General features: G+C 45.8%; 1 protein-coding gene across 1 annotated transcript; it reads right to left on the reverse strand.

The window, feature by feature from the left end:
• Positions 1 to 2777: 2777 nt before the first annotated feature.
• Positions 2778 to 154178, reverse strand: Kif13b (kinesin family member 13B). Its single transcript, XM_038309907.1, has 40 exons — positions 154051 to 154178; positions 138807 to 138900; positions 104242 to 104254; positions 100891 to 100951; positions 99223 to 99315; positions 97430 to 97610; positions 90652 to 90739; positions 87602 to 87736; positions 85755 to 85867; positions 84586 to 84697; positions 77083 to 77295; positions 75631 to 75741; positions 74401 to 74535; positions 69576 to 69706; positions 66511 to 66597; positions 65018 to 65208; positions 63813 to 64023; positions 61988 to 62150; positions 60606 to 60752; positions 59228 to 59377; positions 58782 to 58910; positions 53070 to 53240; positions 52097 to 52254; positions 50055 to 50187; positions 46740 to 46886; positions 46152 to 46181; positions 44491 to 44590; positions 43681 to 43807; positions 42939 to 42994; positions 40656 to 40777; positions 38603 to 38779; positions 35991 to 36083; positions 32875 to 33027; positions 32550 to 32627; positions 31106 to 31159; positions 24262 to 24373; positions 23530 to 23663; positions 12803 to 12865; positions 9575 to 10334; positions 2778 to 6461 (listed from the first exon to the last, which is right to left on the reverse strand). Exons 1-40 carry the CDS (start codon positions 154103 to 154105, stop codon positions 6196 to 6198), a joined length of 5547 nt encoding a protein of 1848 aa, XP_038165835.1. The 5' UTR covers positions 154106 to 154178; the 3' UTR covers positions 2778 to 6195.
• Positions 154179 to 288358: the final 134180 nt, after the last annotated feature.

The following is a 288358-nucleotide window of genomic DNA, read 5'->3' on the forward strand; positions in this document are numbered from 1 at the left end:
GCCAGGCATGGCATTCTGACTTGTCTCTGGAAAGCAAACTCCCCTTCTAGAAACCAACTTCCCAGACAAGACCACTGGATACTCAGACCCGGGGAGCAAGGGGAACTTCTGTCTGTTGCCCAGGTGGCTCTGCCTGGTGTAGCACCCAGCCCCCTGGCTGTCACTGGGCCATGCACCCCTTCCAGGTAGCTGCTGCCTTTTTAGACAGGGTTAGCCTCCCTCTCGGAGCTGTCACCCGACCTCCTGCCCTTGACCTGGAGCATCTCAGAACCCACTTTGCCGGTGCTAAACAGGAGAGGGGTTAGAGTGGCTGCCAGTAATGGCCAGAACCAACCCATCGGAGGCCAAGACAAGCTTGGGTGCCTGCCCACGTCCTCCCAGTCCCTCCTGGGCCCGGGTGGAGCCTGCTCTAGGAAGTGATACTGCACCTTCCCAGTAGGACTCGGATTATAACAATGTGTGATGATGACTGTAGCAAGAAGCCCTTGTTTCTGGATGTAAATGGTCAAAGAAACAAGGGCTCTACTGTATTGATTAAATAGTTCTGACGAGTCCTGTTTCATTGTATCTCCTATTCTGGATTAGTGCCTTTTGGACAGTAGACTGTTCTGTAATTAAAATGTAGTATACTGCTTTTTTGTACAGTTTTGTTTTAATAAAACTTTTTTTTAATTTGTGTTTATTTTAGTATTGTACCTATTAGAGAATAAAATGTATAACTGAACAAAGGCTGCCCGGGATTTCTTTGGATCCGAATATTTAAGGGGCGGGGGCTGAAGTGGGTACAGGTGTCTGTTCTGTGCACCCTCCCTTATGCATTTTTAGGGGTTTTTGTTTTCTAGTTTGGGGATCAAACCTGAAGTCTCTCACATTCCAGGCAAGTGCCCTGCCCCCAGCTCTGCCTTTTAGACTTTGCAAAGGGACGGGGAGCTGGGAGATCCTAGTGCCAGAGCCCAAGCAGAAGAACCTCTGCTGTCACCTGACCCTGGGCCCCATGGTCACCCTAAGGGATCTTTTAGAGTCCCCAAGCCCCCAACCACAGTGGCCCAGTGCCCATGTTTGGAGAGGGCCTCCCAGTAAGGCTCCACCCCCAGGATCACAGGCTTAAGGTGTCATTGCTTTTCAATCTCTCTTTCTTTCCTGTTGTAGCCAGCCCTGTTCTGGGCCTCTTAAAGGAGCCAGCTATATCTGGAGGCGCAGGAACAAAGCAGTAGCTTTGTTCTGCATGCTTGGTTTTCAGTGGTGAGCAGAGCAAGGACCATGTCCCAGCCCTCCCTGTCCCACAGGCAGATCCATTGACCCTCCCTCCTTAGAAGACTGAGAACAACCAGTCTCCCTTTATGGGATGGCATATGGCTCAGCCTACCTCATGGATCTGCATAGTTTGACCCTAAACTCCTATTTCAACTTAAGCCCGAGTCTCCTCAGCCTGGTCACATGCACTACATGGCTAAGCATCTCCGTGGCGTACCCCCTCCTATCTGCATCCAAGAGTGGCTTCCTCAGCCCCTCCAGGCCCTGGTGCTGGCCACACTCCAGGCTCAGGATTGATGGACACGTTCCTTGAGTAACTCGGTAAGCAAAGAGTGGATCAAGTGTGACAGCCATTAGAGCCCATGCCAGGGCTTGGTACAGCCTAGACTCCTGCTCCTGCCAGGTAACAGCAGCCTGGGAAAGATGTATCCACCCCACCCTCACCCATCCAAGGCTGGATCAGTTCCATTCAGAATCCTGCCTCATCTTTCACAGGCCTGCCCCTGGCTGCCACACTCCTGTCCCTCTTGGCAGAGTTTATGTCTGAGAATAACTCTGCCGCACTTGGGAATACAAACAAGCCCTGTGCAGACAGAGCTGCCTGTGGCTGTCCTGACCCTGCATTCCCAGGCTACTCTATTTGAGACTTGGGCAGAATGATGCACTGCCAGGGAGAAAAACATTAGCAAGCCCTGTCTGCTGGAAACAGCTCTGCTGTGGCAGGGAGCTAAAGAGTGTGGCTCCAGGGGAAGCAGAGGCGGCCTGGTCCCTTCCCTAGCACAAACCAGGAAGTGCAGGCTTCCTGGTAAGCAGGCCTAAAGTCAGGTTCCACAGCCCAAAGGGACTTGATCCACCCCTGCTGGCCAGCCACAGCCCTCATTTATGCCTCTTCCTAAAACACCTGTTCCAGGGTAGGTCCATGTCTGCAGCAGTAGAAAAGCCTTTGCTCTCTAGTTAAGTCCGGAGTGGGGCCTATGCCACAGGCTGAAGCAGATGGGGAAAGCCCTGCCTGACAGCTGAGGACCCATCCAGACTGCCACCTGTGCTTAGCTAGCCCTGAAGCCCGGTTACTTATGAGTCTAGCACCTTAGTTCCTGTTGCTGCCTGGCTTCTAGAAGGGGCTGATGTGAGTGATGTTGGAGACAGGTCAAGATGCCAGTGGGAGCCGGGCGGTGGTGGCGCATGCCTTTAATCCCAGCACTCGGGAGGCAGAGGCAGGCGGATCTCTGAGTTCGAGGCCAGCCTGGTCTACAAGAGCTAGTTCCAGGACAGGCTCTAGAAACTACAGGGAAACCCTGTCTCGAAAAACCAAAAACCAAAAAAAAAAAAAAAGATGCCAGTGGGGCCTTCCCAGGGTCTTTGGTCCAAATCTATGGAGCACATAAATCTGTGCCCTGGGGCCTGCTGCTCTCTGAACTCCTCTTGTCCATCTTGAAAAGCCCTAGGACCAGCACCAAGGGACAGAACAGTGAGCAAAGCCCAAGGTGAGGGTAGAGAAGAACAGTTAGGACTGACCTCAGACATAGGCAAGAAACCATCTGGCTTTATTTAGAAGCTGTTGGTCACTTGATAGAAAGGCATTTATGGTACAAAATTACAGTAGTTTGGTTCATCGTACAACATAAATCATCATCTTTACTATTCATTACAGCGTCTTTGGATTTTTAACTCCTATTTAATATGCACCAAATCACTGTAATCCTGGAATCAACATCACTTCATGTGAGCTTGTATTTATATGATCCACACACCCGTGCTGTTCCTGACTCTCCCCACACCGTGGGTATCCACAGCCCACCAGGAAGGCACCACAGATTATAAGAGAAAGATGCTTTGGGTAGTGTCTGGGGCTGGAAGCACAGGCTAGACACTGGCCCCAAGGAAGGCACTAGAGGTGGCCCTATAGTCTCGACCTGAGGGGGCCTGGGCCTTGAGGCACAAGAAGCTTCAAATCACCCTCCATGCACAACACACCGCATACACAGGCAGCTTGGGCAGGCAGGTCGATGCTGTGTGAGCCACTCACCTGCTTCCCACACGGGGCCTCTAAGATATGAGAAGTGTCGGGGAAGACCACAGATGTGGAGATACCATCTATACCTCTGCAGCTCCTCAGGGGCCATGTCCCTAAACATAACCCAGAAACAATGGCCCTCTGCCCCTTAGTCCTGGGCCCCAACTACACACCCACTACCTGCCTAAACTACCTGCTATTTTAGCGACCATGACCCCTGTACATCACCACTTTCCAGCTGCAAGTTAGTGTTAGCCTGCTCCAGAAAAGCATTGAGTAACAGATCGAGGATGCAGCTGGCCCGTGTGGCCTCATCTAGTATAGCAGCCCAGTCAGCAGGGGACATGCGGGTCACGGTGCAGCAAGCCCTGCAGGCCTGCAAAGACCTAGGCTCCATCTCTTCAGACCCACCCTGAAGCTCCAGCTTTCCTGCGGTCACCTCCCCACCCTCATAGCAGACACACACACAGGATCCTCTCAGCTACAGGGATGGCTCATAAGAAACACCCATGAAGATAAACTTGCCAGCATGAGGCCCCAAACTTCATTCCCATTAAAGGAGTGAAGCACCAAGGTACATGAGGGCAAGGAGCCTTCTGTGAAGGCAGACTGACTGCCTTTAAAAACACAGCCCCAAAGTTGAGCCCCAGCGCCAACCACTTGAGGGCGGAGCTGTCCTGGCCGTGTTTGGGCCAGCTGCCTAGGAAGCTGGAGCACTTCACCTGAAGGCTGTTCTGCAGGGCCCGTGGGAATGGTGCTTTGGGAATGGTGCTTTTCAGCAGCCTGGGAGTAGGGAGGGCTGGGGAACCTCAGGTCCAAGGAGCTGGGAGGAAAGTGGGCTGGAAGGAGAGAAGGTCCCAGAACCACCAGACAACAATAGCTGGTCAAGCTGGATCACTCAGGACTTGCACTGCTCTGGAGAGCCCCAGCTAACAAGATGAAGTCAGCAGTCCTTTTACATCCTGTTTTAGACCTCCGCAAGTGACAGATGGCATAATGTCCCTTCCCCCAGCATAACAATACTGGCCTTATGCCTACAGGAACTGCTCTCCCTAGCACACACTGCATGGCCGCCCCAGAGGCAGGTACTCTGGGACTCTGGCCCCTTCAGAGAATGACTGCACTGCTCTCTGGGGGACACCGTGGACGCTGACTGGACAAAGCCTCTAGCTGAAACACAATCGAGAACTGTGCTGGCCCCAAGAACAAGCCAGGCAGAACTGGCAGTGCTAACTCAGCAACACACATCTAGAGGGGATCCCCAAAATGCCAGCTGAAGGAGTTAAGAGGCCTGATGCCTGCCTCATCCGTGCTGTTCCAGAAGGAGACGGAGGCAGGTCTCTCCAGCCAGGCCCCATGGTGACAAGAGCAGAGTAACGCTCAACACCCCACCCCTGCTGGGGCTTCCATGCAGGCACAAGGCAGAGTCTGCGGCTCTGCCAGGGAGACCGCCATCCTTCTGTTGCCCTGAATCAGCCTCTGCTCGGGCTGGGCACACAGATCTAGTGAGGTTTATACTGGGCTAATCAGACAACACAGACTGTCCATACTGAGTGCCAGCAACACTAGCATGGAGGCCACAGGGCCGGGGGAGGCTGAGGTGATCTGAAGGGCCACTAAACCCATTCCCCAACAAATGCCTTCTGGGGGTGGTTCTTAAGGGTCAGAGAGTTTGAGGCCAGCCTGTTCTACAAAGTTCCAGGATAGCCAGGACTGTTATGCAAAGAAACCCTGTCTCGAAAAATCAAAGACTCTGAGGGTCAAAACTTACAACAAGCTGCCAAGAATAACTTCCATTCTGAGCTGAAGAACAGAGCAGAACCTGGGACAACAGGACTGGGTGGCTTCGACCTGCCTGCTCAGCCCCCACACATTCCAGGGAGGAGGTGGTCATGTTCTACCATGACTGCAGCATATATCCAAGGAAGGGAAACGGAGGGCAGTTCTCCCCTCACCGCCTGCCTACCCAGCTGGTGGCCCACAAGTGTAGTCAGGTTTTAGGAACTGCCATGGACTCAAACACTATCCAGCTGTTTCCTGAAACAAGGTACTAAGGGCTTGAGCTGTGTCAAGCCCCTGGGCCTGCCTTCACCCCAGTGACAATAAGGCCATGGTGTATCTGCAGTCTAGCAACATAAGGGTGGCTTCATCTGCTGGCCCCCTCCAGCAGCCGCCCTCCAAAAGGCTGCAGCTCCAAGCAGCCAGAGGCAGTGAGTGCAAGGCAGGCCCTAGGCAGATAAGCTGGGACAGGCAGCGGCTGTGGGTCACTAATTATTTCAGCTTTTGAAAAGAATAAATTAAATAAATATAGTTCAAGCATCCTGTTAGGGAATGAATAGCCAAAAGGAAAGACTTTCTGGTGTAAAGACTGGACACCAGCCAAGATGCCTCCCAGCAACCCCGTGTGCCACGCAGAAGGATGGACATGGGTTAGGGAGACTGAGGAAGTATCTGGTGCACAGAGAGTGGTACGGGCTGCTCCCCGGGCACAATAGGGAACTCCTGTCTGTGGAGGGCAAGACACTAGTTAGGGTCATTATTTAAATTAAGACATTAGTAAAGTCAGCAGAATAAGGAAAAGGGGAGCCCAACAAACCTGGCTAGGGACCCCCCCCCCATTTCAAGCAGGCAGGGAGGAGCTGGCCTGACTCCAGCCCTGCCAGCCAACTACCATCCCTCAAGTCTCTGGGCTCCCAGAACCTTCCACCCAGCTGGAGGAGCGCAGCTGAGGAGCCTCTGCCTTCATCAAGTAGAGGAAGAAATGCAGCTTCCAGATTCCCAGGGAGGACGGAGAACCAGGTTGCCCACCATCCCTGCATCGTGCAAAAAGCATTCATGGCCCTGCTCCCATAGAAGGGGTGTCCTCCATGGAAGTACCAGAAGGTCTCCCCCTTCCCATTAGTGTTCACCAGGAGTGGGAGTGTAATTCAGCTGGCCCAGGACTTCCGGTTCTCGGGGTTCTTGTGGCTCCTGTCGCCCTTGGCCAATGCAGCTGTCAGTGAGGCCAGGTTGGTGGCAGAGCCCGAGATGGTAGCACTCCTGCGGGCCTCTGGGGCTCCCTGAGGCTGGAGCCCTGCACTGCGCCTGCGCCCAGGGCCTGCAGCCCTGCGGACTCGGCCCGGTCTCACCAGAAGCCCATAGCCAGGGTTGCACTTAAAATACTGCTTCCCGCCAATGGAGCCATCATTCTTTCCTGCGGGAAAAGGAGGAAGCGTCAGGGAGGCGCCATGTTATACACAGTCACCTTCCTCACTGTGCCCAACATGCTGCCACCTCCATGCCACCACCCAACCCAGAAAACAGGTGGTTCAGTCATTGCCATGGTTCAGCACGGCCCCGGGGAACCAGGGAGCCTAGAGCAGAGCAGCAGCCTCTCAAGACAGCACAGTGTCACTAGGGACCCACAGCCCCTTAGCCCTGTGCTCTCAAGCACGAGATAATAAGCCTTGGACAAAGACCTGCTGAGGACTGGGGAGGCCACCAAGGCAGAGCGGGCTCTGCTCCTCCAGGGGCACAGTCCCTCTCCTGAGAATGCAAACATAAGCTTAGGAGGGCAGGTGACCCGGGCTCATCCAAGAAGCTGGCAAAATCACGGCAGAGTGTGTCAGCAGATGCCACACAGTAGGCTGGCAGATGCCATACTGGGGTGTCAAGAACTGTAGGAGCGACAATTTCCTCTGACATGAGTAGGGAATGTTAGAGGGAGATGGAGTAGATAGGGAAGAACCCACCTGGGAGCCATGGTAACCAGGATATCTTTCTTTTAGTGCCCGCCTTGCCTGCTCATCTCTGGGAAGTAGGCCAGGGCATGCAGTGGTTGCTCTGCCTCTCTACCTTTCAAACATTCTCACACATAATCCTTTTGATCACTGCCACAATCTCTTAACCTCTCACCCCAGCTCCGCCTCATCTGGTCTCAGCTAAGGGCCCAGCCGGCTGCATGCAGACCATAGCTCGGTCCAGGTGTGACTCCCCCAGCTAGGCCCCCAGAGCACCTAGCATGGCTCACGTGAGACAGTGGTCCTTCCCTGGTTTCCTGATGTGCAGCTCTGGCCTTGCCCTTCATGACTTGTTCTGATGTCACACACTATCTGTTACCTTGACACTCCTCCCAAATGATCCCCCTTTGACCATCTGTCCCCGGCTGCAGCTTCTACACATCTTCCCCAACCCTGACCACTGTTCCCCACACCTCCCACCTTACCCACAATCCTCTCCAGCCCATACAACTGCCACTCCTCACAGTAAACTTCCTGTTCCCATTACTCCCCTTGTATGTTCTACAAGGGGTGATCTTTTCAAGCCCTGACCAAAGTGCACTAACTCCCACAAAACCCTTAGGTGCACGCGCCAGGCACCCCTCAGGCCTCACAGCTGTCTTCCTGCTGGTCCTCACACACAGCAAGCTGGGCCACACTCAGGAGCTCTGCCATGCTGCCCTGCCCGACCCTGATGGCAGCAGCCTTCCCAGCTCTGCTTCCTGCGTCCTTTGTTTCTCTGAATAGCTCATGGCATTCCTGACAGCCGCCCTCCTCCTTCCTCAGCACACTTTTTCCCTCACAGCGCTTGTTCCCATCAGAATCTGACTCCTGTAGCATTTTCCCCTCTGCAGTTAAAAGTCAAGTGGGGGATGTCGCTCACCATCGTGATCGTGAATGTGAACCTAGCACAGCAATGTGAACAAAAGCATGTGCTTAGGTAGTTCCTGTTGGTGAATTATTTACTAATTCTCTTTAATTCTGGAATTCAGCTGCAGACACAAGACACAAGATTCTTCCTGAATCCCCCTTTGCACTGTGCAAAGAGCAGATCTGAAATTTTTCCCAGCCGTGCTGCAGCTATCATCCTGAACCACTTCCAATCAAGCTATTCTGTGTCAGATTATTTTTAAAGACAGTGACTTCAAAGGAAGCATTTGGCTCAGGGACGAGGGTATCATTTTGGCCTGTGTCTGCAGTCAGGAATGAATGGGCCTATGAGGTCACAGGCTGGTGGAGAGACAGTACGGCCTAGTGCTGGGCTCTGAGAGTGCCCTCCTAAAGGTTGGAGTCCACCCTGGCCACAAACTGCTAGCTCTGAGTGTCCACAGACAGTGGCAGGGAGCCAGCTCTCTCGGGTGGCAGCCTGGGCAGTTACTGCTGCGGGAACAGGGAGACTGCACTCCTCACGACAGCGCCCCGCAGTTGCTGCTGCGGGAACAGGGGGACTGCACCCTCACAACAGCAGATAGCGCCCCGCAGTACACACTCTGCGCTCTCCTCTCTCCCTGCCCAGACCAGGGAACTCTTCTGGCTCCAAAAGGGAGAAGATGCTCACGCCTGGCCCTCCAGCACTGCGAGGGCCACCACTGTGGAAACCGTCTGGTCTCTTCACACGCTCAACACTGAGCAGGAGAGATGGGCCCGTGTCCATGTGACTGTCCTCAGCCTGCTCTGAGAGGAGCCTAAGGGCACAGACATCCATGTAGCAGAGCTCAGCCATAAGCAGGAAGGAGCTGCAATGGCCCCACCACAGAAGGGGACCCTGGTCACACATTAGGAAAGAAGCCAAGCCCAGATCATGGCCTCCCATAAACTTGCACACAAAAAAAACAGATTAGCTGTAACCCAGGGCTGGGCAGGGCACAGCTGTCAGTGGACATGAGATTTCCCTGTGAGGTGACAAGTATGTGACAATGCAGAGCCCAGTGATGGCGGCCAGCTCAGCAGGTATGCTCAAAAGCACTGAACTGCAGGTTTCACTGGCACAGGTGGGAAATGGGTACCCAATAAAGCCTGGCCTGCATCTGCAACATGGATGGAAGAGCCTGAGAGGCCAGGGTGCAGGGCCCCAGAGTCTACTCCTGAGGGAAAACAGCACTGGGAAGTGTCTGGATAGCAGTCTGGCAAGTGATTCTTTAGGGCCTCCCCTGCTTTCTGACCACTTCTGAGCTCTGCAGTTGGACCTGAGAGTCAAGAGTCTGCAACCAGCTCCGGGCAAAGTGCCTGGAGTCTCAAGAGCACTGAATGCAGCCTTGGGTGGTACTGCTGCCACTTTATATAGAATGCTGGGCATGGTGGCAACCAGCCATAGCCCCAGGCAATGGTGAGACTACAGCCAGAGGACTGTCGGGCCCAAGTCTTTCTGAACCAGTCAGATTTAAAAGCATTACACCAAGTTCATAGTGTTTTCCTTGGGTCTCTGATGTTTCGGGGACCTTAGACATGCTAGCATTGGTTTATGAAGGGTTGGGGCTTGAAGAGTGTGACTGATGTCACTGGGCACATCCCAGGGGCATGTTCAGCAGGAGCACCCACAGCCACTCACCTGAAGGCAGGTCCAGCTCCACACCGATCCATGTCCCCTCCTGGAAGTCAGTGGGTCCAATGTACCTCACGATGCCGGTCTTGCTGGTGCCCACAACAACATATTCTCCCTCCTTGAGCCACTCAGGGACTTCGCTGGCCTCCTCAGAGTCAGATGTCACTTCTAGCCTCCCCAGGGCTTGTCCCCCAGCATGGCTGAGCTCTTCTGAAGCCAGTGGGTCCTCCTCAGCTCCAGAGGAGGCACCCCCCAGCATGCCTGTGAAGGACTTAAGCTCTGAGGTCCGCACTTTCCGGATTCTGAATGGGGATGTGGGCACAGTAGACGTAGGTTCAGAAAGAAGGGGTGGTCTGGGAACCTCCAGCTCTATGCTTTGAGAAGGTGTGGCAGGCAGTAATTGGGGCTCTTCCGGGGCAGGTGGATGGCTCTTTGTACAGGAGAGGAAAGCCAGCTCAGGCTCTGGGGTGACCTGACTCAGGGCAGGGGGAGACCCTGATGTCTGGTTGCCAGGGCCTGTGGTGTCCAGGCCAAGGGTGAACGTTTCTGACAGGGTGGCAGTGGAGACGCTGTGGGAAAAGTAGCCACTGGAAGCTTCACTCAAGGGGCTGGGGGGGCCATCTTGCCCTTCCAGGGGCTGAGTAACCACCATGGTAGATGGCGAGGAAGACACTTTGACAGGTCTGTCACAGATCTTTACTACGGGGGCCGCCATCGCCACCATGGACTCCAAAGCCCCACCAGGCACTGGGCTGCCTCCTTGAGCCTGCAGAACGGCAAAAGGAGAGTTGAAAAAGGCCTTTCTACCCAATCAAAGCACATAGGCTAGCTCTACCAGCTCTACGTTGAAGCCTGGGTAGGAGCTGTTCCAGGCTGAGGGACAGCACACACCTGAAGGAAACATAGCCAGAGCTTGCCTTGGCCCTGTAGTCAAACGCCAGGTGAGGCCTGGGCTATACACCTGTGTTCAGGAGTGCCCGAGCAACGTGGTGCAGGCCCTGCTGTATTTGCAGCTCATCTTCCACAGAGATGATCATCTCTGCACTCGGGGGCAGGGTGGGATGACACACAGCAAGGCCCCTTGTTCCAGGAAGCATGAAGCAGCACACACTAAACCTCACTATGCCTGTCCCAGCTTTCCTGGCCTCGGGTAACTGTTCCGATGGAAGCAGACGCCTTCACCCACCACTGTTCTCACAGTGAGACAGAAACACACACTAAAGAGGGCAGAGGAGCACTTTTCTCTGGTGAAATCCAAAGGATGACCTCACCGGAGGATCTGAAAGTGCTTTAGCAAGCAATGCAGGCCCCAGGAGCCACTGACCCCAGACAGTGCTGGGTGGGGTGCTCAGGCTGGGAGTCAAGGACAGGGAGGGGACCCAGGACTCCTGTGGCCATGACTCTTTCTCTAGGGGTTGGCTTTCCTGGCTGTCGGTGTCAGGGCTGGGGGCCTCTAATCCTGAGACATGGGTCAGGGTTCCTCACAAGCAAGGACAGAGCCAGTGGCAATGGCCTTTCACATCTCTGTCCGAGTTACCAGATGGAAGAGACAGACAAAGCTAGCATGTTGCAGTAATGGCAGGGCACCCACTAGGCCCAGCGTTTGGGAAGTGAGTGTAGGACGCTCTTTCAGGTAACTGAGGCTGCCTGAGGGAGCAGAGCACCTACTCCCAATTCTGCACCCACATGCCAGGGACAACGGTGGGAAGGGAACAAGGTGGGAGGCTGCGCAGGGAAAGGGAAGCTGCATCTCAATATTTATGTACAGCTGTGGTCACTTTCCACTTGAAATACAGGATTTATTTGAACTGGGAAGCAGCTAAGATCTATACGTCTCTTCCAGTTTCTTGGCTTAACGCAGCAGTCTGATAAATCATGCATTTTCCCGTGAATTGTCATTTATATTCCTGCTTCCAGAAGCCTTCACTGCCCACAAGGCACCCTTTCTGGAGAAGGAATTAACGGCACCTCTTGAGATTAACAGCCCATTTTTGTGATGGGGGCTCTCACTGAAAACTTACTCAATCTAGCAGATCAATAACTGCCATCGCCATAAATATGCTGAGAGATTAAGCAATCCTTCAATCATTTTTCTTCCGCAACTTAGACATGCTTTATTTATTCTTTCCTACTCTAGTTAGCTCTTGCTGGATGTGGGGAGTGGAATACACAGAGCTACGGAAGAAGCTGGACATGCCCTGTGGCTGTGAGAGAGGGCCCTTTCCACGCTCACCCCCAGTTCCACCAGGCTGCTCTGGCCATAGAGGAGCATGAAGGAGAGGCAAAGACAGCCTCAGTGGCAGGTGTCCCACTTGGTTCACTGGTGGGAAGCAGGCTGCAGGAACTATAAACATTTACAGTAAGGCCAAGGGAAGTTGAAGTGCTTGCCCACGTTCCCCACCAAAGGGACAAAACAGTGAAGGCAGACAATACACTTGCTGCCTACCATGCCGGCACCTCACGAGCAGTTCCCATGGCTGAAGGTGATCTGTCACTTGCAACCTAACTGCTGCCTCTGGAGTGTCCAGAGGTCGTGAGGCCACGAGGATGAAGGTGGCCTTGCCAGTGAGAGTCCTGCTCCTGTTCAACACTGTCCCCACAACAAACAACTGTGCTCCCAGGGGAAAGGACTCCTTGGGAGGGCTAGGACACCAGGAAGGCACTGGAGCGACAGGGCACTTTCAAAATGGGGTGCTACCTGAAGGGGGACTTTTCCTTCAAACCACTGGGCCCTGTTAGATGTTGACTGAATGAGTAAACTTCCCCTGTGAAGACACGGCATCTCCCGAGACTGGAGGCGTGGGGGAGGTGGACAAGGGAGGCCTACTGTTCACGGACGGTGAGTGCTACCATAAGAGATGGTTTCCTCCCAGCTTAGCATCAGTCTTCACGCAGATATCATGAACCAGAATGAAATGTAAAACTGAGAATTAAGCAAATGCTCACAAGGAGGAGATGGTTCTGTTTATAGAAATCCCCTCTGCCTAGCAGTGAGCTATTAAAGCACAGACTACATTAGCAGTCAAGCACCAAAGACTTTTAGCAATCATATGATTAGCAGGTTGAAAATAGCCAAGTGTAACAAGGAGCCTGTGCAGAGAGAAGACAGTGACCTACATTGTAGTTAATTATCAAAGTGGGAAGCAAAGGGGGAAAGGCAGGTGTGGACGAAAGGATCCTAGCTAGTGTCAGGGCCACCTCTGCAAGTGGGACAGCCCCAACCTGGTGACTCACCTCCTCTGTCCTCGTTGCCCGGGCATCTGAGAAGGTAGGCTGCACCAAGATTCGGGGCACAGGCTGAGGAGACAAGTGCATGAGTGAGAGACCCACAAAGGGTACAGGGGCACAGAGCAGAACGCTGCCAGGAGTCACTAGGAGACCATCACAACACTCAGGAACTCCAGCACACTCCTACCAATTAGGCTTGTGGATTCCAGGGTTCCACACCACAAGAGAAAGGAACCCAGTAAAGGCTCGCCCCAGCCAGAGACAAGACACACATACAAGTGTCATGCTGCCCTGTGGTCACGGACACATGCTGACCAAGGATAGACTGTTTAGTGCAAGTCTCTACATGGAGTAACTGGTGCAGGAGGCAGGAGCTGGGAGACAACCTGAGCACACTCAGAGCACGTAACATGTCAGAGGACTGAGAAGGAAGGAAGCTTCTCTCACTGGAGCACCAAGCAGACAAGGACATATGGGCAGCCTTGGGCATCCCAAACTAACCAAGCTAGGGAAAGAAAGAAGTCACCTGACTCCTAGCAGAGCAAGCAGAAGACAGCCAAGAGCCAGAGAGCCTCGCTGACCGTGCAGTGCAGACTGATAGGAAAGACAGCTGCAGTCAAGCAGACATAGCAGTAAGAAAATTCGGGGAGAAGAGCCCAAAAGAGGGGGTAAAACATCACACCAGAGGACTTCTTGACTTACAAACACGTGATTCAAGGAGCATTAGAGGAAAGCTGAGAATCTGGGTAAAAGCGTAAAGTCAGGAGGAGGAAGCAGGAGCCAGGTTCATCTTGCAGTGAGTTCAGCAGTATGGGACACAGAGGTAGACAGCAGCATGAAGGTCTCTGAAGAAACCAGGAGCCCACCATTTCTGCCTCCAGCGCTTGCCAAATCTGGCTTCAGTGTCCCCTTCCCCAGCTCTGCTCACTCAGCACTGGAGAACGACAACCAGGCAGGGGGCACAACATGGGCTGCCCTCTACCTGTTCGGTGGCCACAGCTCTACTATGACGCATGTCACCATTCTGACCTAGAAGGGTTGAAGTATTTACCAGAGGACCCCAGGGAGGAAAAGCCAGGAGTATGGCAACTGCTTGCTGCTCAGACAGCAGAAACGTGAACTAACCAAGTCTCCATTCAGTTCCTTCTGGTTCCCAGGATCACGGGCCCTGAGAATTCTGTGTAGTTCTGACTGTTAGACAGGGCCTTCAGGCAAGCATGACTTTCCGCCTTCCCTCATTTGCAAATGACTCACACGCTCGCTCACACACACACACACACACACACACACACACGTATTTTGGCAAACGTGACACCATAGCCACATGGGTCACAGGGCTACTTTTACCCACTGAAAGTGATGGGATGGCCCCAAGAAGATGCCGAGGAGAATGCAGACAGGAGCAGGATGGAAGGACGTGGGTAGGCAGAGGAATGAGCTAGGAACATGTGTGGCTGAGAGAGTGGACAAGAGAGGGTGTCTTGTAGCAGCAGGGCCACTGTCATGCAGTTCAAAGAGCCTGAACTCCAAGACTCCGTGCCTCCTCCTCCATGCCTTGACCATAAGAAAAGCTCTTGGTCTTAGCACCACCTCCGCAGCCCCCAGCCCCCAACCACACTCGGGGCAGCTGGCACTCTGAGAGTGGATCCTTTCTGTGTGCACCTGCACTCCACCTCTGAGGCCAGGGGACCTGATGATGCCTCTATTCTTACCCCGCCGATCAAATTCCACCCAAACAGGAAGGTTTTCAGGGTGTGTTTCTTAATAAAGACAGTACAAGGTTTATTTCTCATGTTCAGACTGCAAGATTCAGTTGGGTCTGACTGAAAATAGATGAGATTTGGGGAACTGTCCCTCTGAGGTAAAAACTGCCACCACTGGAGCATGAAAACGTAGAAGCCTAGCAGGATGGGATGGTGACCACTAGAACAGACATTTGCTGATGTCATAGTGAACGTGGAAGGACGCTCAGACTCCTCATGACTCAGCAACTGTAAGCTCCAGTGGCTCCCTAACAAAACAGCTGCAGGAATTAGCAGACAGCCGTGGTTCTGAGTGAAGCCATTCCCGCAGACTCTCAAGGTCTCGATGTCCACAGCATTTTCTCATTAGGGAGTGGCGATCTGGCGGTGATGGGGGGGGGGGGTGTAAGCAAGTGACTAAAATGAGCGTGTGGAAGGGATGCCAGGATGGAAGGATCTAAGGCTGAGGGGATGCAGAGGAGAAGGGACCGTGGGACCGTGCAGGGCCAGCCTGAGCAGCACGGTGGGCAGCAAGGCAGCAGGGACGGGACTGTGTGTAAGGCACCACCTACTCATCTTCCCAGGAGAAGTTACTCCTTCTGGGTCTTGAGAAGCCCCGGCAGAGGAAGAGGGACAGCGCTGTAGGCGAGTCCGTGAGTGCACAAAAGGCGGCTGCTTCTCCAAATGGGGCCAGTGAGAAGGGTGCTCGGAGAGACGGGTTAGAAAGGGAAGACGTTCGGTGTGAGGGGATCAATTAAGATGTCGTTTCAGTGGCTCCACGGAGAGCTAAGGGCCTGAACTGAGGCAAGAAGGCAAAGACACAGAAATGAGCACTTAGGCTCAGGAGGGAGATGTCTGGAGGCTGGAAAAGTCAGACCCAGCACCCAGGCTGAGAGGAACTGTGTGCGTCCAGACATGAGGGCACGGTGGGCAGGGCTGAGCCTCCCATGTGGGACGATGGCCTGTGATGAATGCAGTGGTCACTGTAAGGGTACCGGATCCATCTACAAACTACACTGGACCTTATGTGAGCCACTGCTCCTCCCCACACAATAGCTTCACCCTTCAAGCTCAACTGTTTGCATCGTAATGCTCTTTTCCATATTCCCTGCACAGACATTGCCTCTATTTCAGGAGCTCAAAACATTTCAGATCATAAGTTCATTAATCCTTATGACACATCTGGTAACTATTAATAAAAACGACTGCAAAGTATTTCATAACCATAAATATTAAGAAGTGCCACGAGAAGGCTGAATACAATGATCTGTTTCCCACTCCAGAACCAGGGCTCAGGCATAGCCTACTGCCGAAAGCACCATAGCTAGATTGAGTTGGTGACCCAAAGGAACCTGTGCGTGGTCTGCTGCACACTGCTGAGACCCAACAGAGCCCTGTTCAGCCACCACAGCCTGGCAGTGTTTCCAGGAAGTGGTACCAGTCATTTCTAAGATCACAGCTCGCCCTCAAAGTGTCAATCCTGGCTTGATGAACACCCACTCCCTTCCCCATGCCACACACACACACACACACACACACACACACACACATGTTGGGCAGTGCCTGCCAGGACCCTGCACTGCCTGTGCCTCTGTCTATGGCGCTCAGAAGGAACATCTTGCCCTCTACTCTTAGAAGGGCATCAATGAGTTTGCTGTCTTTTTGTTTTCTCAACGAATAAACATGTACATCAGTTACTTAATAAACAGCATAGAGAATGAAACAGAGATCGTGGGAAAAGATCCTCATAAATTTTAGCATAAGGCCAGGTAAAGAGAACAAGAGGTTGGCCAAAGGAAAAATTTATTACTTTAAACTTATTGAATATTGAATTTTCAGATGCATTTTTCTTATCTATAAACCTTTTCTAAGGTTAACCTACGACCCTCAATGTAATCAAAATGGTGCCTAACTATAACACTCAGCCTGTATTCTAATAAATATTAATCAATGATTTAAGTACAAGTAGGGATTAGTTTTATAAGAGTTGTAAATTGTATTTTTTGCTGCAAATAATCAGAAGCCAACATCTCACCTTCCTGATGGCATGAGGAAAGCTTAAGCAAACAAAGCCAGACGTCGGGCGTTAGAAACATCTAGCTTTTAAAGATTCTGCTGAAAGCAGTGCCTGGACAGACACACACGCTACTGAAGACCAAGCTGCAGCGAAACTTCATCAATGGAGAGCTGTGTCTAAGGGCCATGTTCATGAGGGGAGAGAGCTCTGCCTGCAGGATGGGGGAACAGAGAGGGCAGAAGCATGCACAGGGAAGGCTCCGAACCATGGTGGTGGTGATACCTTCAGTGCCTGGTGCCTGCCACATCCATGTTCCCACAGCTACCTTCTACTTTACGCTCTGCGTATCAGGCTAATGTGGATAGTGTGTGTCAGGCATGATGGTGCCAGTTTTTCACCCATCTGGTGGCTCTATTGCAAACGGAGAAGTGGGTGTTCTGACAGCCACGACAGTGCCCTTGAATCACCCTGTCACCAGCACATGTGTTCTCTAGGTGACCATGTGGGGAGGAGGGCAGACCGACCACGACAGGTTCTGTCAAAGGCACTATTACCCTGCCCGCCACATGGCTCTGTCAATCACAGGAGGTGACTGGAGATTTCTGATGAACACACAATTCCTGTGAGGGCTTTATGCAAACTTCAACAGTCTTCCCATTTTCTTCTGGACTCTGCCTTGCAGACCCAGCGAGAGGGAGCAATCCAACACATGGACTTGACTTTCTAACTCCCTATTCTGAAGCAGCCCACAATCCCCACTGCCCATGATCATCTTTAAAACAGGAAAGAGCAGGACAAGGAAATACAGGTCAAGGGGGCTCTTTTCTTCCCAGAGTTTGTCTGATTCTTTAAATACTTTCTGATTCAGCGATTCAATGAACGCTATTACTTGGTTATTGTTAATCAAACTCAGCTGAAATCTATTCAGCCCATGCTATACCCTAAAGCTTAGGCTCCAGGCCTGATGGAGGGGCCCAGCCAACCTGGGTCTCAAGTTTCCTCAACAGGGTGGCACTATCTGACAGTTGCCCCCTGCGCCTGAGGCTATAGGAAGCAAAACCTCCTGCAGCCACTCTACCCAAAGCTGCAGGCACAGGGAAGTAAGCAGGAAGGAAGTCACTCACATTAACCCTTTCATTCCCTAGACTAATCAATGCTGCCACTTGGTATCTCAAGCTCTGAAGCACACCAACAGCTTCATGAGAACACAGATTTCCAGAACATGAAGAGAGCTATCATGGCAAATTAATTCAATCTGACTAATTAGAGAGCAGGAAGTCCTTTCAATTACTGTATGTGCTGTCTGAGAAACACACTTGAACACGGGTGCGGGTTTCATTAATTGTAGTTCATTATTTTCCAGATTCGTTACTAAATGTGCCTCAGAAGGTCAAAGACAGCAATTTTGTCAGCTGCCACCTCTTTCCGTGCAGTATCTTTGCATTTCTGGAACTCAGACAGAAACTGATTACAACCAGAACTGCACGCCATGAAAATGAGAAGCCCAACTCTTTATGGGTACACTCACACAAAGAAGACTGCACACAACACAACCTACAGTTGTTTGTAAAAAAGAACTATGAACTTCCATCGCAAAAGAAAAGGTTGTGAGCCAACATCCTGAGCCACAAAACCAGGAACCAAAAGCATCTGGCCTGTTCTCTGGAGTCAGAAGCAGTGACTGATGTGGGATTTCCCTCTTGATCCTTTGGGGTTCCTGCTTCAAGTGCCCTGACATCTTCCTACCAGTGCCATGTCCTGCACTGGGGGTGGTGGGGGAGGGAGGTAATAGACACTCCTGCCTGCAAATGCCAAGGACGCTGATGAAGATTTTTGGCAGGATTCAATGCTGCCAAACCTCATGACAAACCTACATTCCTCTCCCACCTGCCCTGCCTGCTGATGGACCGGTGGAAATGTGAGAGATTCAGGGCCTCTTCTGCCCTCAGACATTATCTGGGTTAGTTAGTGTATCTTCTCGGAATCACTGTTGCAAAACCCAGGAATGGCAGGACCCTATTCTGTTCATGTCAATCCACCTCCCTGTGGCAGCACTTCAGCGAAATCACCCCGTGGTTCCTCCCCTTTGGAGGGTGCAGCAGTCCCCTGTGGGGTGAAGTAACCAGCCCCCCTCAATCCTTCTTCATAGAGCATTTTAATTTACTCTGAAATAATGCCATCTTGTGCTGCTGTTCCTAACAATCTCAAAGGCTCCAATGCTCTTTGTCCGCTGATGGCTCTGGAGAACCACAGTTATGGGACTGTCTCTAAGAAAGTGCTAAGCCTCCAGACTAAACTGTGGTCATCATAAAGGAAGCCATTCAGTCCCTCTCTTAGGAGAGGAAATGGAAGGTGAATCTGATGACAATGGCCTGCGTCCCTGAACGTGGTGTGCAGGTTTCTTCATACTGCAAACCTTAAGTAGTGTTTTTCTCTATCTGCGTCTCTAAGGCCCAGCAACAGGAGCAGCAGAACCACCCTTCCTACCCTGCAGAGCTGGTGCCAATCCACTGAGGCACGTCACTGACGGGCTTTTTCTGGGTTTCATCTTAGGTGATGTTCTAAACATCTCAGCAAAGGAATATTTGTACAGACATTGGAAGAAAATAAACCTCAGGGTACTTGTAGCTAAGCTGGTGCCTACAGAGACGACAGTGAAGTCGGGCAGGAAGCAGGGTCGCTGAGCACTGCTCACAGAGCTCATTTGATGGGCTGGTGACACAACACAGGTGAGAAGTCCCTTTAGCTCCATTATTCCACGAAGGGGGCAGTGTGGGTGGCAGCTACTCATGTGGAGACGCACTGTGCTGACCTGGTGCATGGTGACCAAAGAATGGCTTCCTTTGGGGTCAGGGCTCTCTCTGCCTTAGGCCTTATAAAGTCAACCTTTTGTTTGTGCCTCAAATGCTGACATCCTATAACTAAGAAGTGTGCTGAGGATAGCTGAAAATGTAAGGTTTAAAAAAGGAACTACTCAAAAAGAATCCTGGGGATTTTAAAATAAACTTTTAGAAGTGAAGCTTGGAGTTTCCCATTTAAGTGTTTTATATATTGATTAGTTAACATAATAATAAGGAGAGGAGCTACACTGACAAGAATGGAAACAGAACAAAAATATCCATGTGGTGGTTAGCCCTATAGGTTAGTCCTAGTTAGTGGCTGTGCTGGCTAGTTTATATCAACTTGACACAAGATAGAGTCATCAGAGAGAAGAGCCTCAGTTGAGGAATTCTTCCCTCAACCTGTCTGTAGGCAAGCCTGTGGGACAATGGTTCTCAACCTTCCCAATGCTACGACACTTCAATAAAGTTCCTTAAGTGGGGACCCCCAACAATGAAACTGTTTCTGTTGCTATTTCATGATTTCAATTTTGCTACTGTTGTGAGTTGTAATGTAAATATTTGTGTTTTCTGATGGTCTTTGCTGACCCCTATGAAAAGGTTGTTTGACACCCCCACAAAGGAGTCACAACTCACAGGTTGAGAACCACTGATGTAGGGCATTTTTCTTAGTGATTGATATGAGAGGGCCCAGCCCATTGTGGGTGATGTCATCCCTGGGCAGTGGGCTTGGGTACTATAAGAAAGAAGGCTGAGCAAGCCATGTGGAGTAAGCCAGTAAACCACACTCCTCCATGGCCTCTGTCTCTGCTCCTGCCTCCTGAGTTCCTGTCCTGGCTTCCTTCAGTGATCAACTACAAGGCAGAAGTGTAGCCCCCCCCCCCCAAAGCACCTTTCCTCCTCAATTTGCTTTTGGTCATGGTGTTTCATCTCAGCAATGGTAACCCTAACTAAAAAGAGTGGTACTCTGGTACAAGTGCATCATTTAAACAAGGTAAGTCAGTTCCACACTGCCAAGCTCAGGATATTACTATCCTACCCACTCCCCTGCAGGCCCTGTAAGACAACACAGGAAGTAAGGCTAACTAATCCAGAACTGCTAAGACTGGGGCAGGCCTGCAAGATCAGGGACGACTCTTGCCCTGACTTCTACCAGCAGAACAAAGGCCAAGGCTACAAACAAGATGATCCATTTTTTTGGAGAAGCCACAAGGAAGAACTTTTTTTATTTATTTATTATGTATACAATAGTCTGTCTGTGTGTATGTCTGCAGGCCAGAAGAGGACACCAGACCTCATTACAGATGGTTGTGAGCCACCATGTGGTTGCTGGGAATTGAACTCAGTACCTTTGGAAGAGCAGGCAATGCTCTTAACATCTGAGCCATCTCTCCAGCCCGGAAGAATTTTTTTTAAGTCAAAATTTCAACCACGAGGTATATAAGATTATCAAGAGAATGAAGTAATGGAAGGAGAAGGGGGACCATGCAGGAGCCTGGCTGGCACTCTGGCCATTCCTCCCCCAGCACTGAGACCCCACGTCCGCAGAGGCATATCCAGGAAGTAGCAGCACAAAGCACATTTCAAGTTACCTGAGTTGAGAGAAAACTGCTATTGACACTGCCACTTACAATTATAATTTCCATCCTACAGAGCTTTAGCAGACAGGCAGGGAGAGTGAGAGGCTGAGGCGGTGGCTCAGAGTTGGAGGGAGGAGGAAGGGGCATACATTTTGAGTAACTGAATCCCAGTGAAAGACCCAGGCCTTTGGGAGTCTGTTTCGGTGGCATGTCCATCCACCCAGGAGAGAAAGTTCATAAATGTTTTGACACCTCAGGTCCACACTCAGTCGTGCCTGTCTCACCTCCACCCCATACACAGTGCTGTCTACACACGACAGAGGCCCACACAGGGTCACATCTCCATGTTCAAACAAGCAGACACTAAGACAACTTAATGTGTGACTTGCCAGGCCAACTCAGAACAGTGAGCCCTGTCCACTAGAGCTATGCTCCAGAGGGAGACAGTCAACAAACGGAAACCCAGCAAGTCCCAGGAAAAAGACGTGTTTCTGGTGCTGTTTTTATTTGGGTCAGAGAAGGCTACTGTGAACTTGGCTGTGCTTCCTTAACAGCACGGCTCTTAACCAACGCAGGGGAGACCAAAGGGCCTGCCAGCACTGGAAGGAAAGGCAGGTACGGAAACTCTGAATGACGTGTGCTCCGGACATTCCTAAGATAAACGGTAGTGGGACGCCTTAGAATGGTAGAAGGGGTGGGAGCACAATCAGACTAAAAGATGGGCACTGAGTCCTGGGGAGTGAGTGCTGTAAGCCACGGTAAGAATGCAGATTTGGCTTTGTTTTCAGAAGGTTTCAAGCCATAGTCTTATGCTTCATATGAAGAGTTAAAGCATGAAATGAAGTGAGAGGAAGAGAACTGCTTACAGAGGAATAAATACAGAGGGTCAAGGAGATACCCAGACACCAGCCTAGGAGAGGCCACCAAGGAGGACATGCTGTTAGTGACAGCAAGGCTGACAGCTCTATGCAGATAAGGACGGAGACTGTGTGCGACCTTGAGGATAAGGAGACACCTTCCCCAGAGAGGTGTCTTCACAAATCACAGCTAATGCTTTAGCTGCACCACCAGGCATTGTCACTAAGTCCAACGTTAATTTATATTTTCATACATTCACAAAGTATTTGTACAAGGTCAGCCTCAGCAGCCTCAGCCTGGCTCATGTGTGCTCAAAACCTAAGTACACTTAAGTGAGCAGAAACTGCTCAGAAAACCTTCCAAATCTCCAGGACATCTTGTCACCCGGATGCGACAGACTGCCTTTCTGCTCCCATTAGGGGCTTTGTCTCTAACAGCTGCCGTTTCCGTCCTAGCCAGAGCTCATGGCTTAGTGCAAGGACAATGTGAGCAGAAGTGAGCTCTCACGTGCAACCAGTGCTTTGACTTGCTCTGGTAAGAGCTGAAAGTAGCTTAACAAAAGCCCCTCGCCTTCAACAGGACTCCCATTTCCTTCTATCTGGACAACAGCTGAGAAACTGTGGCCATCGAATCTGATGTGAAGTCACGCGTGTGGGTGAGAGGAAATGGTCACCAGGGTAGCCTGGGGAAGTGCACTTCTTTTGGAAGTTACTTTAGGAATCAATGATGACAAGTTTAAAACAGCACGGTGTGCATCGTGGCAAAGCACTGAGGAAGTCGGCTTGCCTGCTGAGCCTCCATTCACTCATGTGTCTCTATAGCTGCCATGTAACCCTGGGCCTGCTTAGCTAAGTTCAGTTTCAACATTTTCAAAATTGCTGTGTTTCATTTTGCCATCCGCTCCATGTGCTGATGTGCACGCTTGTGTCACACAGGGCAGGAAGCTCTCTCCACATGCCTAACAGCTTATTGATACCAGCAGCGCCCCTCCTGAAGAAGCCTCCCTCCGACAGCTCCTGACCTACATTCCTGCCACTCGGACATGCGAAATATGGGGAAGCTGATATCAAAAGGCCCATTTCAACAACGCACCTGCACGGTTTGTGTTTCCGATGAGTTAATGCCTGCATGACCACAGGCTGCATCTCCAAGTGGATTCCTTTCACCGCTGCATAGATGCAGCTTCCTAGAACATTTTCTATGCTACTTACTCCATTGCTAGGCAAAGGTTTTTTTTTTTAAAGGAAGGGAGACAAGGGACCACTTTGAGTCAAAGAACTGATTGTCCACTGAGGAGGAGGGAGTTGGGGGGGAAGAGTCATGATTCAAAAAAGTTTGAAAAGAAAAATGAAATCAAGAATTAAAAATAGAATTACATTTTCTACTTGGCAACACAAACAACACTAAGTGCACCTCTATACATCTGACTGTGGGTGCACTAAGCGGTATCACCATAAATCACATTAGTAGCAGACTTGGCGTTCTGTTTTGGAGCAGAAAGGATAGAGTGTCAATACGTTCAAACAGCTCTGCTATCTGAAAGGGAGGAGGAGAGAGTAGAGGACATTATCGCAGGCTTTCCCAGGGCTGGAGCTGGCTCTAATACCCACAGGGTTGTTCCTCTACCTCCAGCTTTGGAACAGCAACACAACAATGCCAGCACACATCAGAGAAACATTCACTATGGCTTCCTCACCTGGTGTGCAAGGGGAGATGACTGCCTGGCTCTTCTGTCGTCACGGACAGGGAAGAGCGACTTCAGCAGCTTTGGCATCTGTGGCACCAGGGACTTCACTGGGTTCAAGTAGGAGGCTGCTATCTCACCCAGTCCTGTCAAATAAACAGAAAGAGACAGGACAAAATAAAAACAATGACACGTAACTTTTGCTCTGTGCATTTTCCAAGTGTCATTTGTAAGTAAATCTAGCACTATGAACTACTGAAGGCATCTTTCAGGGCTGGGATTACAGTGTGCGCCCCACATCCGGCTGTAAATCTTTAAAAAAAAAAAAACAGAATAATACTGTGATATTTATGAAAATAAACAATAATCTGTACAATCAGACGTCACTGGGCAAGGCTGTCAAATATCTAAGGAGTAAGTATTACCAATCCCACAGAAACCCATGCAGAAGAGATGAGGAGAAAGGCTTCCCAAGTCATTTTGAGAGGTTAACATAAGCATGACACCAAACCTAACACATAAGAGTAAGTAAAAGCTGAGTCATCATGGCACACATAGGTAAAAATCCACAAGTGTTAGCAGACAAACCAAGATGGGCACAAGGTGACTTGTCAAGAGGAATGCAGGATAAAGTCACCCTTCCAAACCAAGGAAACACTCCAACCACCAGGACATCCTGACACAATCTTTTTCTGAAAGATGCTCACATTTCATGGCAGTGATTAGCAGATGAAGACAACTCACCGGGATCAGGAGACTGGTTGTTCTGGGGAGAAACAGGGTGAGCTGGAGGACTTGAGGTTATTCTGCTGGAAACTAGTATTTGGGATACATCCTGTTGACTTTCCCACCGGCCCTGTTACACACAAGGACAAAGATAAGTCATTTTGTTTCAAATTAATAAGTTTATGAAAAAATTATATAATATCCCAGGATAAACCAATTAGCATTACTAAAGCTTTATTCTGTCTAGGATAGAAATCTGGTTGTCAGCCTTCTTCATGCTTGTCACTTGCTTATGGGCTGATTCCCCTTGGGGTGAGTCTTCACTGTGGCCTGGAGCTGATTCCCCTCGTGGTGAGTCTTCACTGCATTGTGGGGCTGATTCCCCTCGAGTCTCTACTGCAGACTAGGGCTGATTCCCCTCGTGGTGAGTCTTCACTGCAGACTTCTCTTCACATTATAACCTGTGGCTTCTAACAAGCCCATCCCAACATTCACTGTGTCCTGCCACCTCAACACAGCCACGTGGGTGGGCTGTAACTGCTCCTTTAGAAATAAATGCTCCTTAATTCTGCATCAGCTCCTACGGCTGGGAGCTGACATCTTCACTCCTATGTCTCTACTGGAGTTCAAGAATGGGTGGGGGCCTCCTCTACCCAGGGTTCTAGGAAGTTACCTCTGGGCAGCATGGTGCTGAGCCCCAAAGTGTGAGCAGATCTTAAGTTCCCTTTGGTCCTGTGGTAACAACTCCTGTCTTTCTCACTGAGGTCAAATAACAGTTTTAATATTACTTTAAATGAGTGTTCTGCCAACAGATGACCCAGGGTTAACTAGGATACCCTGAGACTGCTAAGAAACAGCAGAAACGGTGAGTCGTCGGAGGCTCAAGAGGGACTGAAGGGGGCAGCCCCACAGGTTCCTACATGGATTAGGAATCTGTCTGCTTTTAGCAGCAACCAAAGGACTGATCATAAAATCAATAAGCCCTAAGTGATCTGGATCATGTTCACCACTGAGAACTTGCTCAGCACTTGATGGTATTAAAAGGGGGGGGGGAGTCTCTCTCTGGGCACTCATTAGGAAACAGAAAACAAAACAGACTCCGAGCAAGCACATGATCAGGGCAGTAAGAAATACAGCCCCAGCTGGGTATCTGCACACCTACAGATCACAAGCTTACTTACAGATCTTAATCTTCGGCTATTTTTTTTTTTTTTTGCATTCTAACTTAATTACCTTCTTGGGAGGCTGCCCATTTTAGGTGCTCTTGGGAGTCATGGTCAGGTGTCTGAACACTAAGGTCAGTAGCTTCAGAAGATCTCAGCAGAAGAGACACTGTGAGCTCTGTTCATGGTGTCAAGTTCACACAAGGTTGTTCCGAAGACAACTTACTTCATTTCAGAGGAAATTTATTCTAATATCTTAGCTCTCTCGTCTGGCAGCAGTCGCAGCCACACTGTGTCCCTTAAGAAACTGAGCAGCTAATCTGCAGTCAGCATCCGGGCTGTGTGACACAGTTGACCAGTAACAACTGGAGGAGAGTCGCTTCTCCGAGGTACTTTCAGGGCTCCCAGCGGCACATGGTGCAGTGTCACCATTGAGGATGAGCAGCAGCAATGGTTTGTCCTGCCTCACACTCCTATACTCCGAGTGTAAATAAATGACAGGCTCAGACAACACGCAGACAGTGTAAGCATAGCAGGCCTGTGATAATGGCAGATAGAGACCGTGGACCCCAACACAGGTCCCTGTAACCAGGACAGACAAGGAACCTCAGTCACCCGCCGCCAGCATTACTGCCCAGAGTCAGGATCCCAGCGTCCTGGCAGATCGGGCTCTACTTCCTAGGGACAGAAAAGAGGAGGCTGGGTCCCCACTTCTCTGCCAACACTCAGAACTACATAGACATCCCTGACTAAGTGGTCCTCCTCCCCCTGCACAGCTCAGAGATGAACGGAATACTCAGAGTGGGGCTGCCTGCCCAGGGTCGTGGGTCCCTCTATCGCCCAGGGACAGGGCAAGTCCTGACTTTCCGATAAACTTGACCTGCCTGGCTATGCTAGTTTCTCTGTACTGAAATGTCGGAGGAGAGAACAAAAATAAACCAAACAAAATCAGTCACCACTCAAATGTACTTCAGAGGGAATGAACTTGGGACTAGGAGGGGAAAGGGCTTTGAAAATTTTGCTCTAGAATTTTCTGGGCTCTCTCAAACAGCTCAGACCTAAAGGTGAAAAGGTACTGGCACCGCCTTACTTCTGCCATAGTCATGCACACCTGGCACCATGTGGAGCCTCCCCAGACTGGCTCCTCTACTCCCTTGCTGAACTTCAGAATCAGCTATGGAAGATACTAGAAAAATAACCCTGGCTTATTTGGATCCCCACACAGACCACACAGAGACTCTTTGTTCTAAGAAGCAGAACTCAAAAAAAAAAAAAAAAAAAAAAAAAAAAAAAAAAAAAAAAAAAAAAGCAAAATCCTCAAGATTTTGGGATGGGTCCGAGGCTCAGAAGCACAGCCAAGCCAACAGAGTCTCCCGGTCCACCTGTGGTCTTCCAGCACGCCACTGCTCCTCCACCAAGTATAAGTCTTTGACTTCAATGAGGAAAGTGACAAAGAGTAAATAAAGAGATGCCATGTCATTTCCGGTACCCAGGCTAATGTGGCCGAAGGCTGGTGACTCATGCTTGGTGTCTCTAGAGCCAAAGCTGAGCTGATGGCAGTTCCAGGAAGCTTTGTTAACTCCACATGCTCAAGGTAGCAGCTGACTCAAACTTCATCAGAACTCCTGAGGGCTGGGAGTACAGCTCAGTGCAGAGCAATTCCCTGGCATACATCAGGTCCCACATTCAATCTCCAGGACTCACAAAGCACCACAAAACAAAACCCACCTCAGAGGACAACAACACCCTGCCCTACTACTTAGTAGAAAGGCACCTCCTCTACAACGGCTTTAGGAATGACAACGGATTTGTTGGCAGCTGTCCTTGCACCACAGAAGGTCTCAGTGCAAGGGCCAGCAAGAGCTGAAATTAATTCTGCATTGAGATACCCAGTGGTAGATGATCATAAAGAATCCATTTTCAATACGCCTATTAAAAATCTCTTTTAGAACAGAGTCAACGCATCCAGTAACTGTAAGCAGAAACACCACTTCAGTTTGGTCACATTTCATATTTTTAATTGGAAGACATCCCAAGAACGATTTGCTTTAGGCTCTAAAGTGATAATCAAGCTCTTTAATTAATTACTTTATCAATTCAATTTTGATGAAGCAATTCTGAGCTTCAGTAAATAAATAATAAAAGTAAAAGGTGGATACACACACACACTTGCACACATGCACATCCACATGTACACACACGCACGCATGTGCACTACTCCATTAACTGAATTCTTTAGGGTCAGTCATGTCAGCCCCTTCTTGACACTCTTAATGCTACTCCTGCTCCCAAGGATGATTCTCTACTCTGACGATAAGAAACCACAGCATGGGAAGGGAGACTGGAGCTGGTTAGTGGACGCTCTCTGACAACCTGTAGTGCTCTGGTTGGCCTGTGATGGCTGGGATTCCACACTTCACATTCTAACTTATGGTGCTGATCTACAGCATGACTACAGTGTTGATCTGTAGCGTGGAGCTGAGAGCAGTAAACAGATTAAGAGAAAACCAGCTGACCTCATACAAGCCTGCAAGATAGACATAACTAACACGATTTCAAAATACATTTTCTAGCATTTTTAGCATCACCGAGTCTGGGTTGAAATCTGTAAGACTCAACTCCTCAACTCCCTGGACATCAAATATTTCCTTGAGGAGAAATCAAGATGGTCTGCTTCTGTAAAGTTCTAGGGCCAAAAGAATGCCTGGATTATTTCTGCCCACGTGTCTGTGTGTGTACATGTGCCTGTGTGTAGTACTTAACCACACCACAGGTATGTGTTTGTTTCCTCTGCCACTGTGAGGATGTTGGAGTGCTCGCCCTAGTACTCATGCCAAGTCACCATGGGTAAGCACTGCTGTTGGTAAGGGTTTGACAGGCCCTTTGACCTTCTGTCTACCAATCTGAATACTGTCCAGCTCAAGGCATGCTCCAATAAAGGTTCATAACCCATTTTCTATAGACGTAATGACACAGGTAATGATGTCCTTAATGGGCCAAAAGGTGAACCTTGTCCCTTACTTCTCATTAGTGAGAAGGCATGACTTAAAACATATTTGAGAGCTAATAATCTTTACAGTGTTCTGCTTTAGATCATAATACTGTGGGGCCTGCCACAGGAAAATGGGGAGCTATCCTATGACCCACCATTCATGTTGGCTGGAATATTCTTGTCTACTGCCATCTGCCTGTCCTATCTACAGGCATCTGTGACAGAGCAGCTCTCCTCCTGACCCAGGGGCAAAGCAAAGCCTAAGGTGGTACTCAAGGGTGGTCACAGCCAGGCTCACAGGAGCATGCAAAGGTGTCTCCACCATGGAACTGACAGTCATGGAAACCAGGTTTCCTGATGTCCAGCACAAAGATAAAGGTCAAGATCTGAAGATTGTAAACTTCCAAGCCCCAGGAAGAGGCCACACCTCTTAGAGGTTTATAGGAAAGACTGGGGAGACCAATCAAGAAGACAGAACCATCACATGAGCCAAATCTGAGCAGAAGGAAGCAAGACTGCCATTTTCTCCAAGTTATTCAGGAACCCCAAGAAATCGAGAACAAAAAAAGGCAGCTCCTAGGACAGCAATAAGAAGCACTGTGCCCTCAAGCAGAGCAATACAACACAGGTAGACTGCCAGAAGCTCAGTCTCTCATTGCTCCCAGTGCTCAGCAGAAACGGCCTGGGAAGGTGCGGTCATCCAGTATCGTCCCAAGCAATCCTAAATGCTGTCTCAAAGGAGTCTGGAAGGGTCCGACATGATCAATCGATCTGTCTGTCTGTCTATCTGTCTATCTCCCTCTCTCTGCACACACATACACACACCCCACACACAACTTCACCTGTTCCTCCCACAGCCTGCTTCTCAGTAATCTACTCGGAATGGCACCTAGTCCTCCCCTTCCCCAGACATTTCTTCCTACCCGCAGGGCCCTAGAATCCATCTTTTTGGTATCACTATCTCCTCCTCTTCTTCCCCATGGGCAGCTCTGTCCCCCTACACACCACAGTCAACAATGGGATGGCTGGGGCTCAGACAGACCCCTCAGACCGTCCAGTCCAAGTCTGACACTGCCGCCCCCTGCACCACTGCTCCTCAGCATGCGGTCACTGGGGATTTCCAAACAAGGCCCCTCCTCCCTGACTTCACTCCACTCCTCTGTGATCATGCAGCAACTTCTGCCCAAAATGTGAACTCTGGCTCTGCACCTGACTGTGTGCACCACAGGGTCATCCTTGGGTCACCCTTGGGGCTCCACACACGGTCACCACCTCACTGCAACCCTTGCAGGATGTCTGGAGAGCAGGTGTCCCTTCTTTATCTCCTCCGCCTGATAAATCCCTTCATCCTCTCTCCTGGTAGACAAAGCATGGCCCTGCTCTCTGATGCAGATGTTACTGCTGGCTGTCACTGTCTCCATTCTAAGATAAGGAAAGCATGAGGACACAGAAAAGTAGATATCTCAGCCACTTCTTATGAGGAACTTGGGTTTTGTTTTTGTTGTTGCTGGTTTTTTATTATTATTATTGTATTTGCATTAGTGTTTTGCAATGAGATTCAGGTCTCCTGGAACTGGAGTTACAGACAGTTGTGAGCTGCCATGTGGGTGTTGGGAATTGAGCCCAGGTCCTCTGGAAGGGCAGTCAATGCTCTTAACCACTGAGCCACCTCTCCGGGCCTTACAAGGAACTTGTAACTGAGGCTTTGGGTTAGATGCACCTCCCACAAAACACACAAAGTCACTTTTTTCCCTACTATATTTCTCTTAATAGTTCCTATATTCACACTTGAAAATCCTCACACAATCAAGTCCCCAAAAGCTCTGCTTCCTTCCCCTGATGCAGGAACTAAATCACAGTTCAGCCCAAGCCCAGCTGAGCAGCTCCTCCTGTGTCTGTGAGTTCAAGTGTGAGCGTGGTAATGGTGTCAAGCATAGGAACAGCATCTGGATCTTTACAGCGAGCCTTAGTCATTAACTTCATCTTCATTGTTTTTATACTTTCATAAAGAAAATGTCCAATATGAGACAAGTACAGAATAACAAGAACAGAAACAGTCTCATGGACACCATTTGGCCTCAAGGACTACTGTCAATCAGCCAGTCTTTATGTGCCCACACCCCTGCCCGCCCACGGTCACCTGAAGTAACTCCTTCACCTCACACTGCCACCATGACAATGCACGCTCCCGACCTACTCTAGGGTCATCCTGTTAACACAGCACCAACACTTAGCCAGGCACCTCAGAGTGACAAGAACAAACTGTGGGGGGATCCCCCAGATCAGGCAGCTGCCAGGGGCACTGACATTTTTAGGCAAACAATAGGGAGTTTCTGTTTGCGTAAAACTCTGTTACTGGGGTTTGCACATTTTCTTTTCTTCTAACAAACAACAATAATTATAAATATATGTTTCTTATTCTTTGTAAGATCATTTATCATAGTTTCACTATCATAAATCCAATCTGAAGTTTTGTCTTCAGAAATAAAATGAATATTACAAGTAGAAAGAAAAAAATTAGCAAAATAAGCTTTTTAATTCTCATAATAAGAGGGTGTTAGTGGATCTCAATGGCAGGATCAGAGAAACAAATGTGGAACTCTTCCCAATACATATAACATAGCTCAGATGTGGAGTAAGAGTTGGGACATATGCAAATACAGAGGTTTGAGAAGATGAAAGAGGCAAGGAGCTAAGTGTACCTCACCTTGTTGCTGCCCAGACTGTGGGAGGGGCTAAGCTCCTGCCGGCTTCCTGACAACTGAGGAGAGATAAAGAGGATTAGTGTAAAAGCAGAGAGCTTCTGGAAAGTCCTACTTTGAAAACCAAATCAAGGAGGGTGATCTCACAAGCCTCTGCCTGTAATCCAAGTGTTTGGGAGGCAGAGGCAGGAGGATTACAGTGAGTCAGAGGTCAGCTTGGTTCCAACTCAGTCTGAGAGACATAGTAAGACATAATCTCAACCAACCAATCAACCTACCAACCAACCAAAGCAAGATGGTGAAAACCACTGAGTGGTTACCAGTACCTTCCCATGGTGGTTTACCTAGGCTCTAGTATCTGCTACACACCACTGAGGTGACACTTCCCTGGGCCTGAAGAGAAGACATTTCACTCCTTCTGTTTAATGCCACTGGATCCTGCCACGGATAGTTTATTTCTTTTATCTATTTCTTAGATAAAAGAAATAAAGAAATAAACTATCCAGAGTATAGTATCCCAAATACCAAATCTCTGCAGATGCCAGTATATGTCAGTAACTTACTGCAGTGACTTGGAACTACAGTGGCATTTCTACATGTCTGAGAGTGGGCCTGTGGTGGTCAGACATGTCTCCTGCACCTCCACACCTGCAGGCTCTCCAGCGGGAAACTTGTCCTTCCTGTCACGCACAAACACTTACAGCTGAGGACAAAAGTGGCCTACTCTTCATGGAAAAGAGGAGCAGATAAAGAGCATGTTTATTTGTCATATTCAATATACATATAAATTAAACCCTTTTTAAGATTTACTTATTATTGTATATATACAAGTGCTCTATCTGCATGTCTGCCTGCAGACCAGAAGAGGACATCAGCACTACAGATGGTTGTGAGCCACATGTGGATGCTGGGAATTGAACTCAGGACCTTTGGAAGAATAGTCAATGCTCTTAAGCTCTGAGACATCTCTCCAGTCCCATACCCTTTTTTTAAAATCAACAAATCTCAGCCACAGTTATGAAACTTATATAACCCATTTTATGCATTCATACTCCCCTACATGGCCTTCAAGCAATTGATCTACTAACATATTGCAAGCACTCTAATTTAAAAATAATGAATTAAAGCCCAGAAAATGACTTCCAGGCCCTGGGTAGGCAGCTAGCTTATATTTAGCTTCACACACATTTGTGGCCTCCCAACGTGTGCTGGACAGGTGGCAGAGGACAAATGAGCAATGTGTGCCAATGACACTCAAGCAAGCGTCCTGGCTCCAGCAGCAGGCACAGTGGCAGAGGGGGCACAGATGTGACAAGGGAAGGGACAAGGCACTTAAAACCAGCACAGGAAAGTTAGAGGCAGCTGAGATCCCTTGCAAGGAGGCAGACAGGCATCAAAACAAGAGGCCAGAAAGGCAGCAGCTCCCCAAGAGCAGCAGGAGGGACTCACCCTGTGCATGCTGGGCGAGCTAATACTCCTCCGGTTCAGCTTCCCTTTCCCTGTCAGCTGCTCCTTCACGGCCACTTCCTAGGGAATGGAGAACACGACAAGAAGAGGTACACGTGAGAGATGCACGCCAACACACATGCTCAAGATTTTCCCCACATTCCTTAAATACCAGCCATGACTTGACAAGACAGAACGACCCCACTGCAATCACTGGATTATGGGAGAGTAAACTCTTCAAACTTCAGGTGTAACAACCCCATATTCCAGAGGGTCAAATATATAAGGCAGATGGTGCTCCACCGGAGCAGCGCTGTCCGTCACTAACCTGACGAAGGCGATCTAAAGTCAGGAGGTTTTCCACAGCCAGCACACTCCTCAAGTACTTCTCAATATAGGCCTCGGAGTCGGCAGAAGCTGGATTTTCCACATTAGCTGCCATCCTTGCCAGTGCCTCTCGCTCCTCTACTCCCTGGGCATCCTGAAGAACACAACAATGCATGATGAAAATAGGCGGAAAAAGGAAGTACTACAGATATTCCACACACACATGCACGCTCTCTCTCTCTCTCTCTCTCTCTCTCTCTCTCTCTCTCTCTCTCTCTCTCTCTCTCTCTCTCTCTCTCTGTGTGTGTGTGTGTGTGTGTGTGTCTCTCTCTCCCCCCCGAAGAACAGAAAGAGGCATGTTAAACCTAAATGAAGACATCATCACAGATGTTTCACATACACGTGCTACACACGTACATGCTCCCACACACAGATACATGCAGTCACACGTATACATGTCTATATCCACAGAGCTCTAAACTGACAAAATTCATGGAATCCAAAGTCCCATTTCAACATCTGCTTTTAGAGCTCAAAATGCACTTTCCTCCCAGAAATCATGAACCATCACCAAGTACCGGACTAACCAGGAAGGCTGGTTAAATAGTAGCTCTCACAAGCATTCCAAACACAGTTGTTCCCACTTCCCAAACAAACATTCACTACCAGTTACCTACTGGAAAGGATTCTTCAGGTTATTGGAAATACAATCACCAAGACAACAGTTCTGCAAGAAGGTAGCATCCCTGAGATTCATGGGAGCTGGGTCAGCCCACTAGACAAAATGGAGTCTAATAACCCTGGTACCCAAGTGGGGTGCTGATGCAGTATAGATAAGGGAGTGGAGGAGGCAGGGTAGGGCCCTCGTTGCTGCGGAGCAGCCTGACACAGACACTCAGGTTGCTGAGCTTCTAACACTGCCTCAGGCCTCCCTGGGGAGCAGCAGTGGCCAAAGGCTCTGGAGAACAGATGTGAAATCCACACTGTTCTACTGACTGAGCTGGCCGTGCTCATAAATGGGAAACTTGTGCATCAGGAGGGGATGAGGAAACGATGTTGGCTGCCTCTGGAAGCCTAGCCAATTACCAACCATTCCATCACACAAGGTGCTTAGTTTAAGCTGATTCCCCTACAATCCTTTCCTTTTAATTCCCAGAAAGAACAATGAATGAAGCGTAGAGTAATCTTTGCTAGGTCCAAGATTTATAATCAGTCTACTGCTGCAAACAGCTTCCTTGCTGATTGACTGGTTGATGACTGCTAGGGAATGAATGGAGCCCCCACCCCACACACACACACACACACACACACACACACACACACACACACACGGGCTGCACAAGGGCACTATCACAGTTACACCTTAGTCCTTGGCTGTTGGGGGGCTCTTCTTTACAACAGGGTCTCACTAAGTAGCCTAGACTAGCCTCACATTCATGACCCTCCTACCTCAGCTTCCCAAGTTCTAGGATTATAGACATGCACATACCTGGCAACAGTCTAGTTTTCATATGTCAAAGATGCTTCACTCCAAGTTAAATACTTAAATAGTTAATGTTTAATATGTAAGGCTAACTTTGAAAACTCAAGAAAGAATTACTATTGGATGCTTTAAGAGACAAGAATTTTTACAGCATTAATGTAATAGGGCAAGACAGTACAGAGGCTCTTCCTTCTTATATTCTTGCTGAGGTCATTTCAGGTTTAACTAGAATTTGGTCTTCTTGATGGAGAATCTCATGAAAAATTACCCAACTCTATCCTAGGGACCTGAGGTCAGGATAGGTAACTTAGCCTGTGTGTGCAGAACACCTATAGCTAACTACATACCTTAGTCTCTAATAAACTTTTTGCTTCTGTGAAGCCCCCAGTAGCTGTGGAGAGATCACGGTGTGACTTTTGCCTTCAAAAACCCTGTGCTCTGGACACTCAGGGTCACACCTAGGTCGCCAAATACCTGGATGTGGTCCTACCCAGCTGGGAGAAAGACTTGAAGTTGGCTATACACTGTGTCTGAGTGGTCACCTCTGGTGGGCTCCCTGTAGCAGTTAAGAATTTAAAAGTCCAGGTGCCGGCAGTTGTTTGCCTATAAAAGCAGGTGTTGATCACCTACTATTCGAACAGCAGAATCAATCTGCAAACTCTAAGGTCTAGTGAAGATCAGGAGGCAGTGCTAACAGTGTGTGGGGAGACCCCAGGACTCCGGTACCTGTGTCCCCCTCTGCTGTGAAGACGTCATTCTCTGATTCAGAGTAAAGCAAGCAAGCTCACTCTGCTGGCCTTCTTCAGGCTGCACATCAGATACAAGTCTCTACACTGGACGGTTTCTGACCCTGTGATTAACATATTACTACTGTCTATTGTGTTTTAAAATAAGAAGTTTTCAAAATGGAGTTCTTGACTAGAGAGATGGCTCAGTGGGTAGCTGTACCTGCAGCACAAGTCTGGTTACCTGACACTGACCCTGGAGCCCAAGCAGAAAGCTGGAAGTAGCACGCATCTGTGAGGCAAGGGCTCCTATGAGGAGATGGGAGGCAGACACAGGAGACCTGGCTGGAAGCTCAATGGCTAATGATGGAAGAAGACCCCACCTCCAAACAAGGTAGAAGGAGAGAACAAGTCCCAAAGGCTGTCCTTGTGACATACCCATGGCACTTCTCCCTCTCCTCGACACACACTCTCTCACTGTCTCTTACACATTTACTCAATTAAAAAAAAAAATACACAAAATGCTAAAATCTCAACTTTTAAGGTCACAAACACATTATACTAAAAGTTTGAGGTAGAAGACTCATCAAAAAATCTATAGCATTTCCCTAAATAGATGGTTCATCGCTTTACATTTATTTGTTGTTTGTGGTAAGGGAGGACTGCAAGTGCCATTACACTTGTATAAAGGTCAGAGGGCAACCTGCAGAGCTGCTTCTTTCCTTCAACCATGTGGCTTCCTGGGATGGAATAAACTCGGGTCAGCAAGCTTGGCAGCAAGAGCCTTTACTGGCTGAGACATCTCGCCAGCCTGTATCATTGGCTGTAATAGTTCTTGGGTGGGTGACTTTTCAAGGAGCTAGCTCTTTATGTGTTTATTTTCAGTTCGAACTTCAGAGACTCCTTTACCTCTGGAATATTGGAGACAATCTCAAAGGTCACTCCACAGCCAGGAATAGAGCTCCGATGAGACATCTTTTTGAGGAGACTTTGAGCAAAGCCCTAGAGGAAAAATAACATAGAGACCATTACTCCTCCCCTGATAGCTGGCTCTGTTTACTGTAACAAAGAGCCAGTAGAAGAGCAGGCTTCTGACACGGTGCATGAGAGTCCTCACTTAAGCACAGAATCAGTGGACTGGCACCTACAGTGTGCATCGGTCCTGCACCCAACAAGGGAGAAGTCAGACCTGGGGTCTGGAAGCTGCCACATGCATCTGGATAAACTGAGAAGACACGAGATGTAACAAAATGACCTTCTAAGTAAGATGGAAGCAAGGACTGGTGACGCTTACACTTTCCTCCTCCAGCACAACAGACGTCTTGTACCATGAATATTGACAAGTTCAGGCATTAAATTCTTGACCAGAGCAGGATCGTTATGAAGGATGATTTAAGAGTGCCTGGTCATTGTTTATGCTGACTGCGCTCTTTGCACAGTTAGGAATTGAACTGTTGAATTAATGCATAGATGACTCATTTGGAGATGCTGCGAAGATTGAACATTCTGCAGAGGTTGAAGAGAGCAGCCATGAGGGCGGAATACACTTGAATAGAGATAAGGAGAGGGAATAGTGAGTAGGCACGAGGCGAAAGGTGAGGCAGGGAAAGAAGAAGAACAGTGCTAAAAACCTGTAACTGTACAATCCTGTCTAATAATGATTGAGTTCCCACTTGGTGACGGTTAACTAATTTTTAAAGGAGCCTCTCAGTCAGGCGGTGGTGGTGCACACCTTTAATCCCAGCATTTAGGAGGCAGAAGCAGGTGGACCTCTGTGAGGCCAGCCTGGTCTACACAATGAGTTTCAGGGCTGTTACAGACAAAACCTACCTCAAAAGGGCAAAAAAATAAATAAAAAATAAAAAAGCCTCTCAGAACACCTGAGGTTGACCTCTGACCTTCCCCCAACAGAGCCTCTTAGAGTGAAAAGGTCATTCACTTCCTTCATCACTTTAAGACCCCAACAATGCCTTGCAGCACTTAGACAGACAGACATGTGGTCCAGGCATGACTGTGGTTCCTCAGGGATGTTAGAGCGTAGGTTCACCTGACTATGCTTACTATCTGCATGAACCAATGACGCCATGCTGCCAAGCGATTGTCACTGTTCTATCTGAAGAAGCAATGGAAAGGAACTAAAGGACGGGGAAGTGGCACTGCTTAAAATACTTCCACCAAATCACTCTAACAGGGAAGAAATGAACGTCTCTCCTGCCCCACAATACATGTCACTCCCCTGGGCCTCTCTGTGGGCTGCTGCAGGTCAGGTGGCCAGGACAGCAGAAGGAGAAATTGGAAACTCACTCTTCAAGAAGCTCCCAGAGCAGCAGGCCTCTCTCCACCCCTTTAGACTCCCAGAGACACGGGAGTGAGCTGGAGACACGCAAATACTCTACAGCTAACCCCTGACCTGGATTTTATTGATGTTGGACTGGAGCGCTGGGGAGCTGCGATTTTAACAGCATTATGCCAGTCTTCATTGCAGAGATTGATATCAGTGCGACATTTAGAACTAAAGATTAATTTTTAGGGGTGGAGATTATATCTCAGAGTCTGTCAACCATGACTGTGTTCTTTCAAATGAGAAGATTTATTTCCATCTGAGCCTGTGGGTTCAGAATGGCCCACAAAAAGGAGGTGACAGAGTGAACGAGGAGCCCCAGAACCCACCTTCCAAATCCTCACATTTACAAATCCAGTAACACAGGGTTTAAATCTTACCTGGAGTGTTTCTAGAAAACTCTCTCTATGTCAGGGTTCCTCCCTGCCTTTCTATCTCTTCTGTAGGGAAAGCCACCTGAATGCCTGCCTACCCAGCACTCTATAAAGTGCCAGCTCAAAGCCTCCCTCCCCTCCACAGCTATTCCCCATTACTCTGTGGGCAGGATGCCATCCACTCCACCCCACGGCACCCCACTTAGGAACTTAGGAAGGCAAATGGACTTTGGCTCTTTAAAGACCTATACTAAGCCAGGTGGTGGTGGCAGCTGTGGTAATCCCGGCACTCTGGAGGCAGAGTCAGGAGGATCTCTGGAGTTTGAGGTCAGCCTGGTTTACAAAGGGAGTTCCAGGGCTACACAGAGAACCCTTGCATTGCAAACAAAACAAAAAACAGATTAAAAATAATAAAAACAAAAACAAAAGTCCCAGACTGCTTCCTATTCAATGTTTTAGAACCAAAGCCAAACTGGGAATCAAAGACTTCTGGGAAGAGAGGAGTCAGCGCTCCCAGATGAGCACACAATGGATCCTCTAAGGAACCTCCTCGAGCTGCTTGATCCAGAAGAACCCTTAACAACAGAGCCACTGGACTTCCCCAAGGCAGGGCTCCTTTATGAATCTACCCTAGTCCTGTGAGAAGGCCATGTGTGTTCAGAGACTGACTGCACGGTGAATGACGGCTACAGGAACCTGGAAAGGGTACGCTCAGAGCTCCACAGACCATGTCTACAGAGTTCCTAGTGTTAGCGACACAGTCAGCCTGTGGTTATTCATCTCACCCACTACGGCCAAAGCCTCACCTGGCGCCCATGAACGTGGACACAAATCCTCTTGCGTAGGACCAGCTGCATGTCAGCAGGATGGCTGAGCTGGACTGTCACTCGCAGGATGAGGAACACTCGCTCATCAGCAGGAGTACCTTTACTGAGCTGAGGACAGCTGTGCACTGCAGAGTCCCAGGAGGCCTCTGCCTTTGCCTGCAGAGGAAGCAGAGACAGACTTCACTTGCCTGGACACGGCCACATACCCTCTTGAAAATGCCACGTAGCTTGAGTAAAGGTTCTCTTTCGAGAACTGCCCCGAAGAGTTGTCAGGGTGTGAGCAAGCAGCTGCTGCCATGGAGGCTGCAAAGTATTGGGCGTGGAGGCTAAGCAGGGGTGGCGCACACCTTTAATCCCAGCACTCAGGGGGCAGAGGCAGGTGGATCTCTGTGAGTTTAAGGCCCACCTGGTCTACAAGAGCTAGTTCCAGGACAGGCACCAAAGCTACACAGAGAAACCCTATCTCAAAAAACAAAGCAACAACAACAAAAAAGTATTGGGCATGATACCTGTGTTGGTACCCAGACTCATATATTTGAATGCCTGGTTCCCAGTTGGTGGATTGCTTAGGAAGGATTAGGAGATGTGGTCTTGCTGGAGGTGTCACTAGAGGTGGGCCTTGAGGTTTCCAAAACCTACACTAGGCCCAGTCTTTGCTCTATTGGTTCTTCTCTCCCCCGCCACTCCACACCCATTGTGGATCAAGATGTAAGCTCTTAGCTACACTTCCAGTGCCAAGTCTGTCTGTCTGCCTGCCTACTACCACACGTTTCACCTTGATGATCAGGGAACTAACCCTCCGAAACTGTAAGCAAACCCTCAAGTGTTTTCTTTTATTAGCTGCCTTGGCCATGATGTCTCTTCACAGCAATAGAACATTAACTAAAATATTATTAGACTGTTTGCTGCTAAATTACTTGTTTTTTAAATGTTTAAATATCAACAAAGATTGAAATGTTTTAGTACTGTGGACTTTGTATACTGTTCCTTGATCTTCACTCACTGAGACCATTTGTCTATTAAGTCTGCAAACCAATCACTTTCAAGTAAATTGCAGGTAAGTAACACACCCAGGAAATCACCAGGATGTTATCGTATTAGATTTGCCAATATCCCCAGTCCAAGATTACAAACTGCAGTAGCTGTCAAGGCCCCATAGTCTACTTTACCATGTAGTGCTCCCAAGCCTGTCACGTCACATCTGACACAAGCAGGTTTAGGGCTAAGGAAGGACGTAGTGTGATTGAGGGGAACAGGGCTAATGTCCAACAGCAGGAATATGAGTTCCTCGGATGCTCTACTGCTGGTACCATTTGTCAAGCATATTCAAAATCAGGGAATAACCCCCAGGATTATGCCCATCACATAGATTTAACTATGAGATTCATTCAACAATGAATCTGCCTCACTGCCTTCATTTATTCCTTTGCTCTTTTTATTCTGAGACATGGCCTCACTAAGTAGCTCACGCTGACTTTGAACTCAGGTTCCTCATGTTTCAGTCTCCCTAATGCCAGCACTACAGATATGTACAACCAGGCCTGGCTTCCTTTATCTCCTCTTTAAGGAAGTCTTAGGTTAGGCATGATGTTCCATACCTTTAACCCCAGCACTTGGGGGGCAGATGAAGTAGATCTCTGAGTTTGAAGCCAGTCTGTCCTACCTAGCCAGTTCCAGGCCAGTCAGTGCTACATAGTGAGGCCCAGTAATGAAAGTTCTTACAAAAGAATTGCAGAGCAAATACCAAAGCCATGTCCTTCCAGTTTGTAGTTCCCTGTACTTCAGTGGAATCAACACCCTCCCCCCTCCTTCTCAGGGTGGAACAGAGCACAGCCACAGCCAGTAGATGTGGTCCACACTGACATGAGGGAGGGAGAAGGTAGACGGAGTGGGGTGTGAGGGTCAAGCTTGGCTTTCTCTAGGTACTAATAGAGTTTCCACATACACTGTGGAGGCCACTAACTTGCTGGCATCAAAAGGCTCCTGCAGGACTGGGAGCTCCATATCTGCTTCTCCAGGTATGCTGACTTACCTCACCATCGTATTGCTTCACAATCTGCAGCTCAAAGAACTCCTCCTCCTCTTCCCCAGTCAGGGTAGCATCCCATCCGGCTTCTGGGTCATCGAGATTATCCTGAGAGCTGAAATCATCCGCTGAAAGCAGGGCTTTCACTCAACATCAGATTGTTTTCAAGGACACCCTCCTCCCGCCCCCGCTAGCTGAACCAACGTGCTTATTATTAAAATTCTTCTGCTTCAAACTTCACTTGCTTTCAGCACTGCAATCTCAAATAACATTGGTAATAACCATTTAATAGTTCACAGATCCAAGAGCCAGAAAGTGCTTCAAAAAATTACCCAAGCTGTTCCCCATGTGTCATATTTTACATGGAAGGCAAAGGAAGCCAAGATGCCCAAGAGGTTTCTAGAGGTCAGTTCATAAATGGTAATGATGGGATCACAGTCCAATTTCCTCGCCCGTTAGTGCACTTAAGAAACAAGAAAGTAAGAGCAATTCCTAACAGGTAAGGCTAACAAAAATGCACACTGGCTAATGGACCTGGCAACTGCACAGAGCCCTGTGGTCACTCGGTCCCAAGCCTGGCTTCCCAGTGCCCCATCCACCTTAAGCCTGTGCCTACATAGCAAATGTAAGTGTTCTTGTGTGGACCACTAATGCAGAGTACTGAACAAAGTTCTGACTGACTCTTCAGCCTCCCAGGCTAATGCAGTATATCTACACAACGGACTTTTACTCAGACATAAAGAAGAATGACATTATGGCATTTGCAAGAAAATGGGTGGAACCAGAGATCATCATGTTAAGTGAAAGAAGCCAAACATCACACATCATGTATTTTCCCAAACAGAATATAAAATAAAAGGGAAAATACAAGGGAGACAGAGAGTTGTTGAAAGGGAGGAAGGAGAGGGGGAAGAGACTTTAACAAGGGAGAAAAAACACAAATACTACATATTCTCTCATATGTAAATCTAGATCTATCTATCTATGTACCCATCCATCACCTATCATCTGCCTGCCTGCCTACCCATATGACATGAAAGCAGGAGTATGACTTGGCAGAAGGAAGGGACCTGTGGAAGGTGTATAGGAAATACAAGGAGAATAACATGAGAAGGGCCATATGAGCAAAGCACAATGTATGTACATATGAAAATGTCATGATAAAATTCATTATTTTATATGCTAACAAAAATTTTATCTGGAGAAGAAAACAAACACACAGCTAAGAAATTTTTTTAAACCTCAATCCTTCCCAATCTCTTAAAGCTTCTTCAGCTGCCTACGAAGCCCAACACAAGAACAGGCCAGAGCCCACTCCTCCTCCAGGCTCAAGAGCTCAAGGTAAACTGTCTCTCATGACAGTTCTCACCCCACAGGATGGACGGACAGGTGTTGTGAATGCCCCATGTCTCTCTAACCGGTGCATGTGTGAGCTCAGGCACAAAATGCTGGCCTCTCAGGCATCCTAACACACCTAACACGTCCACACAGTGAGGGACCACTGAGGACGCCCAGGCTTTTTTCTATTTAGGGAAGTTCGTGTTAATGCACACTTCTGCAGGTGTTTCATGGAGCTTAACTGCTGACTTCTTATTTTTAGCTCCCTAACCTACCTTTGCATTTCTATTTTCCTTCCTATAGACAGAGACCAGTGGGATGGGGGGCCTGGGAGAGGGGAACAGTTATGTAAAAAGGAAAATAAGCAAGCAGGGTTAAGTTCACAGGAACTCACAGAAAAGCTGAAAAAAATCATTAAATAATGCTAAGAAAACACAGTATCCCAAGTTGCTGGTTCCTTCTAGATAGAAGTTTTCTTCTGAGCAATGAAGTCAGAACATATTTTCAGTATAGAAAAACATCCTAAACTGATGGGGAAACAGCATTCTCACAGAAGCAAGGCTGCAACATGGAGATGTGCCCACCACTGTCATCACTGCTATGCTGGGCTGCAGCTCAGTGGTAGCACACTTGTCTAGCTCGTGAGAGGCCCTAGACTCAATCCCCAGCTCTGGGGACAGAAAGACATGGACAGAAATGAGAAGGGAGGGAAGGAGGGTGGGAGGGAAGGAGAAACGGAGGGACGGAGGGAGGGACGGAGGGACGGAGGAACGAAGGGAGGGAAGGAGGGACGGAGGGAGGGAAGGAGGGACATAGGATCATATTAGGGAACACAGAGCACTGATCCTAACATCAGAGTGATCGCAACCCCACAACATGAGCGGCTAGATCTATAGTGTGACTCTGTCACACTACATCAAGGTAAGCCTCCAGAAGCCACATCTAACTTACCATTTAGGTCAAGGAATATAACAGGAATGTGGTTCTCCATTCCAGGCACTGGGGTCCTAAAACAGGAAGGACAGATTATATACAGTATCTGAGACACAAAAGACTCATGTCACTCAGGTGACTTATCTCACTCTAAGTTGGCGTCACAAGGTTCATGATGAACTGCAGGAGCTGCCTCCTTCGCTGGGCTGTGGAGCTCACTCTTATAGACCCACTCACTATTCACCATCAGCCTGTCTACAGCTTTCTTTCTTGCCAAACGACACACTTAAGGGCTCCTTGTGGCTTAACTTGATATTTTTAATTTCTGTCAAGTGTCAGAGAACATTTGCTGACAGCATGGCTTAAGTACCAAAACCAAAAACTGGTTGAGATGCAGTTTTCTTATGACCTAACATTCTTTTAAGGGAATGAATGATCCAAGTAATTAACATATTAACTATTTTTTAATGCTAAGTGCAGTGGTACTAAATATTGATTTAAGTTCTCAGAAATCCTAATTACCTTGGCCAATAACAATATTATTTAATAAAACAGTTTCAGGCCATAGTCATATCCAACTCATGAAGATAATTTAACAAATAGCTACAAATAGCTCTGTTCTCACACACCACGATGAACCATCCATTAAATGCAGCACTGCCAAAAAAATAAAGAGAGGGAGGAAGGGAGGGAGGGAGGGAGGGAGGGAGGGAGGGAGGGAGGGAGGGAGGGCAGAAAAGAGGTACCTGGGGGACCTTACCATTCTGCTGGTGCCCCTGGAATACCACTGCCAGCAGAGGGCACCATCACTGCATTTCTCTCCTCTGTGAGCGTCAGCCGCATCTCCAGAAGCTGTGCCTCTCGCTCAGCATCATCCTCGGTTTTGTCTGGAAGAAAGGAATCAGGGTTGGAGCCAGCAATCCTGCTTGCTGTTCCCACATATTTTGTAGATTTATTGAGAGAGGGGGAGGGAGAGAGAGGGGGGCAGGGAGGGGGGGAAGGGAGGAAAAGAGAGAGACTGTGTGTGTGTAAAAGGGAGGATACCCCAGAGGCCAAAAGAGGGTGTCATATCCCCTAGAACATGCATTACAAACAGTTGTGCACTGCCATCATGTGAAAACTGAGACTGAACTCAGGTCCTGTGCAAGAGCAAGAAGTGTTCTTAACCACTAAGCCATTTCTCCAGCCTGTTTCCATATTGTCTTTGAGTAAACATGATTTCCCAATATCAATGGGAACTTGCAGAAGCTTCTTACAGCTCACAGATCGCTGGTGCAGGTCTGACAGGTTGGTTCAGCTTCCAAGCTGCTAGTACCTCCAACAAGAAACATCAGCACCTTTCACCCAGTTACTTTCTAAGGGGTATGGATGTTTTGCTACATGTATGTCTGGGCCCCATCCCCAAAAGGAATTACAAGAAGACATCATTACAACCAAATAAATGTTCTTCTGAAAGGCTAGACCCCAAGTCAAGGACAAGCATCCACCCTCACCACCACATTCACTGGGCCCTCAGCTGGTTACAAGACACTGCCACAGGGAGGGAAATGTCCAACTTTGTTCTTCCTACCATGTTTACTGACGAGCTTCTGCAGTTGCTGATCCAAGTATTCTTGACGCTTGGTTAATGCATTGAGCCATTTTCTACGCAGCCTCTCTAGATCCCTATCCTGGAAGAAAACAGGGGAAGCCAAACTCAATGCACTATCCAGGCAACACATCCAGCCAGACATTCCCCTGACTAACTTCATTCTCTTAACTCCAAGACTCAAGCAACATGCAACAATTGCCTTTTGTTTTTTTTCTTCCTCTTCTTTTCTTTTTTAAAGACAAGGTCTAATGAAACCCAGACTGGCCTGGAGCTCACTGTGTGTAGCTGAAGATGACCTTGGACTTCGCAAGTCTCTGTTCCCACCTCAGAGTGCTGGGATCACAGGCCTCTGTCACCATGCCCAGCCTAAGCACTCTACCACCTGCACTGTGTGCCAGCCCAACATGCAGCACAAAACTTAGATCAGAACTCCTGGAACAGAAAGCATTAGCACACTCTATAGAGTAGGCAGACCCTGAAGAACTGGTTCTCTTTGTATTTGCTGAGAATGACATCTACGAGGCTGCCCTGCAGGACAAGATTCACAAACTGTAGCTAACAACTTCTACTCCTCAGAACAATCAGGAAGAATCCTTCAGATCTCTATCCACTGCTCCCGTCAGGTCACACTAGACTCCTAAGGACCATAGCACATAAGTGCTTCTCCTCCTTGGGTTCGGTGGGCGAGTGGGCAGGAGTTATTATTGACAGACTGAACTCCACCAGTCAACACCTGCCAGCATGCCAACCTGACCTCATTTCCTTTAGTAACATGGTTAGGGGGCTGGGTGGTTCAGAGGAATGCTGCAGATGTCGAGTGTCTGGGTTTCACCAGGGCACTTAACCAAATAGCTTATGACATTCCTGTGGACAAGATAGAGAAATGTGCTGTGCATCTACTCTAAGTGGCATCACAGAGGACTCAAATGCCACATCCAGAGAGCAGTGATGAATGGGAGAATGTCTGTTAAAAGAAGACCCCGTGGCGGTACCATACTCTGAGTACAACCCGGGCTGAATGATGAGGTGTTTTTGTTTTCTTTTATCAGTGACTTATAGGAAGGCAGACATTTCTATCAAATTAGGATGATGCAAAGCCAGGAGAGTGACTACAGTGGATGACATAATCAGGCTCCAAAGAGCCCGGGCAGTCTTAAACGATGACTAACAAGATGCAACTTCACAGACACAAACAAAATCTGGCACATTAGGAAAAGAAAAGACAGGAGAAACAAGCCCTCCCCCCCTCCCCCCAAAAAAAACCCTAAGAGATAAGTCAAGGAAGTGGGCATTCAGGGTGACCTAGCTTCACACACATAAGACACAGAAATGGGCACATATCCCCGTACCCCCCAACTGTGGGTGACTCAGCTCAAGGGGAGCCTGGCAAGGTATCTGGGAGGTGGATGTGTAAAGAGCCCAGTGCAGAGGGCCTGGCTAGGAAAAGCTTCTCTCACAGCGGCTTCCTAGCCTGAGCTTGCCAACCCCCCTCCATGATACCCAGCATTCCATACTTTGTTTGACTTTTGGGAAAAAGCAGAATTGTTTAATTATCAAGTAGCGGTGCAGAGAGATGCTGGCCTGTGTAATTAAGCACTTGAATCAAGCTGATTTGATGAGAACAACAGGTGCTCAATTACCTGGTAGCTGTCCATGTCCTCCTCTTCCTCCTAAAAGAAAACAGCCTATTATGTAGAACCAAAACAATTATTTACCCACAAATCAGGCCTCCATACACAGCACAATCTTCTCCCACAGTTCCGGTCTTCTTGTTTAACTGACACACCACCCTGTGGCCGCCCATCCAGCCCCACTCCAGCTCTCCATTGTCAGGAAGATGATAAGACCTTAGCTTCTGGGGAAAGTGAAGAGGCTCCCCTGACCTTTTCCAAGTCAGTACAATGCTCTCCCCGCTGGGCTTACAACCCCCAACACCAGGGGAAATCAAACACCTGCTGGCAAAGCATCTTTACCAGCCAGTGGGGGGTTCTATAGAGGGGTGGGCCATGGGAGGAAGTTAATCACTGTGAGGCTTGGTGGTTTGCCAGGCTGAGAGGTTTTTAACTCTCAGCTCACTACACACCACAACAACACATGGTCACAGCCTCTTGCCAAGGCAGTATCTGAAGAGACACAAATGGCAGAGAAAGGGGCAGGGGTAGCAAGGTCTCAAAGACTCTGGTTGGCCGTTGCCTTTCAAAGAGCACAGAGCAGGCACAGAAACTTACATGACAGGTCTCATGGATCTTAGGGGACCTGAGTGGTCTAACTTTCACACACCCAATGCCAACTGACAATATGCACTCTTCCATCAGTGGTAAAGTCCCTGACTCCTGCACGGACTTCACTTCAACTTGAACTCGCCGAGACTGCCCCTGCAGCACAGAGAGATTTGATAACACAAGATCAGCTTCTTGATTTTCAAAAGTCTGGCTTAGAGAGACCCCTACAGCCTGATATAAAGAAATGCAGTTGGTTTTGGAGACATTCATCTATCTCATAACGGTTTCATCTGCCTCATAACTGTTAAATACTAAAGCACAAATTCAAAACTAGTCAGGAAAATCTATTTTCCTTCAAGCAGATAGAAGGCAAAGTGAACATACATTTTTATAATTCCTGAGTAATAAGAAACTAGAAGAAAACTTTTGTATTTTGTTTAATGAAAGATAAGGGGCTTACTATGTAGCTCTGGCCTAATCTTGAATTCAAGGCAATCTTCTTGGCTTACCTGCCAAGTGCTGGCAAGTGACAGAACACACAGGTAAATGAAAACTTACAAGCAAAAGAAATGTAAACAGTGTCTAATAAAAAAAAATGTCTAACCAAGCCACTGTAACCTCAGCATTCAGGAGCCAGGCAGGGAGATCTCTGTGAGTTCATGGCTAGTATGGGCTACATAGAGTTCTAGGCTATCCAGGCCAGCACAGTCTAGACAGCATTCTGGGACTCCATAGGGAGGCCATGACCTAAAAAGGAAAAGACGAATTTTCTGATAGGGTAACCTGCTAAGCTAGAAATGACTCCCAATAGAGACCAAGGTTTATGAAATAGGTAGTATCAACCCTGTGGGATGGTCAAGCTTGTTCTAGGGCTAAGTAACTTCAAACTGTGAGCAATGTTTGCTCCAGGAATTCAGCAATCAAGCACATGGATAAGTATTCTGGAAGCACCATTAAGAATAAAGTAGCGGATCTCTATTAAATGCATAACACTGACAACTGTTTAAAGTGTGAAACCCCGCACAGTCACTAGGTGACTGTTGCAGAAAAACACTTATGACCTAAGTTAAAGCGCAGGGCACCAAAGTCAGCATTCAGTCTGGTGTTAAAAAGAAGAACTGCCAAGCCGGGTGGTGGTGGCACACACTTTTAATCCCAGTACTCAGGAGACAGAGACAGGTAGATCTCTGTGAGTTCAATACCAGACTGGTCTACAAAGTGAGCTCCAGGACAGCCAAGGCTACACAGAGAAACCCTATCTCAAAAACCCTCACTCCCCACTCCAAAAGAAAAGAATTCAGCTGTGTCTCTCCAAGCGCTGTGTCTCCACACAGCCCAGTGCACACTGCTGTCTCCACAGCACGGTCTCCGTCATGTCTCTGCATGGCACTGTGGCTGAAAAGCCTCTCCTTTGGCTCTAAGTCTCTCACTTATACATGAATGCATCTGAGAAAACTCATTTACTTCTACCTTTTAGAACTACCAGAAATTTAAATATTTAAGCAAACATTCTCCTTCCCTCAACCTTTTCTCGTGTTTTTCTTTGAATACTTTAACATTCATATCTGTAGCAATTCTAATAATATGGGTTTTTAAAGATTTTGTGTGTGTGTGTGTGTGTGTGTGTGTGTGTGTGAATATATACCATGTGACTGTTAAGGCCCTCAGCTCTCCTAGGGCCAGAGGTACAGGTGATTGTGAGCCATGCAACCTGGGTGCTGGGTTCCAAACTTGAATCCACTGGCAGAGTACAAAGTATTCTTTTTTGTTTTGCAAGTACATGAAATTATACTCAACTTCAGCAATCAAAGAAACACATGAGATAGAACAGCCACTTAACATTCAATGGTCTACAGAAGCTGAAGCAGACTGAAGGGAATAAGGGACCCTGGGGGAGGGGTACTGGTGTAGGAGATCCTTCTGTTGGTGTGTTGCTTTCACTGGATAATGAATAAAGAAACTGCCTTGGCCTAGTTGATAGGACAGAACTTAGGTAAGGCGGAGTTGACAGAACTGAATGCTGGGAAGAAGGGCAGAGTGGCAGACGCCATGGATCTCCTGCCTGAGACGGACGCTGGTTAGAATCTTGCCAGTAAGCCACAGTCACGTGGTGATACACAGCTTAATAGAAATAGGTTAAATTAAGATTAAAAATTAGCCAATAAGAAGTTAGAGCTAATGGACCAGGCAGTGTTTAAATGAATACAGTTTCTGTGTGATTATTTTGGGTGTAAGATAGCTGGGCAAGCCGAGACGACAAGCAGCCCGCTCCTCCTGTTACAAGGTATGAATAAGCACTAAATACGTGGGCATATTCTGTCATAATGAAGACTGTCACTTTTTCCCAACCAAATTATAAATGGAGACCCTCCCTGTCACTGTCAGTCAGCAGCACAGACTGACAGACCACCACTCACCAGTAAGTGGTGTCTCTTCCACATCTCTCTCTGCTCATGGACTCAGCCACACGCACTTAACACCCACTACGTGTCAAGCAAGTGGCTCTATACAGCACTATCCTAACTGTCCCCCAAACCCACGTTCCAGGTGGAGGAGCTCACAAGTACACAGCTTGGACCTGGCAGGTCAGTCCCTGCACGTTCGGTTCCTTCTGCCACTTCGAACAGCTTTCCTTGTATTCATGAGTCTACAAATAATGCTTGGCACATCTGCCTTATGCCCTACTCCTTAATTCTAACTTTTCCTTCTCAGCCCAGCAAGAGGGCTCACCCAGTGAAGGTGCTTGCTTCAAGCCTGATGACCTAAGTTCAATTCCTAGGACACGAAAATAGAGAAAACCCACTTCTACAAATTGTCCTCTGACCTCCACTGTGTCCTGTGGCAGGCACACACACACACACACACACAAAGTAATCAAATGTTTTTCAAAAAAGCTTATTTTTTAACCCTTTTAGAAATTATTTTTAAAATATCGTAAGAAGCAATAAAAGAAATGTATATAACATAAGAAACAATTTAAATATAAAAATGGGCTTGAAGACAAAAAACTGAAACTAAAAAAAAAAAGGGCCGGTGAGATGGTTAAGTAAGTAAAGAAGTTCCTGCCGTGTCTAACAACCTGAGTTCAAACCCCAGGACTATATGGAAAAAGAAGAAAACAAAATCTCAAAATTCCTCTCACTTCCACATGCACAACTACCCACATTCGTTCACAATACATTAATGCCAATAAACTTAAATTTTTCAAAGAAATGGATTGACCATTGTATATTTTAATCATCATCAAGAGTTCTGTTCAAAAGAATGCACTGTAAGTCTTCTGGTGTCAAGGGATTTACTATGATGTCACACTCTTGGTACCTGCCGGAGTTGGAAGACCCCTCCTGTTGGGACATCTTTCGCAGCAATCACTTCCACGGGGCAGTATTCACCATTCTCATTCTGTTCCAAGATCTGAACCCAGAATTCCAGCTTCCTGGTGACTTCACTCCACCTAGGAGATACATGCAGTTCTCGGGAAATTACACTTCTTTTGGAGGGCCAGGGTTTCATGTATAGATTGTGCTCAAATATATAGATATCTATTTGATAGATAGTCGAAGGTAACCTTTAACTTCCAATCTTCCTACCTCCTTCTCCAGAGATTACAGACATGTGACAACATACAAAGTTTATGCAGTACTGTGAATCAAACCCAGGGCTTCATCCATGCTGGGTAAGTACCCTACTGACTGAGCCACCTTTGCAGCCCCCAAATCATACCCCTCTACTTCAATGCAGAGAGCTGAAGATCTTACATTTTACTTAACAGTAAGAATGGCCTTAAACAGGGGAGCCCAGAAAAATGATCTTCAGATCAGAAAGGCACGTGCAACACGTGACGGCAAATAGCGTGAACAGAAAGTCAAACTCACAGCATCAGATACAGGATGGCTCCTTGGTTTTCTGTTATGGTGTCTGAAGACTGAATCCAGGTGGCCTTCATGTGCTGTACCACTGAGCTACCCCTTAATCACTGGCACTTTTATTTTGTTTCAGAAATTACAATATGGGGCTAGAACAACGGCTCAGAGTTCAAACCCACATAAACAGTGGGTGCAGTGGCCCACCAGTAATCCCAGTAAACAGAAGGCGTAAACATAGAGCTCACCAGAGTGAGGTAAACAGCTAGACTAGCTGAACTGGTGAGCTCTGGGTTCAAGAACAAGACCCTGCCTTGATATATAATGTGGAGAGCAACTGAAGAAGACATGTGACATCAACCTCTGGCCTCTACATGCATGCGTACATGTGAACATGAGTGCACGCATGTACGTGCACACACACACACACACACAGCACAGGTTATCCAATGCCAGTTATACTCTAGCCAGTATTCAGAAACCAAGCACAGGCTGCCCTTCTCATAGGAAGGTATCATCTGTGACTTGAGAAGGATGTACTCTCAGGTCAGTAAGAAAATGAAGACGACAAATCTCACCTTCTAATTTAGGAGTTGATAAAAAGAGAAAATCTGTTTCTCATCTATTAGATGGAAGTAAAGCACTCCCTCTTTCAGTCATTCCCTTTTAACCCTTGTATGTCATGAAATGAGCCTACCCTCCTCCCATCACTGATGCCACTCAAAACTGGAAAGGGCTGGGGGTGCAGAACTGTACAGTGCTTGCCTAGCATGTGCAAGGCTCTGGGTTCGAACCCCAGCAGCACAAAATCAAACAAGCAACCACCACCAACAAACACCTATGAGCTTGAGACAGGGTCAACATGACCCTATAGCAGATTGCATCCACCTCTCCATAGCTGGTTATTCAGACAAAACCCACTGAGCTAAGTGACCTTTCTCCTAAACTTCATTCCACTGTTGCTTCTTAAACACCCATGTGCTTTTCCCATCATCCTCTAAAGTTCGCTGCTTTAAGAACATTTTACTGGGAGGCTAAAGCCCTAGAGACAAACCTGGTGATGCTTAGTAAAGGGGACCGTTAATTTATAAAATACCAGGGATGGCTCAACAGTTAAAATGCTTGCTGCTCCAGAACATGCATAAATGCTGGATGAATCATTGCCTGCCTATAATTCCAGCTCTAAACATAAAGACAAACAGGATCCATGAAGCAAGCTGGTTAGCCAGCTTAGCCCTGTTGGTAAGCTCCCGGTTTGAATGAGGGGCCTTTGAATAAGGTGAAGAGTAGCTAAGGAAAACTTCCTATGCCAATTTTGACTCCTCCCACCACAGGGCACTAGCACACACTCATGCCCCCACTCATGCAAATATGTCTACACACATGTATACACCACACATACACAAGGGAAAGAAAACTAATTTAAAAATAAATGATGGTCATCTCCAGCAATCTTTTAAAACAAGAAATGGGAACCCAATGAACATCATCAAAACTCACCTGTCCCGAAGACTCCTTGTCTTTGCTTGGATGATTCCCAAATCCCACAGGGCTGGGTTTTTCCGAGGATCAGTCATTTTATGCCCATAGACTTCAATGGCCAGTGCCCCATCTGAGAGGTACTCAATGAAGTCTTCTGTGATGTTAACATTGAACTCCTGAAACACAACAGCTCATTACAGAGCAGCACACCTGGCTTGGACTTTCGACCACGTAAGCCAGGCTTCACACCTTAATGACATCAGGAGGAAAGACAGAGACAATGGCACACTTTCCTCATAGAACACAATGGTCATTTAACACCAACAGCGATGTGCACACAGACTAACACACTTGCTTTCAAATACAGTGTGGATCTGAGGGCAGCTGGAGAGATGGTTCCATGCTTAAGACTGAGTGAGCACTGCTCTTCCAGAGGCCCCACATCTGATGACTCAACTACCCATATGACCAGATCCAGGGGATTGATGCCTCAGCCTCTGTGGGTACCTGCACTCCTGTGTGCACAGCCTCAAAGAAACACATTGATTCGAAAAACCAAAAAAAAAAAAAAGAAAAATTAATCTTTTAAAATTAAAAATATATAAATACAACCATGACTTTAAAACTTCTCATTTTGAAAAACTAATCTGTAAGCATAGCAAATTATTTTGTTAGCAATATTTTGGGAGCCTGTTTTCATTCTTGTTGGGAGTCAAATGTGGAGTAAATAGAAAAAGCTAGTCCAAACTCTGATGGTCACCAACCAAAGGCAAAGTGACGGTCACTACTTTGAGTTGATTCAATCCACAAAAATATCGTCATTAATAATAACTGGTTGGAAAGAACAAGCAATCAACATGGCAGAACATGTAGTGCCCATCGGGGTAATCTCTGACCTTGTTAGGCCAATCATCCAAAGATGCAGTCCTCACTCATTAACTGTGTTTACACAAATAACGTGGGCACTGTGATAGACTGGAAAGGAACTCACACTGCAATGATCGAACACAACCATACACTGTGGCTCCTTGCTGGTGGGAGACGAAGAGGTATCCACTTCGGGGGCAACAGTCACTGGCTCCTGCTGATCCCAGAAGTCATATTTGCAGAACACAAAGTGGCAGAGATGTTGCGGCAATCCTGTGGCTTGTAGTATTTTAACCTGAAGGGAAAGAAGACTCCACTGGCTCGACCAGCAAGCTCGCAGGAATACTTAATTAGGATATTGGGGTGGGGTGGGGGGTCATGGTCCTCCTCTGGCTCTGTCACCAAACATGCTCCTACTTTGGGCCTATGTCATTCAGGGTTGGTCCGGGACTAGCATACAGGCCAGCCTGACACAGGGTGATGACAACCAAATGCCAAGGTGGGTCCTGGGCAGCACTTAGAAAAGAAAAAGAGCATCTGAATCTTAGCTTGTTAGGATGTAGGATACCATCATCATCATTTCCAGCAGATCCAGTATTTTATAAGGAAAGAACAAAGGCGTTGAGTGCAAGGAACAAAGCATAAAACTGTGCCTGATTCAATGAGCAGCAAATCTTCAGGGCAGGGAAGGGATTCACTCAATTATCTCAAGTATAAGGAGGAACTGAGCTCTGGAATAGCATGCTACGTGCTAAAATAATATTACTTAATTTTTATTTTCTTCCTAGTAGAGAACTGCCTTGAGTGTTGCATTTGACCATCTTGTCTGGAGCGGAGAATGGAGGAGGTGAAGATGATAGAGTTGCTGCTTTCTGCACAGACATTTGCTCCAATACCTTCCCCAGAGAGTGACAACAAACACTCAAATGAATCTCTGGATGAGGACCCTGGAGTCCGTGATTAACAAAGATGGCCAGAAGCATGGGCCCAATAGGATCAACGCCCCAGAGAAAATTCCTGCACCGGAGTCTTAAAACAAAAAGAAGTTATTTTTAGTAATTTTTTTCACTATATGGATGTGTGTGTTACATGTGGGTATGTGCCTGTGAATGCAGGTTCTTGTGGAGCTCAAACAAGGGTGTCTGATCCCCTTCTGGAGTTACAGAAGACATAAGCTGCCTGACATGGGTGCTAGGAACTTACCTTCAGTCCTATACAAGAGAAGCAAGTACTCTTAGCCATGAGCCATCTCCCAGCCCCATTTATTGATATATAGTCATATACACATCTGTGTGTGTATATGTGTGAACATACATGTGTGAACATGATGTATATGCAGGTGCCCTCAGAGAGGCCATCAGACCTTTGGAGTTGGAGTTACAAGCAGTTGTGAGCTGCTACAAGTGGACGGTGGAGACAGAACTCAGGCTCTGGAAGAGCAGCACACACCCTTAGTCACCGAGCCATCCCTCCAGCTGCTCACTCAGATCTTAAAGAAGCCAAACCTTTTTCATATTTTTTGCAACAGCATCTAGATTTAAATTTGGAGTTTCTGTGGTAGCTTGTGATGGTCTTAAAACCACACAATTATGAAGTAAATTCTAGAATTATTAATTATACTGCATGGTATATGTGATGGCTATTGCTGGTTGTCAACTTGACTGCATCTGGAATTAACTAAAACCCAAATGGCTGAACATACCTGTGAGGGATTCTTTCTTTTCCTTTCTTTCTTCCTTAATTTATTTTTATTTTATGTGTATTGGTGTTTTTCCTCCATGTATATCTGCCATGTATATCTCCATGTATATCTGCCAGATCCCCTGGAACTGGAGTTATAGACAGTTTTGAGTTGCCTTCGGGATACTCGGAACTGAACCAGGATCCTTTGGATTTCCAGTCCTGAGATTTATTTTCTTAATTAAATCACTCGAAATGGGAAGATCCACTTCTGATATGGATCTTTGAGGTAGGAAGACAAACCTTTAATCCAGATCTTTTGAGGTGGAAAGATCCACCTTTAATCTGGGTCACACCTTCTGCTGGCAGCCTTTAGAAAGGATGTGGAAGGAAGCTTGTTCTCTTTGCTGGCTTGCTCCCACGCTCCTATCAAGTCCACTCCCTCACTGACATTACAGCCTACTTCTTTGGAATTCTGCTGTATACTGAAGACCACCTAAGACATCCAGTCTCATGGACTTAACAACTGGATTCTTGGACCTCCCATTCATCGGTAGTCATTGATGGAATAGCTGAAACACAACCTGCAGGCCATTCTAATAAATCCCATTTAGATGACAGACAGACAGACTGACAGATTCACTCTATAAGTTCTGTTCCTCTGGAGAACACTATGACCAGGAGGATTTTCACACAAGGGAGTTCATCACAAATTACACTGTCCAGCCACTCTCTTTCCCTAAGTTGTCTGATTTACTCCGGATCTACTAAATAAATTTAATGAGAATAAATTGTACTACGTGGTGTAAGTTCTCGTGGCTCAGCAACCTCAACCATAACCATGGCATTCAGGGACTCTGAGGATGCAAAGCAGACTTCCTGAGTAACACGTACAGAACAGGTCAGCCAAGAAACAGCGGCTTTGTTTTATGCGATTCTTCCTGAGATGTCAACGAGCTTGTACTACCCAGGCAGCAAGTCTCTGACAGGCTCTGAAAGGCTAATGTGTTTTCTCTCTTCACACTGAACTGACCATCAGTATTCTAGAATACATTTTACAGGAAAATTTTCAAAGTTTTATTCTCCACATGTCTCAAGTGTTTATTACATACCTCAAATGAGGCAATGTGCTGTGGGGCATGATTACAAGGTCTTGGTATTACACAGATCTAAAGGAATCCTTGCCACCTGCTAGCCTGTGTGCTGGTTTCTCCTGGCAGAGAGGGGAGGATTTAAGTCTACCCTGACACAGGTGAGGCCAGCCACGCCAATGAAAATGAAGAGATGAGTGACAGCAAGGGCAGGCACTGCTGAGCAGACCCCGTACACATGCTGGCTGATCTGTGACAGAATTCCATCTGAAAGCCATTGCATTCCTTCAGAAATGAATCGCAATCTAAGGCTGAAATAAGAAACAAGATCGGATGTGCTAATCTGCCCTCTACAGGAACTTTTGAGAATTAAGACTGCCAGGAATGAAGAGCAACAAAAACAAGGAATAAATATATGTTCTTTGGAACATACGCTGATTAGAGTTTTTTACTGTCTTTTTTTTTTTTTTTTAAGTTAGCTACAAAAATTGAAATCACCACAAGGTGTCAGGACAGCACTCAACTTTCAGCTCAGCATGAAAGAGCCAAAAAGTATTGTCAGGAATCAATGTTATTTGGGGCTTTTAATTTACTGTTTTTGAAAACAGGAATATGGACATACTTTCATTATAGAAAAAAGGAATGCAGATGTCTTGAACGGCCATGGTTTCCCTCGCTCATGGTACCAAAACCACCCCCCGGTTTGACTTTCCACAGGAACTTCATTCACACAATGGGCTCCCACGGCGAGGGCATGGCCTCTAAAGAAGCATGTCCCCTTTAAATGAACACAGCTTCTTAAGAAGTGGTGGAAAAAGAAGTGTGTACAGGAGGAGATAAAATGTTTGCCATTCCTAAAGCTAAAGCTTTTGTCAATGACAGTCAGACTCTTGTCTGCAGGACTCAAGTGCAAAGTGAAGGGGCTGCCACTACTCAACTCTGGGAACACTGGAGATTTGTTACAAGTAATGGATACCCATTAAAATACACATATGTTAAGTCTAAGAGTTCATTATGACGTGAAGACAATTTTAAAAACCCATAACTTTAACAGAAAACACGCCACTCCCTATAATACATACTTGCTTTCCTATTATATGGCACATTATGTTTTGCTGCAGACCTACATCTAACGCCTCTGAGTATGTCATGTATGACAAGCAACAGACAACAAGGCAACATACAGGCGAGAAAGAGCGCAGAATCTAGAGATAAGAGAAAGCCAGGTGAAACTAACAAAGACGTTTAAGACGGCTGACTATATAGCTTATGATCTTTAAGTACCTCCTATTTTTTGGAGACATATACTACTTCCAAATGAACTAAGATGCCTTGGGTGTCTGTCCTAAAGCTACTCCTAATGGGAGTGGCAGCATGAAGCGTATGGTGAGCCACGCTGGGCTGTGAGGCCCTGTGGAGCAGGGTGGGTGGGACTGACCACACTTTCCTTACTACTTCCATGCTCAGTGTCTTCCATTAAATCTTAACACATTTTGTCATTTTTTTAAAAGCCATGTTATCTCAGATATATGTCTTTTTTTTAATGACAAGTTTTCATTCTCGTTTTGTTTATTCTTTTTTTTTGATTTTTTTTATTTATTTTTATTTTTTGGTTTTATGAGACAGAGTTTTTCTCCATAGCTCTGGCCGTCCTGGAACATACTTTGTAGACCAGGCTGGCCTTGAACTCACAGAGATTCACCTATCCCTGCCTCCTGAGTGCTGGGATTAAAGCCACCACTGCCTGGCATCATTCTCATTATTTTACACTATGAAAGCTGACCTCCCAGAGATGCAGTCACCGTCTGTCATCTCAGAAATGGGCCACATGGAGTCAGAGACTACATACCTGTGGTAACCAGGCACATGGCCTCAAGAAAGAGGTTCTGCAGTCAAGTACAAATTAGCAAGAGTGGGGCCATTAGTGAGTTAAGAACAGCCCCCTCCCACTGAAGCAACCCATGTCTCAGAACACCGCAGGCCTCATCATGTGAATGGCTGCAGAAGGCAGTCCCGCTCGCAACAACACTCGCTCCCCACCCACAGCTGTATGTAACTTACTCCTTCAACAACTTCAATTCTAGAAGTATTTACTGAGGAAGAAGGCTGACCTAGGATGAGTTAGGAACAAGATCCTGACTTACGCTTCTTTGCAGATCTTTAATCATCTCTTTTAAACACTATATGTTCTTATTGGTCTTTGGTCATCAAAATCCTGCCAGGAGTCTGAACACTAGCAGCACTGGTCCACTAGGGGGCACTGGAGATTCAGACAAGGACTGTACTATAAAGGGATTAGGGCACAGGTAGCGGGGAGCATGCCATCCTCCGTACTGCTCACCCACAAAAACACCGCAGCACCTGTAGATCTGGTTTTAGCTGACATCTCTCCTGCAGTCTCATTCTCCCAGGATCTCCCTCAGTCTCCCTCAGAACCTACCTCGTGAATTCACAGCTTTCCTGTGTGCCCAGACAGCTGTATCACAGCAATGGATCATACACTAGAGGCCTCCGCTCATACCCGCAGATCCCTACCCCTGGCCAGTGGGAACCTGGCATTTTCATCTTTACCCTGGTGCCTGACATAGGTCTTCAAGGAAACAGTGTGCCAGGAACAGCACACACAGGGAGATCAGACAGAAAGGGTCGGGAACTGTGGGGCTGGAACAGCACACACAAAGGCACTGGGTAACCAGGGAGACGCTGGGAAGGGTGGAAACGGCAGCAGCTGAGGGACAGGGAGAGAAAGCAAACATCCACTTCATCAGAACTCAAAAGCTCCACTAATAGAAACTCCTATGGGAATTCTGGGCTGCTTCCACAGAGCAGGACACAACGCATAAGCAGGCTCAGTCACCCTGACTGCTGAGAGAAAGGCCACAGAGACAAAGTGCTGGAAGTGCTGAGTGAGTCTTCCAGAAGTATGACAAACAATCCCTAAGATACTGAACGCTAAAAGATTTCTTTGAAGACAGGCATTTACAAGTTATTGGAAATGGGTTTCTTATGCAAATATCTACAATCTCATAGGTGGTCCCACCTTCTAGACTGGGTCTGGAGCTTACCATGCAGACCAGCCTATTCTCCTGGGCATCCTTGTCAGAGCTGACCTCTGCAGCATCCTCTCCTCCTACGATCCTCTCCCCAATGGCCCCGCTGAGTCGCATCACCTCCACATGCAGCCGGCCTGCCACCTGAAGGAAGGAGGCAAAACAAACACTGGTTTTGGGCTGAGTTTTCTCCGTGGGACCTATCTCCCTTGATAAAGCCAGAGGGTAACAATGTGTGAAAACCTAACAGGTGATTTTCTAACAGCTGCTGCGCTGTTAGAAATCTAAACAAGATAGGAAAAGTCAACTTACAGCCCTATGTAAATACAAGGTATCCACACACAATACTATCACTAGTCAGGACTGGCTAGAAAACAAAGGTATTAATGACAAGTGTCCTGTCACCGCCCACTCCCTGTCCCCCGAACTGCTCTGCAGAATGACCCTGAGTGAAAGCCCACCTCTCCCTTCTGGTTGATGATTGGCACAGCATACTGTAACTTCACGTCATAAAACAGTGTCTCCAGGAAGACATTGGCCACACCAATTAGACTGTGATTCTCCTGTTCATCGTAGAATGGGTCAGCACGCTTGAAGTAGGACCGGGTGACCTGAAAGAGATTTCAAACATACAACCTCGAAAGAAAAAAAAATCACATAAAGTAAACTCATTTGACCAATAACTTTACCACCATATCCAGACTCCTTCTCCCTCTCTCTCTCTCTCTCTCTCTCTCTCTCTCTCTCTCTCTCTCTCTCTCTCTCTCTCTCTCTCTCTCTCTCACACACACACACACACACACACACACACACTCACTCTATAGCCTTGGCTGGTCTATAACTCACTATACAGAACAGGCTAACCTTGAATTAACAGAGATTCTCTTGCCTCAGTCTCTGACAGCTTCTTTATGCAGAAGGGTTGACACAGAAATAGAGAAACAGACAGACTAAAAAGAAAAAGCTGAGAGCACTACCCCCTCATTGTTCTCTCAGGCAGGAAGATCCCACTAAACTGTTAGACACATTGCTGCCATCAACACAGCAGCAGTGGGGGAGGCATCTTTCTACAGAACTACAGAAGAAAACTACAAATTTATGCAAAAATATCTCTTCATAAGATGACAATGTGAAAAAACAAACATTAAAAACAGCTAAGGAAGAAAGGCACTCAATGTGGAATTGTAAACACCGGTAGAGGTAGCAGGGTGTGACAGTGCACGCCATAAACCCTCCCTCCACTCAGGAGGCTGAGGTAAGAAGAGCAAGCTGGGCTACAGGGAGTCCTGTCTTAAAAGAACAAATGTCTAGAAGAGACCAACAACAAAACACACAGGGTGCATTTCTGTTTTAGGTATGCACAGCATGGCTTACTTGAGTAAGAAAACCTGGCAATAGAGTAGCCAGAGCCCGAATAGATCTTGGGCACTTACTTTGGGATCGAAATGCCTTCACAAACCTTCCTAACAGAGAAAATACCAGGGTGCACTGATGACTGTGAAACCATGAGCGGTGGGGTAGCTGTTTGCAGTGTGCTGAGATGGCCTGGTACCCGCCTCAGAGAGAACCCAGAATAACCCGAGACAGATGCACGCACTAGCAGACAGAAGGGCAAATTCTGCTAGAACCCCAAAAGAAAAGGAGATAAAAAAGAAAAAAATGCAAATGACTAATTATTAAAATTCTTACATAGCTCGACAACTTAAGGATTAAAATAAATTTTACTTTAAAAATTAGAGCAACGATTGTGGAAAAGCATTCAACATCCCCAAGCTGGCAAATTCGCAATGATGTGGCCCCTTCTCGGACAACCAGGTAAGTGACCCTTGAGCAACTCACCGGGTTGTCTTCTTCACATTCCTTCCACTCCTGGTAGAGGTCTCTCATATCCAAGAGCCTGTTTTCCAGTTTTTCCAAAGACCAAATCTGCTTTCCTTTTCCTTTTCTTCTCACCTGGATGGCAGGTTCACTGAGGAGAGAGCCTCGCTGCAGAGACGGGACGTGGCAATAAGGCAAAGTCAGCTGAGATGGTTATGAAACTCTTTTACTCTTTGAGACGGGGTCTCATGTACCCCAGGCTGGACTCAAACTCCAGACCTTCCTGCTTCCACCTCCTGAAGCAGCAGTTCTCAACCTGTGAATTGTGACTGCTCTGGGGTTGAACAGGGGCCATCTAAGACCATCAAAATATGATATTTATATTACGATTCATAACAGTAGCAAAATTATAATGATGAAGTAGCAACGGAAATAATTTTATGGCTGGGGTTCCTCACCATGACATGAGGAACTGTATTAAAGGGCCGCAGCATTAGGAAGGCTGAAAACCACTGTCCTAAAGGCGGGATTACAGTTTACCACTACTATAGCCTAACGAACATTTATTTTCAAAAGTGTGAGGGTTTTTATATTGTGTGTGTGTGTGTGTGTGTGTGTGTGTGTGTGTGTGTGTGTGTGTATGCACGCGCACGTACCATGGCACATGAGGAGGTCAGAGGTCACCTTGCAGGAGTTGGTAGTCTCCTTCCAACATGTGGGTCCTGGGGATCATCCTCAGATCATCAAGCTCAGTGGTAGGTGCCTTTACCCAGTGAGCCATCCTGTCAGCCCCCAAAACTGTGACTTTTCATTTGTTTAAATCAATAACATTTTATCTCTTCATAAAGTAGCCTTCTAAAAGAGTAGCCACATGGAATGCTTACAAGAATAAATTATCTAGGGTACCCCAGTCATTCATTTGAGGGCAAAAGGATCTCATCAGTTTCCTACTTAAAACAACTAAAGGAGCAGAGCATGAGGCACAGCCAGTGGACTGAGTGCCACTGCAGCACTCTTTCCAGAGCAGTACTGTCTCCAGGGTGGGTGTGCACTCAGGAGGCTGAGGCAAGAGGACAGAGTTTTCAAGGCCAGCCTAAACTATTATAAACCACAAGATATAATTCAAAAATCCAAGAAGCTCATACCCATACCTCAGAACTTGGGAGGCTGAGGCAGGAGAATTACCTTGAATTTGAGGCCTTGTCTCAAACAACAAAAAATGCAGGAATAAAGAAAAGAAGCTGAATGAGAAGAAATGATAGGACCAGGAGTGCATGCTTAGTGGCGAACACAGTCACGCAAGCACACACACTCAGAAAATCAGAAGGAAATAACTTCCCACAAATCCAACCGCTGGGTAGAGCCCAGTGCAGCCTCGGCTATGGTGTTTCTGCTTTCCTCACCTTCCTGTTGGCATCCAGGCTGGAGGCTGGAATCTGGAGGGTAACTTTGTACTCAGTTCTTTTATCCAGCTCCTCTGCGATGTAACTCGCTTCTCTCACCAGTAGGTTGGCCTTTACAATCTGTTCCCTTAGCCTCATCAAGCTGTTATTCAAAGTTGCTTCTCTTTAAGAGAAAATAAAAACAGGACTTGTGGGTGCAGGAAACAACACACAAAACAGCATATGGGAAACCATGGTCACACTCAACTCATTCACAACTCTCTCCTGTACTCAGGAACACGTATGAACACTGCCCCATGCACACACTGGTCTCTGGACCATGTCACAGCACAGCACTCCTTGCATGGCAAGCTGGCCACAGGTAGGTGCAGGGCTCTACAAACTAAATGTATGTGAAATACCAGGCACCCTGATCAATTCAGATGCACTCAATACGACAGGGATGTTTGCCGGTATGCAGACCTGAGTAGCAGGGGTTAGTGCTGCACTCTGGAGCTGTGGGAGAAGGCATTCAGTGCTATGTTAATTAGCCCATGCTCTGCATCTTAATAGCATCGTGCTTTACCTACCTGACCTCATTAGTCCAGACTATCAACTTTCTTTTCCCCTTTCTTAAAAAGGGCATCTACCAACCTTCATAATCTAAAGCACGGTACAATGGTAAAATATCCTTCTCTAGTCAAAGCCAAAGGCCACACATGATGGAAGAGTGTCTATGTGTTACTTTCATTATTAATAAAGATACTGCCTTGGCCCTTTAAGAGAACAGAAAATTAGGTAGGTGGAGTAGACAGAACAGAATGCTGGGTAGCAGGCAGTGGGGAGACGCTTCAGGCAGTCGCCATATGCAGTTGCCATGCTTCTCCTCTCTGAGATGGACGCAGGTTAAGACCTCTCCTGGTAAGCCACCCCTGGTGGTGCTATATAAATTACTAAATATGGGTTAAAGCAAGATATGAGAATCAACCAATAAGAAGCTACAGATAACGGGCCAGGGGCCAGGCAGTATTTAAATGAATACAGTTTCTGTGTAATTATTTTGGGTAAAGCTAGCCGGGTGGCAGGACACAGCCCGCCGCTCCATTCTACACACACAGACTAAAAATGAGCAGCATCTAACATGGCATTTTCTTGGTGGTGGCGGATTTCTTGAGACAGGTTCTCTCTGTGTAGCCCTGGCTGACCTAGAACTTGCCCTGAGACCAGGCTGGTCTTAAAAAGACGCGAGATCTGCCTTCCTCTGCCTCCTGAGTGCTGGCTGGGATTAGAGCCGTGTGTCACCCACCCAACTAGCATGGGCTGCTTTAAAGGAAGCTGAAAGTACCAGCAATTCCCATCTTTCCAGAAATGAAAAGTAAGAGCTGGAGAGCAACATGGTGGTAGAGTGCCTGCCTAGATCCACCAGGCCACGAGCTCGATCCTCGGTGCTGTCAAAGGAAACCAAGCAAAGACAATCTAGGCAGCACGTGAGCACAGACCTGCAATCCCAGCACACAGGGTGCTGAGGCAGGAGGATTCTAAGTTCCAAGCCAGCATACACTGCAGGGTGATTTCAAGGCCAACTTGGAAGATACATATGTATAAAACTCTGCCTCAAAATACAACAAAAGAAAAGTGAAAGAGGAAGAAGGGAGAGGAAATCGAGAGATGGAGAAAGGTGGGAAAGAAGTGAAGGAGGAGGAGGGGAAGGAGGAGGAGGAGGGAGAGAGACACCCTCTTGAAATGCTACTCTTTTGTAAGCATCACCCAGTGTTTCCACGCAGAACCTTCCCAGGCGGGGAGTACAAACACTACCCAAATCAGTCAGGCTGTCCTGCACACCTACCTCTCCTCGGCCCACTGTCTCAAGCGCTGCTGGGCGCTGGGCGAGTGGAAGGAGAGCCGGTCCACACCGCGGCAGTTCTGCCTCTCAGGAGACAGCCTTCTTCGGAGCTGTTCCAGCTCGTGTTCGTACATGAGCCTCTGGCGCTCCAGAGCCGATCGCTTTTCCTCCTCATGCTGTTGTTCTAGGCTGTTCAATATGGACTGCATTGGATCTGAACATGTTAAAAGAAAAAAAAAAAGTAACGAATAAGAAAGTATGGTGTGGGCCGGGCGGTGGTGGCGCACGCCTTTAATCCCAGCACTCAGGAGGCAGAGGCAGGTGGATCTCTGAGTTCGAGGCCAGCCTGGTCTACAAGAGCTAGTTCCAGGACAGGCTCTAGAAACTACAGGGAAACCCTGTCTCGAAAAACCAAAAAAAAAAAAAAGAAAGTATGGTGTGATAGTTTGACTGTAACTGGCCCCCATAAGCTCATAGGGAGTGGCACTATTAGAGGAAGTGTGTCACTGCAGGGGCTTTGAGGTTTTCTATGTTCAGGATACTACCTAGTGCCTCAGACCATTTCCTATTGCCTGCAAGATGCAGGACTCTTGGCTACTTCTCCAGCACCATATCTGCTTGCACGATACCATGCTCTCTGCCATGGTGATAATGGACTGAACCTCTGAAACTGTAAGTGAGTTCTCCCAAACCCACTCCTCAACCCCTGTGCGTGCGCATGCCCCACCAGTTAAATGTTTTTCTTTATAAGAGCTGCCATGGTCATGGTGTCTCCTCACAGCAATAGAAACCCTACATAAAGTATACTTCAGACATCAATCATTCATTCAAACTGCCATGACCTGATACATTTCAGACAATTTGGAGTAAGCATGCCTTTCTCACTGCCAGTTACTTGTGTGATACTTTAGATAGACTCAACCCGGTCTGCAAAGCAGCAAAAGAGAAGGCTACAATATGTTCTCTGCAGAACCTAGGTTGTAGTGAATGCTCCAGAAACACAAGAAACCATAGGCAGTCACACTTCAAACCTGGGAAATTCCACCCATGAGGACAAGTTTGCAGTGATTTATCACAGCAGAGAGTGGATGTTCTGTAAGTAGGATCAATTATTACAACCAAGGATACAAACAGAGTTCAGAGGTCATCAAGAAAAGTGTGTCATCAAAAACATGCTCAGACCTCCCGCAAGCACAGCCCGTGCTCACCGTTGCTGCCCAGGGCCTTCATGGTCACCTCCATCTGCGCATACTCGAAGTTGAAGTTGATCTCGCTGGACACCTCACTGGAGGAGTCCCCGTCAGCATCCAGATGTTCACAGCTGCTGTCGCTCTTCAGGAAAGCATCATGCTCCTCATCATCTCGTTCGACTTTCTTTTTCTTTTTTGGCAGATTGAGTCTTGGGGTGAAAAAAGGGTCATTAAAGTAAGAAGGATGCTTATTCATCCCGTTCCTTACACACTGACATTTGCTAGAGGCTAAGGGAATGCCACAGCAGTAGCAAGAAGCTGCTGCACTTAGGACCTTTGTACTCTAGTACTAGAAATAAAACATCCACATGCGTACAAGTAGTTACAGCAAAGTCCGCACAACTTCTACACCTTAGGTGAACAGGAACTAGATGTGCTGACAAGTCTCTGGAGACTTTATAAATAAAACACCACGGTGTACACAACCGTACGGAACCATCTGAGGGTCTGGGAGACCAGTAAGCAACACTTTCAGTGTGGAAGAAAAAAAATGAAAAGCATTTCCCGTGAGCTTACATCCTTCTAATCTTTCCTATAAGATCAAAACAGCAAGTGGTATAAAAATAAGGATCAGCACCAGTTAGTTATGAGCAAGGTTTGTTAGACAGAAGAAACACATTAGCCAAGGACAGAAAGAAGAGACCAGGGTCTGAATGCTACAGCAGACAGCCTGTCTCACCATGCAATGAAGCCCCCACTGTGTTTGGGGTACAGTGCTGCAGTCACAGATGAGAGCCTTCCTTTGCAGACTCCCTTGCAGCTACTTGACAGAGTTCACTCAAGGGGACTAAGAGGAAGATTTCTCGTGCCCTGACAAGAGGATAGCAAGGTTGTCCTTTGCTGCCCTTTTGTCCCTGTGAGCTGAGTGCTTCTTTCATGGCTGCAGGGGCACAGTTCTTCCATGAGGAAGTGCCAAGAAAACGGTAGAGCACAGCCCACTCTAGCAGCCCTCTCCTTGAGGGCCTCTCACTGTCTGGAAATACACAACCTGCTTAAGCCATCAGTGTCTAGTGTGCTGGAACTCATTGAAAGCATGGTCAGAGAAACCACCAACCTCCTCTTGAGGATAAGGAAGCTAAATCCCACATTTCTACTACTGCTTTTCAGACAAAAGAAAAGAATAACAGTGTGCAGACAGATGACTGACAGACAGACAGACAACAAACCCAAAAGAAAAAATGAATTAATTCTGATACCAGATTGGGGGGAAATCTTACACTGGGAAGAAAATTAAACAAATAAGTTTAGTACTTTTGATGAGAGACATGTCATTCTCGGCACCCAGTTCACATATATATGAACACACACACAAGTCATGAATACAACATATATGTACAAGCATGAGAACACACACAATAAGGTGTCATTTTTATGCTGTTAAAATGACTCTTCTGTTTCAGAACACAGTCTTCAGTGGTCTCCCACCTTCGGAAATGTGATCAATGCCATACCTGAAGAAATGGTTGTTTCCCCAGAGAATCCTGTCCCCATGGTGCAGCTGGATGGGGCTGGAGACAGAAGACCCATTGACAAATGTCCTGTGGGAAAGAGGACAGCATGAGTAGGATGACCACACCCCCTGCTTCCACCACCTTAAACTACAGTAGCTTATTTTCCTCAAACTAAACCTGCCCTTGGTGAAGCTAAATATTTGTAGTTACATCTCTACACTTACCTCAAATGCTGAGGACATTAAGTATTATTATTTTACAGCCTTCAAAGTTCTAAGCATTATATAGCCCACTTCATACACTGATGATACTTTCGGAGATCAACCTCTGTTTCTCAAAGCTCTGAACATCTTAGACGGTAGGGAGGAGTAAATATGGAGCCATGACAGGTAATAATTTAAGACAGAGCAAGGAAACAAAGCAGAGCCAAACGAGATGGATAAAGAACTCGCCAAGTGGCCAGATTCTAGAAAAAGTGGCAGATCCCAGGGGTGCAGCATGAAATCTACAGGGAACTCTGAAACTGCTCACAGTGGAGAGCGTCACCCATGTCCTTTCAGTCCAGAGACGTCTCATCAGTTCAGCTGAGCCGCTTAGTTCAGTAACAGACTTCTACAGCAGACATGGTGGGCAGAACACGAGCATGGAAGGAATTTGGAAGGACAGGAAACAAGTGGAAAAATACGCCTGTGCATATTCCCAGGATACCAGCCCACGCCTCTCTCCTACCAACCGAGTCACTGGCTGAGAAATAGGACATCAAGTACAAATTCTTTAACTTGCCATGGGAGGCCTTTCCTTCCTTCCACAAGGAGGCCTCTGTATCTCCTCCCTTCCATCTTCTAGGGAACCTTCAGCTCCTCTGAAAGCAGATTTCCTTTCTGTACACTAAGTGCAATCAACTCTTCCTCCACTGGAGAACCTATCAGTCCCTGGAATCATTTATTGCTTCATCAAGAAACAAGGTCCTGCCCCTCTCCAGCCTCTGGAAGAAGGTCCTGCCTATCTCCAACCCTCTCTAGCCTCCAGAGTCTTCCTCACAATCCAAGTCCATTTGGATTCCATTTCCTCTGCAAAGTATGCTGAGCACTCTGGTCTAAATTTCTTTAAACTCTATAAAGCTACGAATCTTGTTTGTTTGGTATTTTTTTTTTGGTTTTTTTTTTTTGTCTTTTTTTTTTTTTTTTTTTTTGAGATGGGCTCTCACTATGTAGGCCTGAGCTCAAGATCCTTCTGCCTCAGCCTCCTTAGTCCTAGGCTTACGAACATATGCCAACACATGACTAAACTATGCACTTACCTGGCTTTATGTGTCCACGATACTCTATGCATTTCCATCCGCACAAACTCTTACTCTTATTCAATTTGTTCCCCATGTGGGATTCTTAGACACTAACACTGACCCTTTTGCTTCTATTTGTATGAACATTCAAAGTACAAGCTCAAATACAGAGTTGTGATGTGCTAAACTTAGCACACCCAAGGCTTTATGGCTCCATTCTTTAAATACAATGAGTTAAGAAAGAAAAACAGGAGACCAGGCATGGTGGCACATGCCTTTAATCCCAGCATTTGAAGAGGAAGATGGACCTCTTAAGTTCAATGCCAGACCTATCTACAGATCAAGTTCCAGGGCAGATAGGGCTATACTTAGAAATCTTACATCAGGAAGTGGGGATGGGGAGGAAGAATACAGGCTTACTTTGGAAAAGCACTGCAGTTAAGTCATGATTTAAAAAAAAAAAAAAGAATATAAACCAGTTCTTAAAGTCAATCTACATGGGGTACCCATGACAGAAATTGCTTCCATTGCAGCGCTGGCCCATCTCCTCTACTGACACTCATATAGACCATGCCAATCATCAGCCTGTCTGACACTTGTATAGACCACGCTGGTCACCAGCCTGTCGCCTTTGCTGTGAGCTATCCTGCTGAAGCTGCACACACAGTAAGGCTTCGACAGCAAATAGTCTTGTCAGAGAAAAATGTTCCCCCAGACTGTCCTATGATCAAGCAGTATAGCACTGAGTAAACCCTGACCCTGAGCATACAGCACCTTTACTATCTCAACTGACAAGATAAGAAGCTTCCAGAAAGCACTGTTGCTTTGTGCCAAAGATGGTGACGCCTTAACACACACAAAGCAGCATTTCAAATCTTCCAGGTGAGCAGTGAACAGAGGGAGCCCGTTGCCAAGGAAAACAACTGGCAGCATTCATTGCCATAACAAGAACTTTTGAGTTCTGGAAAATTTTTGTCCATATCCTCCACCCAAAGACCACTGGGAAGTTATCCCAAGTTGAACGACTTGGACTTGTCATTCAGACTTGGAAGCAGTATGTAGAATGTCTGCCTGTGTGGCAGTGCCAGGGTGCCAGGGAAGACCTGGGGTAGAACTGGGGTTTGGTTGGATGAGGAGAGGGGTTAGAATTATTTCCATCATTAAAAAGTGTAGCTAACAGGGAACTCCCCCAAGTAGACATTGGCAGAGCTTAGTCCTAAAAGTCAAATGGGAGTTGACAAGCCAAAAGAAAGCAGGGTTTTATAAAAGGAGATAAATGGGGAATGTAGGGACTTCCTCCCCAAACCAGAGGAGTGTGCCAGCTGAGCAAAAAATGGAAGCAGTTTGGGATGGTGGAAACGGTTCCAATCAAGACAGAGTGAAGGCAGCTGGAGAGACAGCTCAGTGGTTAAGAGCACATGCTGTTCTTCAGAGGACATGAGTCTGATTACCAGCACCCATGCAGGGGGCTCACAACCATCTGTAACTCCAGCTTCAGGGAATCTGATGACTCTGGCCTCCTTAAACACCTTCACCCATGTGTGTACCCCCGAAACACATCATATACATATTTAAGAAGTATTTAAAAAAATGAGGCCATGTGAGTGAGGCCAGGATGCCAGGAGTATGAGAGCACGAGCAATGCTAACATTAAATAGAAAGGGCCTGACACACAACCAGGGTGTCTTAAGGGAGCTGAAAACAAGAGCAGGCCGATGTCCCTCATCCTCCCCCACTCCCTACCCCCCACCCGGTGTAATTCACACTAACTTAAGCATGTTACCTGGTGTTCTTCTGAGGGGTCAGCATGACCTGGCCTTCAGGCATGATGTCTATGATACAGTGCTCAGGAAGAATGCCCATCCCGCAGAGCTGGATGTCCTGGGAATTTGCTGACCCTATCAGTGTGTGCTCCTAAGAAAGAAGTAGAGTTCCCTATGAATCAAGATCAGTTTCAGTCAGCCCCTCAGGCACAAGATCTGAAAGCAAATGAATGGTGGCCCCTGACATTCATTCTGTGAGTTCTAGGTCTTTAAAAGAAGCAACGTCCCTCAGCTGTTGTCAAGCTCAAAATACAATCTTCTACTTATGTCCATCTACATTTGTTATTTCTCTTACCATCTTGATTTTAAATATTTTATACCACTCTCAGAGCATAGCCATATATCAACAATATTTCACAATATTGTCTAAAAACTACAATTACAGAGCTGGTAGGTAGAAGAAGAAAGGCTGGAAGTTTGAGGTCAGCCCTGGCTGCACAGTGAATTCAAGGACAGCCTTAGCTACCTGAGACTTTGTTTCAGGAGGAGAGAGGGAAAGAGAAAGGGAGGGAGGGAGGAGGGAGGAAGGAGGGAGATGGAGAGAGAGTGAACAAGAACTATGTGGTCTCAATCAAAATGAGACAACTACAAAAATAAATGCTGTTTAAAGACAGCATCTGGGGCCAGGAAAATGGCTCAGTAGGTAAGGGCACTTGAAGTCAAGCCTGAGAAACTGAGTTCAACCCCCAGAACCAACATGGTAGAAAGAGATCTGACTTCCACAAGTTTTCTGCTGACCTCCATGTGTATACCTCATTTCAGACACTTTCATTTTCTTCTAAGGTATTTTTAAGTATATGAGTGTTTTGCCTGCATGTTATATCTGTGTACCATGGGCAGGCTATGCCTATGGAGACCAAAAGAGGATTTCAGATTCTGAGGGACTCGTTACAGACAGTTGTGAGTGGGCATATGGGTGCTGGGAATTAAACCCAGGTCCTCTGAAAGAGCGGCCAGTGGTCTTAACCCTTCTCTCCAGCCCTTCTATCTCAGTGTTTAATTATTTTCAGAGCTAGACCAGAGTCACTGTCACACTGCCCCACTTCTGGCCCACCGTACAAACTAGCATGGAAACTGTACAGCTGGTGTATCCTGACTTCTCCCTCTTCTTGAGCCCCCATGACACTAGTAATTATTGAGTTACTTTTTGCACATGCTGTTTTCCCCCTTGTTTTGACTGAAACCTATCCAAGGCTCCTGCAGCTGGTACAACCAATATAAGACAGAGTCTGCAGTGGTCTGGTATCTGTAGACAGTGATTACAAGTCAACAGAAACAAGAGACACAAACTCAAAACAGGCAAAAGTAATCCAAGTTCTAGTCCTGGCTATTCTGGAACTCATTTTATTAACCAGGCTGGCCTCAAATTCAGAGATCCACCCTTCTCTGCCTCCCAAGTGCTGGGATTAAAAGTGTGCACCAACACTGCCAAGCTAGAAATCCATTTTTTAAATAAATACTTTGCCTATCCAATATGTGAGAAACACTGGATTCCTAGAGACACAAGAAACTGTCAAGTCCCAATTAGAATTTTAGTATAAAGGAAATCTCAAGTCTCTCACTTGAGGTTGCAGTCTACTGTGATTTGGAAAATACACTAGTATCCAGACTCTAAATCTAAAAGGCTCAGTTCTGCAAACTCTTTACTGCTCAATGTTTAAGTCAACAGTATGCTCTAAGCAGCAGGGGTTAAAAACAGATGAAGAAATTTCTCACAGGCTGTCTATCTCCTTGGTATACACAGGCCTATGATCCCAGCACTCAGAAGGCTGGGTAAGGAAGACTGTTAAATTCAAGGTCAGCCTGAGACCCAGTCTCAGAAACATGCTCCACCCCACCCCACCCCACCCCAAAAATGATCTAATGAGTACCTAAAGCTGGGATGGGATGACACATGGTGAGCAACTGAATGAACTAATAAGGGACTCCAAACGGTGACAGTAGAAGGTATATCAGAGTACAGATGGAGGGGCACGCTCTGGAGGAGAAAATCCTATAACCTGGACACAGGATGGCAACAGAGCTTTAATCTGGAACCCGAATCTGCAGATGATGTTGGGAGAGTCACCTAGAGAGATGAGGTCAGCACATCTGAAGTCACATCCATTCGAACTGACTTAGAAGTTGCAGGCTAAGAAAAAAAAGTGCAGCCTCCAAATTCCCCCATCCCACATGGTAGCATTTTCTAAAGAGAGACCATTCTTGGACTGAGCTCACCATTCTGAATGTGCCTTGTCATGAGGATGGTCTTGCCATCAGGCGAGCCTGGCACTGTCTCAGACTGGGCCCAGATGGAGCTGACCATTCTGGAAAAAAACCGATCTCCTCAACACAAGAGACCAGAAATGTTCTGACTCCTCTAAACACCCCTCTCCAAACAGCTGCTGCTGATTTACTAACTTTTTACTTAGAGAACAGACATCAATCGGGTTGCTTTTTTGTGGGTTGTTTTGTTTTTCTGCATATCCTGTAATTTAGACAGTATCACTTCTGAGGGAAAAGTAACTGCAAACTCTGAGACTCCAAAGGGGCAGTGTGCCTCAGTCCTGGTCTACTATGTATACTCCCGGAGTCCGTGAGTGTCTGTAGACTGTTCTAACTCAGGATGCTAGGCTGGGAAAGAAAGCATGCCTTGCCTTGTAAGCATGAGGACTTAAGTTTGATTCCAGAACCCACTTACAAATGTCAGGCAAACCTGCTATCTCAGTCCTGAGGAGGGAGGAACTGGAGTGTTCCTGGGGCTCATCTGCCAGGCAATCTGGCCTAACTGGTGAACACCAGACCACTGAAAAATGCTGTCTCAAATTAGTAGGTGTCCTTCATGACCCAAGGTTGTCTCCTGATGTTCACATGCATGCCCACACACATATCTGTATATACATGTACACACAAATACAGATATACAGCATATTTTAAAAAAGATGCTGCCACCACTGTTCAAAGTGTCATGAGAATTGTGATGACATACTATTTTTACTTTTCTATTTATTTTATATGTATGGGTACTATGGCTGCAAGTATGTCTATGTGCCACTTGCATGCCTGGTACCCTTGGAAGCCAGAAGAAGGTACTAGATCCCCTAGAACTGGAATTACAGACAGTTGGATTTTTTTGTTGGTTGGTTGGTTGGTTCTGTTTCGTTTGAGACAGATTCCATTATGTAGCTCTGGTTATTCTGGAACTCGCTTTGTAGACAGGCTGGCCTTGAATTTAGAGATCCTCCTCTTGCTTCTGCCTCCAAAGTGTTGGAATTAAAGGTCTGCACCACAACACCCAGCTGTAGTTACAGACAGTTGTGAGTCACCATATTGGTGCTGGGAATCAAACCCAAGTCCTCTGGAAGAGCAGCCAGTGCTCTTAAACATTAAGCCTTCTCTTCAACCCAACACATTATTTTTAATAGGCAAAAATAGCATAAGTGGGAGAAAGCAGAATAGGGAATGCAGTATAGTTGTATAGTGCTTCTGTCTATAAAACTTATACCCATAGAACCAGTCTTCACATGAACCCAGGAAGCTACCTAGAGGCACTATCTTCCGGTGTATAAAGAACCAGAAAAGCCTTGACTCTGCACTAGATATGCACACATTCATATAAGTGTCAAAGACATTATTTAACTCACAGCATTGCCAAATACTATATAAGATACTTAGGGGGGAAAGTGGGGAGACTTATAAAAATGATAATAACTAAGCAATTATTTCAGTGTATCCTCAATGCAAAGTAAGAAAGCAGCTGTGCTGGTTGGATTTTTTTGTCAGCTCTCACCTTGATACAACTAGAGTCCTTGGGAGGAGGGAACCGAAATTGAGACAATGTCTCCATCAAATTTCCTGGGGATAAATCTATGGGGCATGTCCTTGATTAATAATTGATGCGAAAGCGCCCATGGCATGGACTACCATGGGCAGTGCCACCTCTGATCAGGTGGTTCTGAGTGGTAAGAAGGCATGCTGATAAGCCATGGGAGCAAGGCAGTAAGCAGTGTTCCTCCATGGTCTCTGCTTTAGGTTCCTGTCTGTAGCTCCTGCCCTGGTTTCCCATCATGATGGACTGTAAGCTGAAAACCCTTTCCTCACCAAGTTTCTCTGGTCCTTTTTTTTTTAATCACAGTAATAGAAAGCAAAAGGACACTAGCCAATGTGCATGTTCTTAGAAGGTAAATGACAGCGTTCTTTACAACTGTCTCCGACTTTATCAAAGCCAGCTCTCCTTTCCTCGCCGCCCTAGTCCATGTAATGATGGGAAGAACCTGGGCCATGTGCAATTAACTCAGCCTCTGGGACAGGTAAGGGAGCTGGGAGGCACTCCTCAAATCTTACTGTGTCAGGCTCAAGGACTTTCCTGGCTTTCCCATCTTCTGAGATTTTCAGATTTCAATGTGTACTGTATTTTCCTTTCTATTCCATGTGCTGGTCCGCCTGATGTCTAGGTGATCACCTCTCCCTTTTGTTTGTTAATAGGTTGATAATTTAAACTTTTAAATTTTTCCTAAAAGTTATTGGAAACATCAATCTCCTATCGAGTGGCCCTAAGTAAGAACTTTAACTATTTCCTCTCTTATTTAAGAAAACATTCCCTATAAATTATATTAAATAATGGCAGGTACATTACTTAACTTACTGGAAATATCAAGATATTCTTTTTATATAAGTAGTTCAATGACATCACTCAAAGACAGAAAATGAAAACTGGTCCCAAAACCCCAAGACTGTCCTACACTCCAAGTGATAAAATACAAGCGACGGGCAAGACCGAGCTCCCCGAGAAGGCTGCACGCTCACCTTTAAGTAGTACACCAGGAGTTCGTTCAGAGCGGGGTCAGCATTCAGGTTAACCAGGAAGCACTTGTCATCGCCAACTTTGATTCCAGAAGTCTGAAGCGATATCCCGAGGCTCTCAAGCTGCTTCTGCCGCTCCTGCAAAGACACCAGGGAGGTGGTGATCCCCAGCCAAGAGGCAGCAAGACACAGAGGCTCTGACAGTATCAGAAGACTGTCCCACACCTTTATCATCCAGTGCAAAGAAAGCATTCTCGGAAAAAATAAAGATGATCACGATTTTCTCTTTTCAAATGTTAAAAGTTTCACTTCACCAGAACAGAGGTCAAAACAGCCCGGAACACTTGCAGGGCCCTTCAGCCTGGCCCACGCCCTCTCCTTCCAGCTCAACACACCCATTCCCCCACCGGGGCCATCATGAGCTACACAGAACTTAAGGTCTCCTCTCAAGTCACAGTCATCAGAGTCACTGACCAGGCCTACCACAGCGTAAAATAAAAATATAAAATATGTTAAAAAGTTAAAAATTAGGGCTTGGCAAAAATAGGCATCTGTATCAACAACCCTCCCAACCCCCCCCCAAACACACAAACAGGCACAGGGTCCATCAGGGAAGAAGAGACAGAAAGGCTGCAAGAGCCAGAGGTTGGAAAGGAGCAAGGTCAAACAGTGTCCTCTGGTCAGAGCAGGGCCACTGCAGGCCTGAGCTCACTGCAGCTACGGGGCCTCCACAAAACCTGTACACGATCACACCAGTCAACATTCTGGAATGGAGGGGGAAGGTGCTCACGAGTCCCCACCCTGAATTAGAGACAGTGGATGCTGCTGGGGGAGGAAAAGTCGGCTTTCTTTAAGGTATGGCACCTGTTAGGTCAATCCTGCCCAGAGTGAATGGTCACACACCCATGGGCGTATGAACAATACAGTTAGGAGGAAGGAGTGGGCAGTGACTGCGATCAAAATACATGGTACACATGGATGAAATTCTCAGTAAGCATGTAGCTCAGTAGTGGGATCCTTGCTTAGCATGTATGGGGTCCTGAGTTCAATCTCCAGTACAAATAATAAATAAATACGGATACTACAAAACTAATCATTTCTCACACAGAAACAAGCTAATGGAGCTATGAAATCTTTACCTTCAGACCAATTCTCTGAAGTGCAGGCCCATCAGTGTGCTAGATTTGCCACATCGCCACCTGAGCACCATAGCAAGCTGCCCCCAACACAAACCTGTGCAATCTCCTCGGTTTTCCTTAGTTTCTCCTCCCAGGTCACAGTCATTTCCTGGATGAGCTTCTCGGATTCTTCCAGACGGTCTTTTAGCTCTGGAGATTTCATTGCCTAAAAACAAAACGTTACTTTTTCAAATGTCTGTTTGGTGCCAGGAAAGACCAACCAGCTGACTATGAAAGGTCAAGGGCTACCACCTGCCACTGAGTTCTCCACCTGCCTACAGCAGGGTGGTGGCCATTGGAGACCACAACACCTATCCTGGGAGACCCAAGAATCAGCTATGGCGTACTCAGACAACCTAACTCTTCCCTTTCCTCCAGCCTTCTGTGAGGATTTCATTACATTTCAGGAGATAAATGTGCCAAGCTACTTATGGAGGGCTGATGATTTTAATTCCAGTAAGTTGTACATCTAGACTCACAGGCATTGCTTCATCTCAGTCTCTTCCTGCTGATGATCTCAGGAATGTACTCAAGGCTACACAAGTTACATGTGTGCATGCTGCAAACTGGACAGCATTAAAATAACACTTGATCTAAGCCCAAAGGCAGAGAAGCAACGGATGGTGTTATTAATAAAGGGAAGACAGAAACCACCATCCCCAAGGTTCTTGAAGAACTATAAATTCAGGATAAAATTCAATAGGAACAAAAACAAACCAAAACCATGATCAAGGTAACTGTTATGACCATGTAGCCTCTTGATTTTCTACCATAACAAGAGTAATGAGACAGGAGAGGGATGTGGTGCCAGCTCCAGAGACAAGTCCCTGGGACAGAAACACTACCCGCAGCAGGAACCCGGAGTATGACATTGCATGCTAACCCAAGGAGAGCGCTCGCATCTAGGCAAGCACTGTGATTTTCAAAGCCTGTTACAGAGCCCAAGCATCAGCCGCCACAGAATGAACGGAGACACTGACCGCACAGAACACCTCCAAGCTCCGGCTGCTTCTGTCCTGAGACAGCTCACCCTATTACTCTACAAACCTACCTCACCCATAACAGAAAAGGGGGGATATAAAGGTGAGGGTGCCTTCTGTTCTAACTGCAAGCTAACAAAATGATAAAAAAAATCCATCCAATTCCTTTTGCCACAACTGTATGCCCAGTTTCTGCACAAAATTAGATCACTTATTCTGTCCTCCAATCCTCTCTTTCTCTCCTCTTATTCTAGTCTGTCAGCTTCCTGGACAGAAACGGAAAGAAGCATGCTTCCTATTCCCCATATTCTTTTATCCAGTCCTTTCCAATAGCCATAAAAAAAAAACCTAAATTTCAAACATGACCACCTACTTTATCGCTCTACTCAAACTCCTCTTCCCACAGGGCATCCCAGAGTTCCTAGCAGAGTACTGCTCAGGGAAAGAACAGAATCAGGGGAAGAAAATTCACACTCCAGCTTGCCAGGGCCCCCAGTGACACAAGCCTAACCGGCTGGGCCTCCTACCTCAGCCTTGGTCAGCTGCTCGCGGAGCTTTTCCACCTCTTCTCGGAGATCTCGGATGATCCGCGCATTAGGATCCTCATTCACCACAGCATGGTTGACAATGTGCTTGGCTCGATCTGCATACCTCAGGGTTGAGAGGGTTTCGTCATAGTTATCAGCGGCTGGGCTGACAGTGGCCACCATGGCGGTCTTGCTATTTCCCCCAAGACTGTCCTACCAGGAAGAACACAGTGAAGAGTCTTTTAAAGTCTGCAGAAGACATCACATGAGAGAGCTGAAATCTGAAAGACTAAAAGCTCAAGGCCAAGCAGACACAAGGAAAAACAGGGGCTCACAGGCAGATCCCTATGGGGCTCTTTTTTTTTGGGGGGGGGTGTAATGGTAGTGGCAGGGGGCAGGGTTTCTCTGTGTAGCCCTGGCTCTCCTGGAACTCATGCTGTAGACCAGGTTGGTCTCGAACTCAGAGATCCATTTACCTCTGCTTCCTAAGTGCTGAACCTTAAAGGTGTGCACCCCTATGCCCAGCTCCACTTACTTAACAAATAAACAAAAAAGAACCCATAAACAACAAATCCTTTCTTTTTTTTTCAAGATAGAACAGGAAACCCCAACAGAGAGCATTCATCTTTTTAAGTAAAAATTCACCCAAAGCTAGCGTGTCCCATTTAATAGGCAATGTGAGCAGACTTCGGTGGCTAGCCAACCTTAGAGGAACTAAGTCCTTTGGGGACTTTGGCAGTGCTGTGGATGGAACCTATGGCTTCCTGAATGCAGGCTATCGCTGTGCCACTGAGCCACACTCCCAGCTCCAAGGAAGCTCACCAACACCCTCCTCCACAGTTCTACCTGTCCTGTGGGTACAAGTTCCCGAGAACCTTGTAAGGCTCTGAAACCTAAGGGACAATTACAGGCCTCCGAACCAAAAGCTGAATTACAGCAGCTTCATTTCTCCCTCTGCCAGTGTTCTAGAAACCACTAGCACATGCTCTGCACAACAGCTTCCACAGCTCATTCAAAGATCCCAAGGAAGCTACTCATCTGAAAGTCAGGTAGCTGGCTTCCAGGACAGGAGAACTACGCTAATTAGAACATTCAAAATAATGAGTTACGTAAATTGGTAGTAGAACACTTGCAGAGTGCACATGCTCTGGGTTATATCTCAGGATTGAAAAGAAAGATAAAGAAAAACCCTCAAAAAATTTAAAATCAGCCAATCAGCTCCCATTCCACTGGCCATGCAAAGGAAACTGGAGGCCACTGCTCTGCATCTCCGCCTTCCAAGTCCTCACTAGTACAGACCTCTTCCCTTGTGTGTGGTCAGCATTAATAGACTGGCGCCTAACTGGCAAAACACCAAAGGTAACAGAAGGGATGGCATGTCACTTTTGATATTAAATAAAAAGCAGGTGGTGCTTTCTGTCTAGGGCACTGTCTCCTGCTCTCAGGAGGAGCTGCCATGAGGTAGGCTGGCCTCTAGGAAGAGGCTCACAGCAGTGAAAAGGGAAGCAGCCCCTTGAGTTCTGCCTATCAGCATGGAAATGAGCAACCCCCTCACCCAGGATCAGGCCTCCAGATGGCTATAGCCTTGCCTCATACTTGGACTACAGCACACAGACCCTAGCCCCAAGCACACACCGAAGACCGCCTTGTGGAATCCTGAGATGACGACTGCTGGACCTGCTAGCTCGCTGGGGATAAGTTGTTACAGGAAGGTAGATAACTGCAGGCATTACCATACCATGCAAGGCATGGAAGCATCATAAAAAACTAAACCAGGCCAGCAATGGTGCACTAGGGAGGCAGAGCAGGCCGATCTCTATGAGTTCGAGGCCAGCCTGGTCTACACAGTGAGTTCCAGGAAGCCACGACTACACAGGAAAAAAAAAAGCTAACCATGATAATGCGCACTTGCAATCCCAGTGCTGGGTAGGTGGAGAAAAAGCAGATCCCTGGGACTTCCTGGTCAGCCTGACCACTAGATGAGACCCAAGCCAGCAAGAGACCCCATCTTGAAAAAGGTGAGAACTAGGAAGATTGTTCAGGGGTTCAGAGTGTTCACTGCTCTCACAGAAAACCTGGGTTCAGTTCCCAGTACCTACAAGGTGGTTCACAATGCCAATAACTCCAGTTTCAGGGGATTCTGATGCCTTCTGCTGGCTCCTACATGTCTGTGATGCATATAAACTCACATGGGCAAACATTATATATATACAATAAAAATATTTTAAATGACTTTAAAGGTGTACAGAGTTTGAGGAACAACACCCAAGAGTCATCTAGCCTCCACATGTACACATGCATGCACATGGACCTGAACATACATGAACACATAAAGATTCAATATTCCCTTTCAGAAATGCAATCTCAATGAATGACAAAAATCCAGAGAAACATTCACTACATCACAAGAAGGCTGACTTTGGCCAATATTCATCTTCAGAAAACTCTTAATTCTGAAATACAGCTTTTCTAATTTTAATACACATAAAATTTGTTAGAAATTTTTGTAGTTTTACACAGTTCTTTGTCTTTTTTGAATTCACTTAGTACCCCCACTCTACTAGTGAGAAAACAAGCTTGTTCTAAATGAAAACAGACAAAAACAAACAAGACACAACCATCAACAACCTGCCTAACAATTCAGAACCAGCAGACTGAGCAGCACTCTACCCCAGGTGTTTTCCTCCTTCAGTTCCAAACAGACCTCTCCTTCCTCCCCCACAGCCACCCACTGTAAGCTCTTGGCAACCACAGCAACTTCAGGCCTAAGGGCTGACACTGCTCCAAATTATTCTGTCCTGATATTAGAAACGAGAGTAATTCCCAAGGCATCAACAGCTCAATCACAGACAATATGTATGCTTACTCATCCATTACTGAAAATTTAGTTTCTCAAAGAAAGCAGAGATAATTATATTGAAGAAAATAAGTTCTCTCATACAGAAAGGCAGGAAATGTAACCAATCTGGACTTCCGGGAGTACAAGCCAAGACTGCTTGACTCTCTTTTCACTCCTAGACACTGATGTCACTTTGTCAATGCTCCAGGTTTGTCTGTGGAGTCCCATTGCAGATTAATGACATTCAGATGGGACAGAAAGTCTCAAGGGCTGCAGTTCCACCCGCCAGCAATGCCACATATCCCACTCAGGACTACTGCAATCTGCCCATGGACACGACAAGTATGGACAACAAATGGGACTGTAACCATAACCACCAGGAGCAAAAGCAAGTGGCCACTGTGTTTAGGTTGAGAAAAGGAAACTGGCACCCCAGGCTTGATTTACTAAATGACCGTGGAGCAGCAAAATGTTCATATCGCCTTGAACGAAAAGGAAACTGTAACAAAAGAATGGGCAGGCATCCAAGAAAGAGTTTACAGTTTATTGTTTACTCTTTAATTAAGCAAATCAGACCAGCTTTGTTTCAAATGTGGCAATGCAAATTAAATGGACACTAGAAAGAAATCTCATTTTAGAAGTCAAAATTTTTCTTTTCAAGTTGAAAGAACACTGAAGCTGTCTAATCAAATTACTTCATTGTTCCGCTAAGAAGCTGAGTCCCAGAAAGGCTGAAATTCTTATGGACCGTCAGAGTGCTAGTTCAGAGCAGAGCGGGGATTGCTTGCTCTTCCCCTCTCATGAGCTTTGCCATCTAATGGGAGGGGCAATGCTGTAGGAGAGTTAGATCCAGAGTCTGACCACAAAGAGAGGGAAGAACCCAGAAGAGAAGACACTGCAGACCTCCAGGTGAACCAGCACTGGTGGGCACAAGAGAGAGAACCAGGAGAGATGGTAACCACAGCGCAGGCCTTTAACCAAGGCACTCAGGAGGCAGAGGCAGGTGGATCTCTCTAAGTTCAAGGCCAGTCTGGTCTACGGAGTAAGTTCCAAGACAGCCAGAGCTACACAAAGAAACCCTATCTTGAAAAAACAAACAAAGCCCTAAAGTAAGAAAAGTTAAGACAGCCACTGCACCAACTAGAATCTACCACATAGGGGAGCACAAGACGAGAGCTAGAGGAAAGGTCAGCTAGAGCGGGCCTTTGTAAGGCACTCATTGAAGAACTTGACCTTGATTCTAGGGGACTGGAAGACAGTTACTAAAGAGACTTAAAGTTCTGGTGAATTCAGAAATTGTGGAGAATGGGTTGGACAAAAAAGTCCAAGGGAGGTGGTTGTCAGCTAGGTGAGAGGTCTACACGATACCCACTAGGAACTGACATAAAGAATAAAAGTGGGGGTTAGCTCTCACAGAGTGTGACCTGGGCACACGTTACCAGACATGGGGTTAAGACCCACACATAGACGGAGATAAACATCAAGTGCGTAGCACAAATACTGTGTAAATGGCATTCAAACACAAACCAAACATGCGAATCTTGTCAAAGATAAGCAATTAGATGCTGGGGAGATAGCTCAGTCAGTAAAATCTTTAACATCCAAACATAAGTACCTGAGTGTGCCCCCAGCACCTACATAAAAAGCCTGGTGTGGTGGCACATGGCTGTAATCGCAGCCAGTGGGGAGTCAGAGACAGGCACATCTCTGGGGCCTACTGGGCACTCAGATCCCAGGGATAGACCCTGGCTCAAAGGTCAAGGAGCATCGCTCCTGAGAATGACACCCAAGGTTGACCTCTGGCACACCTCTACACACATCCATTTCAAAAGGGTGGCACACAGTGACACACTGCAGATTCTACTTAGAGGTTTTTTCCTTTACTTTGCATTTTTATTGTTTAATTTTTAATTTTTATTATATTGTTTCCTTTATGGGCAAGATTGCAAGAATGAAGTACAGATACAGAAGGATAGGGAGATGAGTGGAATTGTGGTGCAGTGATATGAAATTCACAAAGAATCAATAAAAAGTTTTGTTTTGTTTTGTTTTTTTTAAAAAAAAAAAAGTGGGGCTGGTGAGGTGACTCAGAGATCAAGAGCCTGGCTGCTCTTCCAGAGGTTCTGAGTTCAATCCCCAGCAACCACATAGTGGTCACAACAGTATATAATGAGATCTGATGCCCTCTTCTGGCCTGCAGGCATATATACAAGAGGAACAGTGAATACATAAAAAACAAATCTTTTAAAAAGGCAAAATCACTAATTTAATAAAAAGGTGAGCCATTTTTATAGGCTCAAAGGAAGTTATTCAAGAAAAATTGTGCTGAGGGGTATGCAAATCTCACACCAACACTGAAAGGCGGGGCTTAGGGCGGACTATGAGTTAGAGGACAAGGCAACAGCCTAATGCCCACTTACAAATGAACTGAGAACTCATGCACTGGGTGGGGGTGGAAGGCAAACGACTACATCTCTGGGGTAAGTTTTTAAATCCCTACTTAGGTTCTTAGTGCAAAAGTCAAATATGACATAAAAAAAGATATTTCAAGTCTCTTTTGTTTTGTTTTTTGAGACACAGTTTCTCTGTGTAGCTTAGGAGCCTGTCCTGGCCCTCACACTTAGACCAGACTGGCCTTGAACTCACGGAGATCGACCTGCCTCTGCCTTCCAAATTCTGGGATTAAAGGCACGTACCACCACCGCTCAGCTAATAATTCAAATCTTTAAGGAAAAAAAAAAACCAAATTAATGACAGAAACCAAATAAACATGCATTATTTTTAATCTGAAGTGCCACAAAGAAGTTGCAATTACAGACTAAATTTAATTTTAAAAAAAGGTAAAGTGGCTACTTTGGTTCATTCTTCACATGTTATGAAAGTTACTTTTTATCAAAAACCGTGAAAAATCATTGGGCAACCTCTCACAAACCAGTCAGAGTGGACATGGCTGCCTGTGCCCCAATTCTCCTTAAACAGGAGCGACAACTACTTTGTAATTAATGGCAGCCAACTGAACCAACAAGAGGAGAACACGTGCTGTCTTAACTGAAGTCACAGGGACCATGTAGATTCTCATTTTAAATCAGGCACATCAAGGAAATGACCATGCATGACTGGAAACACCTCTGTGGTGGTCTGAGGGAGAAGAACCTTACCAGATTCTCTTTCTGAAACCACGAGCAGTGTAGGCTAATCCCTGAAACACTTCCTGGTAGTAAAATGTCTATAGTACTCATTCAGAAGCAATTCTTGGGGAGTCAGGAGAGACAAGAGCTTGTTATGTAGCCCAGCTGGCCTAAAACTGGAGACAATTCTTCTGCCTCAGCCTCCTTAGGGTTAGGATTATAGGTATACCCAGTTTACAAGAGATTTTTAATTATCAAAATTTTTCTTGCCTCCTGCTTAAAATTCCACATTTTATTGCATTTTTGTCAAAGGAAGCCATCTTTCTGATTTTCTAGTGTAGCAATGCACCCAATTTTAGTCTTAGACTTCTGCTAAACTTACTACAGTTATATAAACAATATTTCAAAGGTGTGCAGAGATGTAGAAAAGATGCTAAGAACCTGAAGGTACCTGGGCAGTGGTGGTGCACACCTTTAATACCAGCACTTGAGAGGCAGAGGTAGACAGATTTCTGAGGTCAAGGCCAGCCTGGTCTACAGGACTACACAGAGAAAACCCTGTCTTGGGGGTGGAGGGGAGAAGAGGAGGAGGAGGAGGACCCTGAGTACGTATAGTCGGGAGGAAATAGATCCCTTGGCAAAGGCTGGTCTCTACACAGCGACTCAGTCGGCAGCGGCACCCTTTACTAAGCTCCCTGAGGCCCCTGTTTCACTGTAGTAAGAAACAGTAAGTACAGTACATTCTTACCAATGAGAAAATGAGCCATTACTAAACTAAGCCAGGCACCAAAGTTATTTCCGTCTTTCTTTTGGTTGTTACTGTTGCTTTTAATTGTGTGTCTCTGTGTGGATTTAAGCAGCACCTTTGGGAGCCAGAAGAAGGTGTCAGATCCCCTGGAACTGGAGTTACAGGCAACTATGAACTGTGCTACACAGATGCTGGGAACTGAACTCAGGTCGTTTAGAAGAGGAGAACTCGTTCTGAACCATGTGCCATCGCCCCTGCTTCTGTATTCTCAATGGACCATGGTGAGTATTAGAAACTCAAAAGCTCTGTTCCACACCGACACCTTAGTAAAGCTGTCGCCTAGCCTGACGTCCCTCCCCACACCACCTCCAGGCAGACCCCAGGGGTGTATTGTGAAATCCCCTCCAAACTGGGGGCGAGGGTCCCCATTCCCTCCTGTCCCTCGCTCATGCTAACGGAGAGATAGCTGTGTGCTCTCCTCTATATTCAGCAGAAGCTTTCCAGAGGGACGGAAACATAAGGCTCGGGGGGTGGTAGAGAAGGCAAAGCTCGGAGCAGGCGTCAGGCAGTGGGCTCTGAGTGACAGCACTGTTCCTTCACTCAGCGCGAGGTCTTTCTTGCCCATTCCAGCTCCAGGGGCCACTGTGTAGCTAACACCCTTTCCCAGGCAGCTACTAGCCTGAACACAGATGGAGGAAAGGTACCTGGAAGAGATGAACCTACTCTTTATTCTTCTTTTCTGCTAATCACAGAAAGTATGCTAATGAAGGATGAAGAAAATGACTCACCTTGAGAAGCCATGTGAGAACTGAGTCCCGGTAGGGAACAAACTTATTTTTGTTTTTGCCAGCGCCCTGATCAGCTAGGGCCGAGATAACCAGTCCCAGGGTTGTGAGAGACCTGCATGGAACAAAAACCACAATTATCTAAACCAAAACATATCAAATGTCACATTAGTCGCAAGAATGGACAGCAAGGTGCCCTTGTGCCTGCATGTGAGGAGCGCTGTGGTCAGCACTTTGTTGTCTGAAGACTGAGCTCCTCAAGGCTGCTGTCCATCTGTGCTACTTGTAGCAATAAAAATGCTTAGCATTATTTGTTTTTCGTATTTGCAGATAAAATATATGAAGTGTAAAACTTCAGGTAAAGATAATATAAACAATGGATTTCTTCAAGAAGAATCCAAAAGGTAAAATACCAATTAAAGCAATAGTGCTAACAATCACATCTGCACAAGTCAGTCAGATTCCAGTATTGGAGAAGTGTTCCACAGTCCCCATTTGTTGCCTCGACTCATGGCTGTGGGAACCCTGAGGGGAGGGAAGACTTGATTCCACGAAGAGGTAATGATTCAGTCTGAGGGAGAACCATATGCGTGATACAGTTGGCAGGTGAAGCAGTACTTAGTAAAGTCTTGCTTCTGACACTTTGACTAACACAACAGCAGACCTAAAGGGATAGCCCAATATGGCTGACACATTCACTCAGAGATGGATGCTCACTGGCTTTCTCTCCACTGCAGGCCAGTGGTTCTCAAGTGGAGAATGACTATGCTCCATGGGTAACAATAAGTCAAAAAGAAGAGACTGGGTTGTCAGAACTGGGGGTCAGTGGATACTAACATCTCTTAGTGAGTGGATGCCAGGGAGTCTACCAAACATCCCACAATGCACAGCATCCTCCACCCCCAAAGACAAGGAGTCATCTAGTGTCAATAGGGGTATTGTTGAGAAGCCCTGACTTGACTGAGGGCTGTGCTCCTCAGTCCTATCAACAACTCCACAGATGAGAAAATGAGCCTGGCTCATGGGAAACACTAGGAAAAAAAAATCCAAACTGCTTATTCATCATTGCCTCAATCATTCCAGAATCATCTTACTCCAATACCCACAGATGTTCCCCTATTTTTCGATCAACTCTGTAAAGCAATTCAAGAATGTGATTCTGGGAAGCTTACTTGTTGATGTTGCTGCCCTCCTTCAGCCTGTCGCCCGCAGCTCCAGTTTTTGTGGCTCGTTCACTGCCAGCTAAATCCACTAAGCTCAGCTTGCCCACTTTCTCTCCAGATGTCTGCAAAGAAAATCGACACATGCTGGCAAACAGCTAATGGATGCCAAAAACAGGCTGGCTCCTTGGAACAGCTCATCGTCTCAATTGTACTGCTGCTGTGCACTGCAGAAAACACCACCCAGCACAAACCCAGCACAAAACTGACAGGATTTGCTAACCCAGTCATTAGCAAACAAGGGACTTGATGGCCTCAGGAAAAATGCTACAAAATGTGACATTTTGAAGAGATTGGTAAAATTTTCAGAGATGTATACAAAAAATGCTCTGAAGATCAAAAGATTAATGATTTGAAACTGTACTTAAAATTTCACAAATATTAGCCAGTAATCTAGAGACAAAATAGTTACATTCTTGTTTAAAATTGTTCAAAAAATCAAAAACATTTTCCAAACACTTTCTCCTTGGAGCGGCAGCTTTAGTCTAGACAGTGCTGTCTCACTCCACCACGTCACAAGCTCGACAATTCTATCTTACCTCATCATCAAAACGGAAATGTGAGAAAGCAACGTCAGAATCTGCAGATTCGACCATTTTGAAAACTTCCCTTTACAATCTATATTATCATCTGGCTGGGAATGTAGCTCAGTGGCAGATGTTTATCAAACATGCAGAAGACCCTGGGTTCTGTTCTCAGCACTGCAAAATATGCATTTATATATTTCCATAAAATAAACATAACAAAAAAATATTTTGGCCGGGCGGTGGTGGCGCACGCCTTTAATCCCAGCACTCGGGAGGCAGAGGCAGGCGGATCTTTGAGTTCGAGGCCAGCCTGGTCTACAAGAGCTAGTTCCAGGACAGGCTCTAAAGCTGCAGAGAAACCCTGTCTCAAAAAACCAAAAAAAAAAAAAAAAAAATATTTTGCTTTCCAAATCAAAAAAAACTTTTAAGAAAGTCTTCAATATGATATTTGCTTTGTTTTGCTTTACACTAAAAAGGAACTCAAAAACAAGTAACTTTGTTTCTAACACTAATCTGGATGTTATGGTGGAAAAAAATGATTTTTTTCAGCAAGGGAAAAACACTACCAATGTGGAGCACCCAGCCAGGAGATTATTTTGGCTTCCAGTATTCAAAACTGAGGTCCTGAGGCATAGACATCGTAAGTCAGTCTTCACATGAAGGGAGAGAACAGGGAGTGAGTCGGCAAAGATGTTCCCAACATGCAGAAGCCCTGAATCTTCACAGGGTCCCAAACAAATGCTCCAAGGGTGTTCTACACAGGCTAATGATCTTATGGCATGCTTCCCCAACACAGGCTGCAGCAGATAGCCCACATCAGGGTGGAAATGCACAGCTGCTGTGGTCACTGCCCTCTCTCTGGAGTGGGAGGGTCCCAGGCCTAGTCCAAGATTCCCTTGCAGCCAGGCCTCGGACTATGACTCAGAACTTTCAGACCCTCTTGCTAAAGACTGGAAAGCAGAAGCCAAGTGTCTTCCCTGGCTTTTTTCTACCATCAGGCAGGTCATGGAATCTGAGGTTTCCCAGGACATTCTACAACTTCCAGGGTGCTAAGAGGCAGCTGCACTGACAGAAGCAATTTCTCCACTCCTGACTGTAGCTGGAGTGTCCCTGTGGTCTTAGGGGTGACTCCTAGAGTTCCTGGGGTGCTCCAACAGCACTGCAGCACCTCACTCAGCTTCTATCCCAGTCAGGACCTTTGTCCCTAGTCCTGACCAACAGCTACCATCAGAGAGAACAGGATGAGCCATAATCACTTCAGAAGCTACTCACCCCAGACTTCACATCGTACAGAGTGTGTGTCAGGGTGATCTTGAAGACTGCATGGGACCGGCTGCTTTCCTCATTCATGTTGGTCGCAGCAACTGTCCGAGACTTGTTGCCCTCGGACATCAGAGACTCAATATCCTAAGTGGAAACAGGTTACAGGCATGCATTTTGTTATTTGTGAATAAGCATGACCCTCCCACACTAGCACAAGCACCCAAGTTCTAAGAGGCTACATTTTGTTTTTCAGCCAGAATACAACAGCTCACACTGTTTCTAAGAAACAAGTAAAGTACATTATTTACTGCAGACAAGGGAGCAAATGGTAGCTTTGACACAGAAAAGCTAAAACTTAAGATTCCCTCAACCCACAGATGGGATCTTACAAGGTAACCCAGACTGGCCTCAACGTTGTGATCTTCCTGCCTCTACTTCCATAGCACTGAATCACAGGTGTGCCATGTTGGGGACTGTGGACCCCCAGACCCTGAATTTCTTGTGCCAGAATAAACAGCTTGTTTTTCCTATGCTTGCAGCTGCTCTGAGCATGAGCCTGATGGCAGGGGAGTGGTTTCTGGTGAGCCAGCAGCTGAAAGACCCTGAAAGCTGGGGCGTGGCCAGAGCCCTATATAAGCTGCCCCTGAACACAACAAAGGGGGTATTCTTGGGGAATTCAAGGATGACCCATGTCTCTACCTCTGTCTGTTTGTGTGTTTCAGTCTCCAACCCCTTGCCCGGCTTGCAAACTGCCCTTGTATATGCTACAGGTGTAGTACCACAGTACACGTAGTACAGGCGCTACAGGACCGTAGAACATGTAGTAGCATGGACGCTACAGGGCCATACACAACATTAGAAACAATACTTTGTGCGTCATGAAATGCTGATATTCACCTACTCCAGAAATTAAAAACAAAACAAAACTAAGTACATTTAATTGTAAAAAGCAATACAAGTTTATGCTATTAAAACAAGTTATCTAAAAAGCAAAAAATGAAAAAGATTTACCCCAGCCAGGTGGTGGTGGTGGCGGCCCATGCCTTTAATCCCAACACTCGGGAGGCAGAGGAGGCAGGAGGATCTCTCTGAGTTTGAGGCCAGTCTGATCTATAAGAGCTAGTTCCAGGACAGGCACCAAAACTACAGAGAAACCTCTCGAAAAAGCCAAAAAAAGAAATAAAAAATAAATTAAAAAAAAAGATTTATCCCTTTACCCAAACACAATAAGTATAAAAGTATATATTGGATAGTACTGCTATAAAAATTAGCACAAAGCTGTGAATACTAGAAAGATTGCTATGGATTTGGGGGAGGGGGCAGATCTGGGAATTGAACCCAGGGCCTCATATATGCTATATGGTTGCTACACAAATGTTCTACCACTGAGCTAGCTCTAGCTCTATTTTTACTTTTTTGAGACAGGGCCTAAGTCAAGTCACTCAGGCCTTGAACTGTCCACCTACCACCTCAGCCTCCAAAGGATCTGGGGTTGTAGAACTGGGCCACCAGGTCTGGTTCAGTTTTTCCAAATGCTATATGCTCTGGGGCCAGACCTGGTGGCACATACATTTAATCTCAGCACTCGGGAAGCAAAGCAAGTGGATCTCTGGGAGTTTGAGGTCAGCCTGGTCTACACAGGAGTTCCAGGGCATCCAGGGTGACACAGTGAGACCCTGTCTTTTCCTCACTCCCAAGAGTTACAAGCTCTGAAACAGTGATTGGAGCAATCCAACATTAGCTTCATTAATTACAACACAAATTATCATCTTCTGGGGTGGGAATGGAGCCCAGGAGCAATGGACTTGCTTAGTGTGACAAGGTTCTGGGTCGAACCCCTGGCATCACAAGCAATAATGAACAAATACACACACATAGCAAAGCCATCTACAAGGATCTGTGAAATGAGGACTGAGAGAGATGGAGCATGCAAAACTGCTACCCAGCTGCCTCCCACCACCCACCTGGTGCTCTTTCCAGTGAAGGAGCCCTCTCTTCTGCTGAGTCGGCTGTGGCAGAACCAAGCGGCTGCATTTCCCAGATATCTTTGCAGCCCAGCCTGGCCACATGATTAACTAAAGTGTAACACAGACCATCTGGGTGATCCTCCTTAATGGAAGCAGGCATGCCATCATAGCTCTGCTGTATGAGGCATTAAGAGAGGCTGGGTATTACAGCATCTCCCTGTGGAGAAGGGAAGCACCTGAGGCCCCTACCAACAGCTGGGAGTTGTGACACCAGCCTCAGACTACCTATTTCAGACTTTTTTTTTCCCCCACAGGAAAGGATAGCTTAAATCACTGCTTATTCTTTAATTCACTCATATGTCTATTGAAAACAACTACCATATGCCAGGTACTTCCTAGACACTAAGGATACATAACAACAAAACATGTAACAATCCATACAGAAACATTACTAAAATCCTGATATGTTTTTCTGATGTATATACCTGAACATAATCTTAAAACTGCAAAACATCTATGAAAAATTCCATAAGTCATATAATTATACTTCTGCTGTATAAATTAAAAAGAATAGTACTTAGTAAAAAAATTTCAACACAACAAATACTCTCAAAGTAAAATCATTAGCTGCAAAAATAGCAACACAGGCGAAACATTTTCCAGAACTTTCCCAAGCCCATCCTGGATCTATTAGTTGTGATAACCCAGAGGCCCCATTGTAATTAGGTGACATTTACTGACTAGTTTCTATCTTGCTTTGAAGTTTTTTGTAGAAATTGAGTTACTAAATGATGGCATTATAAATTTAATCTTAAAAATATAACACAGGGCTGGAGATATGGCTCCAGAAAACCTGAATTCGATTCCCAGCAGCCACATAACAGCTCATGAAACTGTTTGTAACTCTAGTTCCAGGGGATCTGATGCCCTCTTCTGGCCTCAGAGGCACCAGGCACTCACATGGTGCACAGGCATACATGCAGGCAAACACTCATACATATAATAAAAATCATACAAGTTTTAGAAAACAAAGACATGTTATGAGCCAAAATTACAGTAAATCGAAGCAGCTTATATAAAGAATGCTGTTACCTTGTAGCTTGTGACAGCCAGTTTAGAAAGTCCATCCACGTAGGGTCCCAACACACTGTGCTCTCTCACTTTCAAAGTTTGACGGCTTCTGTTCACGACAGAGATGTGATCCATTAGTGATTACCTTCTTTAGAAGGACTCGACTGTGTTTCATGGAAACATACACTAGCTTTCAAGACGGAATCCCCAAAAGAGCTGAGGAGCTGACTGGATTCCTCGAGGGTTTAAACCTAACTATAAAACCCTTGCTGGGAAGGAAAGCTTCAAAATATGGTAAAATACCACATAGCTCAAAAGGGTAAGCGTGGGAAGTCTAGTTACTACCACAAAGAATGCAGAGTCAAATAAATACCAACAACCTCCTTGTCTATCCCAGAACCGGCCCCAAGACAGAAAAACCACAGGCGTAGCTCAGCCGTGAACAGACAAAGAAACAAAGACAACAAACGGCTCTCACAGTGATTTAAAGACACAGTACTGAGCTTATCTAAGGCTTGCCTGGTTGTTCTAACAAGAGGGTCTGCACACTAAAGGGGGGAAGTATAACAGTTTCAATAAATGCACAAGAGATTCAATAAAACAAGAAGCAGATGTTCACTAATTTCTAGAACAAATCTCCCAGCAAGCATGGCACTCTCGATGCTTTCAGCAAAATACTAGGAACACCAGTCCAGATGTTGGCTAAAGGGCACCAAGTTTCCGTCAGGAAGGGAAAAGTCTGATCCCCACACACAGCATGGTGACTACAGTCAGTCACTGTGTAATAATCATAATTCAAAATTGCTGGGAATGGGTTTCGCACCATAGCAAAAATAAAAATGACAACTGAGGTAACAAATAAGTTAGTTAAAGATCGAGGAAGCTGTCCCACAGTGTCCACATATCCCAAAATAGCCCACTGTTATCTATAGAGGAAAGTATTATTGGTCAATTAAAATTATTTTTAAAAAGAGTAGTTACTAATAGTGAAATCTTAGGTGATGATATTGTTTTATCTGTATTATGTGGTCATTTGGCGAAAGTATTATTTGTCAATTAAAATTATTTTTAAAAAGAGTAGTTACTAATAGTGAAATCTTAGGTGACGATATTGTTTTATCTGTATTATGTGGTCATTTGGCCACCAAAAGATACTACTTTTTCTGTTTATTTATTTATTTATTTATTTATTATGTATACAATATTCTGCCTCCGTGTATGTCTTCAGGCCAGAAGAGGGCACCAGACCCCATTACAGATGGTTGTGAGCCACCATGTGGTTGCTGGGAATTGAACTCAGGACCTTTGAAAGAGCAGGCAATGCTCTTAACCTCTGAGCCATCTCTCCAGCCCGATACTACTTTTTCAAAATAAATGAGTCAGAATGTTTAAAATTCTGTGGTAGTTTTTGGTGCCTAAGGTTCACGCTCCTCAGGTGATGCCCATGCTCCTTTACAATCTTTCCTATCTATTGTCTTGTCTGCCCATCACTACCAGGGGTCAAACTTTATTTGCATAATAGACTTTGGGCTATAGAAGAGTAAGAATGCCTTATATTAATAATAGTTTTGGGGGTGTATAGTTCCTATACAATTCCTGGCATCTAAGAGTCACTCAGAGAATTAACACACTTAGTTAACAAAGTAGAAAGAGAACTACAGTGCCAATGAGGACTTGCGAGTATCAGTCGCAGGGCTTGGTAGAGTACACTACAGGGAACGGGGGGCCTGGAGACAAAGTGCAGTAACGGGGGGCCTGGAGACAGAGAACAGGAACAGGGGGACCTGGAGACAGAACAGTAACAGGGGGGCCTGGAGACAGAGTGCAGGAAAGGGGGGGCCTGGAGACAGAGTATAGGTAACAGGGGGTCTGGAGACAGAGTGCAGGAAACAAAGAACAGCCAGGGGGAGAATGGAAGGAATGGTGGTGAACACACAGGCTGAGATCCCAGGGGACCTGGGACCATCTCTACTTCATCCACCACATGGGAAGCGAGCAGAGGTACTGAGGGAGTGGGGGAACCAAGAAAGAAAAGCTTTACTGTCTTCCAGCTTAGTGTTTCCTAATGATGCAGAATCTTCTAGCATCCTGTGTTCAACTTAAAATGTTCTATGAATGCAGATGATGCCACATGGTCAATTAATATGGTGCTGAGTTCAGCTGAAGTGGACACAGCCTGAGATTTGGGTTACTGCTCACCTTTTACAACAGCACATAGTTTGCAATTAACTTATAGTCCTTCACTCTTCCCTTTTTTGTTTATATGTGTATCTATGTGGGTGGGTATATGTGCATGTTCAACTGTGTGTAGGTGCGTGTGTGAACAGGTGTGTACCTGTGGAGGCCAGAGGTCAACCCCGAGTATCACTCTTCGGATACTCTCCACCTTATTATTTGAGACAAGGTCTCTCACTGGGACCTGGGAGTCCCTGAGTAGCTAGGCCAGCAGCCTGTATGCCTCAGGGATATGCCTGATTCTGCCTCCTCAGTACTGGATTACAAGCACACACCATCACACATGGATTTTTTTTAAACATGGGTTCTAGGGATCCAATTCAGGTTCCCGTGCTTTCACAGCAAGCACCTCACAGAGTAAGCTGTCTCCTCAGCACTACTCCCCCTCTTTTTTATGTGTGTGTGCGTTTTGTTAGCATTTGTGTCTGTTAGCCACTTGTAAGCCTCGTGCTCACAGAGGCCAGACAAGGACCTGGATCTGGAGTTAGAGATGATGTGAGCCACCATGTGGGTACTAGAAATTGAACCCATGTTCTTTGAAAGAGCATTAAGTCATCTAGCTCTCCAACCTCCCTGCTCCCCTGTTCTTAAAGACAATGTATATGTACTAAATCATGCCTCAAGCAAAACAAGATTACATTGTTATACATGATAGTCACTGAATAAAATCAGTACTTCATTTTTTTATTGATATTTATTGAGCTCTACATTTTTTCTCTGCTCCCCTTCCTGCCTCTCCCCTCCCCCCCTCAGTCCTCCCCCAGGGTTCCCATGCTCCCAATTTACTCAGGAGATCTTGTCTTTTTCTACTTTCTACTTCCCATGTAGATTAGATCTATGTGAGTCTCTCTTAGGGTCCTCATTGTTGTCTAAATTCTCTGGGATTGTGGTTTGTAAGCTGGTTTTCTTTGCTTTATGTTTAAAAACCACCTATGAGTGAGTACATGTGATAATTGTCTTTCTGGGTCTGTGTTAACCTCACTCAAAATAATTTTTCCTGCAAAATTCAAGATGTCGTTATTTTTTTCTGCTGTGTAGTACTCCATTGTGTAAATGTACCACATTTTCCTTATCCATTCTTCGATTGAGGGGCATTTAGGTTGTTTCCAGGTTCTAGCTATGACAAACAAAGCTGATATGAACATAGTTGAACACATGTCCTTGTCAAACAATGGAGCATCCTTTGGATATATACCTACAAGTGGTATTACTTGGTCTTGAGGAAGGCTGCTTCCCAATTTTCTGAGAAATCGCCACACTGACATCCAAAGGGGTAGTACCAGCTTGCGTTCCCACCAGCAATGCAGAAGTGTTCCCTTTACCCCACAACCTCTCCAGCATAAGTTGTCATCAGTGTTTTTGATCTTGGCCATTCTTTCAGGTGTAAGATGGAATCTCAGAGTTGTTTTGATTTGCATTGCTCTGATGACTAAGGATGTTGAACATTTCCGTAAGTGTCTTTCAGCCATTTTAGATTCCTCTGTTGAGATTCTCTGTTTAGGTCTGTACTCCATTTTTTTATTAGATTATGTGATCTTTTGGTGTTCAGTTTTTTGAATTCTTTGTATATTTTGAAGATCAGACCTTTGTCTGATGTGGGGTTAGTGAAGATCTTTTCCCATTCTGTAGGCTGTCATTTTGTCTTGTTGACCATGTCCTTTGCTTTACAGAAGCTTTTCAGTTTTAGGAGGTCCCATTTATTAATTGTTTCTCTCAGTATCTGTGCTGCTGGGGTTATATTTAGGAAGTGGTCTCCTGTGCCAATGCGTTCAAGTGTACTTCCCACTTGCTATTCTATGAGGTTTAGTGTGGCTGGCTTTATGTAGAGGTCTTTGATCCATTTGGACTTGAGTTTTGTGCATGGTGATAGATATGGGTCTATTTTCATTCTTCTACATGTTGATATCCAGTTATGCCAGCACCACTTGTTAAATATGCTTTCTTTTTTCCATTTGATATATTTTGCTTCCTTGTCAAAACTCAGGTGTTCAAAGATGTGTGGATTGATATCTTCTATTCGGTTCCATTGATCCTCCTGTCTGTTCTTATGCCAACACCAGGCTGTTTTCAGTACTGTAGCTCTATAGTAGAATTTGAAGTCAGGGATTGTGATGCCTCCAGAAGTTCTTTTATTGTTCAAGATTATTGTGGCTATCCTGGGTTTTTTGCTTTTCCATATGAAGTTGAGTACTGTTCTTTCGAGGTCTTTGAAGAATTTTGCTGGGATTTTGATGGGCATTGTGTTGAAAGTACTTCACTTTATTAATTAATAAAATTTAATTAAATCATTTTTAAAATGAAGTTTTCTCAAATACTCTGGTTGAAATAAAATCTGATTTAAAACTTTTGAGCCACTTACTTTGACTTTTCAGAAACAGAAATGCTTGTAGGTTCTGGCGAGATGACTCAACTGGTAAGAGTGTTTGCTGTTCTTGATGAGGGCTGGAGTTCCACTCAACAGACAGCAGACTGCTCACTACGTTAACTCCAACTCCAGGGCATCCCATACCCTCTTCTGACCACACACACACACACACACACACACACACACACACACACACACACACACACAGGAGTTTTTACATTAAAAAGGAAACAATTTTTTTAAATCTTCAAGGAACTTTTGTAGAAGAACACCACAGCCCGCACATGTTGAGCCCTTACTGTATGCCAGAAGTCCAGAGACCTCAGGTGTGCCACACTCTCAGTCTTCACAGCAGCCCTCGGGGATGCTGTAAACAGCATCATTCATTCCCCGTGCAGTGTGCCGAGGAAGTGTAAGGAACTTGCTCAACCAGTAACAAGAGGATCCTGAGCTGTGAGACTTCAAAGCCCATGTGCTACATGCAAAACAAACTAGGAATCACTAAAAACTAAATACATCTGACTGGCAGACTTCAAACCAGTCTGCTGGGGATACAGAACACAGGCGTAAACAGCTATGAAGCCTACCAGTTGACTGCTCCTGGGAAAAGTAGGTCTGAGTATCTCAAAGAAACTGGCCATCTCACAGAGGTCAAAATACAAGGAAAGCAGCAGGAAGGCTGAATTAAAAGGTACACAGGGAGCAAAATGTGACAGCCTAAGACATGACCACCTATCTCTGGCCTCTGGCTTCTAAACACTTTACCCTCCAGCTGCACTGAATGATGAGCATCCAGCAAATGAGTGATATCCATACACTTCCACAAGGCTGTGCCTATACATAAGTATATACATATACTATACACTTCTGAGTGGACAAACTCCTATTCAGCATATAAACCATCAAGTACCTCTACAAAATCCTCTCTTGGCTCTGGGAAAGGCCCCTTCCCTTTTTACACTCTGCTTTGGGTTAGTGTCCCTCACAAGTGAGAAGCAGACTGCATGCCCCTCTAACTTGTCTGCAAAACTGATTCTCTCCATACTATGGCTCTTCCTCTGAACTGCATGGTGCCTGGCATATAAGAATGACTTGAGGGGCTGGAGAGATGGCTCAAAGGTTAAGAGCACTGACTGTCCTTCTAGAGGTCCTGAGTTCAATTCCCAGCAACCACATGGTGGCTCACAAACATCTGTAATGAGATCTGGTGCCCTCTTCTGGTGTGCAGGGATATATGCAGACAGAACGCTGTATACATATTTAATAAATAAAACTTTTTTTTAAAAAAAAAGGATGACTTGATACACAATGGATAGGTAAAGTGTGGACAAACTATCAAGTGTCCACTCAAACTCCAGCTGAAGATCATTATCAGCCAAAGAAAGGTGGCTGTCAGGTACTGAGATCCATTTGCTCTTGATTGAGCCTCACTGGGATTCTGTCTCTCCTGTCATCTTTCCTGATCCACCCTCCTCACTCAAACATAACTCACTATCTGCTCCTGGGCTTTAAGCCCTGCCCACATGGCTCTCTGACCTGTTAATATGGTTTCACATGAGCCAGCAACAGCCACAGTCCTTGCTTCCCACTCTCCATCTCCCCCACCGCCTTGAGGTACATAGGTTCCTCGGCTACCTCTCCCCCTCCTCATTCAGTTCCATGTGGCCGCATGGTGAGCACACCAATTCTAAGGCCTCCTTATGCTCTAATGCAGTTCTCTTTCAAAGTCAATCCCATGAAATCAGGGGCATTTCCTACCCTGGGTTGGGGGGCTGTGGAGTTTTTAGATTAACTACCCTGAGACCAGGTTCAAGCTCCCAGGTTTACCTCCCACCTCAATTCACACCTGGAACCAACCACAGAAATCCACCCAAAATTTATTGCCTCTAAAGAAAAAAGCTGAATCACTGAAGGCTACAGCACACTCGTATTAAATGACTGCCTCTCGCCACTTCTGTTTTGTCTGTGGCTTTGGGTAATGAGAGGAGAGGCAGCACGGCACACGTACAGACCTGCATCATCACTCTGCCTGCTCCAACGACCCTGAAACTGGCTGTGGGAAGCTGATCCGTGTAAACATAAATCACAAACAGCATGGCGAGACCACTCTCCTTTACAGTTCAATTACAGACTTCTCTAAAGGCAATCTATTATGTCTGTTTCAAAAAGGCCCAGCACTCCAGCCTCTAAGTCTTTTACCCTTTGGGGTCAAGAAGGTCTCGAACTTTCTCATTATAAATCTCCATGTAGGATACTTCGACTTTAAAGCTCTGCTCTTCACTCTCCTCTTTCTGGGTCCGCTCGAAGAGTCCACTGCAGAGTCTGGGGATTAATCCAGGCTGGTCAGCCGTGCCCATCATGGTGTAAGACTTTCCAGACCCTGGAAAGGAAAAGGAGCCGTCACCACATCTTGGAGAAGTGTAAAGGCAGTTAATCCTATTTCTACTACTTATAAATAACACTTTAGAATTTAGAAAAATGCACAAAATATAATAAATATACAACGTAAGAAATGCATCCAAGAACAATGAGAATGGAACATACAGAAGCTTCTATTACTTGTGTAAAACAAAACTAAACATGGTCTAGAAAGAAAAAAAAGTTATCCAGCATAATGACCCATACTTCTAATGGAGCACGCAGGAGGTAGAGGACGAGGATCAGGAGTTCAAAACCAACCTCCACTACTTGACACTTGTAAAAAAGAATAAAGAAAAAAAAAGACAGACAGACCCTCCTTGAATAATCTTCATATTAAAAAAAAATTATCCCGGGCGGTGGTGACACATGCCTTTAATCCCAGCACTCAGGAGTGTGTGCTTTCCACTTCACGAGTCCTGCTGTGTCACCTGTCATAATGCCTAAAACTAGTGTTCTACATTCCAGGCCTTTCCTAAAGTGTGCACAGGATAACTCATCATGCCAATCCTAGGAGAGGGTCTACAGTAAAAACATTTCACAGTGAGGAAATGATAAAGCAGAAAGGCCCACTTGGTGAGAGGCATGGGCAAGAGAGCATCTGGCACGCCTGGCTCAGAATTTCTGTTCTTTTGGGCACAACACATGATGCCCAAACCCATCATAAAGACTGTTGTATGAAGAGCCCTGTCCAGTTGGACAGGTCACATGATAAACCATTATAAAAGCAGCTAGTTTCACTTTAAATTGGTTTTGTTTCTTTAATTATAAAGTATAGAATCCTAAATCCCTTTCCAGTCATGCCCAGTAAACTATTAACAAATGTGTTCTTTTAAAAATATATTTTCTTGACCAGGCAGTGATGCACACATCTTTAATCCCAGCACTTGAGGGGCAGAGACAGGTGGATCTCTGCGAGTTCAAGTCCAGCCTGGTCTACAGAACAAGTTCCAGGACAGCCAAGGCTACAATGAAAAACCCAACCCTGTCTCAAAGAAACAATAGTGTGTATATATATATATTTTTTGGTAATAGTATATATTTTTAAATTTTTACTTTATGTGTATGGGTATTTTACCCATATGTCTGTGCACCATTTGCATGCCTAGAACCTGCAGAGGCCAGAAGAGGGTATCAGGTCCCCCAAAACTTGAGTTACAGATAGTTCTGAGCCACCATGTAGGTGCTGGGAATCGAACCCAGATTCTCAGGAAAAGCAGTAAGTGCTCTTAATCACTGAGCCATCTCTCCAGCACCAGAAGTGGGTTCTTTCTTTATGGTATTTTCTCTGTCAATATACAGACACAGCCAATAATAAACACAATGGTCACAGCTTTGCAAATTACTAAGAAGATTAAAAACAATTTGCATGAGAAGAGGGAGGGAAAAAAATCAATAAAGAAAAAGGATTTTAATCCAAATTTTATTGTACTTTCTTAAAAAAATATGCCACTAATTTAATCACCTTTGAGAAAAACTAACACAGGATAAGTAAGCAAGCAACCCAGTAAACGTGGCTTCATCTTCTTCATGGAAGGATGCTCAAGTGTGGACTACATGTTAGTTCACATTACCTGTCTGCCCATAGGCAAAGATACAGGCATTGTAGCCATCAAATGCATTCTGAAGGATGTTTTCCCCAAGGCACTTGAAAACATCATCTTGACCTAAAGGACAGGAAAATAATATTTTAAGGGCAAAGTACACACAAACAAATAAGAAATCAAACAAAACGAAACAATCTGCCTGTTTATCCCCAAACAAGATTTTTAAGCTTGAAAGCCTCTGCCCCACAGGTTATTTCTAGTCAGAGTGAGAAGAGTCAGTAAAGGGTTCCCTGTACACATGCGTGAACAAGGCCACCCAATCAAGCCATGCAATGCAGAGAGCTCAGGAGCTGCTTATTTTACTGTCGACAATTAAGATTCCACAATCTCTGTTTACTATATGTGTTGCCACGTGTGTGGAGATCAGAGGACAACCGTTAGCAGGTGGTTCTCTCCTTCCACCATGTGGGTCCTGGAACTGAACGTAGATCATCAGACTTGGTGCCAGCACCTTTACCATCTGAACTGCCTCACTGGCCCTAAACATCTGAAACTTAAACTCAGGACCTAGATATGCCTGAATTCAACTACATACCATCCTTTTATTCAAAATGTACTAGAGTTCAGAAAAATCATGCACATCAGCTCCTTTCTTTCCTTTTCTCATGAAAATTTCAGGTTACACAACTTACAATTCACAACAGTTAGAACAGGCAGTGGGATCCTGGAAATAGGGGCTGAGGAGATTGTTCATAAGTTAAGAGCACTTGCTGTTCTTGCAGAGGACTTGGGTTCAATTCTCAGTATCCACATGGCAGCTCAAAACCATCTATAACTCTAGTTTCAAGGACCCAACATCCTCTTCTAGCTAGCTTCCATGGGCATCAGGCACGTACATGGCACACACACAAGCAGGCAAAACAATCATACACATAAAAAAAATTAGAAGAACCAAATGTTGCTGTGCCTAGCAAAAGTGCTCCATCCGCCTCACATTCTAGTCAATTTACCAGCTCAGTTATCACACTTCTGGATTTGGGTGATCCATGGAGACACCACTTAGGCCAGGGAGACCAAAGGAACCTTAAATTTTTTTTTTTTGTTTGTTTGTTAACCATGATCTTTCTTATATCAGAGGCAATAAAATATTACGTTCACTGTGTAAAAGATACTGCTTAGAAACACGTGACCTTGACAGTCAGGGATGCAAGGAACAAAGGGCTGTCACACAATCCTAAACTTGTTGAGAACTGGGGCTGAGACAGTTCTCTTTGGAGAGTAGTAGAACAGGGCGAAAGGAAACTGAGAGGGGCTGTGGTAGAGAGAGAAGACAGACGCTTTTGCCGGCCTGAAGAATTAGTGAGCCTGAAGAATTAGGTTTTAAGGACTAGAACTTGGGCTCCCATGTAGGGCTTCTCCCTACTTACACCAGGTCCCTCTACAGCACATCACAGACTTCATAAGGGCCTGCATGCCTGTAATGTGGCTCCTGGTTCCATTAGATGACCTCATGAGATCCCATAGTATTTATCATCTCACATAAAAACATCTCACTGAAGTCTCCTGGTCCCTAGACAGCACAAAATGCTGGAAGCAGTTGCCTGGACAGTGATTAAAATTTACCATGGCAGTGGGTGGTGAACACACCAAGATGCTTCCACGGTACTAACTGCACAGAACAGTGTGCTTAGTTACCTGCATACTTCTCTCCGACGGATTCATCCATGGACCAGAAACAGTGATCATATGCAAATATCTGTTGCAGAGGGAACATAAAGAAAGTGCATTAAGAACAAAACTTTAACACAATTTGCCATTATAATAATGCATAGCATTATTATAACTTACTAGTCAGGCCTTATTGCACAAACCTGTAATCCCATCACCTGAGAGACTAAGGCAAGAGAAAAGCCAAGTTTCAGGGTAGCCTGGGCTACATTGTGATCATGTTTCAGCTGCCCAATCCCTCAGATGAATACTGACACTTGAGGTCAGAGAGTGGGGGTTAGTGGTGCATATAATCCCACAGTGACCACACAGTGACCCCTCACATAGACAACACCTCCACTAAGTCAAAGAGAAGCCTGTGAGACAATATGCACAGCAGCAACTGTGTGTGCAGCTATACAAAGAACTTTGTTTTCACTTCTTGGTGAGCTGGTCTTCTAAAGCAGGGTCTTACAACAATTAACACTCTTAGTCTCTCTCTCTCTCTCTTTCTCTCTCTCTCTCTCTCTCTCTCTCTCTCTCTCTCTCTCTCTCTCTCTCTCTCTCTCTCTCTCCTCTTTCACTTAAAGTATCTACTCAAGTTTATCAGCACTTACCTAGCACAACTTAAGTCAAAGAAAGCAAACTTCAAGAAGTTTGGGACTCTTGTTTAGAGGACTGAAAACTAATAAGGAGTATTCTTATTTACCAAAAACACTGAGTGGCAATTTTGTAAATTACTACAAATACCTTTTAGTCCAAAACTTCATAAACTCAGTGATAATCACACTAGATTTAGTGCATGCTCCACTTGCAGATACAAATTAATGAGTATTTCATACAAACAAAAACTGTCAAGTATATCTTGATAACAGCCTTTATGTAGCTATTATCTTCCTACTGTTTTAGAGCCTGCCCACTTTGTCAAACATTGTACAGTGAACATTGCCTTCCAGAGACTATGTTTGCTTCTCTTGCTAATGAAATGCTTTGCTTCCTTATAAAACAACATGTTTGCTGGACAGTGGTGGTACACACCTTTAATCCCAGTACTTGGGAGGCAGAGGCAGGCAGATCTCTGTGAGTTCGAGACCAACCTGGTCTACAAGAGCTAGTTCCAGGACAGACTTCAAAACTACAGAGAAACTCTGTCTCAAAAAAAAAAAAAAATAAAACAAAACAAAAAAATAAATAAAACCAAACCAAAAAAAAAAAACCAATATGTTCACTATGTTGAATAGTTAGGAACGGGCTTGGCTGTAGCTTAGTGGTACAGCACTTGTCTGACATGTACAAAGTCCCAGGTTTGAGCAGATTAATTGTACTAATTTGTGGATCTTAAAGCTGGAAGTTATGTATGACACAGAGCAGGGCTTCCATCTGAGTGGTTTTCATGCTTTTAGGGTTTCCACTATAAGCAGCAAATACTATATTATACTATTTTTTGAGTTTGAACTTTATTTGTTTGAGACCAGATTGGCCTCAAGCTTCCAGAGATCTGCACCTGCCTTTGCCTTCCAGCTGCTGGAGTTGAAGGTTTGCAGTACCCCATACCTGGCTCCATTTCTTTTTTATTATTATTATTACACTTATTTAAGTGGGCATACAAAGCAGTGGGTTTCCTTTTGGCATTTATGTCATTTCATGAATATGTCATTTTAATTTGTCCCCTCCCCCACTGTCTTCCCTTGTTTCCTTTCTAAATAAACATTAGCTCTTTAAATCCAAAATGTTTCCAATAAACAGAAAAGAAATACATAGTCACGCTAACAAATTACACAGAAAAATATAAAATAAAAATAGAGCTTGTGAGATGGTTCAGAGGTTAAAGGTGCTTGCCACTAAGCCTGATGACCTGAGTTTGATTTCCTAGGGCTCAACTGGTGAAAAAAAAAAAAAAACTGATTCCCAAAAGTTGTCCTTTGACCCCCTAAGTGCTTGACATCACATGCACATGGCAGGGTAAGCATGCGAGAGTGTGTACACAAAATAAATTAATAACTTTTAAAATAAATAAATGAAGGTCTCCCATTTGCCAACTACACCTCTACCCTAAAGGAAACAATCTGTTAAGAATGTGGGCTTTTCCCCTTTTAGACTTTCTGTCTGCAATGCATTTCTCTAAGCAGTGAGAACAGTTCACTAAACACAGCAAGTTTTTATTTCCTTACATCTTTACTGGTCTCCAGCTTCTGCTCCAATAAAAAGCAAAATTAATCCAGCACCTTCTTCATAGAGAAAAAGTTCAGACATATAAGGAGACCAGTCTCATATCCAAGCACTGTTTAGAAGGTCATTGGGGATCCCAAAAGGCATGTCTACACATATTTTAGCAACAGTAACAGCGCAGAGTTACAGCTCAACCACAGGCCAGAAAACAAAAACAAGTCCAAGAACGTAGACAAGTGGAATTTCCTGGAAGTTCTAAGTAACTTCAGAGAACTGTCCAGTTAAAAGCAGGCTCCATGCTGACTTAGAGGACATATAAGAATAAGACCCACAGGGGCTCAGTGGTTAAGAGCATTTGCTGCTCTTGCAGAAGACAGGGTTTCTAGCACCTACTTGGTAGCTTATAATCATCTGTAACTTCAGTCCCAGGGGACCCTATATCCTCTTCTCAATTCCATGAGCACCAGGTATGCACAAGGTACACATACATGCATGAAGGCAAAACATTCAGACACATAAAATAAAATAAACAAATATTTTTCAAAAATTAAAGACCCTTGAAAGACAAAAGAAGTCAACACTCCTACACATAAGCTGGCTCAGTGGGAAAAAGGGGTCGGTCATCAAGCCTGAGTTCAATCCCTGGTGCCCACAAGGTATAAGAAAAGAACCAATGCCTAAAAGTTGTTCTCTGACCTCTACACATGTGCTGTGGGTGTGCAAAACTTTAAAATGTAATTAAGAAAACTTAAGGGCGGTCTCAGAACTTGGCTCCAATGTGAGATGCAAGCACAGACCCTAGAGGAATCTGAAGGCCAACATAAGGGTCCCATCAGGACTCCACAGGTCTGGCAAAGCACCCCACTGCCTAGGAGCAATATGAGTTGGATTGGCCCAGAGTGAGCACAGTGTGGAACAATCAGTTTCATGCTAATCTATGGCACACAAGAAATCTGTGTGGGGTTGCTAGGAGACTGGGAAGAGCTGGCCAAAGTCACTGCTCTCCATAGCCCTCCAGTCCTGTCTGGGCCAATAAGCAGCTTTGGAATCATGAGACAGCCAAAGGCTTATACTGCTTTAATAAACTAGCAAGGAGAAGGAGTTTTCTGTTTTGAATACTTCAGGGATACACACAGGAATTTCTACAGGCATCATGTGAAGAACTCTTACCTTCGGCTGGCTCCTGAGTTCCAGAGAATGGTGTCGCCATGGACATGAAAGAAAGGGAACAAGTGTTAGCAAAGAAGCATGTTTAGAAAACTCTTCTTGGACAGTAAAAGAAAATAAATGCATGCAAATTTGCAATAAGAAAGCAAAACAGTAGCCAGGCACACACACCTATAACCTATGCGCAGAGAAGCTGGAGGCAGGAGGATCAGGAGTTTAAGGTCAGTCTGAGCTACATAGCAAGTTCAAGAGCAGTCTAGGCTACAGAAGATTCTGTCTCAAAGGGGAAGGGGGTGACAAGGTAGAGAGGGAAGGTAAAAGGAAAGGGGATAGAAAAGAGAGAAAAAATATTATTTTTGAAACTAGTAAATGAAACTAAATTAATACCAATGATGAGAGGGAATAAATTACAGACAACTACACTCTCTCTCTCTCCTGGAGGAAGAAGGATCTGAACACTGGGGAAACCTTTAGGGAGAGTCTTAAAGTCCTAATGGCTCTGCCTCTTCGCTTTTGCTCATCCTGTATATGCCTTATAAATAATTCTTTCAAAAGCTTGACTTCTGAGCCAGGTGCAGTGGCACCTACCTCTCTGTGACTCCAGATACAGTGAGAGTGGGTTAAGTAAGAGGACTGTAGGTCTGTGACCAGCCTGGGCTTCATTAATTAATCCTGTCTCAGGCTGGAGAGATGGTTCAGTGTTTAAGAACACTGGCTGCTCTTCCAGAGACTGTACCCCCATGGCAGCTCCAGTTCCATACAGTGTAATACCCTCTTTTGGCCTCCTGGCACCAGGTACGGCATGCGGTGCACAGATATACATGCAGGCAAATATCTGTTAACCATCATCCCCTCCAACAGAAACTACCTGTCGTCTGATTTCCCTTCTAGAACTTTCCTGAGCTTTTACACAGTGGTAGCTTATGCTCTTACCTATCCAGATTTTTCTATCCAGTAGGACTTCTGTTCTGGCTCAGGAAAATAGGTTGCATTTAAAGGAACAATTAATTGATTGCCAGTGAGCTCCTATTCACTGGGTTGCTCAGTACACACCCTCTTCACTTGCCTGGGCACTTCAACTTCCCCTCCATCCCTCTGTCTGAAACTGCCAGGGGAAAAAAAAAAAAAAAAACCTAAGGCCTGAGATCCCATGAAGAACTCCCACAGATCCTTCACCCCAGATCACCAATGGTCACCCCTGAACTGGGCTGCTTTCATGTGCTCCCTCGTCACAGACACAAAAACACAATCATACTTCTTTTTCCCTGGACCTACACTGAAGGCAAGCATGCCTTCTTCCCTGACACTCAAGGGCAGAATTCCAAATAACAGCCATGCTCACTTGGGTTCACACAGCAAACTCAAACTGATTTAAGGATGAAAGAAGTGCATTCATTTGTCTGTTTTTTGTTTGTTTTAAGATGAGTCCTCACTATGTCTCCCCAAGCTAGCCTTGAACTTACTGTGTGGAGCCAGTTGCCCTCAAATTTGTAGCACTCCTGCCTTAAGCCCAAAATTGTGCTGTCACTAAAGGCAGGGACCTCTCCTGACTTAAGGAAAGTTCTCCTGATTCTGGAGTGAAAAAGAATAGTGAGACCTGGTCCTTCTCAGAGAACCGAAACATCCAGCCTAAGTTTGAAAAAATACTACATACAAATGCCCCCACTTGTTGTCCACAAGTTTCTTGTCCCTTTGTCTCCTATGATTCTCTTCTAAAAGAAATCTGACATTTATTTAGACCAAATGACTTGAGATGAAGACAGTAAATGTCTAGGAAATGGTAAAAAGTATCGGTAGATTGGGGTAAAACATACAACAGAGCTAAGGTGTTAAAGAGAATGTGTTTTTCTTTGTGGACTAAAAAGATATGGGAAACCTTCCTGACAAAAAGCCCTAGGCGGGTGAGATGGCTCAGAGGGTAAAGGCGCTTGCTGTCAAACTGATGATTTCCTGAGTTTGATCCCTAGAATCTATGGGGTGGAAGAAGAGGACCAACTCCCACAAGATGTCCTCTGACTGCCACACATGTGCATAATACACAGGTACACCCAAGCACATAATAAATGTAAAAAACCATTTTAAAAACTTGGAATCTATAACACAGGTTAATGACAAATGCTACCATTGTTATAGATTTTTGTAGGGAAAGCAGAGTCTCAGCTGTGATCAGATTGGTTAAAAATGCAGCCATGCATCTGAGGTGTCTACAGGCCAAGAACACATCACAGATGCACAGAGTCCAAACTTACAGATGAGAAATTTAAGAGCTGGAAAAGTTAAAGAACCAGCTAAAGTAGTCCTATGTCTTCAAACCCCCAAGTCCACCATCTTCCTCCCATGCTGATTCAAATGACTCAGATTTTAGAACCCATGAGCCACACACTAACCAACACTCTTGTGAACAGTGGCACCTATCAATGAGTTCACTCCCTCCATTCTGTTACCTATAACCTGGCTGGTATTTTGATAACTTGACACAAGCTAGAGTTAATTGGGAAAAGAACCCTCAATTGAAAAATGCCTCTATCAGGTGGCCTGTAGCCAAGTCTGCGCGGTAATTTTCTTGATTAACAATTGATGTGGAAGGGCCAAGGCCACTGTGGGCAGTACTTCCCCTGGGCAGATGATCCTGAGTTGTATAAGAAAATAGGCTGAGCAAACCCATGAGAAGCCAGCCAGGAAAGTAAGAAGCACTCCTCAATGGCCTGCTTCAGTTCCTGCCTCCAGCTTCCTGCCTTGAGTTTCTGCCCTGGCTTCCCTCAGAGATAGACGACAAATAAAATAAACTCTTTCCTTCCCAAGTTGCTTCTGGTTATGGTTTTCAACACAGAAAAAGAAACCTAAGACATACCATAAGGCTCCCAGGTGGGACTTACGCCAGCATTTTACTATTTAATAAGTATATGAAAATTCTTGCCTTTTCTAAGAACAAAAAACATACATCTAGCATATTTCAAGCCTAAATAAAACAAAATTTTAAAACCTTTTAAAATCAGCTCTTCCTAAGAGGCTACCAATAAATATCAAACTGAATATATGACTCACTGCAGAAGAACCGACGAACTCACCTGAATTCAAAGCAGCCCAATAAAAACAGAAACAAACCAGCAAGTCAGTTACAGGGGTACATTTCCAGCTACAGAGTCTGGGAGCCACAACAACAAAGCTCGGGTAACCTGTTGGTCACAGGACACCTCAATACATAATTACAGCTCCTTACAAAAAAAAAGTACATTAATTAATGAGACCTTGTCAACAGGGAGCTGAAATCCCATACAGTCACAGCTCACCGATCCCAGGATCCCTTCCTTACCCAGAAACCACAGCAAGCCTCATCACTACGGATACTCTTGAAGCAAAGAAATGCAGCCAGTTCCTGACCCATCCAAAGGGCAGGCACAAAGCATGTCAGCCACAGTCTTTACTTCCCAGCTCTGCTGAATTAATTTTCTTGTTGCTTAACTTCATCTTTAAGTACTTTCAAACTTACAAAAATAGTACAAGGAATTTCCACACAGACTTGCTCAAGCTTCCCTACATGCTAATGACTTACAGAACCCCAGTTAAGTAACCAAAGTCAGGACAGATCTATCAACATACAACCAACCTATTAAGTTTACAGCCAGTCCTATCACATTTTGCCAACTTCTGTCACTGGTGTACTTTTTCTGGTCCAGGACTGTGGGCTGTATGCTGTCATGATGTTGGCTGTGATGGACACCTGAAAACACTGGCCACTTTGTCTGCAAACTGTCCCTCAGACTAGCTGCCTAATGCTCCCTCATGACTCAGCTCGGCCTGGGTGCTTGGCAAGTGTCAACACAAATAGCAGATGACCCTGTGCATGCATCCCACCAGGAGACACGAGATATCCAGGGCTTACTCTTCTCGCTGGGTAGGGTGTGACACTCTCCACACTCTAAAATTACCATGCTTCCCTTTGTTCTTGATAGTCAGCTAGCAGGAAGAGGCTTTGAGACCATGCAGAACCACATTTCCAACCATGAACTTTGGCATCCAAATACAACTCTTGCCCGTAGTGACTAACGTCTCCCAAGTGGTGAGCAGACAGCCACAGCACTGGAGATGAAAATGCTAATGATCCAGGTGGAGCAACATGGAAGGTGCTGCTGTTTTGGAAGAGATCAGTGTGGAAAACATGATGTGGCTGCAGTGGGGGCTCCTGTCTGGCATGTGCCAGCAATGCCTGAACTCCACATATAAAGCTGGGTATTTCAGAAAGAAACTGGTATCTGTGGTAAACTATTCTCTTACTCTTTCCTACTGATCTTGTTAAGGGGCCTGTGCTCACTTCTCAAATAAATCATACCATAAAAACTAATCAAATTACATTCCTAATCTCCAGACTGATAAATATGAAGACATTCATTGATGATTTTTATGTACACTGATAATCTTTGGGAATGTCTCATTAATACCTTTGACAATGACAAAAATAAAATTGACATATGATCTAAAAGTAATTCAAAAATATTACATATACTTAAGACATAAACAAAGCCAGGCAGTGGTGACACACTCCACTTGGAAGGCAGTCAGGTGGATTTCTGAGTTTGAGGCCAGCCAGGTCTACAGAGTAAGTTTCAGGAAAGCCCGAACTACCCAGAGAAACCCTCTCTCAAAAAACTAAATTAAAAAAAAAGTACATAAACATGTCAGAATGAATTATAAACCAATCAATTCCCACTGTCAACCAATAAAATCTAAACACCACCACCTACCTGTTCTGTCCTTCACTGTTTTGGGGGTGTGGGGAGGGGAACGAATGACTGACTATATAGTCCTGGTTGGCTGGCTGGCTTGGACTTGTTATATAGGCCAGACTGGCCAGGAACTCACAGAAATCCTCCTGTCTCTGCCTCTTGGTGGCTGAGGTTAAAGGCCATACCACCATTCTGTCCACAATCATCTTTCAATTCTAAAGATTTAAACTGCTGAAATGATCATAATTAGAAATATGCAGAATCTCTGATTTACAAGATCCCACTCTGACACACTCTAGAAAGCACATACACATCACAAGGAGCTTGAGGCTGGGATGCAACTCGGCCTGTAGAATGTCTGTCTAGCATACATGACACCTGGGATTCTGTCCTATCACTGCACAAAGCAGGCCTGTACCATGCTTAAGTTCCCAACACACAGAAGGTGGAGACAGGGTTAAGGTCATCCTTAGGTACAGAGGGAATTAGAGGCCAGTCCCTTAAGAGAGCCCATTTGAAGAAACAAAGAAAGAAAACAAAGAGCTCGCTTTAATCCAGCCACCCAGAGTAATGATGCTGCTTCCTCTTTGGGACTCAACTGGCAGTACCAGCAACCAAACACAATATGATGACAGTGGGTTTTCTCTGATCACCCCTCCCCCAACCTCCTTTCTACACGCAGAACAAAGCTGACAGACTAAAATCCTGTACTGAATGACCTCACAGGTGCTTCTCAACATTCACAGGCGGGTTTCTGTAAGAAGTCTGGATGTCATTACAATCCCAGCCCACTTTTTCTTCAACATCTGGAATATTTCACTCAACTCTGAAGAATATTGAGCATCACTGATAAAACATGGCTTTGAGAATGGGATGCAAGAGGCTTCAGCACTTGAAAACATCAGCAAGATAACCAAACTACTGGAACTCCACAGGACCTACAAGAAGAGGGACTTCTCTTTAATGTACAAACAGCCTGCTTCCAGCAATGGATTATCTAAGGAGAGGAGAAAAGCTGATTAGGATAACACAGAGAAGGGAGATGTTTCACTGGGCTATTTGTTCAGCTCTGTGTAACTCCACAGTGTGCGTGTGCGTGCATGTCTGTGATGCTGGGAATTGAACTCAGGGTCACATGCATGTACCTTAGGGAAGCATTGTACCACTGAGCTACCTTCCCAGCCCTGGAAAACCCTTCTTATTTACAGTAATGATGAACAGTAAACATCAGTAAGATCCACTGCAACTCCCTATCAGTGATGTCTGCAAAGCCTCCTCAGCACACCCACAAATGGCCGGTCCCTTCACTCAGGCTACCTCAGCACTTTCGGATTCCATGTTCCCACACCCAAACAAGGCCATGCTGCCACTGCTGCCACCATCTGACTTCTCTGCTTGCTTAAGCCCTCCCACAGAGCAGAAAAGTGAATTAGAAATGCGGATCCATCCACGGAGCCCACACCACATCAATGACACGAACTGCTCCACTGCACTCTGGCCATCTGTCTCTTGACAGCAGGTCTGTCTGCTGTCATCTGAGGAGCCTGTGAACCTCTAGAGACTGAGCTGCTTCTTTTATCAGAGGCCAACACAAGACGCTGCTTGCTCAGTAAATGCCTCCTATACTCTGTAGGCAACCTGGCCCCTGCCAACACTCAATGTACCCAGCTTTCCCTCACCCACACAGTACACACACTGCCTGTTCTGGGATATCACTTTGTCAGCCTTGACCCTGAGAGGCTAACTCTTTACTCATTTAATTCTCGCCTTGATTAAAGTTCCCCTAATCATAACTATTCCTTAGACATCCCTAATCCAACCCTCTTAACACATCACAGTGTTCTCTGCAGAGCAGACCTTTTGCTACCATCCCTCCTCCCCAAGCCACCCAGAAATAAGGCAAATGAGAAATACAGATTTCAGTCAAAAAACCAGGAAAGCTTTTAAACTGAAGAACATGATACAGAGACAAAATAAAATAAAAAAAAAAATTTAAGGGGTCAGGGTAAATGCACCAGGTTATCCTAGAAAAAGAAGAAAGACCCTAAAAACAAACAAGCAACAGGTAGGTATCTGTTTGAAGGGCTTGGGCAACCCCTCCTGGCTCCGACTGCCTTCAAAACTTCAGGCCACCACCTCTGACACATAGTCCTCAAAGAAAACTGTTCAACAACCTTCTACCAGAATCTTTTAACTACACAAACCACACTGGCTCAGAGCAGAACAACAGCCAAGACAGTGACCATAGCTCGTGTACTTTGTAATGATAAGACTATGGACACAAGGAAACCTTGATCTAAAAACTCCATTTCAAACTGTCATACATCTAAGAATGCAATCACCAATTAACTCTACTGATCACTAACAAGTCACCTGCCTTCTCACATCTGTAAAACACGAATGCCAGCAGAAGGGTACACACTCAGGGAGGAGGTCATCTGTCTATGTGTTACTTCCATTGGTTAATAAAGAAACTGCCTTGGTCCTTTGATAGGACAGAAAATCAGGTAGGTGGGGAAGACAGAATAGAACTGTGGGAGAGAGAAAGCTGAGACAGGCAGTCGCCATGACTCTCCTCTCCAAGACAGATGCAGGTTAAGATCTTTCCCGGTAAGCCACCACCTCGTGGTGCTACACAGATTACTAAATATGGGTTAAAGCAAGATGTGAGAGTTAGCCAGTAAGAGGCTAGAGCTAATGGGCCAGGCAGTGTTTAAATGAATACAATTTGAGTGTTGTTATTTCGGGTGTAAAGCTAGCCGAGCGGGAATGCAGCCTGCTCCTCCTTCTATAGCCCAGGGCTGGAGAGACAATTCAAAAGTACTTGTTGCTCAACCATGAAGGCAAGAGTCAGAACCCAGTACCCATACCAGGTGAATCACAAATGCCTGCAACTCCAGCTCCAAGGGATCTGATGGCCTCCTCTGGCCTCCACAGGCACCTACACATATGTGCGTATGTGTGTGTGTGTGTGTGTGTGTGTGTGTATATATATATATATATATATATATATATATACACACACACAAATACATAAATAAAATCTTTTTGTAAAATAGCCATTGTCTGCCTTCATTATAAGAAGGTATAAATTTGTTCAAAGAATATCAATTTCTAGTGCCTTTTTGAAGCATATATATAAAATGAGTGATGCAGAGTCATTTGAGTAACTATAAATTCAAATAGCATCAAAGGTTTACACACACATTACTAGAACTTTCTGGACTCTAAGCAGAGAAAACTTGTGACTTTTACTTCTTTGCGGTCTCGTGGTACCCAACTGTCCGAGTGTGTGCTTTCCTCCTTAAATGGACTAATGTGACTACACTTCTCTCCAGACCGGGAAAAACATTTCCCCAAGTGACATTAACTAACCCTCCCAACCTCCCAACTCATCCTGTACCTCAGTCTCCAACACAGGCCACAATACACTGCACTGTCTAACCCTCACAGTACTAACCCCAGCTGGAAAATTGGAAGGTTTCACATTAGAAAACTGGAGTTTCCAAATTCTCTTGCCACTGAGAAAATCGAGCCAAGTTCCCCCACAGCAGCCACAGCTACCACATCCACCAGGTCCTGCCGGGGACAGGCTCCAGTTCTGCTTCAGAAAACAGGAAGTTTCCTTTTTCTCAGATAGTAGGAGAGCATAAGCAACTCACTCAATTTATACCCATTAAGAGGATGACCCTATAGCTCCCAGCTGCTCAGTAAATAATTTGATACTCTTTAAAACTTGGCTAGGGATGTAGCTCAGTAGGTAGAGTGCTTGCCTGGCATGTGCCAAGCTCTATGCTCAGACCTGAACATCAGATCAATCAAGCATGGTACAACACACCTATAATCCCGGCACTTGGGAGGTGAAGGCAGGAGGATCAGCAGTTCAAGGTCGTCCTCAGTTACATAGCAATTTTGAGGTCAAACTGGGCTAGATTAAACTCTGTCTCAAAATAATAAACAAACAAACAAACAAACAAACATTCTAAACAAGGGATCCCCAACACAAATGTCACTCACAGAGGTAATGTCATCAAAGTTAGTTACTATCAAATCCAATTGAAGTGATGAGCAGTGGCAGGTCTAGAATTCAGACTGAAGTCAGGAAGCCTAGGAACCTCAAAGAAAAAGCAACCAAACATGTGAGGTGTATGCCACCCATGTGTCCATACATACTAATACATGAGAGGTAGTTCATTTCAGGATGCAATGTTGTCTTAATCCTCTACAGTTCAAACTGGCTAGCAGATGGAGAAAACTTGAAATTTCTAGCTTATTACTATAATCACTCCTCCAAAATCTATTGCTCAGCAAGTCTTCTTAACTTCCCTGGGTTCAACTAAAGAAACTAAAGATTCAACACCCAAATGTGTTGAACTTCAAGACTCACAAGAAAATCAACTGCTAAATTCAGTTTAGCCGGTGGTTCCCACCTTTGTAATGTCTCTCCTCTCCACTGTCATTCATATAGACAGTGCTTGTTTCAGCCTACATGGGTGGTGGCTTTTGTTTAAATTTTGTTAGGGGAAGGAAGCAGTGGAGTTTTAGCTTCCGAGCTCTCAGACTAGCATCTGCAACCTGAAGCAGATTAGGATACAGTCTTTACGGGATTCCTACGAGTCTTGTCCTGGCCTGTCTCCAGGTGGAAGACTGAAGATGGGACAGAACACAGCTAGTGACGAACTCTCACCCTGAGCTCTGCAGTAATTTGCCCAGAATAGTCAAGCCTTAGTGACGGACACCCAGCTTCCCTCAATTTTGCCCCATTTATTATTCAATATTAACAAAATAAACCATGTATAAACCCCACTTCTAATTGGCCTGCTTCCAGCTTCCCATGCCAACATCCCCAATTTTGAGTGCTGAACCACTCTAAACAGATGGCCTCTATGCTCCTTTGGATGATCTTCATTGAGAAGTCAGAGGCTGGCCAGCTAACACTTTAGATTCTAAAAATGTAACCACCAAATCCCAAATATGAATGTAAGGTATAAACAGAGTAACAGTAAGTTGTAAATGTGTGTCTCTATCATGAGATATGTTCAAAACAGACTGAAAGGAATAAACATGAGAAGGAAAAGTGTGTAGGGGAAGCATTACTGAGAGTTAAAAAGGAAGTTGTGTAATCCCAGCACTGGGGGATGAGGCAGGATGATCAAGAGTTCAAGCCCAAGACAGCAAGCCTGGGACTCACAGGAAAACGGCGAGCACCAACTCCTGCTAGTTAGCACCTGACCTCCATGTATACTTTAGCACACCCATGTACAGACACATACAAACAAAATAAATAAACGTAGTAATTTTTTTTAAGTTCAAGGAGAGCCTCTGTGACATAGCAAGTTCAGGACCAGCTTGGGCTACATGAACCCTGTGTCTAATTAATAAACTGGAAAATGAATGCATAACATCAAGCACTACGGAAAGAACTAGAAAGTACCTTTTTTCTATGACTCCATTTTCTGTAATTTGAAGTCAGGCTCACTGCATTGCACACTGGAGTCAATTCCCTGGACTCAATCCATCTTCCTGCTTTTACCTCTTGGAGAGCTGGGGCTATGGGTATAAACTACTGGATTGGGCTGCTACCCTTTCCATGTGGGCTCAACCCTATCTCCTTGACTCTCTGCCACTCTGCATGCCTCAAAAATTCAAGGAATGAGCCCCCACCTTGTATGCATCCCGGATGGGCATGAGCCAAATGTCAGTGAAATAGGTCAGGCTTGGTTGACTTATAAACTTATTATGCCAAAATCTCACTCATCCAAAGTGTACATAGTTCAATGGCAGTTAGCAAATACCACCTCCACAGTGGATGCTCAGAACACCTCCACCATCCCAGAGGCTCCCTCATACCCCAATATGTTGGGTACAGGTTCTACACTAGTTTCAGGCGACCATTTGCCACTGTAGATTTGTTTTTCCTTTTTGTCTTTTCTGGACATTTAACATGAACAGAAGTACACACAACATTGTCTTTTGCATCAGGTGTCTTTGACATAGCACGTTTGTGAAGCTCATCCCTATGGAGTGTGTTAACAGCACCAGGCTCCTTTTTATTGTTGTATTGTATTTTGTTTATTCATTATCGGCTGGGCCTTTGAACTGCTTCCAGATTGGAGCCACTAGAAAGTACACTGGTAGGAACATTCAACAATAAGCCCTTGTGCACACATTTTTTTCACACTTTTTTTTTAATTCTTCTTGAAGAGATACATAAGAATATAACTGTTAAGTCACATGGTATGGGTGTTTATGCCAGAATGATATTTACACTTTAGACAAGTCGAACTATATACCAAGTATATGTAACTGGCTGTGTGTCACCAGCAGCACATGAGAGTCGGCACTGTCTTTCTGATACCAGACATTCAAGTTGGGACACAGATCCAGGACTCCATTTGAAACTATGTTCTTTCCACTTTAACGTTTGATGTCAGTCTTCTCCTAATGCCCCACTTCTTTTACCATCTGGTCCCCTAGCCATAGCCACAAGATGTGAGAAGACAAATTAAAGACAACATAGTTTAGGAAACTAGAGAAGAGGGTGCTTGTTTAAAATGACCTGGTTTGGATTTTTTTCCCTTACCTTTAATTTTTTTTCTCTTGCCTTTAAATAAAGTGTGCAGCACAAAAAAGCAGGGGACCGGCACATATGAGGCACAGAGCTGAAGTTTCCATGGCTCTTGCTCCAATATTGTTAGGGTGGCATGCCCTTCCTTCTTCTCTTGTCCTGTCCACCAACCTGTTAACTCCTACATGACAGCCTTCAAGAACCCACAGTGTAAAGAGCCATAGAATATCACTGACAAGCACAATACTACAAATAATTCTCTAAGGAGAAATGGTGCCTGTATGTCCCTACATAAGCACTCAAAGCAGCCTGCCTGGGTTCTGCTCCCTACAAGTGGACACAGTGGTTTGAGGCCTGCTCTTACTGTCTGCCATTCACTCAAAAGGGACAGGGATTGGTAAATCCACTCAGTCAGCACAAGCAAAGCTATTTCTCCCATTGCTTCATCAGTAACCAAGTAAGTGTGACACAGTGGCACAGGGTAGTCACAGAGACCAACACTGGGCTTTGGAATTTAACAGCCTGGGTCTGGATCCTGTCTACACCTAGGGCAAACACCTTTACCACTCTAGACTCCAGTAACAAGGAGACTCAAGAGATGGTGCAATAGTTAAGAGCATTAATTGCTCTATCAAAAATCAAAATATAAATCCCAGTACCAATGTCTGGTCTCTCACAAGCTCCTAAAATACCAGCTGCAAGGGATCAGATGCCACCCTTCTGAACTAAATGGTCACCTACACACACAAACACACATACACACACGCACACACAAACACACACATATACGCTAATAAATAAATCTTTTTAAAATTATGTAATTAGGGACTAGCACGATAGTTCAATGGTTAAAAGTCACTGATCCTCATGCAGAAGACCAAGGTTTGGTTCCCAGCACCTACATGGTGTCTCACAATCTATCACCATAACTCTCGTTCCGAGGGGAGCCAACGCATTCTTCTGGCCTCCACAGATAACTGCATATATGTGTGCATATGCACACAAACACATAAATAAAAATAAACCTTATAAAAAGAAAACACACACTTTGCAAAGTTCCCTAAACACATTCCCTTGCAATATGCACTACATTGCAGCAACTAACTACAGGCAATTTTGCTGCCAGTCACTGCCACATCAGCTCCTTCCTCTGATATCCTTGGCAACCACCAGCCCAACGCCTGACAAGCTTGAGGCATTTGATGAATGCTTATTGAAATCAGAGACTAGGAGCTAGGCATGGTGGCACTGGCCTATAATCCCAGCATTTGTGAGATGAAGGCAGGAGGATCTTAAGGCTATCCTCTGACACAAGGTAGAGATATGCTAGGCTACATGAGACTGTATTAAAATAAATAAACTTAAGGAGAGGCTACTTATTAGGAAAAACCACTATTGAGGGGCTGGTCAGATAGCTCAGTGGTTACAAGCACTGGCTGCTTTTGCAGAGGATTTGAATTTGGTACCCAGAACCCACAAGGCAGCTTTACAACCTGTAACTCCAGTCTCAGGGGATCTAACACCCTCTTCTAACCACCTCAGGTACCAGGTATATACATGGTGAATTTTATATACTGCAGGTAAAACACCTAATACACATAAAATAAAAATAAAAACATCTTTTTTTAAAAAGCCACAATTGAATCAGATCATTGGTCTGTAAGATGAAAGATGATTTCAAATATGGAAGTGAAACATGGGAAGGCAGAGGAGAACATCTGTGAGTGACCACGAGGGTGAACAATATTGGTTCTTTAGCAAACTGAAAATCGTAATTATCTTACCGCAGGTGAAATGCAAAGCCAAACAAACATTCCGATCATAAACCTTCATGATGATATAAGGGCATCCCACAAGGCCGTGTGGGTTAGGGTGTGGGGCGAGGTTAAGCATGGGCTCCTATAACACATGTCTATGAATTCATGAATCCCCACAATGCCATAAGGGCAAGTGCAGAATCTGATCTCAGCCAATCAAACATTTGGGACCAGGAACTAGCTAATCAAGCCTATCATAACAGCTGGATTAAATATGTTTTCATAAAGCGTCCATTTGGCTGTAAGCACTAAGATTCCACCTATGATGTGAAAAGCTTCAGACCCTAGTCACTTACCTACCAGAGGCTCAGGTTCGGGTTACTCTATGCCTGCTCAGCTGAGACTCTCAACAGTCTTTCTACAACTAGAATGGAAGGAGGTTGGGAAACACTCCCCAAATGTCTTATTAGAATTGGCTGGGTAATGGTTGCGGATTCCTTTAATCCCAGCACTGGGAGGCAGAGGCAGGTGGATCTTTTCCTAGACAGGGAAGTCAGCACCAGCCGTACGTACATGGGGTGCGGTGAGACGCCACTGGCCTGACTGTTAGCGCACCCTTGATCTCCCTCGGTCCCTCCCATTTACCTTTGCCTTCTCATAAATTATCCCAGAAAATAAACCAGATCCCAAAGTCTCCCCTGCTTCACGAGCAACTTATGACACCAGCTGAGTCACCAGACAGTGCACACTCAGGAGCTACACCCCCAGAGTCCCTCAGCTAGTCAGGTGACTAAAGCAGTGTGAGCATAAACACTAGCTGGAGAGGACAATAAAACCCTAACCACCCCAAAACCACTCACTGTTCAGGGAGGGGTCATAACGAACAGATGAGAACAGGGATGGAGAGGACTAAAACTCTAGAAAAGTCTCTACTCAGGAACACCAGACTTTTTTTTTTAAGAAGGAAAGAGTTTATTTTGTCGTAAATGTTACAGCAGACATTATCTCTTATTCCGTGAATTCTGTCTAAATTGAAAACAAATGTATAGATTTCTGGGTTGGAAAATCCTTCACCTGCTCTTAAAGCTTAGCATTCAGGGGGCCTTTCCATCTCTGTCCGGTACCATGTTAGCAGCCTCTGATCCGGTGTCATAGCTACAGTCGCACAACGCCTGGTTTGTCCTCTACACTGTCATCAGGGTACTTTTGTGCTGAGTGTGTGTAGTCTAGAGTCCCAAGAAACCAGAAAGACCTAGTTTTGACTTTGGGCAAGCTACTTAATCTCTCTGTGCCTGTTTCTCATCTGCAAGAGGCAGATAATAAGGGAGATTAGAAAAGTAAATACATGGGAAGTGCGCATAGCCAAGTCAGGCTTCTGACTTTACACTACTCACATGGGCTCATTATAGGCCTTTTCTCCTCCTACCCCAAGGTCGTACTGTCCTTTATATTCTAAAGAGCTTGACCTCTAAACCCAAGCACAACACCCTCATCAAATATAAAGAAGTGACAGGAACACAGTCATCCATCTGATCAACACAGAGGTAATGGTTGGCCTATGATCTAAAAGCCCAACCAAGGGCTTACATGTACAATGCACCTAAGAACAGCGCCTGCAGAAGCCAGAAGAGGGCATCTAATCCCCCGGAGCTAGAGTTACAGGGGTTGTCAATCTGTCTGGCAGGGGTACTAGGAAGTGAACTCAAGTCCCCTGCAAGAGCAGGATGTGCTCTTAACAACTGAACCACCTCTCCAGGCCTGCTGTAAGTATCCCGTTTGTATCATATATACCCAACACAATTTCAAAGCCTAAGCAATTATTACCAACACTAGATCTGGCTAGTTAGTGGTAAGGGTGTATCACTTCTATTACACATTTCCAAAAACATTTCTGAGAATTGTATTTCAGTACACATCTGGTCTCCTTTATAATCCTATGCATTTTCAGGCTTTATCTGACAACCAAAGGGTTCATGGCAAGAGAACAGTTAAGAAGTTCTGCTCTAGAAGCAGTTTTGCATGCTCCCAGTTATCTCTTTTTCTGATCAGCACTCAAGGGATTGTTTACCAGAAAAGAAAATACTAGAAATAATTTTTCACTGGGACAATGTATGGTGTTAAAAGTAGATCAACCAAAACTGGATGCAGACACCTCTGTCCTGAGAGGGCAACTCACAAAGAGCAGCAGCCTCCTACTCTTCTGCCTTGGGAGCTGAGTTCTTGGCTAGGCCCTCCCTAGGCCACAATAATACCTGAATCCTGCTACATGTGTCTCCAGGGAAACTTTCCGGCCAAGCACATGTCTGAGAGCTGTGACCTCACTGGGCCTCTAGCAACAGCTTTTACATGACTAATGTTGTGGCTGTCTGCTAATAAGCATGGTGCAGGATTAATCAAGGTTATACTGTCCTACCTCCTGCTGATGTGGTTGCCCTTTCACCCAAGTCTAGTCACAGAAAGCTACTATACTATCTCATTATAAATGACCACAGGGCTTAGATCAGTCCACAACACCCTACTATGCTAGCAAGCGCCATGAAGCCTGGAAAACCCCCAATGTTCTACCACTATTTTCTTCAGGTCAACACTCCTGAAACACAATAAACAGTCATTGAGTACATTAGTAAAAACAATATTCTTAGCCGTGGTTGGGTTTCTGACTCCAGAATGTGATTTCTTTTCTTTTTCTTTTTTTTTATTTTAAGGCAAGTCATATTTACCTTTCCCTTATCAAGCACCTTGCCAAGATCATAAAAATTAGGTGTCAAGATCTCCTGAGTAAATTGGGAGTGTGGGGATCATGGGAGAGGGTAGAAGGAGGGAGGGAGAGGAAAGGAGGGGAACGAAGAAAAATATATAGCTCAATAACAACAATTTTAAAAAATTTAGAAATCAGGTGTCAATCAACAGCATGAGCCAGAACTGGTGGCACATAGCACTCAGAGTACTGAGGCAGCAGGAGTCTGAGGGATACCCTGTCTCAAAAACCCAAAACTAGTATAAGAGCTGTAAGTATATGTTGTTCGCCATCAATGAGAAGATTTAAAAACTATACCTTTATTCAGTACTTGCATTTCCAAGGTCTCTAAACTGCCTGTCTACACTGATAGCTCCTAAACCTGTCAATCAGGACCAGAGTCCTTCTAGCCTGAGGACAGTTCTTCGTGCAACTGTAACCAACTCTAGGCAATATTATGCCAGTTGATGCTCTTCAGAGACATCCCACAATCCTGACATCTGGAGATTAACACACTAGCTCCTATGAACTCTTTTGTGATACTGTCAGTGTAAAGAAATCTGGTGTAGCTACTGCATGTTCAACCCAATCAATTCTTATTGACTGCCCAGCATACACGGTTGAAAAGAATATCTCTTAAAACACGACATGGTCTGACAAATGACCAGAGTAAGTCTACCAGAGCATAATAGTAGCCACCATCTACTAAGTATCTAGCATGAGCCAGGTGCTTATACAAAGAGCTGGCCATGCCCACGGCAACCCTGCAATGACCATGTGATGCACAGACCATGTGATGCACCAGGAGGGAATGTGAACTTCCAGATTTACACAGAAAGCAGCGAGGCCCAGAGCCCATGAACCCATTCTAAGCCCTACTGCTTTCAATCAAGACTGTCTCTTGCCATCCCACAGCTAGGAGGATAACTAAATTCCAGCAGCAGCAGTACCTAAACCCAGTGCTTGTGGGGTTAACGAGCCACTCTAGGAAGAACAGGTCCGACCTCTTCCTATAAAGTTGATTCTTGGAAATGATCAGTACCAAGTCCTTTGAGGCCAAGGGTGAACAGGAAACTAAATCAACAGTCAGTGAGGCATGAGCAGGAGATTTGGCACACAGGCAGCTGCCTCACACTGAGTCCTAAGCAAGCTGAGCAGAGGGAACTGAAGGAGCAGGAGAAGTGGGGGAGGCCTGAGAATTGTGTGACTGTGTCTCAGTGAGGCTGGTCAGAGTTCAGGCTGAGCTGGCAGCAGGCAGGGCTGAAAAGTGATCAAAGGTTCCGAGGAGAGGGGAGAGAGGTGGAGGATCTGTGGCAGCACTGAGGCGTCTGATACAGTGACAAGGAGAAAATCAGAGCCTGGAGATGCAGGTGAGGCTTCTGGAAATGGCAGCACTGAAGTATGACTCTGGCCCATTACCCTGCTCCACGAAAACGGATGAAGGCTGGCAAGCAGGCTCAGCCAGTGCATCTACACTCAGGAGAGCTTTCCATCCAGAAAGCTTTCCTAGGCTACAGAGAAGGCTGAGAACAGTTTAGTGATAGCACACTTGCCCACAGTAACCTTCAAGAACCAGCACCACCAAAGCGAAATAAAATCTACTCTTTAAAAACAAATTAAAAGCTGAGGAAGAGGGTGCAGATGCATGCCTTTAATCTCAGCACTTAGAGACAGAAGCAGGTGGATCTCAGAGTTTGAGGCCAGCCTGGTCTACAAAAAAGTTTCAGGACAGTCGGGGCTACACAGAGAAACTCTGTCTTAAAAAGCCAAAAAAAAAAAAGAAAAGAAAAGAAAAGAAAGAAAGGGAGAAGGAGGAAGAAGAGGAGGAGGAGGAAGAAGAGGAAGATGAGGAGAAAGAGGAAGAAGAGGAGGAGGAGGAAAGGAAAGGAAAAAAGGAAGAAATTAGAACGAGATTGGAGTTGGCTCAGCAGTTAAGAACACTGGCTGCTCCTGCAAGAGGCCCTGGTTTCGGCTGCCAGTGCCATAGTTGGCTCACAATCATCTATAACTGCAGTTCAGAAGCACCAAACGCCCACTTCTGCTCTCTGTGAGCACCAAGCATGCACCTTTTACAGTGATCTGCCTTTTCACTTAGGAATACTTTTAATTATTTGTTAGATTATTTTCTGATACATTTATAATCAAATCACTCCATCTGGACCAGCAGAAGTAAATGTCCAGAACTGCTCACTCGACATGCTTTGGTGAACAGTGCCATAACCTTCAGAAATAGCACAGGCTGAGGCTGTGGATATGGCTCAGTGGGTAAACTTGCAAACATGAGGACCTCAGTTTGATGCCCAGAACCCACATAAAAAAAGTTGCAAGTGGTGGCACATCTTTGGAATGCCCACACTAGGGAGGCAGACGACAGGTGGATCCCTGGTGTGCTCCCTGTGCTCAATGGCTGGCCAGCCTAGCCTGGAACTGCTCAGTGAGTTCAAGCCAGTGAGAGAAAAACTGTCTCACATGCTTCTCTCTCTCTCTCTCTCTCTCTCTCTCTCTCTCTCTCTCTCTCTCTCTCTCTCTCTCTCTCTCTCTCGGGCAACAGCACTTAAGGAAGACACTTAGATTAGCTTCTGGCCTCCAAACACACATAAAAGCACACACTAAATAAATAAGTAAAATAAGTAAATCAAATATCACAGGTTGAATAAGATTCTGTAGCAACACAGAAATGTTATTTTAAATGACATTAGTTAAAAAGGAAATTATGGTATTTGGGGGGGGTCTCACAATGTATATGAGGCAGACTCCAAACTCTTTGTGTCACCTATCCTTGCCTTGAAGTTCCTGCTTTCTTGCCTCAGCTCCTGAGTACTGAGATTCTGTAATTCTATGTATTTACATTTTAAAAAAAAATGGGGGCTGGGCGGTGGTGGCGCACGCCTTTAATCCCAGCACTCGGGAGGCAGACGGATCTCTGTGAGTTCGAGACCAGCCTGGTCTACAAGAGCTAGCTCCAGGACAGGCTCTAAAGCTGCAGAGAAACCCTGTCTCAAAAAACCAAAAAAAAAAAAAAAAAAAAAAAAAAATGGGGGTGAGGTTAATGAACCTCAAAGCCCAGGGCGAAAGTCAAGAAGAATAATCTTTGTCACAGAAGTCAGAAAGAATCGGCACTGCTAGACTGGTCATAGTGATGCACACCTGTAATCCCAGTGTTCAAGAGGCAGAGGCACAAGCAGGCTGATCTCTGGAAGTTCGAGGCCAGCCTGGACTATATAGAAGTTACAAACCAGCCAGGGCTACACAGTGAAACCATGTCTCAAACAAACCAAAAAGAAAAACAGGGAGCAGGGAAGGAAACAGACTAGAACAGAAAACAAAACAGATTAGATTTGGAACTGGAGAGACAGCACTTTCTGCTCATATGAGCATATATGAGGACCAGGGCTCAATTCCCAGAACCCATATGCAGCTCACAATTGTCTGTAACTTCAGTTTTAAGGGATCTGATACCTCTTCTGACTTCCAATGGCAATCATACACACATGGTGCCCAGACATACATGCAGACAAAATGCTCATACACATAAAATAAAAATGATTTTTTAAAAGAATCTACACTGCTGGTTGGAAAGGGAGAGACATACAGGAGCCCTGACAACAACAAATAAAGGAAGTGGGCCTGAAGAGGTCAAAGCCTAGTCACAGAGACAACAAACCCAGCACTGTCAGACTTTCATGCTGTTTAAACATATAACAAATGAGTTTATACATGAAGCCTCCTCATTTTTAAATACTGAAGCTGTAGGCCAAACCAAGCACTCTTCTGCGTGACTCAGGCCCCTAGTACAATATCCAGTCTGTGTCTCACAAGCAGTGCTTCATCCTCAGAAAACAGGTACATTACCCAGAAACTACAATCCTAACATTAGATCCCCGAGAAACAGCAGGTTTAAAACACAGCCAGTGCCACACACAGAAAGCAGGTGGTCAGAATGACAGCAGAACAGAGCTATGTGTTATGGGCATCTAAAGGTTCCAGTAATGAAACTGTCACCCCAAGAACATGCCTAGTGAACAAAAAACATCCACTCCTGGGAAAGTGAACTGGTACAGTGAGCAGATAGAGGAACTGGAAGGACACCCACCTCTCAGACTCTCAGATCAGCCTTCAAACCACTGTCTTAAAGGCAACATCAAACAGGGGCCTTGAGAATAAGCCCAATCAGAACAACGGTAACCACCAGGCACTGTAGGAGCAGACTCAGGTCTAAACACGTATCTGCGGTTCATGCACACCTTACTCACAAACCACAAAGGTAAACACACGGGATTGTTAGTGCACCTGCATTTTGACTGAGGCCTGTCATGAGATGAGGAGCAAAGTGTTCAATCTTGGGCATCATGCCCGTGCTCAGAAAGTTTTGAGATTATTAGGGCAGTTCCAATTCTAGACTTACACGTTAGGAATGCTCGCCATGTGTATTACTATTTCTAAGGTAAAATTACAGCAGTATAGGTCCAGAGCGGTGACACTCGGGAGGCCGAAGCAGAGGCAGGCAGATCTCTGTGAGTTTGAGGCCAGTCTGGTCTACAGAGCAAATCCCAGGACAACTGAGGCTACACAGAGAAACCATGTTGAAAAACAACAACAACAATTACAATATGATTCTGTTTTAACAGCATTCAAATGTTTGAGTAAATGGAATTTCCTTCAAAACAATATAGGAATGAAGAAAGGGAGGGAGAGAAAATAGGACATTGTTGGCAACAGATAAGGGTTTTATATTATGCCAAGTTTTCTATAACAAAATTCTTAAAATTAAATGGCAAATATTACTTTTACATCCTTTCTGATCCTTATCTAAATTCCATTTTGGTTTTCTTAAAGGTGAGGCAAAAGCATTACTGGCTCTATTTATCTATCAAAACATGCAGATACACACAATGTTACTCTTAATGATTATGGCTCACCCTGGAAGTTTTAAGCTGGGCTGGGGTGGAGATCAGTGGCAATCTTGGCCCTGGGTCTAATTCCCAGCATCACAAAACAAATTGATTTTATTATAAGCTTAAATAAATTAGGCTTGACAAATGTAAAGAAAAGATAAAATATGCCACAAGATAGCTGTGATTTAGTTTTTGTGGTTTATTTATTTTTAATTTATGTGCACTGGTGTTTTGCCTGCATTTATGTCTATGTGAGGGTGTCAGATCACTTGTAGCTGGATTACAGACAGGTGTAAGCTGCCATGGAGGCGCTGGGAATTGAACCTGTGTCCTCTGGAAGAGCAGCCAGTGTTCTTATCAGCTGAGCCATCTCTCCAGCCCCAACACGCGTGTTTTCTAAAATAACTCTGTGCACGAAAGTTAAGGACTCCAAGTTACTAAAGAACGAATCTGCAAAAGAAACTTCCCCTAGGGAACCAGGCAGTCCTCAGAATAAAGGCACACTACTTCACTCTGAGTCTGCAAAGCCATGAAGGAACATATGACTGCTCCCCACTTTCCAGCTTTGCTGTCCAATGACTGATGCCGTGACTACATACAACTAAAGGCTAACAGATCATCCTAACTCTTGGCTTGATGTGGGACACAGGATCCACAAATTCTGAGCTGATGAGAAAACCTTCCAAAGGTGCTATGAATCAGATACATTCCCACATCACATTTCTTCATGAGTGCCGCTGCCTTGTCTTGAAATGTAACTGCACCAGGGGTAGTCCAATAGTCCATTTACTCTGGAGCCTACGACAGCAGGACAAAGAGTCTTACAGGGCTGAGGGGAGAGGTGCTGTGGTTGTTTACCTCCAGTGAGTAGACCTGTAATCATGTGGGAGACACCCCGGTACCTCTGGAAAGGCTGACCTGGGGAAGGAAGACCCCTCTGAACATAGGCAGCATTACTGCAAGGGTTGGGGTCCTGGACTGAATAAAAAGGAAACAGGAGAAAGCCAGCTATGCACCAGCATGCCTCTCTCTGCCTCATGAGGATATGATGCAAGAGTTTTCTCGTGCTCCTGTCCTAGCTAGAGCCATGGTACCTACACCCTCCCTGCCAAAATTAGCCCTTCCTCCCTTACGCTGTTTTCGTCACAGCAGCAAGAAAGTAATTGATGCAGATGCCCAGAAAAGAACAAAGCACGCAACAAAGCTCTCATGTCAGGACTGCTGCCCAAACTATTTATAATTAAACAAACTAATCTAGTAGATCATACACTGGCCATTTTATGTTGCATTCAGAATTTAGCAATTCCCAACAGCTATAACTTATTTGTTCTAGACTTACTCATCATAGTTGCTCACATAACATGGAGTCCTCGTTTTACCAAATGTAAGCATCCTTACAGCATTTTCTAAAGTTTATTCCTTTTTAATACCACTGAAAGTAATAAAAGCATGAGCAAGACAATACTCACATATCCAATAACAATGATAAAATATAAATAAATTCTAAGCCAAGCCTGTGGCACACATCTACGATCCTAGCACTTAGGAGACAGAGGCAGAAGGATCAGAAATTCAAGGTCATCCTCAGCTACATGCTGAATACTACATGAGACCTTGTCTCAAACATAAATAAATGTATATACATTCTTCAAGTATTGATTCTGTGGTAGATGCCCTCCATACTCTTTATTCAGAAAGTTTAACTAACAAGTTATCAAATAGATCAGTTTAACAGCCTGCTAGACTGTGCTAGTCAAACTTGGCAAAATCTATACTTACTATAATTTGATCGTATGTTTCTATTAACTACACAATGAGCTGCATTCAACCACAAATATCTTCTTTACAATCTTCCCTGACTCCTTTTCATGGCCATCCTCAAACATACATAATTTACTTGCTCAGCATCATAGTTTCTGTAAGCGGGAGCATGTACAGAGCCATCTACAACCTCTGAGCACAAAATTATGCTTCAGCCCTCCCCATAATGAGGGCAGACAGGCTCCCGGGGGAAAGGCTCTTATGAAATTAAATCAGACGTGCACGAGTCTCTAGAGGAGCACTTTCTCTACAGGCAGAGCTGTTAGTCTCACACAGGCCATTTCACAGCAGAGAGAACAGGCATGTCCACTGAGCATGCCATAATTACATTTTGCATGACTTCCTTCAATTAAAATCTTCATTAAAATGAGCATCCATCTAGCAACAGAGAAATTTTAAAAAGTCATTATCTAATATGACCTAATGACGCCTTCCACTAATAAGGTATTAGTCGGAAAATGACTTCATATGTTTCAAAAAAATTACCAGCATAAGCCCTCCCCCAAGATATTGTGCAAGAGAGAACAGTCTTCTCACCACTCTGTTTTCCAATCCGCACACCCACCAGGATCAGCGTGAAGAGAGGTTGGAAGTGCTTTGCTTGTATTAGAGATTCATTAATTACCTAATGAGCTCGACTAAACTGATGCCTCTAACTCATCAGAAGCAACAAAGAGGTTTCTAATGATTTACTAAGTGGACTGAGATCCACATCTCACACACACTCCTCATTACACCAGCACTCCTAAACTCCACACTGCTCTCTGATTATTAGATTCAAGCATGGGGGACAGGGGAGCACCCTACGTCTACTGTAAAAGCAGAGACACCCCATGCCTTGGCGTCTGCCCCAGTGTACAAGAACAGTTCATCACGTGGGACACTAGAGAATCAGTTTCTGGGTGAATCAAGATCTTGAAGTACTGGAGGGTGGGGATGTTGTCGTTTTTGGGGTGGTTGGGGGTTTTGTTTGATTGTACTTGGTTTTTTGAGTCATTTTTGCTTTTTGTTTGTTTGTTTGTTTGTTTGTTTGTTTGTTTGTTTTGAGACTGGTCTCAAGAATTTCCAGGCTGATCTCTGGAGCAGAGGCTATCCTGAATTCCTTAAACTGCTGCCACTCCCCAGACACTGAACTGCAGGTGTTGAGATCTTGACATCTAAATCTCCAAAAGCTTTCAACTTCACAAAGCTCTAGTCTTAAGATACGACACTTGGTATGGGAGAGTCACAAAGAAGAAACTGTGCTTTTTTTTTTTTTAACATATCAAGCTTGGTGTTAACAAACAGACATGCATACACAGCCACATACAGCACACAATTGGAACAGAAAGCAGAGGGCTAAACAAGAAACCGGAGTAACTGGCCGGGCGGCTGGAAGTACAGCTGACATGAGAGAGGTCTTTCCTTTTCAGGATTCAGGGCTGGCATTTAAAGTGGCCCCTCTGAGAGATACAATCTCTTCAAAGAGTCAGAGGTACACCAAAACACTCCAGAGACACACTGGATCAAAATTCACTGCCAACAAGACACAGGAGAGGAAGGCTCCTGGTCTCTTTATTTTTTTTAAAAGGAAAAATATTACAAACAGGATTTGATAAAATAATACCAAGGGATCACTTCCCTCCCCAAAAAGATGGTAATATCATGATTATATCTCTTTAACCTTTTGTCTTTAAAAACCAGACATTCGTTTTTATAAGGTGGCTGATCTTTTCCAAGTCAAGCTTCTGGCTTTTCACGGAAAAACATATTCATGAACACCTGATATTGTGGATATGCTCTACAAACACAAAGTGAAGAGGCAAAGAAATACAAGGGAGGGATAGCAAATGCGGAAACCAAGGTGCAGAGGGAAGGGTTCAGACGAGAACAGATGAGATAGGCTTACAGCTACAGAGGATGACTAACTGAGCTGAGCTGTCAGGTACATAAACTTTCTTTAGATTTTGTCTCATGCTATAGTCTTCAAACTTTGCTCAACTTTTTTTTTTTTTAAAAAAAGAAAAGTCCTGCTGAACAGAAGTAACCAGACTCCAGTTTACCAAAGCATGGGATTCAGATTGGTAGCCAAGGGCTGAAGCTGGCTGGACTTGTTTTGTTTGGACAGTACAATGTTTTATTTTGCTTTTTCATTGTAGCTTCAGGCAACACACGCACTCCCCAAGTAGCCGGAGGCACCACCATTATCCTCACAGTGAACCAAAAACCAAGCCTCCTGAACTTCTGGTGGAACATGAAACGGTACAAGGGCTTTGGCAGTTTCTGAAAGGCTAAGCATAGAGTTTTCATATGACCCAGCAATTCTATGTCTAGATATCCATCTACAAGAAATAAAAACATGTGTCCATATAAATCATGTACCCAGGCAGCATCATCACAAAGCCACAAGAACAGAAAACAACCCAATGTCCATCAACAGCTGAAAAGATACACAAGACAGAGTCCATTTTAAAAAGGAAATACCGGACAAAGCCACAGGAGGGAAAGACTTCAAAAGGCACCTGAGTCAAAGAAGCCAGTCACAAACCATGAAGTGGACAATTCATTTACTGACACCCTGAGAATTCACCTGTAACTAGGAGGTCATGTTGAAACAGGGGCAATCTTAGTCACATGCCAACCTCTCCACCTTTGGTGGAAGGCCAAGGATTAGGGACCACCTAACTAATAATCTAACTACACCTTTCTACTGAAAACCCTGGTTTCAAAAGAATCTCTGGACTGAGCCAGTGAGACAGCTCAGTAGGTAAAAATGCTTGTTTTATAAACCTGGCAACCTAACCCACGTAAATGTGGAAGAGAACTGACTCCCTAAGGCTGTCCTCTGACCTCCATGTACACCATGGCACAGATGTGTACAAACACACACACACACACACACACACACACACGTACACATACACACAATGATAATAAATTTAAAGTGTTTACAAACTCTAGACACAGAAGCTCACTGGCCCTTCCCCAGCTGGTGAATACATGGGTGTGCTGGGATCAGCACCCACTGACTGCATGGGAGAATGACACAGAATTCTCCACTTCCTCCCAGACCTGGCCCTGCATCTCTTGAGACCCTGATCCTTCTGATTTGTATCCTGTACAGGAGCATGGTGGTCTCACTGTATTTGTGTGCTCTGGCTCATGAGGTTGAACCCAGAGCCTTCTGTACACATTCTACCTCTGAACTGCCCCAGCACCAAAAGAGCAGTTTTAAGTAGACTATTTTCCTGCTGATATTCTCTGAGTATCAAACCAGAAAGGAACATGGGAGCTACAGATCTATATCTACCTGGAATGGATACGCTGGAGACCCAGTTAGGCCAGTGTGTTACACAGTCTTGTGAATAACTGTGGCCTTTAACATGTGAAGTCTTGAGCTGCCTCTAGGTGATCAGTGGAAAAAGAACTGAGCTGCAGTACACTCGGCTGTAGGACAAACAGAGGAGGTGGCTGGTGGGGGTGGGGGTCCCTGAAGGAAAGTGTGTTCAAGAAGCCATGCTTAATAACAGGGGGACACAGTGAACAAAAGCAATGCTGTGTCTGGTCTGCCATAGGACAAAATCTATACAAGAGCAAAGACTGGAGACTGGAGAACACTGAGAAGGGCTAGGACAGCATTTTTTTTTTCAGCAAAATAAATTGGATCTGAAAATCAAGCTGAGATACATAAGCAAGGTTGGGGCTCATGCTGAAACAGGAGAAATCTCAGTCGCTTTGGAAAACCAATAAAGGAGTCAATTATAGGTGTCCTCAAACTTTGTTCAAAAGAGCACTATGCCATGAGCTATTACCACTTCTGTCTAAAAAGAAAGTGTGTCATATTCCAATAAAGGATGGACTAAATAAAACTACAGAATTCTTCAATGCAGGTTCATGGGTCCATTCACATGTAAACATACATCACTAAACTGCTCAAGAGGGAACAACTGCCCACACTTCTCAGGTACACAGGACACTTTCTTCACACTATTTACAGATACCTAAGAACACCAGTCTGAGAAACAGCAAAGCAGAGAAAAGGGAAAAGGTTTTCAAGTAGCATTATCAACCCAACAGAATTCAGAGCCTCACTGCTCCAGAGTGTAAGTCACTGGAAAACAGAGAGGATAAAAAAATTACATTTTAGCCGGGCAGTGGTGGCTCACGCCTTTAATCCCAGAACTGGGGAGGCAAAGGCTGGTAATCTCTGTGAGTTCAAGGTCAGCCTGGTCTACAGAGCTAGTTCCTGGACAGACTCCAAAGCTATGCTGAGAAATCCTGTCTCGAAAAACAAAGGCATATTTAGGCAAATATGTCTGGGACAACAGATTAAATATATATGGTATATATCAATGCATATTGTACATAAACCTGTATGTGTGTGTGATGGTTGCCAACCTTGGTTGTCAACTTGACTGGAACTGAAATCAACTAAGAGATAAGCCACTGTGCAAGCTTATAAAAAGATTTTCTTTTTTCTTTCTTAAAATATTATTTATTAGCCGGGCAGTGGTGGCGCACGCCTTTAATCCCAGCACTCGGGAGGCAGAGGCAGGCGGATCTCTGTGAGTTCGAGACCAGCCTGGTCTACAAGAGCTAGTTCCAGGACAGGCTCCAAAGCCACAGAGAAACCCTGTCTCGAAAAACCAAAAAAAAAAAAAAAATATATATATATATATATATATATATATATATATATATATATATATAATTTATTAGGGAAACGGGACTCAGATGCCATAGCATGTGTGCAGACAACTTACAGGAATGAATTCTCTTCCTCCACACGAGTCCTGGGGACTGAACTCGAGTCAGCAAGCTTGGCAGCAGGTGCCTTTACCCACAGAGTCATCCCATGATGTAGGAGTGTTTCTATCTATCTGTTGTTTCATTGGTTAATTAATAAAGAAACTGCTTGGCCTGATAGGTCAGAGCATAGGTGGGTGGAGTAGACAGAACAGAATGCTGGGAAGAAGGCAGTGAGACAGTCGCCATGAAGCCAGCCACCAGGTCAGACATGCTGAATCTTTCCCTGTAAGCCACCACCTCGTGGTGCTACACAGATTATTAGAAATGGGTTAATCAAGATGTGAAAATTAGCCAGTAAGAGGCTAGAGCTAATGGGCCAGGCAGTGTTTAAATGAATACAATTTGTGTGTTGTTATTTCGGGTATAAAGCTAGCCGTGCAGGAGCTGGGCGGGATGAAAAGCAGACCTGCCTGCAGCTCCCTACTACAATCCCATCAATCCTGTGAGGAATTTTTTCATCAAGGTTATTTGAAGAGAAATGATCCAGCCTAAATGTGAGTGTCACCTTCCAAGGGCAGGGAAATAATGAGAGGTGTGAGGAGAAAGGCTGAGAAGTCATCAAGTTCTTGGCCTCAGCAGCAAGAAAACAGCCCCAGCTGGCCCCTGCTGTGTCATGTGAGCGAACCTGACTAATGCAGCATGTACATACATGAAGATATGCAACACAATCCCCTACTCAAAATCTAAACATTAGAGTGAAATTAAACAAGCAAATGAAAGGCACACTAGGTTCTTAAGAGTCTATAAAAATGGCTAAATCCGAGTTCAAGGTCAGCCTCATCTACAAGAGCTAGTTCCAGGACAGGCTCCAAAGCTACAGAGAAACCCTGGGGGGTGAGGGTGGATGGCTAAATCCCTGAAGTGGAAGTTGTCTCTTGTGGCCTGAGGATTCCTGGGCAGTTCCCAAACCTTTCCAGAGGGTCTGGAAATCAAAACTATTTCCATAATAATGCTTTGACCTTTTAACCCTAGCGACATAAAAACCAGGAGTGGCAGAACTAAGGCAGAAGCATCAGGAATCTGAGAAGCCTTGGCTGGGTGGTTTCAGGATAGCCCAGTGCTGGCACCTTAGAACAGTGACTCTAGTAGTGGCCATCCTTCTTCACCACTGCACATCACAGATGAAGACAACGAGCTTTGTACAGGCAGGAACAGCCTCAGTAAAGTACAAATGTGTGCACTGAGCTCACCCTGACCCCTCTTGGTGTTAAGCTAGTGGAACAGAAAAAGAACAAAGCACTTGATTGCAGAACCAAGTACGACACCGACATAGGAGCTGAGGGTTGAACTTTCTCGGGATGCAGGTGTTACCAGACACGGGACAGTTCCTGTGTAATGATGAGCACAATGAAGCAGAGTCTGCCACTTTCCACAAGAAGCCACCCTCGTGTGCTCAAGAGAAAGTGGTGCCTGAGAAACCACCTACCATGGTAAAGGGCACTAGAAATTAAATATGACTAGCGATTGTTTCAGTTGCTTAAGAGTGGAGCACGCTACACCATATTATTGTAATTAGTTACAGTGCAGTGCTCCAAAATGTGGAGAATGAGCATTAAGACAGGTTCTTCCTGAGCAGTCATAATTGGCCTAGACCTTGCTATGTAGACCAGGCTAACCCTGAACTCATAGCAATCCCATGTCCTGTGAGAACAGGTATGTACCACCACACCTGGTATCTAATATGCTAAATTAAATTACACACTGAGAATGTTACTAGCTTTAAAAAAAAACTACACAAGGTAAGAAATTAGTCATTCATTAGTTCCCAAATGACTTATAATTATGTTGCTGATAAAGATCTGGAAAGCTCCAAGGATGGGTCTAGAAAATTCAACCGATTCCAGCTAAGATAATCTTAAAAAGATATTTGATTGAACTGGAGTAAAAGCACAGTGACTCTATATGAGAAAATAAATATATAAACTGTCTTCAGTTGGTGTTCTGTGTAATCACATTTGGAAGGGGGATACAGTAGATATAAGTATTTAACTTAATAATGTTCCCCATAATGTTAGTAAATAAGAGGAAATCATTTCCGTATGTGATGAAATGTCTCCTGGTTCATGAGCAAAGATTTGACCTGCTTTCCCAAATCAGTTGATGCTAACAGGGATTAATATCCTATTCACTGCAAATACAAAATCAAAGGTCCTGTCTGGTGTGTGTACACACATGTGTGTATAGGTGCATATGAATGTGCAAGCATAGGCATGTAGAGGCCAAAGGACCACCTCGAGTGCTGTTTCTGAGATTCTGTCCACCTTGTTTTTTGAACAAGGTCTCTCCCTGACCTGGAGCTTGACAAGGAGGCTGTCCAGCAAGCCCTAGGGATCTACCCATTGCTGCCTCACGAGTGCGCAATTACAATGTGTGACACCACCCCCAGCTTTTTATATGGGTCCTTAGGTCTGAATTTAGGTCTTCATGACTGCATGGCAAACACTTGCCAACTGAGCTCACTCTCCTGCCCAGGGGAGCCGTCTTGTTAAGTAAGAGAAGGCAAATTAGTCATTAAGTGCCCAATCAACGTTGAGAAAACTCAATAAAGTTTTCAGATCCTGGGCCAGTGAAATGACTAAGTGGGTAAAAGCACTTGTTGAAAAGCCTGGTGATCTGAATTTGATCCTCTGAACCCCTGTAAAGGTGGAAGGAGAGAACCAACCCCATAAAGTTATCCTCTGACCACACACACAAAGACTTATTTATTATTATTATCTTATTATACCTTTGTGAGTTTATGTGCCACCATATAAGTGCAGGAGTCTGTGGACCCAAAAGACAACATCAGAACCCCTGAATTGAATTACATGCAGTTGTGATCTATCATGTAATACTGGAAACAAAACCTGGATTCTCGACAGGAACAGGAAGCCCCACTGAGACATCTCTCCAGTCCCAATAATCAGTATTTCTAAAATTTCTCGTCCTGAAAGGCTGAAAACTTTAGAACCTAGGTAACTTCTTGACAGTCACAGACATTCAAGTTCTAACTAAACGTTGATTTTTTTAAGTATTTACCACCTTTATTAAACTCTATTATAGCATGGACTTTAACTTAAATGCAGTATAAAAATAATAACAGCATACTGAGAGTAACAGCAGACATTTCTAGAGGGCTCACTGTGCACCTGGAACTGATTATGAAACCCGGGCTATCCCTGAACTCCCTATGTAGCCCGGGCTGGCAATCCTCTTGCCGCCTCAGCCTCCCAAGAGCTGAGGGATACTGATGCAAACACTTCCATGTTAACTGAAAATCCCTAGTTTCCTAGTCATAAGTACAGACCTGTGAAGTTGTGATCTGTTACTCGGCACTCTACAAAATAATGATGTCACTAATAAAAGTTTAAGGTAGGGCTGGAGAGATGGCTCAGTGGTTAACAAAACTGCTGCTCTTCCAGAGGACCACAGTTCAGTTCCCAGCACCCACACAGGGTGGCTCACAGCCCAATGTAACTCCGGTTCCAAAGGATCTGACGCCCTCTTCTGACCTCAGCAGGTACCTGCACACACGAGACACACAGACACACATACTAAAAATAAATCTTAAAAAAGTATAAAGAAAAGATCTAGTACTTTGAGTATGAAATCAAGTTTTAACCTCTTAATTTATGATTTCCTTCTTATTTCTTTTCAAATGTATGAAGCTAGCATATGCAACCGACTCCTACATTTGAAATTTCTATTTTCTCTTTTCAACTTGATATTTTGGAAGGAAGGAAGGAAGGAAGGAAGGAAGGAAGGAAGGAAGGAAGGAAGGAAGGAAGGAAGGAAGGAGGGAGAGAAAGAAGGAAGGAAGGAGAGAAGGCAGGCAGGCAGGCAGGCAGGCTGGCAGGCAGGCAGGCTGGCAGGCAGGCCAGCCTGGTCTAGCTTATGAGATCCGGTGGAAGAAAGGAGGAAGGTCGAGAGGGAGGTCTCATCAAGTAATCTTTTGCACACTAGCAATGTTCTGTTCCTTTTTCTCATTCTTATTTTATTTACTGCTCTTGCATGGGTCAAAGGACATCTTTCAGGATTCAGTTCTCTCCTTCAATCATGGGTTTCAAGTCACTAGGCTTGGTGTCAAGCACTTTTATTGGCTGAGCAATCCACTGGCTTTTTTCCTTTACATGGTACCGGTTGTAGAAGGATATCCAATTTATAAAAATTCACCAAGCTGGGGCTGGAGAGGTAGCTCAATGGTTAAGAAAGAGCACTGGCTGCTCTTCCAGAGGACCCAGGTTCAATTCCCAGCACCCACATGGCAGCTCACAACTACCTGTAGCTTCAGCTCCCTGGGAGCTGACACATTTGCACCAATGCACATGAATTAAAGTTAAAATAAATTATTTTAAAAAATTCACTAAGCTAGGCACTTCTCTGTACATGTATATACTTAAATGAAAATTTGTTCTTTAAAAATCTATGGTTCAAAGCTGAGCATGATGGCATATGCCTATAGTCTCAGCACTCTGAGGCAGAGGCAGGGAGATCATTAATTAGTTCAAGGCTGGCCTGGGCTACATAGTTATATAGGGATACCTTGTCTCAAAAGTCAAGTTGCTTAACTTTATTTGGCAAAAAAAAATTATATATAATTATACTTAATCCTTCTTGGAACTTTGTATTCTACAATAATAAATAATATCCAATTTCTATTCTTACTATATGAGAGAAAAGAACCATCCAAAATAATCTATATAATCAGAAAGTGCTGCTTTTTCACAGACCTCCAAGACAGGAAGATCTCGGGGGACAGGTACTGTTTTAAGTTTGTGGGCTCACTTCATTTCAGTCACTTTCTCAGACAGCTACACCCCATAATCTAAAGGACTATACCCAAAGACAGTGGGCATATCCACCTGTCACCCTACCAATGCTATCCTTAGAACCCAAGGCTTGGGGGCTGAATGCTTCCTTCTCTAAACCAGAGATGCTTATTGGGTAAGAGCACATGCTACCATCCCTGAGACCTGAGGTCGATCTCGGGGAACCACATGGAAGAAAGAACAAGCTCCTGCTGGTTGAGTTCTGATCTGCACATGCATACAGACATACACATAGATAGACACACACACACACACAAAATAACTTCCCAAACTATAGAGTTTTCCACTAGCCTTGAGCAGGAAAATGGGACAGAACTGACCTGTGTGACCCACACAATGGACATACAAGGCAGACATGCTTCCTCCTGGCTTAGTCTCCTTTGGGACAGTCACCTTGAAACTGGTCAACAGATTATGAATTGTAGTCCTGCACACATCCTCAAAGACATCTCCACTCAACAAAAGATATGAACTACCAGGCCTGATGTCCACAGCCCTTCCAGATGATTCCAAACCCTGTCTTCAAGTCTCCCAGCCAGATCCTACATAACATGGAGTAGAGCAAGCCATCCCACTGTGCCCTGACTGGCCTCCTGAAGCACAGAAACCACAAAACAAAAACTGACGGCTGCCATTTGAAGGTACTATGCTTTTGAGGTAACAAGAGGTAACAGAAGCACCGGGTAAACAAAGAGCAAGGGTGAGCTGCCATGCCTTAGGGAGGCAAAGTCAGAATTCTGAGCACAGTCACTACATCCAGATTTACACAAAGTTGCCCATGGGTCCAAATAATGCATCTGTACTGCAAGTCCCCGAAGTGAAAAAAAAAAAAAAAAAAAAAAAAAAAGCAATGCCCCGCAGAGCCATGGTGCATTTTACTGGCCAGTAGGAAATCCTGGCAACCTCTTTTGGTAGCCCAAGCTAGCCTCTAACTCAATGAGCCCAAAGGTAACCTTAAATTTCTGATCCTTTTGACTCCACCTCCTGAGTGCTGAGATTACAGGAGTCCACCATGCCTGGTTTATGTGGTGCTGGGCATTCAACACAGAGCCCTGTGTGTGTGAGGCAAGCACTCTACCAACTGAGCTACATCCCCAGACTCCCAGTATCATATTTTACAAGACTATACCCTTAACATGTCATTAACAACATAACCCATAATCCTTATCACTAGAGATACTTAATATCTCCACCATCAGTACAATAAACATTTGCAAAGCACTTTACGAAATATTTGACCAAACATTAATTTGATCTTTGAAGGAAAAAAAATTATTCTGTGAAATAGGTAAATCTGGCATCATAGAAATTTGGTTCAAATAAGTTAAAATTAAGTAGCTACAAAGGCAGGCATGGTGGTTTACACCTATACTCTAGCCACTCAGGAAGTTGAGGCAAGAGGATTTCTATGAGTTCCAGGCTAGCTTTGACCACAAAACAAGGCCCTATCTAGGCGAGAAACACTAGCTACATGACAGCTATGGATGGACTCAATTCAGAATCTCTGACCCCACATCCAGCAATTGTTAGATTCAAACCAAAAGATCACCATGAAGTACCACAAGCCACACTACCCAGTTTTTACAGAGTATCTACTTTGCATGGGGCACCAGAGCAGAAAGTCTCCCCCTCCTGACTTCCAAGTCCAGGGTCAGCACAAAAGCATCCCCAACATTACCCTGCTTTCTACAGCACCAACTTTTCCTAATTCACCTCCTGCTCATATAAGCCAGAGACAGGTGTGGTAGCATACAGCTGTAATCCAGCACTCAGGAGGCTGGGAGCAAAAAACTATAAATTCAAGGTCAGCCTGGGCTACACAGTAAATCTCCTTGTCTGTTTCCTGGAATTTCTACGATCTGAGTCCAGCTTAGTTGATCTAATTAATTTCACTCCATTTTTTGAGACAAACATAATTAATCTCATTTGTTCTTTCCGAATTCACCTTCTCACTCTTTCCTTCTGTTCACACATTTGTCCAAATTCACAAGTGATGCTGAAATATCTATCCTCGGTCTGATAGAATCAGGGTGCCCCTCAAAGAGTTAGCAATGTGCAGTAATTAAATTAGGTGGTCTCCAGTTCGCCTGTATTTAGAAGAGACAACCCTCTAAGGGCTGCAGGAAAGTCTTCAAGAAGGTAGCACTTGGAACTGACCCCGACTGATGACAGGATTTGGGCAAGCCTAAGGAGAAGCCTCCTCACTAAGGAGTCAGTGCAGTCTCCCTTTCTGCCCTCTCTGTATTCACCTGCCTGGATCTTTACCCGGCACTACCTGTCCACAGTGCTCACCCTTATCCGAGTTTCCACTGTCCGGAGCTCTGTCTGAAACCTCGTAACACCCCTCGGTACTCATCTGCAGCCTGAGAACAGCCTCCTGGTAGGCTGCGTCTATGTCTACAGGGAGCACCCAGGTTTGTCCAGGAGCCACTGATAATTTCAGTGAACACGATACTGTTTTTTAACTTACCGGGCATCTCCTTTGGAAAGGTTTGTATTTACAGGATTCAGAATAACTTTGTTTGCTTCAACATCCACCACACATTTGGTATGTAAGTCAATTTCTGCAGATTAAAAAAAGAAAAGCCATATTTAAGAAATGAATAATTTGGGGAAAATATATAACAGAAATTCCAGTGTTTCATGAGAAATACGCTAAGAAGAGAAGGGAACTTTCTCAATCTAATAAAGCTAGCATCATACTTGATGGCGAGGGACTAGACAGTTCAACCTCCAACATCAGAACAAGGATGCTTACTGCTCAAATTCTGCTAACCACTGTACTAGACATTCTAGTCAGGGCAGTCAAGCAAGAAAAACAAACACAGGCATTCAGACTGGGAAGGAAAGAAGCCATGAATCTCTCTATTTGCCGATGGTTCTGTCTTGTATACAGAAACGTCCTATAAGACCCACTAGAAAAAGACCAATTTGTGTGTGTATGTGTGTGTACACATAATATGCTTCTGAATAAATAAGCATCAGTTGTGTTTCTATATACCCACCAGCAATGGAAATATGAAAATGAAATTAAAAAATAATTGCACTTAAAATAGTATCAAAAATTTAAAATTAGCGCCAGGCGGTGGTGGCGCACGCCTTTAATCCCAGCACTCGGGAGGCAGAGGCAGGCGGATCTCTGAGTTCGAGGCCAGCCTGGTCTACAAGAGCTAGTTCCAGGACAGGCTCTAGAAACTACAGGGAAACCCTGTCTCAAAATAAATATTTAAAATTAGGAATAAATTGAAAAGAAATTCAAGATTTGTATTCTGAAAACTCCAAAATACAGTTGAAAAGAGTTAAAGACTTAAATAAAGGGAAAGACACTCTATGTTCATAAATGAAATCTTCATACTGCTAAATCAGCAGTGACATCCCAAGCACACAGGTTCAAGGCAGGGATTGGGGCTATACTCAGTAGAGAGACCTCAGGAGGCTCTGAGTTAAATCCCTAGATCAACATGGGCAGGGGTGGGAGAAAAAAAAGAAAAACAGAGAAAAGACCACACAGAACTGGAAAAAAAAAAGGTTTGCCAATGGCATCTGTATACTAAGGAGCTTTCATTAGAATATGTAGAGAACTCTCGGCTGCACGTGGAGGTGAAGACCAATAACCCAGCACTTGGGAAGTAGAGGCAGAAGGATCAGGAGTTGAAGATGACCCTTAGATGTATAAAGATGTGGAGGCCAGCATAGACTAGGAATATTGTCTCAACAACAAAAGTATTACCCTTACATGTCAATAATAAAAATGATGAATAATCAATTTTCAAATGGACAAAGTATCAGAAAAGACAACACTCAAACAAGGTACAAAAGTGCCCAGTGAGTACAGGAAGACATGCAGCATCACCCGACACCATAGGAAGACAACCAAACCACAATGAGATGCCCTCTCACACCCATTCAGAGAACTATAATCAACAAAGCAAAACAAAGGTTGGCAAGGATGTACAGAAGGCACATGACTGGCATGGAAGTGGGCAGTCACTTGGGAAAACTGTCCCTAAAAGGGCTAAGCAGGGTCATCATACAACCCAGCAATTCTATTCTTAGATAGAATTCAAGAGAAACACAGAAACCTGCATCCACACAAGAACTCCCAGACAAAATGTTCACAGCTGTATATTTTGCTAAAGTAGAAAAAGAAAGAACTCCAAAGTCCATCAAGCAAAACACAGATAATGTGAACTGCCACAGAATGGAACATTACTCCATAATTCAAATGAACAGGGCCGGAGAGATGGCTCAGCAGGGAAAGGGCTTGATGGGCAAGCCTGATAACCTGCATTCTGCCCTTGGAACCCACAGTGGAAGGAAAGAATCAACTCCACAAAGCTGTTCTCTGATCTCCACACAGGCAGTCAGTACACACAACAATTTTATTACTTTAAAGTAATAAGATGAGTGACTACTGATACAAGCTACTACTTGGCTGAGGCTTACACTGAGTGAAAACGGACAGTCACAGGCCGGTGAGACGCCTCAACAGGCAGAAGGACTTACAACACAAGCCTGCAACCTGAGTTCCAAACCTGTGACCCATGGAAGGAGAACCAGTCCAACCTCCACACACACCACGGCAGGCTCACATCTGCACACATACATACCTCACACACAATAACAACAGCAATACAAAAATTGTAATACACAGTCACAAAAGACAATATGCTATGAGAGTCCATTGACTGAACACCCAAGTGGAGAACTGTGCAAACAGAAAGTAAGGAGGGCTGTCTGGCTGGTGCAAAGGAGCGACTGCTACAGGTCTAGCTTTCTTCTGAGGGTGACAAAACGTGCTTATGAGTGTACAGTAGAGCAAACGACAAACACGAATCTGGTTACATCATTTCAATGTGAATTATGTCTGAACACAGCTGTTTAAAAAAGACTAGTCATGTGTGTAAGTTCTCTTACTTTTATTTTCTTCTATTTGTCTGACCCAAAGAAAGAAACTGCTTCAGCCTGCCTCGCTCCCCAGTGGTAAAAGATAAACTGTCAGGAAAGGGGCCACTGTGGACTCAGTAGTATTTTCCAAATAACCTTGGCCAAATGTCTGTGTCACATTTGAGATAAAGGAATTCCATGACAGAGAAGCCAAGTTTTTACTCAATTTTACTTACATAACAAATACAAAATAAGGCAAGTCCCTCCTTTACCAGCCCTAAATTAACTTTTGCATATCAACTATTCATTTTGCCTTCAGTTTTACCTAGATGTGAAAGACTAATTCCAATAGAGGAGGTTGTATTCTGTGGTAGTCAGTCAGCCTTGAAGTCTACTTCTAATGCTTTATGCTTCAACCAGTTCTAGACAGTCCCCCAAAAGAGGCAAGAAAGGCCAGATACTAGAGAGGCAGCTTTACAAACACTGAAGCACTTCCCCACGTCTGTGGGTTGAGCCCGAGCATGCACACCATGGAGATTGGCTAATAGGCTTGCCCAGTGACATCTGACCACACTGCATTAGCTGGGCCCTCATGCAGATCTTTATTACACAAACACATCAGCAAAGCTCCGGAAACCCTGACTCAGAGCCTACAATCTCACCACCCACCACAAAGTCAGTGTCGCTTTGAGTTTGCTAAGAATGCCTCCTGCCTACCTGCAAAACTGGGCTTTCCCTAAGAATGTTTGACCAAATTACCTTGAATTAAGAGATGATTCAAGGAATCTAAACATTTTCCTTCAACGTCCATATATCTGTATACTTCTGCCCTGGGTGCCACCTCCACCCTGCCTCTTTTCAGACAGGTATTGCTTTCTCTCAGGCTGGAATCAAACCATGGTCCTCTTACCTCAGTTTGCCATGTTCTGGGTTACAGGTGTGTGCCTAAACTCCTAGCAATAGCTTTTCCCTCTGCAGCACTCACACACACACCATGTAGGTCATCAAGTTCAGTTAATAATTCGGGAGCATCAGATGGTATGATTAAGAAACTGGAAACTATCATTACCAAATACCACTTAATAATTAAAACATCAAACATAAATTCATATTATCCTCAAGACATGTACATTTATAAATACCCTTACATGCCCCTCAAAGGCAGTTTTTAGCAATCTGTACTTCTTTATTAGCTAAGGAGTTTTTGCTCATTCAATTGGTTTGTTGTGGGGAATGGGTTTTCTTGCACTTTACACTGTAGCCCAGACTGGAACGCAAGCCATCCTCCTGTATTTTGCCTCTGGAATGTTGGGATTACAGGAGTGAGAAGTCACACCCATAGCTCAGTATTTACCAAATAAAATCCCCACCCCAGTTCCATCAACTGGTGGACATATATTAACAAGAGCTTTTCCCGGGACCTTTTAGAATGTGTCAGGGTTTACAGTCTCGGACACACACCCATACAAGCAGTAAGGTCTGGAAAGCTTGAAGGCTGGTTATCTGAAAACCACTGCGGGGCTGGAGAGAAGGCTCCATGACTAAGAGCACTTTACTCAGCATGAGAACCTGAGTTCGATCCCTAACACCCACCTACAAAGCTTAGCATAGCTGCAGCAAAATGACAAACTCTGGGTTCAGTGTGAGACTGCATCTCAAAAACAAGCTGAGCGTGACTGAGGAAGACATGTGACATCATCCTCTAGCCTCCTCTTGTGCACACACTGACATACATGTGAGCATATATACCATGGGGGCGGGGGGGTGGCTATCTACTGCCTCTGCAAAAATGAGCTAAGAAGTTCATCCATAGCAGCATTATTCATATTCTCTAAAAGTGGAACTCAAGAATCACAACTGAATGACTGGATAAACAACATGTATATACACAAGCTCATGTGAGCATGCACATGTGCGCGCACGTAACATTGTTCAGCTTTTAAAAAAAAACAAATTCTGGTACGTGTTATATATGTTTTTGAGACAGAGTCCCATGTAACCCAGGCTGGTCTTTCACTCTCTATATCTGTAGCTGAGGCTGTCCTTGAACTCTTGATTTTCCTGTCTTTACTACCAAGTGCTGGGATCACAGGTGTGCAACACCACACCCACTTCAGGGATGAACCTTGAGGTCACTATGCTAAAGGATGAAGCAGTCACAAAAGGAAATGTACCGTAGGTAAGAATCCACTTACATGAGGCCCCAGAGTCAGACTCAGAGACGGAAAGGAAAATGGTGGGTGCCAGGATCAGCAGGATGAATGGGGGGTAAACAGATAATAACTACGCAATTTCAAAGTTTTGGGGTATGGGAGTGCGGCAAGGTCTCACACTATAGCCCAATCTGGACAAAAAACTTGCAACTATCCCCCAGTCTCTGCCTCTGGTCTCTACCTCCCAAGTGCTGGAATTATAGTTATATGTCACCACACCTGATTTTATAATATGAGAAAGCTCTGCTCATAGATGGTGGTGATGGTGACTCAGTGTGAACCATCCTTAATGCCTCTGACCAATACACTGCAAATGGTTAAAGCATTGCCAAATACTGGTCGCTATTACAATAAGTAACATGGGCCATGTTTATTCATAATGAAACCTAAAGTAACAAGATTCTGGCTTAACACTATATCTGACAACCAACTAGAAAACTTCGGTAATATATTGTGTTATGACTAAGCGGGCGTTATAATCCTCAGGATCACGGGTACTTTAATATATTCCTAAGCCTTTTAAAAAAGGACAGGAAATGTACCTACCATATTAGCATGAAAGGCCCCAGGCCAGTATTCCCAAGTAGGATCCCTTTCCCTGTCAAATTATCCATAATATTAAATATCAACAGCTAACACCTCTGCTTATTCAGCCAAATGTATTAGTCACCATAGAAGAGTGAGCAATCATTTGAAACAAGTCTTTCTTCGATGTACAAATCGGCTATGATTTGTACCCCAATGACTTCATAGTAAAATTCGGGCAGGGCCTGGGACACTCCCCTTATGTAACTCATGTTCTGTCTGCGGAAATGTATCAGTCACTTGTGGGTGAAGTATCAGAGATGCCCATTTGGTAATCTGTCTTTGTAATTTCCAAACCAGACTGCCCGGGCCCTCCCTCTCCTTACCAATCATGTCTCTAAAGAAACTAGCACTAAGTGACTCTTCAATACCGCTAGGCACCATTGTGTAAAGGGAGATAATAAATTACTTATAAGATTCAGTGTTTAGTTTTAAAGTCTGCAGGTAATGCGGGGTCCTGTTCTCAAGTCACCTATGCCACATGCCAACTCTTCACTCATCTACACTGCTTACGGAAGTGGTTGATCCTTTTTACTTGCAGGTTTGTGGACCCTTCTTACTGTGGTCCAATGTTCCAGGTTGGGGAGGTGAGCTGGCAAAAAAAAAAAAAAAAAAAAAAAAAAGTGAAAAGCAAACTGGGAGCTGGTAGATGGCTCAGTGGGTAAAGGCACCTGCTGCCTAGCCTGACAACCTGAGTTTAATCCCCAGGACGCACGTGGTGGAAGGAGAGGACAATTCCTACTAGTTGTCCTCTGACCTCCACATGTGCTTTAACACATGTGCTACTCTCCAATAAATACATGTAATACTTTGTAAGGGAAGGCCTTCCATTTGTAAGACATGTAAATACATATAAGAAGTAATCTCTACCTGTATATGTTAGAGAATATCAAAATCTACTTGACGAAAATGATGGCAATGGAACTGAGCTCTAGTGTGGAGGAGCACTGGAAAGATGAAATAAAGGGGTGATGTGTGTTAAGCAGAAGAGAGAACAGAGTGAAAAGTTACAATAATTTTTTGTGGTCCCAAATACTCAAAACAAACAAAGCTCAGGATCTGCAAATGGATGACGAAAACCCTCTTAGATAGGGCTGACAGAGTAGCTCAACAGCGGAGCACCAGCACAGCAGAGCAAGGCCCCGGGTTCAGCCCTTGAGCTGACAGAGAAAGGGCTGCACACATCAGTATGAGCATCGACGGGGAGAAACTGCAGCCTCCATGCACGGAGGGGATGGAGAGTGATGCAGGCACGTTACCGTATAGTTCAGCAGTTCCTCCAAAGTTAGAACTGCTGCATGCCAGGGCAACTCCACCCCTGTGTCCATGCATACACAAAATAAATGAAGATACACCTCCATACAAAAACTTGTACACAAGCTGAGCAAGGTGACACAGCCTATGATGTCAGCACCAGAAGAGGAGGAAGGAAGAGACGGGAGTGGGGACAGGTTGAACAGGAGTTCAAGGACTACCTGGGCCACATACCTGAATCAAAAAGCTAAACTTATGCCAGACATGGTGGCACATACCTTTAATCCCAGCATCCTGGAGGTAGAGGCAGGCAGAACTCTGTAAATTCAAGACCAACCTGATCTACAAAGTGAGTTCCAGGGAAACCAAAGCTACACAGTGAGCCTCCACTCAAAAAAAAAAAAAAAAAAAAAAAAAATACCCTAAACTTATACTCAAATGTTCATAGCAGCTTGACTCATAATAGCCAAAAGGTGGAAACAAGCCAAATGCCCATCAACTATGAGAAAACCAAATGAAGCATAATCAAATTCTTATTCAGACATAAAAAGAATGGAGTTTTGATTCATGCTATACAGCACAAACAAGTCCTGAATTCATTACGCCAACTGGAAGAAGTCTGTTCCATGTTGTATGACATTTACAAAACGCCTGAACAGGTAAATCCTCAGAAATAAAAAGGGATCAGGGAACGGGGAGTGACTGTGACTTGGACGAAGCAAACATTTTGGGACCAAAAAACAGTGGTGGCCACACATCTCTGAGTGTCCTAAGACACTGAAGGGTTCCACTCAAACTTCATCTACATTTTAAAAGGAGGAGGAAGAGCCAAGCGTGGTGGCAAACACCTGAAGTCCCAACTGTTCAGGAGGCTAAGGCCAGCCTGGGCAAAGTAGAAGGGACAGAGAGAGAGAGAAGGAGGAGGAGGAAGAAGGGGAGGAAACTTAGAAAGTCCTATAACCCTACTACCCTCGATGGATATAAAATACTGCTGGAGTCCTCCAAGTGCTTTATGTTTCCTTTGAGACATGATTTATTGTGGTCCACAGGGCTGCCAAGGACGACCTTCGGCTCCTTCCCTGGGACTACTGGCATGCACCACCACACCCATTTTATATGGTGCTGGGGGTGGAGACCAGGCTCCAAGAATGCTAAGCAAACATGCTACCAACTAAGCTATTTCTACACACTGTCTTTGATCTGATCACCTCACCCAGTTCTCACTTCCAATTCTTCACATTTTAATCTTGCCAAGAAAATGAAGCTTTCCAGGGCCTCTTCATTAGGGAACCATCCTTTTCCTCCCACATTTCAAAGCTTTCCCTCTGCATCAGCTTTCTGCGTATAACTGGACCAAATCTCTCTCAGACTTTAAAAAGAAATTAAATCAAGAGGAGGCTGGAAAGGTCTGGCACTAGCTGCCTGGCCCTCTAGACACCATTATTCCTTAGCCTTCCTGAGCCCGGGGAGCTACAGAGTATTCATAGAGACTCTCAAGTCTCAACACTGGCAGGCCCACTTACTCCTCAACATGCGGCCCACACCCCACCACCAAATCATCCATCTATTTAGGTGATGTTATTCTGAAAATTACCATCAACGCCATGAGGCCAAAGCCAATGGCCACTCCTGTGACATCTGACTGCAGGCCAATTATTCTGTGACACATTTTGTCACCCTGATCTTACACTGCATTTCTACCACCTCATGCTCTTAGGTACCTTATCTTGGCCTCTGTGACCTCCTTCACACAAGCCCTAACATAAATTCTCTTTTCTACAGTATGACTCCAGGTCTCTACAGACCCCCACAGTCCCTAAGTTGAGACGATTACCTTTGTCCATTCAGCGATGGGCAACCACTGAGTTTCTTCCCGGTACCAGCTAACTCACGTGTGTAGAGATACCTGGCACATAAGCATTGACTCAAGTTGGCTAATGATGCAAAGTAGGAGCATCATCTCCAACAACTCCCCCTAAAACCTGCCTCTCCTGCATTTCTCCTGCACTACGGCCACAGGCATGCACCGTGTCATCTAAAGCAGAACCTGCAGAGAATCCCACAGGCTCAGGGCTCCTCAGATGGACACCTCCACCTCCTGAACGCACTTCATTTGCAGCATCCATCTGAGCTCCTCCGCATCACTTCTGTGCGGCTTGGAGGCCAGGACGGCAGCCAGTACTGCAACAGTGCACTCTCAACCCAAGCCCTACTGCTTTGCATCATAACTCGCTGTCGTTGCTGCACATCCATCTGCGGCCTGATAAAGAACCGATCTGTGCGACCTGCTGTTACCTAAGTTCCTTCGGTCAAAGATGGTGATTTACCAGCATGGTAACAACTGCCTGTATGTGTACTCTCGTCACTCTGGAGACTCAGGCAGAAGGACTGTTGTGAGTTTGAGGCCAGCCCGGGCTACACAGTGACACCCTGTGCAAAGGGAAGAAAGAAAGCATGCCTCTCAGAACTACCAGGTTCCTTCGACCACCATGTCTTAGATCTGACTAGCTCCTGTGAGGCCCAATAAAAGCACAGGCTTTAATGGCAGACCCCTAAAATACTAGCTTGATTATCCTACGAGGTTAAGCTCATTCTCTGGGATTGCGATATACAGAAATTCTACAAAAGCATTTCAAAGTTCAGTTTGAAGAATACAGTAAAATCATGTATTTTTTAAAACCTAGAGATGGGCCAGCTGTGGTGCTGCACACATTTAATCCCAGCACTCAGGAGGCAAAGGCAGGCAGATCTCTATGAGTTCAAGGCCCGCCTGGTCTACATAACAGCCACACTACATACTAAGATTCTGTCTAAAAACCCTGTCTCAAAAAAAAAAAAAAAAAAAACCAGGCCAGGCGGTGGGGGCACATACCTTTAATCCCAGCACTGGGCTACACAGAGAAACCCTGTCTCAAAAAAACAAAAAAACAAAAAAACAAAAAAAAAAAAAAAAAACAATAGATAGAGGTAGGTAGATAAGATACAAAAAAAAGCTCTCTTTTCCATCTTCCTCTCGGAGAGGCAGCTTCGCTTCTGCCTCTCTCCCCACTTCTCTGCTTCCCCCTGTCTCTCTCCCTCTCTCTTTCTCTCTCTCTCTCCTTTAATAAAGCTTTATGTCTAAAAAAAAAATTACAAAAAAAAGACTTAACTAAATAGGTTAATGAATACCACTTTCTAAAGTCACCTACAGCTTGCATGAATAAAAGCCTAGCACTTTGTAAGCCAACTTCATACACTTCCCCAGCAAGCACCACCCATCTCTGCCAAGTTTCTGCAAAGAACATGTCCTGCCATCGGTGAGCAGAAATCAATAAATCTGTTTCCACTCAATAAATGCCTTAATTCATCTCCTTAAGTAATAGCTTCGTCAGTGGCTTCTCCCACATTCAGAAGTGAAGGAAGCGGGAAATTGGGGTTAGTCATGGCTTTCGAGAGGCAACAGGGAAACAGTCACACAGGTTGTAACAAAGTTGTGTGCTACAGGCGTGCACCTTCAGCAAAGGCTCTGGTCCTCTGCCCTCAAAGCCAAGCTTCCAAGCTTCCATCCCTGGACTGAAGGCAGGAACAATGTTGTAATGGTTGGGGTGTTTCATTGGACACTGGCACGTCAAGCAGATTGCAACAAACAAGCACCTTCTGTTTCAGCAAACACTGTCAGACATGTCCAGCCTGCCACCCAAGGCTCCACATGTGCCAAGCATCCTTCTGAATGATCCAAAGCCTCCCTGTGGTCAGCTTTGAGGTCAAAAGCACCTTGCTTGTTCCCTTGCTCCCTGAGGACATCTTTTCAGATGGGCAGGGTCTTCTAAGTTTCCCATTTCCAGTTTCCCGTGTCTTCTGAAATCAGGCTACTTGAGTAAGGCCAGCCTCCTCTGACTTCTTGTTCACCCACTTACATTTCTATCAAGTGGGTTTTAGAATCATCTACCTAGTCTTCTGAACTTGCCTTGCAATCCAACAATCTTTCTCCATGACTGCGGACACATACAGTTCTAAATCTAAAGAGACCAGCTACCTAAGCTGACTTCTGGCCTAGCTGTCAGCAGGGGTCCCAAGCTTCCACCAGGCCTCCTTATCCCCTCGCCAGTCAACCTGTGGAATTCTCCTTTGGGACGGGCCAAGCCTGTCTCTGCGGCCTAAACAAGCCTTGCTCATTCTTGTCCTTTAAGCTTGGCTCCCAGGCCACACTTCCTCCTCAGGGAGCCGAGGCCTTCCCTTCCCACCCCTGGAAATCATAGGTCTCCTGCTGGGAATGTTTTGTAACCGAGATCTGCCCTCCGCGGTGAAGCCTTCCCTATTCACCAGGCCTGCAGAGGTCTTTCACTCCTCTAAATTCCTCCCTGTCCCTGTCACTCACCTGGCACTTAATAAGTAGCAGTCAGCTATGCCTGTTTATCTTTTCATCTTATCTCCTCACCTGACAGTCATTTCCTCATATAGAAACCATAGAGCACACCTGAAGACACAGGACAACACTGAGCAATACAAACAAGGTCTTTGGCAAAATGTTCTCCACAAGAGCAGTCCATTTCCTTTCCCAGCGTCTTCTAGCTCTGGCCCCACACTACGTGGTTTCTATTCAGCAACAGCCACATACCTCTTAGGCACACACAGAGTTAAAAGTTCTGTTCTTCCCAAAGCATGCCTGTTTCGGCTGCCATCACTTTCAATGGCTGCCCCATGGTCCCTCCACTTCGCCACTAAGACCATGATTTATGGAAGTGCTGATTTGTACTTTTTTGTGGTTTCCCCTGCATTAAATACTGGAGAATGCAAACTTGAAACTCACTGGAAATACCTTTTGAAATAGAGTTATCACCTATGCTCAGCAATACCTGAGATTATCCCTTCTGGCTCAACTTCTAACATAATTTTCTGTTCCATTCCCCTAGGCAAAGGTATTTTCTAAACACTTCGTAGTTTATTTCTTTCCCTGGATAATCTTGCACATATTCTAAAACTGGCAGTTCTCTGATTGAAGCTCCCATGCAGTCTAGTATGAGCTAGAAACCTGGCAAGTAGTCACTATTCATTTACCTATGATTTTTTAAAATACCCAACTATATAAAATGTCAAATTCCTGAAAAGGGGAGTGTACCTGATATAATAATGAAAATTTTGCTTTGAAAATGTTCAGAGAGGCTGAAGAGATGGTTTAGTGATTGCAAACACTAACTACTTTAGCAGAGGACCCAGGTTCAGGTTCCAGAACCCAAATGAAAATTCACAATGCCTGTAACTCCAATTCCAGGGGATCCAACACCTTCCTATTCTGGCCTCTTTGGATACTCCACCCATGTGGTGCATATACATATACACAGGGGAAACACTCATGCACATAAAATAAAATAGCCAGGCAGGAAGTGGTAGCGCACACATTTAATCCCAGCTTTCGGGAGGCAGAGACATGCAAATCTCTGTGAGTTCAAGGCCAGGCTGGTCTACAGGGTGAGTCCCAGGACAACCAAAGGCTACACAGAGAAACCCTGTCTCAAAAGACAAAAATAATAAATACCTTTCAGGCTATTTAATGATTAGATTAATTAATAATAAATGAACAGGTCTTCTGTGCAGCATGTGGAAGGATGTAAACTTATCTGCTTAGTTGTACAGTCTGAAGGACTAGACCAAAGTTGAGCATGATAAAGCAAGTCTGTAATCCCAGTACTTAGAGGGAGAGAGATCAGGAGTTCAAGGATAGCCTCAGTTACACAAGTCTGAGGCCAGCCTGAGTAGGCCACCTGAGACAAATCTCAAAACAATATCAAAAAAAAAAAAAGAATGACATCATCTGTAAATACAACTTCAAGATCTTTTAAGAAACTATGCTTACCCCTTTCCTTTAGCAGTTTAGCTTCTGATTTCAGAGGACTAAAAGCTGCCATGTTAAGACTATGTAAGATTACACATACATGTGCATATAACGCTAGAATGTTAATATTAGTATATGCAAGGCCCTGGTTAAGTCCCCAGTATCACTCAAAAAGAAAACATTGAAAAACAGAAGTCAGGAGGAGGAAGGTTAGCTGGCTAGCAGGGAAGAATATAGGGGATGTTTTACTTTTTAAAAGAGCAATTTCACTATTTATGCTGCCCAGATTCACCTCAAGCTAAGATCCTCCTGCCTTCACCGTCCGAGTGCTGAGACTACAAACACACACACACACACACACACACACACACACCTCCTTTCTTTATATCAACAAATTAGCCATTACAACTCTAGTTATTATTAAATTAGGGTCTCCTGCTTGATGTTCAACCAAGTTTCCCAAACCCACGGACAGGTAAGCAGAAAAGCTGAAGCCCCTAAACACAACCAGCCAGAGTCATACAAAGAACTGAACCCTACACCCAAGGGTTCTGGACATCTTCAGACTTCCCTCAAAAAACATTAATGTCATTTCAAACAATAGAATCCATGAGTGCATCCCAGTCCCCATTCTCAGCCTGTCTCAATGCCAATTATCAGGGTGCTTCCACCACAGACACCCCTAATTCAGGAGCACCCAGGACTAGACCCAACTACTTGACAGCCATGTGCTAGTTCTTAAAACATTAATTTTCCCAGAAGAAGTAATGTTTGAAGTAATAAGATTCTCTTCAAACTCAGCAAAAAGGAGTTCAGCTTTGTCACTGATTTTTCATAGGAATTCAAGATGCCAGCTTATAAATCGCAGGCTTTAAAATTCGTTGCATAATAATGTTGATGAAGAAATCATCCATGATGATCACTGGAAAGGCAAGCCCAAGTACATATCAGAAAACAAAAGACAGGAGACAGAGTAAGCCAAGAGACTTGGGGCAGTGTGTCATCGGACAAAGGAGTCAAACTGTAAACACTCATTTTTAAGTGAGTACACCCAGGAGTGGTCGGGGCACCCCTACAATCCCAACACTCAGGAGGCTGAGGCAGGAAGATCACTATAATAAGTTCCAGGTCAACCAGGTCCACATAAGGAAACTGTCAATAAATAAAAAAAAATAAACAAATAGATGGGGAAAGAATAGGACTGGTGAGGTAGCTCAGTGAGTGGGTAAAGCATGCACTGCACAAATGAGGACCAGGGTTGAGATCCTCAGCACCTACATTTAAAAAGAGAAAGGAGGGTCAAGTTTGGTGGCCCACGCCTTTAGTCCCAGCACTTAGGCAGAGGCAGACAGATGTCTGTGAGTTCAAGGCCAGCTTGGTCTACTTAATGAGTTCCAGGACAGCCAGGGCTATGTAGAAAGTCCCAAGAAAGGTATCAAGAAAAAGGAAAGGAAGGCGAGAAAGGAGGGGAGAGGAGGATAACATTCAACCCAAGGAACAGCCAACATGCACTCCACAGCTAAAACCATTCGACGCGTGTCTCAAAACTCTGAGCATGATTAACAACCGCTGTCCAAATTACAGCCACGGCAAATTAAGTCAAGAGAGTAGCTTCCTCCCCGTAATAGAAAACAAGGAAGAGGAGCCCGGCTCTCACTACCCGCCCCAAGCCCTGCTGAGGTGGCCTGTTGGCGGTCCCCTTTCAGCACTAACATTTCCAAGTGTTTTGCAAAAAAAGGAAATTTTAAGAATGTGCTGAACCCATCCTTTCCGAATCATACCCAGATAAGTCAGTTTCATTTGGCCTAGTGTGGTGTGTGTGTGTGTGTGTGTGTTTTCTTCATCACGCTGAGAATCACAATAAGCTTAAAGTGAACTTAGTAAAGATGCCTGGACACTCAAATAAAAACATGGAAGCTTTTGAAAGCTTTCAGAGTTCCTAGTTACTTTGGTTTATGAGAGCCTAGATTCGGAGGCAGTCATCTGAGAGCTTAAAAAGATAAGTCTCCCAGAGAAACCTCACCTCATAGACTTAAACGGGTTCAGGTGGGCAAACCAACGCCAACAAACAGAAAAATGAACTAACTTCCCACACAATAACCAACCAGGAAAATCCTTGTCAACTGTCTCACCTGTTTACCTCCATCTATCCACAAAAGGGCCAGGAGACAGAAAAACTGTATTTCCTACACACTTGATTCTGAACCCAGTAAAACAAACAAGAAACTTTAGAAAGTGATGCCGGCACTTAAAAAACGATTCCATCTAGTCAGGAGTCTGGTCAATTAGCTGCAATTCCTTCTCCTGGGAGAGAAGCAGCAACCTCAATAACAAGACTAGTATACGAAGTATTTTTAAACACGTCACCTCATTTAAAGCACCCTGCCCAGGCAGCCTCTGGTGAAACCGCAAAGGCAAAATCCAGCTACTCTGGGGACTTGAGTTGGGCTTTAGTCCTTCCAACTTGGAAGGATGATTTACGTGTCCTGGGTTTATCTACTTTCTCTACCCTCCCTACGGACTTCAGAGCATGTTTGAAAGATACAATTTCCCAAGAATCTTGGCACCGAGACTATTTATTGTTGAGTTGATGACTATCACTTCAAGCAAAAGGAAAAAAAGAAAGAAAAGAAAAACTCTCGACATCGCAAACCAGAAGAAACTTAAGAAGGCACGTCTTTCCTTTCTGCAAACAGCCACAAGGTGCAGGTTCAAGTGATGAAACGTGGAAAATCGAAAAGTGGGACTGTCCGCCCCGAGAGCTGCGTGCACAGGCAGGCTACGAGGCCGGAGCGGCCCAAGGCCTGGCGAGCGCGGTGACAGCTGGCGGGGCGGAGGGCTGAGGGCCCGGCCGCGCCGTCGAAGGCGCACGCGCGGTGAGGGGTGCCCGCCGGGACCCCCCGGGACGCCGAGGCTCTAGCACCACAGGCACCTGTCGCCCCCAACCCGGGACGAGCGCTCACCTCGTCGGTTCATTGGCCGGACCCGCACCGCCACCTTCACTTTAGAGTCGCCCATCGTGCCGCTGCCGGGGTTATCGTTGCACCTCCGTCTGCCACGGCCACCGAACAAACTCTCCAAGTCCAACCCGGCGGGCGGGGGCTGTGGAGAAAGGGGGCGGAACTGGTGAGGGGCGAGGACCGGTGCATCCCAGAGCATGCCGGGATTTGTAGTTTCCGAAAGGCGGGCGGAGGCGCCGGCGGGAAAATTCGCGCGTCGCTCTCTGGAACTTGTAGTCAGCTGTCACCGATTTGAAAATGTGTTGCTGTTTCTGAACCTCCCTCTCCCTTTCCTTCTCTCTTTCTTTACTTTTTCTCTTTCTTCTTTCTTCCTTTTTTTCCCGGGGGGTATGGAGATTGAAATCAGGGTTCTATGCGTGTTAGGCAAGGGTTCTACCCTTTAGTTAAATTGACAGCTTTTCTTTATTATTTTTTTGAGATAATAGAGATAGTTTATTTAAAAAATAAAAAAAAAAACAGCCTGGCATGGTGCATATATGCCTTTAATCCCAATACTTGGAAGACAAAGGTAGGCCAGCCTAGTCTACAGTGAATTCCAGGATAGCCAGGGGTGCACAGAAAAATATTGTCTCAGAAAACAAAAAAGAAAGAGAGGGGGAGAGAGAGAGAGTCACTTCCGCATACACTCCAAAGCTCCTTTTCTGCCTTTTTTGTGTGTTGGACTTTTCCCCCTTATTTATTTATTATTATTCATTTAGGTGTGTGTGTCTACACACTTGTGGGAGGACAACTTTCAGGATTCACTTGTCTCCTACCATGTGGCTCCTAGGAATGGAATCCAGGTCATTCGGCTTGCCACCCAGAGCCTTTACCCACCGAACCATCTCTATGGCCATGTTTGGGGGTTTGTTATAGTTGTTCGTTTGGTGGGTGAGTGGTTTTTTGTTTGTGGCTTACTTGTTTACTTTTTTTTTTTTTTTTTTTTTTTTTTGGTTTATCGAGACAGGGTTTCTTCTGTAGCTTTTGGAGACTGTCCCGGAACTAGCTCTTGTAGCCCAGGTTGGCCTCAAACTCACAGAGATCCGCCTGCCTCTGTTTACGGGTGTTTGCTTGAAAGTATGTCTGTGACCAAGGGCATGCCGTGCCAGCTGAACTCAGAAGAGGGTGTCAGATACCCTTGAACTGGGGTTACAGACAGTTGTGAGCTACCACATAGTGCTGAGAACCAAACCCAGGTCCTTTGGAAGAGCAACCAATGTGATTAGTGATTAACCACTGAACCATCTCTCCAGCCCCGCCCCCTTGGGGTTTTGACACTCGTTCACAGAGTTGCTCAAACTGACCTTGAACTTGCAGTCTTCCTGTCTCAGCCTCCCAAGTAGTTGGAATGTCAGGCCTGAGCCCCCTGGCTCACGTCTGTACCTAGCCTTGGCTGTCAAGTAAACTCACTTGGTAGACCAGGATGGTCTCCAACTCAGAGATCCGTCTACCTCTGACTTCCGAATGCTGGGGCTAAGAGGCTTGCACCTCACAACTCTTAACTCTCAAAATCGGCTTTGAGACCAAGCTGAGAGCCAACCCTTCATCTGAAAACCTCGTCATCTCATTTTTAAAACCTCGGAGTCCAATCCTTGATTCTAATGATGCCCTGACTGGCTTGCCCCACCCCCCCTCACTTTGTTTGCTGACTCATCCTTGGAGATAAGTGGACAGACCATTCAATTCAGCCTTTCAGTCCTTTAAGTTATAACCTTGAATTATGGAAGCAAACTCAACTCAAATACCACTCATTTCCCACCCCGTGGCCATGGTCAAGTTATTTGGTGGCTCAAATTTCATCTCTTTATGTGTAAAATGGAGACAGTGATTAGGCAAATTTCAAAAGCTGTGTCACCCAACCTGCAGTAAAGACCCCAGGTATGTTTCTTGTGCGCATCAATGAAACCAAAGTGAAAATACTGTTTATCAAACTAGCAGAGACTACTAATTGGTGACTTGTGAGCCAAGTCTATCCTGCAAACATGTTCTGTTTAGCCAACACAAAAATAAGACTTGGGAATGTGTCAGTGGCCTAACTGCATGATATGAATACTACTAGGTCAGAACTGAATAGCACTGAACACGCTGCAATCCCAGCCTTCAGCAAGCCAAAGCGGGATGATTCTCATAGTTTGAGGCCAGTCTAGACTACACGCTCCTGCCTTCAGCTACCAGAATCGCAATGAGCGGCTCCAGTCTAGCTCCTTAAACGGAAGCAACTAAGCAAGAAAAATGGTTATGCAGTTTCAGTTGGAAATTATATTTGCGTGGAAATTCAGGACAAACCCCCTTAGGAAGTGTGGACAGTCTCCCTTGGGACTCTAGGTCTCCTTTGACTTCTTAAAGAAGAGGCAGAGAAGGATTCTTGGAGGCCTGGAAGTCATCCAGCCACAGGTGAGAGAAGAAAAACAGCTGCAGGTTGTAACCTGCAGCCTGGAGAACCCCGGGGGCTCCACAGCCAGCTAAGCCGAAACTGGAGCTGGTCAAGTCAGCAGGCTCTGGGACACAGTGGGTTACAAGAACGGGGAAAGTCCTGGTTTCTGTCTTGTCATCTTTGAGGGGACCGGGACTAGGAAAAGAGCAAGAAAGAAAAAGCCCTCTCTCCTGTGCCTTTGTTTTGTAAATCGATAGTGTAGTGTAGTTCTGCAGGGCTTCAAAATGTATCTCTGAGATTGACTAGGTCTAAGAAAGTCTCACTTTCCTCCCTGGTGTTTTGCAAACCTATCCATCCTGATTTCTTCTTTTCTTTTTGTTCCATTGATTTGGCAGTTCCTGATACTAAGGAACCTTCCTTGTCCTGCCTCTCTCTTTCTTTCTTTCTTTCTTTCTTTCTTTCTTTCTTTCTTTCTTTCTTTCTTTTTTGTTTTCCAAACAGGGTCTCATTATTCAGCTCTGGCTGTCCTGGAACTCACTATGTAGACCAGGCTGGCTTTGAACTCACAGCAATGCTGCTGCCTCTGCCTCCCCAGTGATAGGATTGTGCCACTATGCCTGGCTCGCTGTCTGTTTCATTTTGTTCATCTTTGACCTGATAATGGTACCTAATGGAACACCTACTGTGTGCAAGACACCACCCTAAATCCTTTATGTCTCTGAGCCTATTTAATCCTCACAGAGATTGGATGGAGCAGTTGATATTATTATCTGTACGCCCAGGATGTAAGACTGAGTAACTTACTCAGACTGAACTAGGCTGCCAGCATCCACCCTCTCTCCTCTGCAATCTCTGGAAGTCAAAACATCTGTATACAAACTGTTCAGTCCCCAGAAATTCCAAACAGCTCCTGTTCTGCATTCCACTTACTTTTTAAATTCAAGATTTAATCTGAATCAACTCACTCCCGAAGATCACCTGTTCGTGTGCATTCTTTCAAGAATCAGAGCCTGCCAGCGGTGGTGACTCACGCCTTTAATCTCAGCACCTGGAAGGCAGAGGCAGGCGGATCTCTGTGAATTCAAGGCCAGTTTGGTCTACAGAGCAAGTTCCAGGACAGGCTCCAAAGCTACACAGAGAAACCCTGTCTCACAAAAGAAAGAGAGAGAGAGAGAGAGAGAGAGAGAGAGAGAGAGAGAGAGAGAGAGAGAGAGAGAGAGAGAGCAAAAAAAAAAAAAAAAAATGAAAAGAAAGAAAAAAAAGACTCAGAGTTTGAGCCCTGCCTGGTCTACATAGTAAATTCCTGTGAAAAACATCACACCTCTCCCATGAAAATTCCCGACTCCAGTTGTGCCCACAGTACGACTTGTCACAGCTCTCTACTCTACTGGCACGAGTAGATGGGAATCTTCAGACACTCAGTTTCTCACACCCCATCCCATAGAAGTGAGGTTCTGCTAGCTGGCCCCTGTATAACTATTCAACAGCTCTTCCATCTCCAGACCCTTCCTGACAGCTTAGAGCCCACAAGGAAGAGCAAGAATAAATAATAACAACTTAATCTCTTTTTGTTTATAATTTCATATACAACATATATATATCCTTTTCTCCTCTTCCCAACCCCTTTAGGCCCTTGCATTTGCATGCTTGGTCCCCAAGTGGTTGTAGTGGCGGTGCTGTTTTGGGAGGCTTCAGAGATGTGGCTTTGTTGGAGAAAATGTGTCAATGGAGGCGGGCTTTAAAACTCATCCTTTTCCTCTCTGCTTCATGCTTTTAGTTGAAGATGTAAGCAATTAGGTAGCTTCCCGCTCCAGACATGGTCACTTGCAGGCAACCCAACTGCTGAGAGTTCACATCCAGAAGACACGAGCTAACCTAAGTCCTGATCCTCTGCTCCTTACAGTATTCTTGCCCCCTCTCCTGAAACCCTTGGGTGTAGAATGTGTGTTAAAAAATGTTCCATTTGTGGATGGGCACTTCATGGTCACTCATTTTCTACACTCTGACAAGTCGTAGTTCTCTAAAATAGAATCCATCTCCTTCTCATCAGAAGCTTCTTTGATGAGAGGTACGATCTGCACTTACCTATGGGTAGAAGGATGAATATCTAGAAGACAGTTTATATTTATATTAAGTTTGGCAAAATGATAGTCATAGGTCCTCCTCTATGGTCTATGACTTCTCCAGTCATGGAGTCCTGGCTAGTTTTACAGTACCAGATCTGAGTCTCCTCCTAATGAGTGGGCCTTAAGTCCAATCTTACAGCTCTTGGTCACCCTCAAGGTATTAGTGCTACCATCACCCAACCAGCTATTGTTGTAATTTGCAGGATTGACATCTGGTAGGACTATTGATAACTGTCCCTTACCCCTGGCACTTTGCATAGCATCCTCCAACATTTTGAAATCTAGCTGTCAGAGAGGAGGCTTCCAGTCAGTACCAATTTGATTTCGCCAAGCCCTATGACAAAAGAATAATTCTTGACTGAAAATCAAAGGGTCATTTCCTTAAGCAGGAATCCACATCTGGTCACTTGTCTCCCTGCCTCCTGCACAACCAAGCTACCCAAATAATAGTCTACAGTATCTTCTCCTCCTTGCCTGTCATTAGTCAACCAACTATTAATTTAATCACGCTTTCACCTGTCCTCAACCCTCCCATAAAACCGTCATGGTAACATGTGCAATTGACCTTCTCATTACAAATCTAACAAGGTAGACTTTGGTCCTTAGTTTTCTTGACTCATCGGTCGTATCTGGTGTTGACCATTGCCTTCTGGAAACGCTGGGTTCCCTTGGTTTCTGTGACGTCACTCTCTCTGTCCCCCTAGCCTTGATTATCTTATTAGTCTAGTCAACAAATGGCCCTAGCCTATGGTCATTTTATATTGGGTATCTAGGATGCAAATTTGAAAACAGGAAAAGGCAGTGCAACTCGGCTGGGAGACCAACACTGGTGATGTCCTGGGTGTGAGCCTCCCAATGTCTGTAAACTGGTGATGTCCTGGGTGTGAGCCTCCCAATGTCCGTAAACTGGTGATGTCCTGGGTGTGAGCCTCCCAATGTCCGTAAACTGGTGGCGGTGCCACATGCCTGTAACCCCAGCACTTCTGAGACGGTGGCAGGAGGATCAGAAGCTCAAGACTGGAAAGCTGGGACGTGGCTCAGTTGTCAGAATGTTTGTCTACCAGGCAAAAATTCCTGGGTTCAATCAACAGCACCCCACAAACTCAGCATAACAACACGTGTCTGTAATCTCAGAAGTCAGGAGATGGTGGCAGGGAGATCAGAAGTTTAAGGTTATCTTTGGCTACATATGAGGTTCAAGACAAGTCTGGGTTACACGAGACCCTAGCTCAAAAAACTTTTATTTATTTATTTTTTTTTATAATTCCTAAACTTTGGGCTAGAGAGATGGCTCAGGGGTTAGGAGCAGTGGCTGCTCTGCTGGAGGACCCGAGTCAATTCCCAGCACCCACATGGTGGCTCACAACCATCTCTTAGTTCCAGAGGTTGTGATGCCCTCTTCTGTCCTCCACAGATATCAAGCACACATGTGGTGCATAGACATACATGTAAGCAAAACATGCATATAAAATACAATAACCAGACATTTAAAAATAAATGAATTAACTAAAGAAATAAAAAGTTCCCAAACTTGGGCATGCGTGGAGGTGCATGACTTCAGTCCCAGTGCTAGGAGGCAGAGGCAGATGGATCTCTATGAGTTGGAGGTCAGCCTGGTCTACATGAAGAGTTCCAGGACAGGCTCCAAAACTACAGAGAAACGCTGTCTTGAAAAACAAAACAAAACAAAACAAAAAAAAAACAAACAACAACAAAAACAGTTCCAGAACAAAGTAAGATTCCGCCTATCTGAAAACAAAAAGTTTTGAAGTTCCAAGCTTCTTTGGGGCTACACAGATGGCTCAGCTGTTAAGATGTTTCCTGCTCGCCAGGCAGTGGTAGTGCACGCCCTTAATTCCAGCACTCAGAAGACAGAGACAGGATCTCTGTGAGTTCGAGGCCAGCCTGGTCTACAAGAACTAGTTCCAGGACAGACTCCAAAGCTTCAAAGAAACCCTGTCTCAAAAAACAAAACAAAACAAAAAGATGTTTCCTGCTCTTCCAGAGGATCCACGTTCAGTCCTTAGCATCCAAGCCGAGCAGTTAAGACCCATCTGTAACTCTAGCTTCAGGGGATCTTCTGTTCTCTTCGGGCACCCACATGGATGCACACATGTGCACATGCCCACACAAGCATGTGTGACTTGCATGTACACACACACACACACACACACAGACACCTTTAAAAGTTCAAGGTTATCTTCAGCTGCAAAGCAAGTTCAAGGCCAGCCTCTGCTGGAGACCCCATCTCAAGAAAAACAGAAAAGTTCATTGTCACGTCTCTCAACACTAGGAGATTTGAACCGATTTCTGGGAATTTGTAGCCTCTTGCAGTTATTTTGCAGCCTCTTTGTTCTCTCAGAGTGGAACACCCCCTTTTATGAACACTGCCCTCAAGCCGGACTGGTGGCACACACATCTTTAGACCCAGCACTCCGGAGGCAGAGGCAGGCGAGTCTCTGAGTTGGAGGCCAGCCTGGTCTACAGAGTGAGTTCCAGGAGAGTCAGGGCTAGACAGAGAAACCCAATCTCAAAAAACAAAAACAAAACAACAGAAAAAAAAAAAAAAAACACTGCCCTAAAACTGGAGGTTTGGGTGGGCCTGGCTTTGGGAACAACACGGGAGCCAAAGAAAGCTGAGGCTCTTCCACTCGATCTCATGGGAGCACCAAGCGAAGCGAAAGCAGTCAGAAAAGAAAGGCCATCTGTGTCAGGAAATAGCTCTGAGTTCTAAGAGGTCAAAACCAAGGTCCCCAGGAAGCAAGCAAGGCAAGTCTGGGGCTGAGCCTCCCAGCCCACCAGAGTTCTTCTCTAAGCTTTCAGTGTTTGCTTTAAAGCTCCTAGTAATTGCTCCCACGGTCACAGCATTCAGCAGAAAGCACTGCCCCTTGCTGGGTATGGGTGTCCCTTGATAATTATCCAGCTGTGTCTCTCCTGAAATGATAAAGCCACCATGCTGTGGGTTTAGGCAGCTGAGTGGAACTGACTACTATTTGGAAGGATTAAGTGTTCAAAGGATCCTCATAGGTATTAAAGGTTAAGAGGGCTCCTGAGATGGGTTAGACAGTGCGGGCCCCAGCACTGATCTCTTTTCCTGGGATCTCAAGCCCTGAAGAACAAGGTATGCCTTGACAACTACTTTAAGGATGATGTAGTCTCTGAGTTTTGCAAAAAATTTGTTTTGTTTTTTCATCTCGTGCTTGTTGTCATTAATGTTTGAGATAGCTTCACTCTGTAACCCAATCAGTTTGAACCCTCTAGAATCCTCCTGCCTCAGCCTCCTGAACGCCGGCATTGCAAGTGTGTTAGCCACCACACCAGTTTGCTATATGCACACACATACATACACAAGTGGAACTCTAAGCGATCCTCCTGTCTCTGCCTCCCGAGTGCTCGAACTACAGACATGAGCTATGTTATGTTAAGCCATGCCGGCTAACTTTTTATTTAATTCGTGTTTATTTGACCTATGCTAAGGGAAACCAAAGAGGGGACGTTTGTCTACACTGGAGACAAATGTTGGAAAGGAAAGAAGTTCAATCTCTGAGCCGGAGTGGCTCAGGCTCAAGTGAGGGGAGGGGGGCGGGAGGGGACGCTCACAACATGGAGCATGGAGAGAAACCACAGCCTGCATCCAATCAGCTGAGATAAAAAATGTTGTGTTGGGCCTCAGCAAAGGTCTCCCTCCATCCTGGCCCCGTGGCTCTGGTTCCACTCAAGTTATGGATGGTGACCCTTCCTAGAGTCTCCCAAACCCGTGTATACTCTCTTCTCATTTGGCACTGTCTCTGTTATGCTACATGCCGGCTCTGGTTGCTTGGACTCAAGTTCCACCCTCCCTAGCAAGCCTTTCCTCTCCCAGTTAAAGTCTAACTATTCAAGCTGCATGGCCCTCATGAAGTCAAGCCTCACTACCCAGCCACATCCGGTCCGTGCTTTCCTTCTGGAAACTCCAAACTCCAGCACAAAGTAGCATTTGGTTACCAGCTATTTAAATAATATATGGAGGTCTTGTTGTCTCATGTTAGACTCAGGACTTAACAACGGGAATGGGGTATCACTCCAAGAAGGGCACCCAGCCCTCCTGAAAAATACTGAGTGAACGAAGTGTGGTGATCCAGTTAGAACAGCAAAGAGAGCGCCAGCAAGACGGTTCTGGAGATAAGAGCACTTTTCTTTCTTTCTTTCTTTCTTCCTTCCTTCCTTCCTTCCTTCCTTCCTTCCTTCCTTCCTTCCTTCCTTTCTTTTTCGAGACAGGGTTTCTCTGCAGCTTTGGAGCCTGTCCTGGAACTCGCTCTGTAGACCAGGCTGACCTCGAACTCACAGAGATCCACCTGCCTCTGTCTCCTGAGTGCTGGGATTAAAGGCGTGCGCCTCGAATGCCCAGTCCTCCCCCCTTCCTTCCTTCCTTCCTTCCTTCCTTCCTTCCTTCCTTCCTTCCTTCCTTCCTTTCTTTTTAAAGAAAATGTCTCTTTATACAGCCATAGCTGCCTTGGAACTCTCAATGTGAACCAGGCTGGCCTTGAACTCACAGAGATCCACCTGCCTCTCCCTCCCTGGTGCTGGTGTTAAAAGGATGCACCATCGCACACCACTAAAATATGTAGTCCAGGCCAGCTTTGAACATGATGATGCTCTTGCCTCTTCTTCATCGTATCCTACCAGTGTGTGCCACCACAACCAACTCGTCCCCTTTAGTGAAAGACTTTAAGTCCCTTCTGACCTCTAAAGAACCAGAGCATCCCTGTGATCAGAACTTTAAAAATTCTTCTTCCAAATCATACAGGCGTCAAAACCCCACTCCCCCCGCTCGCCCCCCCCCCGCCACGCGCGCGCACGCGCGCGCGCGCGCGCACACACACACACATACAAGAGCTCACCATCTACATGAGCACCAACTTCCTTCCCTTGGAAAGATGCCTCTCTGAAAAACATCAATAATGACTCTCCAGTGGGTCTGGTCAGCCTCCATAAACCGTTCAGGGACCGAGGCTGGGGTCGGGAGAGGGCATCCTTTCCCTGTTATTCAAGGCAGATTGTACATTTCAGGCTCCATTAGCAAGCACAAAGGGACAACCATAAAGTATTCATGGGTTGTGGCACAAATGCATTGACAGCCCCGGGGGAACCCCCCTCCACGCCTGAGGGATTTGATTAGAAGGGCCTGTGGTTGCACAGAACCCCCTTAAGCTCAGAGGTTTCTGGAGCTTGTCTGCAAATCTTATTTAGAATTTACAGGGATTTATTGAAACCTCAGGCAACAGGGTGAGGTAAGCTGGGAGTGAACTGTGGAACCAGGGCTCACACCCTAATGAGAAGCATTGGGCGTTGTTCCCCAAGGACAAAAATTTAGAGAGATACTGGATGAATAAGGGGGAAGGTTGTAGCTCACTGGTAGAATGCTTGCCTAGAAATACTGGCTCAGGCTGTGGCCAACAAGCCTGAGGAATAGATGAGTAATTAGGGACTGTATGGGTTTGGGTTATGTACACACATTCCTTCAAATGCTTTTAGCGGCCTGAGTCCTTTACCTACCTCACTATATACACTATTCTTTGAACAACGTGCCTAATTGACCTTGGACCCCAACCTGTGCTGGGCTACGCACACGCCTCTTTCTGAACAATGGGATAGATAGATTTCTTCTCTTAGTGGCCATCAAACTTGGACAGTTTCTATTCAAACACATGCGAGGGAAGAGTGTGACCCAGCCTGGACTGGGTTTGGGCACATGGGTACATGTACAGTAAAATAAAACCTGTTCTCAGGTAAACTTTTTTGCTTGTTTGTTTTTTCGAGACAGGGGGTTTCTCTGTAGCTTTGGAGCCTGTCCTGGAACTAGCTCTAGTAGACCAGGTTGGCCTTGAACTCACAGAGATATTCCTGCCTCTGCCTCCTAAGTGCTGGGATTAAAGGCCTGCACTAACACCGCCCAGCTCATGCAAACTTTTAAGGAGAATCTATTTATCTTCTTATACAATTGTATAATTGGGTGTGCATGTAATAAAAATCCAGCACTGTGGGAAAAGACATGCAGGGCAGATAGAAGATTCTTTTACAATCCATTAGTCAAAACAGAGAACCCACCAACACTCTGTCCCTTAACGACCAAGCTCCTCCCTCCCTTGAACTCCACAAAAGGTAGCCCTGACCAATCAGGGCCCTGGGGTACTCTCACATGGTCACTGTTCCCTTGTGGTATATTTTGGTCTTTTCTATTATTTTGTTTTAAATAAAGTTTCCTTAATCCTTTTGTAATTCTTTGTGAGCTTTTATTTCAATTGCTTGAATAAAAAGCCAAGAACCCGGAAACCCTCAACCCTGACCACCAGTGACAAAGTCAACCATGAAAAGGGTGGGGGGTGACAAAATTCTGAATGGGACTGAAAAAATAAATCAACTGTGGTGCACACCTTTAATCCCAGCACTGGGGAGGGAGAGGCAGGTGGATCTCTGAGGTCAAGGCCAGCCTGGGCTACAGAGCAAGTTCCAGGACAGCCAAGGCTACACAAAGAAACCCTGTCTCGGGAAGAAAAAAAGAAAGAAAGAGAGAGAGAGAGAGAGAGAGAGAGAGAGAGAGAGAGAGAGAGAGAGAGAAGAAAAGACAGTCATGCTCGACATTCTAAAATGCAGTAGCAGGCCATGGAGGTGGCTTAGTGGGTGAAGACACTTGTTGCCAAGCCTGATGACCTGAGTTTGACCTCTGGAACCCACACAATGGAACGAAATAACTGACTTCTGTAAATTGTACTGTGCTCTGACCTTTAGCCTCATGCTGTGGCATGCATACACCCCACCCCACCAAAAATAAATGTAAAGAGGTACAGGGGTACACCTCGGTAATAAAACATGGGTTTAGCGTGTGTGTGAGGCCTTGCTTGGGCTTGAGGCCCAGAATAGGGGGGTAAAAAAATCCATGTAGGAGATTAGGTGTTGGCGGAGAGCTTGCCTAGCATGCACAAAGACCTGGATTGGATATCCAGCATCAAATAAAACCAGTCTTGCTTGGCACATCTGTAATCCTAGCACTTGAGAGGTGGAGGAAGAGGAACAGAAGTCTAAGTTCAGTCCGGGCTACAAAGCAAGATCCTGTCTCAAAACAGAGAACATAAAGTGTTGTTGTTGTTGTTGTTGTTGTTGTTGTTGCTGTTTCAAGATAATTATGCCTCTAAAAGGAAGCCTGTACAATCCTTCCCATGATACTGGGCCAGTAATTAAGAGCCTGTTTTCCCAGGGACTGTGTCACCTATGGTGGCAGGTGGGTGGGGATGAGGCCTGAACTTAGGAGGGAGAAAGAAGATCCATTCTGACTCACCCTGGTGAATAGGTGTCATCGTGGGGAAGCACGAAGGGAGGGTTCCAGAGTCTTGGTATAAAGGGAAGTGAAGACAGAGGAAACCGCTCAAGCCATCAAGGAGACCACATGAGCACACAATTTTCTAGTCAGGGGACATGAAACAGTTAAAGAAAAAAACTCAAGACAGTCAGGCGGAGATGGGGGGGGGCACACACAGGAAGTGTCACGGAGTTCATTTGTCTGTGCCACGAAGGGAGACTGGTTTCAGCTGGCCCCAGTCTGGAAGCTGTTCTTCCGACCAGAAAGCCAGGAGCAGGGGAACCTCCCTGTGCCACGCATGACTCATTCCCAGGCAGCTGAGGCAGGCTCACAACAGGGGGGCGGCGGCTGTGGCCTGTTCACACCCTGTGTCTTCCATGCCCGGAATGGGAGGCATGTCCCATGTTCCACTGGAGGGAACGAGTCATCCTCGGAAGGAGAGAGAGAATAAATCAGGACCAAGAGATACAGGTTCCAGGCAGACACAGGGCTTGTGTGGCAAACTGGACAGAAATGTAAGTGAATCTTCAACCGATCTCAAGCAAAGACATCTTCATGGATGGGAGTTTCGAGAAACTTGCCCTAAGTCTGTGTTGGGGGATCAAGGACTCAACCCTGAGACAGATAGAGACCAAACTTTACTCTTTTATTTTCTTTTTCAATTCCATTTGTTTATTTGAGCCAAGCACGGTGGCTTTCACTTCTTTAATCTTAGCACTTGGGAGACAAAGACAGGTGGATCTTTTGTGAGTTTGAGGCCAGACCGGGCTACGTTGTAAAACCCTGTTTCCAAAACAAAACATATACTTATTTATTGTTTTGTTTTGTTTTACCCGCTGAGTCATCTGCCCAGCCCAGACTTTTCTTGTTCACTCTACGTGAAACTGGCTCCTGCAGAACAAATTAAAATCAGTTGATTCAGGGCTGGAGAGATGGCTCAGAGGTTAAGAGCACTGACTGCTCTTCCAGAGGTCCTGAGTTCAATTCCCAGCAACCACATGGTGGCTCACAGCCATCTGTAATGAGATCTGGTGCCTTCTTCTGAAGGAATGTTGTATATAAAATAAATAAATCTTTAAAAAAAATCAGTTGATTCAGAAAACATAGACCTTTAGCCGGGCATTGGTGTCATGCGTCTGTCATCCTGGAACTCTCAGTGTGAAGGCAGGAGAGACAGGAGTTCAAGGCCAGCTATGGCTGGATGCTATGTTCAAAGCAAGCCTATGAATCCCTATCTGAAAAGAAAGACAAAGAAAAACAAAGCAAAACAAAAATCATGAAAGTGTCTATAAACCACCATAATTCACAAATTTGGACAAGTTTGCAGTTACTTCAGGGTTAAAGTCCTAAAGGAGTCTTAACAAATTAAAAAAAAAAAAAACACAAAGAGGTCAAGAGGAATTTTGGCAGAGGTTACTCCTAGACTGTTTCTAAAGGAAGCACTGTGCTGGCCTCTGAGCATGTGAAAACGATCAGTCTAACCAAGAAAGGCACAATCAGCAGCAGCCTCTTCGGATCTTAGTCACCAGGGCACATCAAGTCCCTGTGTAAACACAACAGAGGCATATCATTTTTTTTCATCTAACAACTTGGCAAACTTTTTAGAAGTTATTTTGCATTCATTAATATGTCTGAAGATCAGAAGACAACTTGTGAAAGTCAGTTCTCTCGATCCATACGCTCAGGGGATCGAACTCAGGTCCTCTGGCTTGGAGGCAAAGTAATCCCAAGCAATCTCATGGGCAACTTGGCAATTTATTTAAAATGTGATGTCTTCCTTGGCTTGAGTTTGAGTAAGATGACTGTCGTTTTCAGAGGGACAACCAGGGGCACAATTGTACTAGACAAAAATGATACATATAATCTATAACAATGGCACGAGTTGCTGCTAAATATAAAAAGTATGAAAAATACAGTTACCTTATGCCTTTCATTCTGTTATTCGCTTTTCTGTCACATGCACACTACTGCTTAAACAAAGACTCATGCATCTAGTTGACAGAGGCAATTAGTGGTAATGAATAAGGGAAGTCATTTAAAAATAGCTACTTGTAGAGCTGGATGTCATCAGCCTACTGTAATCACAGCAATTGGGGGAGGGTATAAAGGCAGGAGGGTTACAAGTTCAAGGCCAGCCTAGACTATATAATGAGTTCTAGGCCAGCCTAAACCATGTAGTGAGATTTTGCCTCAAGAAACAAAACACAGGGGCTGGAGAGATGGCTCAGTGGTTAAGAGCACTGCCTGCTCTTCCAAAGGTCCTGAGTTCAATTCCCAGCAACCACATGGTGGCTCACAACCATCTGTAATGGGGTTTGGTGCCCTCTTCTGGCCTGCAGGCACACACACAGACAGAATATTGTATACATAATAAATAAATAAATAAATATTTTTTAAAAAAAAGAAACAAAACACAGACTGGTTATGGTGGCACACACCTTAAATGCCAGCACTTAGGAGGCAGAGACAGGTTGATCTCATGGGCTCGAGACCAGCCTGGTCTACATAGCCACTGCAAGATCAGCCAGAGCTACACAGCACGACCTTTTCTCAGCAAAACAAATAACACCAACAATATAAAACAGAATATATAAAATAAAAACACTTTTTTTTTTTACAGGATGAGGATATAACTCAATGCTACAGGACCTGACTAGCATATGTGAGAACCTGGGTTCAACCACCAGCACTCATAAGCAATGCGTTCAGGCAGCACATTTTGTGCCAGTGAGTGGGATTAGCAGGCTAAGGAAGCTGCTACCAAGTCTGAGGACCTGAATTTGCTCCCAAAGCCCCACACAGTCGAAGGGGAGAAGTGACTTCTGAAAGTGTGTTCTCTGACCTCCATGGATAATTTAAAATAATTCCCCTAATATTCTGTATACTGAGCCCAGAGCCTGGTACATAGTAACACATGCTTTAGCACTAAGCTGCATTCCACAAAATCTGTCTGTCTGTCTGTCTATCTATCTTGTGCTACTGCAGATGGAATCTAGAGCCTTGTCTATGTTGCTCAAGTGCCCTACCACTGAGCTTCATCCCGTGTCAATCTTTTTATAATGTTTTTGTGGGTTTCCATTTTGTTGCTGTTGTTTGGTGGTAGTGGTTGAATTTGTCTGTTTTGAGATAGGGTCTCTTGTAGCCCAGACAGTTCTTGAAATTGCTATAAAGATGAGGGTGACATTGGATTGCCAATTCTCCTGTTTCTAGCTCCCAAGTGCTGGAATTTTGGACCAGAACCAAGACATCTGGTTCATTCTGCTCCTTTTGATTTCATGATAGAAGAATTTAAAAAGACTCATTGTTAATTTTTTAATTATATGTATATTTATGTGGATATGTGCACACGTGGGTTCAGGTGCCTGAGGAGTTGAAAAGAGGGCCTCAGATCTCAAGGAGCTGAAGTCACAGGTAATTGTGAGCTGTCAAAGTGGCGGCTGGCATCTGAATTTGAGATCAGTATACATTCGATTGCTGAGCCTTCTCTCCAAACCTGATACTGCCATCTAAAACAAAAACAAAAACAAAACTCCTTGTTAAAAACTTAAATTTTTGTAGCCTATATGGATATATTATTTTAAATAATTACTTTTAGAAATGTTTTATTTTATGTGTGTGAGTATTTTGGCTACATGTATGACTGTGTACCACATGTATACCTGGTGCCCTCAGAGTCAGAAGAAGGCACCGTATCTCCGGAACTAGGCTATGATTGAGCCACACCTATAGGTGGTTGAGAACTACCATGTGAGTGTTGAAAAGTGAACCCAGGTCCTCTGCAGGAGTGTTGAGCCATCTCTCCAGCCCATTATATATTTTTGAGACACATTGACTACACTACGCTTTCAAGGGACAGAATAGATATGCTAGGACTAATAAATATTAAGTGACATTTAATAAAAACAGCATGTTTTGTCCCATGATATTGTGAGATATTTTTACTCTTTTCTTGCACTAGGAAGGAAAGGTCATTTATGTCACCAGGGAAGGGAGGTGAGACTTGGAAGTGTTTGCAGAAGCAGACTTTACGAAAATAACCTTCGTTTACATTTATTACACTGTATAGTTTCTAGATCCTCACGCTAATCAGGGCCCACCAGCAGAACACACAAAATTATGAAGGGGATTTAGTAGATGGCTTACCAGATCAGACTCTAAATAGTCTCACAATAGCCGATTGTACCATAGAGAAACCAGAAGCCAAGACCACTTATCCAAGGACCAGCGATTCAGGCCATGCCCCTGGAGAGCTGTTGGAGCAAATCAATATTCAGAGATTAAAGGATCTGGAGTCAGATTCTTCAATGGCAGCATCAGAGTGTCCTGGGGACCTGGAGAGATGATTCAGTCATTGACGGTCCTATTGTTCTTGAAGAGGATGTGGGGTCAGTTTCCAGCACCCACATGGTAGATCACAACTACCCTGTTTCTAAGGGATCCAACGCCCTCTAGCTTGGGCAGGCACACAAACATATGCACAAAAAAAAAAAAACCCAAATGAACAAATAAATAAGTTTTTAGAGCTGGATGTGGCACACCTTTAATCCCCAAATTTAGGAAACAGGTAGGCAGATCTCTGTGAGTTCAAAGTAGCTTGGTCTATATACTGAGTTCCAGACCAGCCAGGACTATATAGTGAGAGACTGTGTCTCAAAAAAAAAAAAAAAAAAAAAAAGAGTCTGGGCAGTGGGGGTGCAAGCCTTTAATTCCAACACTCGCACTTGGGAGGCAGAAGCAGGCAGATTTCTGTGAGTTCGAGGCCAGCCTGGTCTACAGAGCAAGTTCCAAAACAGACTCTAAAGCTAAATATCTCTTTTGTTGTTTGTTTCTTTTTAATTTGTTTTATTTTGTTTTTCAAGATAAGGTTTTGTCTGTGTGGCCCCGACTATCCTAGTACTCGCTCTGTAAAGCAGTCTGGCCTTGAACTCACAGAGATCCGCTTACTTCCATCTCTGGTGTATACCACCATGGCCCAGTTTTTGCTTGTTTGTCTGTCTGTTTTGTTGTTGTTCCAAATATCTCAAGTAGTTTTCTCATGGGACACTTTGGTTATAGCCTCTGAATTGAAAAGTAAGCTCACGGTATGGCCCAGGCTGGCCTCACACTCACAGCAATTCCCTGTAACCTTTTCAGCATCGGGATTTCAAGTGTGTGCTCTACCACAACAGCTTTGAAACAAAAACAAAACCATGGTGTCACACACTTGGACTGGACTCGGACTTGCTCTGTACTGGAGGCTGGTCTTGAACTCTTGATCCATCTGCTTCTGCCCCCATGAACTGGGATTAGAGGCTTCTTTAGAGAAACACTTGGCTGTCTAGTTCAGGACTTGTGAGGGCCGGCCTCCATATATGGTGTTAACCTCCTCCACCAAGCCTAAAGCAAAATTATGGTCCAAGTAATATGTTCTGCTTTTGGTTGTTGGTCTTCGTAATTGGGTACCTGTGTCCTTCCAACTGTCATTAAGATAGCCCAGTCACATAGCCTTCCTCTTTAGTGACAACTGAATCATGCTGATGTTGCTTTATAATCTGAACCCTTTAAAACCGTGGTCAGACTAGTCACAGTGTTAAACATTAAGCAAAGGCTATCTAAGCACAAACAAAGACAGTGAGAGAGTCCACAGGCAAAGTCAAAGACTGGCTGCTAACACTTGCAGTTGGAAGGCATTTCATTGTCTCATTAGGTCATATCCTATTCAGCCGCAGTAGCCGTGGGCACTCTGTTACTGGGGAATGAAGAGCCAGAGAGCCAGCATCCGTGGCCGTGAACATGGACGGCAAACCATGGAGACATCCTGCACGAGACACTAAAGGCAGGACTGCATTCAGCCTTGTATTTTTGGTCACTCTGTGGGGGTTTGTACTTGTCCCAAGGTCTTCAGCATTTCTCAGTATAAACTAGGGCTCCCCAGCATGGGGGTGGGAGTGACTCCTGAAATGTGGAACATTTGGCTCTGAACCGTGTGAAACACTCTCTGTGAAGAGAGCACTTTAGGACCGTCCTGGTAGGAGTGTATGCTGGTGTGACTTCTTTAGAGAGAACCCTGGGTGTGAATTTCAAGCAGAGTCTTCTACTTGTTTATGCTTTCAGTCCCACAATTCCACTTCTCAGAGACTGGTCTTAAAGAAATAATGAGGAGCCGGACCATGGTGGCACATGCCTTTAATCCTAGCACTCTGGAGGCAGAGGCAGGTGGATCTCTGTGAGTTCGAGGCCAGCCTGGTCTACAAGAGCTAGTTCCAGGACAGGCTCCAAAGCTACAGAGAAACCCTGTCTTGAAAAACCAGAGAGGGGGGGGGGGGGAGAAAGAATGAGGAAGTGAGGAAGCCAACGGATTGGCTAAGGAGGTAAAGGCCTGGCCAACCTGAGCCCAATTCCAGAAACTTACATGAAGATGAAGGTCAGAAGGAAGAGAGCTAACTGTACAGACTTATCCCCCCCCCTCTCTGTCTCTCTGTCTCTGTCTCTGTCTCTGTCTCTCTCTCTCTCTCTGTGTCTCTCTCTCTCTCTCTCTCACACACACACACACACACACACACACACACACACACACCTGGAGGAGGAAATAAAGGGCAAAAACCAAACAGTGAAAAAAGTGAGAATTGCGAGCTATGTTTACCACGTGTGGACTACTGCAAGCCACCTGATTGCCTTCTCGTCTCTTGGATTAATTTATTCCAATTCTCTCCCTTCCCTGTTGGCAATGTCGTCAACTTCCTTATTAGAACAGAAACTGGTAATGACCCATAAAAGGCACCGATAGCAGAGACCGGGGCAGGGTTGGAGTTAGGACGGCAAGGTGAATGGTTTGAGACCGGGGCAGGGTTGGAGTTAGGACAGCAAGGTGAATGGTTCAGGCTAAAAAGCCACGAGGCTGGAACCCAGCCTGGAGGCTAAGTATGGACAGCCAAAGACAAATTAATGAAGGCTGGCTCGCTGGAGCTAGCAGTAGAGGAGACCAGAAAACCAGAAACTGCAGCAGCCAGCTGAGGCCAGGAGGTCACAGCTGAGTCCGAAACTGGTTCTCCTTCTCCTTCCGGGATGTTATCTGTGAACCATAAACCAGATTAGGAGCAGGGAGGGTGAGTCAAGGTGTGTTTGTGACCTGATGTGAAGACAGGGCTTGTTTGCCTTTCTGAAGCCTTCAGGGCAGGAACCGGGGTCACCGGCTATCCCAGCCTCCCAGAGAGCAGTTGGGGAGCAAGTGTAAGAACTGCGCGGCTGTGGGTGAGTCCTGGACATGAGCCAGAGGAGGTGCTGGTAAGGCCACTGAACCGGGTAACTGGGCTAGACTCGACTCCACGACTCACCGCAGGGAGCTTTTAAACAAACCGAGGAGTTCGGCCACACCCCAGGTCAATTATATCGGAATGTCTGGGGGTTGGGCTCTCAAGAGTCAGTTGTTCACGTTTCCTAGGAGATTTAAATGTTCAGCCCCAGAACCTGGTGGGATCTCAGACTGACTCCTTAAGAGGATGCAGGTGGGGAATCAGGTGAACTTATTTTCTTGTCGGTAATTACAAAACAAACTTGATTAAAAAGTAGTGTCTAAAGGAACACTGAAGCCATTGTAAATATGTGGGAGGTTGTTTGTATGTGTGTATGTAGTATGCAGTATATGTATGTATGTAACATGTATGTATGTAATATGTATGATTGTGTATATGTATTTTGAGACATGGCCTCACTGTGTAGCTCTGGCTGGTTTAAAACTATATAGTTCAGGCTAGTCCAGGCTGACCTCAACTCATAGAGGTCCTCCTCTCTCTCAGCCTTCCAAGGGTTGGGATTACAAGGGGGTACCTATCTGTTTGGTTATGTGGTGCTGGGCTTGGGTCCCAGGACTTTGTACATACCAGACAAGCATGCTCCCAGCTGAGTTATACCCCAACCTGGTCCTGGAGGGGTTGGATCAGAGGCTTTCCAGGACATAGTGTGAGCCCCTGACAAACAGGTCAGTCTCTCTCAGCACACACCTCAGTGAACACTGTCTTATTCAACGCTGCCAAAGGCCCTAGGAGGCCAGCAGTGGTCAGCCTGGCCTTGCACCTGCAGAGGGGCCGAAGGTGAAATGGCTTCCCAAGGTCACAGGTCGAGCACAGGGAGTTAGAGGTGACGCCGGCTCTCAGCTGCAAACTGCCCTGTAGAACCACTCTGCTGACATGACTTCCCTCTACTGAACGACTGGGCTCTGATTACCCAGACACAAAGATGTATGGTCACAGTTCTTGCCTTTAGGAGATGGACGGTTGTCACCGTATAAAAGCACAATGAAGCTGGGCATGAAGGTTTGTGCCTGTAATCACAGCACTCAGGAGGATGAGGCAGGAAGATTGCCACGAGTTAGAGGTCCGTGTAGGATCCTAGGGTTAGGGAGACTGGTAAGAAGGCATATGCCTAGCATGCCTGAAACCCAGAACTGGTGCGTCACCTAGGAGTGGCAGAGGCAGGAGGATCAGAAATTCAAGGTCATCCTTGGGCACACAGCTAGTTTGAGACCAGCCTAAACTCCCCAAGACCCTGTCTTAAATACAAAACCACGAAAATAAATCCCCCAGACCTCAAGAACGACAAACAGAATCTTGTAAAGACGCTGGAGAGATGATGGCATGGTGAACGAATAAAGGTGCTTGCGGCCAAGCCCGAGGAGTTGAGTTTGATCCCCAGGAATTCACATGGTGGGAGCAGAGCAGTGACTCCAAAAAGTTGTCCTTTGGCCTCCACATATGCCCCAAATAAAACTGTAAATGATAAAATCTTAAGCCTTAAGTAAAATTAAAAAAAAAATAAAGTCTATTAGTAAAAGATAAAATTGAAGGTTAATGAATTCCCGGGGAAAAAATCTCTCCTGTGCTCCGTGACCCATCCTGCCACCCTTCCTCACCTCCAGCTGAGACCCACCTGGAATGTCCCTTGCCTTCCTGCCTCACCTAAGGGCAGAAGAGGACAGAAAATGTCCACGTGGCTGGGTTTTCAACGGAAACCAGCTTTCAAAGTTAATTTTCCTTCCCGAATCGGAATTTGCTTCCCTTCCTTCTTGTCTAGCTCCATCCCGAATCTCCCTCGCCATCTGAAGTCCTGGTGAGTCATGCTGTGACATCTGCCACATTCTCTCTAGGCGCTGAGCATTTCTGCAAAGACATTTATTCTCGCTCCCTCTCCCTCTGTCTCTCCAACAGTGTCTCATTTAGCCCAGGCTTAGCCTTGAACTCACTGGGTAGCCAGGGATGATCCTCCTGCTTTACTTCAGGGATACAGGCATGGGGTACTACACTCAGTTTATGGGGAGCTGGAAGTTGAACCCAGGGCCTCTTCTGTGCTGGGCGAGCACCCTACCAACTGAGCCACACCCCAGCCCCCTTACCTTTCGGATTTTCCCTGAATCTTTATAACTGGAGAAGGAAAAAGTCTCCAGACATCTTGGTTATATAAGGAGTTATATAAAGGTAACTGAGGGGGCTAGAGAGATGGCCCAGCAGTTTAGAGTATTTGTTGCTCTTGCAGAAGACCTGAGTTCTATTCCCAGCACCCACATGGAAGCTCACAACTAGCTGTGATTTCAGTTCCAGGGAATCTGATACTTTTTTTTTTTTACCTCCACAGGCATGAGGCACATACATATACAAGCAGACAAAGTACTCATATGCATAAAATAGTAAAATAAATCTATAAATAAATAAATGGTCACTGACGAATAAATAAATGCTAACCTGACCAGCACTGTTGTACTGAAAGGTCAGGATTAGAGGCTAGAGGCTGGCTACCTTTCCGGGGGTTGACTGTATTTATTTATTTTTTGTTTTGTTTTTGTTTTTGTTTTTTGTGACAGGGTTTCTCTGTGTAGTGATAATAGTCTTGGCTGTCCTGGAACTAGCTCTTGTAGACTAGGCTGGCCTCAAACTCACAGAGATCTGCCTGCCTCTGCCTCCTGAGTGCTGGGATTAAAGGCGTGCGCCACCACTGCCTGGCTCGTCTTTATTTTCTAGCTAGCATCTTTCATCATTTTAGGAGGAGAAAGCCACCCTTCTCCAGGTGCTTACATCTGGATGAGCGGTAGGAGAGAGGACACTGATGGGTCAGGTGGGAGGTAGAAGACCCCTGTTGATCATCAGAGCTGTCCGCCATAGACTCTCTGAGTCAGGGAAGCAGCCAGCAGAGGCAGGCAGGAGAAGGCACTCAACCATGGTTACCTTGCTGTGCCAGCCTTGTCCAGATCAAAGAAAATGGAGCGCAGAGAGGGAGCAGCAACAGGAAATGTGACGTGTTCTATCAGGAGTGGAGTGGGGCCGGGAAGGGAGGGCATTGAGTCACAGAGCGGCCATGCCTAGCACTGTAACGGGTGATGAGGTGATGGGCAAGGTGGTCGCCCTCAGACTCTGTTGTGAATGGAGAGCTGAGGGGATTTCATGTAGGGCACGGGATAAAGGAGACAGCCATCCTCTTCACCCAGTGCGAGGGTCAATGGTATAGAGTGTATTCGTGTTTGTAAACATTCATCCATAGAAGATGTGATGGGGGGAGGAGAGGGGGAGAGAGGGAGGGAGAGAGAGAGGTAGAGGGGTGGAGCGAGAGGGGGGAGAGAGAGATAGAGAGGAGAGAGAGAGGGAGAGAGATAGAGGAGAGAGAGAGAGATTGTAGCTATGAGCCACTGTACCCAGCATCAGTATCCAAGCAGCTTGTCATCTCACCAAATCAAAATGCTGCCCCCCCTTAAACACAGTCCCCAGGCTGTGAGATGGCTTAGAGGATAAAAGTGCTTGCTGTGTGACCTAAGGTCACCCTTGGGACCCACGTCACGGAAGGAAGGAGACGACTGACTACAAAAAGTTGTTCTCTGACCTCTACACAGCGCACTATGACATGTGTGCACTCTCACGTCCACATAAGAACAGCGCGCGCACACACACACACACACACACACACAGACATACACACATGCACACACGGGCACACACACAGACACACATGGACAAACACACACAGACACACACATACATACATACACACAGACACACAGACACACACACAGACACACACACACACACACAACTTGTAGTGGCGCATGCTCCAGTACTCAGGAGGCAGAGGCAGGTGGATCACTGTGAATTTGAGGCCAGACTGGTCTACATAGTAAGCTGAGACCCTGACTCAAAAACCAAAACAAAACAAATGAACAAGCAAACAAAAAACCCAGCCAACCAAGCAACCAATTAAACAAACCAACCCCCCTCCTCCAAAAAAAAACTAGGCAAAAAAATGACACACAAACGCTGACTCCTATTTCTCCCTTTCCAAACTCCCTGGTCACCACTATGCTACTTTTTCTCTGTGAATTTCGCTACCTGGGGACCTCACACTCAGAAGAGTCATGCAGAATTTGCCCCTGTGATAGTTTAATTCGTTTATCATAACATCCTTCAGGTTCAGGTTCTCCCAAGGTGCAGCTGCGGGTACTTTGCAAAGGCAGGGCTGGGTAGGATAGACCTTTCTCCGCAGGCTGTGAGCGCCCCCTTGTGGCCCTACACATAATCTTGTCCCTGAATTACAATTACTTCCTACTAAATGATGGTTGACAGGAATATATGTACTTGGATATATATATACACATACACATACATATACATATGTGTGTATAGATATATATCCAAGTACATAGTAGTTGAGTTGGCAAGGATGAACCTAGAGGCATCCCTGAAGTCAGAGAGTAGAACAGAACATGAACTTTGAACAAGAAGCGAGGATTTCTTCCCTGAATGTGCCAAGGTCACAGGAGTTAAGAAAATCTACCCCAGATGGAAGGTTTATACCAGTCACCCAGAGTGGCCGACTCAACAGTACTTGGAGACAAGCCTCAGGCAGACTCTCAGTGACTCTAACTGCATTCTCTGTAGGGTTTTCTTTCAGGAGCAATTATTGTCCCATGTAGGGCATTTTGTTGCTGTGAAGACAGGATGGCCTGAGGGGCAGGAAGTCCTTACTTCTTGCAAGATAGTCACAGGACCTGAAAACTAAGGGCATCCTTGATACAGGTTAGCTAGATTTGGTGAAGACGCCCCACGGCTGATCGAGGGGTTCATGAATGGCATGCTAGCATCTGTAATGTAGTTCAGAGTGCTTGTCTAGCATGCATGTGACCATGGACTTGGTCCCCGGCATCCAGGGTACTGTGTCACCTGTCTGTAACGTCCGGGAGAGATAGAGGCAGGTGATGTAGGAGTTCAAGGTCATCCTCGGTTATGTTGCAAGTTTGAAACCATCTTGGTCTACACAGGGCTATGTCTAGCTGTGACTTTATTTTTCTGCCTATATTTTTAAAGGTCCAGTCTTGTCTGTCCTGTCTGTCTGTCTGTCTGTCTATCTATCTGTCTGTCTATCTATCTATCCATCCATCCATCCATCCATCCATCCATCCATCCATCCATCCATCTATCTATCTATCTATCTATCTATCTATCTATCTATCTATCTATCTATCTATCTATCGGCAAGGTCTTACTCTGTAGCTTAGTGGCCTTGAACTCAGGTCTTAGCCTCCCCAGTTCTGGGATTACAGGAGTGAACCATCACCCTTGTCTTTCTCAAATTTATTAATTAAATCCAGGGACTGTTTATTTTATTTTTGTTTATTTATTTTTATTTTATTTATTTATTTTTTGCCTGGTAAATTGGGATTAAAGCTAGTCTGTCTAGCTTCCAGGAAGGGAGAAAAAGAAACCCAACACTAAAGCAACATCGCCACCTTGTGACTGATATGTTTTCTGATCGTGATATGTCTTAGCTGCTGCCCTTCATTAATGGGCCTCACAGTATTGAGTCCCAAACCTCCTGAGCTTTGTTGGTTGTTAGTCTTGCTTGACCATTAAATACGTATTATATGTTAAAAAAAAGACGCATGTCTAGGTCATTGTGCATTTTCACCTTTTCCTCTTCTTGTTTTTTTTTGTAAATTTCAACATTTTAAAACTCCTATGGATAGCTGACATTTTTCTATGCGAAGTCTACATCTTAAAAACTAAGGAGCCGACTAACTTTCATAACGCTAGAAGGCTCTATGCAAGCTGCCGGCGAGAAAAGCAATCAATAGTCCTACCCAGCGGTGACACCTCTGGACTGCAGCTATGGCCAGCATGGCCAGGCATTCCAAAGGGTGCAATTGTGGCTCTCCTAAGGAGGGAAATCTTGCTGGATTCTGGAAACCTTGCCATCTACCGGGGCTAGTGAGGTCTTGGATCACCAGAACCACACCTAACTGCATTCTAAATACTTACATAAGTGTGACTCTTCCCTCATCTGCTTGCATTGGATGGAGACCATTCCAGAAAGCCACAACTGGTTAGAATACAGAGAACAGCTGATTTGGGGTGCCCAGCCCCAACAGATACATCTGCAACACAAGACCTACACCTAAGGCTCAGGGGAGATTATAGAAGAGGGGGTCAGAAAGCCTGTAAGAGCCAGATGAAATCTGCTGGGAGAGGGTCTTTTAGAAATGACAGAAGTGTACACTCACGATACCTCAACAATACGGCTGCCTCAACAAGACCCGAGCTCTGACAATACCAATAGACATGCGAGCAGGGAAGGGAGAAGTCTCATGGGGCTCCATTCCTAGACAGAACTTCAGGCAGCTAATGACCATGGAGAGAAGGGGAATTAGCCTCTCCCAGGAATAAGCTCCTTAATTGTTTACCCAGTACCAAGTGGCATCCCTGAAATCACATGCATTCAAGCAACACTAAATGGACTCATCAGGTTGTATTGGTTCGTATCTAATAATACATACACACATAAAGGAAAAGGGGGGTATTTAAAAAAAAGGGAGCTGGAGAGATGGCTCAGCGGTTAAGAGCATTGCCTGCTCTTCCAAAGGTCCTGAGTTCAATTCCCAGCAACCACATGGTGGTTCACAACCATCGGTAATAAGGTCTAGTGCCCTCTTCTGGCCTGCAGGCATACATGTAGACAGAATATTGTGTACATAATAAATAAATATAAAAAAAGGAAAAGGGGGACCATGGATTTGAGAGGGAGTAAGTCGAGGCTTTGAAGGGGCTGGGGGAGGGAACGTGGGAAGGTGAAGTGATGTAATTACCTTTCAACTAAAAACAACAAGAACAACAACAAAAAACACCCTTAGGAGCTATTGGTCACTCTGAGTGCTCAGAAACTTAACGTGTTTACCATCTGTGTCCTGAATACCAAGATTTGGCTGCTTCTTTAAAAATTCGGTTCTTTTGGCAGGCAGACCGAATCCCTTTGGGCCTACAGAAGATAAAACTGGAGCCGGTTTTGGATAGATTAAGTGCTGCCCTCTAATGAACACATGCAACATTACAGCCTATGAAGAAGCCTCTGGGAGCTATTAATGTTTTTGTTTGTTTGTTTTCTATTAATGCTTTCCTTCACAGTGGTATGTTTTCTTGTTTTATTTTATTTATTTATTGGTTGGCTGGTTGATTGATTGATTGTGGGTATGTATTTGCGTGTGCCTTTGGAGGTCTGATGGCAATCTGTTGAGTCACTTCTCTCTCTCCATCATGGAAGTCCCAGGGATTGAACTCGGGCCATCAGGCTTGGTGGCAAGCTCCTTTAACCTGCCGAGCCATCTCACTGGCCCATGCTTTCTCCATTTTAAGACTCCTTGGGATCCTGAAATTTTCTCCTGCAGCTTCTGATCCACTTTCCACACTTGAGGAGTTCATATTCTCCCGAGTGCTCTGATAAGGCTTCCTCTGAAGCGCGCCACTAGCTACGTCTGGCCTGATTCTGGGATCCTTGAGCCTCTGCATCCTTTTTATGAAATATATATAGACCACCCATTATCCAGGGCTCCTGCAGCCCACTCGATTTATCAGTGGTCTATAGTGTTGGAGTGGAATCCAAGGCCTTGTGTACCCGAGGCAAGCATTCTGTCAACTGGGCTACATCCCCATCGTCTAGCAACTGTCCTTTATTGTGACCTGCAAGGACAATATGTCCTTGCTGCTTTTGTGGAGAACCCAGGGAGCCCTGAGCTTGTAAAGCAGAGTGAATGTGTGCTGTAGGACACAGCCATGACCACGAGGGGGCGCTGAGTGTGGGTGTTGATAGTGTGTGCAGAAAGTGCCGACCATAGCTTTCTTCCCCCCACCTCCAATATTTACAGCCTGAAGCCTGCTCCCCTACAGAGACCGCTCTTGCAGAGATTAGCTAAACATGTCTATTTGATCCAGCTGTATACTGTAATCCTGACCCTTTGTTTTTTTTTTGTGTGTGTAATAACCCTGCCTGCCTCGTTGTTCAGCTGTATGCAATAACAGCACCGCTTTCAACTCTACATAATAGACACACTGAATTTCTGGGTCCCTGTGGCTTCTCCATTAGAAAGCCCAGCTCACCTGCCTGAGCCCAGCTTCTCTGTGTCTTTGTGTCTGTCTTTTTTTTTTTTTATTCTCTTGACACCCCCAGTCTGGCCAGTCCCTGGTTGCTGAGTAAGGATATGGCCTGCTGTAGCAAAGAACACCAAGAGGGTGTTTTTCCCACCCTAAACAGCAGGGAGTGCAAGCACGAAGGAGAATTCAGAGAGCAAGAAGAGGAAATAAATACAGTTCTACTCATGATCAACCCAAATGCTGTGGGCTACTTAGATCCCCCCTCCCCGCCAAGAACAAACTCCCCCCCCCCAATTCCACCCACCTCCCACCCTGACCCTGGCATGGGAAGAAACAGACTCACTAAGTAACCCTGACTGGCCAGGAACTCACAGAGATCGTGGAGACTCTATGGGGGTTAAAGGTGTGCACCTTTTATCATTTATAAGGTAATTTAAAGCCTAAGGAGGAGAGGTTACCAAGGAAACAGAAGGGGGAGGATCCAAAGCTGATCATAAGGAAGGGGATCCATCTTCAAGGGCTGCCAAAGCTATAGATCCCTATAACATAATCCCTTTAAGAACGGCGTCCCTAAAGTCATTAAGGAACCAGACCAGGGACCAGAATCCTGAAATACTTTCTGGCGTTTCTGGCTAGGACAGGACCAAGGGCATTTCTAACTTCTGACCCAGGACACAGAATCAAGGTCCCCATCCCTAAACTGGATGCTCTTTCTAGCTCCTGTCCTCATCAGTAACATCTCTCAATAAAGCTGCCTTTAGCCAGGCTATGGTGGTGCATACCTTTAATCCCAGCACTCGGGAGGCAGAGGCAGGTGAATCTCTGTGAGTTCCAGGCCAGCCTGATCTACAGAGTGAGTGCTAGAACAGGCTTCAAAGCTACACAGAAACCCTGTCTCAAAAAGCCAAAAATAAAAAAGAAAGAAAGAAAGAAAAAGAAAGCTGCCTTTAAAAAGTCATGATGTAGGAGGGTCTTCTGTTTTGTGTTGATTTCATTGGTTAAATAAAGAAACTGCCTTGGCCTTTTAATAGGGCAGAAAATTAAGTGGGCAGAGTAGACTGAACAGAATTCTGGGAGAAAGAAGCAGAGTCAGGCAGATGCCATGCTTCTCCTACCCAAGATGACGGTAGTTAGACTCATGCCAGTAAACCACAGTCAAGTGGCAATACACATTAGTAGAAATGGGTTAATCAAGATGTGAGAGCCAGTAAGAGGCTAGAGCTAATGGGCCAGGCAGTGTTTAAATGAATACAGTTTCCGTGTAATTATTTTGGTTAAAGCTAGCCGGTGGGCAGCCGGGAGCGCCCGCTGCTCCTTTTACAAAGTCAGAACCCACCCAGCACAGCCAAGGGCAGGCAAGGCTCTGAAGACCCTGGTGGAGAGCTGTTTAAAACAGTTCCGGTCCTGCTTCCCTGGGGAAGCCTGCACCTGCACACATGTAGTTACAAGGTGGGTGGCAATTCTGAGCAGAAGCAACCCCCATGTTCATCAGCAGCAGAACGTATGACAGGTGGATGAAGCAGACCTAGTCTCAAGGAAGGAGGGTGAATCTAGGAGCTTTGTGTTTAAGGCAAGAAACATGATACAATGTAGACTCTGTTAACAGTGTTAACCCTTTTCTGATAAAGTTCAAAACTGGCCACAGTTACAATATATAGGATATGAGAACAAACTAAAGAGAGTATAACAATAGATAAAAGAAACAAGAAACGGATTATCCAAAGAAATCAGGATAAGGCTGCAGGCCTGGTGGCTTGTGTCTCTAATCTCAATACCCAGTGTTAGGCTATAGGTCAGTGGTTCTCAACCTGTGATTGTGACCCCTTCCGCAAACCTCTTGTCTCCAAAAACATCTACATTATGATTCATAGCAGCAGCAAAGCTACAATTATGAAGTAGTAACAAAAATCATTTTATGGTTGGGAGTCACCACAGCCCGAGGAACTGTATTCTGTATTAAAGGTTTGCAGCATCAGGAGGGGTTGAGAGCTACTGCTGTAGACCCTACGACTGCCCCTCTCTTCCCCTGAAACTAGGCTCCCTTAAGTCGGCCTGCTGCAGCTCTCTCTGAAGCAGGGATAAGCACCTGCCCCTAAGCCCAGCCCAGCCTAGCCCAGCCTAGCCCAGCCTAGCCCAGCCTAGCCCAACCCAGTCCAACCCAGTCTAGTCCCCACCCCCAACCCACTTCCACCTCCAGGTCCAAGAAAACCTAGAATTCTAACTTCACTGTCAATTCCTTCCTGCTTTGGGATTCCTGCCCTGTAAGCTAGGTCTACATGGTGTGGGATTCCCCTGCCTCCCTACCCCAGGAACCTGTGAACTCATGAAATTCCCTTAGTTTCCCTGGAGATGAAAGGTCTTTTCCTTCAGCACCTTCCCACCTGACAAGATCCATGATCTCTCTCTCTCTCTCTCTCTCTCTCTCTCTCTCTCTCTCTCTCTCTCTCTCTCTCTCTCTCTCTCTCTCTCTCTCCTGATGAATGCCCATTCGGATCTGGAGGCTGTGTGTGTTATTATGTAATGTTAACTAATAAGAATCCTAATAGCCTGGGGAAATATCTTGATTTCCTGTGGGGGAGGGGCCGCAGTGGGCTCTGGGATCCTCTCTGTGGTCTCCTGTGACCGATTGAGTGAGTAGCTAGTAGCTGCCCATTACCAAAGGTTCACCACACTGTAGACAGGCAGTAGGTTTTGTCTGTTTGGTTTGTTTATTTTGAGATCAGGTCTATGTAGCACAAGTTGGGCTTGAACTTAAGATCTATTCTCCTGCTTCAGCCTTCTGAATGATGAGATGCCAGACATGTGTCACCATAATGGATACCATACTTTTTCTTTTTTCTTTCTTTCTTTCTTTCTTTCTTTCTTTCTTTCTTTCTTTCTTTCTTCCTTCCTTCCTTCCTTCCTTCCTTCCTTCCTTCCTTCTTTCTTTCTTCCTTTCTTTCTTGTTTTTTCTGTAATCATACATATTAAAACAAAGCAAAAACAAACAAAACAAAACAAACAAAAACCTCAAAGGGAAGTCTGTAAATTTTGTCAGCTTGGGGTTGTGGTTTATGCCCATAATTCCAGTACTTGGGGGGCTGAGGGCGGGTTAGGGTTGTAGCTCAGTGGTGGAGCACTTGCTTAACATGTGTGAAGCCCTAGATGGAGTACCCCAGTACAACCAGAACACGGAACAAGCTACAGGTATCAGCAAGCCGGCTCGGCAGGTAAAGGCTCTTACCACCAAGCCTATTTAGTTGGGGCTTCATATATATAGAAGGTGTTTGAAATGTTTGGTGGAAAGTTCCAAGCCCCCTCACCTGGGAGTTGCCTCAGTCCAAACTCCACCTCTGAGAAAGCCCACCAAAGGGTGACCCCTCCCCAGGGAGGGTTAAGACCACGCCCACAGGCTATTTAAACTGCCCCCAGAGAACGAACACCGTGATCTCCCCTTTTCCCTCTACAGTGGCCATTCAGGTTCTCCTTTCCCCGTCTCTGTGTTTCCCCCAGAGGCCACCTTGGAGCTCTGGCATCCATTAAACCTGGGTTTCTTCTAATTTGGTTTGACTTGGTCTAATTTGGATTATTGCATCAGCGGAGAGGCTTACTGGGCCAGAAAAAAAAAAAAAAAAAAAAACTTAACACTGTCAACCTGAGTTCAGTTCCTGGGGCCCACACGGAGGAAAAAGAATGAACTTCTGCAAGTTGTCCTCTGCTTCTGTGTTCACAAGCGCACACACACACACACACACACACACACACACAAACATCAACCACAAAAAAACACAGACGTTTTGGAACTAATAAGGGAATAATGTGCTGCTATTTTAGATCATGTCTAATTAATAATAGCTATTATATAACAAATATGATATCAGAAGGAACTGGGAAGAATGGATTCTGTATGCCCATATCTCATCCTGCCCCCCCTGCTCCAGAAGCTGGGCATTACCCCACACACCAAGGTATTCATCACCCCAGTACTGGGCTGGGCCTGTGTCCCACATTGAAGTAAGGAGGCTAGATCTCAGGTGGCGGTCCCTGGGCAGAGCCTTTATGTTGGAGGCTTATGGCAAAGAGAGTAATGGGGTTCTCCTCAGCATGTTTCCTGTTATGGCTGTCAGATGGGAAGCTGGCCTGGATCGATGGAGGGTCTGACCCAGGACAGCAAATCTCATTTCCTGTTGCACCTATGGAAAGGAAGTTCTTCCCCAGAGGACTGTGGGCTGTGTGTGTGTGTGTGTGTGTGTATGTGTGTGTGTGTGTGTGGTGTTATGGATGGAGGGCAAGGCTGCCCTCCTGTGTTTACCCTAAAGACTAGGGGTAAACCATATATGGGGTTGCAGAAGGCTGGGTTCGGCCTTCATGGTACTTGTCATCAGACCGGAAAGAAGAAAGCGACTCCTGAGACAGGAAGATTTAAAATTTAAATGATGTGACTTTAATCACCAATGTAACAGCAGGGAAAAGCTTTGCAGATGTCATGCTAGAAAAAACATACAGGATTCTACAGGAGAAATAGACATAGGACCCGAGACCACAGTCCATAGAAAACTAAATTCAAACAGCAACATTCACTCAAAATCACAAAGTGGATCATAGCAACAGACACTATCCTGCTCCTCACCTACAGGATTGGCTTGAAACAGCTGGTGCTGACGCTGGTGTGCAGAAGTAAATAGAAATGGTGGCTTCTGGTAGGAATGTACAGGATCAGCTGTCACTTCCTAATTATAATTACATCAGCACAAGCTTAATTTTTTTGTTTATTTATGTATTTGTTGTTCTGCCTGCATGTATGCTTGCAGGCCAGAAGAGGGCACCATTTAGAGGGTTCTGGAGAGGAGACTGGGTTGTGGCGTGGCAAGTTCTTCTGTATATGTGTGGCTTTTATTGGTTAATAAAGAAGCTACTTTCTGCCAGTGGCTTAACAGACTATAGCCAGGCTGGAATATATATATATGTGAGAGAGAGAGAGAGAAAGAGAGAGAGAGAGAGAGAGAGAGAGAGAGAGAGAGAGAGAGAGAGAGAGAGAGGGGAGACAAAGAGGTGCCATGGAGCAGCCAGAGGAGAAAGATGTGAGTTACCAGCCTGCCGGTAGGCCACAAGCTTTGTGGTGAAATATAAAATAACGGAAATGGGTTAATTCTAGATGTAAGATACGCTTAAGTGATTGGCCAAGCAGTGATTATTTCGGGAGTCTCAGCGGTCGGGAAATGAACAAGCAGGTTCCTACTATAGGGCTGGACCCTTATTCCATAATAGCACAGACCCAAGTCCTGTAATTAGCAGGGTGTGGGTGAGAGGTTGGGAAGACAGGGTTAGTTCTCCAGGGTTGGATTGGGAACTTCAATTAAGTCTGGGATTATCTAAAGAGCATCAGAAACTGTTAGGCAGTGATGGGAGCCATAGATTGTATGACAGGGTCCCTACTCTCCAGAAAAGTATACAATCTGGTGGGTGGGGAAAATGACATTAACGTCTCCCCGTCGTTGGCCTAAACTGGCATTTCCATTTCACTAACACATGCTGTTTTCCTGAAAACCATTTTGTCTCTACCCTGCTACATGTGTCAAGGAATGTGATTAAAAAAAAAAAAACCACTGAATAAAGGCCTTTGTCACCCAGGGGTGCTGCTATACAGCCCCAGAACTTGATATGGGGATCAGGTTGATCTCGAACTCAGGGATCCCCCTGCTTCTGCCTCCCAAGCATTAGGGTTAAAGCCGTAGACTACCAGGCTTAGTTTGGCAGTGCACACCTTTAATCCCAGCACGCAGAGGCAAAGGCAGGTAGACCTTTGTGAGTTCTAGGCTAGTCTGGTCTTCATAGTGAGTGCCAGGACAGCCTGGGCTAGGTAGAGAGAGAGAGACCCTTGCTCAAAAATAAACAAAGAGACAAGCAAACACACAACACTGAGCTGCTCCCATCTCTTAGCTATTTAAAAAAATTCCATTAGGAAACTTTTTATTGTTTTTTTTTTTGTGATTGTTGTTTGTGGGTGCTAGAACCTGGGTCCTCTGGAAGAGCAGCCAAGTGCTCTTGACTGTGGAGCCATCTCTCCAGCTTCTCTCAGCTCTTTTGAATAGTGCTGATGTGAACATGGGCACATGATCATCTCTTCAAGATTATTCATTTTTTTTAAAAGATGTACATTTGGGCTGGGGAGACAGTTCAGAGGTTAAGAGCACTGGCTGCTCTTCCAGAGATCCTGAGTTCAATTCCCAGCAATCACATGGTGGCTCACAACCGTCTATAATGAGCTCTGGTGCCCTCTTCTGGTCTGCAGGCAGAACACTGTATACATAATAAATAAATAAACCTTAAAAAAAAAGTTTACATTTACTTATTTTGTGTGTGGAGAGGCCCCTGTGTGGGTCAGAGGGCAAGGTGTGGTCTCTGTGTCCCCTTTCACCGTGTGGCTCCAGGGGATTGAACTCAGTTCGGCAGGCTTAGCGGTAAGCACTACCCAGTGAGCCAGCTCAGGGGCCCACATTCTGAGACTTACAGAGAGCTCAGGTCCCAGTCTGTTGGCTCACAACCACCTATTAACTCTAGCTCCAGAGTATCTCACACCCTTTTTCTGGCTGATGAGGGCACTCAAACATACATGAATATGTAGTCATACAAATACATACATATAAATAAAATGTTTAAAAATGAATAAGTAAATAAGGCATTGGTGGAGGTACAGTGGAGCCAGCCATTTCACACCCTGACTCCATGCCTCCCCTGCCATAAAGACTATATATCCCTTCAAACCATTAGTAAACAGACCCCTTCCTCTGGTGAAAACAAAACAGCACATTGGTCACGGGGATGTAGCTTGTCTAGCATGCACAAAGACCTAGGTTGATCCCTAGAACAAATTAACCAAGTTATGGTAGGGTAGCCCACGACTGCAATCCCAGCTCTCGGGAGGTGGAGGCAGGAGGATTAGAAGTTCAAAGTTATCCTTGCCTGTAGTGAATTCAAGACCAGCCTCTAAACCAACAAACAAAAAAAGTCTGGCCAACAGACACGTGGTTTAACTGCGAACCCCTGGTAGCTCTGATAGGTGGAAAGCCCAACTAAACCCAGTGTCCCAGGTGAACAGGAGGTGGGTGGGGCTGTAGTGCCGCAGAGGAAAGAGTATTTTAGTCCATGCCTGCATGTGTCCTGCCAGGTAGGTAAAGGGGACATCGTGGGGTCTTAGGTGTGTTTGCCAGGACAGAGGGAAGGTGGAATGGGCTGTGAGGAAACACAGTTCTCTCCACGTGGACTACCTTCTGTGACTCCACTTACCTGGAGCATCTCCCAGGCTTTGACCTTCGGGTCACTGTCCCTTCCAGCCCATGTCTGCCACCCCACCACATAGGTGGTGCTTAGTCGGTAGCAGAACGATGGGTGACTTTCTAGAGCCTGGGACTCTTTGTTCCCTGCCTGTTTTCATTTCTGTAGCCGTCTTGGCTCTTTTCCTTTAGAAATCTGTGTCCTGGGTGTAGAGCCGGCTTGGGGCAAGCTGTCCATCTGGGTCTGTTTGATTGTCAAGTGTTGTCTTGTATTTAAAGTTACTGCGGTCCATGCTGAAGAGCAGACCCAAGGGTGCTGTTTCCTAGCCCAGAGATTACGAGAAGCCGCTGGGGCTTACCCCAGCATAGGAGGTAGGTGATCTGGGGAGTCATCTGGTGTTCTGAGACACTCTATTTGTCCCCAAGCTCTGGCAGCTGAGGCTAGGAGCAGCCATGGGCTGCCAGTCTCTTTGCACACCGTGGATAACTCGTAGAGATCTTAGTTTGAAGATATACTTTATATATCATATAGTATTTGATGGTTTATTGATGTTCAAAAATAATGCCCGCAATATTCCAGGTTTGGGCCAGTGTATATTGTTGGTCTTCAACCTGGTACCATTTGGAAAGACTCTAATTCTATCTTTTTGGATAATTTTGATAATGTTTAAAATAATTTAAAAATAATTTTGGTAATTTTTTAGTAATTATGTTCAATAGAAAAATCATTTTCAGGGGAAATCTTTTTCCTACTACTGTTCACACACATACACATACCACACTTAAACATCCTTAAAAAAACCCTAGAGTTACTGAATATTAATTATTGATTCACCCCTTATATACAACAACAAGGCATTTGACACTCAGCAACCTTGAAATGTTGCCATTATCATTGGAGTTTAGCCAATAAGAAAAAGAACTCAGCCACAATCACAGTTAGGTATCAGAGGGGCTGAATCAAATTTTTCCAAGTCCAAAGCTTAGGACCTTGTTTCCATGCAGTGATGCCTCTTCCTTTTTGTGGTTTAGAGTGTTTCAAGTCTATTTTAAACCTCTTGAACAATTAAAGGCATGACACAGGGCAGAAATATTACTTGGAGGTCTGGGGGAAGGCTCAGTCGGTCAAGAGCTCATTGCTCAAGCATGAGGGCCTGAGTTTGGAGCCCCAGTGCCCATGTCAAATTTCGGTATGGACATGCAAATATGTTTAACTCAAGTCCTGGTGGGAAGAGCAGAGAGAGGAAGGTCCTGGAACTCACTGGCCGGTCAGTCTAGCTAATCAGTGACGAACAGGTTTAGTGAGAGACCCGTCTCAAAGAATATGATGGAGAGAATTCCTCAGAGAATAGAGGAAGAGACCATGAACCTCTGATCTCCATGTGTGAGCACTCAGGCACATACCACAGACAGACAACATACACACACACACACACACACACACACACACACACTCACACACAGAGGGAGGAGCACTCACCAAACGAAAGATTAATTACTTACTCCTTAGATGTAATTGCAGAAATCTATTACTTGGGATATTCTGCCTTATTTCTTAAAACTGCATGAAAATCTTTAAAATCCAACCACCCCCAAAAGAATATCAGTGTGCGAGGAAAGTAGAAATGGGTGAGCAATAATGACATTGATTTTTTTTTTTTTTTTTTGGTTTTTCGAGACAGGGTTTCTCTGCAGCTTTAGAGCCTGTCCTGGAGCTAGCTCTTGTAGACCAGGCTGGTCTCGAACTCACAGAGATCCGCCTGCCTCTGCCTCCCGAGTGCTGGGATTAAAGGCGTGCGCCACCACCGCCCGGCTGATTTTTTTTTTTTACCAAGTCTGGAAAGGGGACTCTCCAGCTCGAACAGAAGCAGATTTAAAACCAATGAAAACGAGGCATCTTTTCATGTCTGAAGAAATGTCTGAAATAAGTCTGAGAGCTGCAAGGGGTGATAATAGAAATATACATGCTTAAAAGGCAACAAGGGGGTGCTGGAGAGACAGCTCGGTGGCTAAGAGCACTTGTCGCTCTTGCAGAGGTTGGGGCTTGGTTCCCAGAACTCACCTGACAGCTCACAACCACCTGTAACTCCAGATCCAGGAGATCTGATGACTTCCTCTGACTCCACAGGCACCAAGCATGCACATGCACACATGCATACCTGCAGGTAGAATATGCACGCACATAAACTAAATGTTTAAAAAACTGGATATTCTTCACCAGGTGGTGGTGGTGCATACCTTAGGCTGTTTAAACTGGCCCTCCCTCCCAGAGAGCGAACACATGGTCTTCCCTTTTCCCTCTCTGTGTTTTCCTGGGGGGCCCCTGGGGAACACTGGCATCCATTAAACCTGGGCTTCTTTTAATTTGGTCTGATTTGGATTATTGTGTTAGTGAGAGAGGCTTATCGGGCCAGAAAAACTTAACAACTTCCTATTTATTTATTTATTTATTTATTTTCTGAGACAGGGTTTCTCTGTAGCTTTGGAGGCTGCCCTGGACCTAGCTCTTGTAGACCAGGCTGGCCTTGAACTCACAGAGATCCACCTACCTCTGCCTCCTGAGTGCTGGGATTAAAGGCGTGCACCACCACCACCTGACTCAAAAAAAAAAAAAAAAAAAAGGATTCTTAAAGACACATTTTAGACACAGGAAGCATTTCTTGTGCATGCAGGTGGGTGTGTGGTCACAGGTGCACCTCTGCACGCACAGGTCAGAGGAGCATGTTGGGTCTTCCTCTGCTGCCCTTCATCTTGATTCTTGGTACAGTGTTCTTTACATTTTAGCTAGGTTGGCTGGCCAGTGAATACCTGGGATCTTGCCATCTACTTTCCAAAATATTAGGCTTACAAGTACATGTGGGCAGGTACAACTTTAATTGGGTGCTGGGGGATTTGAACTCAGGTCCTCTTGTGTTCATAGCAAGGAGAGTTTTTGTTTGCTTGTTTTCTGAGACAGGGTTTCTCTGTATGGTCCCGGCCATCCCGGAACTCACTCTGTAGACGGGTCTGGCTCGGGACTTGCTCTGTAGACCAGTCTGGCTTCGAACTCAGAGATTTGTCTGCCTCTGCCTCTGGAATACTGGGATTAAAGGCGTGCGCCACCACCACCTGCATCACAACAAGCAGTTTTGACCATTGTGCCATCTCCCAAAGCCCAGCATTCCTAAGTTGGAGCATGGTGTCTCAGAGAGCCACATTTTTCTACAACAGGGTCCCAGATATGGGAATGCGTGAATTTAAAGCCAATCCCGCAATCTCTGACTCCTTTCATGTCACTCAGCATCCCTGCAGCTCAGCGCTGGAAAGATGGAGGGCACACCCCACCCTCCGGAAGCCCCTTACCTGGAGTCCTGCTGTTGCTGGTGAATGTCCCATTGTTCAGGAATTCAACGTTGGTGACATCATTTGTGGGGCAGAAATGAATGTCATCCTGACACATTATTTTTAATGATATCCTGATTAATAGTCACACTTGAGGCTGTTTTAAAAATGGAAGCAGTCACCATGAAATGTGATAGGAATTACCCCAAAATAGATGTTTTATCCTCTGTGAATAATTTAGACCCCAGTGCTGCAAAGCAGCAGGAATGAACCGTGAAAAGGCTGATGGGAATTGTTGGGAAAGAGAGCTGGGTCCTGGTTTGCTGCAACCTAGGGGTATCTACAGCCCTGCAGGTAGCTAGACCTCAACAAGGAAAAGCTGAACCCACCTGCCATCTACATGGATTTCTTGCTCTTAATGCATGTGAATTTGGGACAGAAGGAGCTTATGGGACTCTGCCATTAGAAGATGATTTCGACTAGGATCAGGGGGAGCTGGGATAGGCTAATAAAATAAAAGGAAAGCAAAAGGGGTTGGTAAGACCGCTCTGAAGGTCAATAAAGGCGCTGGTCAGTCCCCGGAAGGAGAGGACTGGCTGCTACACAGTAATTGCTCTCTGACTTCTCACGTGCCATTGGGCATACACGTCCTCCACACATGTGCACACAACAAGAAATACATAACTCTTGTTTACTTGCTTATTTTGAGGCAGGGTCTGTCTATGTAGCCTGTCTGGCCTGGAACTCAAAGTGACACACTTGCTTCTGCTGACAGAGAGCTGGGCAGGCGGATCTCTGTGAGTTCGAGACCAGCCTGGTTACAAGAGCTAGTTCCAGGACAGGCTCCAAAGCTACAGAGAAACCCTGTCTCGAAAAACCAAAAAAAAAAAAAAAAAAAAAAAAAAAGGTCTGTTAAGAGAGCCTAGCAGGGTGCTTGCCAGTTCTATTCCTGGGCCCCACAGGGAATGAACACCTGAAAATTGTTCTCTGACCTATACACACACACACACACACACACACACACACACACACACACACACACTGAATAAATGTAAATACTTAACTAAGAAAAAAGAAAGGAGTGCAGATGTAAAAAGCCATTTCTGTCTTCCATCATGACGAGGAACCCCGAGGAACCCCACCTATGCCAATCCCTGACTTTAGACTGCCTGGTCTCTAGTACTGTGAGACAAATAAATCTCAGTCTCTTTGTTCCTGTCTCTCTCTGGGAATTGAATTCAGGGAGTCAGAGATGCTAAGCGTTCACTTTATCACTGAGCCACTAAACCTCTATTCTTTATAAATGACCCAGCCTGTGGTATTCAATTATAGCACATGTTGAATGTCAGAGAGTAACCAGAAACTGCTTTAGACTTAGGCCAAGAAGAGCCTCAATTTCAGCTCCTGTACTGAGCACAGGGCCAGAGATACAGAGCAGCTTAGCAAAGCCAGGTCTTTGTGGCATGTGATGACATTCTTCCCTGGTCCAGTGAGAAGGGAGGGATAGATACCGCTCAGTTGGTAGGGTTAACGCCAGGTGTGCACGAAGCCTAGTGCCATAGATACCAGGTGTGATGGAGTACACCTGTATGCCCAAGAATGTGGGAGATGGAGGTAGGGAGGATCAGAAGTTCAAGGTCAGGCTCTGCCATAGAGTGAGTCTGAGCTATGAGCTACTTGACACCCCGTTTCAAAATGAAGGAAGGAAAGAAAGAAGAAATAGTTGGTATTTTGTGGCATAGATATATTCATTCACAGTCTGTTCCCATCCTATAGTAACACTTCTGCCCTTGGTCCTAACAGAGTCTGAAGAGATCAAATCATGTGATCAAGGGCTCCTCACAGCCAATCTGTCACATACTGCACCATTTTGCAGCAGCTGTCCCTGTTGAATCCTGAAGTAGACTTTTTTTTCAAAAATTTTTTTTGTTTCTTTAGGATGTTTTGCCTTCAGGTACATATGTGTATCCCATGTGTTCCTGGTGCCTGTGGAGGTCAGAAAAGGGCATCAGATCACCTGAAACTGGAGTTATAGATATGTATGAGCAGCCGTGAAGGTTCTGGGATGGGAACACAGGTCCTCTCCAAGAACAAGTGCTCTTAACTGCTGAGCCATCTCTTTCTGGTCCCTTGAAGTGGGTTTTGAAAAGAGCAACTGCGAAGCCAACTCAGAGGGGGCACCCTGAAAGGAGAGCCTGTATACAGCACGGTATCTCCCAAATGAAGGACACAATTCTGCAAGACAAGGGGTAGAAGCAGACAAGCCTTCCCTCACCATGCTCCCAAGGACACACTAGGTGTGTACGTGTGTACCCACAGATGCACACACACATGTGCATTTGTACACATCCACTCATACCTGGTCTCTGCCGTGCGAATCTGAGCTCCTCGGAGTCAGAGATCTTAGTCCCAAGGGGGAGTACACATAGTAAGGAATCCACTAGAATTTAGTTACATCTGTAAAGAAACTTGTGCCACCACCTCAACCTGAGAAAGGGCATGTTATAGATTTATTCATTTTTGGGACCTGGTCGAGAGTGTGGGTCGACCATCAAATTCTGACATGATAGCTAAAAGTGAGAGGAAGTGGAGGGGGCTGAGGACGCTCCAGCTGCACCTCTGATTGGGGCTGTGAGGGAAGCCACTAAGCTAGGAGACACAGCTCACAGAAGCAACCATGGGACCCTTGGAAGAGCCACTTTCTATGAGTCTTCTTGTGCAGAGGAGAAGCTGTTTGCTCCACAGTGGCAGTGGCAGCAATAACCACCTTAAGGACCAGAACCAACCAGCGTGCTGAGAGAGGACATTTGCTCCCATGCTTTGAGAGTTAGTACCTGTAGCTGCTCTAAGGTGACCCTTCCAATTGGCACTTCCTGTAAGTGATGGGCTTTAAGACAGACTTGTGTCTAGCAGATACCATAGCCAGGGATGACTGACTGTGTGTGTCGAGGGTGGGGGTTTCAGGGGTGTGCATGAGACTACTCCTTGTTACATGGGTGCTGGGATCTGAACTCAGGTCTTCATGGTTGTGCTGTACTTTTAATCCCTGAGACAGTGTTCCAGCTCTCTGCTTTTTAAACTGAACTTCACTGACAGAGGGCTTCATGGAACCCAGTTGGGTCTTGGACTCTGTGTGTTGCCAAAGATAACCTTACATTTCTGATTCTCCTGCCTCCACCTCCCAAGTATTGGGGTTTACAGGTGTGCACCCACACACAGGTTGTTTTTTGTCAGCTTGACACAGCCTAGGGTTATCTTGGAGGAGGAAGCTCAGCTGAGAAATCGCCTCCATCAGATTGGCCAGAGGCAAGTCTGAGGGCATTTTCTTGATTAATGATTGATGTGAGAGGGCCTGGCTCACTGTGGGTAGTGCCAATTTCTGGGCAGGTGGTACTGGGTGGCATAAGGAAGCAGGCCAGTGAGCAGCACTCCTCCATGGTCTTGTTTCAATTCCTGCCTTCAGGTTCCTCCCTGGGGATCCTGCATTGATTTCCCTCAGTGACAGATTGTGACCTGGAAGTTTTAAGAGAAAATAAACTGTTTCCTCCCCAAGTTGTTTTCAGCTCATGGTCTTTATCATAGCAATTAAAATGAACTAGGACACCCTTTGTATCTCATTTGGTGCTGGGGACTTGGTGCAGGAGAATTGTCTGTATTCTGTCAATCATGTTTTAAATAAACGCTGATTGGCCAGGCAGGAAGTATAGGCGGGAAAACAAGACAGGAAATAGGAATGCTGCAATGAGAACAGAAGAATTCTGGGAAGGAGGAAGTCGATTCCTCCCACTCCTGCCTAGATCGCCGAAGTAGCAAGATGTGATCTGCCCCACCTGAAAAAGGTACTGAGCCACATGGCAAAAATAGATAAGAACAATGGGCTAATATAAGCTACAAGAGCTAATATGTAGCCTAAGCTAATGGGCCAATCAGCTTTATAACTTATAGAGATCTCTATGTGATTTTCTTCAGGGCTAAACAGCTGGGGGTACTGGGTGGGAGGACAGAAATCCCCACAAGCAGCATCCCCCATTACCCCCCCCCCCCAATGTTACAGGGACTGAACGCGGGGCCTTGGGCATGCGAGGCAAGCTCTCTACCACCGGAGTTACACCAACCCCGGTTAAAGGCACTTCTATGTAACCTCTTTTCCTCCTGTTTCCCTTCCCTGTTTTGCTGTCTGACATTCATGCAGCCTGTTCCCCTTCCATTTTTTTCTTCCCTCTCACCAATGTAAGGATTTCCTTAACGCAGCCCTACACATTCAACTCTGTCTAGGCACTTGCTCAGCTAGCTGTGTGTAGGGAAGCTGAACTTCCAAAACCAAATGCATTTATTTGTTTCCCTGGCACACTCAGAGTGGAGGACATCTCCTCGTGGTTCTTGCCAAATTCCTACACAGCTCTCAGGATCTTGCGTTAGCCATTCCGGTATACAATTTCATCTGCCTTTGGGGGCTGAGAATGGGGACCAACACAGGTGAGTGGACCTGTGGAGGACTGTGCTGTGCTTCAGGGTAGGTGAGTCAAAATTTGAGAGAGTGGAGGAATTGACTTGGTTTCTGTAGGACGGTTCCATGGTTGGGATGTGGTGTATTTCTTGCAGGTTTCTATGCTAGAAGTGTGGTCTCCGGTGTAGGTATGTGGAGGTGATGGGGTCTTCCAGATATGAAGTCTTAAGTGGGGCATGGTGGCTCATGCTTATAATTCCACACTTGGGAAGCAGAGGCAGGTGGATTGCTGCAGGTGCCAGGACAGCAAGGGCTACATATTGAGAGCCTGCCTCAAAAAATCTGAAACAAAACCAAGATAAAAACTGTACAAAAAAATGTAATTAGGCCATGGTTCTCTCCCATGAACGGTTTGGGCTATCACATACCAGTCAGTCAGCTCTCCTGGGAATGGATTAGTTCTGACAAAAATGGACTGCAATGGATAAGTCTGGCTTTTGCTTTAAACAGTTCTTCTTGACAGGCTCCATGGTGTCATCTGCCCTGAGGCCATCACCATATCTGGGCAGATGCCGATTTCATGCTTTCCAACCTCCAGAATGCCAAGCTAAGCCAACTTCGTCCCTGTGACGATAACATAAAAGTGTCAGAGGATGTTTTCCTCGGTGTCCTTGGACCCAGGGTTTCGTGCATGCTCAAGTTATCCTTTGACTGCCACACTTTTTCAGTAGTATGGGAATGGTCAAACAAATGTGTGCTCAAGTGCTTCACACATAGATACAATAAATTATTATTATTATTATCATTATTAGTATTAGTATTAGTATTTTGGTTTTGTGAGATAGGGTTTCTCTGTAGCTTTGGAGCCTGCCCTGGAACAAGCTCTTGTAGGCTAGACTGGCATGAAACTCACAGAGATCCACCCGTCTCTGCCTCCCGAGTACTGGGATTAAAGATGTGTACCACCACCGCCAGACATTCAATAAATTAATTTATGTCTTTGTGAAACTTATCACTGTGCCATAAAAATGTTATAGGAGAAATCACACCTCAGGGCTGGAGAGATGGGTCAGCAGTTAAGAGCACTGGCTGCCCTTTTAGAGGACCAGGGTTCCATCCTAGCACCCACGTGACTGCTCATAACAATCTATTACTTCAGTTCCAGGGGCTCCAGCATCCTTTTCTGGCCTTAGTAGGCACTTCATGTACATTGTATAGGCATACACTCATATACATAAAACTTTGACAACAGAACAAAACCTATCCAACAGCCACCTTTTCTTAGAGAGGTGTTCGTCACAACGGAGGGTGTTAATAGGTATTGTTAAAATTAGGAAAATATGAGTTTAAGCAAAACAGGGCAGGTTTCTTCAGGCCTGGGCTTATCTGTGATAAGCAAATGTTTGCTGTAAATAGCCCTCACTGAGGGTCAGTTTGCTGTTGCCACAATTATTCTGTATTGACTCCTCTTCATGTTTGTAGAGTAGCTGTTAGAAGTAGTGTGGTTGATATCAATCCACACAACTACAAACTCCTGATTTTTGACAAAGAAGCAAAAAAATATAAAATGGAAAAAAGAAAGCATATTCAAGAAATAGTGCTGACATAACCGGATATCAACATGTAGAAGAATGCAAATAGATCCATGTCTATCACCATGCACAAAACCCAATTCCAAATGGATCAAAGACCTCAATCTAAAACCAATCACACTGAACCTCATTGAAGAGAATGTGGGAAGTACACTTGAACACATAGGCATAGGAGACCATTTTCTAAATATAACCCAAGTAGCACAGATACTGAGAACAACAATTAATAAATGGGACCTCCTGAAACTGAGAAGCTTCTGTAAAGCAAAGGATATGGTCAACAAGACAAAATGACAGCCTACAGAATGGGAAAAGATCTTCACCAACCCTATAGTAGACAGAGGACTGATCTTCAAAACATACAAAGAACTCAAGAAACTTGACAGCAAAAGAACAAATAATCTAATACAAAATAGGGTACAGACCTAAACAGAGAACTCTCAACAGATGAATCTCAAATGGTTCAAAGATACCTAAGGAAATGTTCAACATCCTTAGCCATCAGAGAAATGCAAATCAAAACAGCTCTGAGATTCCATCTTACACCTGCCATAATGGCCAAGATCAAAAACACTGATGACAACTTATGCTGGAGAGGTTGCGGGGTAAAGGGAACACTCCTGCATTGCTGGTGGGAATGCAAGCTGGTACAACCCCTTTGGATGTCAATGTGGTGATTTCTCAGAAAATGAAGAAACAACCTTCCTCAAGACCCAGTAATACCACTTTTGGGTATATAGCCAAAGGATGCTCAATCTTGCCACAAGGACATGTGCTCAACTATGTTCATAGCATCCTTGTTTGTCATAGCCAGAACCTGGAAACAACCTAAATGCCCCTCAACCAAAGAATGGATAAGGAAAATGTGCTACATTTACACAATAGAGTATTACTCAGTGGTAAAAAAAAAACAATGACAACTTGAAATTTGCAGGCAAATAGATGGATCTAGAGAAAAAAATTGAGTGAGGTAACCCAGACCCAGAAAGACGAATGTAATATACACTCACTCATTAAGTGGATTTTAGACATAAAGCAAAGAAAAACCAGTCTACAATACATAACCCTAGAGAGCCTAGACAACAACGAGGACCCTAAGACAGACATACATGGATCTAAATAGGAAGGAGAAGAAAACAAGATCTCCTGAGTAAACTGAGAGTGTGGGAGTCATGGGAGAGGGTAAAAAGGAAAAAGGGAGGAAAGGAGGAAAGCAGAGAAAAATGTATAGTGCAATAAATACAATAAAAAACTTTTTTCTTGTTTTTTTTTTTTTTGAGATAAGGTTTCTCTGTATAACAGCCCTGGCTGTCCTGAAACTAGCTCTTGTAGACTAGGCTGGTCTCGAACCCACAGAGATTTGCCTGCCTCTGCCTCCTGAGTGCTGGGATTAAAGGTGTGCGCCACCACCACCTGGCAAAAAAAAAAAAAAACAAAAAAAAAAAAACAACAAACCGAAAACCTTTTAAATAAATTAAAAAAAGAAGCAATGTGGTGGTTTGAAAGAAAAATAGCCCCCAAAGGGAGTGGCACTATTAGGAGGTGTGGTCTTGTTGGAGGAAGCGTGTCACTGTCAGGGTGGGCTTTGAGGGCTCCAATGCTCAAGCTACCCCCAGGGTCACAGTTCATCTCCTGTTGCCTGCAGATCAAGATGCAGAACTCTCAGCTCCTTCTTTAGCACTGGGTCTGCCTGTATGCCACCATGTCACGCCATGATGACAATGGGCTGAACTGTAAGCCAGTCCCAATGAAATGTTTTCCTTCATAAGAGTTGCTGTGGTCATGGTGTCTCTTCACAGCAATAGAACCCCTAAGACAACTTAGTGTCCTGTGGGACACTGTGGAAATGTTGGGTGTCCGGCCAAAAGAATGAGAGGCAAACCCCTTAGGGCTCCTTTCAAGGTCCACCACTGCCTAGGACCACAGCTACCTGGCTTTATCCTCCTGAAGTCCCTTGAGACAGAGTCTCACTGTGTAGCCCTGGTTAGCCTGAAATTCTCTATGTAGATCAGGCTGGCCTTAGGGATCTACTTGTCTGTTTTCCAAATACAGAAATTAAAGGTGTATGCCACCATACCTAGCCATCTTCCTGAACCTTATGTGGAGGAAACTCAAATCACACAGTGGGCCAACTCATGGAGGCTTCTCAACTTTTGACTCCCTACGTCCTGGCTTCCTCCCGCTCTAATGTCTGTCCTTCTCTTCTTGACACATTGAAACTCATTGATCCTTTCAGGCCCAGCTCAGCGTTTCTCTTCCATCAGGGTTTTGAGACACTGTGATACACTGTGATGAGCTATACTTTACAGGACAGTTAGCATCTTGACAGTTTTAAGTGTGTAGTTCAGGGGCATTTAGGACATTCACATTTTCAGGCAGCTGTCTCTACCACTTTCAGAACGTTCTCTTCTTGTTAAGCTCTGACTTTGTATGTTGCCTTACCATAACCCCAGACAACCTTTGTGTGATGGTTTGAATAAGAATGGCCCCCATGGGTTCCTATATTTAAATGCTTAGGGAATGGCACTATTTGAAAGGATTTGGAGATGTGACCTTGTTGGAGGAAGTATGTCACTGGGGGGTGAGTTCTGAGGTTTCAAAAGCCTAAGCCAGGCCCAGTGGCTCACTCTCTCTTCCTGCTGCTTTTAGACTTGGATGTAGCTGCTTCTGGATATAGTTACTTCTCCAGCACCACGCCTACCTGTGTGCTGCCATGTTTCCCACTGTAATGACAATGGACTAAACCTCTGAAACTGTAAGCAAGCTCCAGTTAAATGCTTTCTTTTATAAGAGTTGCCATGGTCATGGTGATGGGGAAACCTTGCTATCCAATTATCTTTAAGAGGTGGATCCAAGTGAAGGCCTGGCTTTCTGGGACCCGGAGAGAAAACCCAGGTGCACACGGTGTGATTCACAGAGGCACAGCTGAGCTTGGAATTCCTGTTCCTATTTTGTGAGTTTTCCCCTTATAATAAATAAAAATATAATTGTTTTATCCTTTAGCTAGCCTGGTTATTTCCCGAATTGAGCTAATTTCTACAGTTCTGTTTCCCAGCTATAGAACACTGACCAAGACATCTTAATCTAATTTTGCACTAGAATTCTGTAGATCTCTCATGTAACCAGAACAGTTCAGTTTTTTGTCTCTTTTGATTTATTTCACCCAGCATAATGTTCTCAAAATCCACTCATGTTCTAGCACATATTAGAACTAGGACTTCCTTCTCTGGGCTGGAGAGATGTCGCATCAATTAAGAGTGACTACTGCTTTTGCAGAAAACAGGAGGTTCAGTTTCCATGGCACAGGCTGGGCGGTTCATAACCTCCTGTAACTCCAGTTCCAGGGGATCCAAATCTGTCTGTCTACGGTCCTCCATGGACACCTGCATGCACGTGCATGTATCCACACATAGACATGCATGCACATAATTAAACACAACACCAAAATTCTTTTTCAAGAAAGAATTAAAGGCTGGGCAGTGGTAGTGATCACTTTTAATCCCAGCACTCGGGAGAATGAGGCCGAAGGATCTCTGTATGTTCAAGGCCAGCCTGGTCTGCAGGGTAAGTTCCAAGACAGCCAGGGCTACATGGAGAAACCCCTGTCTCAAAAGAAACAGAAAAAGAAAAAGAAAATAATTTTCTTCTCTCTGAAAGCTGTATATATTTATCACATTTGTTTACATATTTGCCTAAGGTTTGTTTCATTTACTTATGTCTCTCTCACTCTGTGCGTGCGTGTGTGTGTGTGTGTGTGTGTGTGTGTGTGATGTGTGTTCATTCACACGTAAGTGTACAGGTGTCCTGGAGACCAGAAGAGGGCATTGGATCCCCAGAAGCTGGGGTTACAGTCAGTTGTGAGGAGCCTGCCATGGGTGCTGGGAACTGAAGAGCAGTAAGTGTTCTTAACCACTGAACCATCATCTCTCCAGTCCTTCACCTGTTTATCTAATGAGTACTTGAGCTGCTTCTGCACTCTTACAATTTGAGAGTATTGCTGGGGCAACTATAGGTGCAGTCCTATCTGCTGGAGTTCCTGCTTCCCTTTTGAATATGTATGCAGAACTGGGCTTGCTAGAGCGCATGATAACGCTGTGTTTAACTTTCTGAGAAGCCACTATATACTGGTTTCCTTAGAGGCTGTGTCATTTAATAGTTCTGGAACCACATGATCTCTTAAAGCCAGTTTGTTCGTTATCTCTTCCCAGCATGTGCTTAGCCATTTTATTTGCCTTGCCTTTGTTGTGCCGTAATTTCCTTAAAGGTAAGATGCACGCCACCTTTCTGTCCTTGTTCTGTCCCCCATCTCTTAGATTAGTGCTCTACTGTGCCACTGACGTTTGGCCCCTTGACTGAATTCCACACTGACCTCTACCAACAAGCTCGCATAACACATGCCATCTGCTTGCAATGCAAACTTTTCTGTTTGTTTTGCTTTCGTTGGCCTCAGACTACATACCTAAGGATGACCTTGAATGTGCGATCCTCCTGCCTCTACCCCTCAAGGGCTGTATTACAGTGAATGCCACCATGTCCGGGGTTATTTCACCCCGGGGATGGAATCCAGGCCTTGTGCATGCTGGATACGCATTCTGTATCCCCAGTCTGGTGTTATAAGCCTTCTGCTTTTGCTCATGGTAAACAAATCCTCACCAAGGGTTGCCGAGGAAGATCCCAACCAGCTCATCATGTCAAAACACTCAAAGTTGTTGGGTGGAGACAGTGCTTTCCCAGTGTCAGTTACTGTGACATTGGGACGCAGTCACCCTTTGATTTAGTTACAAAAATATATGAAACCAGAAGGTCTCGAGGTAGCTCCCTATTTTGGTCCTCCATCTAGGCTGCTCTCATTTTGGTCCCCCTGTTTGGTTAACTCACTGTTTTGGTCCCCCTGTCTAGGTAGCTCCCTGTTTTGGTCCTCTGTTTAGGTAGCTCCCTGTTTTGGGTCCCCTGTCTAGGTCCCTCCCACACCCCCAGTTTTGGTCTTCTAAGGTCAGGTGTGGCAGTTTTTATTTCTGTTTCCTTTCTCACACTGGAATCCAGCTCCTCTGGATTTCCTAGATGGGAAAGGAGCAAAGGTGGATGGAGAAAGAGTTGCTCCTCTCCTTCCCATCCCATCCCCACACCCTCTCCTTTACAGGTTAACATTTAACATGGGTGTGTGTGGGGGGGCGCAGCTACTTAGAATTTTGAGCAAATATCAATCACCAGCAATAGCCTCAGTAATCTACTTTTAACATTTCTCCAGAGGTGGGCAAGGCTAATTTCGCTTGTCAGAGGAAGCTTTGTCTGCTATTAACCTCTCCACCTCTTTGTCTTTCCCTAGTCTAGTTGCTTTAGCAGGGTTTAATTGGATTAGGGTTAGGGTCTCAGAGATGTTCAGATCTGGAACCTTTATTAGCCAAGACAGTGGAAAACAGAAGGCATGGGAGGGTCATTAGTTTGATACCTGGCATGCGAGGCAGGGGGAGGGGGGGCGGTTTCAAGCCAGAATTAGTGACACATGGGAGCAAGGGATCCCCATGGGAACTTTCTTCAGGTCCCTGATTGCTCACTGACATGGACTCCCTGGGAGAGGAGAGTCTGGTGATTCCTGCTGCTCTTTTTTAATTTTTGTATCTTTTTTTCTAAAGGAGAGAAGAAATTCTGGTGGTTGGCTAGGGATAAAAGCAGTACAGTTGGGGGGAGCAAGGCCAGGTATGTAGAGCAGCTCATGCTATGGTAGTTGCTAAAATGCACACACAGATACATAGAGATACACATGCATATAAACACACACATGCATGTGCACACCACACCACACACACACACACACACACACGCATGCACGCACACGCACACATATGCCACTCCAGCTCCAGCTTTTGTCATAAACTGATTTTGGATGCTGAAGTATACAGAGATTTGAATTCAGGACCAGAAGACACAGACAACATTTCACACCATAGGACTCATCAGGGCCTAGGTTTTAACTGTAATTCTAGTTACTCAGGAGGCTGAGAAGCAGGAGGATCACAAGTTGAAAACCAGCCTTGGCTATAGAGTGAGTTTCAAGGCCAGTCTGGGAAATTTAGTTAGATCCTGTCTCAATAAATAAATAAATGGAAAGGAAAGGAAAAGAAAAGAGGGAGTCTCTGTAGTGTATTGGTGGTTATCATCTTTGCCTCACAAGTGAAAAATGCCCCCTGATTTGAAACCAGGTGGAAACAGCATTGGCATCCCTTTGCCAGGGTGTGGTGGCACATGCCTTTAATCCCAGCACTCAGAAGGCAGAGACTGATGTATCTCTATGAGTTTGAGGCCAGCCTGGTCTACATAAAATCATTTAAAAAAATAAATGTTTGGAAGGTGCCCTCTACAGTCTGGGCTCTGAGACAGAACTTCCAGGAGATGTCCTGAAGCACAGGACTTTACACTGCTTTGCAGGTGGGTCTTTGCTTCTTAATAACTTGGAGGCTTAAAAAAAATGGAGGAAGGAAGGCCTGGCCATTCCTAATAGGTTTCTGAGAGGCCCCAGGATCACATTAAGTAATTTTCCTAGCTGTGCCCGAAGGCTGCCTCGGATGGATCTTAGTCAACAGTGTGAAGAGCGACTCAGAAATTGGACCCGACAGGCCTGACAGGCGGGGGCTCAGGAGGGGCTGGCCGCAGACCTACCACTGCCACCTCCCATGCTGGCCTAGGGCCATTGGTGGATGGATATTCCTCCAGGCTGCTGAAATTCCTGCTAGAGAAGAAGATGGAAAGGGGGTGAGACAAGCAATTCCTCCCAGGACAAATTTTTCTAAGAGGTTGGTGGGGAGCTGGTCTGACAGTGACTCTGTTAGCCTCTCACATGCACTACTGAAATCCCAGTGTGCTCTGCTTCTTGCTCTAAAGAATTGCTCTTGGAGGGCAGGTGGTGGTGGAGGTGGTGCACGCCTTTGATCCTAGCACTTGGGAGGCAGAGATAGGCAGATCTCTGAGTTCAAGGCCAGCCTGGTATACAATATGAGTTCCAGGACAGCTAGGGCTACACAGAGAAACCTTGTCTGGGAGGTGGGGGACGAGAAAGAAAGAAAAGAAAGAATAGAACCCTTGGAAACTATCACCCAGTTTTTTATCTGGGCAGTGGTGGCACATGCCTTTCATCCCAGCATTCAGGTAGCACAAAAGCAGGCAGATGTCTGTGAGTTCGAGGCCCAGACTGGTCTACAAAGCAAGTTCCAGGACTGCCAGGGCTAGACAGAGAAACCCTGCCTCAAAACAAAAACAAACAAACAAAGAATTGCTCCTGGGTCAGACCTTGCTGAATAGGATGAATCTGTTAGGTTTGGGCAGTCGGTAGACAGAGGGCCTCAGGTTCAGCGAAGGTGCTAGCTGAGGAGAGGAGAAGAACCAAGCCAACAGTGCCAAGTGCCAGAGCTGATTTCTCCCCAACTATTCAAGGTCTGTCTTGGGCTGGTAGGGTAAAGTAGGCTTTCAGGGTCACATTGTCTCCTATGTATCAATTAATTATTCATGGAGGCAATACAAACAGAATTCACAGTTATGCAAAATAACAGGAAAGAGCTGGCCTTACACCTTCGAAGTCGTGGCATCCTTAGTCTAGAGGAGAGTCCACCTGCCATGGAGTCAAAAATCACAGGAGTTTCTGTTAAAGGCTTGGGGTTCCTAACTTCCTGTCAAAGACTTTGAGGGGACGTGAACACCTAGTGTGGGTGAGGGCAGTGGCAGAAGGAGATGATCAGGAACAAATTATAATCATATGTTTGGATGAAGATGCCCTGAGGAAACCATCACTTTGTGCAGTAACTTTTTAACTACTTGTTTTTACTTTGTGTGTATGTATGCGTGTCTTGCCCCTCATGCATATACGTGCACCACGTATGTGCAGTGCTCATGGAGGCCCGAGAATTGGATCCCAGGAATGGGGATGACAGGTGGTTGTTAGTCATTGTGTGGTCGATAGGAATTGAACCCAGGTCCTCTGCAGGCACAGCCAGTGCTCTTAACTCCTGGGCTCCTAGTGAGTTTAAAAATTATACTAAGAAGGGCTGGGGAAATGACTCAGTGGGCAAGAGCTCTAGCTGCTCTTCCGGAGGACCCAGGTATAATTCCCAGCACCCATATGGCAGCTCACAACAGTCTGTAATGCCAGTTCCAGGGGATCAACACCCTCACACCCTCATACATGCAGGCAAAGACACTGATGCATGTGAAAAAAAGATAAAGCTTTAAAAATTACAAAAGGAGAAACTGCCATGGTTATTTCCTCTGTCTGCAAGAGCTTCTTCTAAGCTAAAAATACCACAGAGCAAGTTAAGAGACTTCCAGCAATAATCCACCCTGGAGTCTTCTTCCTCCTAACACTTCTAATAAATGCTATTTTTATCTGTATGAATGTTGCCTGCGTGTATATCTATGTACTGTATGTGTGCCTGTGTCCACGGATGCCAGAAAAGGGTGTTGGATCCTCTGGTACTGGAGTTATACATGGGTCATGAGACATCTTGTGGATGCTGGGAGTTAAGCTGGGGTCCTCTGGAAGAACAGCCAGTGCTCCTAACCATTGAGCCACCTCTCCAGCCCCTCCTCACACTTCTTGAACACAAAGGACATACATGGTTTGAAGGGGCTGGGAGAGGGGAATAGGGCCCAGAAGTTTATTGTTGTTGATATTTATGTTTAGAGGGCAGACGCCAATGGGGAAGGTCTTTCACGAGACATGAACCAGTGAGATTTGAACAGAAGAAGCCTTGTTCTCAGGAAATGGAAAGATGACTTTTCCTCTTAGCAGTTCCTTCTGGGAGAGGGGAAAGTAGCATGGAGTCGGTATCCTTATCGTGTGCAGAGTGTTTGACAACACAACTTCACATGCCTAGCCAAGCTGAGGAAGTCTGAGGACATAGATGAACCAGAAATTAAAAAAAAAAAAAAAAAAAAAAAAAAAGCTGGGCAGCGGTGGCACACGTCTTTAATCCCAGCACTCTGGAGGCAGAGGCAGGTGGATCTCTTGAGTTAATGACTCAGCCTGGTCTCTAAAGCAAACTCTAGGATAGCCAGAGCTACTCAGAGAAACTCTGTCTCGAAAAATCCCCGTGGTGGGGAAGGGGAAGCAGCGGGGGTGGGGGGTAGGGGGTGAGGGGTGACTGACTATACCTGCTGAACTATGAGCATGACCCCAGAAATGTTTTGAAGTCTTTCTTGCACTAAAAGACCATTCTCTGAAGACTCTGCCTAAGAGGCCCTGCACATAATTGTAGCCTTTCTGCAGGAAAAGGCGAACAGCTGCTGCTGGTGTAATCACATCCAATTTGGGTGGTGTTTATTGAGCCTTATGTGTAAGGGACCTTCTTCACAATGTCCCAACTCCCCCTCCACCACACTCACCACCCACTCCCCCCACTATGAAAAATCTGATCATAGGAGTCCCAGGCAGTGGAAGCTTCCAGCCAGCTGCCTCAGAAAAGCTGGGTCCTCCAGGTGGCCTGGGAGAGAGGCTTCAACTCCAAGGGAGATTGGAAGGGCGCATGCTGGCAAAGAAAGTGTTGTTTCCAAATAGGGGGCAGAGGGAGGCAGACAAAGAAGAAATCTGCTGACCTCAGGGATCCTACTCTCCTTTTCCTGTTTCCAGAGGATGCTGGGAAGTGGCTGCTTCTTCCCTTGAGTCTACGAGCTTGCATCTCTCAGAGATGACAAAGCAGAAGCGCTCTGTTGGTTTTCTAAGGCTCTTGCCCCTCCCAGGCATCAGCTCCCCAAAGCAGCATTCTGTGGTGAAAGTCAGACAGGGTTTCCAGGGTATCAGTGGGGACTCTGGCCAGAAGAGGGAGACTGTCCTCTTCATCTCTGAACATACTGCCTTCTCCTTTCCCATAATTTCCCTCCCTGGATTTCTAACGACGTTCTTAGAGCATTCGAGTGTTGTAATGTCTGCAGTGGCTTTGGATCAGTCAGAGGTAACCAGGGATTCTGGGAAAGTAAGATGGGAAGTGGGGAGGGAGGAAGCCTGAGCTTAGAGGGTACTCCCCCACCCCCTTTTCTGAGACAGGGTCTAACTCTGTAGCTCAGGAGGCTAGCCTTGAACTCACAATCCTCCTGCCTCAGTCTCTTGAGTGCTGGTACCACAAGCACGTGTCATCATGTCGGGTCATTACTTCCCTTCTTCGGTGTAAAAATACTACTTCAAAAACAGCTGCAGAGCCAAGGGTGGTCACTTGTGCCTACAATCCTAGCATTTAGGAGGCGGAGGCAGGAGGATCTTGAATTTGATCTCATCTTGGGCTACATAGTGAAAGACAGTGGGGGAAAACTTAAAATTCTATTTTCCCCCCTTTGAGATAGGGTCTCATGTAGCCCAGGCTGGTCTTGAATTTGGTAGCCTAGGCTGAGGCTAGCCTTGAATCCCTGAGGATCTCTTCCTCCTTCATCTTCTAAATTCTGGGATTACAGGTGTGGACCACCATACCTGGCTCTAAATTTTCTTTTAAATTTTAGCCAGGCATGCTGGTACACTTCTTTAATCCCAGCACTCAGGAGGCAGAGGCAGGTAGATCTCTGGGAGTTCAAGGCCAGCCTGGTTCCTAGAACAGTCAGAGCTGCATAATAGAGAGACTGTTTTCTCAATATGTGTATTTTAGATAGAGTCTCACTGTGTAGCCCTGGCTGACCTGGAACTTGCTATGTAGATTGGGACAGCCCTGGACTCACAAACATTTGCCTGTCTCTGCCTCCTGAGTGCTGAGATTAAGGTGTGTACCACCACATTTGTTTTAAATTTCTAGTTCCTTAAAAAAAAAGAGGCAATCATAGCCAGATAGTGGTGCTGCATATCTTTAATCCCAGCAGAGGCAGAGGCAGGCAGATCTCTGAGTTTGAGGCCAGCCTAATCTGCAGAATTCCAGGACAGCCAGGGCTACACAGAGAAACCTTGTTTCAGAAAAACAAACAAATAAACAACAAAAATAAAATCATGTACTTTAAGAGCAGAAATTTCCCTCCATGGGGTTAAAAGCCATGAAGAATACCCTCCTACCTCCACCCTGACAGCCAGGCTGGGACAGACAGACAGACAGACAGAATGTCTGTGCTCACTGCCTCATGTGGGTAGGAGAAAGCTGCAAGGGAAGACACAGCTGGGCAGAACTGCAGGAGTCGGCAAAGGCAGGGAGCAGCAAAGCCGAGGCTATGGGATCCATAATTGGTTAACGAATAATAATGCCAAAATTGGATATTAACAGCAATTAGTTTCCATAGAAGCACTAGGGAAAAAGAGCTGCAGAGAAGCCCACTGGGCCTTAAACCCGAGCAATCTGAAATTAAAATAGTGTCTCAATTAAATGGGAATAAATATTGCCACATGAATCTATGCACTTGTGGGAGGGGACTGAGGAGGAGCCCCCTCCCCGTGAGCCCCAGGCCCACTTTTCTGCCTATGGATAAGCTTTTGCAGGCCTAGCCTGAGTCAGTTGCCTTCTAGGCCTGACAAATGACCTTGGTGGGTCAAGTAGCTCATGTATGACCTTGGAATCAAGATCTGAAGATTATTTCAGTTATTTGGCTTGTTGGTCCCGGGAGAGCTGCTTACCTCATTAACTAAGCCCAGGTAGGCCCAACAAATGAGGAATATTAGGTATCGAGACATTTCTCTGTCCCTGCAATGGCTGCGCAGGGCAGCGCGGTTTAAGAAAACTAGGCCAGGCTTCTCTTTTCTCTGGCTGACTCAATTCAATGGCTCCATCCCACTGGTGGCAGATTAGCACCACCCAGGGAGTGTGTTCTTCTGCGTGTAGGAATTTTGTTGTTCTACATTATTTAAAGCGTTGGGTGGATTGTTAAAGGGGGTACAAGGATGTGGGGAAGATGCCTCAATTTTGGTCCTGTCACCTTGTGTTCTAAAGGCTGGAGTAGAATGGGGATGGGGCTGTAGAAAGGGCAGTCTGGGAAGATGGCACTCTCCCTTCCCAGATAAACTAGTTTTGCTGGAGTGCCCTGCTGGTGCAAGAAACTGATCACAGAGTGATTTTCCCTGGTAGGGTCTTCCCCTTCCTCTCCTTGGCTACATCCATCTCTAGGCATAACCGCCAGCCAGTCTGGTACTCCTCAGAGCCTTTTCTGGGTTCTGGCACAGCACTCTTGACAGGTCTCAGAGAGGGGCCCATGGTAAAGGACTGGTGAGCTTGGGCAAGGCCTGCCTCTCTGGGTTCTGGGAGTGGCAGAGAAGCCAAGACAGCTGAGGCTTGCCGTGGCCTGTTCTTTGAAGGTGTATCCACTCTGCCCAGCTTCACTGGTCCCCTGCTCCTCTGCTGGACTTTGTAACCACCCTTAGGGTGGACCCGCAGTATAGACTGGTACCAGAGTGAAGCTGGGAGACAGGGTGGAGGTCAGTTGAAGCCGGAAAAACATGGGAGGGGGGCTCAGAATCTGTCTCTGCAGTTAGTTGACCCCAGTGGAATTGAGGATTTCGGCTTGGGGTACATCTCGGAGCTGGATTGAAATAAATCCACTTCTGTGTGAACCTCGGACAAGTTCAGTGTTTAAAACGAACAAAAAAAAAAAATCAGGAACAACACAAATCCCCCATATCCCAAATCTCCGTGATTGGGAAGAGGCTCACAGAAAACTGGGGAGCACAAAAAGGATGAAATCAGGTCTGTTTCAAGTCCACGTGCTGATGCACCCGGAGCGGAACAGAGAGAAGCCTGCTGGCCTGGGATGCAGCATCCAGCCTGCGCTTGGCTCCCACAGAATAGCATACTGGCAGATTGCAAAGCGGGCCACCTCGAGAACTGGGCACAGAGCCCCTAAATGTAGTCATCTCACCTCTCAGGCCCCTAGGTCTGGCGATTTTGTCATATGTTTAAGAAGCAAACCCATTTGATTTGAATTTAAAATGGCGCTAGCCCCAGTGAAATCTCCTAGTGACCCTGGAATTTATTTGGGGGCTTCTGTGACTCTGACCCCTGGTAGGCCCTCTTTAAGACAAAAGAGACAATGAACCTAGCTAGAGACAGTTGCTGATACTTCCTCTCTGATCTGGAACTTTCCTCGGTCTCCATAAAGTCAGCTGCCCCGCCTCCTCCTACACTTGCTACTTCAAAATCTCTAGGTACAAAGACTGCTTCCAACAAACCCAGCTTAAAGTCTTTCTTCCTTTTTTTTTTTTTTTGTACCATGCTTGCTTGTTTGAGGCAATTAAATATTAAAAACTTGAATCAATCTGGCTAGGACTTGGCAAAAATACCCAACGAAAGAATTATAGATGGGTCTTGAAAGAAAAAAATCTTTATTAGTTATCATAATTCTCAGCATTGCTGTTAATATCCTCATCAGTGTGAATCAGCCCGCCAAGCCTCAAATACACACACACAGCACCAGCACACACTATAGTCTGCCCATGTTGACTCATGGGCTCTAAAACCACCCACAGAGTAGCTGAGGAAAGAGAGGCTCCATCTGTCCCAGGCAGGATTTCTGCAGCTGCCCCCAGACGGCACTCTAGGTTGGAATGGGGGTGGGTGTTATGTAAGTTCAATAGTGGGAGAGAAAATTTCCTTGTAGAGGTCATGTGGATAGGCGCATTTTCTTTTGCAGTCAAGTGCCTTCCACATTAGCGATGGATATGGTTGTGTGAGAAAGTCTATGACTTAATACGTGAGCACGGTGATGTGCTAGCTGGGAACATGTCCCTCCCCACACATCAATGATCTGATAAAAGTTTCTGGTGTACCCCCCACCAGACACACACAGAAGAAATTTATAGAATTTATCACTGCATCTGTTAAAGAACCAATTCTTTTCCACTGAGGCAGATTTGGGCTGTCTCTGGCAGGGGAGAGAAACATTTTAATCATGAGTCCTTTTGATACATTCCTAAATCTATTCCAAGTACTGGGCTCCTTCAGAAACACAAGAGCTTGTACCCCATGAGGACGAAGACCACAGTGGGTGTGAACAAACCCAAGGGAAGAGGAAAGTGTGCTCAGTCATCACACGATGTCAGCCTCATCCTACCGTCAGATCAGGTAGCCATAATAAGTAACGAGAAGGCTCACATAGGCAGGGAGGTGGTCCTGAGCACTCAGGAGATGCCTTGAGAGCGCAGAAAGTTTCAGGTTCTCTGCATAATCACTGATGGGCATAAAAGGACAGAAAACGTAGGGGAAGGAGGCAGCTTGGCTGACCTTGGTTCTGATTCTTCACGTGTTGCAAACGAAAGGGGGCTTGTAATTATCCCTGGGCTGAAAACGTTACGCGAGTCCCTCCCCCCCCCCCACAAACCCTTCCTGTGAAGGAGACCTAGTGGACACATACCCACACTAGTCCACACAGACTGGCCAGTCCAGAACACCCCTACACACTAATGCTTTCTGGAACAAGAGTTTCCGTAAGCAGTGAATTAAAAAAAAAAAAACGCACCCTTCCTAGCCATAGATCCTATGGAACAGATTGTGGGCAGGCCTTACAGAAGAAGGTGCCTGTGCCTGTGGTTGGAGCTCTCAGAGAAAAGGCACATCGGGTTTCTACCTAAAAGGACCTTACTTGGGAAGGCATCTGAAGGTTATGTAAGATGAAGTATCAGTGAAGGACGAGGGGACATTTGAAGGAATCATGGGGAAGCAATTACTGAGCAGAGGATTGCTAATGGGGACGTTTGTGGTACAGGGGGGTTGGGCCATCAGTAGCTTAGGCCAAGGCTTGAAGGCAAAATAACACCTCATCGGGCATGGAGGGGGAAGCAATAGGTACACCCCCAAAATGGTACAGTACGCTGTTTGCTCTCTTCTAACATATCCATAAAGGGTGGGGGTGTCCCAGGACAGGGTCAAATCTCATTTCAAGGGAGGGAGATTTTGAAGGCAACGGCTTCGGCCTCTCTCAGGACAGCCATTGCTAAGGCTTTCCCTTCCTCAGAGCCCAGCTTTCTCTAGAGGATTCAGTGGGCGAAGCCCCTGCAGTCCCCATGATGTGTCCACAGCAGCTTTCCTCCTGCAAGAGCGAGCAGGCTGTGGCTCATTTCTGCAGAGCAGAGAAGGTTCTGGGAAAGCCTACGTGGAGGGTGGCGCATTTAACCTCAGCCCGGCTAGCTCTAACACTCCCTTCTGTGACGAAGTTTAGCCATTAAGATGCAGTTATCACAAAGACAGATGGACGCAGAGTAGATACTCAAGAAATAGTACTCTTGAGGAAACTAGGCCCTAGAGGTGCTGACCCGTGATACTCCTCCAATACTAATTTACGAGACTAGAGGAGGCAGGGGCTTTGGAGAAAAGAGTCTTCCATTAACTTCAATGGATGCTCTTTTAGATCCTGATTACTGTGTTAGGAATCAGATTAAACTCCTAAACATCCTTTATGGGCTTGGCCTTGCAAAGGCAGGCCTCTGGCATGACAGCAGGGGGAAGGGCTACAGCCTGCTTCCTGGGTGGGAAGGCCAGCCCTTGGCCTCCTTTCCCTCCCTCTGCTGCGCCTGGGACCTGCCCCTCCTCCATCTTCTCCACCTGGAAATTAATGAGGTTAGGTCGGTCACCAGGCCACCATCCATCCACTGCAGGTTGGCGGTGAACACTGAGACGGAGATGGAACTGGGTCGGGGGTCTCCAGGACCAGCTGCTGCTGGGGGCTGATTTGGGAAGCAGGTGCTTCGGGATGAGGGCAGCTTAACCCTTTCTGTCCCTGGACCGCCAGCTTCAAAACAGACTTCCTTCAGATCCCGCCCCCCCCCCCCCCCCACCTGCGCACATGCTGTTTTTCCTTCTGTCCCGGTTTTAAGAGCAAACAGAGTAGCCCGCCCTTTGGGGGTACTGCACCTCTCCTGCAGCTCTGGATCTCTGCCTGAAACTTCAGTCAGAGCCCTGAGAAGGCTGGAGGGGGGGGGGTCCTCCTTGGAGCCGTGGGCTAGCTGTCAGCTTTGATGGAGTCTGTGTGCTGTTCATGAGCAAATTTGCTGGTTGCCTTCATCCCGGAGATCTGCTTAAGCTTGTCAGATGCTCACAGCTCTCCACCAAAGTGTGACAAACAGCTTCCCGCAAAGAATACCCTACCAGCCCCGAGCAGAACACAATGTAGCTGCAGTCCAGGCTCTGGGGCAGTCTGCCAGTCGCATGGGTACCAGATTATTAGTATTTGTCTAAGGGCAATTGAAAGCCCAGGACAAAAACAGATACGGAGGAACGTGTCGACCTTGTACAATGGGCAGGGTCCCAGAAGCTAACGCGCACTCTTCACTCTCTAACAGCTCCCAGACCATCGCCCACTCCCACGGCCACCCGCTTGCATCGATCCGTGTTTTCTGTCACAGAATGGGTTGTTTCTTTCCTAGATTCTGTTTGCATCTGCACAAGCCCCTCTTTGTCGGTAGCCGCACACATCCCCACCCTAAAGGCTGCGGTATGAGGCATTCAGCAGCCCGTTGCCCCTCCTGTGGCGCCTGCAGCTGCAGCGCTGAGTTCTGCCCAGAGCGTTGGGCTGGGTCGATCCTTCTGTGGCAGGTCCTCGAGGACCCAAGGTGCTCAGACAGCCCCATTCTTGGCATTCACCGCGTGCCTTAATTGTATGGACATTTAAATCAAGGTCCGCTGTGAACACGGAGAGAGAGGCCTTTCTCCTGAGGAAGGAAGGAAGGAAGGAAGGAAGGAAGGAAGGAAGGAAGGAAGGAAGGAAGGAAGGAAAATGAAAGGAAAGGAGGGAAGGAGGAAGGGAGGGAGAGAGAGGATAGAAGGGAGGAAGGGGGGTCGCAGGAGGGAGGGAGGGAAGAAGGAAAGGTGAAAGAAAGGGAGGGGATGGGAGAAGGTGGAATGAGAAAAAGAGGAATGAGAAAGAAAAAGCTGGCGGCGCGTGTGCGTGCGCACTGATAGCGGGGAGGGTGTGGGGTGGGGGAAAGCGATGAGCTAAGGACCACCGCATCCTTCCTACCGCAGCTCCCCCAGTCACAGACAATGAGATAACAGCCACGTCCTCCAAAGGCTCTTTGTTCTCCCGCATCCTTTCGTTTCCAAGCTTTTTCCTGCAAAGAGGAGGGGGGTGGTGGGTTCGGGGTGTGGGTGTAAGTGGGAGACGGAGGGGTGCCTCCCCCGTGTTAATTACCCCGACTCCCTCACCCCTCTCCGCGCGCCTCGCCTCCCCTGCAGCTCCAGACAATAAAAAACATCAAACCCACCTCGCCCCACCGCAGCGAGTCCTACCCACCCAGGTCGCTCTCAGCTTCGCCTAAGAAACTGAGGGGGGCCAGGGGGAGGGAGATGACGGTGAGGAAAGGGATGGGAAGCAGGGTCCCAGCGACCGCTGCCTGAGCAGGGCGTAAGGCAGCCGCCTTTACCTCGAGTGTAGAGTCCTGGTGCAGCCTGGCCGGGCGTGCCGCAGGGTTGAGCTGCAGCAGCCGCTACCAGGATCTATGGGAATCAGCCTTCCGGAACTCTCCTGCTGCGGTCCTCTCGCTTAGGTCCCAAGTGGTGGAGGGGGAAAAAGGAAAAGAAAAAAATAATAAATAAATAAGAGCGAGGCCCATCTGGCCCCTCATCAGCCTTGTCAAGTCTTGCATACGCTAAAATGCTAATGACCTAGATAGCTCATGCAAAATGCAGCAGGGAGGGAGGGAGCGAGGGGGGGGAGTGAAGGGAGAACGAGGGAGGGAGGAGTGAAGGGAGAGGGAGGGGGAGACGGAGGGAGGAGGAAGACTGGGAAGGGGGAGGGGAGGGAGAGATAGAGAGCGAGCACCCCCACACACTCCCCACCCCACCCACCCCTGTCAACCGGCTTTACAGGGCTAAAGGGTGGGCGTCGATTTAAAAGGTCACTCCTATATAACGTAGCTGGATGGGGTGGAGGAGAGATCCCCAAACCCATTGGGACAATAAAACATTATTTTAAGCCCCCTCCCTCTCTGCCCTCCATCAATCTGTTTACACACAAGTCCAGTCACCTTAGGCTTGTACACGCCAATTTCTCAAGACTGTTTTCAACAGACAGCCACGTTGTCATTCCCTATACAACTCACCCAGGGCACCGGAGTGGGGCAGATGCCTCCTAACCCACAGCTCTCTTCACCTAGCCAGCCCCACATCCTACTGCCTTAGCCTTTGGGGGGTGGCTCCCACTCACTGTTTCTCTTTTCTAAGCCTTTCGGGTTCCCATTCCTCTTTCTAATATCTAAGGAAAAAAAGGCGAGATAGAAGGGCATGTAGGACAAGTTGGATTGGATCTACATTCAGTTTCCTACCCACCCAACAGGGTGAGGGACACAGCCTCTACCTAACACTGACCCTCTTAAAGCATGCCACAAAGATCAATAAAATTGAGTCTGAATACCCTCAGAGGTCCGCAAGCCCTGCAGGGTGCCCTTGGGCTGTGTTGATCTCTCCAATCGGGGAGCCAGAGTTCCGCGCGTCCCTTGTCACCGAGCCCAAGACGCTTTGTCCCGAGTCCGCACAAGAGCCTCATCTTTTTGTTCTCCTTTAAAAGACATTGGTTGCAGTCCGCAGTGTTTCAGCCAGTCCAAACCAAAGGCAGATCTGTTGAAATAAAAAAGAATGGGGATAATATATAGATGCAGATGAATGCGGGAGAGTTGCGGAGGCTAAAGGCAGCCCCGCAATCAGGGAGCGGCCTCCCTGGCCAAGCCCCAATCGCTTCCTTGTCTCGGGGAAAGGAAGAGCTGCCAGCAGGAGCTGGTAGTCGCGCCACCTGACCGGAGGAAAAGCTAACGATAAAACTAGGCATCGTGGTAATGACCCCGAAGAGAATTTAAAAAACAAAAACAAAACAAAAAACAAAACCAAGAAAACCCAAACCAGAATCCTCCTGTAGAGAACCAGAGCCTGCGTGCAGAAGGGACTGCACTGCTGGTGGCCGCGGCCAGGGGGAAAGGATGCTAGCGCAGGAGGCGAAGGTTGCAGAGGCTGCACCCTCAGATGAATAATAATAACGCGCTGAGAAGTTGCAGTGCAGCTTGGAAATCCAGCCCTGCGCGTGAACTCGCGTCGAGTGCGGATTGCAGGGGATGGGGGAGAAGGGGGAGGAGAGAGGGGGAGGGGAGTGAGGGGATAGAGAGGAAGGCAGAGAGAGAGAGAGAGAGAGAGAGAGAGAGAGAGAGAGAGAGAGAGAGAGAGAGAGAGAGAGAGAGAGAGAGAATTTAGAGCCTTTTCTTTTAGCCTCACCAAGCTCTGATCTCCTTCACTGTCCTCGTGGGGTGAGGCCGAGGTCCTTTTTAAAAATTATCATTCCCTTAACGGATTATTCAGCTAAGAGAAGCCACATCTGCTGACGGTTCCGAAAACAAGAGGATTAGGAGTCGGTCCACAGAGCCCGGCCCGCAGCCCTCCACCCTCTCTGCACCAACACACGTCACTCTCACTGCCCCCGGGCACCTCCCTCTCCTCGGTGTTCGGGAGGGCTGTGCCAAGAAAAATGCGAATTTGGGGAAAGTGAGAAGTGGGGGTGCTCGCAAAAGCGGGAAAGCCAAGGCCGGAGGTGGCGATTCGCACCCCCACACTTACATGCGCTTCCGTTTATCCGTTTAGATCCTGGGAGAAGGGGGCGCTTTAGCCGCGCCCACACGCGCCGCATCTGCAGTGGTCCGAGCCCTCCGATCCCTTGAAGCCACCCTGGCCGCCCCAGGCCCTGACAAAGTCCTCTGGGCGGACTCGGGGGGTTCAATCCTACACCTGCCTGCACCGCTCCATCACGCTCTCTTGTTCCCTTCTTCGCTCCCTCGGTGCAACAGCAACAGCGCGTCTAGCCCACTCTTTGCTTCTTGCTCTTCGGCCAATGGCGTGAGGTGGGGTGGGGCTGGGACACCTTCACTGTGTCTTCCGCTCGTCGTCCTCAGCCCGAATCGCCAGGTTCCCGCCAGCTGAGGCACGGGCCAGGCGGGTGAGAATGGAGCTGAGTGCTGCTGCGGTTGCGGTTGCCGTCACTGCGGAGAGCGAGAGCGTGAGGCTGTGGGGCGGTGCGGCGACCCGAGCGCCAGTGCAGCCTCCTCCTCACCCCGCCCTAGGCTGGCGTCTGGGCAGGACAGTGATGGGGGTGGGAAGACGAATGGCGGAGGGGGGGGGGATGGAGGACCATAGTCTCTTGTCTCCCCCATCCCTCCCCCCCCCCCCCGCAGTCAAGGTGAAAGTGAAGGAGAGCGGCGCGCGTGCTCGTGGCTCTAGTTGCGTGCGCGCGCCCCTCCCCTGCCCGCGCCCTCCCGCCCGCCCTCGCCCGCCTGGGCCAGATGGACCTCCGAGATTACAGAGGCACAAAAGTGCGTCTACACGTCCGGCCACCCGTCCTGAGGACGTGGAGAGCCACTTCGGGGAGGCGCCTTTTGTTGTAGTTGTGTGGCTGTGTGACTGTTTTTCCAAGAGCACCGACTTAGCTGTGGCCTTAAAGAAGGACCCAGAATGAATGTCCCCATAAGAGCAAACCAAAAAGACCTTCCCCCCACCTCGAGCACCCGCGCCTGCGAAGAGAAATCTGTCTTCCCAAAGGGGCTACTGCGGCAGCCGCGAGGCAGCCCCGACCCGCACACGCTGGCCCATCTGCTTTCCCAACGCCTGCTTTTCTTTAATGACTTAAGAGAAAAGAAAAGGAAAAAAAAAAAAACCAAAAAACAAAACCAAGTGTTTTTTGGTCTATGTTGGATTCAGGACATCTAGACGAAGGGAGAACAAGCTTGGGTAGCTAAAAGCAGTCTGAACGTGGCTGCCGCCAATGGCCAGTGCTGGCCAGGCGGAAGCACCTACCTAGTCAGGATGGATCTACAGGGATGTCCCCTTAGATTCAAGGCCATTTCTGCTTCTGTCAACTGTTAGGTGTGAACCCCAAGAGAATAATGGCAGTTACAAAACCTCCCCTACTTGCTTTTTTTTTGCATCAACAATGTGCCGTTAGTGGCTTAGGAAATAAGCAGGTTTTTTTGGGGGGTGGTGGTTTTTTTTTTTTAATTTCCAGAATTGAGAATCTTGGGAGGGGTTTATAAGAATTAGAAAACATCTTTGCGACAGATTTTAATTTAAAAAATGTAGCTGGTTGGCCAAGGCCACCACTAGGCTATCTTTCTGGGAACACTGACCACTCTGATAACAGTCCCGACCAAATTGCAATTCTCTGGTGGACAAGATCTATTACCGGTAACTTAGCTATACTTTCCACCATTTTGATAAAGGTTTTTAGATTTAGGACTATTGCATGTCCTGTCTATTAAGCATTCCTTTGGCGTACAGTTTCGAACCCCTGCACCAGGGAAGAATGGGGCTGTGATTTAAGGTCCAATCAGTTGACTGAAGATCAACGGGACATGGAGGTTGCTGTCTTTTGCTAGATTGTCATAAAGGCCTGGTTTTGTTTAGCCTGAGGACGGTTTCAATGCAGTTCTCCTGCGCCGTTGCGGCATTGCAGAGATGCTGGCTCTCTCATCTTGCGGCGTGGGGAGCGCGCGCGGGGGTGGGGTGGGGTGGGGGAGCTGAGACTTGGTTTTGTAACAGGCTCCGCAGACCAGGCCGGAGTGGGAACGCCTTAAATGATGAGCCCAGGGTTAAAAAAGAAAGGGAGAAAAAAAAGGGGGGGGGGGGAGATACGGCAGCTGATGCTGAATTAATAGTTAGAGCATACCCCTGGGACTTTCTTCAACCAGGGGGTCAGGAGTCCTTGCCCCTCTCCCAGCCACAGATTTCATATCTGTTTTTAACCAGTCTAAACGGATGCTGAACCATTTGTAATGGCTTCTTAAAACCTAAACCCTTGGGCTTAAGGGCTGTCTATGCGCTTGATCAAACTCACCCCAAATACTAGCACGTTAAGAAATTACATTGTAACCCCCCCCAAATCGGATTGACTGAGCTGTTTGGGGCCCATATGGCTGGACAGCTGTACAGCCCCACTGAAAAGACAGAATTGCCCCTCGGATGGGATAAAGCAGGGCTTCCCCAGAGAGCTCAGACATGACCTAAGTATTAGCGTAGCCCGGGGTGAAGACTGAGTTCAATCTCTCGCTCTTCTTGAGGTTAAAATAAAGACAACAGAAATCAAAAGAGAAGCACTTTTGAATTCATTGTGAATGGCATGCCTCCTGCTGGTCCCACCAAAGGAAGGAAGGAAGACTGAGAGGTGCCCTTCAGCTTAGGACATGCATGAGGGTGGGTAAAACGGAAGGGACAGGGGACTGGAAAGAAATATATTATTTGCCAAGCCGTGACATGTGCCAGTGACATTTGTGGTTCCCTGTTCAGAGAAGCAGGGTTCTGACCTCAGCTGATGCTCCAGTGTTAACCATGAAGAACAACAGTCCGAGTGCAATTTCCACGGTGAGAAGATGGAGGGAGAGAGAGAGAGAGAGAGAGAGAGAGAGAGAGAGAGAGAGAGAGAGAGAGAGAGAGAGAGAGAGGAGACAGCCCATTATTATGAAATGCAGCCTGGTTTAATTTTTAATATGATGGCGGAGCCTCTAGCGCATTCTTTGCTTGTTGTTTGCATTCAGGGGGAGCCCTTTATCCTGTGGCAGAAATCAAAATAACATTCTGCAGTACTTTTAAATGGCTTTAAAAAAAAGATGTCCTGAAACAGAATATTCTATCACCTTCCAGTTTAGGAATACAAAACTCCATCCCCAGTGAAATCTTCAGACGCGTAAGAAGCCAAGTCCGATTTTGCTTCTCTTCTGTGGGTCTGATACCAGGTCTGATACCAGCTATTTTCCTCAGGCCTTTCCAGTTATGTTGGGGGTGGGGGTGGGGAGAGAGAGAAAGGTTTTTTTTTTTTTTTTTTTTTTTTTTTTTTTTTTAATAAACTCATCTGAAGACACTCAACATTGTTCTGGAAGATCATTTCTATGGTGAGACTCCCTCATTAGCAAGCTTTATATCAGCTTCAGCAGATTCGGAAGTGCTTCTGTTTTCTGGGAACGGTCAGTTCACATCCTTGGAAATAGCTGCAGAGACTTCTGCAGTTACCTTGTCTTTCCAAAAACAAAACACAGCACACAGCACACAGCACACAGCACACACACACACACACACACACAAATTTAGAGGTGGTATTTGGACAGAATAGCTAACCATAGAACCCAAGAGGTGGTTGATTCCTTTTGACGTATATTAAAGAAGAAAGTAAGGCCCAGAGAGATGGAAAAATTCCTTCTAGACTCACGAGGTTGATTTCTAGTAGAACAAAACCTGGGTCTTTTTATTTTTTTTGTTGTTAAATATTTTTCCTTAAATCATATTTGTACTTTAAATTTTTTTCTTATGATTTTTTTTGTCAAATAAAGCTTAGGGTAATAATAGCCTAAAGCAATATATGCTATTTTCAAAGTAACTGGAAAAGATTTTGAAGGTTTTCCATCATATAGAAATGCTAAAATTTTGAGGACCTGGAATCACGAATCACTCTGAATTGATAGCTACACATTGTGAATACATATTGAATGATCACAGACTGTCCCGTAAATAGATACAAGTATGGTGTGGCAATTAAAATGTAGAGAAAAGGGCCTACTAAAGGTTAAAAGAAACAGCCTGTTCTGACTGGTTTGTTTAGTGTTTTGCTTAGGCTGAATTTTGACATTCAGATGTTTCTCCTTCCATTTCTCTAGTTTTAGCAGCATACTGGGGCATGTGTGGAAAAATACACAGATCGAGTTTGTGCGTGTTGTGGGAGGAGAGCCTGGGGAAAGGGTCAGGGACTTTGACCTAGTGAACTAAGTCTATACCATGTCCAGGAAGTAATCATATTAAAGCTGGCAGAAGCAGTTTTGAGGAAGGACCCACTAAGCCTGGACCCCTGGAAACAACAGCCTTCCATTACTCATTTTGAAGGAAGAATAAGGTCCTTGACAAAGGTCTTTGGAAGAAGTTTAGTTTATCAGGTGGCAGACACTAGTCAATTTATTTTGTTTCTGCTTTATTTGATGAATTATTCATAGCGTGCAAACCCCCTAATTTTCAGAAGAAAGCTAAAGGAAAACAGATCACGGCTTGTAGGAGGACACTTGTATTTCCTATCTTTTTCTGCAACACGGGGAGGTGATTTGCAAAGTCCCCACCTGGGTCGTAGGAGCCTGTTTGTCTTTTAAAAGAAGGATCCATATATTCTGGAGGCTGGAAGGAAATCTGGCTGGCAAATCCTGTTTAGGTCTTAAAAAGCAGAACAAGGAAAACTTAAAGCCTGCATGTGTTTCAATGTAATTCATCCGATGGTATAGCCCTCTTTATTTCTGATGACTCTGTGGGTCAGGTGAAGAGTACCTCTCAATTCCCCTTGGAATGTTCCAGTCCAGGGTAACTGGGCCTCCTGTGCCTTCTAAGCAGATCGACGGGAGCCTACAGCAGATTTAAAAGCCATCCCCTCGTCCCACTGCTCCATACTGACCTAGATTGCAGGATGAAGGCTAAGGATTCATTTGCAATGCTTATGGTGGGCAGCCAGTGCGGGCCTCCCCTCCCCCCTCTCTCCCAAAGAAACCCTGCTCCCCTTATCATCTGATAGTACCACAAATAAATATTTTTGTTCAATTGCTACATAGGGCACGAGGCTATTTCCTAATGAATTATCTGCCTCGGGAGAGGCACTGTAACTCACCAGTGCTTCCGGCAATTTTTAGCATGTGTCAGATTGTGTTTGCATTGGAGAATTTTTTTTTTTTTGGTAAGCCATCTCTTGATTTTCTTTTTGTCTTTGTGCAGAGTTATAAAATTCAACATACTTTTGGGTGAAAAAAAATCACTCTGCTTTAGGAGTCTCACAGGAACATGGAACTGTTCCTATGGACAAAAGGGGAGTCCAGGGGTGGGGGGAAATCTCATGATTGTATTCATGTGCCAGATATTGTTCTAATAGGAACCGGACAAGCCCTTCGCTGAATTTCATTTAGAGGCAGCCACCGTGCACGATAAATTATAAAATCAGAGCATTATCCATGAAAAAAAATGGCTTTGACTGATAACGAGGGACCAATTGGTGTGTTCATTAAATATACAGATTTGAAGCAGAATTAGTAGAAATGACAGAAATGGAAATCTTGTCAATCATAAGTGAGACGGCTGACAAGTTCGAAGGAAAAAAAAAAGCCTGCCTCAGATGTGATTCATATCTTGTAGGATTGTGTCTGAGGATGATTTAAATAAATTTGGACATTAGGTAGTGACAAGAAGAAAATGAAAAATAACATCCAATTGGGCAAAAAGACTGCTAGGCCCCTGGGATAGAGAGAGAGAGAGAGTGAGAGAGAGAGAGATTAAAAAGGGAATACGGAAGAAGGAAGAGGGAGGGGGTCATTTGGAGGATAGGTTGTTTAGAATGAATGAATGAATAGATGAAATCTAGAATATTTATTTCCCAGTAGCCAGCACTCAGGAGACACTTAACCATTGTTCATAAAATAAAATCAGTGTCCCCTCTGTGTTTGGCAGCTTTAAACAGATCATCTGCATATGTAACATTGCCGGGGAGGCCCAAGGATTGTTGAGGAAAGTACAGGGTAGGGAAGGTGGTGGGCTTGTTCACAATCTTGAATTGCCAAGTGTACTGAATGGGCATTTCCAAATATTACCTAAAACAAAGGGGGCCATGCTTAGCAACTCCCAGGCAGGCACAGTGCTGTTTGGGGGCTTTTGCTTCCGTGATCGACAGTCTCACAGCCAGCCACGAGAATCCCATTTTATAAAGAGGAGACATTGCAGAGTGCTTTAAATGACTTTGGGAAGCAAGTCTGCCAGCCCCAAAGATCCTGCTTTCTCCATGATCACATCATTCTACGGCCCTCTCAAACAAACACGAACACAGTTATGTAATTCAAAGCTGATATTAAAAAAAAAAAAAAAGAAAAACCCAAAACAAAACCAAACCAAACCCAAAACAAAACAGATTTATCCTGTGGCACACAAGCAGGGTAAGGCGACAGCAGACGAGAAATGTCACTTAAGATCATTTTTCCTCTGCTAAACAGTGCCGTACACTATGCAAATAGTATTGCAAAGGTAGATTGTTGCCAACACTTTGGACCGTTAGTTACGCTTCGGGTGCTACTCAGGGCAATCAACATAAAGCACATATACTGTATCCTAAATAATAAACACACTGGTGTGCATCATTCTGCCATCCTTCCTACGACCCAGAAAGCCGATCCCAATGATCTATAGTGACAATAACGTTGTGCATTTAAACAGCATCTAAAGGGCAGTGACAGCGTTTCACCACCTGAGGGGGGCAAGGGGAAGGGTGCCAGAGAATTTAGCAATCTTTTTGAGGGTAGAGTTCCCCCAGGGAAATTCTGGGGGTGGGCAGGCTGTCAGTCAAGGCACATACTTCCTTCTGGGTGAACTCCTGTCAGGCTACCCTAAGACAGGCCTGGTGAAGTGAAGTCTCCTGTTCAGCAGACACATCCCTTATGCTTTGGTGCCTGGTCAGACACACAAGCTGATACCGTTTAATAAGTAAAATACCATATACGATGCATGATATCATACAGTACCATACAATATCAATACAAAATGAAAGGACGGCTTGCTAAACAAACAACAAACAAACAAACAAACAAAGGGTGGGGCAATAAAAGAAAAAAACGTGGGTATGGGGTAAGGAAAGGTGGAGGGAGGTCACACAAGCCTGACAACTTGAGCTTGATCCTGGGACCCATGGTAGAAGGAGAGAACAACAGACTCCGGAAAGCTGTCCACGTGCGCACCGTGGTGCTCCTCACCTCACCTCTCACGCGCACAGACACAACAAATAAATAAAAAAAAAAATAGAGATTTTTGTTTTTATGTGATTTGTTTCTCTGTTTAACAAGCATTTTTTATTTTCATTGCTTTGGTGCTGGAGACTGCTTGGGTCCCCGTGCTCAGCACAGCTGCTCTATCACTGAGCTCCTCTCCCAGTCCCGGTATTAAGATTTAAATTATTCACTGCCCGGGATAAGAAGTGTGGCAGTTAATTAAATTCTTTGCCACGATAAAGCAGCAGTCACAATTTTACCAAGACCCTTCCCTGTCTAATAAAGAAGCCTGTGTATCTTCATGCGGCCTTGTGGTGTGAGACTTCTGGACAGGGAGGTGGGGGCCTGGGTTCAAGTTCTAGGTTTGCCTGTGATCTCGGGTCAGTCATTTTCCCTTTTAGATAAATAGAGGCTAGCAGCTACCTTCCACTTTCCTGGCACTCTGACCTTTTTGTTTTTGTTTTTCTTTGTTTCCCCTTGGTGAGGGTCTCTCCTGACTCCCCGCCAAAACTGCCTGCCCTTCCAGGTCTCAGCTCAGAAACTGGCACCTTCTGTGGTTTGTTCTCTTCAAGGAACCTTTAAGAAGCCTCAACATGAGGGAACATCTTGGGAACTCCTCAGCAGGTGAGTGACAGATGCTGGGACAGAGGGGATGTCCTGATGCAAAGATGCTGGCGTGGTTTGGTTCTTATCTTCTTCCCTCGTGGCTGGTGGCCCCATAGAACAGTCACCCCTTGAAGCTGAGTGAGGCATTCTAGTTCCATCTGGTTTTCCCTGTGAAGCATGGGGGTGACTGTCGGACCAAGCAGCTCACTGAGTAAAAACCAGTGAGACTTTCCCCACTGTCCTGTGTTCTCTTGAAAGAATGAGCCAGGAGCCAGAGAGATGGCACAGTGGGTAGAGGCACTGCCAACAAGCCCAGCAATCTGAGCTCAACCCTTATGACCTCCATGTGTGTGCTATGGTATGGGTGTGCAAGTGCACACACTTACAAACAAATAAAGTAAGAGGAAATAAGTATATAAAAAAGATGAACCAAGAGGTTCCCGGAAGCCTACAGCTCCTGTCACACCTCACTCTTGCAAGAGAGCCAGCAAATGGATTTTGTCCCAGGCCACACCATGTGGTCTTTGTCTCTGGGCTTCTGGGAGGTAGAGTTGGAAGAAAAAACTCTTCATGGTGTTCCTCTTAGGAGCCTCAGAGACTGGACCAGCATCCCAAAGTACATAGGGAGATGGGAACACACAGCAGTCAATGAATGCCCTGAGTTTTGGGGAACAGGAGTCGAATCTTGAGGCTTTCAGAAACCCTGCAGATCTGGAGTTTGGAGAGGTGAGCGCGAGAGCTTCCTCCGTGGATCACGGTCTTGGACTGTTATGTGTCTGCTGTTCTGGGGCTAGGGAGTGTTTCGCAGTTGTGAGATGAGACGACCGAGGCACTGATGAGCTTCCTTGCTACAGTAGTTGGAAACCAAAGTCACGAGGGCTGCCTGATTGTGTGGGAAGCCAGAGAAGGGGTTAGCGGTGGAGTGTGTGTGGGGGGGTATGATGTCCTTTTTGTAATCTCTATTTTATTATTTTGTGTGTTTGTTTTGCTTGCGTGTATGTAAAGGTACCACATGTATACTGTGCCCTCCAGGCCAGAAGGGACCAGCTGAGGAAAGAGGGAATAGGATATTGGTTTTTAAATTTTTTTCATTTTATTATTTTGTGTATATGCATATTTTGTCTGCATGTATGTAAGTGTGCCCTGTACCCTCTAGGCAAGAATAGAGCACTGAATCCTCTGGAACTGGAGTTACAGATGGTTGTGAGCTGCCATGTGGGTGCTGGGAATCAAACCCGGGTTCTCTGCAAGTGCAGCCAGCTCTCTTAACCGTTGAGCCATCTCTCTAGTACCTCCCTTTTTAAAATTGTTTTTTATTGAGTTTATTGAGCTATACAATTTTCTCTGCTCCCCTCCTTTCCTCTCCCCTCTCCTTCAACCCTTCCCATGGTCCCCATGCTCCCTCCCAATTTACTCAGAAGATCTTGACTTTTCCTACTTTCCATGTAGATTAAATCCATGTATGTCTCTCTTAGGGTCCTCAGTGTTGTCTAGGTTCTCTGGGATTGTGGTTTGTAGGCTGGTTTTCTCTGCTTTATGTTTAAAAAACACTTGTGAGTGAGTACATATGATAATTGTCTTTCTGGGTCTGGATTACCTCACTCAATATGATGTTTTCTAGTTCCATTCATTTGCCTGGAAAGTTCAAGGTGTCTTCATTTTTTTCCTGCTGTGTAGTACTCCACTGCATAAATGTACCACATTTTCCTTATCCATTCTTAGCTCAAGGGGCATTTAGGTTGTTTCCAGGTTCTGGCTATGACAAACAATGCTGCTATGAACATAGTCCTTGTGGTACGATTGAGCATCCTTTGGGTATATACCCAAAAGTCTAGCACCCCCTTTTAAATATATTTCATTATATCTTGCTCACTTGTTTTTTTTTTTTAATTAATCCACAGTCTAGCTTTTTTAGAACCTCAAACTTTCAGAGGTCCCTTTGAGGGGGAAATAAGACTTATGCCCTTATGATAGAGTTGTCAAGATAAAATAATATAAAATATGCTATATAGCAAATGCTCAATAAATGCTTGCTGAGGACAGACATTTATATCTAGGAAGGAGGGGGAAAAAGGAAGGACCCAACGTGCGGGAGGGGGTGTAGTTTGTTGTCCAAATGTCTGACTACCATGCCTGATGTCCCTGGTTCTATGTACCGAAGAAAGAAAGGAAGACTAGAGAAGAAAGCTGCTGGGAAACACTGTCAAGGCATCCTTGGCTTTGTCTTGGATGAAGGCCGGAGCAGTTTCCCAACATTTTTTTTTGGGGGGGGGGTGACTGGTAGCAGAGGAGGAAAACTGTAGCAACATCTTCAAGGATCTATTTCCTTTCTTTTGGGGACTCAAGCTTCAAATCTAGGTCTGTTTGCCAGGAAGTGATGTTCTGCACAACTCACTGCTGGCACAATAGGTTGGTGAGACCAGCGCAAGGGCCAAAACTGAAGAAGCTGGCTGTGGCTGTGAATTATGGGAGGATGGGAGAGACAAGATGCCGTTCGAAGCTTACCAGGTGTGATGGCGTGACACCACAGAGTGTCACAGACTGAGGGAGAGGTCCCAGGGTTGTTTCATTCTGTAAGGGGTACGCGAAGTTGTGAAGTTCATGCTCACGGACGCCCTTCAATGAGAAAACCAGAAGGTCCCCTGGAAATGAATCCCTAAAACCTACGGGCTGACTTGAAGAGGGTTCTTTCCGGGAGCCAGAGGCAGGCAGATCTCTGTGGGTTTGAGGTCAGCCTGGTCTACAAAGCAAGTTCCGGGACAGCCAGGACTGTTACACAGAGATGCCTTGTCTCGAAAAACAAAACAAAACAAAACAAAACAAACAAACAAACAAAAAAGCATTTTTTCCATTGTATGGTATTGCAGAGCTCAAAGGAGATGTAGCTGGAGTTGCCATTTAAAACCTACCTATGTGTTGTTCGTAGGAAACACAAAAGACATCAACCGCAAAGGGTGAGAGAACAATGGCAGCGGAATTTCTTTGCCTGCTTGCGTTTTTTGAGACAGGGCTTCTCTGTGTACCAGCCCTACTGCCATGGACCTTGCTTTGTCAGCCTCAAGCTCACAGAGATACAATTGCCTCTGCCCACCCCACCAAGTGCTGGGATTAAAGATGTGCACCACCACATCTTACAAGGAGCTAAATTTTAACCAAACAAAAACTGGTGATTGCTGTTGATGTCAGAATAAAGCAGCCTGGAAGACTAACTGTGCTGATGAAGATGGGTTATACATAACGACCAGTAGGGGGTGAACAGCTGAGTAGAGCCATAATTCTAAACTTGTATGCTCCCAGAAACTGAGTTCCAAAATACAAAAGCAAAACCAAAAACCAACCAAAAAAACCCCAAAACTCGGAAAAGCCAGAGAAACATCAACAAAGGGAAGTGCTATAGGCAAAAACAAGAACAAAACAAAACAAAACAAAACAAACAAAAAAACAGGGAATACAATACAGAGATTTTGAATGTCCTTTTCTTGGTCATTGATTAAAAAAGCCAGTAACGTAGAAGGGCCATGAAACCTTGGAACAACGTAACAATGTGACAACCCCATTTTAAGGGCTTGGAGTGTAGCTGGATTGTACAGTGATTGTTTAACATTCATGAGACTCCAGGTTCAACATCCCTCACTCCAAATGCTGGGTGTGGTGGTGTCCATCTATAATTGCATCACTGGGAAAGTAGTGGCAAGACCCATCTAAGGTCATCCTTGGCTACAAGCAAGTTTGAGGCTAGACAGGGCTAAATGAAACACTATATCTCTCTTTCTCTGTCTCTCAAACACACACACACACACACACACACACACACACACACGCACACACACACACACACACACACCTTACTTTAACACACAGGTTCGAAACCCTCTTATTCATTATTAGAAAAATCCCATACCTGGAAACATTTTCTATAAAACCTTGATTTTGTTCTAGCTGCAAAACAGTCTCAGACAAATATCAACATAATGTTATACACGTCTAGTTATTTGACAACAGATTTAATTTAGTCAAACTGATAAGCTCCATTTCTGAGTTTTATTTGTAACAATAGATGAGACATGGTGCTTACTTTGGCCTGCCTTCCTTTCCTTTCTTTTTTCCTTCCTCCCTCCCTTCATTTTTTTCCTTCTTCCTTCTCTCCCTCCTCCATCCCTGACTAGTTGGCTCATGCTCTCTCTCTCTCTCTTTCTCTTCCTCCCTTTCCTCCTTCCTCCTTCTCTTTTTTCCTCCCTTCTTTCACCTTTTTCTTTCTTTGAGACAAATCTCATGTAGCCCAGGTTGTCCTTAATATATAGCCAAGGATGACTTTGGACTTCTGATTCTTCTGCCTCTACCTCTTGGGTGCTGAAATTTCAGACATGTGCCTCCATGCCTAGTTTTATGTGGTGCTGGGGACTGAACCCAGGGCTAGACAAATATTCTACCAACTGAGCTCTAGCCTCAATCCTACCTTTTTTCTTTTACTGTGGTAAAGAATATGTGTAACATGAATCTAACATGTTAGCCTCTCCTTTTGTTTTATTTTGAGACAGGGTCTCACTCTGCAGTCCAGGCTGGCCTGGACCTCACTGTGTAGCCCAGGCTGACTTTGAACTTGTGGCAGCCTTCTTATCTCAGCTTCCCACATGCGCCAACACCTAAACCATTTAAAACTGCAGCATTAAATACATTCCCAATCTCACCCATCTACCACCTCTATCCATTTCCAGAAGTTTTCATCATTCCAAACAGGAACTCTGTCCCCATGATGTTTCAACCATGCCATTTTAGATAAGTTGCCAGTTTCTTCATCGGTAAGTCGGGCTAATCATATTACCTACTGAATAGGATTATTGTTGGGGTTAAATGACGTCATGCATGAAAGCTGCTTAGCACTGTCCCTGGCACTGTGGCCTCTTGAGTACACGCTCAGTGCTACTATAGAAAAGAGCAAGAGAGGAGAAGGCAGACCTCCTAGTGCGGGGACAGGGCACAGAGGAAACTCACAGCTCTCTGTGTTAGGATGCAATGGCTAAAGATGCTTGGTCGCATGAAGGGGGCTTGGCAGGAACTGTTGGCAAATAACCTCTCCTCCAGGTTTGGAGAAACGCCCTCCCAGCATCAACAGTGCATCTGGTGTGTCCCGCGAATGTGAAACGTGCTTGATTAAGGAGAAAGGAGTGAGTGCAATTTCAGGGTTCAGAGGGAGGAGAGAAATCAGAGTCTTATTTGTCAGTTTATCAATGAGAAAAGATAGAGGCACCAGGAAGGAAAGTAACTTATCTAGCTCCCACAGCTTTAGACCTGGCTGATTGATGCAGTCAAGTTTCTGAAATATATCACATTACACTAACTTGAAATTACCCAGAAAAATATGGGACAGACAGGAGGACCAACCCCCCCCCCCCACCAGCCGCATCACGGCATATGCAATGCCTAATTGAGAGTCAAAGTTTCAAGTGTTCTTCTCTGTTTGCATGTTTGGACTACAGTGCAGGAGATAATTGCTTTTTACTAAGGGGAGAATATTCTCTTCCATTTTAGAGGCAAAGATCACATTGATTGAGGGAATTGTAGAAAATACCTTGTTTTTTTTTTTTTTTTTAAAAAAAAACTAAGATTCTTAAGGAAAATAGGAATTCGAAAAAGGTTCAAACAGCTCATATTCTTAAGCCTCAATCGTCTTTCCTTGTCAGGTTTGGATAACAGGGTAGTAAGGCCTCAGGCTGCTGTACTGAGCCGCGAGATAGCGAATGTGAGCACTGAGGCTGTTGAGTGTATCTCAGCATGTGAGAGATTCCCGGCATGACCATAAGATAAAATAAGACAGAAACCGGAGGGTGACTTGCACCATGCCTGCTGTATGGTTGGCATTTGGCAAACATGCAGTCTACGGGCTGAACGGAGGGAAGTTATTGACATGGCAAGCTCTTGAGCCTCAGCGATGGCTCCCTTGCTGGGAAGAAATAGAAGTATTTGGTATTGTGACCCAGAGAATAACCTCAAGGGAAGAGGTGGCCATAAGGGCTGGGCGATTTAAGGCCAACGCCGGCTGTTGTTTTGTTGTTGTGTCCCAAATTGCAGTTAGCCTAAAATAGTTTCCTAGGTTGACTGCCGCAGGGAGACGTGTCCCAGTGACATTCACGTTGGGCTGCCGTCTTTAGTTTCATGCCCAGGAGTCTGAGTCACTTGGCCCAAGGGCAGTTCTCCTCTCCCCATATAGAATATAAGAATCTCATGCTGGGGATCAGGACCCTAGGTTCTAAACCGGTCCCTGCGTAGCTCTGGAATCTTAGGGTTTCGTCTCTCTGAACCTCAGAACACACGACTGCTCTGACTCTTTTGCTCCAAAGCACTGCGTCCGATTTATTTATTACATTCACAGATACGTATGTATTTCTGTGCCACAACAATGTAAGTGCCAGTCTGTCCATGTTCTCTCTCTCTCTCTCTCTCTCTCTCTCTCTCTCTCTCTCTCTTACACACACACACACACACACACACACGCACACACCCCTCCATCAGAACCCAGAAATTTTCCTCGGTTGATGCCCCAGTGAATAGCATACTACTCACCGCCTTCAGAGTGACATTGCCCAGCAGCCTCTGGACTATATTCTCGCACTCCTTACAACTTGGTGCTTCTGTCGTCAAAGAGGTAGAAATGGTGCGATCTGATTCCCACTCCCTGGAGCCTGTGCTGTGGCTGTTACTGTTGCTGCTGCTGCTGCAGCCGCCGCTGCCTTTTGCTAACCAGGGATGCAGCATTCGCATAGAAACGCTGAGCACAGCACATTTCTGAGCTGGGGGAGGCAGACTGGATCGCTGCAGAGTGAAATAGGTTTTCATTCTTTCAGTGACAGGTTCTTCCTATTATATATATTTCCGTGTGTGTGTGTGTGTGTGTGTGTGTGTGTGGTGTGTGTGCGCGCGCGCGCCACATGCAGGGTGGAGGTACATTTATTTTTAAACACTGCAACCTACAAAGTCACAGATTTGAAATGCTTTAGCTTTTGCCGAGTTCAGACGCCCTTTGTGCAGCCAGAGTTAAGCTGGGATTGGGGGTTTGCTTCCCATTTCAGACCTACTCGCAAAGGTGACATGTGTGTTCACTGGTGCTGATGGTGACAGCATCTTTAGCAGGTCCTGTGGCTCGTGTCTGGCTTTTTTCTTCAGGGGTGATGCTTCTGCTCTGAGGATCTAAGCAGCATCTTTTAGCCTGATGGGGTGAGTGCTGCTTTGGGGCGAGCTCTCCTGACATATTCTTCTGGGAATAGAACGGGGGCAGAGCTCATGACTCAGTAGTGATCAGAGTGGAATTTACCTTTTAGTTTCCAGATATCTTCCTGAACTGCTCACTCAAGTTTCATAGCTGGCTGGTTCTCATTTCTCCATACGCCCTGCAGCTTATGGTGGGCATCTTTGCCTTCCTGAGTTTTCATTTTCTTTTCTAAAACAAAACAAACAGTACCACAGGGTAATCATGAAGGTTCATTTATGTGGCTTATGACAACAGCCTGTCTTCCTTCAGCATGTGCACACGCTTTGTGTGTGTGTATGTGGTGTGTGTATGTGTAGGCCTGAAATTGTTGTCAGGTGGTGTCCTCAATTGCTCTCTACTTTATCTACTGAGGCAAGATCTCTCCCTGAACCTGGAGCTTGCCAGTTCCAGCTAGACTAGCCAGAGAGCTTGTCCCAGGGATTCCCCATGCTGCAATTACAGGAGGGTGCCATTCTGCCCAGGTCTGGGCATCTGAATTGTGGGTCTCCCATTTATATGGCAAATGCCTTATTCACCAAGCCATCTCCACAGCCCCGCTGCTTACCTTTTTGACTAGGTTCTCCATCAATAAAAATTTGAGCGTGCATCCCAATGAACCTGCATTTATATAAATTATATAATGAATGCACTTATATCATCGGCTAATATGTCAAGTCGTAATAAACAGTCAAGGGGCTGGAGAGATGGCTCAGTGGTTTAGAGCACCTGTTCTTTCGGAGGATTCAGGTCCAACTCCTAGCCCCCACATGGTGACTCATAACTGCAGTTCTAGGGGATCACGCATCTTCTTCTGACTGCCAGGGCACCAGGCATGCACATGGTATACATACATATATACAGGCAAAACATTAATACATCTTAAATAAATATAAAATGATTTAAAAAACACACATTTAAAGTGAATTTACTTTGTGTATATGTGTGTGTATGTCCGTGTGTTCAGGTGTGTGAGCTGTGTGTGCATGTGATTGTAGAGGCCAGAGTACCATTTTGGCTGTCATTCTTCAGAGCCAGCCACCTTATTTTGAGACAGGGTCTCTCACTGGCCTGGAACTCACTGATTTGGGAAAGCTGGCTGGATGATGAACTCCAAGGATCCTCCTGTCTCTACCTTCTCAAGCGCTAGGATTACAAGCCTGTGCTGCACAAGGCTTTTCAGCTTTTTTATACGCATAAATATGCATGCAATTAAAAATAAAATAAAAACCTTTAAAAAAAGAGTCTTGGGCGTGCGTCTAAATATGATCAAGTAAAATTCAGAAGCTTGTGTAATAATCAGCTGTAGAAAGGATGACTCGGTCTCACGAGTGCTCACAAGAATACCAAATGGGTTACCTCTAGTTTATTACTGGAGCGCAGGGCTGGGTAGGTGGCTCACGTGGCTTCACTAACTGCATGACTGTTGGAAACATCTTGAGCACAGTGACAACTCTTCATTCTATGGACTGAAAGCCCCAGGGGAAGAGCCTTCTACAGGCTGGGAGCTGGGTGATGTGTGCTCATTGAGTCTCTTCTACCTGATAACCTTTCTGAAGCCAAGTTTACCCCTAGAGAGACTAAACCCTTTCAAAACAGTGGCTCAACCAGACCAGCTCGCGTGATGCTCTGGATAGGGGCCTTTCTCAGTTGCTCTGGGAATAACTGAGGAAACAGTCAGTGGTGATCAGGAATGGTCATCACTGGGAAGAATGCAAAACACTTCCGTTTTGAGCTGCGGTTGTAGAAAGCCAGAGATCTCTGAGTAGTTCTGGCATTTGGGACTGAGTACCCAGGAGTCATTCTCTGGGTCTGAAAGAGTTCCATTCTTTCTTCTGTGGCTGTGAGGAACAGGTTGATGTTGGAAGGGACAGAGCAGTCACAGATGGTGACTCAAAGTCTAGGTGGGGTGGTGCATGGCAACCATCCTAGCACTTGGGAGGCTGAGGTAGAAGGATGTGAGTTTGAGGCCAGCCTGGAATATGTATGGACTCCCTGGATAGCCAGAATGATGGAGAGAGATCCCCTCTTAACAAAATAAACCCAACTAAGACAAAAACAAAGCAAACAAACATGCAACCCCCCCCCCCAAAAGCAAAACAAAAACACTGTGACCCAGGACATGTTTCTTAAGATGACGCTCTACTGTTTACCCTATGTAACACACACACAGAAGAGAAGGGCACTACGTCACTGTTCTCTGCAGATTTCTGGGTCCAGAAAAACTTTAGAATCTGAGGTTAGAGCTGGTTGAAAGCTGGATGAGTCCCTGAATGATCAGGTGGCAAAAGGCTGTGGCCCCTCCCATCCCAAACCTGGATCACCATGGGGGCTGCTGTGGAGGGTTGCTGAGGTCTGTTTTTGTTCCTAGCTTCTGGTTCCTGGCTGCTGAGGCCCAGCCTCTGAATTCTTTAGGAATCGCTCTTGTCTAAAGAGAGATGTCACACCCGAGGCTCCACCCCACCTTGAATGATGTCAGTGTTAGGTAACAAAGCTGGACACCTCTAAACTGTAGAATGAAGCGGCGGGGCCGAAAGCTAAAACATTTTCTCTTCCTCCTCCTTCTCCCCCCCACCCCACCCCAGATAAAATCTCTTTACATAGCCCTTTACATAGTTTCTTTATAGCTTGAGCTCACAATCCCCTTGCCTCCATCTCCCAAGAGCTAGAATTACAGCCTCTAAAGCTTCCATTCCACTGTGACTATGGCAACCCCTCTGCCCAGATGTACTTACCTATAACCGTCCGGTGTGCAAATCTCCCCATCAGGCTGTGTTCCAGAGACTGCAACCCTTGTGGTACTCATATTGTGACTTACACAAGTGGAAATGGAAAAAAAACCCAACCTTTTTACTCCTTAAGTTTCTGCAGTGTTGTGCTTAGCTGTTACAGTGCTATCTCCCTTCAGCTGTTACTATTTTTGTGTGTATGTGTGGGTGTACTCTGTGTGCCTGTGTGTGTGGAGGCCATAGAACAACTTCAGCCTTTGTTCCTCTAGCGCTATTTATTTTATTTTTTTTTAAATAAACTCTCTCATTGGCCTGGAATTAATCAAGTAGGCAAGGCTAACTGGCCAGTGTTGTGTAATAGTTTTCTGTGAGATTGAAATATTCTATTCTGCAGTGAACTACTTAAAGTAGTAAGATAAACAGCTCAAAACAGCTTCCGGAAGTTACTGAAACAGACCAGATTCACTAGACCCCACCCTCTCAGAGTAAGCAGTAAGGGGGGGGTGACAAGCCAAGATGTAAAGATGACTCTGAGCAGAGACTAGCTGAGCTGCCTGAAAGAGATTGAGACCAGAACACATGGAAAGGACACTCCCCAATATGTCAAGTTGCTTGTAGGCTGTATGCTCCAGGTTCCTAGCTCTTGTGAACTCTAACCCCTATTGGGGTAGGTTTTGGTGTGCTGTCTTTGAGTCATTTCTTGTAGGCAGAGGGTGCTTGTTTGTTCTTGGCTGCCCAGACCCAAAATAATCACACAGAAACTATATTAATTACAACACTGCTTAGTCAATCACTTAGGTGTATTGTTAACTAAATAGCTCTTATATCTTAAATTAACCCATTTTTATTAATCTGTGCATCACCATGAGGTTGTGGCCTACCGGCAAGGTCAAACATCTTTCTCCTTTGGTGGCTACATGGCGTCCCTGACTCCACCTTCTTTCCTCCTTTATATGTGTGGAATTTCCACCTTGCTATATTCTACTAAGCCACTAGCCGAAACAGCTTCATTTATTAACCAATAAACAACTCATATACAGAAGGACTTTCCACACTATTTCCTCTTTTCGTTCTAAATAAAAAGGTCTTAACTTTAACATAGCAAAATTACATATGTGAAACAGTTATCAAGCAAGAATTACAGTTACAATATTTATATTTACTTTATCTTTTATCATATCTAAGGGAAACTACAATTATAACTATCATTTTTTAATTTTATTAAAGACTCCAGAAGGATATAATAGTACCTAAGTAAACAGGAAGTATATATATATATATATATTTTTTTTTTTTTTGGTTTTTTTTCGAGACAGGGTTTCTCTGCGGCTTTGGAGCCTGTCCTAGAGCTAGCTCTTGTAGACCAGGCTGGTCTCGAACTCACAGAGATCCGCCTGCCTCTGCCTCCTGAGTGCTGGGATTAAAGGCGTGCACCACCACCGCCCGGCTTAACAGGAAGTATATTGTAAGCAACTTCCAAAATTCTAGAATTGACAGAGACAGCTCGCTGCTTGGACAGTTACCCAAAGTCCTTCTGTTGTGCAACATCCATCTCTAGTCTGCAGTCATCATAGCATCTGGCAGACTTTTCCATGAAGCAGGAAATTTGAAGCTCTCTTATGCCTTTATACTTGCAAAGTTTATCAGTTGTGTTTTTTTTTTTTTTTTTTTTTTTGTGTGTGTCCTGTAAAATGTCTGGCAGTTTTCTTTTATGAAGCAGGAACACATATACAGAAGGACTTCCCACACCAATTTCTGTTCCTGAAAGGACCCTTGTAAGTAACTCCAGTAAAACTCACTGGTGCACCACGCTGAATTTTGGTGGTATCTATACTTTGGTCTGTCATGAGCTCCCTATCTGGGGTGAGTAGATGTGTGTGCTTTGCTTCCCTGAGAAAAGTTATACAACATCCAGCACTTCCCAGGAACCCATCTGTCTCTGCCTCGCCAGATCTTGAATTACAACTATGTGCCATGGATCCTCACCCTCATCCTTCTAAAACAGTTTTATTTATTATGTTTATTTAAGGTTCATTAGTACCTACGTGTATGAAAGTGTGCCACTTGTGTGCAGTGCCTCAGAAGAGGGTGTGGATCTTCTGGAACTGGGGTTACAGAGGGTTGTGAACTGCCACGTAGGTGCTGGGAACTGAACCTGGGTCCTCTGATAGAACAGCTGTGCTTTTAACCCCCAAGCCATCTCTCTAAGCCCCCTTTTAAAACAAGACAAACAAACAAACAACTACAAACAAACAAAGCAGGCATGGGTTTTGGCAATTGACATCAGGTCCTCACACTTGCCAGGCGAGTGACCAAAAAACCTTTATGGATGGAACTGTTTCTCCCAGGCCGCCATTCAATTATCGATAGTAAGGAACACGCTGACCTGAGAATTGGGCGACCTGAATCCCAGTTCTGTTTCTTCAAGGGACTCGTTTACTGACTGAAGTTCATTTCAGTCATCCTTTTGTCTGCAAAATAAAGATGGGGGATCAGGTCACTCGAAAGGTCTCATCTAACTCAACAATCTATAACGACCCTCTTTCTGAAAATCTTTCTATTCGTGACGATCTAGTGGCATCCGGTGATGTATTTGTTGAAGATTTCCAGCCACGTGAAAGATTTGGGATGTGACCCTTCATGGTGACCTCTTCCTTGCTTCTTCTAATCCTGTCTCCTTTCCCTTCTGTCCACACCACCTGGCCTCGATTTCTCCTTGATGCGGTTCATCCACCCGCCAGAGAGCAGGTCCAGGAAACCTGTGTGCTTCCAGCTGAAATCCCATCTGGAGCCCATGTGCCGGGCCAACTCCTCCTGGGAAAGCCATCTTTTCCCTTTTTATTCTCAGCCCTGAGCCCGAGGGGTGGCTTGGACAGAATTGCCCCCTGGGGTCAAACTTGGTATATTTCCCCCCCCCGAAGGCGGATCTCTTTTGGAATCTAAATGCCCTGGATATCTGTCTCCAGGCACAAGATCCTGAGCTCAGCATTGGTTGCCTGCCAGGAGGACCCAGCCTGCCCTCACGGCTCTTACATCTGAATGAAGGCATTGCAACAAGACAGTCAGAAAATGCTCCATTTAACTGTGATTTGCCTTGGTAGAGTGAACTTTTGTATCACCTCAGTATTTCTGCAAAGTAACTAAGGTGGATATGCTTATTATTCTCACTATAAGGAAAGTGAAGTTAAATGTGATTATTCTAAGAAAACACAGTATTCATTTCGCCTTTTCTTTCTGTACTAGAATACTTGAGCAAATTCCAATCATAAAAAGGGTTTGCTTTGGCTTACAGCCTAAGGTGATACGCTCCATCAGGGCAGTGGGGCCAGCTCTTGTCTTCGTACAGTGGTTCTCACTTTTTGTGATGCTGTGACCCTTTTCCTCATGCTGCAGTGGTCCCCAACCATAAAATTGTTTTGGCACTGCTTCATAATTGTAGTTTAGCTACAATTATGAATTGGAACTATCTGATATGCAAGATATCTGATATGTGACCCCAAAGGGACCACGACCCATAGGTTGAGAACCACTGTCTCGGTGACTCAGGAAGCAGATAGCCAGACCAGATCTAGAAGTGGCTGTCTACTGCAAGGCCCCTGCCCCATTGACTTCTGATACCTAGGCCACAGTCATAAAGACTGCATCCCTTCAAAGTTCCACTGGCTAAGGGAATCAAGTGTTCAAACACACAAACCTGTGGGGAGCATTTCCCAGGCAATGACAAGGACACAAAATAGAATCAGAGAAAGACTTGAAGCACGGTCTTCTAATCTCAAAATCTCTGCTGTTGGCTAGGGCAGTAGCTCATGGACTCTCATTTAGGATGTACACACTCCTAGGGTCAAGCTGCAGAACCTTGAAACAAAAGCAACAGAAGCACAGAAATGACCCAGACTTTTAAAGTTCCCTTTTGTTAGCCTGATGAACGTTTCAAGATCCATGCTTAGGCCCTCGAGACACTCTCCAGGCTCTCAGGGAATCTAGCTGGAGTCTTGGCACATAGATGATCAGTTTGCAAAGCAATCCTCATCTCCCAAACTAGATCTGGGTTTTCTATATTTTCAGACAAACATTTTGTGTTTCATTCTAATTAAGATCATTTAATCTTGGCTTGTAATAAATGACGTGCATTTCCCTTTTTATAATTCCTACGGCCCTGTGCAATGATGATAGTAACCAACCCTGTCATGTGTGGGACAACACGTGGGTGTGATGTTGTACACTTGAGAAATGTTGTCTCAAACGGCAGCACCCCTCCAATTCTCTGGAGTTGGCCTTTATAAAAGTCTTCTCCTAGACTCTCTTCTAAGAGTGTCCTTGGAAAGTGAGCTATTTAAGAGGCTTGTTATAGGAGGGCTGCACGGGAGCCAAGGGGTCCGAGGAGCCACCAGAAGGGAGAGGAAGACATAGAAAGTGGATCTTTGGAATGGGAATGGCCAGTCATCTGGCGTGGTCATTTGGATAATCCTGACTTTTAAAGCATGGGTCATAGTGCCTGCGTAGGAGTCAGAGAACAACTTGGGGAACTCAGTTCTCTCCTTCCACCATGTGGTTTCTGGAAATCAAACCCTGGGCATCAGATTTGGCAGCAGATGCCATTACTCCTTGAGCCACCTCACTGGCCCTGATACAGTCCTCGAAGCTTTAAAAGTCTCCTTTCTGTGTCTTTAAGAGCTGAGTTAAATGGTGGTAGTAGAGGAACAAGAGGGGATGTAAGGGATTTTGCCCCAGTTTTGAAAATTAGCAGCCGAGTTCCAAGGCGGAGGATTGCTCTGACTCCAAAGCTAAATTGGAAGTGGGGCATGGAGTAACACGGGAATGTCCTAGCCGCGTCTGCCTGTTCCAGGCGCCAAGCTGTGCCACTTCAGCACCGAAGACAGCACCCTGGAGGCTGCCTGTCACTGTTTACACTGGGGAGTCCTGAATTTTTGAGTCCTTGTCCTTGGCAAACGGTGCGGGAAGACTGGAACAGGAGCGTTAGAGAAGGCTCAGCACGCAGGGATCTCACCCAGGCTCCTTGGGGTTTCCCCCTGGGCTTAGAATAAGCATTAGCTTTCTCCAGCTTTTTCTGTCTTATTCTATCAGACAGAAGGTAGAATTTTGCAGCCTTTCTGCCCTTTCCCCACATCTAGCCTATTTCTTTAGGTCTAAACAGGCTTTTTCTTCTTAGGGAATGCAGGATCTCTGCTTTCTACGCGAAAACTAACCAAGTAGTGTTGGATCCCAAGGAAGACATAGACGGACACCAGAGTATGGTTGGCAGAGAGTAGGATTCCTGAAAGAGCATCCACGGACCATTGGCCAGGAAGTTTGTTGACATGATGTCTTGACTCAGTGGGATGTTACCGCCCACTGAGCAGGAATTCAGAATCAATTAAGTCAAGGTGGAAGAGATCTCTAAGACTCCCCAGACACCCAGGGCTGACCCAGATTATACAGGAAAGTCAAATTGACAGTGTGCATCTATGGAGGCCGTCGTGGGTGTAGAACGAATTCTTTACCAACTGGCTCATCTTCACTTCTGTAAGTCTCAGGAGGATGTATGTTACATACAAATGGACACTCTTACAGGAAATTATCCTAAGTAGAGTAGGACACGATAATTAAAACCAGCCCCTACAGTCTGATGGAAAGGAAGCAGCACTGCTGATTTCCCTGTCACTGTGGTGTGACAAGTACAGCCTGCCATAGTTGATGAAGATAGTGGTGTCAGGCCAGTGGTTGCCCATGAATGTGACTTTGGTCCTTTCTGCAGCTGGACAATCTCTTCTCTTCTTTCACTAATTTACCAGGCTAGGAATAGTCATAGTGACATTCTTGGTTTATCAGCTGGCCACAGTGCTGCGGGGAACAGCTTGTGGCTCACCCTCCCACCCTTCTGCACCAGCTGGACACCCCAGAAAGCTGCAGAAGCCCATGGAGCTGTATGAGAAATCTCTGTCCATCTGCCACCTACCTTCACAACCCTCTCACACATTGTCACCATGTCTGTTGGATGAAGGGAGCTTCCTTCGGAGCTCTCAGGAAAGACGGTTGTATTTAGTCCCCAAGGGACCATGGGCTTTAGCATAACTTATGAACAGGCAATATCCACCCAGGCAGGCTGCCCCGTGACAGGAATCTTATTGAGTCCTAGCCAGATGTGTAATAGCTATTTATACCACTCTGTTTTCCCCCTTTCTTGACGGTGCCTTAGTTTTGTTCATGTATCTCCCATTCCCACCCAGCTATGTGCCCCTGGAACATGACTTCACCTGCATTTCCAGAGTGGTGCAGCCTTGGCTGTAGTCAGTGCTGAGAGGTCTCTAACAAGGGCAGAGGGATGGGGACGGATCTGACTGAGAGAATGAGAATCCTTGGCGCCAGCCTAAGATGAGCCAACACTGAAGATACAAGGCAGGGAGATGATAGGAGTCCGAGTCCTCTGTGACTCTGTCAAGCCGCAGTACGAACATGCTTTGAAATGTGGATTTCCGTTGGGGGAATATTATTTTAAAGTGTGTCACTTTTGTTTATGCGGTGGAACATTTATTTAACGATGTAAAGATGTGTTGCTTTTGTTTATGCTGCATTTGTTTAACTCTGTGAAGATGTGATTCTTTGCCTGTCTAAAACATGGGATGGTCTAATAAAGAGCTGAACGGCCAATTGTGAGGCAGGAGCAAGGATAGGTAGGACTGGCAGACAGAGAGAATAAATAGAAGGAGAAATGAGGAAAAGAAGGAAGAGTAAAAAAACAAGGGGAGGAGGACATCTGGGGCCAGGCACCCAGCCACCCAGCCAGCCACAGATTAAGAGTGAAAGTAAGATATAGAGAAGTAAGGAAAGGAAAAAGTCCAGGGGCAAAAGGTAGATGGGATAATTTAAGTCAGAAAAAAAGCTGGCAAGTAACAAGCCAAGCTAATCGGGCATTCCTAACTAAGAATAACCTCTGTGTGTGGTTTACTTGGGATCTGGGTGGCAAGTCCCCACCCTCCCAACAGCCAAAAGAATTAAACATCAGACAACATATTTCTTCTGACTTTCCTGGTCTGTGAGATAATAGAGTTCTTGATTGATGGAGCAGAGGTTTCTTACTTTTATTTTCTATGTGAATGAGTGTTTTGCCTGTGTGTGTATCTGTGCATCTGGTACCCGAGGAGGCCGGAAGAGAGCATCAGATTGCCTGGAACTGGAGTTGCAGATGGTTGTGAGCATCCTAGTAGGTGCTGGGATCTGAATGCAACCTTCTGCCAAAGCAGCCAATGCCTTTAACTACTGAGCCAGCTATCTCTCCATCCCTGAGCAAGGTTTCTATTCCCTTCAGTAAAGTACATTCTAATAAAGCCCATACCACTCAGGAGTTGGGTGTGCGTCATTTGTTAAAGACACAGTGCAAACCTGAGTTGTTACATAACCGCATGCACAGTGCTCCAAATCATCTCTGAAGCCTTTGAGCTCAGTAGTTCATCTATTCATTCCTGCCAGTCTTGGCCATGTGTGTGAGGTCACGTTAAAGCGGTAATAGCTAGAAGGCACAGTCTGCTAGCGTGAGACTTTATGCATTAGATACACAGAATTACCTTTTTTTTTTTTTTTTTTTGGTTTTTCGAGACAGGGTTTCCCTGTAGTTTCTAGAGCCTGTCCTGGAGCTATCTCTTGTAGACCAGGCTGGCCTCGAACTCAGAGATCCGCTTGCCTCTGCCTCCTGAGTGCTGGGATTAAAGGCGTGCGCCACCACCGCCCGGCCAGAATTACCATTTTTAAATGGATAGTATTGCTGTGGTTGTGAGTGGAGGTTCTTGAGAAGGCCAGAAGAGGACATTGGCTCCCTTGGAGCTAGAGTTCAAGGTGGTTGGAACTGACAGGTATGGGTGCTAAGAACTGAACTGGGGTTCTCTGCAAGAGCAATACGTGTGCTCTGAACTATGAAGCCATCTCTCCAGTTCCCAGCTTTGTTCATTTTTGTTATTTTTGAGACAGGGTCTCATGTATCCCAGGATAGCCTTGAACTCATTCTTAATTGAGGATGACCTTGAACTCCTGATCCTCCTGCCTCCATCTCTCAAGTGCTGGATCCCAGTCCCATATCACTGTGCCCAGCTCAACTTCATCTTAACTACATCTTGTGGCATTTCTTCTCCGTGCCACTAACAGTTGCAAATGAGAACTTTCTACTGGTGCAATTTTGTTTGTTTTGGAAGGAAAGGCATCTTTTAGTTTTCTAGAACCAAGCTCCCCCTTTGTCAAGTCACTGTTTGGAGTGCAACTTTGGGGCCTGAGATTATACATACCTAAGAATACCGTTATTAATTGTGCCCTTGGGGCACATAGAGAGGATGATATGTCCAGACTTCTCTGCAAGGCCTTCTGACTGATGCTCTGTTAGCTGGGACAACGACTTTCTCTTGGCTCTAGAGTATTTCCTTTCTCCCAGTATTGTGGCAGAAAGTGGAGGAAGCCATGTTTAGAAGCTGAGTGATTCTTCATAGTCTTAGATAATTACTTAGATACACTACCAGGTGGGAATTAAGGGGAAGGATAGATACAGGGACTGAAGAGCAAGAGAAGCTTCAGGGAGACACTGTCACACTCCTAAGAGAGCTTGTGATAAAATCAAATAAATACGCTGAAGCTGGTGAGATGGTTCAGTGGGTAAAGGTCCCTACTGGCAAGCCTGAAGGCTGGGTTTAATCTCCAAGGACCCATAAGATGTGAAGAGAGAACTGGTTCCTTTAAGTTGTCTTCTGACCTCCACATGCATGATATGTCAAATGCACACTCACCTATAAACATGCACGTGCACACACACACACACACACAGATAATAAAAGTTTGTTTAAAAAAGAAATAATATTGAGGGGAGACGGTTCAGTTTGTCAAGTGTTTTACAAGCATGAGGACCTGCTGGTCCCCAAAACCCATGTGGAAAAAAAAGGCTAAGTATTCTGGCACATATTTGTAACTCAGCTCTGGAAGGCAGAGACAGGGTGCTCTATGAAGCTCACAGGCCAGCCAATCTACCTCACTTGGTAAGTTTCAGGCCATTGAGAGGCCTTGCCTCAACAACAACACCACCAGCACCACCAACAACAGGTGGATGGCTCTCAAGGTGGTCCTCGTTCATGAACCCATGAACACATGCTGGAACACACAGACACACAGATGCACACACCGTATTGAGCACATCCAAAATGCAAGTCCAGGGCTGGAGAGATGGCTCAGAGGTTAAGAGCATTGCCTGCTCTTCCAAAGGTCCTGAGTTCAATTCCCAGCAACCACATGGTGGCTCACAACCATCTGTAATGAGGTCTGGTGCCCTCTTCTGGCCTGCAGGCATACACACAGACAGAATATTGTATACATAATAAATAAATAAATAAATAAATAAATAAATAAAAAACAAAAACAAAAACAAAAAACAAAATGCAAGTCCAGAGACACTTTGCCTGTCCCTTAGGTTTGGGGAAGTCCATAGGAAAGCAAAAAGCCACTTTCAACTATGAAACCAGCTTGTAGAAGGTGCTGACAATTCTTTGGACAACAAGAGAAGATCTATCACTTTAGGAAATTAGTATTTCAGAATCATAAATTAGCCATGAAGCCAACCTAGAATAGAAAGGGCAACAAGGGATGGGGAGGTTTTAGATCCTGTCTCTGCCATTGGCAATATCACAAAAGTTACCCTAGCAGTAACAGATTATTTAAAAAATTATTTATTATTATGCATCATATATATGTGTGTGTGTGTGTGTACCACACATGTGTACTACAGTGCACATGTGGAGGTCAGAGACAACTTTGTGGAGCCCGATTTGTTCCTTCTACCTTTATGTGGGTTCTGAGGAATCAAACTCAGTGTGTCAGGCCTGTGTAACAAGTGCTTTCATCACTGAGCCATCTCTCTGGCCCCGTAATAATTCTGGTAAATGATCATTTCCCATAGCCACTGCCATTTTGTGGTCACAGCAGCATTGCAAGGTGTTACCCCATTTGGAATAGTGAGACAGAGGTAGATTGCCTAGGAGTCCTGTAACAGCCTGACTGAGAGTGTTAGGTTACAGAGTGTAGACTCACCCTTCCTTTCCAAGGTTTCCAACTCGTCACCGAAACCACACCACAGTCAGTTAGAGAACGTTTCCACCACCTCTCCTGCTGTAGAACGAGCTACTCTGAGCAACATAACAAAACTTGAAAAAAGCTTGCCATCTTCGTCAGGCCAGTTGTGCCTGCTTGTAACAGACCGTTACAGAGGGCCTTGTTGGACATTAACATCCCCTCACAGAAGGAAGGGTGTGGAGGGTCACTGGATCCTTGCTGGAGAGCCCAGCCACTCCTCTGAGCCATCTGTATGCGATTCTGCCATAACTGACTCTGGGCCTCAAGGAGGTGCTAGAGTATGTGGCCTGGTCAAAGGGGTTCCCTCTCTGCCTGGAGGAGAAGTCGTCATCTGTGCTGGCAGGGGGTGAAAAGTTTCTGGTGCTGCTGCTTTGGGGTCACCAGTGCTCTGTAATCAGCCCAACAGGACTCATTGGTTCTCTGGGGATCTTTGGTGGAATCATACTTTGTTCTGTCATAGGGATCTTAGGAGGACAGGATAGATTTTTCTCCAACATTTTCCCACCCTAAATCCATTAGCCTCATTCACCCTCCCCTCAAAACTCCCAAACCCCCACTTATAGGGATCTTTGTTTGTTTGTTTATATATGTTTTGTTTTCCAAGCCTTGGCTGTCCTGGAACTCATTCTAGATAAGGCTGTTCTTGAACTCGCAGAAATCCATATGTCTCTGCCTCCCCAAGTGCTGGCATTAAAGGCATGCACCACCACCACCTGCCTCCACGAAGGGCTCTAACTCAGGCCTGTTGACACTGAAGGATTTGTTAAGTATGAATGACCATAGCCTCAGAAATTAGACTGGTAGTCAGCTTCTTGACTGCTCCTGACTTTGGGATGGATTCTTACAAGACAGGTACATAGTTTATTTTTGATGTGTGTAATTCTTCATTGAATCCTCATTACATGGTGTCTATTGTGTTTAAGTGCTTATTTATTTTTGTGTGCGGCATTCATGTGTTTATATGTAGGTTTGCATGTGCCCCGGTGAACATATGGTGGTCAGAAGACAACCTTCTAGTATTTTTTCCATCTTGTTTGTGGCAAAATCTTTTGCTTGTCACTGTATGAGCCAGCTATGGCTGGCCTGAAAACTCCTAGAGATCCTTCTGTCTCCACCTCTACCTAAGACTGCCTTAGAACTGGATTTTACAGACGCGTGCTGACATGTCTGGCTTTCCATGGGTTCTGGGGATCTGAGTTCACTTCTTCAGGCTTGTGTGGGAACTGATTCACCCACTGAGCCATCCCATCCCTCCAACCTAATTGTGATTCATTTTTCAGTATACAGAGCGGCCTTAGAAGCTCTAGAATTACATTCCCAGACTGTTTCTAGGCTGCCTGAGGCTGAGCTTATTGGTTGGGAATTTCAAATTAAATTTCCTGTGCAGTTTGGGCTGCGAGTGCTGATTCACAGATGGTTAAACAACACTGTCCTTCGCGGCCCCCCCTCTAGACGGGAAGACTGGCTGCAAGACAACACTGCCAGGATGAGGGCTCTGTGGTTTCCTTTCATGGTGACACGGCTCAGTCGCACCGGACGTTGATATGTGGTTCTGTTAGGGAATGTGTTATAGGCCTCTCTGCCAATAAGACTTAAGCCACATTCCTAAGTCCAAGTCCTGGTGAACTGGAGTCGTAGAATGCAGAACCAAGTGTTAGGAGTGTTCATAGTGTAAGCACTAGTGGGGTATTGAAGTACAAAGGAAGGGTGTTATCCTATATTGCCTGAAAGCCCCAGGACGGGGAGAATATTAATTCACTTGCCTGAAAGCACATAGCTATTCAGTGGAGGAAGAGCTGAGCTTTGAGCCCGGATTGACTTGATTCAAATGGGCATTTCTCTTCCTGCTACATCTGTGGTGGAGTCATCAAGAGCCTGTCCACTTGGGCTGGTGTAATGGGACACTGTAAAGCAGAGTATGGCATAGCCGTTCGTTTATCATGGATGTGAAGGATGAGACATCCCTGCAGATTCCAGGTCTGGTGAAGGCTCACTGGCTTATACCATGGCTTCTTCCTGGATCCTCACACGGCAAAGTGGGCAGATGAGCTTTCTGGAGCTTCCTATTTGTATATTTGCTGATTTTATATGATTTTTTTTGCTTGTTTTTGTTTTTTGAGACAGGGTTTCTCAGTGCAACAGTCCTAGCTGTCCTGAAACTAACTCTTGTAGACCAGGCTGGCCTCGAACTCAGAGATCCTCCTGCCTCTGCCGCTTTAGTGCTGAGATTAAAGGTGTGTGCCACCACTGCCTGGCCTTATATAACATTTAAAAACATTTATTATCTTATGTGTATGCGTGTTTTGTCCGCACATATATTTGTGTGCCATGTGCATGCCTGGTGTCCAGTCAAGGTCAGAGAAGACATCAGATCCCTTGGAACTGGAGTTCTGGATGGTTGTGAGTTACCATATGATTGCTGGGAATTGAACTTGGGTCTTCTGCAAGAGCAACAAGTGCTCTTAACCACTGAACCAATTTTCTAGTTGTAAGACAGGGTTTCATGTAGCCCTGTTGCTTAGCCTCGAGTTAGCCAAAGATGACATTGATCCTATCCTCCTTCCTCGATCTTCCAAGTGCTTGGATTATTAGGTATGTGTTACCATATTTGGCTCTATTTATTTAGAGATAGGGTCTTACTATGTAGCCCAGGCTGGCTTTGGTCTTGTGATTCTCCTACCTTAACCTCTCAAGTGCTTGGTTATAGGCATATCTCACCACACCCGGCCTACGGGTCTTTTATAGGAGGGTGCTAATCCCATTGATAAATACGCCCAAGGCTAAATAATTTCTCAAAGGCTTCATATTAAAGCACTAAACAAATGCCACCTTAAGCATTGTAAGGGTGTGTGAAAACTGCCCCTCACTGGTAGCAGGGAAGGTAGCCCCGATAACTATAGGTGACTTTAAATGAGGGTATTATTGTCTGTCTCTTCAGTTTACATAATCTCTTGGGTGTGTCTGCTCCTCCCGATGTGTGTTGTGCTAGGGATGGGTCTTGAAGCAGAAATGCCCCCTCAGTTCTAAAGCTCTCTACCTGTGTCATATTTGATTTCCCATCTTGTAAATTGGAAGACTCAAACCAAGATCCTCAGTTAAATTCCTTGCTACTTTCTAGGCCAAGCAGGAGTTGGAAGGGTATTCAGATATTTGGGTGGGAGTCTGCCACTCCTGGACTGGTTCTAATGGGGGACCATCCCCTTCTCTTCTCCGGCTGGTGTCTTGTGAAGAGCGCGTGGAGGAGAATGAGGTCATGTCTGCAAAGTGAGCTGAACTTGTTGGAGTGAGAAGCTAATGATCCCAGGGCCTATGAGTGCCATTATCTGTCTCCAATTTCTAATCCTGATTCAAGGGCCAGACTGAGTTTATCTTGCAGAACTGGTCAGCTCTCGAGTCAAAGAGCTGAACCCTCTTATTTTCCTCTTCTGGGTTTTCAGATGGTGACAAGAGCCCCTACTGCCATGGCAACGGGAGCTGTGGAAAACTTAACCCTGAAATGTGGGCTGGAGTTGGCAGCCTTTATGGCAGGGACAGTCATCCCCTGGAGGCTCTTCCTCCATTTCGACTTTGCTCACTGAAGCCAGGATTTAAGGGACCAAAACCAGAGACTCTGGGGTCATGTGGTACATTCTTCATCTGGCATGAAGAATAGCTTTGACACTTACTAACTGTATGATACTTGGCAAGTCACTTAACCTCACTGAGTCCATATTGTAGGTGGCAACTTAGGCCATTAGAGGAACTTGAGTGTGCTCTGTGCATGTGGTCTGTTTGAAGCAAGAACTCTAAGTTGTCCCCTAACAGCTGCTTGTGAGTTCATCCATCTGTGAGAGGGTAGGCCAGGGCACCTGAATCTCAAGCTCCCTTAGGTAGGGAAGATTTGGGGAAGATCAGCTTAAAACTTTTTTGCAGTAGATATTTCTTCTTAAGATGTGATAATATAAGGGCCAGGAATCCAGCTTAGTGGTAGAGTACTGGCCTAGCATGCATAAGGCCATGAGCTCAATCTCCTCTGCAATAAAAAAAAATTTTTTTAAAGGGAAGTAAAGAAAAAAAATGTGATAATAGGGAAAGAAAAAGAAATTTGCAACAGACTGTCAGGGAACAGAGAGCCAGGCCTCTGCAGTCCTGGCCCACAGATATTCTCTGAGTCATTCAGTAGCTTCTCTCTGCCTTCAGACTTCCACATTGTCCTATGGATTTAAAATTGGATGGTTCTTTGAAAAAACAAAACAAAACAAAACAAAACAAAACAAAACAAAATGCCGTTCAGAGTCTGGGTAAAATTATCTTCACCTGAAAAATGTCTTTCTAGCCAGCTCTCCAAGGACTGGAATCAGGCAGTCAGCGCTTTCTCAATCAGCACATTCCAAACAGGGCTTCATTCATTCTCTGGGCCCGGGAAGCCACTAACTTGCCACCGAGGGGTGTTTGCCTCTAAGACTGGAGAAGGAAGAATCCACACGGAAGGGAGAGAAGAACAGAGAAGCTCAGGACCCAGTCCAGGTTCCATCTCTGGGTGCTTCCTGGGCTGGGCCACCAGCCCTTGCCAGAGTCTCTGTGTGTTAGAGACAGGGAGAAGGTATTCAGAATCTCCCTGTACACTTCAGGAAGGCCATTACGCTGTCCAAAGTACCCAACACAAACGATATAAAGCAGAAGGATTTTATATCAATTCATTGTTTCAGAGGGTTCAACCAGTCATCGCTTGATTCCATATGCTTGGGCAGAACATCATCCTGGCAGGAACCTACAGCGTAGGAGAGCTGAGCACTTTGCTGACATCGGGGAAGCAGAGAGCAAACCAGGAAGTGGCCTGGGATAATATACTTCCAAGCATCTCTCCTTCATGACCAACTTCCTCCACTAGGCCTTACCTCTTAAAGTGGCCATTGCCTTCCTAAATAGTGCTCCTGACTGGGGACTGCACATTCAAAGCATGAACCTGTGGGGATGTTTTATATTCAATTTATAACAAATACCATGTCTCCTGGGGCCCTCGTGGCTGCGTCTACAAAGCAAGAGCGTTGGCTCTTCTTGGTGCCAAAGTCTGAATTACAGATCTGTGTGGCATTAGAGCAGAAGGGTCAAGCATGCGGAGCCTCTGTCCCGGGTCTTTTCAGGGCCTGTTTGGAGAGAAAGTCACTCAGGGCTCAATTCTGGGCCCCTTTCGAGGCTCTCAGTGAAGAGGAGGCTGGTTGCAGGCAGTAGGTGAAGATAGATCCACAGGACCATTTCATTTTCATGCGGGGCGTTATTTGCTTTCTAGAAAAATCTTTATTTCCTACTCAGCAGGCACTTGTTCCCATCAGGATATGAAGTACACGTTTTGTGTGTCCTGGGGTATACCAGTTTTCCCCTTTGTCCTGCCTTTCCTGTTACGGCTCCTGCTTCTCTTCCTCACCCCTCCGTGGTGGGCCCTCCCTCAGCCCTGCCCTCCCTCAAGCCTGCCCTCCCTCTCTCTCTCTAGGTCTTGTCTGACTCTGCCTTGGTTCTCCCTGGGAGCTGGAGACTGAGTGTTTTGGTCTGCTAAGGACAAACAGCAGCCAGGAGGAGGTCTAGGAAATCCCCAAGGGAATTCAGAGCGTCTGTGGCTCTGAGTGCCAGCCTGGGTAGGGCTGTGTGTGTGTGGGGGGTAGTGAGGGCAGAGGCAGGAGACTACTTCTGTCACCTTTTTTGATGGACTCAACCTCCAGGCCAGGGATCCTCCCACCACAAGATTCAGCTTCTGTACCTTCACGACAGGGGTCATCAACGTACAGACTGGTGACATCGTTTTATGTTTTTGAGAGAGGAGGCTCTCACTGGAGCTTAGGATGCTTGTTAAAGGGGAGCGAGAATGTATTTGGAAGCGCTCTGCTGGACTGCAGTGGAATATGATTCTGGGTGCAGGCTGGGAAGTCATGGTTGGGCTGAGGAAGCCGGCGCAAACAGCGGCCTGTAGGCCTGCCAGAGTGTGCCTTGTGGGAGAAGGCAAGGTATGCTGCTCACCTAAGTGGATGCGGAGCGATCAGACCCAGCAGAGCTCTGTGCTGGCGCAGGATTAGAACTGCCCTCTTCTTTTCCTGGGCTAGAGCAGTTTAAATGTAATGGATGGGATATGCAAATATTCCGGTTAACGGTTGAGAAGAGAGGATGCAGTTCAAGGACATGCGTGTGCGTGGGGTGGGGTTTCACTTGCACTCATGGCATCCGGTGCCCTGATGTAGCAGGTAGCACCTGGGATGCTGGAGTCGGAAGGATGAGCGTGGAAGAGCTGGAGTGTACTGAGGATGCTAAGGTGGGATTGGATGTTGTGGCTAGGATGCTGGGGTGTGGTTATTTTGCTCATGAGAAGGATGATTCTTGGTGGGTGATCACAACAGATGTCTCAGCTCCTCAGTGAAAAGAGTACATTTTTATATTCTGTTGAGGCTGAAAAACTGTAATCAAGCTTGCTTATCATTTGTAACAAGTGTTACCTCTCTGTGTTCTGTACCTATTTTTCACTGGCTCATTTGTACTTTTTGTTGGTTTCTTGGGTACCTTAGTATCTCATACATCATAACCTTTATTGAATTGCTGCAATAATTTTTATAGATCATGGCTGATTTGAGCTTTTTTGATATCTATCATCTATCTATCTATCATCTATCTATCTATCTATCTATCTATCTATCTATCATCTATCTATCTATCTATCTATCTATCATCATCATCATCATTATCTATCTATCTATCTATCTATCTATCTATCTATCTATCTATCTATCTATCATCTATCTATCTCTACATATATCTTTGAGGTATAGTTGGTACACAATAAACTGTGCATAGTTAAGACATTCAATTTTATGGATTTAAGAATATATGCACCAATAAAAACATCACGATCAACTAATGTATTCACATCCCTGAGATCCCTTGAACCTCTTGGTCGTCCGTTCTTTATTGTACCCTCACTGAAGCAATCTGTGATCCCCTTTCTGATACCATAACTCGGCTTACATTTTCTAAGTTTTCCTAAGTAAAGCTTTACAGCATACACTCCTCTTTTTAAAATATGACTTCTTCACTCAGTGTAAGGTTTCGGACCTATCTACTTTGTTCCTTGATTCCATGGTGCATATTCTTTGTTGTTGAGCACGTGTAAGTCACCATTTGGTTAGTTATGTCCCCTGTGATGGGCATCTGGGTTGCCTCCAGTTTGTGGATATTTAAAAAATAAACCTGCTATAAAGTCTTTGGCTGTCAAGTAGAATTTGAAAAAAAAAAAGCATGTTTTAGACAGACACGTACAGGGCCACAGAGAAGGGAGGGCTAGGACATGGACAGGGATAGTGGAAGACAGAGTGTTCATTGCAGAGAAATGAGGAAAGACAGCTGATTAGAGATGCATCTCAGAGAAACTAGAATTTATGCATGAGGGGCCATGACAATTCTTTATTACGGTGCAGAGGACATGGTAAAATTCTTAGTCTTTCATATTGACATCCCTTCAGTTCATAATGAATGACTAATGTTCACACTGATGTCCCTCAGTTTACACAGAATGAGCAGTGTTCACACTGATGCCCCTCAGTTCACATAGAATGAGCAATGTTCATCCTGATGTCCCCTCAGTTAATACAAAATGAGAAGTGTTCACACCGATGCCCCTTCAGTTCATAGAGAATACAGAAAAAGCAGTGTTCACAAATGAGAAGTGTTCACACTGATGCCCCTTTAGTTCATACAGAATGAGAAGTGTTCACACTGATGCCCCTTCAGTTCATACAGAATACAGAATGAGCAGTGTTCACACTGATGCCCCTTAAGTTCATACAGATGAGCAGTGTTTACACTGATGTCCCTCAGTTCACACAGAATGAGCAGTGTTCACACTGATATTCCCTCAGTTCATACAGAATTAGTGTTCACACTGATGTCCCTCAGTTCATACAGAATGAGAAGTGTTCACATTGATGTCCCTCAGTTCACACAGAATGAGCAGTGTTCACACTGATATTCCCTCAGTTCATACAGAATTAGTGTTCACACTGATGTCCCTCAGTTCATACAGAATGAGAAGTGTTCACACTGATGTCCCTCAGTTCACACAGAATGAGCAGTGTTTACTCTTTTTGTCCTTACTGAACGAGCAGTTTGCTTTCAACCTTGTGTTAAGAAACTGTAGACAAAAGTTGTTTGTTTGTTCGTTTCTGGCCTCCCAGACCCAAAATAATCACACAGAAACTGTATTGATTAAAACGCTGCTTAGCCAATAACTTAAGAATATTTCTAGCTAGCCCTTACATCTTAAATTAACCCATTTCTATTATTTTATGTTTTACCACGAGGCTCGTGGTTTACCAGTAAGGTTCTGGCAGGGCAGGCAGCTCACGTCTTTCTCCTGAGGCGGCCACATGGCGTCCCTCTGACTCTGCCTACTCTCTCTGCACATCTCTGTTTGGATTTTCTACCTGGTTTTACTTTGTCAAGCCATTGGCCGAAAAGCAGCTTCTTTATTAACCAATGGCAGTAAAACGTATTAACAGAGAGGAATCCCACTCCAGAAAACATTCCCTTCAGCTTGTCACTAGGACTTGATGAAAGGCAGACTCCCAGAGTCATAGAGAATAGACGTTCTCCGAGTCACATTTTTTTTCCTTCATTCATATAATATGAGCACTGCTACTCACACAGGGGATGTCTGCAATCTGACAACCTTTGCAAAATGCAGAAAACAAGATTTTATGAACAACCTCTAGTTTTGAGTCAGGCCTGGTGGCACAGGAGACACAAAGGAGAGGCTTTGAGGAGCAGGAGGATCTCAAGTTCAGGACCAGCCTGGGCACCTTAATGAGAAGTCTGTCTCAAAATAAAAAGCAAAAGTCTGGGGATCTAGCCTAGTGGTAGAACACTTGGTCGGCAAGTGCGAGGCTCTTGGTTCAAGCCCCACCACTGCAAAATAAATAAACAAACGAAGCTCTAGTTTCACAATGATTTCCATGAAAAACTGAGACTGTATTAGCGTGGGAAACTCTAACATCACAGATAAAACATATCCTCTTATAGACACATCATGCAACGACAGGACGGGACTCAGTGGAGACAGATGTTGGGAGATAGGCATATAGTTAAGTAGTCAGCCTGCCTGCACTGAAGGGCACAGCCAGCTGGAGACAACCCCTCAAATGCCTCAACCCCTTTCTCATCATTGCCACTGGCTAACCCCAGATGGAAGCCAGAGACTGTGGGAAGCCTCCACGCGGTCCAGGAGAGTAGAGAGGCCTGCTGAGTGGGCCAGTTTTTGGGCACACTTGCTCCCTTCAGCTGCCCACTGAAGCTGCCTTCTGCTTCCTACTTCAGGATCATCCTTACCCTCTTGTTTAGATTTGACCTACAGGAGGCACCACCAGGGGGAGTGACAGGGTCTTTATTTCCCAGCTGGCTGCTGCAGCCTGGACCAAAGGGCCAAAGGACCAAAGGCCACAGCTCTTCCTATTAGAAAACACTCTACCCTTTTCAAATAGCCATTTCTTTGGATTCTGGCAACCAATAGCTTCCCAAGTCCCATTGGATGCAGAGGTGGCAATGAGTCCCCGGTGATGGTAGTGCTGGGCACCATGTCATTCCTCGCTATTTTTTCTAATGTTGCTGATGGCTCTATGACTTGTCTCTTTGTATCTGTCTTCGGTGACCTGGTCTGTATTCCATCAGTTTCTTATCAGGGCTGACTGTTACAGATAGATGAGGCTCTTCCTTGCAAAATAGGAGAGAAGCCCGGCTGTGTTTCAGGGAAGGAACTGTAAGCACAATTTCTTCTAGCGTGTTCCAACAGAAAGGAACACTGCCTACATTATAGCCACGTCAGCTAGTGATCCTAGCACAGCTAAGTGGGTCACTGGCTTCAGACTTGTCCTGACTCCTCACAGGTTGTTCCTTTTCCAATTCCTGGCCCACTTTTATGAATTAGGCTGCCGAACTCATCATCCTATAGGCCACTCCTGCCCCTGTCCCCCACATTCCTTGCCGGGGGTGGGTGTTTTCTAAGGTTCTTAATAAAAGTTGCACAATATATAAACTTTTCTCAAGATTCTTGGTCTTTAATTGATGGCTGGGTTAGAGAAGAGCTGATATAACCCATCACTGTTAGAGGCTGGTAGTTCATTGTGAGACCAGGCACCTGGATACACGCACGCGCGCACACACACACACACACACACACACACACACACACATAACAACACACGAATGATAACATTAAAGACAGTCAGGTGGTAGGGACTTATACCTTTAATCCCAGCACTTGGGAGACAGAGGCAGGTGGATCTCTGCGAGTTCCAGGCCAGCCTGGTCTACAGAGCTAGATCTAGAACAGCTGAAACTATACAAAGAAACCCTGTCTTGAGAAGCAAAACAAATGATAAGAACATCAAGGACATTTTGATAACCTGAGTGTAATTGAAACTAAGCTGTTCAGGGGGTGCTTACCGAAGGCATGCTCTGGGCCAGGCGGTGTTATAGGAACCAGGGAGGGGACTTCACACTGGGGCTATTTCCTGCTGCATGCTATTCTTATTATGCTGCTATTAATAGGAATAATTAGGTATAACTGGCTTATTAATGCATTATAAATCTGCTGTCTAATTAAGTAATTAAATTAGTGACGGCTTAGCACACACAGTGGGGATGTATTGGACTTGGTGAAGTCAGCGCTGAGGAATGCTGGTATTTTGGTAGAGGTCATGGCAAGCCCCGTCACACACCAACTTGCAGCATAGCACGTATCAGACAATATGGTTTGTGTGTGAAAGCGAAGGGTACAGACAGTACCACGGAACAAGCTGGCCTTTAGAGCCTGGCTATGTCTGTCACTGCGTGTGAGTCCTGGCATTCTTGAGAACCTCTCCGTGACTTAGCTTTGTGGCTTGTCAGCTGGAATGCTGGCACCGTGGACTTCAAGGGTCCATGCTAGCTCTCTGCATGGCAGCTGCTTATGTGACCCTTGATGTCCTCCTTGATTTTGTTATTTTAAGACTTTATTTTGAATTGTGTATACATGTGCGTCTATCTGTGGGTATATGCACATGAGCGCAGGTGCCTGTGGAGGCCAGAAGAGGGCGCTGAAACCCCAGGAGTTATAGGTGGCTGTGAGGCACCTGATGTGGATGCTGGGACCAGAGCTCAGGTTCTCTGCAAAGAGCAGGATGCAGGAGGCACTCTTCATGGCTGAGTCATCGCTCCAATCTGGACTCTGTTTTTGCTCATTCTGCTTCCCTTGTGTCGGACAACAAGCATCTCCAGGGCAGCTCTCTGCCTCTCGTGGGGTTAACAGAGGGGCTCGATGAAGCAGCAACTGAGATACAGAACATAGATGGGAGCATTTCTCAGGCGCTTTCCGTGGGTTAGGTGGCAGGGCTGATCTTCTGTGCAGGAGTTGCTGTCCGGGCTGTGTAGTTGAGAGAATAGAAGACTAGAGAGCACTGAGGAAATCAGCTTTAATGTAACAGAGATGGTAAGAAGCAGCACAGGCACTGGAGCTGAGCAGTGGTGACTGCCACACAGCAATTGGAATGTCCTTGATGCTTCAGTGAAAAATGGCTGCCGGGCGGTGGTGGCGCACGCCTTTAATCCCAGCACTCGGGAGGCGGAGGCAGGCGGATCTCTGTGAGTTCGAGACCAGCCTGGTCTACAAGAGCTAGTTCCACCACAGGCTCCAAAGCCACAGAGAAACCCTGTCTCGAAAAACCAAAAAAAAAAAAAAAAAAAAAAGAAAAATGGCTGAAATGGTTAGCCAAACAAGCACCATTAAGAGTCGAGTCTACACAGAACTGCATTGCTCTGTGTCTCAGAGGCGTTTAATAAAGTTCATTATTATGGCTATCTTATCAGGGTGCTGGGAGTGGGGTGAGGAAGGCTACACAGTTCCTTGATGCTCTAAACTGGGGAGAGATGCAATTTCCCCCCTTTTCAGTTTAGTCTTGGTTTGATGTATTTATTCGGTTATTTAGTTTCCCGAGAAAGGGTCTCTCTCATGTAGCCCAGACTGGCCTCAAACTTGCGATGTAACCAAGGATGACCACTAAGTCCTGATCCTCCTGCTTCTACCTGGATCTTTTGCAAGAGAAGTAAATGCTTTCTAACCATTGCGGTATCGCTCCAGCTCCCTTTAAAAATAATTTTAAGTAATATGTAGTGATGTATTCACTCATATTTTTAAGAAAAAACTTCCTTAAAAATAAGTATTAGGTGAGAATGCAAACTTAACTATCTACCAATAACTCCTCAGAGAGGGGCGGGTCTCTGTGCCCACCTTCCCTCTCCATGCTGGGATTGTGTCTAGCTTGAAGTTTCCCAAGTCTTGTACATGCTGTCATTTTGTTGTTTTGTTGTTGTTGTGTTTCAAGACAGGGTTTCTCTGTGTATCCCTGGATGCCCTGGAACTAGCTCTGTAGTCCAGGCTGGCCTCGAAATCAGAGATCTGCCTGCATCTGCCTCCCGAGTGCTGGGATTAAAGGTGTGCACCACCATCACCCAGCTACAATTTTTAACATAAGAAAAAAGTTTAGTTAAGATGGTGGCCAGCTGAAGTGGATATTCATTGTCTTAGTAGTTAGAGTTTCTTTTGCTGCGACGCAACACCATGACCATAAAGAAAGTTGGGGAGGAAAGGGTCTATTTGACTTACTCAAACAGGACAGGGACCTGGAGGCAGGAGCTGATGCAGAGGCCATGGAGGGGTGCTGCTTATTGGCTGGCTCCTCATGATTTGCTCAGCCTGCTTTCTTATAGAACCCAGGACCACCAGCCTAAGGGAGGCACCATCCACAATGACAGCCTCTTCCCCATCAATCACATATTATGAAAATGCCTTATAGGCATTGTTCAACTATGTTTATAGCAGCATTATTTGTAATAGCCAGAACCTGGAAACAACCTAGATGCCCCTCAACCAAAGAATGGAGAAAGAAAATGTGGCACATTTACACATTAGAGTACTACTCAGCTGTAAATAATAGTGATGTCTTGAATTTTGCCTGCAAGTGAATGGAATTAGAAAACACTATCCTGAGTGAGGTAACCCAGACCCCCAAAATATGCATATGGTATGTACTCACTCATAAGTGGATACTAGCTATAAACAAAGGATATTGAGCCTATAGTTCATGATCCTAGAGAAGCTAAATAATAAGGTGAACCCTAAGAAAAACCATATATAGATCCACGTGGAAAGTGACAAACAGACAAGATTGCCTGACAAAATTGGGAGCATGGGAGTGAAGGGTGAAGGGAGGGTGGAAGGAGAAGAGGAGGGGAGGAGGGGAGGGGCGAGGAGAACTTGAGGGAATGGGATAGTCGAGAAGGAGGAAGGACAGAGATGAGAGCGAGGAAAGAGATATCTTGATTGAGGGAGCCATTATAGGGTTAGCAAGAAACCTGGCTCTAGAGAAATTCCCAGGAATCCATAAGGATGACCCTAGCTAAGACCCTAAGCAATAAAGGAGAGGGGATTCGATCTTCACTTCCCCTGTAGTCAGACTGATGAATATCTTAAATATCACCATAGAACCTTCATCCAGCAACTGATGGAAACAGAGGCAGAGACCCGCATCAGAGCACTGGGCTGAGCTCCCAAAGTCTAGTTGAAGAGTGGGAGGAGTGAGAATATGAGCAAAGAGTTCAAGACCATGATGGGGACACCCACTTGAGCTAGTGGGAACTCACAAACTCCAGCCGGACTGGGAAGGAACACGCATAGGACCAAACTAGTCCCTCTGATTGTGGTTGACAGTTGCATGGCTGGGGCAGACTGAGGGGCCACTGGAAGTGGCATCAGGATTTATCCCTACTGCATGTACTGACTTTTGGGAACCTACTCTCTTTGGATGAATACCTTGCTCAGCCTAGATATAGTAGGGAGGGCTTTGGCCCAAAGCAATGTGCCTTACCTCTCTCTGAGGATTGGATAGGGGTGGGGTAGGAGGTATGTGGAGGGAATGGGAGGAGGGGAAGGAGTAGGAACTTGGATTGGTAAGTATAATGAAAAAAGGTAGTTTTTAAAAAATTAAATCAATAAAGGGGGAAAAAAATAAAAAAGAAGAAAATGCCTTATAGCCAGATCTTACAGAGGCATTTTCTCAATGGAGGGTCCCTCCTTTCAGGTGACTCTGGCTTGGGTCAAGTTGACATAAGATTAGTCAGCACACCAGTAAATGCTACCCAGACTCACTTTTACCTGGGACTCTTGGTTGTGGATGGCTTAGCATTACTTCTGGCTGGGATTTGTTCTTGGCAATAGGGAAATGCCTCATCTCAAACTTCATGCTTTTCTTCTCTCCCATGGTGTGGCCTCTGGTGATGGGCTGATAGGAGAATACCAAGCCAGGGGTCGTTGTCTCCCTCTGGGACAATTCTGAAGGGCCACACCAGTCCCAGAAAGCCAGGGTTCAGCCTCAGTCATCTCCGCATCCTGAACCTGCTCCGACCTTATTTCATTCTTGGTGACATCATAGCCCCAAACCAGACGATGACTGTATTACATTTCCAGGAAGGTGGAATTCACCTGAGCAATGAGTGCCTCCATGAGACAATCCTACTCTTCCGAGTGTCCTGTACACGGTAGCCCGGCGCTAGACTTAGGGGCCAAGGAATAAACTTCAAGGCAATGTGTGCACCACCGTGATGTACACGTTTGTGATTCAGATATAAAGACTGCCCTGGGGTGAGTAGGTTAGGATCCCAGATTCAGCTCAGGCCCCTCCCAGTTGCCTGGCCTCACCCACCCTCTCATTCTGGCTGTCTGATCATGGAAGGACCCCAGTGGCTCCTCTGCCACCGTCTCCTAACGCTGCCATCCGTCTCATCTCCCCTGAGGGCTAGACTTTGGCAAGGCCACCAGGACGTCTGTTGTGCTGTCAAGTCACAACAGCTCCAGTGCCTGTGGGTGACCTGTGCACGCCCCAGGCCCAGGACTTGGTTTCTCCGGGGTTGCCTGGTGGAGCTGAACAACACACTCTGGATGTGCAGAGGGTTGGAGTGTCTGTCCCCTGGGGTCATCTGTGATACTTGAGAGAGAAGGCATGGAGGATCCAGCAAAAATCTGGCTCTGTTTGGCCCCCTCTCTGCCACTCCGGGCTGCATAAAGTACAGAGGCAATGTGTGGACTCTCATAGCCAGTTCTGACGGCTAACAAAATAATTCAGATCCAATGACTTAGAAACAACAGGCACTGTGTGTGTGTGTGTGTGTGTGTGTGTATGAGTGCGAGTACACACTCCTGTGTGTTGGGATATACATGTGTACATTTTCAGGTAGAGGTCAAAGGGCAACCTTGGATGTTGTTTCTGAGGTACCATCCACCTTTTTATTTTATTACAAAAATAAACCAGGGGCTGGAGTAGTGGCTCAGCTAGGCTGGCTGGCCAGTGAGCCCCAGGGACCCTCCTGTCTCTGTCTCTTCAGTGCTAGGATTACAGCTGGACACCATCACATCCAGGTTTCTCACCTGGGTCCTCAGGGATCAAGCTTAGGTCGTCACCAACTGAGCCATCTCCTCAGGCCTCAGATATTTCTTTATAGCGCCGGAGACCTGGGGATTCTACATCACAGCCCTACAGTGTGTCTGAGGAGGGCCTATGCTTTTCAGGTTAAGCTATGTGTGATTATGTATTCTTAAAATTAGAAATTTGCGTGGTGCCGGGCGGTGGTGGCGCACGCCTTTAATCCCAGCACTCGGGAGGCAGAGGCAGGCGGATCTCTGTGAGTTCGAGGCCAGCCTGGTCTACAAGAGCTAGTTCCAGGACAGGCTCTAAAAAAGCTGCAGAGAAACCCTGTCTCGAAAAACCAAAAAAAAAAAAAAAAAAAGAAATTTGCGTGGCATGTTATCTGCCATTGCTTTGTTTTGGAGCAGAGAAAGACACCACAATCTTCATTGGCCATGATACCATAAATGTGAATTGCTTTCAGACCTTTTTGGAGTTGGATTTATTTCCTTGTGGGCATAAAATATCTAAAAACTTCAGATCTCGAGACCTCACACTCACCAGGCAGGCATCCTGCCAGCCAGTGAATGAGTTTCACTTAGCTGGCATTGGAGGGGACTAATTCTCAAGAGGGGGAAAATCGGTTCCCCATTGTGTATCTTGCATTGAGTTTCAATGATGTAATCAACAGGGATTTGCCTTACAAATTACAAAGAACTCTGGGACTTGTAGTTGACTAGAGAAGGGTTGTCAGTAGAGGAGTCTCTTGCCATAAACAGTTGAGGGAAACCCAGTGGGCTCACCAGAGACATGTGCAGGGGAGAACTCTGGTCTAATTTTTATTTATTTATGTTGATGAGTTATTTTGTTTTATTAACTATGTGTATCTGTATATTTGTGCATATGTGCGTGTGTGAGCATGTGTGTGTGTGTGTGTGTGTGTGACATGTATATGGGCCCTCAGAAGCCAGAAGAGGGCCTTATATCTCCTGGTGATGGGATTAAGGGGGGTTGTGAGCTTATTGACATGGGCGCTAGAAACTGAACTTGGGTCCTCCAGGAGAGCAGTGAGTACCTTAACCACTGAGCCATCTCTCCAGCCCTAGAGCATTTTATTTCCCACTCAACCCTATCCTAATGCTCTGGTGTTATCTCCCAGACGTAGACTGGAGCCCATGCCAAAATGAAGGGAGAAACATCTGGTCTTTTTAGTCAATCCAATAAAAACATCCTTATAAATGGATCTAAAGATTTGGAACACAGATGACAAGGTAAATAACTTAAATGACTGGCTGAATTTTGTTACTCAACAGATAAGGCGGCGTGGGTTGTATGGATGCTCCTTATGAGGGCAAAGGTCATGCAGCAAAAAGATAATCTTGTCAGGCTTAAGGCTTGAATCTCCAGCCTTAGGCAAGCCCGTGAGGCTTCTCTGAGACTGTGGCTAGAAACAGGAGATCCAGACAGGACAGAAGGAGCTCATCCGGTTTCATTTTTCTGGGCACTGTCCAGGGAGCTCCTTTTGTATGTCCTTGTACTCCAGCTCTTCCCAGATACATTTTAATGTCATGGGTGATGGATCGCTTCCTGAAGGATGCCCCTTCCTTAATGCATCCGTTTTCTATCCTCAGGGGACTGCCATTCCTCATGCTTTTCCCTGGATGGCTCCATCTGGGCCAAGACACTGCACCCACACCACCCCGGGGACTCTCAGCTTAGCAGGAATCCCACCAATTATTTCCCTTACCCAGAATCACTTTACAGGCTGAGACCCAAGACAGGCCCAGAGGCCCCAGGCAGCAAGGAGGAAGTCCAGGAAACAAGCTGGACTGATGAGGGGGAAGAATGAGAAAGTGTGTGTGTGTGTGTGTGTGTGTGGTGTGTGCTCATGCATGTGGAGGCCAGAGGTCTTTGCCTATAAAGGACAGATTATATGACTATGTGACTCTCCTTTTATTTTTAAAATATATATTAAAAATTTTAAATTAGATTTATTTATCTTGTTTTATGTATGAATGCTTTGCTTGCATTTCTGTATATGCATTGCATGTATGCTTGGTGCCCACAGAGGTATCAGATTCCCTGGAACTGGAGTTACAGATGGTTGTGAACTACCATGTGGGTGCTAGGAATGGAACCCACATCCTCTGAAAGAGCAGCAAGTGCTTTTAACCACTGAGCCAATCTCTCCCGCCCTCCTTCTGCTCATCTCGTGACAAAGGCTAGAAAATCTAGATACACTTCCAGCCTCCTTCATAGCTAAAGTAGCCATCTGACAGCCCTAGCTAGCAAGATCTAATTGGGGTTTTCAAGGGAGGCCTGTGCTCCTAATAGAGTCGATGTTAAGAAGTTACTTCTGCTTTGTCTTTCTTGAGTGTGGATGCAATAGCTGGAGCAGAGGCAGCTATCCTGAGACCGTTATATAGCGACCCACCAGGCAGAAGAACGAAAAGCTATGGACTTTCTGGTGGTCTCATGGAGGTCTGAAGAAGCACAGGCGCCTATCTCTCTAAAATGAAGTTATGTGGACGTCCTGAGAGGGGGTGGGCGATGTATGATGGCGCTCTACTCCCGCCTGGTTCCAAGGCCCTGGGAACTGTGTCTGCGCAGATTGCAAAGACGGCCCCCGCTATGAGCTGTCCACCTTTGTGGTGCTGATCCGCATACTCTTCGGTGCCGGCTGAGAAACCTGGGAGCTGTCCCTGCTACTGCTAAATTGAATGCCCGCTGTTCATTTCCCTGGCATCCGCCAGGAGTGGTCAAAGATATGTGCTGGCAGAATACGATGTGACTGCCATCCCAGGGGCTCATATTTAATTGGGAGAACCCCTGGCTCTGGCCTATCAAAGCCTCCACTGACAAAGAGTGGAATATACTGGGGAGGAATGCTGGGGTTCTTATTGGGTCTGGGGTCAGGTAAAAGAGCATAAATTCTTTCTTATCCCCTTCGGTACTGGGTGGGGCACTGGCTCAGGGAATGTGGGATACAAAGGGGGGGGGGGTCTGTGGAGACTAAACTATCTGGTTTGATGCTCATTTTCAAACCGCTGAAACTTCTCAAGCAAGGTCTCACTAGGGATCTTGGTTTGTGACATGCTCCTAAGGCCGTTTTTAATAGTGTGTTTTGTTTTTTAGTTTTTGTTTTGTTTTAATAGTTCATTTTGTTTTTCTGACGATCCCAAGAATTGGGCTTTTTTTTTTTTTGCTTATATTTTATTTGTTGTCCTGTTTTGTCACTACTGTGACATTTGGGACAGGGCATATTTCAATTCTTTGCTTTCCATCATTCAGTTAACACACAACCCTAAGCATTTTTCTTTCTGATAGTTACTACTGAGAAACTGACATGGGAGAAAAAGGAAAACAAAACCCAAACATAGGTCAGTTGCTAAGTTACATGAACTCTTAAAAGCTTTGGTGAAATAACTGGTGCTGATCTTGGTTGCGATCTAAATAGAACTTCTCCCAACTCCACTTAACCCCTTTCTGACCCTTCCATAAGCTCATCTATGGGCTTCTCATCCATCCTCTGATTCCTTTGGGGATTCGCTGGCCTGGTGTATTTGCATCTTTCACTTTTCTAAGACTTTCTGAGGGATCTGATGGGGGAAAGAGCTGGGTGAAGTTGGCGGCACAAAGGAAGGGTTTACCTCTAACCATGTGGAACCTCCTGTTTAATCTATCCTGCAAATCCTACGCCACCCAGAAAGTCCCTTTTGAAAAGGCCTCTGTGTTCATCACCTTACGGGGGTGATGGTAATATTAAATATCTCTTAGATATAATAATATTTTTAAAATTTTTCAGATTATTTAAATTGAGACTTGCTCTGCATATTTAGATTTCCTTTGACTTAATCAAACTATATCATTTCTCTCCATCTATTTAATTTTTTAAATTTTGAGACAGTGCATGGCCCAGGATGGACCCAAACTCATGGCCTGGCTGCCTTTTGGATGGTAGTCTGTCAGGCATGTGCCGCCACCTGACTTTCTCCCCACCTTCCTATGCCATGCAAACCCTTTAATTTTTACTTTTATGATTGTGTACATGTGTCTGTGGGCACACATGAATGTTTGTATGCACATGGAGAGGCCAGAGAAAACGTCAGTTCTCATCTTTAAGGAAGCCAAGCATTTCCTTTGCAGCAGGGGGTCTCATCATCTTGGAGTTCAGCAGCTTGGTTAGACTAACTGTCCAGGAAGCACCAGGAATTCTGCTGACCTTTATCTCCATAGCTCTGGGATTATAAGTATGTGCCTCCACACATGGAATAAAAAAAAGCATCGTGTGTAGGTGATTTACCTGTATGTATACCTGTGCATCCCATGCATGCCTGGTGCCTGTAGAGGTCAGAAGAGATCTCCTGGGCCTAGAGTTACAGATGGTTGTGAGTCGACATGTGGATGCTAAGGAATGAACCCCAGTTCTCTGGAAGAACAGCAAGTGTTCTTAACCGCTGAACCATCTCTTCAGCCCCATGCCATGCATTTTTAGACATGTTCCTAGGATTGAACTCAGGTCCTTACAAATACTCTATTGGCTAAGCCACCCACCTAGCCCCTATATAAACTCTTTGTAAAGGCAAAGGAGAAATTCTCAACTCCCCATCCCAAATAGTCTTTGTTGAAGGAATGGAAATTTCTTTGGTACCCAGACTTGGGCTACAAGGAGGGGTGTACTCTATTTTGTGACCAAGTGTGATGATTCTAAATGATGACTGGGAACTATTGCCTGCTCACTCTCCATCTCCCCCCCCTGCTCACTCTCCATCTCCCCCCCCTGCTCACTCTCCATCTCCCCCCCTGCTCACTCTCCATCTCCCCCCCCTGCTCACTCTCCATCTCCCCCCCCTGCTCACTCTCCATCTCCCCCCCCTGCTCACTCTCCATCTCCCCCCCTGCTCACTCTCCATCTCCCCCCCTGCTCACTCTCCATCTCCCCCCCCCGCTCACTCTCCATCTCCCCCCCCCTGCTCACTCTCCATCTCCCCCCCCCCGCTCACTCTCCATCTCCCCGCCCCGCCCCCTGCTCACTCTCCATCTCCCCCCCCCTGCTCACTCTCCATCTCCCCCCCCTGCTCACTCTCCATCTCCCCGCCCCCCCTGCTCACTCTCCATCTCCCCCCCCCTGCTCACTCTCCATCTCCCCCCCCTGCTCACTCTCCATCTCCCCCCCCTGCTCACTCTCCATCTCCCCCCCCCCCCCCCGCTCTCTCTCCATCTCCCCCCCCTGCTCACTCTCCATCTCCCCCCCTGCTCACTCTCCATCTCCCCCCCCTGCTCACTCTCCATCTCCCCCCCTGCTCACTCTCCATCTCCCCGCCCCCCCTGCTCACTCTCCATCTCCCCGCCCCCCCTGCTCACTCTCCATCTCCCCCCCCTGCTCACTCTCCATCTCCCCCCCCTGCTCACTCTCCATCTCCCCGCCACCCCCCCCTGCTCACTCTCCATCTCCCCCCCCTGCTCACTCTCCATCTCCCCCCCTGCTCACTCTCCATCTCCCCGCCCCCCCCCTGCTCACTCTCCATCTCCCCGCCCCCCCCCTGCTCACTCTCCATCTCCCCCCCCCTGCTCACTCTCCATCTCCCCCCCCCTGCTCACTCTCCATCTCCCCGCCACCCCCCTCTCCCCGTACGCTTTCTTCAAGGTTCCATGCCAGGCTCTCACTTGACAGCTCTTTTTATTTTTGGAGTCCATGACTTCCACTCGATCACTTAGAAACAGTCTAAGTAGTTTTGCCTCTGGATTCGCTGTGATTGCCTTCTCCTACCTCCCTTTCCAAATTACCTAGCTCTCTCCATCTTTCCATTTCCCATCTGGACCCCATCTTTTCTGGGAATGCATTCCAGGAAACACAGCACAGAGAGGCTGTCTGCTTTTGGCAGTGAGAGTCAAGATATGCAGGATTATTCAATTAACACTAAATTACTTGTGTCTTCCATCGCTTCCCACTAGAATGCCTCTCTAGCTAGTTAAGAACTCACAGATGCCCCACAGGTAATTGAATTACTTGCATTTCAAAAACACTGCAGCTACCAGCACTCAGAATTTTTTTTAAAATCATTTGACTATCTTATACATTCCTATAATGAATTTTTGTCCTTTAACATTTATTTATTGTCATTATCATGAATGTGTATATGTGGGGATCAGAGGATACCTTTGGGGAGTCAGTTCTTGCTTCCCACCCTCTTGGGGGAGGGTCCATCTTGTTTTTGTGGTACTGCAGATTGAGGCTAGTTGGCTCATGAGCGTCTGGGCAATTCTCCTGTCTCTGCTTTCCATCTTGAAGTAGGAGTGCTGGGATTACAGATGCCTGCCACCACATCTGTCTTTTTGTTTTCTGTGAGTCCTAGGGATTGAATTTAAATCTGAGACATCTTGCTAGCCCTCGATTTTGGTCTTTGCCACCCACTAACCTATTTCATCCTCTTCTTTCCCTTACCAAAACTGTTCTTCCAATAAGCCCCCCTTCTCTTTCTCCTGTGTCCCCCACCCCCACTGTGAATACCATCAACTCACCAGTAGCTATACCGCTGAAGAAACTCCACCCTCCACTGCACAAGCAGCCATTAACTACCTACAGTCCCCTCAGGGAGGAACAGGACCTTATGAGCCTCTTTCCCATCCATGATGCTTCTTAGCACTAGAGATCTTTAAAGATAGGCCAGAGAAGGATTTAGTCATGATCCAAGCAATATCTCTCCATTCTTTTGGCTACTCACCCTTTTGAGTCCATTTCTTTTTAACATTTATGCATATATATATACATATATACATACACACATAAGTGTGTGTATATGTGCATGTGTATGTGTTAATACATGCATATATGCATGCATACCACGATGTACTCATGGAGGTCAGAGAACAAATTATGGGAATCAGTTTCCTCTTACCACATGGGTTCTGGAAATCAAACTCAGACCCTTCTGCTTGGCAGCAAGCACCTCTCTCACCTGAGCATCGTTATGGCTCTAGTTACTCAGTGTACTGGCTGATTTTGTGTGTCAACTTGTCACAAGCTAGAGTCGTTAGAGATGAAGGAGCCTCAGGGGAGGAAATGCTTCCATGAAATCCAGCTGTCAGGCATTTTCTGAATTAGCGATCAACGGGGGAGGACCCAAACCATAGTGGGTGGTGCCATCCCTGGGCTGATGGTCCTGGGTTCTATATGAAAGCAGACTGAGCAAGCCACGAGAAGCAAGCCAGCAAGCAGCAGTCCTCCATGGCCTCTGCATCAGGTCCTGCTTCCAGGAGCCTGTCCTGTTTGAGTTCCTGTCCTGACTTCCTTCCGTGATGAACAGCAATGCTGAAGTGTAAGCCAAATAAACCCTTTCCTCCTCATGGTGTTTCATAGCAGCAACAGAAACCCTAACTAAGACACTCAGCTTCTTTTTGGCCCACTTCATGCTGTCCATCAAGACAACTGTCCTCTTCTCCCAGCCTCCCTGCTGCTTCCACTTGCTACGTGGGTTTACAGATTCCTTGAGTCAAAGGCAACATGACTTTTTTCTTCTCCTGCCTACCTACCCATTTTCCCCAATGGCAGGCTCTATTGCTTTGAAGGATGGGTTCCTTCACCCCTAGACGCTGTTTTCAAGATGCAGACAAGCTGCATTCTGTCAGACATCTTGGCAGTGATGTTCCTGGCACCGTCAGTTTGGGAACTTCAGCCTTGTAGAACTCTAGACTTCACAAAAGCTTCATTAGCGGGTGATTATCCACCCCACAAAGGATTCCTTTAAATAGAAAATTCCCAAAATGGGTTTAAAATAGCTTTCATGTAGCCCAAGTCCAATTTGTATGCCCTATTCAATAACACTGACTGTTAAACATGAGGTACTCTGGTGCTTATTTATAGACTAATTGCTTGTTTGTTCCTTTAGCCCCCCCCCACACTTCTTACCTAGTAGACCACACCCCCTCTTTCAAATGCTACCAGATTCTGTTCTGGGGAGAAGGTCATGCATTTTCTGGATGAAGGGGAGTTCTCCAGGTCTCTGTGTTGTCCCGTTGTTAGTGCTACCCGTGGTCAAAGGGGATTTTCTCCACCAGACACCACTCCAAGACACGGCCACTTCCACTCTTCTTCAGGTCGTGCAGCGCATGTCCACACTTGATTTTAACTGATTTTCTGAGTGCCCCCATCGGGGTTGTGCCCATCTTATTCAAGAGCTTTGAGACAAGCGAGGGAAAAAAATCTACATCTCATTACCCAAAAACTAGATCAAGGGACCTTTCCTCCAATTCCACAATAGAGATTTTATTAGTCTGTTTATCATTGCTATAACAAAAGACACATGACTTGGGACTTTCTAACAAGAGCTCAGTTTGGGAGGAGGAATGTTCACAGGGCATGTTATTGGTTTTGGTGAAGGCCCTTGGCGGGGAGCACATTATGGCGAATGTATCGTGGCTTGAATATATATTCGAGGGAAAGATCACGTGGTGAGACAGGAAGCCAGGGAGAGACCACGGCTATGCCAGGATGGCACTTTTATAACAACCTTCTTCCAGGGAACTAACCATCATCCTAAGAGGACTACCTCAGTTTCTTCCTAGAGCAGTGTCCCTGGCAACCTAATTATGCTAGAACTCACCTTTAAAAGGTCCTGGCACCTCTTGCATCGGTACGCTGGGGACCAAGCTTTCAACAGAAGAACCCTTGGGAGACACACTCAGAACGTACCTAGAGCATTGTATATTTTAATGCACTGACCTGTGGTTGTCACAGCACAGTTCTGTCTGCAACAAGAATTGTTTTGCTAGTTCCCTCATTACCTGGGTACTTTAGATGAATATTTAGTCTCTAAGTGGAGAGAGTGGCCCATAGGCAACTGTTAGGATGCTGTTTGATGAGAAGGCTTATTATTGCTTTGTGAGTAGTCTTCCAAAAGCATCCCATCTTTCAAAGGAGAGTCTTTCCTCTTCAGTGATGTGTCTCTAATTTCAATGTGCTGCTGAATCTGGACACTTTGCTTAAAGTATGGATTTGGGGGTTGGGGGAAAGAGTAAAGTGCCTAGTGTACAAATATAAGGACCTGAGTTCTGATCCCTACCACCTATGTAAAGGCTAGGTGTGGCAGTGCCTCTCTCTAATCCCTGTGCTGGTGAGGCTGAGATGGCGGGGAAGGTGGATTCCTGTAGCTCACTGACCAGCTTGCCTAGCTGATCATTGGCCTCTAGACTCAGTGAGATACTTTGTTTCCAAACATAAGATTGAGAAAGTCACTTGACACCCACCCTTGGCCTACAGAAACACATGGCTTTTGGTTTGGTGTGTTTGGGATGCAGCCTAAGATCTGTATCTTGAACAAGTTCTGGGACAAAGCTGGTGGTGCGGTGGACCACACTTTGAGCAGTCAGAAGCGTTACTAGAGTGAGGTTCTAAATGCAAGTCTAACCATGCCAGTCCCCTCCTTGCAATCCATCTAACCCCCTGTCGGATCTATGTGCACAGGTTTTCTTTCAAAAGATCCTTAATTTTCTCAATCGCTGTGAATTAAATGCTGACTTCTCATTGCTTTATTAGAGGAGTTGGTTCGAAATCTCAGGTTATGTGTCCTTTTTTTCCTGAGAATTCTAAAAGGTGACTGACATAAGGCAGAATCTTAGACTTAAGGTAGAACCTTAGACTCTGGACTGTAGGATGAAACTTGAGGTACCTGCTGCCCCTTTCTTACTCTAGCTGGAGGATGACTATCCCTGTGTACCCCACTAGGGGGTGCTCAACCTCTCCAAGGACCATGGGTACTGTTGTTGGACGGCTTAAGCCACTCTTTCAGTACATACATGTATGTGTATATATATTAAATTGTGTGGGGCTGGAGAGATAGCTCAGTGGTTAAGAGTACTGACTGCTCTTCCAAAGGACCTGGGTTTGATTCCCAGCACCCACATGGCAACTCACAACCATCTGCAATTCTAATCCCAGTGGACCTGACACTTTCTCCGGATTCTGCAGGCACCAGGCACACATACAGCACACAGATGTTTATGTAGGCAAAACACCCATATACATAAAATAATAAAATAATTTTATTTAAAAAAGGAGAAATTGTGTAACACACCCAACCGCAGATTGCACACCCACTGAGATCACTCACTAGTAGAGAACGTGCAGCGTGTTCAGACTGGGAAACCTGGACTGAGTGACTTCTGTATACTCCTCTACCTTCTCACCCTGCAGGGACTTCGTTTCTCAGGTTTAATTAGTCTATTGTCCCTCCAAACACTTTATCGCTCACATAAGAATTGGCTTGTTTTAGGTTTTAATGCAGAGTCTATGCCAGAGGTGACTGCTAGCAAGGACTTGGGCCAAGACACCTGTATTCTCGTTTTAGCCCGTAACCTGTCAGTTGTACACTACTGGGAAAGCAATTCCTCTTCCTTGTGCCTCAGTTTCCTCACCTGTGAAATCAGAGCAATGGCAGTCCCTGCTTTACAGAGCCGCCGTGAGAAATAAGCGTTCGTGTTATTGTAAGAGCAGAACGCGTGTTCAATAAACAACACAATTACAGCAACTATTGTTGTTATCAAACCCATTCCTGCAGACCAGTTCCTCTCTGACATCTCGCGAAAGACTGTAAAAGTAAAATGGCATTGCCAGGCCACTGTGAGCTCAGAGGTTTGTAAAATATGGTGACATTAAATAATTAGATATGCAGGATTCGACCCTCACATTTTTATTGTCAGTGTTAGCAGAAACAAGACCATCAGACCAGACTGTGATCCATGTTTTAAGATTCAATTTCTTCTCTTTCTTTTTTTTTAAAAATAATTTATTATCTAATTATGTATATGCATGTGTGCATTTTTAGGGGTGCATGCACGCGAATGCTGGTATCCTCATTGAGTCTCCCTCAAGCGGCTGAGAACCACCTGACATGGGTGTTGGGGACTGCACGCGTGTCCTCTGGAGGAGCAGCACGTGCCCCTAACTGCCGAGCTGTCTTTCTAGCCCAAGTGGTTCAGTTTCTGTGATTGCTTGTCACAAAGCTTGGAGCCAACAGTTTGTGACTGCCACCAGCTCAGACACACACCCTCGCTGCTTTGTTCCAGGTTGATGCATGTGGATTCTGAGTCCTGCTGGAGACCCATTCCTTCCTCAGGAAGAAGGGTTTTGCGCCTTTGGCTAGGCAAGCCCCAGGAAGTGCTTTCACTTCATAGTGCTTTCTAGAAATAGAAAGGATTTAAAAATAAACAAACACTTTCTGCAAGAGCTAGTGATCAACAGAGACCACAGTTTTCTGTCTGCTTCTTAAATACTCCTTTTCCTTGTGTTAAGGAGTCTTCCCAGTGAAGACAAGCATCTGTAGGAGGAGTTCACATCTTGAATTTTCAGACTTAGAAATCCAAATGAGAACAGACTTGGGATTTTTCAAGCCTTTGTGTGTATGCATGAGAGAGAGAGAAAGAGAGAGAGAGAGAGAGAGAGACAGAGACAGAGAGAGACAGACAGACACAGAGAGATGGAGATAGAGAGACAGAGAGAGCATACATGTGGAGAAAAGATGGTGACTTTGGGTGTTGTTCCTCAGTTGGTACCCCCTTTTCTTTGAAATGGAATCTCCTACCAACTTGGTAGCTCATAGCATAGCCTAGACTAGACTGTCTATTGAGCAAGCCCGAGGGACTCACCTGTCTTCAGTGCTGGATTATATAGAGTGTTCTATCATCTCTCTAGCCTCTAATCTCCTGAGTTTGTAGTTGTGTTGTGAGCTTTTTGAAGCTTGGCAATTCCTCCATGTGGTGGTCTGTGGACAAAAGTGTCCCTCAGACTGTCCATAAACTGTCTTAAGACAGCCATGAGGAGGCCCACAAATACCGTGTTGAATGGCATGATCTAACTTGCCACCATTCTGTTCTTTAAGACAAAGACCAAGTCTGCTTCAGAGAACCCAGTCTCCTGTGTGGGCTTCGGGTTTGACCTGTTTTGTCTGCGAAGGATGGATGACCTGGTGACCTTCTCTTGACTGTATACCCTAGATTTTCAGAGTTGCTGCCGAATCCAAGGCCAAAGAGTGGACTCCCTACCATCCAAGGCACTGGTCAAGAAGACTGCTTTGGCATTCAAACTCGATAAGAGCCAGACGAACATAACTGTGGGGATTGAAACCAGTACTTGGGAGTTTTTTCCAAGGTCCCCTGTGCATTTTTAGTCTAGCCCATTCTGTTTTTCGCATGATTTTGTGTGGTAGCCCCAAGTGTCCCCACACTTGACGAAGATGAGGATTTAATCAGACAATAGCTCAGAACTCCTTCACGGTGAGGAAAATCTACTCACTTTGCTAGTTATGTTTAAACTCTTAACGTCTATACAAGACTAGGGGTGAGAGGCTCTGTCTGCCTGATGTGGAAATTACTGTTTTTAATTCTAACAACTATGAGGCTGCTTGGATTTTAGTCTAAAACAGTCACGCGACCCCAGTTTAGAAAGTGTGGTTTCCCAGTAAGCCCCAAGAGATGAATTTTTATAGTCAGTCTTTCTGAAAGATAGAATGTGTCACTTTTGACTTGCCTGGAATATGCCTTTACAAGATCTGTGCCTGCCACCAGCCCTCCAAATAAGGGACAGGCTGTGAGAGTCTGTCACAAGCCACTGATTCTTCACAGTGATGTGGGCCTGAGAGGAGTGTGACCACTCCACGACCAAATCCCTCCTTCTGCCCTTTTTGTCTTCCCTCTCTGTGACGGGCTAAGTTGTGTTATCCTCCCCTCCTCCCAGTTTGTTGGTTGATTTCCCAACACCTGATGTGTCCAAATGGGCTTGTTTATGCAGAGAAGTCTATACAGAGGTTAAGTTAAAGCAATGCCATCATGGGGAGAGTCAGTGTAGTGAGATTAGTGTCCTTTCAAGGAGAGGACAAGACACAATGGTGCACCCAAATGAGAGAAGGGCCATACAAAGAAATACCAAGAGGGTAGCCATCTGCAAGCCAGGAAAGGCCTCAGAGTAAGCCAGACCTGCCACCGCCTTGATCTTGGGTTTCCAGCCCCTGGATGAGGGGAACTCTCTGTCCTTACTGCTTCTGAAGTGTTGCGACTGTGTGCTGGTTGAGACTAGATGCATCTCTGCTATTGTGGGGCAGCTGCATCCTGCAAGGGCTGTTCCGCAGTGTCTGAAGGTATTTTTTTATTAAAATGTTTATTATTTTTTAATTATATGAAACTATGTACGTGACTGCATGTGGGTATATGAACATGAGTGCTAGTGTCTGTGGAGGCCAGAAGCATTAGATCCCCTGGAGCTGGAGCTACAGAAGGCTGTGAGCCTTTTGATGTGGTACTGGGAGTGAATTTGGGTGCTCTGAAAGAACAGAAAATGCTCTTAACTGCGGAACCATCTCTCCAGCCCCTTGGAAATAAGTTTGGATTCTCATAACTTGAGGGAGATGCTACTGGCATCTGGTGGGTAGCGGCCAGGGCTGCCGGGGGACTATTCTACAAATGTACAGGATGCCCTCACAGCAAAGAGATACCTGGTAAAAATGCTAGTAGTACCAATGGTGAGAAACCCTGCTGGGTGATTCAGCATTGGGCAGTGATGGACGGAGGGTGTGGCTCAGCTGGTAGAGTGCTTGCCTAGGATACTCCAAGTCCTCAGTTTGATCCCAGCTCTGCAGAAACCAGACCTGGTGGCGCAGGCTTATAATGCCAGCACTTGGGAGGGAGGTGGAAGCAAGAGGGTCAGAAGCATAAAGTCCTCCTCAGCACATAGCAAGTTTGAGAACAGCCTGAATACAAGTGACTTTGTCTAAACAAGAAAAATGACGGGGCAGCCAGATTGATGGTGGACTTTTCATTCCTCTGATGGATTCTGTCAGCTAGATTCCTCCTTCCAGGGTTCTGCCAGTCTCTCTAGGACTGTCCACAGGTCCTGGCAGGGCAATGTTGACCCTTGAGACACTTGGCAGATCTCAGGTCTCAGGACCCATTCCCAGCAGGGTATACTTCCAAAGTCACATCATCTATCTAGGCCTAAGCAGGGCCTGCTGTGGGTCAGGCTGGCATTGCCAGTCAATTGTACTGTGCTTCCTTTCTCAGCTTCTAACCCATGGGTTGGATGATCAGGAGGGCCCTTGTGATTTGGACCAGAATCTTCCCATGCCAAGTCCCTAAGTTTGTAAAATGTTGTAAGATAGACTCTGTGTGTGTGTTTAAAAAAAAAGAGGAGGGGAGAGCATGTGTATGTGTGTGTCTGTGTGGGGGATTGTGTGTGCTGAAAAACCGCATATTCAAACCATTGCCTATTTCCGCACCTCATCCTGCCAATTACAATCTGCTTGGTGGTGTGAAGCTGACAGCCGGCAGCAGTGATGGAGACAGGAGGGCCGGCGAACAAGGGCTTTGTGCATCCTCAGCTTCAGAGAGAATGTTCAGCGGGGCGGACAGGCATGTAACTGGCAGGTCTAGGGATCAGTAAAAAAACTAAGAGCTGGAAGTCCTAATTTATCGTCTGTTTCAATACAAGGCTAGACACAGGCTATTTCATATAATGCATTGTTTTCCAGCGGAAGAGAGTGGAAGTTATTGATGCATTACAAATGCAGGCAAATGCATCTCATAAGCCAAGGGGTAGGTAATCACAATTGCAGAAGACTAAATTTGACTTTAATCCCCTGAAGAATGGCACGCGTGCAGCTCAAAATGATAAAAGCTGGAGGGGGTGGGGAGAGAGAAGAGGGAAGGGAGGGTAAGAAGGAGTCTGAGGGAGATGGGGGGGGTGGAGACAGACAGAGAGGGATAGAGAGAGAAAGGGAAGCTGATTTTTCTCTTGGGACTGTGCATTTCTTGGTTAGGAAATAGAGTGGAAATGGAGAGAGAAGATTAAAAAGATCGTGTTTTGGTAAGCAGCACCCTGCTTGGCAGGGTGTGTTCTCTGGAGCAGGTCTGGCGTCATGCGTGGTCAAACAGCATGGAGCAGTTTAAAGATCTTCCAGTCCTTTAGATAATCCCAGAGGCAGAGAGAAAGGAAACTCTGGGTCCAAGAGTCCACATAGCCTGTTCAGTGTCCCCCTTCTGGGGCCTCTGGGAACCTTGCCACTGTGGATACTGTCTGTGCATTAGAATTCCTCACCACACAGTGTGGTATTTCAGATAGAGAGGTACCCATGGATGCCGGTAGAGAGCATGAGCAATGGGGATGTTAGGCTCCCTACTTCTGACTGAGCCATGAAAGTGACTTTAGCGTGAGTAAAATAGTCTCCTCCAGCAGGGTGTGGTGACATGCACCTCGAATCTCAGCACTCAGAGGCGGAGGCAGGTGGATCTCTGTGAGTTTGTGACCAGCCTAGTCTACACAGTGAGTTCTAGACCAGCCAAGGCCACATAATGCAATCCTGTCTCACAAAACCAAAACCAAAACCCAAACCAACAGCAACAGCAGAAAAATCTCCCCCCAACCCATACTGAACCCCATTGTAACTGACCAGGGTGTTGAAATTCTAGGTGAAAAGTCTTGTGATGGGACACCCCTTAATCCTGGGCAAGGGGATCTAAAGTCAGTCGATACTCATTGGGTATGCATTGACATACCCAAGTACCTCTCTCTTTATGCTTGTATTCAGGCTTAGAAGAGACTCATCACATTCCCCTTGAAAGATGTGGAAACTAGGGTACAGCTGATGCCGAGGGGAAGGAGTGCTTCAACCTGGTGTAGAGAGGCTGTGGACTGTACTCAGCCCCTGAGGTTTCCTCTGGGTTGAGCAGAAGTTTGCTTTCCTCCCCGCTACCATCCACTGAGTGGTCCCTGGTGATGCCGTGCCCGACGTCGGCTTTCCATTATCAACACAAGTCACATTTGCCTGGTTTATAGATGTGTTTGCAGGGCACCATCTGCCTTCCCTGGTGATCCAGTGACAAACAGAGGGAGAAAGAAGATTGGCACCAGAAGGACTTCCCGGAGCAACTTTGGAACTGTGGCAGCCAAGTGTATCCAGCTTGGGTCACGGAACACAGAGTCCCCGGTCATGGCTGCCCGAAGTCACTGTCTGTGTGGGCCACTCGGAGATAAACAAATGGACTCGTTCAGGAGAACACATGGTGCCTGCTAAGAGGAGCCAATGATTTCACTTCTCTAGGCTTACCCCGATGTAGCAGGCCCTCAGTCAACATCCACTAACTCTCTGCTCTATCGGCGCTCAGCCCGATCATGATACTGCCAGTCCATGTCCCAAGATGTGCGTAGCTCGCAGAGAGAAATCCTTTTTATTTGGAAGAATGAGCTTTACCATTTGCCTGTGATGATGGGGGGTAAGTAGACCTCATAGCCCTAGGGTCTTACTCCCTCGCAACTGGCATGGACTTTTGTGTTCTGTGCCTCCTGGCTGCTCACTCATGAGGAATGATAGGGCCATTGTTTGGTCCTAGTTTCCCTCTGGGAGGTGACCTCCTCTCTCCAGGATGGACACACACTTTTAGGATGCTACAAAGAGAGACGGGCTAAACTAGAGCAAACGAAACACACAGAATGCTCCCAACCAGGTAGAGGACTTCTTTCTCTTCCTGAGAACCCTATCTATGGGTGGCAACTTTAGTCTTCTTCATCGTCTAAACTTGGAAACCAGAGATACCTTTGTTCTCTCTTGTGACTCCCACATCCAATCTGTCCTAGTGAATTGGAGTCTCAAAGCATGTGTAAGGCTGGCTCGGGTCTTCCCCTCTCTTTCCTGGCCTGAGTAGCTATGGGAGATCCTCTTTGCTTTCCTTGCCCCTAGCTCTCCAATACTTTTGGTGAGTAACAGCTTTTAAACTCTGCTCACCAAGACTTAGGTTTTCGCAGACTGGTATTAAGTCCTCACTGCCCAGTGCAGGATCAAACCGTGTCAGGGTGAGGCTCTTGGTCCCTCACTGCAATCCAACCAGATCCAAGTTCTCACTTAAAATATTTTTTAGAGGTCTGAAAAGCTGAAAAAAAAAAAAAAGACCTAAAATAAAACTGTCAAGGGACAACTCCATTCTTAAATTCTGTTTTCGGACTTTTGGGTGAGATTTCTCTTAAAGAAACCCGTGGCTCATATTTCTGGAGGGTATTGTGCTAAGTGGGATAAGCCAGGCTCTGAAAGCCAAAAAATCCCCAAACCCCACATGCTCTAACTTACACAGAGAATCTTTAAGAAGGCGATTTCACAGGAGGATGGAGAATAGTAACGAGGAGGGGCTGGAAAGAAGAATGGCTAGTGGGGAGGAAAAACATACAGCTGGGCAGGAGGGATTCTAGAGCATAGTAGGGTAATTATATCAACGGTTCAGTGAATATTTTGAAGGAGCTAGTAGAGGGGCTTTTGCGTGTGTACAACATGAAGAAGTGGTAAGTGTTTGGGGTGAAGGGATGTACTAATAACCTTATCTGATCATCACTGCATATTGTATTTGTATACTGAAATATGTCACACTCCACAAACATGTACAATATTTTCAAAAAAGCCTTAAAATGCAGCTATAAAATACCACTGCAGGCTTGCGTTTTGGATGCATTTTGAATACCTCCCATGACAGGTGCTGTTTTGGAAGGAGATAGAAAGTTTGTAAGATGTGGCTCAGCTGGAGGTTACTTGGGGCTGATGCCTGGAGCTGTGTCTTGCCCTGGTCCTCTTTTTGTGTGTCTCCACTATTTCCCTGTGATGTAAATTCCAGTTCTGCTGCTTGTCTGCAAGGAGCTGGAGAACTCTGCAGCACACTGCTGCTATTATGCTTTGCCCAAGTGGGCTGCAGCCTCTAAACTACAGGCTCAAACAAACCCCTCCTCCCATGAGTTGCTTTGCTCAGGTCGTCTATCCCAGCAATGCAAAAGTCACTAATACCACGTGGAGCAGACATTAAGAGCTTTGAAAGGGTCTTGTCCCAAAAGAAAGAGACTACTAAGGGGACTGTGAGGTGCAGGCTGACTCTAGTCTCGAAGGCTGTCCTAGCAGGTCAGGGGTGGTGCGTTTATTCATATTCATGTGACTTTATTGGTTCTCAAAGGCTAATAGGGTCTAGGACACTGGGCAACTTCTGAGCCAAGGGTGAGGAACGGCGGGACTGAAGAGAGTAAAGGAAAAGCGTGGCCAGGCTCACTCGGTTCCATGGAAGCTTGTTATCAAGACACCAGAAAGACAGACATTGGAAGGATTTGGGATGAAGCTGAGTTTGAGCAAGGAACTCTTTTGACATCCCCACTGCACACCAGTGGAGGACATTGCCTCCTGTAGTTGACAAGTGGGTGTGCTTCATGAAGTTCACGGACAGAAGCAATTGCTAGAGGAGTCTCACCCTGTCTGTGTTTTTACAAGCAAAACCCAAAGCAACTAAAGCTCCATTCAATGTAGACCCCGGGAATGAAGGACATGTGGTCCTACTGCCTGGTCCCTCGTGTGGAGAAGGGTCCCCTCACACCAGGGCTAGGTGTGTGCTGCCTCCAGCTAGGACTGAGGTGGCGCTGCTGCTCTTTAGAAAAGGGACCTTGAGCCTGGGGAAGCTGTGACATCTGTTTGGGAGGAGTTGCTAGTTTCGGTTTTCATGGATGTAACCAACATTGAGCCTGGTGATCGGGAACTAATGACCCATTGTGAATGGAAGGTAACCTAAGGTTCACTATCCACATTTGTCTTCAGGGATCCACCACAACTCAGCCTGATGACAAATCTCATGTTCTTACTGTGGCATAGCATTTAGTCACCATGGATTGTTATATAAAGATGAGATATATTATTTTATTATTATTATTATTATTATTATTATTATTATTATTATTATTAATTTTGCTGATTGAGAGAGCATGAAATTCCAGGTCTTAGAGAAGTTGTATTTTAATGTTCTTATTATTACATTTACTTACTTGTAAGTGTGTTTATAGGGGATGTGTGCATGTCCTTGGACATACATGTGGAGACTAGAGGGCATTGTGTGGCGTCACTTCTGACCTTCTACCATGCGTGTCCTGAGGGTGGAACTCAGGTTGTCAGGCTTGGTGACAGGTACCCTTACGACTGACTGAGCCATCTCACCAGTCCAAGGCTGTATTTAAAGAAAGCAACTATACTATGCCTTTTCTCCAAGAAATTTAAACTGGTTCAGAATAAAAGACAGAACTATGAACACTCAGTTGTGGTTTGAATGAGAAATGTCTCCCATTGGCTCAAGCATTTAAGTGCTCCGTCCCCAGTTGGTGGCAGTGTTTGGGAACCTTCAGGAATTGCAGCCTTTCTGGAGGAAGTATAAAACTGGAGGGCAGGCCTTGAAGCTTTATAGGCGTGCCCTACTTCTTCCTCGCTCTGATTGCTGGGTGGGGTGGAAATGTGACCAGTCACCTTCTTGCTTTTGTTGCCAGGCCTTCACTGCCATTGTGGTCTAACCCTCTGCAGCCATAAACCCAAACACACTCTTTCTTCTCTAAGTTGCTTTTGGTCATGGTGTTTTATCATAACAACAGAAAGTAATTAATACATACTCCAAGAATTTAATTCAATAATGAGATAATGAGAATGAAGTCACGAAAGGGAGTGGGGAGGTTCTTACAAGTCCAAAAGATACAGGCTGTATGGTTGCTGTCCTAGCTCTCACAAGCCAGCTATGGGCATCTTTCCCAAACTCAGTTCTGTTCTCTCATGTTAAAAGCAGCAGCAAGAGAACTATTTATGCCACAGAAACTGGCAAATGCTTGGGGAGGGGGGGCTCAGATTCCCTGGGACAATTGACTGAAAGACATTTACCAGAACACTACTTGGCTAACCAATGTCCCTACAAGTTAGAATGATGTACTTTTGGGGTTTGGATCTGCTCTCCATAGGGCGCTGACTCTGGGCTCCCTGCTTTCACTGTGGTGGCTTCCATGGTAACTTCTGGTGCAGAGGTAACAGCTTTAACTGTGGCTATGCTAGCCACTTGTCTTGTGCTGTGACATCATAACTAACAGAGTCAGCTGAAAGGAGGAGAGGCTTAATTTGGCTCATGGTTTGAGAGAGGACTCAGTCCATTATAGCGGGGAAGGTGTGGTGGTGGGGGCCATCAGTTAGTGGCTGTTCACATGGAGTGGACCAGGGAGCAGAGAACACAGGCCACAATGAGGGATGATTATTATAATCTTTGAAGACCTGCCCCTAATGACTTACTTCTGCTAGTCAGATTCCACCTTCTAAAGATTCCATAGCCTTCAAAATAGTACTGGGGTCTAGGGACCAAGCATGTCTATGAGTGACAGCTCGGATTCAAGTCGTAACAGTGAGTAAGTGGCGAAGGTGAGAGGCATTGTCTTAAGATCCTTGTTTTTGTTTTTAAGGAATAAAACCCATCTATTTTAGTCTGCTTTGTGTGGCTATAACAGGGGTATCCGAGATGAAGCAATTTATAAAGAACCCAGGTTTGTTTATCATGGTTCTAAAGACTAAGTCCCAGAGCAAAGAACCTCCATCTGGATAAGGATCTTGCTACGCGGTCCTAAGGTGGAAGACAGAAGGGCAATATAGGTGCATATGAGAGAGATGGAAGACCCACTCCTGTGGCAATTAATACATTCCTGTGACAGCAGCAGGCATCCACTAATGAAGGCCGAGCCCTCGTAGCTTAACCACCACTTAGCTGTCTCCTATCCCAATGCTGGGAATTGAGTTTCCAACTTAGGAACTTTGGAGGCTACACTCAGATCACAGCACTATTCAAGTTGGCTTAAGGAGAGAAGAGAAAGTCATCAGAAGAACCAGGTGTCTAAGAGCACAATGACAGAATGACTCCTGGGTCTCATGTCGGGGTGGAAGTAGCGATTGGAACACCCTCAGATAGGAAAGCTTCCTCTTTCTTCTCCGTGCTCCTCCCTTCCTCCTTGCTCTATCTCCCCCTTCCATCCTTTTCTCTCTTGTGAATCATTCTGGACACGGAGTCTCGCTACGTCACTCAGGTTAGCCCCAAGCTTGTACACCTCCTGCTTCTGCCTCCTGAGTTCTGAGATTATAAGTGTGCATGGCCACCCTCATCTCGTATCTAGTTTCTCATTTTTCTCTCTGGATCCTTGCCATGGTTTCTTTCTCTCTCTTGGTCCCGCTTTCCTTTGGATTCATCACAATGTACACAGTCTAGACCACATTCCAGTTTTGGTAGTGAAGGAGGCCAACGAGAATGTTAGTTTCAATTGTCATGTCTTAGTGACAGCATCTGATTGATCTTGCCTGCATCGAGTGGCCATTTCGGATCCATCCAATCACCTGCAGCTGACGGGATGACATCACTTTTCACCGGTCCTCAGCAGGAATAGCAGAACAAGGACTACTGAAAAAAGGTCACGGCGAGGCAGGAAGGCAAATCCACTGAGGGGGTCTGTTGTGTTAGTGTCCTCTGTGTACACGAGTGATGAAGGTGCCAGCGGGTGATGCGTCTCACTGTCTGTCAAATTCCTCTGAATATGAGAAGTGATCTCCCGTGTAAAAAAAAAAAAAAAAAACAAAAAACAAAAAACAAAAAAACCTGACGGGTGTTAAAATAAAAACGTTACTTCTGTTCTTAAAAAAAAAATAGCTTGAGTATTGCCTACAACCCAGCTGTCTCCTTAATGGTCACAGTTCACATATCAGCCGTTCTAGGTAAAGAAAGTGAGAATGGTGGGAAAATGGGTAGGAGAAGAGAAATGGAATTACCGCATCAAGGAAAAAAAATATCCAGCAGCCCTCTGTTTTAGCCAAGAACAAATTCTGCTTGTTGACTCACACCGACAACTGTTTTAGATTGGTACGTGGGACTGTCCCATTCCTTTGATCCAGGGTCCAGATACGCCACCCGGGGGAGCAAGTCAGGTGGTTCAGATCTAGGTGTCATAGGTAGATCTAAACCGAGCCAGGATAGAATGTTCGGTTGGCCGAGCTTCTCCACCGTCCCCTAGAAAGCCAAAGGGGCATTTGAGGCAGAAAGAAAATAAAATGATTCGTGATCTAAGATCATGTGTCCTTGAGATGTTCCTGGTCTTAATTTAGTCTCTGATGTAATTACACTGTTTTATCAGGGTCAGGGTGCAAGGGAGCTTATTGAGGGCAGGAGAAGATCTGACACATTCATTTTAACACGATGGGGGATGTGAACCCCTCAAGTCACCAGTCCCAGGGCTGCTGTTGGCAGGCGGGGCATGTCAAAGACTTCAGACTGGCAGTGTTTCTGCCGTGTGGGGAGGGAAGCAATTTCTCTTTGGATTTGAAAATCACTTCCTGGCAAGAGCAGCAAAATGTTAAGTTCCTAGTCCTCTTTTAGTTCCCTGAGGCAGAGGGAGGCAGGGAGAGAGGGAGAGAAGGGGGAGGGAATGTGGATGTGAACAAGTGGGACAAAATGACCGCCCAGCCCTGAGATGATCCACAGCGAAGGACTGGCACAAAGGCAAGCAGTTGCTTTTCCTTAAGTGTTCTAGGCGAAGACTATTGAAAAAGCCGACAGAAAGAGGCAGACGGTTTCTGGAAATGAATAGTAAGCACGGCGACACCAGGAAGCAACCATTCCAGCATAGAATGGCACAGAACAAGAACACAATCTACCACGTAGAGATTGGCAGAGAGGAGAAAATGAACTGTCCAGGACCAGACAAAGGCTGTGCTTTGTTACATCTGATTAAAGGCTTCCGTCCTTGCCTTAATGACGAAATACTGGAAGTTACTCTAAGAACCCCGCCATGGGTTTCCTGTGAAGTTAACCCTATACAGTATCCCCTCTTATCTGTGTGAAATAAATACTGAGATCCACAATGGATGCACGGACCTATAGCTTGTACCACAATCTATAGAGATACTGTTTTTCCCCCTTGGCAGACATACTTATGATCAAGTTTCAAATAGAATGATTGTAACAATACACTTACAACAAATGGTGGCATTATCATTCTTGTACTTGGGAGTCGTTATTGAGTAAGATAAGGATCATTTAGACACAAGTACTAGACAATTGTCTGATCTCCAAGATAGCACTAAGTAACCAATGAGAGAGTAGTGTATACAGGCTACATTCCCTAGACAAAAGTCACTTCATGTCCCAAGCATGAGTGGAAAGGTGTAGAATTTCATCACAAAACCAAATAAGGTGCATGATTTACGCCTTGATTAGTCTGGGGGGGGGGTGTGGCCTTAGTTGGTAGGACACTTGTTTAGTATGCACAAAACCCTGTCCATTCTTGGCACTACATAAACTGGATGTGGTGACTCAAGTCTGTAATTCTAGCACCTGGGAAGTGGAGACTGGAGGATCAGGAATTCAAAGCCATCCTCTGCCACACAGCAAGTTTGAGGCCAACCTGGACTATATAAGACCCATTTCAACAAGCAAACAACAACTCACCCTTCCAAGCCCTCCAAGCCCCCCTTAGGATTATTTTTGCTTCTGGAATTATCCATTCTTTCAACTAATATTTTTGAATCAGGATTGACCATGAATAACTGAAACCATAGTACACCATATACAGTTCTTTACGTGTGTGTGCGCGCGCGCGTGTGTGTGTGTGTGTGTGTGTGTGTGTGAGTGTGAGTGTGAGTGTGTGTGTCACAACACATGTGTAGAGGTCAGAGGACAAGTTGTAGAGTCAGTTCTCTCCCTCTGTCATGTGGGCTCCAGGGATAGAACTTAGGTTGTCATGCTTGGAGCCATCTTGACGTCCCTAGCTTATTTGGGTTCCACAGTGTACAATCATGGATTCACTAGCTGTCTTTGTATTGTCTTCCCGGTGCCCTGACTTAGGGAGTCTCTTCCGAGGTTCTTGCAGACTGATCTGAGAGCCAGGTGGACTTCTCTGATGCCTGTAGGCAACACTGGAGTCCTAAACACTGGCCTTGTAGAAAATGGACGTCACTTGGGGTATTTGTTTGTCTCCCTGACTTAGATCAGCACTCACATTCTTCATGGAACTAATGCTTTAGTTTCAGTTTTACTGCCTATTTCCATCATCTGCTATGTTTTCCCCTAGTTCATTAGCTTGTTTGTGGGTAGATATATGGGCAGTGCAAATCAGTGTGTGTGTGTGTGTGTGTGTGTGTGTGTGTGGTGTGATGTTCCTCAATCATTCTCTCTTATTTCTTGAGGCAGGGCCTAAACATTGAAACTGCAGCTCACCAATTCGTTCAGACTGACTTTCCAGCAACCTTCAGCGATCCTCTTGTCTCCCTCTCTCTGGTACAGTGTCTGCCCAGCTTTTACATGTGGGTTCTGGTAGTCACAGTTTCCTATGCTCTAATGGAAGCACTTTACTGCCGGAATCATCACCCCTTCCCCATCCTCCAGCTCTTTCTTGATGAATCCGAAGATTTCAGAACCCTCAGCCCAAGTATGAGAAGGCCTGCAGTGCAAGAACTGAGTCTCTCACGCAGTCTGCTCTGTATAGACGGGAAAGAAAAAGAAAGGGGAACAGGAAGAGAACAGGCAGGCACGTGTGCAAAGGGAGTTAGGCAGGGTATTGCTGGGCGACTGTTTGAGACAAGGCAGGAATCATTGGCCAGGCCCAGGCAGAGCAGCCTGGAGCAGGGACTGAGAACTTCTGCAGCCAGCTGTGGGCCAGCAGGGTCCTCTCTGAGATGCATCCTTTTGTCTTCATAGATGGATTAGTCTTCTCATTCTTTCCTCACAACATCTGTTTATAGGCCCTCGGGCAGAGCAATTGATCTGTTAACATGCGCCCTTGACAGGGACACTTTGTGACAGACATGCTCCCTTGCAACAGCTCCTGGAAGCTGGTATGCCTGCCGGGCTTCCATGTGTTCAGAGACTTGACATTTTCTTTTCTTTCTGATTTTTACTTTTTTTTTTTTGTCATGGCGTGCATGTGTGCGCGAAAGCGTGTTTTGAATATGCGCGTGCAACTGTGTATGGGTGCATGCATGTATAGTACATGTTTTTTTATGAGTCTGAGCACATCCATGGATGTGTGTGTGTGAATGTGTATGCACAAGCATGTGGAGGACAGAGGGAGGTTGATGTCAGAAATCAATCTCAATTGCTCTCCCACCTTATTCATGGCACAGAATCTCTCAATTAAACGCAGACGTTACTGACATGGCTAGTGTGTTAGTTTGCTCTGGGGATCTCTGGTGGACAATTTTAGGGCTGGAATTAAAGATGGGTCACACACTTATATGGCATAGACATGGGTTTATAGGGCTCTGGACTCCTCATGCCGGCACGGTAGACATTTAACTAAGGAGCCATCTCCCCAGTGAAATTAACTTGGCGCAAGCGAGAAGGAAACACGGAACACACAAACAAGCCCGCTTAGGTGTTTATTAGAGGGGGTGCGTATAGGCCTGGTGGATGAGTGTGCAGAGAGAAAGAGAGGAAGATGATGAGTCCAGCTTTTTAAAACCTGCCTAGCGCATGTGCACAGGGGGTTGGTGTGACTACGTCATACGCTGATGACGCTAATGACAGGCTCACGCATCCACAGAAGGGTTTAGCTGAGTCATACGTGGATGGAACCGTGCATGAGCACACGTGAGCCACGCGGGGGTGGGGGTGGGAGGTGGGGGGGCTTTAACATTCAGGCAATTGCCTGAGGACTTGCCTGCATATGCACGGCTCTAGAACCCGGAAGTGTAGCCTTATTTGTGGCTGATCACACACACACACACACACACACACACACACACACACACACACACACACACCTTTAGTGTGGCGGACTAAGGAATGAGAAGATAGGTAATTCTAGGCAAATTTTCCAAGGACTCTGAACTGTCTTATATTTTTAGTTAATTGTTTAGGAGCTTGACTTTAGGAAAACGACTTTGCTCCAGCTTGTAAAATTCGGAGTCACCAATGGCCCGTTGGATCACTGCAGATAAGACCTTTCCCTTAGCTCTATTTTGGCATCAACGAAGTGGAAATTTCCAGGACTCCTTCATGGGGTATGAATACAAAAGCACGGAGGCTGATGGTTGTTTGGGTCCCCAACCAGTAGTACTAGTGGGAGTTCGTGGGACCTTAGGAAAGGTAGTCTATTGGGAGGAAGTTGGGTCATTGGGGGTACACTTTTGAAGAGGACACTGGGACCCTGACATTTTTCGTTTCTCTGCTCCCTGACCACCATGAGGTGAGCAGCGTTGCTCCGCCACATGCTCCTTGCCACGACAATCTGCCTCCTCAGAGGACCCACAGCAGGGAAGACAACTAGCCATGGACCAACAGAGGTCAACAGAGGGTGTTGACCCTCTGTAACTGCGAACTACACTAAATCTTTCCTCTTTTTATTTATTCATTTATTTTTTTCTGAGACAGTTTCTCTGTGCAACAGCTCTGGCTGTCCTGGAACTCACTCTGTAGATCAGGCTGGCCTCAAACTCTCAGAGATCCTCCTACCTCTGCCTCCCAAATGCTGGGATTAAAGGCGTGCACCTCCATTGCCTGGCCAAATATTTCCCCTTTTAAAGTTGAGAATCTTGGGTCTTTTGGCACAGCTATGAAATGTGGGCGCGCACTCAGCCAGTGAAGCTCTATCCTAGAGGGTGAGTACTTTGGGGAAAAGAGTCCAGACTCAATTTTCTGTGACATTCTCATAGATTCACAAGGCAATTTCAGAGCATTTCCACGCCGGCGGCAGCGTCTATAATGCGATGGAACCGCAGGCCAGGAGCTGCTACGCTCCTCTCTTTCTCATTGCCTCTGTTGAGCATATCTTGTGAAGCCTGCAATCTTAGACCTTTAGGCTCCTTCGCATACCACTCAGAAATGATTCTATGTGGATTTGGATATAATTAAACTTGCTTTTTCTTAACAATGTGGTAAGATTGACATTTTAGCAACCTAAGTCCTTTTATTCTCCCCCAGATAGATTATTATGTTTTTTTTATTCAGATAAAGCCTGTGTTATATTTTGAATGCTGGGAGAATGGATTTTTTTTTTCATTTGGAGTTTGAGGCAATTAGGCCACAAATTAATTTCTCACATTAAGAAGAATGTTTTTTCTTCTGATCTGCACCTGCTCAGCCCCATTTCCAGTCATTTGGAGGCTGCAATCCTAAACAGGAAGAGGAAATACACATGCAGGGACAAAGGGAATCACTAATGGCTAATCAATAACCATGCAGTGTTTCAGAACTCCAAAGAGATGTGGTGTGGGGTTGTGAAAAACCGGGGGACCAATTAGTTGTGGTTTCACTTGTGTGGGGGTTACCGGAAATCTCCAAAACGTATCGCTGGCCATCAATACATGTGTCTAGTCGCTTCAGACCCAAGAGCAAATTTTCTCTGTCTTCACTCTTCTCCAAAAGCATCCCTGTCTCCGTTTGGGTGTTAACCTCTGTGCTGTCACCAGAACTAGAGGCTTTCATGCTGCCTTGCGCCCTCATTCTCTGTTAGGGACAAGGGTGAGCTGCTTACCCAGCATCCATCCCTCCCTTCTCTGTTGCTTTTGACATCGACAGATTTCGTTTGAGGATGTTATTTTGAGGTTGGGGCAAAATACACTCTACCCATTGCCCAAGTGGTGGGTCCTGATTAGTTAAGGAGGATCAAGGTAACTTTTGTCTTCCTTGCCTCAGAGATTGGTTGAGAGACCTCATTAGTGTGTGGCCTTCTCCTGTCTCTGTGGTTGCCTCAGGATGGTCTTAACAGTCTGGTGACCTGGGAAAGAAAATCTCTTGTTTTGTTGAACAAGGTGGTACCTAGGGAGGTCTGGATGTGTCGAGTCAATTTTACTCCGGTGCTGGAGCCTCAGTTATAGGGAGGA

This window comes from Arvicola amphibius, chromosome 13 (assembly GCF_903992535.2).
Source record: "Arvicola amphibius chromosome 13, mArvAmp1.2, whole genome shotgun sequence".
Taxonomy (NCBI): domain Eukaryota; kingdom Metazoa; phylum Chordata; class Mammalia; order Rodentia; family Cricetidae; genus Arvicola; species Arvicola amphibius.

Coding starts and splice junctions, on each gene's coding strand:
- Kif13b (XM_038309907.1), bottom strand. CDS start 154,105: ATGGGCGACTCTAAAGTGAAGGTGGCGGTGCGGGTCCGGCCAATGAAC. Junction 138,901..154,050: donor CCGGCCAATGAACCGACGAG/GTGAGCGCTCGT, acceptor TTTAATCTGCAG/AAATTGACTTACATACCAAA. Junction 87,737..90,651: donor TGGCTGTCACAAGCTACAAG/GTAACAGCATTC, acceptor GTTTCCACTTAG/GATATTGAGTCTCTGATGTC.